At 36.5% G+C, this 211,231-nt stretch overlaps 1 protein-coding gene, 1 long non-coding RNA gene and 1 pseudogene across 2 annotated transcripts; 2 read left to right on the forward strand and 1 right to left on the reverse strand.

The window, feature by feature from the left end:
- Positions 1–17,819: 17,819 nt before the first annotated feature.
- On the reverse strand, positions 17,820–173,577 carry SMCHD1 (structural maintenance of chromosomes flexible hinge domain containing 1). Its single transcript, XM_045459462.1, has 48 exons — positions 173,010–173,577; positions 164,297–164,372; positions 163,278–163,439; positions 158,626–158,708; positions 157,861–157,991; positions 143,929–144,043; positions 143,689–143,808; positions 138,947–139,113; positions 136,953–137,043; positions 136,058–136,268; positions 133,882–134,002; positions 133,620–133,803; positions 132,094–132,288; positions 130,441–130,554; positions 129,781–129,887; positions 128,974–129,056; positions 128,266–128,379; positions 121,479–121,556; positions 121,280–121,399; positions 117,106–117,250; positions 111,631–111,727; positions 110,223–110,295; positions 107,780–107,919; positions 106,986–107,120; positions 104,930–105,157; positions 98,957–99,105; positions 97,954–98,042; positions 97,269–97,387; positions 93,380–93,547; positions 86,006–86,131; positions 83,696–83,775; positions 83,304–83,461; positions 81,632–81,747; positions 79,895–79,959; positions 64,161–64,248; positions 63,190–63,321; positions 62,173–62,325; positions 54,240–54,366; positions 53,952–54,071; positions 52,692–52,777; positions 50,496–50,618; positions 46,783–46,973; positions 44,997–45,106; positions 44,465–44,535; positions 36,931–37,102; positions 26,887–27,045; positions 26,510–26,624; positions 17,820–18,868 (listed from the first exon to the last, which is right to left on the reverse strand). The coding sequence occupies exons 1-48, from the start codon at positions 173,184–173,186 to the stop codon at positions 18,844–18,846; spliced, it is 6,009 nt and encodes a 2,002-aa protein (XP_045315418.1). The 5' UTR covers positions 173,187–173,577; the 3' UTR covers positions 17,820–18,843.
- LOC123588455 lies at positions 43,958–46,614 on the forward strand. The gene is made up of 2 exons (XR_006707852.1): positions 43,958–44,069; positions 46,357–46,614. It is a non-coding gene; the product is annotated as an uncharacterized LOC123588455 (long non-coding RNA).
- A 22,776-nt stretch (positions 173,578–196,353) lies between the features above and the next one.
- Positions 196,354–197,466, forward strand: LOC123587821 (annotated as a pseudogene).
- Positions 197,467–211,231: the final 13,765 nt, after the last annotated feature.

Raw genomic sequence — 211,231 nt, forward strand, 5'->3', positions numbered from 1 at the left:
CTGTTGGCTGTGAATTGTTATATGGACAATGAACATTTGCTATGCTCCCTCAACGAAGCCCTAGGTCCATTTTATTTCTAATAGGCTTTGATGATGTTGTTGGGCCTTTGATTTGCAAATGGAAGAAAGAAAATTCCCTAAGTAGAAACTTCACAAGAGCCAAGCAGAAAATTATACCATGTAAGGACATAGTGTCTCCATGAACTTTCTCAATGGAAGATCAGACACATATTGGACTGAAGTCATCCAAGTCTTCAAAAGAATCACCCTGAGGGGAAAAATCACAGAAAGAGATAAAAAGTGGTCTTGCATAACCTGGGCTGCATCTTTCTATGACTTCCCCCTCCTCCCCATCCTAACACCATTTTTGTTGATGAGTGTCATAAGGGAAGAAACAGCACAGAAATGAAGGAGAGTCACACACACACACACACACACACACACACACACACACACACACACACAAATGATGTGTGTCTACAACCAGCAGCTAACAACCACAACTTCAGTACAGGTCATTCTCAAATGTGAGAGTAAGTTGAACTGATGAAGTCAAAGCTATTTTTTCCATTAAAGTTATACTAGGAGGCTTAAGGAGCTGCAGTCTACTCCAAGAGTTTGAGGACCAACTTTCCACTGAGATGACCATAATACTGTATTTAGTCAGTTATAAATGGCACTTATCAGTAGATAAATTTTATTCTGAGCATCTGTTACATGCTAGGCATTGTATGAAGATAGTGAGGGTTCACAAGTGAGCCCAAACTGACCTGAGCTCTGTGTTTACAGAACTTCCAGGAATTCCTGTACAGTGAAGAGTATAAAATTTCTGATGTACAGTCAATGAAGTGAGACAGTGTGTTTCTCCAGACACATGCCCATGTGTACCTGGCATGGGGCTGCTCTGGGAAGATGGAAGAAGACTTGGCTCTCAGGAGGATTTGAGGCCAAGATCCCAAGGGACCCTCTTCCCTTTCTCTTCTCTAGCTACAGGAAGGGACACATCAAACCCAGGAACCAGAAATTGCTCTTCCAGAAAGCAGTGGGAAGATTCCTGAGGATAGAGACCTTAAGCACACGAGGAAACAAACTAATTGGGTGGGCCATGTGGCCCCAGCCATAAGGAATAATAGGGTTATAATTGGGAGAAGGCTGTAAGTGTGAATTCTTTAGAAGCCGCCAACTACTTTAAATAAGCACTTGAAAACTGTCAGTTTCCTATCACAATTTGAAGGAGTTTCTTCTGCTTTTAAAATCAAAGTGCCCCATAGTAAGTTCCACACTTAGCTGTGTGACCAACTTAGCTAAAGCAAAAATGCAAAGTTAGACCTACTTCCTAAAATCTATTCCCTCACTATTGGTCATGATAAAAATGCGCATCAGGCTCTGTACTTAGGGGCATGTCTCATGAAGCAATGAGCCTGCTGGGCTCCCAGAACCCCCAGATTCCCCTTTAGTTACTTGGTGGAGGAGGGTGAGTGATTACAGACGCAGCAGGGGCATACTTTCCCTCATCCTCGCATTCAGTCATCCGAGCACATGACATTTGATCAAGATGAACCGATTCGTATCTAGGATGTATGTGGTCAAGAGTCATAAGACCAGCCTGGGTGTCCCATCCTTCCCACTTCTTGTCTTTGCTCTCGAGAACTCCAAAAAGAAGCCCTCCCCTCCCGCCCCCTGCTCCAACAACTGAGGTGTACTTTTACGTGTCTTTACCACTTCTTTGTGCTGCTTATCTAATGATAGAAAAAGAAAGTCCTTGAAGACTGGATATCTTGAATAAATTTTGATTGCAAAGCATTCCTAACATAATACACCCTAAGAAAATGTCTTACACATTCATAAGTTAGTGATAAGATGCCCTACATTAAAAAGAAAGGCAGCTTAGTAGGGAAAAAGAGACAGAAATATCTCTGAGAAAAATTAACTGCACTATTTAGCTTGATTTGTTTTGGGATGATGAAGTTTGGTTGATACAATTTCATTTAGTTACATTTGATATAGGCATCGCATTGCATAAGACACCTTCAGAATGAATTCAGAGAGAAGACCCTAGACTTCAAAATTTACAAACAGGTACTTTCCTGTCTTGTCAAAGACTTTGCTAAAATAGACCAAAACAGAATAAAGAACTGATCTCTTCAATTTTTTTTCTAAATTTAATCACTTACAAATATCCCACTTACTATACATACCTAAAGATTCAAAGTCTCCAATCTTCTGAAACCAAGACTGATCTCATTTATCGATTGATTGATTTAATGACATTGTTAAGGATTGTGGCCATTATTTTAATCATCTTTCTTGAGAGATAACAGGAGCAAATTCCCCTATATTGATCAGGGGTGTGTAACTTAATACATTATAAACTATCACATGAGAACTTCAAAACTGTGAAAAGTTAAAATCATGCCTGAAATCACACTTGAAAACAAACGGTGTCGTTAACAGCTCATGCAATGGAGTTAACGTAGTTCAAAATTGGGTACCCTCACCTCTTAGCCGAATGATCTCAAACAAGTCAGCAGACCTCTCTATCCTCCATTTTCTGCTCTGAAAAGGGGAATCCCTTGTGTGGCCACTGGGAGGATTAGTTGGGTTACCACACGTAAACTGCTTAGCACAGTGCCTGGCATACACAAGGGCCAAGTGGAGGATAAATATTCATAATCCTTACTGTTACTGCCCTAGCACTGCCAACAAATTTGCAGTCAGGTTCAGGACTTTAGTCATTCTTTTTTTGTGCTGAGTGAAGTGAGCAGCTGACCATCTACTACAGTTTTTTTGTTGTTTTTTTTTTTCCTAAGTAAGAAATATAAAGAAATGGCTGCCATGAAGGCACATGCGTGACTCATTCAGAATGACTCTAAATGTCATAGTCGGAATGCAATACTGGGCTTTTGACTTTCAGCCCAGTTTTCTTTTTATTGGCCCCCAGGGGAAAACATATAGCTTGGTTTATTGTTCAGGAGATTTCATCCTCTACATTGTAAAGAAATTTATTTTAAGACAATTCAATGAGATCTTTGGTTGGATTGATAACTCTACAAAAATAAACTTAGATCATCAGGCAACTCAATTGTGGACATCTTGTTCCTCAAAAAGATGAAATTTGTTTCTAATTCCATATCTCTTAATTTTTTTCAGATGTTTCCTTGTTCTAAGAATGCTTCCTATAGCCAAATAATATGTTTGGGAATTCATTGCTGTCACACTTATGGTGTGGTTTTGAACACATTTTTTCTTCATAAGAAATAACTGACAAAAATAGGCTCTTAGAATTCTATTTGCTTCCAAGAGAGCTGTAATAGCTTAGGCATAATGTCTTCCTATATGAGCCACCTCAAACTATGTTGTAGTTCATCATCTATTTATGGAATAAGAGTTGATTATTCTGGAACCAACAAAATGTTTTCAATAGGCAGAATGTGTTTGATGATTATGAAATACATGATATTTTAGCACAATCTCTATACTCACTAGAAAAGTATTCATGAGCAAATTGATACTTTCTAGTATTTCAGATTGTGCAGTTCTAAACAATGTTGTATGTAAGTATGGTCGATTTTCATTATTTAATGTAGTATGTTCTATAAAGTTGCTGCCAGCACTGAATTAGCAAATACAGAACAATTGCTCCTATAAGAAATACAGGGTTAGGTTCCTATAAGCCTCTGGTCACAATGTTTTTGTGAACCAGTCAATACATAACCTTGTTTTATGTGTGTTTCTATTTAAAGATACCTTATTTAATACACATTACTGATTCATCAACATTGAACTCATGGCCAACACCACTGTAACTCATGCCTGAACAAGCTTAACTAATACATATTTTCTCCATAAGGCACATGACAGCCTTCCTGTGCTTAGGAACACTAGCTAGCACTTCAGCACTATGTTTGGGGATCATTTTAAATAGCAAAACTGCCAACAAAAAGTACAAAAAGGCAAACAAAAAGGGACACCACATTTACCATGAAAAGGACACTTACTTATAAGCTGAGAGGGAAAACAAGAAGGCAGAGCACTGTCTCACTGAATGGGAATGCACACATCAGACAAGGAAGGTTTTTACCACTCTGGACAAGTCCACAAATGACTATGAAAGTGTTAAAAGTATTGCTTTTGGATCTAAAAATAAATTTAGCAAGTAGGCAATTTTACAAATACAGAATCTATGAATAATGAGGATGAACTATATTTCAGCTTAAGTCTGGGAACAGTAAGAAAATGTTACATTTGGGAGGATAAGGGGAAAAAGTTCTTGCAATTTTGTGGCCAAAAGATGCATTTTATCAGTAAGCAGATTGGGTAAGTTCTGTATATTGAACGCTATACCAGGCAATGTGGGAGCGAGAGGAAAATCAGATTTTGTTCTTTCTTAATTGACTGAGATGCAGGACATACATGTATGAAACGATCTTAATTGACTGAGATGCAGGACATACATGTATGAAATGATTTAACATATAGTTACATTCAGTACATGGAATATACCATAGTAAAAACTGTTTAGTTAGGTGATAAAGAAATAGATCTGAGGCAATCAGAAAATTTGCACATTAGGACAGAGAAGTGTGGGTGCTTTTTTTTTTTTTTTTCAGTTTCTTTAAGTAATCTCTACACCCAGCGTAGGGCCCAAACTCACAATTCTGAGATCAAGAGTCACATACTCCTCCAACTGAGTGAGCCAGGTGCCCTGAGAAGTGTGGGTTTAAGCTAAGTGTTATATTTTTTGTTCTGCTTTCCTTTAAGTCATCTATGATATCAAAAGTGAATGTGATCGCTAGTGAGGAAGGGTACAAGTTAATGTAACCTTGTACCTTCCATGTTTTTAATAATAAAGGCAGGGTTCAGCTGGTAGACTAGCTAGATTATAAGGCATGTGGTCCTAGACGTAGCCAGGGGGTAGGTGAGGCAGAGAGGCCAGGTAGGGTTCAGGAGTAATGAACAAGGGGAAAAAGTGCAGTACAGGCTGGTTGGAGAAACAAACAAACAAACAAACTGGTTCTCTTTTTCCCTTATCTAACAACAGGTAGAATGACCAGATGTTCTGATTTGCCTAGGCCAGTCCCAGGTTACTCCTGTTGTGGATCAGTTAACACTATTAATTATTTTTAGTGTCTCCTTTCATCTTCAAAAGTGCCTGGGTTTGGACAATAAATTATAGGGTCATTCTAAGAGCCCTAAAATGAACAGAAAGCCACACTATGTTTAGCCTTTATAAAAGGCTGGAACATTAATAAATGTCAATGCAAATAATAAAATCAGAAAATGAGAAAGAACTGGTCTTCAGTAAGTCAAAACTTTACTTGCAGCAGCCTCTTCTGTTACTGCCTCATGAACATTTTGGTAACTTTTTAAAGTTTATATTATTTAAAAAAACAAAGCTCATTAAGCACCAGAGACTTGATTGTTTAGTTGGCTGTTGACGAAGGTGAATATTTGCATGAGGTTCCTTGGTTCTGTCTTCTCAGACTTAATCACTCTTAAACTCATCCTCAGGAGCTAAGTAAGTAGAACACAGCACCGTGGTGCTCCACTCTATTTAAACACTCTGGCTTGGTCACAGCACATTTAAATAGTGCAGAGCAAGGAAGAGCCTGCTGAAATGAAGCTCTCTAAGCCCCTTTGACATCTCTGGACATTTACTGGTTAAAATAACTAAAACAACATAAATAATATGCCTTGGGCAGATAAAAGTTCCTAATATCTTTTGACTAATGGAAAATACAGGTGAGACAAGAGTTTCATACTCAGGAATGTTGAGGGGTCAAGCAGGAAAGTGCCTTAGTCTTCTATTACACTCTTACATGTTTTCTGAGAATATTACATGAATATTCTGAGGTTATGCTTTCCAAAGGGCTGTTTGAGGGCAAAGTGGTGCCAGGATCCCTGGGAGAAATAGGAAGAACATCAGAAAATAAGCTATCAGAACTCAGTTCCAACGTGTTTGAACCCAAAAAGAATCCAGGGTTTCCTAGGGATTCCAATTTCATAAAGGATTTTTAAAAGTAAATGTTTGTACCTTGTGGTCTATTCCTGTAAATCATTTCAAAGTATAGCATTTTTATAAATAAGTGCCTATGTCATAGATGACTCAATGAATTTTCACGAACTGAACATGGTCACATAACCAGCACCCAGATCATGAAACAAAACATGACCAGCACCCCAGGGCCTCGCAAGGTTCCTTCTAATCATTAATCCATCCCCAAAGTCACACTGATTCTGACCTCCAACACCATTGATTAGTTTTTTTTAAATATATATATTTTTAATGTTTATTCATTTTTGAGAGATAGAGCACGAGCAGGGGAGGGGCAGAGAGAGAGGGAGACACAGAATCTGAAGCAGGCTCCAGGCTCTGAGCTGTCAGCACAGGGCCCGACGTGGGGCTTGAACCCATGAACCGTGAGATCGTGACCTGAGCCGAAGTCAGATGCTTAACTGACTGAGCCACCCAGGTGCCCCTCGATTAGTTTTGAATATATGTTTATTGAAGAAAAAAACCCACTATTTCTTACTCATCTTATATTTTATCCCTATACTTGGCACAGTGTCTCACACATAACATTTTATTTAAAAACATTGGTTGAATAAGTGAAAGAAAGCAGACAGATGTCTGACTTTTGTAAGACAGTTGATCAAGTTAACATACATTTTATATATAGGAGGAAATGTAGCATTAAATTTGGGGTGAACTTGGATCTGGGGAGGCTAACTTGAAAACTCAAACTTAGACCAGAAGAGTATACACTTCGGTTTTATCTTTTAACAAATGTAAATGACTCAAATAAATCTAAGCCTCTGTGGTTTTCCTTGGGCCTTAACCAACTCTGCTCACATCATATCCACTGTAACCGATGAGTCCAACCTCCAGAGACCTTGTTTCTCTCTTTCACTCATAAATGGACCCATGTTAGAGAGGCCCTCCCATCTGACCAATGCAGCCAAGGAATGACTATTTTCAGTCCTTCTCCACCCCGCTCTGAGGCCAGGTCAGTTGGAGAAAAAAATAAGAGTCACCCTCTCCCTGGGCCACAGCATGTGATCTCCAGCCAGAGTGCTTCTTGCCCTAATGAATGAGGTAATAAGGGGCCAAATGAGGTTTCAATCATATGTCACCTCAGTATTACAGTTTTCCTTAGCTGTACTTTTAAAAAGCTGGAGTTAAGAACCAAACATTGCCAAATCCCTGCTTAGCCAGAAAGATCTGTCAGCTGTAGAGATAACAAATCAGAGGAAAATCCATTTCAGGCTTTGAACTGCTGTTCCTCAATGATTCCCAGGGAAATACAAATAAATTATGTCCACTGAAGGACAGATTCATTATGAATAATCTCATTCAGTTGGAGTTTTAAATACTTTTTTCAGATACTTCAAAAATTGTTGGGGCACCTGGGTGACTCAGTCGATTGGGCCTCTGACTTTGGCTCAGGTCATGGTCTCACCATGTGTTAGTGGCTCGCATCAGGCTCAGAGTCTGGAGCTTGCTTCAGATTCCATGTCTCCCTCTCTCTCTGCCCCTCCTCTGCATGTACTCTCTCTCTATATATAAAAATAATAATAAATATTTAAAAAATTATAAGGGAGCGAGTCTGGACAATAAAAACATTTTTTTTTTTTTTTAAGAGGATGGTTTCCTCTAATTTCCCGCTTCCTCCTTGCACAGAGGTATGTTGTATTTTATCAGAGATGAGGCTTCAAAGAGCAAAATGACAGCCCAAACTGGAGAAACACACAAATCCATTTCAACCACATTAAAACTAGTCTTCAAAAATAACAATGTTAAATCCAGAAGCAAATCTAATTTGCCTGAGGAGGGCTGAGAAGGCAAAGTGGTTTTTTCTCTTTTTTACCTTTTCCAAGTTATGTTTGATTGAGGTCCTTAAACAATACAATCTTTGCATAACCTATTTCCTCTGTGTGGAATTTTCTTCATGACTGGAGAACTTTAACTCCATCTCCAAGACCCTGGAGTCTTCATCCATTCTCTGAAGCTTTCCTGGGTACCTCTAGGTCCTCTCACATGTTTGCAACATATAACTGATAAAGAATTGATAGAGGAAATTAACAAATCAACAACAAACTAACAAGAAAAAGACAATCCAAAAGAAAAATGCACAAGAGACTAGAATCTGCACTTCGCAAAAGAGGAAACTCAAATGGCCAATTAAAAAATGTGCTAAATCTCATTAACATCCTGGAAATGTAAATTGATACCTAATTAGTATCAGGGGCTCCTGGGTGGCTCAATCAGTTAAGCTTCTGACTCTGGCTCAGGTCATGATCTCTTGGTTCTCGGGTATGAGGCCCACATTGGGTTCTCTGCTGTCAGTGCAGAGAATGAAAGAAGCAAGTTAGAGAAAGATATTCCATTAAAGTAGGATTTGTAAAACTTATGCAGGGGCGCGTGGGTGGCTCAGTCGGTTAAATGTCCAACTCCTGATTTCGGCTCAGGTCATGATCTTATGGTTCTTGAGTTTGAGCCCCACATTGGGCTCTACGCTGACAATGTGGAGCCTGCTTGGGATTCTCTCTCCCTCCCTGTCTCTCTGCCCCTCCCCTGAGCATGTTCTCTCTCTCCCAAAATAAATAAATAAACTTAAAAAATAAAATAAAATAAAATTTATGTAAAGTTCAAAAATGCCATAACTAAACTATGTTCTTTGAGGATACACACTATGGGATAAAATTATATAAAGACAAGAGAGAAACAAGGCAGGATAGTGGTTTCCTCCAGAGAGGGAGAGCTGAGAGATCAGAAGGGCCCATGGGTGCATCTAGAGCAGCATTCTTGTTCTTGACAGATATTTTGTTTTTGTAGGTATTTAGTTATTAAGTGGATGTTTGTTTCATACATATTTTTACACACTGATATAAATAAAACATATACTATACTATATACATTTCACAATAAGAATCTTTTAAAAAACATACCTGGCAAAACGGGATTCTGTATCCTTTAAATCATCCTGGAAAAAAAAAAATGATTTGGGTGCTGCTTTGAAACATAGAAATGTTTAAGGAAATCATGGTGCATTTGTCTATGTCTAGAAAGTTCTACAAACCTGACTCCATTCTGTACTCATATTGAAGCTCAAAAGATATTTGTTAATTTGTTAAAACATTTTTGACTGTTTATTCAAAGAGTCAAAAATACACTGGGGAGGGCTTGGTTCTGAGAGAAGGACTGGTCTTCATGACCTCTGAACTCCTGACTAGCTCTATGATGGCAAGATATCATAAATCACTTTATTCCTTCTCTCATTGCTTAGGATTTTTCTATTCATTTCCCCTTTTCTTTTCAGCTTATTCCAAAATTTAGATTTTCCACTACTTTTTAAAAAGGATTATTAGATTTTTAAATTTCTGTTTTTAGGGTTATTAGATTTTTAAATTTCTTTTTTTAAAGAATTGAGTTATAATTGACATATAACATTGTATTAGTTCCAGGTATAGCGCATAATCAGTCAATATTTGTATATATTGCAACATGACCTCACAAGTCTAGTTGATATCCATCACTATACATAGTTACAATTGTTTTTTCTAGAGATGAGAACTTTAAAGAGCTACTCTCTTAGCAACTTTTGAATATGCAATGCAGTATTATTAACTATAGTCACGATGCTGTATATTACATCCCCATGACTTATTTATTTTGTAAGAAGAACTTTGTACCTCTCAATCCCCTTTATGCATTTTGCCCACGTCCCCACAGCTCCTCTCTTTTAGCAACTACCAGTCTGTTCTCTGTATGTATGAGTTTGGGTTTTGTTTTGTTTTTTAGATTCCAGATATAAGTGAAATCACACAGTATTTGTCTCTGATTTATTTCACTTAGCAGAATATCTTCAAGGTCTATCACAAATGGCAAGATCGTGTTTTTTTAATAGATGAATATTTCTTTGTGTGTGGGTGTGTATGTATATATACATATACACACACCATACCTTCTTTATCAATTTATTCATGGGTGGACATTTAGGTTGTCTTCATACCTTGGTTATTGTGAATAGTGCTGCAATAAACATGGGAGTGCATATATCTTTTTGAGTTACTATTTTAGTTTTCTTCAGATAAATAACCAGAGATCATATGATACTTTTATTTTTAATTATTTGAGGACTCTCCATAGCATTTTCCATAGTGGCTATACCAATTTAAATTCCACCAATGGTGAACAAGTGTTCATTTTCTGCACATCCTCAACAACTCTTATTATTTATTCTGTCTTTGATAATAGCCATTGTGATATGTGTGAGGTGATAGGTCATTGTGATTTTGATTTGCATTTCCCTGATGATTAGTGATGTTGAATACCTTTTCATGTGCCTGTTGTTCATCTGTATGTTTTCTTTGGAAAAATGTTTATTCAGATCCTTGCCCATTTTTTAATTGGATTGTTTTTATTATTGAGTTGTGTGAGGTTTTTTTAAAATATATTTCAGATATAAACACCTTACTGGATATATGATTTGTAAGTATCTTCTCCCATTCAGTAGGTTGCCTTTTTATTTTATGGGTGGTTTCCTTTCTTGTGCAGGAGGTTTTTAGATTGATGTAGTCCCACTTATTTATTTAAGCTTTCCTTGTCTTTGGTCCAAAAAAAAAAAAAAAAATTTATTGCCAAGACTGATGTCAAGGAGCTTACCACCTGTTTTCTTCTGGGAATTTTAAGTTTCAGGTCTTACCTTCAGGTCTTTATTTTGAATTAATTTTTGTGTATGGTGGCTGGCCAGTTTTCCCAACACCATTTATTGAAGAGACTTTTTCCCACTGTATAATCTTGGCTCTTTCATCATAAATTAATTGACCGTGTATACATGGGCTTATTTCCTGTTCCATTACTCTACCTGTTTTTATGCAAATACCATACTGCTTTTATTTCAATTTTTATTGAGTTGTAAGAGTTTTTAAAAATATTGTAGATATAAGCCCCTTTCAGATGTATGATTTGTACACATTTTCTCCCATTCTGGTGGTTGTCACTTCTCTTTGATAGTTTCCTTTGAAGAAAAAACTCTAATTTTGATGGCCCTATTTATCTTACTTCCTGTTGTTGCTCTAGGTGTCATGCCTAAGAATTCTTTGCCAAATCCTGTATCATGAAGATTTATCCCTATCTTTCCTTCTATGAGTTTATTTTTGTTCTTGTATTTAGATTTTTGGTCCATGTTGAGTTAATTTTAGTACATGGTATCAGATAAAGGTCCAACGTAATTCTTTTGTATGTGGTTATCCAACTGTCTCAGCACACTTTGTCAAAATGACTATTGTTTCCCCTTTGGTTGGTCTTGACATCTTTGCTGAAAATCAGCTGACCATAGAAACATAGGTTTATTTCTGAACTTCCAATTCTCTTCCATTTAGTCATATATCTTTGTGCTAATATCACATTGTCTTATTGATGTTTTTCTAGTAATTTGTGAAACTGGGAAGTGTGAGTCTTCCTTTGTTCTTTTTTCAGTATTGTTTTAGCTATTCTGTGTTGCAATTCCATATGAATTGCAGAATCAACTTTTAATTTGTGCAAAGAAGTCAGCTGGACTCTGATAGGGATTGTGTTGAATCTGTAGATTAGTTTGAGGAGTACTGTCATCTTAACAGTCAAATCTTCCCACCCACCAATATGAGATTTTTCATTTATTTTGATCTTTTAGCAATGTTTTATAGTTTTCAGAGTACACATTTTGTGCTTCCTTTGTTAAATTCTTTGTTAAAGAATATTTTATTCTTTTTGATGTGACTGGGAGATTGTTTTGGTTTTGGGATTGTTCATTGCAGATGTATAGAAATTTAACTGATCTTGTATATTGATCTTATATCTGCAAACTCAATGAATTCATGTATTAATTTTTTAGCAGATTATTTAGGGGTTTCTATATACAAGATCATGTCATATGCAAACAGAGATGGTTCCACTTCTTCCTTTCCAATTTGTATGACTTTTTTTCTTGCTCAGTTGCCGTGCTTAGAACCTCCAATATAATGTTGAGTAAGTGGTAAGAGCAGATATCCTTGTCTTGTTCTTGATCTTAGAGGAAAAGCATCCAGTACGATGTTTGTTCTGGGTTTTCCATAGATGACCTTCATCAGGTTGAGGAAGTACCCTTTTATTACTAGTGTTTTACCTATACAACGAAAAGGGGTTGGATTTTATTAAAAGTGAAGGGAAGGGGAGGAGGAAGGGGAGGGGAGGGGAGGGGAGGGAAGGGAAGGGAAGGGAAGGGAAGGGAAGGGAAGGGAAGGGAAGGGAAGGGAAGGGAAACGTGCCCAACTTGGGGGGAAAAGAAAAGGCAACTGGAAGACCAAGACTTACCAGAAGATGGCAAGAGCACTGAGGAATTATGGAAGAACTAGAGGAATCACCAAGATTCTGAGAAAACTAACTTACCAAGTTAGTGAGGCCATTCTCCAAAGACTCCATCTTCTTAGAAAAAGATATCTTCTACTCGCAATATGTTCAACTTGAGTAAGGACATCTCAGCTTGAGCAACTGGAATGCAAATTTGATGTGAGATTAGTAGCAATGTCCCTCTTTCATTTCTGATTCTAGTGTACAGTTGACTCTCGAACAGTATGAATTTGAGTGGGCATGGTTCACTTATAAACAAATTTTTCAATATAGTACAGTATCATAAACATGTTTTCTCTTATGATCTTAAAATTTTCTCTTCTCTAGCTTACTTTATTATAAGAACACAGTATATAATACATATAACACAAAAAATATGTGTTCATCAACAGTTATCAATAAGGCTTCTGGTCAATAGTAGGTGATTAGTAAATTTTTGGAGAGTCAAAAAGTTTTATTTTTGGAAGTGTGTGTGGGGAGTGGGAGGGAGAAGGTGGTTTGGTGCTCCTAATCCCATGCTATTCAAAGGCCAATTGTATTCTCTATTCCAGTATATTCTTTTTTTCTTGGTTAAACTAGCCAAAGTTTGGTCAATTTTGTTGATCTTTTAAAAAAACCAACTTCGGGTTTCATTACTTTTTTCTTGTATTTCTAGTCTTTATTTCATACTCTTCACTTCCACCCTAACCTTTATTTTCTTCTTGCTTACTTTTAGTTTTCCCCTCCTTTAAGGTAAAAGATTAGGTTATTGATTTGAGATCTTTTCCCTTTCTTAGTCATTTACAGCTGTAAGTTATCCTCGAAGCACTGCTTTAGCTGCATCCCATAAGTTCTGGTCTATTGTGTGTTTTCACTCATCTCAAAATATTTCATGAATTTTTTTCACCCATTGGTTATCTAGGAGTGTCTTAATTTCCCCATATTTGTGAGGCTCCCAAAGTTTTCTGTTAATTTCAAACTTGATTGCATTGTGATCAGAGAACATAACTTTATGTCTGTTCTTTGACATTTATTAAGATTTGGTTTATGCTAGGATCTAGTCTTATGGTTGGTATGGGAAATATTCCTTGTGTACTTGAGACGAATACATATTGTTGTTGGGTGCAATTTCTTTATGTCTGTTAAGTCAAGTTGGTATATAGTGTTCAAGTCTTCTACTGTGTTTGGTATCACTGTTTTAACCATTATTGAAAACAGAGTTCATGGTCTCCAACTACCATTGCTGAATTCTCTCATTTGTCAATTTGTGTTTCATGTATTTTGGTGCTGTCACTAGATACATGTATAATTGTTATATCTCCCCAATTCACCTTTTTATGATAAAATGCTTTTATCTCTAATAACACGTTTCAAAGTCAATTTTGTCTGATACTAGTATCATCACTTCAGATTTCCTGTGATTTAACTCTTTGCATATCTTTTTCCATCCTTTTAATCTATTTATGCTTTTGAATCTAATGTGTCTTGTAAATAACGTGTATGTAAATGTTTCACTCAGCATGTTACTCATTAAATGGTAGCTATTATCTTCTTCCACAGGTCAGACACACTGGTTTGCGAATACAGGTGGAAGTACTTGCTGAATTAATGGATTTATAAATGTTGCAGTAAAATCATACTGGGGCGCCTGCATGGTTCAGTTGGTTAAGTGTCTTGCCTTCGGCTCAGGTCATGATCTCATGGGCCTTGAGTTCAAGCACCATGTCAGGCTCTCCTACTGTCAGCAAAGAGCCTGCTTCAGATCCTCTGTCCCCATCTCTCTTTCACTGGCTTGTGCTTTCTCTCTCAAAAATAAACATAAAAAAAAAAAAAAAAAAAAAAAAAGTAAAACTTATTCTGTATTTCAGACAATGAAGTCCAAATTTTGGTTTTACATTTTGTAGCATCTCAGTAATCATTATTTATAAATGTCTTATGAAATTGGTATTCTAACCAATAGAATAACCTAAATTCTCTTAAATAAAACATTAGGAAATTTACACATGAATATTTCATACAAATGTAGCCAAGATTCAATATATTATTCCTTTTAAGTATATCTGATTGGTTTGATTCTTTTGACTTTTCATTAGTATTTGTGTAAAGAGATCCATGGCTGACTTGTCAGCAGTTCTTCAAAGAGGTAATTCAGAACTCTGCAGTAGTTCTCTGCAGAACTACTGAAGAGAAATATGTCATAAGTTTAACAAATCAAAACATAATTCTGTTATATGAAAGCATGGAAATAAATTTTTTCCACTAAATTGGTTGACCACTTATCATTAAATATATCACAGAATATCTAAATGATATAAGAATACAAAGATCCTTCTAGCCCTTAAATATTCCCCTATAATTCTAGCACAACATAAGTAATGGTCTCATTCTATATTGGTTTTTGTTCTTGCTATTTTCAAGAATAAAACTGAATTCCAATTACATGTAAGTAATAATTAAAAACTTGGGACACCTGAGTGGCTCAGTCGGTTAAGGATTTGACTCTTGATTTTGGCTCAGGTCATGATCCAGGGTTGTAAGGTTGACGCCTGTGTTGGGCTCTGTGCTGAGTGTGAAGCCTGCTTAAAATTCTCTCTCTTCCCCTCTCCCCAACTAATGCTCTAAAATTAAAAAAACAAACAAAAAAATCTTGCCCAATGGACTATCAAGTAAATAACTTTCAAGGCACACAATTCTTTATTCCTACTAAAATAAAAACGTAGAAAAATGAAATGCAATGTTCCATTTTTCTCAAAAATTAAAAAATAAAATTAAGAGTAGCTGTAGGAGAGAAACATGAGAAAAGCAGATGTAAGCAAATGCTATTAGCAAAGATTTAAATACAGTATTTTATAATTACTAATATTTTCTATTTCATACGTTTATTGGAGCATGGTCTAAAGAATCAGGATACTAGGAATCTATACTATTGGACATTATTTTACCTTAAATTTAACCTTCCTAACATAAAAATATTATGTCTGTCTATACTATGAATTGCTTGACACTGAGATAGGTGATTCTTTAACACCAATTTGATTACTCTCCAAAAGGGAATTAATTTTAAACAGGAAAATATCTTCAGACACTTAGGTTATTGATGAATCCATTAATACCTGCTTGCACAAAGCCAGATTTGGAGAAACTTTACCTTATATTTAAGATAATTAATGTTTTAAGGCCAGATGTCCTATAATGAATTTTAATGTTGCTACCTATCTATCCCTAAATCTAAGCATATACATGCTAATAACAAGTAACAACTTAAATTTTGAAGTCATAAGAAACACTGTCCAACAGACATGCAAAAAAAAAAAAAAATGAACATGTATAAATATAATTACATAGTCATGAAGTCCTAGGAAGAGATGATTCCATGAAAATGTCTAGCTAATATAACTGAAGACATTTCTGACAGTATAAAATGGATACAAACTTGTTACTAACAAGTATTATTTGAAAATTATACAAAGTATTACAGAATTTATCTCACCCATTTCATAATGATTAAGTAACCAAGTCATACATACAGTCAAAAGTATAAAAAATTCAGAAGATGGAGCTTTTAGCTAACATCTAACTAGTAAGAAATAGTGCCATTTGAAAGGAATCCAATTTTCCTAAATTACTGCCATTTTGTTTCCTTCTTCAACAAAAGTTAAATCACTTCCAATTATAAAGATAAATACTCTAACAGTTTTTACCAAGGTAACTTTTTTTGTATTTTTCTTTGTTCTCAAATTATTTGAATTCTAGTCAGTTAACATGTAATAGTACATTATTGGTTTTAGAATTCAGTGATCCGTCACAACATCCAGTGCTCATCACAAGTGCCCTCCTTAATATCCATCACCCATCTAACCCACTTCCCACCTACTTCCCTCCATCAGCCCTGTTTGTTCTCTAGAGTCCATTATGGTTTGTTTCACTCTCCCCCTGACCCATATGTTTATCTGTTTTCTTTCTTAAATTCCACGAGTGAAATCATATGGTATTTGTATTTGACTTATTTCGCTTAGCATAGAACACTCCAGCTCCATGATTGTTATTGTAAATGGCAAGACTTCATTCTTCTTGGTGGCTAATATTCCATTGTCTATATATACATCTTCTTAAAAAAACTTTAATATTTAATTTTGAGACAGAGACACAGTGTCTCACAGGGAGGAAGACACAGAATCATAAGTGGGTTCCAGGCTCTGAGCTGTCAGCACAGAGCCTGATGCAGGGTTCAAATTCATGAATGACGAGGTCAGGCCTGAGCTGAAGTCGGACACTTAACCGACTGAGCCACCCAGACGTCCCTATACCACATCTTATTTATCTATCAGTTGATGGACACTTGGGCTCTCTCCATAGTTTGGCTATTGTTGATAATGCTGCTATAAGCATCGGGGTGCATATGTCCCCTTGAATCTGTATTTTGTAGCCTTTGTATACATTGAAACCTTGAGTTGAATTTATTTGTCACTAAGGCTAATGATTCTTACACAAACTAAATATCCTATTCCTCAGAGCCTTGTAAAGTATGTTGAGTTTGGGGGGGAAAAAAAGTTACGAACTGTCACATGCATTCAGTGGTGCTGTGTCCTTAAAAGAGGTGAGCCTCTTTCTGTCCCCTCTGCATCTTCACCAACATCTGTTGGTTCTTGTGTTAATTCTGGCCATTCTGATAGGTGGGAGGTGGTATCTCATCATGGTTTTGATTTGTATTTCCCTGATGATCAGTGATGTTTAGCATCTTTTCAGGTATGTTAACCATCTGGAGGTGTTCTTTGGAAAAAATCTCCATTCATGTCTTCTGTCCATTTTTTAACTGCATTATTTATTTTTGGGTATTGAGCTTGGTACGTTCTTTACAGATTTTGGATACTAACTCTTTATCAGATATGTTGTTTGCAAATATCTTCTCCCATTCCGTAGGCTGCCTTTTAGTTTTGTTGATTGTTTCCTTCAATGCACAGAAGGTTTTTTATCTTTTTTGAAGTGCTGGTGGTTCGTTTTTTCCCGCTTGCCTTTGGTGATGAGTCTAGTAAGAATTTGCTCTGGCCAAGGTCAGAGGTTGCTGCCTGTGTTTTCCTCTAGGGTTTGTTGGTTTCCTGTCTCACATTTAGGTCTTTCAACCATTTTGATTTTTGTGTACATTGTAAGAAAGTGGTCCAGTTTCATTCTTCTACATGTTGCTGTCCAGTTTTCACAACACCATTTGTTGAAGAGACGGTCTTTTTCCCACTGGATATTCTTTCCTACTTTGTCAAAGATTAATTAAACCATATAGTTTTGAGTCCATTTCTAGGTTTTCCATTCTCTTCCATTGATCTATGTGTCTGTTTTTGTGCCAGCACCATACTGTTGTGATGACTATAGCTTTGTAACATAGCTTGAAGTCCAAAATCGTGATGCCTCTAGCTTTGTTTTACCAACTTAACTTTTATAGAGCTTTCAATGTTAAAAAAGGAAAACACTTATCTAATAGGGAAGAAACAATCTTCTTTATTAACCTTACTGTATACTCAGAAAGGATTAAAAAACACACACATTTCCTGGGACACAAAACTGTACCAAAAGCATTTCCTTACAAAATAACTTCACAGAACAATAGTCCTGGACTTACACAAAGACATATATATTGACATACATTAGCTTGAATTAAAACACAATTTGAACATTTTTGCAGCAACTTTCTAGTAGACTATTATTACATTAATGTGGGAGTGTACTTCTTTAACCCTTTAAAAATAGTAATAAAAAATTACAAAATAATGAAAATGTAGAATTAAGGCTGAGACTATATCATCTAGTATTAATAAAGTCAAACAATACTTATAAAAATTGATGCCGCTGCATATCTTATATACATACAGGATAAGTCTTTAGAAATTTAAAATGCTACTGCTGTCACAAGTTCACTCATCAACTGAACGTTTTTCCATGTATCTTAATATCTGAATTCCCAGATACCTGTGCTTTTTCTATTTTTATTCTGAATTCTTCATTAAGAGTTCCCTCACATATTTACAATTAAATACCTAACCTCTAGAACTTTCCTTAGACACAACAGACAAAACAGTTTTGTTAAATAAATTCACACAAAAGTATTAAAAAGGTTTTTTTTCAAGAAATAGTTCTAGCATATCCATGATAATCATACTGAAAAATAGTACATATACTTTTCTTCAGGATTAATAAATGCTATGTGCCAGTTCTATAGTCACTGCCATATTTGCATATTTTCCTGACACATTTGCAAGATAATAACAACCAAAGGGCATGATGACTGCAATAATTCCAGTAAATCCATACTGTCCAGTAGTTTCAAAAACTGAATGGCTGTTTCCAGTCCCATCTGGATTGACATCAAAATGCATGCCCAGATAGTTGTATCGTCCCCCAGAAATATTCAGTCTGGTAAGTCACTCTCTTGGTCTTCTGAAAGAGAGCTGCAGAAGGCAGGGCATTCTCAGTGAGACCAATGGTTCCCTCTTCTCTGTAATCGTTCACACATCTGATTTGGTTATAATCCTAGTCAAAGAGGGGAAAAAAAAAAAAAAAAAACGTAATAAATTTTAGGTACCACGGTTTTCCTTTCCTAAACTCCCACATCAGACATAGATGGTTAAGTACCCAATGGAACTATGTTCCATTAATTATGTTAATTCTTGGTATAAACATATTTAATTGAATCCTTGTATATAATTACTTCTTTCACATGTATGCCAAGAAACAGAGAAATCCTCAAAAATAAAAGCAGTACTTAACATATAAAGTAACAGGTAATTTGTATTATAGTTCTTTGATTGGCATATCTCAGACCTCAAAACTTAAGATTTTTGCTTTTCTTTTCCCCTTTTCCTTAAATTAGATTACTGCTTTAGAAATAAACAAGAATTCTAATGCTTATTATAGATAAATCACAAAATACCAGCAAAAGGAAAAACATTTAAAAATACCGATAATCCCATTCACATAGACATGAACACAATGAACACTTTGATATATATATATATATGTATATATATATATATGTATGCCAGTATTTTTTTTGTCAGATATACCTAAATACTTTATTTCCTAAAGAGAGTTCCCTGAACTGCCATCTCCAAACAGAAGACGCACATTTTTGATAAACAGCTAATTTTTAACTCTATGAGTAGAAAACGAATTAGGAAACTGAAGCCTCTACTGAAGAAAACGAGCCTACCACACACTATCATACATGGCCAAACATATTTTGTGGATTCTAAGATCCACATTTAACATCTTGGAAGCCTACCTTTTAATGTCATGAGTAAATCTGCAATGTTTTAACGTTTCATAAAATAATGTTGATTCTTATATCATCTTAGAGTTGACAAAATATAGTATGTAATCTCTATAAAAGTTAACATACAGAAGTATGTAATATACATACAAATAAAAATAAAAACGTAAATACAAAGTTATGCTACTTACTACTTAATATTAAATTTGTTTCCAACTGTATGGATGAAATATATCAGTATTTCAATACTGTTAAGATATATATATTTTAATGTTTGACAGAAAGCGCACACATGTTAGTGGGGGAGGGGCAGACAAAGAGGGAGGGATGGAGGGAGAGACAGAGAATCCCAAGCAGGCTCTGCACTGTCAGCAGAGGGCCTGACATGGAGGCTCGATCTTACAACCATGAGATCAGGACCTGAGCTGAAACCAAGAGTCAGATGCTTAACTGAATGAGCCACCCAGGTACCTCAAGATATTTTCATTTCAAATGCTCTGAAGTTTTTGAGATTGTGCAAGAATTATTGGTTCAAGATCTACAGAGAACTGGCAGAGATTAGGGATGAGGAAATTACTAAACAGTAATTTAAATTAAAAAAAAATTTTAACATTTATTTACTTTTGAGACAGAGAGAGAGCATGAATGGGGGGAGGGTCAGAGAGAGAGGGAGACACAGAATCAGAAGCAGGCTCCAGGCTCTGAGCTGTCAGCACAGAGCCCGACGCGGGGCTCGAACTCGTGAACCACGAGATCATGACCTGAGCAGAAGTCGGACACTTAACCGACTGAGCCACCCAGGTGCCCCAGTAATTTAAATTTAAAAATTTTTTTTTTCAACGTTTATTTATTTTTGGGACAGAGAGAGACAGAGCATGAACGGGGGAGGGGCAGAGAGAGAGGGAGACACAGAATCGGAAACAGGCTCCAGGCTCTGAGCCATCAGCCCAGAGCCCGACGCGGGGCTCGAACTCACGGACCGCGAGATCGTGACCTGGCTGAAGTCGGACGCTTAACCGACTGCGCCACCCAGGCGCCCCAGTAATTTAAATTTTAAATGGAAGCTTAAACATTTTAAATCTTCCAAAGATAAAGAGGATGCAAAAGGGGAGAAAGCGATGGGATAGAATATACCACATTTTCAACCTTAAACTTCTAACACTGCTACCACAAAGCTAAACAACAATGCTTTATTTTCTGTGTGTCAAAAGCTGTACAGAGAATATGGTTCTGTTTTGCTTTCTGGAAACATTTATGCTCTTCCCCTCTCCCTTGATACTCTAAAATTTTACTATGAAATATATTCTGGTACATCAGTCATTGTGCCGTTATGGTCAGTCGGTGTGCTGGGCCTTCAGTGGGCCCTTTCATGTATTAATAATCCCTGGGAAATTCTCTTTCACATATTTTTGCCTCTCCATTTTCTTCATTCTAGGATTCCCAATAGTCAGAATTGGTTTTTTGTGTCTCCTTTGTTGTCTTCATGTATTTTTTCTATTTTTCTGTGAAGTTTGACTTTAGTTTTTTCAGTAACAGTATTTGTAATCTGTTACCTTATCCTGGCTCTATCCTTCTCCTAATAATATATTCTGATTTTTGTAACTATAACTCCTTCTGCATCATGATGGAAAGTTCTAAAACACCTCCAAACAATTCAGTCCAAAAGTCATTAGGTGGGCCAAGCAATATGGACTTCCACACTAAGGGGCCAGGTGAGTTGTACTGTCTTAAAGCTGGTAAAACAAGACAGACACAGTATACAAAAAATAGGGAGGCAGCAACAGAATAACTAAAACTGAGTAGTTAAAGTTTCCTCTGGGAATGGGATGGGTGAGAACGCATAGGATACATGATTTCATCATCATAAGCCCCTTTTTATACCTGTGCTCTCCAATATGGTAGCCACCAGCCACGTGTGGCTCAGAGCACTTGCAATGTAACTAGTTCTTAGAGATTTACAGTCTTCTGATTTTCAAAGACTTTGTATGAAAAAAAGAATTTAAAATATCTCAAAACTTTTTTACACTATTTACATGTTACAGTGATAATATTTTATATACTAGATTCAAAAAAATCAATTATTAAGGGGTGCCTGGGTGGCTCAGTCTGTTAAGCAACTGACTTTTGGTTTCATTTCAGATCATGGTATCACAGTTTCTTGAGTTCAAACCCCTGTGCTGGCTCTGCGCTGGCAGAGTGGAGCCTGCTTGGGATTCTCTCTCTCCCTCTCTTTCTGACCCTCCCCCCACTTGTGCTGTCACTGTCTCTCTCAAATAAACTTAAAAAAATCTATTAATGTTTCTTCTTCTACTTTTTTTTTTTTTTAAGTTTATTCATTTATGTTGAGAGAGAGAGAGAGAGAGTGCGCGCGCACACCGGGGGGGGGGGGGGGGGAGGGAGGGGCTGGGCCAGAGGATCCGAAGTGGGATCTGCACTGACAGGAGAGAACCCTACCCAGGCTTGAACCCATGAACCATGAGATCATGACCTGAATCCAAGCTGGACACTTAAATGACTGAACCACCCAGGTGCCTCTGTTTCTTTTTAACACAACTCCTAGAAAACTTAAAAAATTAAACATGTGGCTCACATTACAGAATATTAAATCTTATATGGCATTTGATTTATATACATGTATGACTTTAATGAAAATGATACTACCACTACTAACAACATAATGATAAACTAAAAAATCAGGGCACTTGGGTGGCTCAGTTAAGCATCTGATTCTTGATTTTGGCTCAGGTCATGATCTTGCGGTCCTTGGGATCAAGCCCCGAGTCACGCTCTGCGATGAACAGTGTGGAGACTGATAGGGATTCTAGAGAGTCTGTACCTCTCCTGCTCGTGCTCCTCAAAATAAGTAAACATAAAAAAAAAAAAAAAAAATCAACTCTAGCTCATGCCACCTCTGAATTGCTACAAAATCTTAATTAATTAAAATCTTAATTAAGATCCAAATCAGTGACATGTATAGTTGTACTTTCGTAACTACAAGGTCTGGGGCTATGGTGCAACTTTAAAAATGTGTACTTTAGAACTGCCTGGCAGGAATTTCCTCCTTGGTCTCTTAGAAAACTGGAAATATGGTCCCCATAATAAATTAAAAAATAGAACACTTCTTTAAAAATTATAGTAGGGGTGCCTATATGCCTCAGTCAGAAGAGCATTTGACTCTTGTTATCATGGTTGAGTTTGAGCCCCTTACTCGGTATAGACATTACTGAAAAAAAAAAAAAAAAAAAAAAAAAAAAAAAACCTGCCAAGAAAAAAAAAAAATTATAGTAAACCTACATGAAAAAAGAGGGAATAATATAATGAATTCCCATTTCAAGCTGCAATAATTTTATAATATGTTGCCCAATCTTCTTTTGATATCCTGTCACTTTTTCCCCCCTCCTGCAGTATTTTAGAGTATACCTCAGACATGAGGTTATTTAACCAATACCTCAGTACACATTTCTAATATATTTATTTTAATGTAAATACTATATAATGTTATACAGAAAATAATTCCTTAATGTATCTAATATCTAGGAGACACTAAAATTTCTCCGAATTTTTCCAAAGGTGTCATATTAAAGATTCAAATCTGGATTCAGACAAGGATTTCACATTGCATTTGATTCTTACATCTTTCAAACACTTTTATCCTACAAAAGTTAGCTCATCCTTCTTCCTATCCTTCTTTTATGGGACCAATTAACAAAACCAGTCATTTGCCCTGTACAATGTCCCATTCTTGACATTCTGGATTGGCTGATTACTTCCTGATGGTACCATTTAACTTGTTCCTAAATTCCCCTTATTTCCTGTACACTGGTAGTTAAATCAAACTGTTCTCAGTTTGTGAGAATTAAGGTCTTATGTTGGAAGGTATTGATTGGATGCAATGAATTAACCTCCTTCCCAAACCATCTAGAAGGTTACCATTTACATACCATCCTAGGGAAAATAATTTTCTCGAGTGCTTAATTCTTCCACAGAGCTTTAGTCAGGAAGCACTAACTAGAAGCTTCATTGGATTCAGGTTACTTCCTACTCAATCACACAATTGCAAATGTCCTGCTTTTAGTGTTGCTAAGATCAATCAGTGGCTTCAGGTATATCAATCTGATCTTTCCATTATTAAGTTTTCCCATCAACTTTTTACCTAATCATTTGGGTATCTATTATTATTGCCTGGATCTATTATTTATTAGTGTTGGCAAAATCATGATGTTACAATTTGAAGATTTTTTAAGTAGGCTCCACACACAGTGTAGAGTCCAATGTGGGACTTGAACTCACAACCCTCAGATCAAGACCTGAGCTGAGATCAAGATCACTTAAACAACTGAACCACTCAGGTGCACCTATATAAATAATATTTTAAAGAAGAATTAAAAAAAAATTTTTTTTTTAATGTTATTTTTGGAAAGAGAGACAGAGTGCGAGCAGGGGAGGTGCAGAGAGAGGGAGGGAGACACAGAATCTGAAGCAGGCTCCAGGCTCTGAGCTATCAGCACAGAGCCTGATGTGGGGCTTGAATCCACAAACTGTGAGATCATGACCTGGGCCAAAGTCAGACGCTTCACTGACGAGCCACACAGGCACCCCTAAAGAATTTCTATGAAAACTTTTTTTTTCTATTTGGTTACACTGAAACACAGTTCATATAAGAAAGAACACATATATCTTTATGAATATGTCTATCTTTATAGCAATGAGTCAGCACCCTAGCAATTACCAATGATCATCAGTGAGGATTCTTTTGCATTTTGAACTTGTGATTTATAAAAACTGTATGCGTTTAAATCCATTGCAAATATTCTTTCCGATGCTGTACTGTCCCAACACACTTTCAGTGGTCGGAATAATTTCTATATATTGTGTACCCATAACAAATACACATCATTCATATACCCATGTGTGGAAACACTTCTCTCATATTGATGAGAACTGTATTCTTAAACTCTCATCACTTCAGTAGCTCTCCTTCTCAATTTACTTTAAAGGAAGCTATTCTAAGAGACCCTTCCCCTTGTTAGCACACAATATTAGGTACTCAAAACATAGAATGGACATAAAATATAAAGTATTTTCTCTCACAATTTTTTGCAACACAGATTTATCTTTGCAGGGAGAGGGGAGGCAGATAATCTGGCTTTTGGCTACTTCTCCAAACACTCTTCCTTCTTTCCACCATGCCTCAGCCACACAAAAGCATCTTTTCAGTTCCTCAAACATGCTACACTTGTTACTTTCTCTGAGCTTCCATGCCTGTTTTCCCTCTGACTGAAACCAATCCCTATATGGCTGGCAGCTTCTTTCCCTTCAGTTCTCTGCTAAAATGATCTTTCCTGAGAATCAAGTTTCCCCACTCTCTATCATTTAATCCTTTTTTCTTTCATAGACCTTAACATTATTTTATATATAGGAAAATGTTTACTTTTTGGAACTATGTTTCTGCACAGGATTGTAGAGCTCCATGAGGGGGAAAGAACCATGCCATTTTTACTCACCCAGCAACATACAGCACAAAATAAGCATTCACACAGTTACTGAATAAATGTAGAATATGTACATGAAAGGGCATGGAATACCAATCCCAAACACCAGAGTCTCAAATTCCTCTAAGGTCAATATGAGACATTTATTCAGGCAGAGTCCATATTTAAACCTTTTGAAATAATGTACAAGAAACCCCAGTACCATACATAGTATCTCACTATGGGATGGCCTTACTAACACCTAATCTAAAAAAGGACAGTTTTCTTACCACTGAGTTAGGCTGCAGATGGCTTTGCTGGGATTTTGGGGAGCTATCTAAGTGGTATCTGATTTTCCCAACCAACCATTATAAGCACTTTTTAAGTAAATAACATACAAATGGTTCTGTATATTCTAACTTAGCAAGCTACTGATCCTATGAAGCAGAATGTAGTGTATCTACAAAGTAGGTCAAACAACAGAAATGCAATTTAAATCTTAACACTGATTTTAGGGATGCCAGGGTGGCTCAGTTGGTTAAGCGTCCCACTCTTGGTTTTGGCTTGAGTCATGATCTTATGGTTTCATGGATTCGAGCCCCACATAGAGCTCTGGGCTGGCAGTGCACAGCCTGCTTGGGATTCTCTCTCTCTTTCTCACTGCCTCTCCTCCACTCATGCTCTCTCTCTCAAAAATAAATAAACTTAAAAAAATTTAAAAAAAATCTTAACACTGAATTTAAACAAAATAGCTTAAACTATAAACACTTCTAAAGAATTAGCAAAAATCATTTAGAAAACTGCAGTATCCTAGGACAATATAATAATGTTTTATCTTCATTATTCATCACTTATTTTTCAAACAAAACAAAAACAAAACCCTAATTCTGGCTCAAGGGGAAATCAGAAATAATTCATGCTGTTTTTTTAAATGTTTTTTTTTTTTTTAACGTTTATGTATTTATTCATTTTGAGAGAGAATCCCAAGTAGGCTACATGCTGCCAGCATAGAGCCCAAGGTGGAGCTCGAACTCACTAACTCTGAGATCATGACTTAAACCAAAATCAAGAGTCGAACACTTAGCCAATTGAGCCACCGAGGCACCCCTGTGCTGGTTTTTAAGTATGATGACCCAAGAGCTTTGATAAACTAACCAATAATAACTCTCTTTTTTTTTTTTTTTTTTAATTTTTTTTTCCCAACGTTTATTTATTTTTGGAACAGAGAGAGACAGAGCATGAACGGGGGAGGGGCAGAGAGAGAGGGAGACACAGAATCGGAAACAGGCTCCAGGCTCTGAGCCATCAGCCCAGAGCCCGACGCGGGGCTCGAACTCACGGACCGCGAGATCGTGACCTGGCTGAAGTCGGACGCTTAACCGACTGCGCCACCCAGGCGCCCCAATAACTCTCAGATCACAATAAACTCACCTATTTTGTCTTGAAGCTTCTCTTCTCATTCTTTTAGGAGGAATTGGACAATCTGTCATTTCAACCTTTGTTGGATGGCGCAATGAGTCATTACCCTTACGCGTGGGAGTCATACCTGTAAAGATAGAAAGTGTAGAAAATGAACTTATGTATATCTTAATTTATAAAAAGAACTAATAAACAATACTGAGAATGCTTCTTACTATTCCTGCTAAGAAAACAGCTTACAATCATTTATCAAAGGACTTGGAGAACAAGAGCATCAACTTAAGTTATGAATCATTCACCTTCTTTCTTCTTATAGTTGAACTCTCTCTAATCATAAATATTTATCTTCATGCAGAGAAAGTTAAAGTTAACAAAAAACAAGCACAAACCTAGTTTCTGCTCAATTAGTTTCAGATTTTTCTCTTGTTCATCAAGTTCTTGTTTTTTCTTCTTCATATCAGGAGTGTGAAGGTACTCTAACTGACGGTTAAGATCCTCAATCACATTGTTCAACTTGTTCACAGCAGTACGATACTGTTGAAGAAGATCTGCAAAGAAACCAAAGATAACTGATTAAAACTACTGATATATCAAGTCAATGTTTTAGGAAAGAAGAATTAGCAACCCTGGGCATTTTATTATAGTAGCATGTGGGAACTTCTTTTAAAGCCACAAAACTTTGTTCAATGTAAACAAAATAAAAATATAGTTTAGACCCAGCACAAGACTGGTGCTTATTACATTTTAATTTTCTTCAATTGCTTGACTTTAATAAATTTATTTCTGTGTCAGGAAAGAGTTTTCTATGTAAAAGTGCTCTGTGAATTGGATCACTCTCACAGTCAATGTTTATATTATGTCTGATAGTATTCATTCTAATTCCACATAGAGAAATTTGGGGGGAAGGGAGCAAATGCATTAAATATAGTATGGCTATGAGCACCTGGTTGGTTCAGTGGGTGAAGCATGTGACTTTTGATCTGGGAATACTGCATTTGAGTCCCACACTGGACAGAGAAATTACTTAAAGAAAAATAGTACCGGTAGAAAATCACTACTTCCAGATATGACCCTTATCTTAAACATAGCTTTCAAAAATGCACTCTTGATACTTTATTTTCAAAAAGCTTAACTTTCTAAAACTTACTATGCCTAAAAATGTATTACATTATTCAGGTTTGAGACTATTTTTTTTGCCTGTATGATTTATTAGACACTAAATATTAATATTATTAAATACAATCTGGTTCCCAATTCAGAGGCCAGAAGATTACAGCCAAGAGACAAGAATGCTTTATATAGTTTTAAATTGTTACAGTCTAAATGGTTATATAAATACCTCAGTAATACCCTCAATTTTGCCTCTTGGTTCACAAACCCTAAAATATTTACTATCTGGCCTTTGACACTCTGGTCACACAAAATGATGATCAATACGCATGGGAATGGACACACAAATGCCCAAACATTTAATATATAAACTAGTTTACATATAAAATTATGGAAAAATTATTTAAGAGTCAGATATACGATGAAATATTCTGTACTTTAAGGGGCAAGAACAGTGTCTGGAAAAGAAACCTAGCATTCTGATGAAGAAGCAAAAATATACACATGCATATGTGTATGCTTATGAATATATTCATATATTTACTTTTAAAATCTTTATTTTCAGACAGAGAGTGTATGTGGGGGGGAAGGGGTGGGCAGAGAGAGACAATCTCTGCTCTGAGTGCAGAGCCCGACATGAGACTTGATCTCATGACCTGAGCCGAAAGAGTCAGACACTTAACCCACTGAGCCACCCAGGTGCCCCAGTATGTTCATACATTTAAATACATATTCTATACAAAACTGAGTAATGACAAGGTCCTGATGATCCTTAATTCTTTATGACATATGGGGAACTTTTAAAGGTGTCTAGAAAAAAGATTGGTTTTCTAGTCTGATAGTACTTTTAATTTCCTAGTAATGTTATGTTTTCTTACTTTACATAGTATATTCTTTACATGGCAAAGTGCATTCTTTACATAGTAAGATACTGTAAAAATGTACATATTTTGGATGTGATTGAATTACAAAATTATGTTCCAGATCTGTATACATCAGAATGCTGCCCTTAAGAAGAAGATACACAAAACTTCAGGCCATTAGGGCTTCATATTCTATTTATTTTTTATTTAAATTCCAATTAACACACAGTGTTCTGTTAGTTTCAGGTGTACAAGTGATTCAACACTTCCATATAAAAAAGCAGACTCCTTAATCCCCATTACCTATTTCACCTATCCCTTCACCCACCTCCCTTCTGGAAGGTAACCATCAGTTTGTTTTCTATACTTAAGAGTCTGATATCCTATTTCTTAAGAAGTTAGTTATGAGGTTCTTGTATTTTTATATTCCTTTACCTTTTTTAATTTTTTTTTTTTAACGTTTATTCATTTTTGAGACAGAGAGAGACAGAGCATGAATGGGGGAAGGTCAGAGAGAGGGACACACAGAATCCGAAGCAGGCTCCAGGCTCTGAGCTGTCAGCAAAGAACCCGACGCGGGGCTCGAACTCACAAACCGCGAGATCATGACCTGAGCCCAAGTCGACCGCTTAACGGACTGAGCCACCCAGGCTCCCCTCCTTTACCTTTTTTTAAAGTCTATTTATTTTGAGAGAGAGAGAGAGAAAGAGAGAGAAGCTATGAGCAGGGGAGGGGCAGTGAGAGAGAAGAGAATCCCAAGTAGGCTCTGCACTCTCAGGGCAGAGCACCAACCATCATAACCTGAGTTGAAACTAAGAGATGCTTAACAGACTGAGCCACCCAGGTGCCCCCTCTTTCATTTTTAAATACTCAAGAAATTAGTATGTTCAAACACTTTAAAGAATAGGGTTCCTTTTATTTATAAGCAGAGGGATGGAATATTAGTTAATATTTCTCATTAAATGCAGCACTAACAGTTGGTTCATATTTTATGAATAAGATGGACAGTAGCAGTTTTTTTTTAAAGTAATCTCCAAGCCTAACATGGGGCTCAAACTCACAACCCCAAGATCAAGAGTATGCTCCACCAACTTGAGTCAGCCAGGCACCCCTTAGCAGCTTAATTTAATATGCCTCAACACCCAATTTTTTGTTCATGAAATGTAACTTCCATTTACCATGGGGTCTATAAAAGTCTTTCCTAACTCACTAAAAAGAATTTTGCCAAAGAGAAACGTTCAAAATTCACATTTAATTCTGTTTATAAATGATTTGTTAGTCTTTGTATGTTGTCTGAAACTTTCAATTATCTAGGGAATCCACTGATGAAATTTTATTGTGAAAACAGCAAAATACTAAAAAAAAAAATTACTTCATATAAAGGGAACAAAGCTCAAAATACAATGCATTCATTTATGTATGAAACATATTAAAGAAATATATAGATTGTTTCAATGTACCCTGAGGAATGACCATGTAAGCAGTTACTAAAAATAATATAAAGGAATTGAAAGTATATGTGAATGGCTGGTATTAGGCAAATATTTAAAGTCTGCTTAGAAGGCAAAAGCAACTTTTTTACTACTAGAAGATTCAAGCAGGTAGACGGGCATGTAGACTTTACTAAATAATATTTAGGTCTCCTCAAACTTTTATGTTCTATATGATTCTAAGAACTTTATTGGCAAAAACCTGATCAGCACTTATGACTGGGTGAGAAAAAAAATAGAACCTCTGTTTTGATTTGCTCCAAAATAATATACCTGGAGAGAGGAGAACAGAGCAAGTTGTGAGATAAGAGGGTTATGAATGAAATAAGAGTGACTAGATGATAGGTCCGTGGAAGTTCACTGTTACTGCTCTATTTATTTTCATAATAGAACAAAATGTCCTTGCCCTGAAAACCACAGCACTTAAATAATCTTGGTCACTACTTCTAAAAACATTAAGAATGGTTTTACTTAAAATGACAACAAAATAAATGGACAGCAGTAACTGAGAGGTTAAATATTAGACTAAATTAAACATGATCTAACAATGTCTAAGCTGGCCAGACATAGAATACATATGTCTGTATGTTGGCTTCTACAATGTCCACAGTTATTAATACTTTTTTAAGAGGCATTTCTACTTATGAGATCTCTATAAAAAACGTGGAATAATACAGAAAAGGTCAGAAAAAAAAATCAGTAGGTGTATCATCTTACCTTTTTCTTGTTTTTCATTCCACGAAGTTTGTATGTATGATATTTGCATTTGTATGTTCTAACCATTTTCCTTTTAACATTATATCAGGCATTTCCCAGATTCTAAATTCAATTAAAGCATTTAACATTTCTAATATTTAGCTTGAAAAAATGTGCTATTTTTAATATTCACCTGAGTGAAAGAAAAGCCTTGTGTATATGTGGGATGGTTTATGTAAGCATATTCCCTAGAAGATCATTTACTGCTTCAAAGAACTTCAGTATTAAGAACAATTAGAACCTTTTCTAATTATAAAAGTGACACACGGATCTGGAAAAATATATAGAAAAGGATAGTGGAAAAGAAAATCATCTTAATTATGTAATCCAGAAATAAAACAATTTTCTTTCTATTCTTTCACTTCGCTGTGAAGATGAAAACAAATACTGTTCTGAACTTGGGAAAGTTATCTAACCTTTTTGAGCCTCTACATTCTCATCTATCCAGTGAAAGCAGCAGTAAATGAAATCATTCCAGTGGCAAGCTTAACAAAGGATCCAATATCTACGTAAGCCTTCAAATATTAACTATTATTATTCCACTGAAAATTGCTGATTTATATTATCCATCCATTTTCCTATAATCTTTCCTCTTTTTTTAAAGGTTGTTTTAAAAATTTTTTTAATGTTTTTCTTTGAGACAGAGAGACAGCATGAGTGGGGGAAGGGCAGAGAGAGAGAGAGAGACAGAGAGACAGACAGAGAATCCGAAGCAGGCTCCAGGTTCTGAGCCGTCAGCACACAGCCCGATGCGGGTCTCGAACTCATCAATTGAGAGATCGTGACCTGAGCCGAAGTTGGACGCTCAACCAGCTGAGCCACCCAGGCACCCCTAAAGGTTGTTTTTAATAATAGGGCTATAATACCTTTTTCTAGCATATGTTGCAATCCCCCCCTCCAAGTTTATCATTTGCCTTTCTGTTTTCTCCAGTGATTTAAAATTTTCTGCAAACTTAAAAAAAAAATTAACTATAGGGCACATGGGTGGCTCAGTCAGTTAAGCAACATTCTTGATTTCGGCTCAGATCATGATCTCATGGTTCATGGGTTCGAGCCCTGCATCAGGCTCTGCAGTGACAGAGCCTGCTTGGAATTCTCTGTCCCTTCCTCACTTGTGGGTGCGCACACTCTTTCTCTCTCAAAATAAATAAACTTAAAAAAATTTTTTTTTAATTAACTGAGAAATACTTTCTCATTTCTTTCAGTACTTCTATATTCAGATAGGGTCATCAAGGAAGTTCTTTCTGAAGGTGTAACATGAGGGTACAGACTGGTAAGAAAGAAGCCAACCATGCATGTATCTGGGGCAAAATCACTGTAGGTAAAGGGAACATTAAACTACTTCTTTCCATATTAAGCTCTTATTTCTATTTAACTGTGCCAAGAACTTCCTGAACACATTTCAAGAGTGGTAATACTAGGTTTGTTATTAATTTCGTAAGATGACCTGGGTATTTCTCCATGTTTATATTCTGCAACAATTTATATTTAAAATTTACTTTAAAAAAACCCCTATAGGATGAACTTTCTGAATACTTCTTCAGGTAACGGTCTATGTAAATTTTCTGTCTTATTTAATTCAATTTTGCTCATCTGCAATTTTCTAGAATTTAGTCCATTTTATTTGGAGATGCTAAATGTATTTATAATATAGAAACCTAAGCTATCTCTTTGTCTAAATAGATGCTCTGACCCAATATTCCTCTTGTATCTGTTCTTGCCCAAGACCATCTCTAGGAATTACATATTCAGTACAAGATTTTTTTTTTTTTAATTCATTTGGTTGTCCTTGTTTCTTGAAATGTATTTTTTCCCCTGTCATTTGACTTGAATATTTTCTTTCTCATTTAACAATAAAAGCATTCAGCCTGTAGATTTGATCTATATGTGATGTTGGCTATCTTCATGTCTCCTAAGTCTAATTCATAACACACTTTATCTTTTTTGATGAAATACTGATTTCTAAATGTAGACTCTCTGGGGTAGTTACTGTGGGAGAAAAGGAATAGTTACTTTTAGAGTTCTATTACCTTATGCCACAAAACGTACCCTAAGTAAAATTTGCTTTTTTAACATTTGTAGTCTCACTGTAGCTGAGTCGCAATTTGATCCACTGAAAGTATGACCAATTTTTGTGACATAGTCTATAAATATCTAAGAAGATACTGGTAATGCAACTTATTAGGTGGTAATTTCTTATTTTTTTGACTAATAATTTGTCATGTAATAATGGCTCCTCAAAATGTTTCTATCTTTATTGTTAACAGTTTAAAAATTTTGGCTCTGTATTTATTGTATCAAGTTTATTAAGTTTTGTACCTCTAGTATAGAATATATCTTTTATGAAAATCAATTTATCTTTGTCCTTTTAGTGTCTTTGCCCTAAGGTTAACTTTGGCATCAATAATACCTGTTATTGGGGACTTCTATTCAATGTTTACATGGCATTTTTGTTAATTCTTTAATTTTACCTTATATTTTGTTAGATTTCTGATAAAGAACATAAAGCAGTGTCATAGACACAGCCTTTACATAACAGATTCCTGTTTTATAGTTTACTAATCATGTGGCACTGTGTTTGTCATTTAAATTTTCTCAAGTTTCTCTTTACTCACTTCCTCTACCTTTATAACTTCTTCATATATATTAAGCACCCAACAAATGACAATTTTTATATATTCTGGGATTAGATTTTTAAAATCTAAGTGTCTTTGCTTTTTAATGAAAAAAATTCATGTACTTACATGTTATTCAAGATCTCATTTTTAATCACTTTATTTTACAACATGTAAGTACCAATTTTTTATGTTTTATGCTGATTTTACTTGCTCTTATCTCTTATCAAATACTGTGATGCAAAACACTGTGAGGGAAAATTACTTAGAAGACAAACACTCTGCTTTTCATTGTGCTAGTAGGAGACAATTTTTGTGGTGATGGTCTAGTTCAAAATTGCTTTTTCTCTGTGAATCTCTCAAAGCTCTGTTTGTTCTATCTGATCTGATCAGCTAACTATGGCCAGCTGATTAAGGAGGGAATATCTCTCTCCTAGGAGTTTGAGAGTCTGAGTCATGTTTTTTGGGTTTTTGTTTTGTTTTGAAGTAGGCTCCATGCCCAATGTGGGGCTCCAACTCACGACCCTGAGGTCAAGCATCGCATGCTCTACTGACTGAGCCAGCCAGGTACCTCCCTGAGTCATGTTAAAAAATGCAAACTGGGGCGCCTGGGTGGCGCAGTCGGTTAAGCGTCCGACTTCAGCCAGGTCACGATCTCGCGGTCCGTGAGTTCGAGCCCCGCGTCGGGCTCTGGGCTGATGGCTCAGAGCCTGGAGCCTGTTTCCGATTCTGTGTCTCCCTCTCTCTCTGCCCCCCCCCCCGTTCATGCTCTGGCTCTCTCTGTCCCAAAAATAAATAAACTTTAAAAAAAAAAAAATGCAAACTGAGGTCTGGGTGCAAGGAACTCAAGGATGCTGAATGTCAGAGTCATCCTTGATTTTGTCTTGGCTGTTTCCAATCTCCTCTGAATCCGTGATTTCTTCCAATTTCCTTCCAGTATATTCTTGTTTGTTTAAAGTGGTCATGGCTGATTACTATTGGTTACAACCAAAAGTATCTTATATCAATAATATTAAATTATCTTATTTCATTTTTTAAACTGTTTAATGAGTTCTTACTGCTGAATCATTAGTCTGCAGGTGGAGTGTATTTTTGAAGATATTTGAAGCCCAACAAGGGCACAACAATCTTGAATTAAATGCTTTTTTCCCAAAGATCTAGATAATGCTTTATGCTGTTATACTGACATTAACATGCCCATGTAAACTGAAAACTGTCAGTACCACACCTGTGCATTTTTAAAGTTCCACAGGTAATTCTTTCTGGCTTGGGAACCACTGCCATAAACTGTAGTGCTAGAGTGATATGAGTTGAGACTTTTTATGTTGCTTCATTGGCCCTGACTGACCTGTTTTTTCTGATGTTTTTCTTTTAAGTTTATTTATCTTTATTTTTGAGAGAGATAGAGAGCAGAAGCAGGGGAGGGGCAGAGAGAGCGGGAGACACAGAATCCGAAACAGGCTTTAGGCTCCGGGCTGTCAGTGCACAGCCCGTCGTGGGGATCAAATCTACAAACCATGATATCGTGACCTGAGCTGAAGTCGGATGCTTAACTGACTGAGCCAACCAGGTGCCCCTCTGATTTTTAAAATCAGTTTATTTAGATGTTCACTTTGTCTACAGAGATGATTTTTGCACACATTCACTGCCACCATACACAGAAGTATGACTCTTTGTATCATGTACAATTTTAATTTTCTGTACGATGTTTTGACATCTTAAAAAACCTTTCTGGCTTGGTAAAGACTTCTCCCTATGGAGCTAGACAATTCTTAGATAGCAAAAGGCCCAGCATGCTTTGATATGCAAACTAACCAATCCAGAGTCAAACCTCTTCTATCTAGTCTGTGCACCCCAGGAAGCAGTATTCCTTTGCCTTAATCATTTCAGGGCCAGGTACCAGGCAACCAGCTAGAGACCATACCCATAGCCCAAAGCCCACTGAAATTACTCAAACTAGTCAACCCTAAGCTATTTTCACCCTGTCATGCCTTGCCTTTCCTGTGGAAAGCCTCATCAAGGCTGCAGCCTAAGCATTCTCCTTGCTCTTGTCTTCTGCCTCCTCACCACCCTTATGTTTTTTCCGTATTTTTCCATGGCCTTAAGTGGTGTTGTATGCCTCCTGTCTCTAGGACCTGTGAGTATAATACACTTTGTTTTCCCAAGCCTCTCCTGTGTCTCCTCTTATATACCTGCACCTGACTATCTCATAAAAGAACACAAGACAACCTTCTTCCCACCATCTTTTCCAACTATTATTTTAAATATTGCTAGTGGCTGGAGTATTAATCCCAGTCTGAACACTATCCAAGTTCCTCAACAGTAGAATAAAGAAATAAACTACAGTATATTTACACAATGGACTACTATCCTGGCATGAAAAGGAACAACTATATACACAGAGTTGCATGAACAAAGCCAGACACACAAAAAATTATGCACTGTATAATTCCATTTATATAAGGTATGAAAACAGATGTGCAGTTTTAAGTCAAGGTACTTGTTACCTTTCGAGAGGGGGTTAGGCAGTGACTGGAGTGCACGAGAGACTTTCTGTGATGTGACAATGTTTTACTCCTTAATACAGGGGCAGTGCTCATTTTGTGAAAATCTATCAAGCTGTGTTTATCAAGTGTGCACTTTTCTATATGTATATTATACTTTAATAAAAGTTAACAAGAAAACATGGTATATAGATACAAGAGAATATTACTCAGCTTAAAAAGAAAGGAAATTCTGACACATGCTACAACATGGATGCACCTGGGAGCCATTAAGCTAAGTAAATAAGCCAGGCACGAAAGGACAAGTACTTTTTATGAGGCCTTACAGTAGTCAGATTCACAGACAGAAACCCTGGTAGTTGCCATGCGCATGGGGGAAGGGAAAGTGAGACATTGCTGTTTAAATACACAGAGTTTCAGTTTTGCAAAATAAAAAGATTTCTGGAAATTGGTTGCACAGCAATGTGAATGTACTTAACACTACTGAACCACACAATAATGGTCAAGATGGTATTATATAATGTGTATTCTACCATAATTTACTGTATTTTTTAAAGCTAATAATGACAGCACACTACTTTCTTGCTGCAAAAGTAGATACCCAAGCATATTAGAACTATATAAAAGTAAGAGCAAACAGGCTCTAAGGCAACAGCCTATAGGGGACTCCAGTAAAGTATACACACTTCAAAGTACAGATGTAGAGGCAATTATATCAGCTGCCTAGAAACAAGGGGTCAGGCCTGCAGAAGGGAAAATGGGGGAGGAAGGTCACATGCCATACATTCTCAAGTTCTTAATTGTAATTGAGATAGTTACCAATTTTAATATAAAAAGAAGTATGATGATTAGATGAAATACTAATTTCTTCAATAAGGACAGTATTTTCTTGATTTCAAAACAAGAGGAATGAAAATGAAGGAAAACCTACCTTCTATGTAATTCAAAACTACGTGATATAAGATAGTTGAAAGTACTAGACAAAAACATTATATTCAGATTTTTACTGGTTCACTTTTCATGTCAGAGTATTAGTACACAAGCCTCAAAGGATCGAAATCAAATGAGAAATTTTTAAGTACTTATTCAACCTACCTATTTGTTCCCCTAAGACCAGGCATTGTTTTGGTATTGGAGCTCCAAATACCATTCCCCGAAGTTTATCCATTGGAGGAGCTTTATTCTGAAGGCCCCCAAACTTTCCGTTACTTCGAATGCGATCTCCATCTCTGGTGAGCAGTGTAGGGCAGTGTGTAATTTTAACAACCTATTGTAAGCAAATGAATATTAATTAGTGAGCCTATAAAATGTATCTCAATTGTTCTAATAAAGAGGAAATCACTTAAGGGTTCTGAGATTAGAAATGACATGATCACACTAGTATTTTCACAAAATAAGTTAGTGAAGTATAAGATGAACTGGGGTAAAAAACCCAGAGGCACTGAGATGAATTTGATTACTTCTCAAGTGTCAGCCTAAGCTGGAATAGTGACACAGCACATGGAAAAAAGTGAAACTGATGGCTTGACTGATAAGAGGAAGGAAGAGAGGGGGACAAGCCAGAGAGCCACTTGCTTCTGAAAGCCACAGCAGTACCAGGGCAGCATCACTAGCTCTGTTTTCTTCTGTTAGATAGAAGTTTTCCAGATGACCAAAGGATACCAAGAGCATGACACCAAAGACTACAGACAGAAAAGCACAGGGTTGAATCATTAGAGGACAAAACTGTAATTTCAACTATGGGGAGAAAAAGAGCTAGTAATGTCAGAGTTGGGAGGACTAGAATTATGTAGTAAAGCCAAGTCATGGAATGGAAGTAGGAAGGGTTAGTGAAGAATTCTAATGCTTCAGAGAAGTCAGAATAAAAGAAAGACACTGGGTTTAGTATTTCATGATTTTTAAAAATGTTTTTTCAAAAAAGGTCTAGAAAACAGACAAAAAATAAAATGAAAAATGAGAGAAGTGGAATTCAGGTAACATCTTTTCACTACTCAAAATGTTAACACACACCACACACCACTTTGAATGGTGGGAGAGCTATGTAGAAAGGTCCTCTTGTACTAATCTGTTCTGGACAGCCATTCTCAAAGGAAATGTAACAAGTATTACAAAGCTTAATGTTTTGCATGAGCCAGCAATTCCACTTGTAAGAATTTATTCTGAAGAAAAATCACAGATGTGAACAATGTGCACTAAAACATTGTTTTAATAAAAGATATGAAACTTGCACGTCTCAACAAGTTACATAAATTATGGTACATATACACAGTGAAATAAAATGCATACTTTAAAAAAAATGACTGAAGAACACAACTTAACAATATGTAAAAATGCCTAATTCAATCTAATATTGGGGTTAAAGAGTCTCTGAATTATAAAAATAAAATATTAAATAAAATTTGACTTTTTTAAAAATGAAAAATAGCAACAAATGAAAAACAATATAAAATCATGACTAGTATTTATTCTTTTAATATAATTCTATGGGTACTTTACAAATGTTTTCCCACTGAGGTGGATACTTTTTAAAAAATTTAAATGCAGGGGGGTGTCTGGGTAGCTCAGTCAGGTAAGCATCTGACTTTGGCTCAGGTTATGATCTCATGGTTTGTGGGTTCGAGCCCCGCACTGTTAGTGCAGAGCCCTCCTGGGATTCTTTCTTCTCTCTCTCTGTCCATCCCCAGCTTGTGCGTGCATGCAAGCTCTCTCTCAAAATAAATAAATAAATAAAAATAATAAATAAGCAAATAACTTAAAAAAAAAATTAAATGCAGGGGTGCCTGGCTCAGTAGAGCATGCAACTCTTGATCTCTGGGTTTTAAGTCTGAGCCCCACACTGGGTGTAGAAATTACTTAACAGTAAAAAATCTCAAAAAAAATTTAAACACAGTAAGAAGAAAATCTGTGGTAAACTCTGGTAAAATAAATCTTTTTGTTTTACTACAAACAAGCACAACTTTCTTAGTTTTGGTTTGAATTTGCAGATTTCTTTTCTTCTTTTTTTTTTTAAGTTTTATTTATTTATTTTGAGAAAGAGAGTGTGAGAGCAGGGGAGGGGCAGAGAGAGAATCCCAAGTAGGCCCCATAATGTCAGCGTGGAGCCCCACACGGGGCTTGATCCCACAAACTCCGAGATCATGACCCGAGCCTAAATGAAGAGTCAGATTCTTAACCAAGTCACCCAAGCGTCCCTGGATTTATGTTTAAGTGAACATTAAAAATACAAACTGGGGGCGCCTGGGTGGCGCAGTCGGTTAAGCGTCCGACTTCAGCCAGGTCACGATCTCGCGGTTCGTGAGTTCGAGCCCCGCGTCGGGCTCTGGGCTGATGGCTCAGAGCCTGGAGCCTGTTTCCGATTCTATGTCTCCCTCTCTCTCTGCCCCTCCCCCGTTCATGCTCTGTCTCTCTCTGTCCCAAAAATAAAATAAAACGTTGAAAAAGAAGAAAAAAAAAATACAAACTGTATTCATGTACTACCCATTTATCAGGATTCATGCAATGTTTTTAAGGATTTGATACCATCTTAAATAACACACACACTCAAATTTATTTATAGACTTGTCCATTCTCTTGTCAGTAGAATGACAATATGAGTTTATAAGCCTCCAGGAAAAAGGACAGTTTGGCTCCCTTTCAGAACATTTCTGCAAATACTACTTTCATGGACAGTTTCAACTCTTAAAGTATCCTTCAATCTTACGGTTCTACCCCCTAAGCATTGAATTTGGACAAAAAAGATGACGACACCTTTTGCCAATTCAGTGGGTGAGCAAAAGCCGTATAGCTCTGGGAAACTACCTGCCCTGGGGACTAGGAAGGGGTGAAATAAAAACAAGGGGTTGACTCTGTAGAAATTGCATAAAGCATTCAGGAAGAGAAAACAGTGACAAACTACCGAAAACAATGTTACAAAGGGATGCCATAAATGCCTTTTCTCATAAGAGCTTTAGAACAGTACTTAACTGGTGGAATTATAAGACCTGATTCAAAACTTTGGAAGCAAAGCAATCAGTATTTGCTATACTAGTTATGAGGAACCTAAAAAAATTTCAGCCATTAGATTCTTCAAATATTGCCTTATGATCTTTTTCTCCCTCCACTCTGGCACTGTAATTAGACTTTTTTTTTTTTTTTTAGATTTTCTCATTCTGTCCTCCATGACTCTCAACTTCCTCCTCCTCTTACAGTCATTCCTTCCCCATAGGCTGCAGTCTGCACAATTTTTCTGACCTATTTTCCGATTCACTAATTCTCTATTATACTGTTTAACCTTCCCAGTATTTCATGTTTATGTGTACTTTCTAGTTTTAGAAGCTCGTTTGATTTTCTCAAGTCAACTTGCTCTTTTCTTATTTTTGGCACTTTTCTTGAATTGTATTAAACATATTTAAGAAAAATATTTGCTTTTACGTTCACTATGGAAATTATTTCAGGTTTGAGATAAAGGTGAATTCTTCCAGAGAGAATCTGTTTCCTCCAATCAGATATCTAAGGACACTACCAGTCCAGCACCACGTCAAATCAAATGTTTACCTTAAGATTTTTCAGACCACCCAAGTATTATGAATACAGGTTGCAAACAGACAGAGGCCAATTTATTTATATTGATGAATTCTCAGGAAAATGGTTTGATTTTGTTTTTTTCCCTTTTCCACCTATTGCCAAGGTTCAAAAGAGGTAATTTTCTTGCAGTCTCCAGAGGCACTTGGAGTTGACATCAAAGTGGCAGTTTTTTCTGTTCAACTTACACTAAGGTTTAGCCCTTTGGGGGATCCAGTTTATTGGGAAAGGGATCTTTTATCATATTCCCCACTCTGGTTAAAGCCCTGGGTTTTGTCTCTTACCCTCTGAGTCTCTCAAAGGAATGAAAAATGATGCTCTAGTTCAATTACTTTGACAAATGTTCTCTAGGCAAATCCTGGCTTTAGAGTTCTGTTTATCTGAGTTCCACCTTCACTTAGAAATCTTACTTTCTTGACAGTTCATACCTTAAGATATATAACCTACGTACCCAGAAACAGCCTTTTAGTTTATCTTTGTAGGAATTTCCTCTGAGTTGTCTCTGATAGCCCTCAGTGCCTAGCACTGTGCCTGGTGGTATGCTGGAGTCAGTGTTTATCAGGTCAAGAGAGCAAACTCGCCTGAGCGTCTCATTCAGTGGCTACACATAGGCCACTGGAAATCAGCCATGATAGGAGGATTTACACCTTGGGCAAAAGCTACAAACCAGGGTCCTATCACCCCACTCACCAGAGAGCCAGTTGTTCAACATTTAATAGCATCCACTATGTCTCATACACAGTTAAGTGTCTAAATACTGACTGAACTAGAATCTTCCAGTTATTATCCAATTTGTTACTTCTATTCTCACTAGTAAGCTTTCATGTTGTCATGACATTTAATGGGTATGACTTCTACTCTATAATTTAGGATATATACACATTCTAACCACTACCAGAATATAGTACCTTCTCCATCCATAAGCGTTCGCTGGTACAGTATGTTACAAGTCATTATTGGGCTCCCATGGAAACATTCATCAATATGCCAAATACTACTCCCCAATTAGTTGCGTAATTTTCAGTAATCTCGCTAACTTAGCTCTCCTAAATCAGAGTACATTTATTATTTCTTCTTAACTGGGTGCAAAGAAAAACTTCTCGGTTCTAGTTCTGCCATAAGTGGATGTGATTTGGTACACATCCATGATTTTTCCTGAGCTTAAGAAGAGCCCTTTGAAAAGCCATCCTTCAGAGACTTCTCATTTAGAAAGTGAGAGCATATCATCTCTAAGGTACCCATGATTCTAGAATACACTATTTGTAGATACTGGCTAGTATTTTAAACTGGCCTGTTTTCGCTTACATAATTGCAAATATTCTTACTCATTTTCAGTTATAGTAATCTGAGAGCCTATAATGTTTTTCATACATGTTTACTACCTGGTATTTCCGAACTCCTATATACTTACTAAACTTAATACTTCTTTTGTATCAAAGAATTCAAGACCTCTGGATCTCAGATACAGACAGAACTTTCCTTTACTGGAATTTTACCATATTCCAGGCTCTTAGCTTAATGCTTTATGTGTATTATTTTATTCAATCTCTGGAAGTGCCCTTTGAAAAGCCATCCTTCAGAGGTTTCCTTTTTTGTAAGTAAAACTTAAAAGTAATATAGAAGTGATAATCCTTAGCACATCCAACAGTAGACAACATATTCTTTCAGTTTGTTTAAAGTAACACAAGAATATTTTTAAATTAACTAAAACATTTTTTGAGTATAGCTGACACATATTACATTAGTTTCAAGCTACAATATAGTGATTCGACATCTCTATATGTTATGCTGTGCTAACCATAAGTGTAGCTACCATCTGTCATCATACATCGCTATCACAGTATAACAGACTAAATTCCCTATGATGTCTTTTAATCCCATAGTTTATTCATTCCATAACTGGAAGTCTGTATCTCCCACTCCTCTCTACTCATTTTTCCCTTCCCCTCACCACCATAAGCTTATTCTTTAAGACAGTAACATCTTACACATAATTTTGCAACTTTTCAACAAAATATATTTTACACATCTTCCTTGTTAGGAGAAGGAAATTTATTATATTCTTTTTAACAGCAACATATACTCTACTGTATACATTACTATAATGGAATTGCCCAATTTTAAATGATGGACATTTAAGACTGTTTCCAAAGTTTCCCGTTTTAAATTCTTTTAATACCCTAATAGATATTCTTGTACACATCTTCATATACTTGTGGGAGTGTGTCTGTAAGATAAATTATTTTAACACTTTGTGATGGTATAAAGATGGCTGCAAATTCTTTGCCCCTTCTCCCATGGAGAAGGGAGAGTCTATTCCCACCTCCCCACCTACCCCCTTAGATCTGGGCTGGCCAGATTCTGAGCTATGAAATATACTTTCTGAGGATGGGACTTAAGAGACCTACAGCTTCTGTCTTAACTGCTTGGAACACCCCTTCTTGGAACCCAGATGCCATTTGAAAAAACCCAAGCAGTCACAAGAAGAGACTCACATGAAAAGACCCACGTGTGTCAGCCTACAGCCCCAGCTGAGTGCCCAGCCAGCAGCCAGTATCAACTAGTCAGTATGAGTAGGAGATAAAGTAGGAACTAATTTCAAGGAAATTAATAATAATAAGGGAAATAAAAAAATAAAAATAATTTCAATGAAATATTTCTAACCCTGGACATGCTAGGTGATTTTTCATCTCCAGCCTGCTCAGTAACCAAAATGTTCTTCAAAAAGAAATGAAGAACCTCAGAACAAAGATCAAACCCAGTGCCTCGCCAGTAAAATGTATCCTAAGGGTCAAAATGAAATTAAAGATGTCCCTTTGTTAAGACCTCAGATATAAGGCCCTGCTTCCTAGATTCTTAGGTAGACAAAAGGGTTTCTTAAAAAAAAAAAAATTTGTTTTTAAATAGGTCCACGTCCAGCATGGAGCCCAATGTGGGGCTTGAACTCACAACCCTGAGATCAAGACCTGAGCTGAGATTGAGAGTTGGATGGCTAACTGACTGAGCCACCCAGACACCCCTAAAAATTCTTAATGGCATTATACCACAACACCCTGGGGTGGCAGTTTGAGAACAGTGACAACAGAAGATAGTGCCAGCTGAGCCTCTGACCAGACTCGGCTGAATTCCCAGAAAGTAACCAGCACCAACTGCCAGCTGTGTGAGTGAGGCACTCTGGAGTTCCCACCATCCCAAGTGTAACTAGACAACACTCCAACTAGCTACCACTATTTGGAGACACCCACAGAGACCTGAAAACTAATATGTTGTTATTGTTTAAAGCTACTAACCTTTGCAGTGCTTGCTAGGTAGCAATAGATAACTGAAACATTTATATTGCCAAACTGCCCTTCAAACGTGTTATGGATTGAATTGTGTCCCTCAAAGTTCCTATGTTAATGTCTTAACCCCTCAGGTCCTCAAATGTGATCTTACTTGAAGATAGCGTCTTTATAGAAGTCATCAAATTAAAATGAGGTTATAAGGTTGGGCCCATAATCCAACAAGTGGTGTCTCTATAAGAAGGGGACATAGATACACATGGATGTGAAGAGACACAGGGAGGACTATCCACAAACCAAGGAAGGAGGCCTGGAATAGATCCTTTCCTCACAGCCGTCACAAAGAATCGATACTGCCCACACTTTGAATTTGGATTTCAAGCCTCTGGAAGTGTAAGTCAATGAATTTCTATTGTTTAAGCTTCTTAGTCTGTGGTACTTTGTCAAAGCAGCCCTAACAATAAGAGCTCCATCAAATTACATTTCCACAAACATTATCTGAGAATACTCTTTTTCCAATACCATCATCAACAGCAGATACTAGTTTTGATATAATTTCAAATCCCCCAAACATGTCTCATTTTAATTTGTATCCTGGTCCATTCATTCACATACTGTGTCCAGTTTTATGCTGCTTGTCAATTTGCAGGATTTAAATTGGTTTTGAAAAGGTTAGTCATCTGAACATTATCACAAAATTATTCCTATATAGGGCCTTAAAATGTAAAACTTTAAAAACACACATTAAAAGTAGAGCTAGAAATTAAAAAAAAAATTCAAATACATACCTCTTTTCTGTAATGATTGGCAGCATCCAAATTATCCAAAATAATGGTGTCTCCTAACAGCATACCAAATACTAAAAAAGTTCAATAAATTTTTTAAATTATGATATCTTTGGTCATATTAAAATGTTGGCATACAAAATTTTCTTAGAATGCTGACATCAAAATTTTACCCCTCTAACAAGAAAAAAAAAAGAGAATTAAATATTAATAAAACTAGAACTTATAAAAAAAATAAATAACATAAATTTCCATAACCAGTCATTTGTATATCTGGATCATAAGTCTTAACATCTGTATTATAAAGTCACTATAGGAGCACCTGGGTGGCTCAGTCAGTTGAGTGTCCAACCTCAGATCAGGTCATGATCTCACAGTTTGTGAGTTAGAGCCCCACGCTCGGCTCTTTGCTGATGGTGTGGAGCCTACTACCTTGGATTCTCTATCTTCCTCTCTGCGCCTACCACCCCCCTCACCCCCCACTCTCTCTCAAAAATAAATAAAGTTAAAAAAAAAAATTCACAATTTCCTTTACCTGTTTCACAATGTTCTACGTTGTCTGGAAATGTTAACAAATCTCGGGCAAAGACTGGATCTCCAATGGGTTTAAAATACAATTTTCCATTTCGGTAATGAGGTAGAGGTCTGAATGAAAAGAAATTAAATACTAAAGCAAATATATATTTTTAATTAAAAAACATAATATGAAAAGCATATGTATACGTTGCTTATCATTATTGTGGTCATTTAAATCAATTCCTTATCCACAAGTGACACTCCTAAATGATTAACTATGAGAATAATATATACTATATAAGAATATCTGTTTAGTTTTATCGGTGCTATTAAAATCAATATAAACTGCTGTTGGGTTTAACAAGGAAAAAAGAAAAGCAGCCTCAAAAGTTGCCCCTAAATGAGATGACTATTTCATGTGGAGAGTGGCCCTAGCACGGATGGGGAAAGAGGCAAGGCCCAAGACAGAGACCCATGTGAGGGAGGGAGATCGAGTACTCTGGCTCCCTGTCCTTTCCATACAGGGTACAGAATGAGCAACGGCAGCCCAGAGAGAACAATGAGATTCAAGAGATGGAGGCTAACTAGACTGTCATGACCTTTCCCTTACACATGGTGCTGGTTTTCTCAAATGTTGAAAGTAGGAGCACTGCAGGGTAGGGGTGGCTCTAGGAGCTAGTTATTAACTCAATCTGAGTAAGAGGCACAATACCAGGAATGGAGAGAATAACTAGCTTCTAATGCAAACATTAGCCGCAAATACCAAATTCATACTTTCCCCTAAGTTAAATATTAACTTGGTCTTCACAGATTCTGCAGACAAAAGAAGCCCTCCCAAAGGAAAAATTATTCATACAAAAAGTATTACCCTCAATGAACACAGGAATTACTGGATTTCCTGTGTTGTTTAAAATGAGTACTGACTAGTAGCAAAGTGGGAGATTTTAAAAGCAGACAGATTTGAGTTCAAATTCTGGTTGTTTCCTCAAACCATTTTTAGATTACAAAATGAAATTAATATGTTAGTTTAATAACATTCATATATAATATTAATAGAGGTCCCATTCTCCGTCAAGTCCCTATTCCTACCCAATTGTACAACTTTGTTTGTAAGTCTGAGAAAATTATTCATTAATACTCCATTATACATTTTACTTTGTTTTGTTACCATTTCCTTCTAGTCTTTTAAGCTCAAAATCAGAGTACACATAAAGTATTTTTAAATTTAGATAAAAAATGCCTAATTGGTTTGCATAGTTATTCCTTAAAAACTTACTTTGAAAAGTAAATGAGGAAGTAATTAAAAAAACTAGATTTATATTAAAATAATAATACAACATTCTAACTAGTCTTTTACATTTCAACTTTGCTATTGGCAGTTCCAATGCAGACCTTCTCTACCTAAACGATGACTGCTTATCTTCACAGGACATAAACAGGACAAAAGACATGAATCTACACTCCTACTCCAAATAAAAGAGTTTTGTATTTCATCAATGATATTGACATCCTTCCTGTTACAAAAGCCAAAAACTTGCTTTGGATTTGTGTGTGCATGTGTGACTTATACACAAATAACATTTAATTGGCAAATTAAACATGCCTGGCATATTCGATTAAATTCACTGCAATACTCATCTTAATGAAGTATACTCATTTGTAAAGAAGATAAAGATAACCTAGTTAATGTGGGTCACTGCTCAGTTTGTTTTAGGCATCTTTTACAGAAACCATTTCAAAATTAAGCACTTTGATAACAGAAAAGTGATTTCAGAAAAAAATCATTACTCCCACTTTTTTCTAACCTTTTCCAATCTGGAAGAGTCTTCTTATAAATAGAATCAAGGGGCAACACCTGCTGACGACCTTGGGTTTCATCATAGATACGACGTGCAGCATCGGTGGTCAGGGTGACAACACAGTCCATGTCACTCGCCAGATGCCAAGAAATAACCATTGCAGCTCTGTCATCTTCAATTTGTGCCAGGTGTGCAATCTACAACCCATTTTTTAAAAATCAGGTAAAAAACTTTTAAATATATAAAAATTTGATATTAAGTATTTTAAAAACCCACATCTAAACAGCAAAAACTTTTCTGAAATACTCACATGAAAATTCTCAAACTATAAAAGCTTACTGGCTTAAATAGTTAACGGTCTATTCTGCTATTAAATTTTGGAAAAACTGTTTCACAGAGTAAACTCCTGTAAACTGTGCAAATGAGCAAGGAAAAAATACTTAGAATGTTATTAGCTAATTAATGATATATATGATACCTTCACTACTGGGATAGATCTTAATTGATAAAATAACCATAAAATAATATACACATATGAAGGATTAAGATTCAACTAAACATAAATATAGTTATACATCACATACCCTTCTAAGTAGACACCTCACTCCAATATACAGTATTTCTTTCAGAAAACAAATCTAAATGTCACAAATAAGAATTGTTTCTTCTGCTTATAAGAACACACTGGAACTTAGAATAAACTTACTTTCCTATTTACAAATACTTCAGTATTTGTACATTCTTCTTTTTTAACTTTTTTTTAAATGTTTTTATTTATTTTTGAAGGAGAGAGAGAGACAGAGCATGAACGGGGGAGGAGCAGAGAGAGAGAGAGAGAGAGGGAGACACAGAATTCGAAGCAGGCTCCAGGCTCTAAGCTGTCAGCACAAAGACCGATGCGGGGCTCGAACCCATAAACTGTGAGATCATTACCTGAGCCAAGCCGGACGCTCAACTGACTAAGCCACCCAGGCGCCCCTAGTTACAAACATTCTTGCTCAAAGTCCAACAACATTGAAATTTTGAGTCCAGTTTCAAAACCTCATTCACTGCATCGTTATAGTAGCATCTATCCTTTACTCTTACCTGACCAGGTTGCAAAAACATGCCCTAGCAATGAAAATGTCCTGTCATTGTTAGAAACATCACAATGTCTACTCTTGTATTCCAATCCTCTAAGTTAGTGGAATAAAGGTAAGAGAGATATGCAAAGAAACTAGTACATGTAAATGAAGATTTAAAAAAATGTTCTAACAAACAAAGGGAGGATTAGAAGAGGCAAATCAAAGTAAGTGACCTCATTCTACTTGTGACCACATGTGTGAGGACAGGTGCCCATTCTGTGGTTGTTCTACAAGTACCCTGATCTTATAATTGGGTTATTTCTTAATAAAGATATAATTGGAAGTTCTCACTAGGCTCCTTAACATTACACTTTCTTCTTAAACTTTCAGGTGACGTGAAGTATATATAGGATTTTCTTTTCCAAAAACACAATCCTGTAGAAAACACGAACCATTTTTACTTGTGTACCATATACAGTGTTCTGTTCATTCAAGCTTTAACTATTTTTCAGCTCTTTTAAGCCCACCCTAGCCATTTTTCATGGATGTCATGACTTCTTTCTCAGGAATGGGAGATGAATGGCACTTAAAAGAAAGAAATACAGACGGGATTTCAAGGTATTTAGAATTCAGGAGAGGAAGACTAAAACATCCAAGTTAACTAAGGTATTCACAAGTACAAAAATAAACACATTATAAAGTCTAGGTGAAAAATCTCCTCTTGTCCCTTACTATATTCCTTAATTATTAATTCTAGTTTAGAATTATACCAGAATAAATACAAGAATTTTTTTTTTTTTCCTAGAGGAATCAAGGAAGATTAAGCATAATATGGAGGGAGTAGAAATTTTTCTCTTGATGGTTAGGAGAGGACTTGTATTCTGAGAAGCCAAAGGAGAAATTACGTAAAATGAGATTTCAAAGGTTCTCCCAGATTTTTAAGATCTGTGATGAGAAATATTTGAACGGAAGACTAAAATATATTTATTCTGTTAAAATTTATTTTATGCTTTGGTAAAAATCTTACCTACTGAGCAAGAATTTTGTATCAAATAACCACTGAATGTGTGGACTGTTAGCCTAACATTTAGACTAAGCTTAAATTGTAGGACTGCTTCTTCTACAAAGACTACCTCTTTCTATAAATTCTTTAAATGGGTTCTGAGGAATAACAACTTTAAAAAATATAAATCAGAATCTTATTTTCTAATTTACGAATTTATAACTTAGTTTTTCAATTTTCGTATTTTGGATTTAAGTAATAATGCAACACATTAATGGCAGTGCTACCATTATTGGTTTAGGTAGTACACACAGCTACACACTTTGAGAGTAACCATCACCCTTTCTTTTCACTGTGTAGTTGGCTTGTGGTGCTAGGAAACTGTTTATAAAGAAACTACAATGGGCTTTGGAGTCAGAAAAACCTTGGTTTACGTCTAAGTTCTGCCTCTTACTAACTGTATATTGACAATTAAATTCCTGAACTTCAATATCCTCATGCAAAACCTAGAAATACTATAAAAAACTCATATAGTGGTTGTAAAAGTAGTATGATGCACATAGGCATAAAGAACACTGATTAACATCCAGACTTTGGAGACAGACTCTGCCTGGATTTGAGCCCATGCTCTGCCGCTTACCCCCACATGTAATGTAACCTTGAGCAAGTTTTTTTTTAATCTCTCTACCTCAGTTTCAATTTCCTCAATTTTATTTATTTATTTATTTTTTAACGTTTATTTATTTTTGAGAGACAGAAAAAGACAGAGCATGAATGGGGGAGGAGCAGAGAAGAGAGGGAGACACAGAATCTGAAGTAGGCTCCAGGCTCTGAGCTATTAGCACAGAGCCTGATGTGGAGCTCAAACCCACGAACTGCAAGGTCATGACCCAAGCCGAAGTAGGACGCCTAACCAACTGAGCCCACTCAGGTGCCCCTCAGTTTCCTCACTTTTAAAACAGAGGTAAAAGCAGAAAAGAGAGATGCATATGAAATGGAAAAGTTCAACAAGTAAAACACAAATACGTAACACCACAAACCTTAACATCATTAAGAACTGAAGGTGTTGGGGATATCTACAAGAAAAACGTTCTATAAAACAGAATGTTCAGGATTGAATAATCAAAAGATAAAAATGAAAATGCAATTCATTTGACAAAAGGAAAAACCAAAGAAGCAAAGAATTAAAGAAGGATGGAACGCTTTTGGCAGCAATTATGTATGAAGTTTTCTGCTATTGTTTTTTAAATTCTAGGAGCACCCCAGAATTCACTAACATTATTAGACTGAGAGAAATTCTTACCCTTTTCTTTTGTTGTCTCACTGAGGTTTGAGTCACATGAAAAGGTCTTGGCTACCTATAAAGTCATCTGACATGAAAGCGTCTCTAAGCAGGTAACAAGCCTCGGACTGAGACATACTAATTTCTGTCACAGCCCTCAAAAGTAAGAATTATGGAATTCCACAATTAGGAATTACGCCAGTTTTGAATTCTGCCAAATCACTATTATGGTAATGAGAACAAGTAATTTATGGGAACACATTAAAAAGTACAAAAAAACCTGACACTTTTTATTATGATGTTACTTTAAAACACATTTTAAACATAACATAATAAAATGTACTGCCTCTTAAAAGGCTTAAACACAAACCTTTCCCAAAACATCTCCAGTGGCTTTAGTATAGTTTGGAAGAGTACATGATCTTCTAGGTTTTTTCCTCAGTTCTTCCTGTTCTGATAGTTTTCTTTTCAAAAGTGCTTCAATGTGCGGCATCTGTAATTTGTAAAGAAAAATTAACTATAAGACCAATTACTCCCGTACCAGACATCCCAGAATGACAGCAGAAAAAAATCAACAATCTGGACAACTCAAGAACATAAAGTCATTAAACAGGCATTACTTTAAAAGAATGTGGCTCAATCCCAGACTTTAGCCTCTACTACAAAGCTGTAATCATCAAGACAGCATGGTATTGGCACAAAAACAGACACATAGACCAATGGAATAGAATAGAACCCCAGAACTAGACCCACAAACGTATGGCCAACTCATCTTTGACAAAGCAGGAAAGAACATCCAATGGAAAAAAGACAGTCTCTTTAACAAATGGTGCTGGGAGAACTGGACAGCAACATGCAGAAGGTTGAAACTAGACCACTTTCTCACACCATTCACAAAAATAAACTCAAAATGGATAAAGGACCTGAATGTGAGACAGGAAACCATCCAAACCCTAGAGGAGAAAGCAGGAAAAGACCTCTCTGACCTCAGCCGTAGCAATCTCTTCCTTGACACATCCCCAAAGGCAAGGGAATTAAAAGCAAAAATGAACTACTGGGACCTTATGAAGATAAAAAGCTTCTGCAAAGCAAACAACCAACAAAACTAAAAGGCAACCAACGGAATGGGAAAAGATATTTGCAAATGACATATCGGACAAAGGGCTAGTATCCAAAATCTATAAAGAGCTCACCAAACTCCACACCTGAAAAACAAATAACCCAGTGAAGAAATGGGCAGAAAACATGAATAGACACTTCTCTAAAGAAGACATCCGGATGGCCAACAGGCACATGAACAGATGCTCAACGTCGCTCCTCATCAGGGAAATACAAATCAAAACCACACTCAGATACCACCTCACGCCAGTCAGAGTGGCCAAAATGAACAAATCAGGAGACTATAGATGCTGGAGAGGACGTGGAGAAACGGGAACCCTCTTGCACTGTTGGTGGGAATGCAAATTGGTGCAGCCACTGTGGAAAACAGTGTGGAGGTTCCTCAAAAAATTAAAAATAGACCTACCCTATGACCCAGCAATAGCACTACTAGGAATTTACCCAAGGGATACAGGAGTACTGATGCATAGGGGCACTTGTACCCCAATGTTTATAGCAGCACTCTCAACAATAGCCAAATTATGGAAAGAGCCTAAATGTCCATCAACTGATGAATGGATAAAGAAATTGTGGTTTATATACATAATGGAGTACTACATGGCAATGAGAAAGAATGAAATACGGCCCTTTGTGGCAACGTGGATGGAACTGGACAGTGTGATGCTAAGTGAGATAAGCCATACAGAGAAAGACAGATACCATATGTTTTCACTCTTAGGTGGATCCTGAGAAACTTAACAGAAACCCATGGGGGAGAGGAAGGGAAAAAAAAAAAAAAGAGGTTAGAGTGGAAGAGAGCCAAAGCATAAGAGACTCTTAAAAACTGAGAACAAACTAAGGGTTGATGGGGGGTGGGAGGGAGAGGAGGGTAGGTGATGGGTATTGAGGAGGGCACCTTTTGGGATGAGCACTGGGTGTTGTATGGAAACCAATATGACAATAAACTTCATATATTGAAAAAAAAAAAAAAAAAAAGAATGTGGCTACAGAAATGTAAAGCTTCCACTTCACTGACTTTTTTATCTTAGTTAAGAAATATATAACCTACAATAGGATTTCTCTTTTGTTACACACAAAGAAACAAGTTTAAAAAAAAACCCTATTGTCATGTTCTCTCATTTTCTTTGCCACCACATATACTGGTTATAACTTATGCAGCCCCTTCAATGCAGTTCTCAAATTGGTGGATTATTAATTTCACTTATTGGGGTCATTACATTAGAAATACAAGTTGCAATTTCTTGGAAAAAAGCACTCTATCATTTTGTTAGTCCTTTTAATGGTTAGTAAGTGATTAGACTGCAATCCACATGTCTTGGTACCCCTGCAACAAGAGTGCCTACAACATTCTAAATAAAAATGGATGGCAAAAAAAAAAAAAAAAAAAAAAATTATAGACTAGAATTTAATTAAAAAAAATTTTTTTACATATACTTGGAAACTGTACCTGCTGTGTTGTAGGAATGTCAATATTATGTGTTTTTAGTTCAGTTTGCAACTGAGCCTCTTTTAATTTTGCTTCTTCAACTCGGCCTAAAATTAAAAACAAAGAAACCTGTATCAATTTGTAATAACCCCAAAAGACAGTTTTTGAAAAATATTTTCAATCTCTTGTTTTTTTTCCTTTTTGATTGATGCTAAAGTAAAATATATAGTAATTATTTTAGAAATTCAAAATGAAAAGAAGTCTAAAATTAAGATTTGGATCTAATACACAAAAATAAAAAACAAATTCAATAGGGTTATGGAAGATATTATATACTACACAAAAATAAAAAATACACAAAATAAAAAACAAATTCAATACGGTTAAGGAAGATATTATATACTAATACTGCAAACTCCAAGTAATCTTAGATAAATCGTTTAATTCTAATCCACATGACTATACATAACTTTTACATAATTGCCTAAAGGTTGTGACAAGAACCAAATAAGGCTTTATAAAAAGAATTTTTACTGCTACTACTGACGTATTATCATCATCCTATTTAGCTCTAAATATCATTCATCTTAGATATACAAAAGTGTGTACTCTGAGGCAGGCAGAACAAATTTGTTGGTTAATGGTTCAACATTTTAATTATGTAATTAACACAAAGCCAAAAGCCATAGTGAAAAAATAAGACAAGTGGAAAAACATAAATGATTCAACAAATGCCTTATCTTAACAATATTCAAAATTTATTAAAAATTGCAGCAAACGTTGTGTGCACTGACTTATAAGTAACTTATGTATTTCTATACAAGTGTGTGCTGCCCTGTACACCTCCATGGTGTGACATACTTCAGATATTTTAAGTAAAATACAAGACTCAATACATGACTCAAACTAAAAATTAAAATACCTATCACTTCCGCAGTAATAATGTCTTTCAGTATCTTTTGCCAGAACCTGAAGCTGGATATAAACATCATTATCACGTCAAAAGCCTTAAATTTATACAGATTTCTAATAAAAAAAAAATTTCAAATTTTTATAGGTACGCAGAATATAAATTTATTTAAAATGATGGAATACATCATCCTAAGACCAAATAACTAATAAGGTATTATTGCCTTACTTACACCATTGTTGCAGTGTTCTGCAGTTTACTTGTAGTTCAGGAAAGCAAACAATTTTTGTTTTTCATGGTCTCAACTTTCTGCCTTACATTCCCCCAAACCAATTTTTTTTTTTATTACCTTTGAATACAAAATGACTTACACTTCATTTCATCAAGAAGCTGTTTGCTGGCTTCAAATAAACTTCTGTACATTATAATATTCTTAGATACCTGGTCCTTTTCTTTTGTAAGTGCTGCCATTTGTTGCTGCTTCTTAACATCTAAGAAAAACATTCAGATGATTTACTTCAAACAATCCTAAAATTGTGACTTTTCCAAAATATGTCATAATTAGAGAACTAAAAAGCACCAGGTTAATGGAAAGCAAAACAAGGTTATCTGAAGAACCACAAGAATAAGAAAAATGCTCTATTTTCCCAAAATCTTACCATTATAAAACATAAAGGGTAGGATATATGGTTCTAATGTTCTTGATAGAGCAGGTAGCTGAGGCTCAAATATAATAAAATATTCAGTACTATCCCTTCCAGGACTACTTTCTGCCAGCACTAGATTCTGTAAAAAGAAAAAAACAAAACAAAACAAAAAAAAAACAGTAAGGAAAAACAAGATTTAAGAATGTATTTGTCAACGTATAAATGTTATGTATCTCACTGTCTTCTATTTCCAAGTGGTAAACGTTCAAGGCAAAAGGCATTGACTGATCCTTAAGATCCATTAAACATTCACTAAAACATCAGCACCACTCAAGACATAAAACTTTTTACCTTTTGGTACTGGTTTGAAAGTCAAATGATCTTATCAATAAATACATTATACAAAAATTATATATAATAGATAATTATAAAAAAAAGTATCTTTTCTTTCAGAACGCAAGTATCAATGGCCACTTACTGTCTTGACCTGCAAAGTCTTCTTGATGCCAACCTTTAAGAAGTTGAAGCAGTGTGAAACAGTTGATGGCATGAAAGTTATAAAAACAATCACAAAGATATGCCCAAAGCCCAATGCTGAGTTTAAGTTACAGCTGTTACCATGGAAGTAGACCCACTAGTCCCAGGTGACCAAACAAAAGATCCTAAAAAGCTTGAAAGATTTGTTTTCTTTTTAATTATATTTTCATTAATGCACACACAAAAACACTTCTGATATATTTTAGCTTAAGACCATAGCACATAACAATACTGCAAATTATAGTTACCTCCTAAATTATTTATTACATTCTTATAGGAAACAAGGATACTAGCTGTTTCACTAGTAGTTTTACACTACTAGTACAATTCACTGATAGAGAAGTAGAATTTTTAAAAGTTTACATTGATAAAAATAGTGTAGAAAAATCCATGAAATAAAATTACAAATAAACTACAGATAACAATTTTCTTTCCAAGGAATACAGAATACAAGCCCACCATTAAACCAAGGCGCAATCACAATTTCTGAAAATTGTTTTCAATGTATTTACATGAATAGTCGCACAAAAATAAAATACAAGTCACATTTTAAAAATATATAAACTGAACTTCATAGTTCAGCAGTTGGCTTTTAGCAAGGAGTCTGACTTGTTGGATCAATGCAAGTGAATGTCTAGATAGCACTTCGTAAAATTTATGGAATAGTACAGGTATACTACACTATATCCTCTCATCAGGTGAACAATTTGCTTACAAATTTTAAACTAGTATTTATAAATACAGCAAAGAAAATATCTTTCAGTATTTCTATGTATGTTCTCTAGAATAATGAGAAACAGAACTCATTAAAAACACTATTTTAATAGGTACTATCAAATTTCCCTTCAAAAAGCCCATCAATTTATCCTCTCATCATTAGAGTGTAAAAATACCTAGTTTCCCTGAGGCTGGCCAACACTTAATTATCAAGTTTCCCCCCTCCACCCAATGAAATGGATTAAAAAGAACCAGTCATTATTGGTTAGCATGTCTCTGACTGGTGTTAAGGTTATGCTTCTTGTTTATTGGCCCTTTATATTTTCTCTTCCATTAACTGCCTGCTCATATTCTTCAGTGATTTATTTTTCTACTAGATTGTCTTTTTTCTTATTGATTTGCAGGAAGTTCTTAAGGAGATTTAGAAATATGTTTAATATACCTAACCCAATACTGGTGTGAGTGCACTGCAGTATTTCTACACAATTTAATTAAAAACATTTTTATTGTACAGTCATATAATGAATCTCTACATGCCCACCCTTCAGGGTCAATAATTATCAATATATTGCCACTATTCTTCTAATTCTGTTCAAGATAAGATTATGGTACATAAAGTTTTAACTTTTTATGTAGTTAAATATAAAATCTTTTCTTTTATGTATTACTACGGAGGCCCTTCCTGGAGCACCTGGGTGGTCAGTCAGTTATGCATTCAACTTCAGCTCAGGTTGTGACCTCAGGTTGTGACCAAACAGTTCATGAGTTTGAGCACCGCATCGGGTTCTCTACTGTCAGCTTGGAGCCTGGAGCTGTGTCTCCTGCTCTCAAAAATAAATAAACATAAAAAAAAAAAAAAAAAAAAAAAAAGAAAGAGAAGGCCCTTCCTATTTTAAAGTTTTATGGTTTGTAACCTCTGATGTACAGCTTAGCAAGAGAAAAGGATACAAAGTATAATGGAAATGAAGAGAACTGAAGAGTCCATTAGTGGATCCAAGCATAAATGGGAATTTGGAATATGGGGAATGAACAAATCCATAGCGGAATAAAAGTTAGAAATCTTTTTCAGAAATTTCTAGGGGCACCTAGGTGGCTCAGTCAGTTAAGCGTCCAACTCTTGATTTTGGCTCAGGTCATGATCTTATAGTTTGTGTGTTTGAGCCCTGCGTTAGGCTCTGCACTGATAGTGTGGAGCCTACTTGGGATTCTCTCTCCCTGCCCCTCCCCCTGCTGTGCTCTGTCTCTCTCCCTCTAAATAAATAAACTTAAAAAATTTTCTTAATGTTTACTTTTAGGAGAGAGAGAGAGAGAGAGACAGAAACAGAGACAGAGTGTGAGTGGGGGAGGGGCAAAGAGAGAGGGAGACACAGAATCTGAAGCAGGCTCCAGGCTCCGAGCTGTCAGTACAGAGCCCGAAGCAGGGCTTGAAACCATGAACTGTGAGATCATGACCTGAGACTAAGTCAGACACGTAACCCAGGCGCCCAAAAATAAGCTTAAAAAAAAGAAAGTCTTAAAAAAAAGAAAGTCTTAAAAAAAAAAAAAGAAACTTCTAGATCATACCTCAAGATCATAAAAGCCATATATGAATGACCCAATGCAAATATCATCCTCAATGGGGAAAAACTGAGAGCTTTATCCCTAAGGTCAGCAACAAGACAGGGATGTCCACTCTCACCACTGTTATTCAACATAGTATTGGAAGTCTTAGCCTCTGCAATCAGACAACACAAAGAAATAAAAAGCATCCAAATCAGCCAGTAGGAGGTCAAACTTTTGCTCTTCACAGATGATGTGATCTATATGAAAAACCCAAACATTCCACCAAAAAACTGCTAGAACTGATTTATGAATTCAGCAAAGTTTTAGGATAGAAAATCAATGCACAGAAATCGGCTGCATTCCTATACACAATAGTGAAGCAACAGAAAGAGAAATCAAGAAATAGATCCCATTTACAATCGCCAAAAACCATAAAATACCCAGGAATAAATCTAACTTAAAGAGGTGAAAAATCTATACGCTGAAAACTATACAAAGCTTATGAAAGAAATTGAAGACACAAAAAAATGGAAAAAGATTCCATGCTCCTGGATAGGAACAACAAATATTGTTAAAAATGTCGATACTACACAAAGCAATCTACATATTCAATGCAATCCCTATTAAATAACACCAGCATTCTTCACAGAGCTAGAACAAATAATCCTAAAATCTGTATGGAACCAGAAAAGACCCCGAATAGCCAAAGCAATCTTGAAAAAGAAAACCAAAGCAGGAGGCATCACAATCCCAGACTTTATTCAAGTTATACTACAAAGCTGTAATCATCAAGACAGTATGGTACTGGCATAAGAACACACACTCAGATCAGTGCAACAGAATAGAGAACTCAGAAATGGACCCATAAATGTATGGCCAACTAATCTCTGACAAAGCACGAAAGAATGTCCAATGGAATAAAGACAGTCTCTTCAACAAGTAGTGCTGGGAAAAATGGACAGCGACATGCAAAAGAATGAACCTAGACCACTTTCTTACACCGTACACAAAAATAAACTCAAAATGGATGAAAGACCTAAATGTAAGACAAAGAGCCATCAAAATCCTCGAGGAGAAAGCAGGCAAAAACCTCTTTGATCTTGGCCGCAGCAACTTCTTACTCAACACGTCTCTGGAGGCAAGGGAAACAAAAGCAAAAATGAACTACTGGGACCTCATCAAAATAAAAAGCTTCTTTCTGCACAGCAAAGCAAACAATCAGCAAAACTAAAAGGCAACTGACAGAAAGGGAGAAGATATTTGCAAACAACATATCAGACAAAGGGTTAGTATCCAAAATCTATAAAGAACTTATCAAACTCAACACCAAGAAAATAAATAATCCAGTGAAGAAATGGGCAAAAGACATAAATAGACACTTCTCCAAACAAGTCATCCACATGGCCAACTGACACACGAAAAAATGCTCAACATCATTCATCATCAATACAAATCAAAACCACAATGAGATACCACCCTACACCTTCAGAATGGCTAACATTAACAACTCAGGCAACAACAGATGTTGGTGAGGATGCAAAAAAAAGAGAATCTCTTTTGCATTGCTGGTGGGAATGCAAGCTGGTGCAGCCACTCTGGAAAACAGTATGGGGGTTCCTCAAAAAATTAAAAATAGAACTACCCTATGACCCAGCAATTGCACTACTAGGTATTTATCCAAGAGATACAGGTGTGCTGTTTCAAAGGGACACATGCACCCCCATGTTTATAGCAGCACTATCAACAATAGCCAAAGTATGGAAAGAGCCCAAATGTCCCATCGATGGATGAATGGATAAAAAAGATGTGGTGTGTGTGGTGTGTGTGTGTGTATACATTCCAAAAGAATGAAATCTTGCGATTTGCAACTACGTGGATGGAACTGGAGGGTAATACGCTAAGTGAAACTAGTCAGCCAGAGAAAGACAAATATCATATGACTTCACTCATATGAGGACTTTAAGAGATGAAACAGATGAACATAGGGAAGGGAAACAAAAATAATATAAAAACAGGGAGGGGGACAAAACATAAGAGACTCTTAAATATGGAGAACAGAGGGTTACTGGAGAGGGTGTGGAAGGGTGGATGGGCTAAATGGGTAAGGGGCAGTAAGGAATCTACTCCTGAAATCATTGTTGCACTATGTGCTAACTCGTTTGGATGTAAATTAAAATAAATTAATTAATTAATTAAGAAATTTCTAGATGACATAAGCAATAAAGAGAATTAGAAAACAACTTGAACAATAAGCTTAGATTATAACCTGAATTAAACAATACACATTCTTTTCAATCAAATGTGGAACATTTAATTATAATTAACCATTATATTATTGTTATATTAACAAATAACTAGTCTTGTTCTGAGCCAGTATTTCCTAAATGTCCATATTGACGAGAACTACCTGCTTGTTATATCAGATTCCAGAGCCCCTATCTTAGACCTAATAAATCAACAGCTGGGCCAGAAGCCAAGAAGGACTTGAGAGTTTTCTGCTTATTCAGTGGGATATTAGGAACCTCTAGTGGAAAGTCATATGAATGACATGAAGCTTAGGTTCTATATATGCAGCTGCAAGGGAATAGCTTAAGTCACCATCTTAACCTCATAAATATGTACAGCCAGAGTAGCAATTTCAAATGCCTACAAGGGGAGGGGAGGTCAAGGAAACAAGACAAAGGTAAGTGGGCTAGGTGTATTCTTCCAACACAAACCTACTTTGCACATTAAAAATGTTTTCTTTGTCTTTCAACATGTGGCTTTCATTACCTAATTTTTGTTAGGGTACAAGAAAATTTCACTTTTACTCTCTACTATAACAAAAATAAAAGAACAAGTGTGAATATAAGTAACAAATGACAACTGCCCTCAATGTCAAGAGATAAAAACAAGTGGCATGAATACAAGGGACTGGAAAATCCTTCTGCCCTAAGAGAATCATAGTCCAGTATTGCCAGATCTTTAGAATTCTCCAAATAAATCAGAGATGCAGATCATTATGTAAAACCTCCAGAACTTCAAATACTGGAAACTAATTAAGATGGAAATGCTGTAATGGTCTGTCACCGACAGACTAACCAATACATTTACTGCAGGCCAGGTGCAAGCAGGCAGGCTCCCCAATTTTAAGCCTAATGTTATTAAAACAATGTAGTATTGGCACTGGATTAGATAAAAAGATGAACACTGGCAACAATAAAAAAAATACCAGAAAGATGGGGTGCCTGGGTGGGTCAGTCGACTGAGCATCCAACTCTTGATTTCAGCTCAGGTCATAATCCCAGGGATGTGGAATCAAGCCCTGCATATTGGGCTCCACACTGAGCATGGAGCCTACTTAAGATTCTACCTCTGCCCCTCCATGCTGTGTGCATGCGCATCCTCTCTCTCTCTCTCTCAAAAACAGATATAGGGGCACCTGGGTGGCTCAGTCAGTTAGCGTCTAAATCTTGATTTAGGCTCAGGTCATGATCTCATGTGGGATCCAGCCCTCCTGCATCAGGCTCTGCACTGACACTGCAGAGGCTGCTTGAGATTCTTTCTCCTTCTCTTTCTGCCCCACCCTGCCGCTTCCTCTTTCTCTCTCAAAATAAACAAACATTAAAAAATAAATAAATATAAGAAAGGTGACATTTCAGATTTACAGGTACAGGAAGAATTATTCAATAAATGATACCAAGAAATTTAATGAATTTGAAAAATGTTAAAAATAATCAACAGATTAATGGCATAAGAGTACTAGGGCAGGAATTGTGGACATAATCCTTTCTGCACTCCAGTATAAACAAAGCTAAAATCTAAAAAACAAAATCAGGAAACAATCCTTATATACAAAAGAACATAATTATCTGTAATATAAAATTATGAAAATGATGAATATTCCAAAAGACAAAGCATCAAGGGACAATCCTAAAAAGATAAAGAACAAGAAAAATATTCAACCTCACTAATAACAAAATATTTTTTTAAATATAGGAAACTTGGGTTAGAGTTCCAAAAATCATTCATATTTAGGGCTGGTAATATTATGAAGGTAAATACACATTATTTCTGGTGGGAATGTAAACTAAACAGCAATTGGCAATATCTACCTACCAAAAGGCTTAAAATTCTGCCTCCAATTCTACTTCTAGCAATTTCTAAAACAAATAATCAGACATGCAAAAGGATGTACACAGAAGAAACCTGATGAAAGCATTGTTGATAACAAGCTTTGGAAAGCAACTAAATTTCCACTTAGGACTGATTAAATTATGATCATAACACAATGACGTAAGTTTATACGTACTGATAAAATATGCCATGGATGTGTTAAATAAAATTTTTATAAAAGCACAGTTTTCTATTAATGAAATTTTATACCCTACTCACGTATATAAATAATATACACATGGGGTATCTGTGCAGTGTTTGTGTATATACAGAAGTCTGTAAGGTAAGTCTCACTAAATTGCTAATCAACATTATCTCTGAAGGGTGATAAAATAGTGATTGTTTTTGAAGTTTATGCACTGTGTATTTTTTATACAAGTAAAAGTATTTCCATTTTGAAAAATAAAAGTAACAAAGATAAGCTTTTTATAAAATTTTTTCTAGATATGTATATATTTTTTAAATATTTATTTTGAGAGAAAGAAAGAGAGCACAAGCAGGGGAGGGACAGAGATAGAGAATCCCAAGCAGACTCCATGCTGTTAGCCCAGAGTCCAACTTGGGTTCCATCTCAGCAACTGTGAGATCATGACCTGAGCCAAAATCAAGATTCAGATGCTTAACTGACTGAGCCCCTCAGGTGCCTTGATATATGTATATATTTTACCTGGGCTATATTATATTCTATTTCTATCCACAGAATGGTAACTTTTCAATGAAACACAAATATATTATCACCAAAGCTAAAAATCACTACAATCAGAGAAAAGAGTCATCCATAGGGAAAAAGAGGTTCTTGCTTATAGTAAGAATGATCCTGGGTCCAATGTGTAATAGCTTACAGCAAAATCACAAAGTATTTCCACTGACTTTTCAATTTAATGCTATACTTAGAACATCTTCATAGTTATATACACAAAAGAACGGGTATTTAACTCTGTGGTTTATAATATTAAATACAGAAATATTATCTACCAGAAGACATAAAAATTACCGTGATTTCAGCTGAGCCTTTCACAAAGGGAAATTCCAGCGTTCTAACTTTCCCAATAAAGAGTGGTGTATCTGTATCTTCCTCATTAGAACCTTTAATTGTAGCTACTACAGTGCCAACCAAATCAATTCCAGTTTGATTATTGTAGTCATCCTTCAAGTAAACAAAAGATAAATTAGAAGAACTGGTAAGGAGATTAAATCCAGAAAAGGAAATGAATGTATCAGAAATACAATATAAACTCTAAATATCTAATTATCATCATCCTTCTTACTCCACAGAATTCAGTTCTTGGATTAAGAGCTCCACAGGCAGAAAATAATCTGAGAAACTGTAAAAGAACCAGAGGCTTCCATCTAATATAATGATTTATAACTTTCTATATTAAAAGGACTCCCATTTTTAAAATTTCACCTTGTCTTTTACTTTTATTCATCTATTGATCTAGGAAGAGAAGAATGATTCACCCGTCTAAAACAGCAAAAAACTTTCTGAAAGGAGTTAAGTATCCCACCAGCAAAATTTTCCATAAAGGTGAAGTCGGCTACTGTGTTTTACGTATTTTTGTTAATATTCTCAGCAGCTCTATTGCTGCTTACTCTCTCGGTAATAAGAAGCTTTAAAGAGCTCATTGTGATCAATCATCAGAGCATATCTCTCAAAAATAATTATTTCCTTCTGTCCCAATAGTGAAATGGACACTGAGGAATCAATTTACTTCACACATATTCATAATACATACATGAAAGAAAGGTATGTATTAGGAAAGGTAGGCAAATTCCTGCATTTTTGAGTCAGTCCTACTTAGTATATCTGGATATATTTTATGTATAATGTTACACATTCTCTGTATTCCAATACAAAGGTGTTTATAAACATTTCATTCACCCACACAAATTTTCCATATTATCTTAAACTGAATAATTAAGGTCTAACTCTATAAATAACTATTCTGTACACTAAAACTAGAAATAATTTTTCTTATTCTTTGCAATTTTGGAAGTAAATAAACATTACCGTAATAATAAGATGTAAATCTTTGGCCAAGGTCCTACTGGCAACTGAACGAACATTTGAAACAGCTGGTGTAGCTGGCTGGATTTTAGGAACTAACTTCACAGGTTCATTAGGTAGAACATCAACTATAATCTTACAAAACAAAAGCAGCATTGTGATGAATAATATATTGATGGTTTAGTATTTAAGAGTAAGACAAGAAATAATGCTAGCATATACTAAATAAAATGAAATGTTACCTTCTAAAATAGATTTTCTTAATCTCCTAAACTTGGAATCAACTTACTTTTTAAATTCAGAAAAGATAAATTCAGAGATAAATTTTTGCATGTTAACAGTCATCTAAGAACAAATTTAGAGGGATTTAAAAATACAGACAATTTTGGGGGCACCTGGGTGGCTCAGTCAGTTAAGCGTCTGATTCTAGATTTCGGTTCAGGTCATGATCTCAGGGTTTCATGAATTTAAGCCCTGCATGGGGTCTGTGCTGACAGCGTGGAGCCTGCTTGAGATTCTCCCTCTTTCTCTGCTCCTCCCTCACTCAACTCTCTCACAATAAATAAATAAACTTTAAAAAAAAACAGATTTTAAAAAATTTAGTACACTAAGATATTGAATGGAGATGATGTATATCAAAATTACTTTAAATTTCATTATTCAGAATTACTAGTATCTAAAATGTTATTAACTGAAAAATTTTCATGTATGGTTGATAGAAGTAACCTTATCATGATATACACTAAAATGCCTACTGGAGTCTTTGAAATAAAGAGAAATGGAAAAAGTAATTTCTACATCAGGTCATATTATTGAACATAATTTAAATATATTCTTTTCTAATAGTCCTGAAAATTGCACTATTTATACTTTGCATCCAATAATTAATTCATTTTTAAAACAAAACCTTTTCATTCCTACACTAGTCAAGAAAATGTAAAGCTAACTATAGTATATAAAAAGAGTAAGCAAACCTGTTCACTGTTAAGAATATTTGCTTTATCCATCATAAAACCAAACTGGATACAATAGGTCCCCACTTTGTTAGGAATTGCTTTATCCCTAAGTTAGAAAGAAAGAGAAGATCACTGACAACTTTTAATTAAAAAGAGAAGGAATTCAAAGCATCAACATATTCCGTTCCTTCCACAAAATGCATACAAAAACAATTACTATTACTAAATTTGCCTTCATTCAACAAATATTTCCCATAATATCAAGCTTTACTCCAGGTCTGTCTTACCTGGATATTCTTTCTCAAAATACCCAGAAACGAAGCTCTGGATATGGCAAAAGTTCACAAGAACAGGAATATAAAGCTGACAAACTAGTAAACACAAAAATGCTGAGTTAATGTGTCAAGTGAATTTTGCCTTGTTTCTACAAAATAAATATCCAACTCACAGTTTTGTATTTCAAAATTATAGGATATCCTGATCTTTTTATATTACTGTTTTCAAGCACCATTCTAAATATTTAAGTTTACATATAACACAAGGCATTCACTATGACTTACTTATCAATAAAGAGCTCAGTACTTAATAAGAGGTACACATACTAGTATGCTTTGATCACACCTAATGAAAGCAAAAACACGAATAACATTTTCTGGTATAACTTGCATGATATGTGCAACACGGCTCTAGATCTCTAAGGTGGCTTTTGCATGTCATTCACATTCTCAAAATACTGGATAACAGAGTAAAAAAGAACAAAGGCTTTGAATATGTATCTGTATTGAAATCCCAGAACTGCAATATATATGAAAACTTGGAGAAAATAATCTATGTCATGTTTCTCCAAGAGAAGAATTCCTAATAAAGTTATAGTAAGACTGAAACAAGACCTCTGCTTCCAAATGGCAGGCAAAGTCTTCCTGATGAAGACAAGCATATTTTATTTTTATTTTATTTTTTAAAGTTATTTTTTAATTCCAGTATAGTTAACACACAGTGTTGTATTAGTTTCAGGTGTACAATATAGTGATTCAAAATTCAACACATTACTCAGTGCTCATCATGGTTAGTGTACTCTTAATCCCCTTTAACTATTTCACCCATACTCCCCACCTGCCTCCCCTCTGGTAACCACCTGTTTGTTCTCTATGCTTAAAGGTCTGTTTTTTCGTTTGACCCTTTTCCCCCTTTTCTTCATTTGTTCTGTTTCTTAAATTCCACATATGAGTGAAATCATATGGTATTTGTCTTTCTTTGACTTATTTCACTTAGCATTATACTCTCTAGATCCATATGTCTTGATATTTAAACAACTGTATTTTAAAAGGCATTTGCTTGAAGATGTTAAAGAGATAACAAAAGTGAAAAATAACTCAACAGGATATAAGATAGCATGGAGATCCTGGGAAGGGAGTTTCACATTTAAGGCTGCTTTAATCAATCCTGGGAACACATCCTAGGCATAGAGGTGAACCTAGTCAGATAGGCTTCCAAGGGAAAAACAACTCAGCTTTGAATCATGTCAATCTCTGAATGTGGACTTAAATGATAAAAAGACTGCTACTGGCCCAAATAACAGAAGCAAATGTAAACCCAACCTGGAGAAAGAAAATGCCTGACACTTCAAATTATTTCCATAAATATTCATAAACAAAATGTATGGTAAACAATAAAAAACAGGTACATAAAGAGGCAAGAAAACTAGAATGAAAACCGACAGAAGCAAAAGACCACTGAAACAGACCAAAAGGAACTTGAGACAGACTTTTAATAAACTCTGGTTACTGCTTCTTAGGGTAATAAAAGACAAGACTGGGAATTCCAACACAGAACTGGACTTTAAAAAGCAAAAACAACACTAAACTAATAATGCCAAACAGAAATTGTTTATTCAAAGATGGGTTTAATAGCAAACTGGATACACTGAAGGTATTTCAGAAGAAAATTATCTAGAATGAAGGGAGACAAAAAAAAGAGTGGCAAATAGAGAAAAGAGGATGAAAGACTGAGAATGATGTAAGGACTAATATGTCAGAAAAAGAAGAAGGAAAGAATGAACAGAAGCCATATTTGATGAAATGGCTGATAGTTTTTATAGGCTTTGATTTCATGGTCTTTGAGTTTGAAAAATTAAGTAGAATAAATAAAAAGAAATCCATAAATAGGCATGTCATAGTAAAATTGTTGAAAACCAAACTTAAAGCAACCAAACAAGAGTGGAAATGATTACTTCTCAAGATAATAATAAGGCTGACAGCTTAACTCCTCAACGTAAACAACAGGACAGTGAAGGCTGGCTTGAAAGTACTGCAAGAAAGAACTGCCAATCTAGAATATCATTTCTAAGAAAAATACTCATCTAGTATGACGGTGGAGTAAATATATTTTCAGGTAAAAAAGAGACAATTCATCGCCAGCAGATGTACACTAGAGGAAATACTAAAGGAACTTCCTTAGATGCAAAACCCGAGTGGAAGATTAACAGAATAAATGAGTTAGTAAATCTAAATGAACACTATATATACCAATAATGTATTCATAGGCTTGACATATACAATAATGAAGGCATTTAAGTTGAGAGAAATGGTGTTTAAGTGTTCTAAGATCCATGCAGGCCAAAGAGAGGGCAAAAAATGCAAAGTGTCGTCACACATTGCTATAGGATGCCAACTATGCATGCTGAAATCTCTTTTAAAAAACCCACTTACAGAATAGTAAGATCGTATAACTACCAAGTTAATGAGAAAAAACAATAACTAAGAACAATAAATTCTAAAGAAAAAGGAACAAAGAGTAGGAGGATCAAATAAACAGGTTGAGTCAAAAGCAAGTGCTGTCAGTTATTATTTGTAAGATCTAAACTTTTCATTTAAAAGATTATTTTAAAAAACAACTATAATGCCATCTATAAAAGATCACTTAAAATATAAAGATACAAAAGTAATGAAAAAAGATATTTATCCAAAAACTCTCATGATCCCTAAGGTGGCTTTTGCAGGTGACTTATATGGAAAGTTGGTATACTGTTATCAAAGTAGATTTCCAAGCAAAAAGCATCACTAGAGAAAAAAGGTGAATACTTCACATAATGTTAGTCAATTCAATCGGCCAAAAAAACATAATAATGTAAATCTGTATGTAAATATTAACACAGCCTAATAAAATGTGTGAACACTAACAGAACTAGGAGGCAAAGTAATTCCGTACTCATAATGGGAGATTTGCAACACTGCTTAAAAAATACACCTATACAGGGGTGCCTGGGGGACTCAGTTGGTTAAGCGACCGACCCTTGATTTTGGCTCAGGTCATGATCTCACAGTTTGTGAGATCAAGCCCTGTGTTGGGTTCTATACTGACAGCAAGGAGCCTGCTCAGGATTCTCTCTCTTTCCTCTCTCTCTCTGTTCCTCCCCCACTTGCGCTCTATCAAAATAAACATTTAAAAATATATATACAGTAAAACCTTGCTTTGTGAACATAATTCATTCCAGAAACATGCTTGCAATCCAAAGCACTCGTATATCAAAGCGAATTTCAAGAACCATTGGCTCAGTTGTGATCATTCGGCATCACCGTACTACTTGTATCGCAAAACATCACCTGTTAATCAAGTTAAAACTTATCAGAAATGTTTGCTTGTCTTGCAGAACACTCTCCAAAAAAGTTACTTGCAATCCCAGGTTTTACTGTATATAGAAAAATTAAAAATATAGAAAAAAATTAAACGTAGAAAAATGAAACACAAGGATTACCAAATTTTGAATTAATGAACATAACACTGTACTTCACATGCAGTGTTTATTATTTTCTATAGTGTACATATTTATCAAAATTGACCATATGCACATACTACAAAAACAATTACCAATTAGTTTCAAAGAAATGAAATTATATAAGGTAGGCTCTCTGATGACAGTGGAATTAAGCCAGAAATCAGCAACAGAAAAAGAATAAGAAAATCCCAAAATTCAGAAATTAAACAATATACTTCTAAAGAATAGCCATGGGTAGAAGATGAAATCACAATCGAAATTAGAAAATATCTTGATCCAAATAATAATGAAAATGCAATGTAAAAAAACTTGCAAAATTTATACCTCTACATGTATAAACACATATATTTAAACATAAGTATTTATAGTCACATATATGTATATACAGGCTGAAAATAAGCATGTTAAGCAGCAATCCTAAGAAGTTTTAAAAAGGCAAAAGTTGGGGCGCCTGGGTGGCGCAGTCGGTTAAGCGTCCGACTTCAGCCAGGTCACGATCTCGCGGTCCGTGAGTTCGAGCCCCGCGTCGGGCTCTGGGCTGATGGCTCAGAGCCTGGAGCCTGTTTCCGATTCTGTGTCTCCCTCTCTCTCTGCCCCTCCCCCGTTCATGCTGTGTCTCTCTCTGTCCCAAAAATAAATAAACGTTGGAAAAAAAAAAAAAAAAAAAAAAGGCAAAAGTTGGTTCTTCAAAAACACCTACAATATTTACATCTCCTGGTAAGATTAGCTGAGTAACAAAAAATAATGTGAACAATGGGAGATCACTATAGATCCTACAGGCATTAAAATTAAATTATGAATGAATTTTTAAATTAACATAAAGAATGACAAATTGAAAACTTTAAGTTACCAAAACTGACCAAAGACAACAAGGAAATACAAATACTCATGTAACTGCTGAATTTGAAGAAACTGAATCCATACTACAACCTTCCTCCCCAAAACTACAGGCACAGATGTCTACACTAATGAAATCTACCAAACATTTAAGGAAGAAATAATGACTCTCACACAAGATCCAGAAAATAAACCAAGACTTAGGGCCCACTTCTCCCTGTTACTTTAGTGAGGCATTCATGACCTAGATACTAAACCTAAAAAGAACATTTAAGAAAGCGTAGGCAACCCTGACTCATTAATGTAGATGAAAAAATTCCAATCAAAATATTAGCAAAACAAAACGGTCAATACATAAAAGAGGTTATGCATCATGATGAAAATGGATTTACTCCAGTGATACAAGACTGGCTGAATGAACATTCAGAAAATTAATGTTCTGTAAAATTCAGCACATTAAAAAAGAAAGGAAAAATATCACATATTACCTCAATAGATGATAAAATCTAATGTCAATCCATAATAAATAGAAATTCTCTTACTAATGATTAGAAATGAACAGACTGATAAATATACCTACCAATGAAATTAGGAACTGGGGATGAATTAGAATGACCACTCTCATCATATCTAAAATTTTACTGTAAGTCCAAGCCAGTTAAATATGGCAAGAAAAAGAAAATGCACAATGACTGAAAAGTAATAAACCTATCATTATTCACAGGCGTTGATGTGCATCTATTCTGAAATCCCAAAGAATCTATAAACAAAACTGGAGATTAAGGAAGTGAGGAGAGATGTTGGCTACAATGTCAATAAACACAAGTGAACTGGATTTCTGTAACCAACAACAAACGTAAAAAAAGTTAAAGGATGTTGTCTACAATAGCATCCAAAATATCAATGATCTTTATCTAGACATTATGCGAAATGAAATAAATCAGACAATTACATATACTCTATTATTTCACTTATATGTAGAATCTAAAAAACTCAAACTCGTAGATACAAAGAACAGATTGGTTGTTGCCAAAGGTAGGAGCTGGGAGATGGAGGAAATGGATCAAGGTGGTCAAAAGGCACAAAGTTTCAGTTAAAAGATAAGTAAATCCTTGGGAAGAAATGTGTAGCATGGTGGCTACAGTTAACAATACTGTAGCGTATATTTGAAAGTTGCTGAGAGTAAATCTTAAAAGTTTCCACCACAAGAAAAAAACTTTGTAGTTATTTAAGGTAATGCATGTTAACCAAACTACCATGGGAAACATTTGGGTGGAGATATATATCTATCTTGAATCAGTGTTATATACCTTAAACTAATACAATGCTATATGTTAATTATATCTCAATAAAATGGAAAAAAAATCACCTATTTAGGTATTCATCTAAGTAAAGATGTAGGACACTTTGATTCAAAATAGTGCAAAATGATACAGAGAAACTAAAGACAAAATAGAGGAATATGACATATTAGTAGACTGCAAGATGTTCCCAAATTTCTACCAAAAAAATCCCAACAGCTTTTGTTATTAAAATTGTATTTTGTATTTGAACTTGGTAATATGATTCTGAAATTTATATGGAAAATTAAGGGCCAAGATATTCAAAAAGAACAAAGTTACAGGGCTTGTTCTATAAGATATCAAACTTATCAAGAAGTATGGTATGGTAAAATATAGACAAACAGGTGAAGAAATCAAAATAGGGAGTCAGATGCACACAAATATGGACATATGATTTAAAATAAAGATGGCACAGTGGAACAATGATCTCAATAAAAAATACAGACACAACTATTTATTCATACATAAGTTAAAAAAAAAACCTGACCTGTACTTATACCTCATACATTAAAAATATTAATTCCAAGAATAACTGTACAAAATTATAATAAAAAAGAGCGGACAAAGTTCGGGCACTTGGCTGGCTCAGTCAGAAGAGCATGCAACTCTTGATCTCAGGATCATGAATTCAAGCCACACAATGGGTGAAGAGAAGGCTTAAATGAATTAAAAACAAAACAAGGAAAGAGTTAGCGTTCCCAAGACCACCCCCAGGTTTGATGATTAAGAGAACTCACAGGACTCTGTTAATAGTCATACTCACAGCTATGATTTATTACAGTAAAAGGATACAAAGCAATATCAGGAAAGGGAAAAGATGAATAGGCAACATCCAAGAGAGAACATACACAAACTTTCAAGGGTTCTTTTGCAGTGGAGTCACAAAGGACTTGCTTAATTGCCCAGCAACAAGTTATGATAACACACACAAAATGCTGTTAACCAAAGTAATCTTATTAGAGACTCAGCAACCACAGTTTTTTACTGGGGGCTGGTCACCTAAGGGTCCTCTGCTTAGTACATCTAAAACTTCCATATTCCCAGAAGGAAAGCAAAGGTTTAGCATAAACTGTATTTGTAGAAGTAATCACCACCACAATAAATCTTACCATGCAATATTGCTACATATTAACTACATCCTCCTAAATTATAGATTGTATCCTCATGTTTTTGTAACTGGAAGTCTGCATCTTTTAATCACTTTTCCCTATTTTGCCCATTCCCCTATATAGCTAAGACTTCTTTTTATTGAGATGAAATTCATTTCAAACAAAATCAACCATTTTAAGTGTACAATTGATTGGCATTTAGTACATTCCCATTGTTGTGCAATTACTATAACTATGTAGTTTTTTTTTTTAATGTGTGACTATATTTAAAAGAATTACTAAAACTTTCCTTCTGATACCCTGGAATGCTAAAATAAGATTCAATTAAAACAAATTATTTAAATATTTTAGAATACAAATAGCCCAATTACCACATATTTTAATAGAGTCATACACTAAAAGATAATTTAGTAGTCTGAAAAGAAGGCAGTATGTGCTTTCCTGGATGTTTAAATGAGTCCCATGCAATAACATGAGTGTACCTTAAAGACTTAAAGCAAAGTTACACAGTATAAGATAAAGACAGTGATGGTATATTTTGTTGTTTGTCACAACATAATAAGCAAACTCAAGACTATTTAGAAACATAGAGGGGCACCTGGGTGGCTCAGTCAGTTAAGCGGCCAACTTGATTTTGGCTCAAGTCACGGTCTCATAGTTCAGGAGATCAAGCCCCGCGTCATGCTCCAGGCTGACACCTTAGAGTCTGCTTGGGATTCTTTTTTCCCCTCTCTCAGCCCTTTCTTCTTTCTCTCAAAATAAACATACATTAAAAGGGAGGGGGCACCTGGGTGGCTCAGTGGGTTACGCTTCTGACTTCAGCTCAGGTCATGATCTCACGGTTCATGGGTTCAAGCCTTGCATCGGACTCTGTGCTGACAGCTCAAGAGCCTGGAGCCTGCTGCCGATTCTGTGTCTCTCTGTCTCTGCCCCTCCCTTACTCACAGTCTGTCTGTCTCTCTCTCTCTCAAAAATAAACAAACATTAAAAAAAATTAAAAAAGAAACATACAGCAATCTAACATTGCCTTTACAACAAGTGCACAGTCAGAAGATCTTTAACAAAAGTGGAGTGTCTACGAAAGATTTAAAAAAACAAAATGGTCCTTCAATACAGTTAGTTTGGACATATTAATATAATAATAATTTTGACTCTACTGATGATGAGTTAAGGAATTTTAAAAATAAACCTTTTCCAAATCCTTCTCAGGATTTTGAGAAGACAAGGGAAGTAGGAAGCACCAGGAATTGGTCTCCCCTTCCAGAAAACAACTGTACTAGCAGAATAGGTCTGACGTAAGTTTGGAACTCTCAAAGTTACTGAAGACTAAGATAGTAAATTACAGTGAATTTCGATCAATTTCAGCTCTTAGCACAGAAGTAACTACTCATTCCCCCCTTCCCAGCCCGATGGCAGGCAGATGTATGTCCTTAGAGCAGTCTATACACAGCTTTTAGGAGCCAGCGTGGGCAAAAAGGACCCTACCCCTCCAAATACTGGGGATCTGTGCTCTGCTGCCTCTGATCACAGAGGAGCAGACAAAAATGCAGACAGCCATTGTTCCTGCCCCAGCCCATACTTTGCAAGCCCCTCATTCTCCAGTTTAAGTAATGTCCAAGGGACTTAAAGGGCCAGCACTCTTTCCCTCTCTTCACTTTCTTTTTCCCTTTTAGGGAACCAGGCATTAAAGGACATTCATAAACAACTGCACATATGGGGAAAATTAGAAAGTGACCACACATGCCCAGGGAAAGAATCAGAAAAAGACATGACAAGACTTCAAGTATACACCTAAGACCGATCTGTGACAAACAGCCTGTCACAACTGAAAAAATAAACAAAAATAAAACCCAGCAAACCCCAGGTGAAGCAAAGAATATGAATTCCAGAGCTACCACATTATTAGCTTCAAATGTCTAAACCACAAGGCAAAGAATCAAGAAAGTATGGGCCATTCAAAGGGAAAAAAATAAAAACAAAAACAAATGTTACTGAAAAATACCTGATGGCAAATATACTAGACAAGGACTTAAAAAACACCTGTCTTACAGATGCTCAAAGAACTGAAGGAAGATGTGGAGAAAATTCAGGAAGTGATGTATGAATAAAATGGAAATATTGATAAAGAAATAGAAAACCTAACAAGAAACCAAAAACAAATTCTGGAACTAGAACAATAATGAAGTGAAAATTTCACTACAGGTATTCAAAGGCAGATTTGAGCAGGAAGAAGAATTAGTGAACTTGAAGACAATGGATATTAGAGTCTGAGGAACAGAAAGTCGAAAGGATTGAATAAAAGTGAACAGAACCTAAGGGACCACTGGGACACTAGCAAGTGTCCTCTCTTTCACCAGAGGAAGAGAGAATATTTTGAAGAATGGCTGAAAACTTAACAAGTTTGGTGAAAGACACAAATATATATATAGAATATGCTCAAGAGATTCTGCATAAAATGGATTCAAAGACACACACACCAAGACACATTATCATCAAACTTACAAAAGACAAAGAGAATACAAAATAGAATATGGAGAGCAGCAAGAAAGAAGCGAATCATTACATACAAGGGATCCTCAGTAAGCTGACCAGATTTCTCATCAGAAAGTCTCCCCAGAGCCAAAGCATAAGAGACTCCTAAAAACTGAGAACAAACTGAGGGTTGATGGGGGGGTGGGAGGGAGAGGAGGGCACCTTTTGGGATGAGCACTGGGTATTGTATGGAAACCAATTTGACAATAAATTTCATATATTTAAAAAAAAAGAAAGAAAGAAAGAAAGTCTCCCCTTCCATTTTTCTCTTTGCATGGGATCAGGCTTTCCCCACTAACTCTTTTCCTTTTTTTCTAGGGTTACTTCAACAAACAAATCAAAAGCACACCTGGTGGAAGGGTTTGCAGAGGACTGACCAGTGTGATAGAGCAGCCAAAACACAACAACATATAGCATGCAACATACACCAGAAACACTTCCTGAAGGGTCAGGCCCTGGACAGTGTATGACCCCTTTTTAATATAGTACTTGCAGGTGCAGGACACATAACAAGCTATTAAAACACACAAAAGACACATACTTAGCCAAAATGATGAAAGGAAAGAATTCTCCCTTAAAGAAAAAGCAAGAAGAAATGACAGCCACAGAATTGTTCAAACCAGATATAAACAATGAATCTGAACAAAACTTTAGAATAACAGCCATAAGATTAATAGCTGGGCTTGAAAAAAGCATAGAAGACAGTAGAGAATCTATTGTTGCAGAGATCAAACAACTAAGACATAGTCACGATGAATTAAGAAATACTGTAAATGAGATGCAAAATAAACTAGCTACAGTGACAGTGAGGACAGAAGCAGCAGAGAGAATAGGTGAAATAGAAAATAAATGTATGGAAAAAGATGAAGCTGAAAAAAAGAGTGGAAAGGAAATTACTAGACCACAAGAGAGAATTAGAGAGCTAAGTGATTCCATGAACAAAACACTATCCATATCATAGAAGTTCCAGAAGAGGAGGAGAAAGGGGCAGAAGTTTTATTTGAACAAATTATAGCCGAGAACTTCCCTAATCCAGGGAAGGAAACAGGCATCCAAATCCAAGAGACACACAGAACTCCCTTCAAAATCAACAAAAACAGGTCAACACCATGACATATAGTGAAACTGGCAAAACACAAAGATAAAGAGAGAATTCTGGAAGCAGCTAGGGACAAATGGGCCTTAACCTACAAGGGCAGACACATAAGGGTAGTTGCAGACTTGTCCAGGGAAACTTGGCAGGCCGGAAGGGAGTGGCAGAAAATATTCAACGTGCTGAATAAGAAAAATATGCAGTCAAGAATCCTTTATCCAGCAAGGCTGTCATTCAAAATAGAAGAGATAAAGGCTTTCCCGGATAAAAACTAAAGGATTTCATGACCACCAAACCAGCCCTGTAGGAGATCCTAAGGGGAATTCTGTGAGTGGAAAGCAGCAAAGACTACAAAGGACCAGAGACATCACCACAAACATGAAACCTACAGATAATACAACAGCACTACATCCATATCTTTCAATAATCACTGTGAATATAAATGGACTAAATACCCCAATCAAAAGACACAGGATCTCAGAATGGGTAAGAAAACGAGATCCATTTATGTGCTGCCTACAAGAGACTCATTTTAGGCATGAGAATACCTGAAGATTGAAAATGAGGATGGAGAACCATCTAAGAGCCACCCAGGAGCCCCAAACAAACTAGATTTTAAAACAGACTGTAACAAGAGATGAAAAAGGGCACTCTATCATAATTAAGGGTCTACCCATCAAGAAGAGCTGACATTTGTAAATGTTTATGCCCCCACCATGAAAGCACCCAAATATATAATTATCACCAACATAAATAAATGTATAGATAATAGGGAACTTTAATACTCCACTTACAACAATGTACAGATCATCTAGGCAGAAAATCAACAAGGAAACAATGGCTCTGAAGGACACATTGGACCAGATGGACTTAACAGATATATTCAGAACATTTCATTCAGAACACACTCTTCTCAAGTACACATGGAACATTCTCCAAAACAGATCACATATTGGGTCACAAAACAGTTCTCAACAGGTACAGAAAGACTGAGATCATACCATGCATATTTTCAGGTCACACTATGAAACTTGAAATCAACCACAAGAAAAAATTTGTAAAGCCCCCAAAAACAGAGAGGTTAAAAAACTAAAGAATGAATGGGTTAACAAGCAAATTAAAGAAGAAATTTAAAAATACATGGAAGCCAATGAAAATGAAACACAACAGTCAAAACACTTTGGGATGTAGAAAAGCACTTCTTAAGGGGAAAATACACTGCAATTCAGGCCTATCTTAAGAAGCAAGAAAGGTCCCAAATACACAACCTAACCTTACACGTAAAGGAGCTAGAAAAGGAACAAAAATAGAGCCTAAAGCCGACAAAAGAAGGGAAATAATAAAGATTAGAGCAGAAATAAACAATATAGAATCCAACAAAAACAAAAACAAAAACACCCCAGCAGAATCAATGAAACTAAAAACTGACTTTTTGAGAGAATAAACAAAATTGATAAACCACTAGCCAGACTTATCAAAAAGAGAAGAGAGGACCCAAATAGATAACATCATGAATGTAAGAGGAGAAGTCACAACCAATACCACAGAAATACAAACAATTATAACAGAATACTATAAAAAATTCTATGCCAAAAAACTGAACAATCTGGAAGAAATGGCAACACTCACACACTACCAAAACGCAAATGGGAAGAAACAGAAAATTTGAACAGGCCCATAGCCAGAAAAGAAATTGAATCAGTTATCAAAAATCTCCCAAAAAGTAAGAGTCCTGGGCCAAATGCTTCCCAGGGGAATTCTACCAGACATTTAAAGCAGAGTTAATACTTATTCTTCTCAAACTGTTCTAAAAATACAAATGGAAGTAAAGCTTCCAAACTCACTCTATGAAGCCAGCATTACCTTGATTCCAAAACCAGACAAAGACCCTAATAAAAAGGAGAATTACACGCCAACATCCCTGAGGAACATGTATGCAAAAATTCTCAAGGAGAACCTGGGTGGCTCAGTCAGTTAAGCATCCGAGTTCAGCTCAGGTCATATCTCGTGGTTCATGGGTTTGAGTCCTTCATTGGGCTCTGTGCTGACAGCTCAGAGCCTGGAGCCTGCTTCTGATTCTATGTCACCCTCTCACTCTGCCCCTCCCCCACTCATGCTCTGTCTCTCTCTCTCTCTCTCTCTCAAAAATAAACATTTAAAAATGTTTTTAAAAAATTCCCAACAAGCTACTAGTAAATCGAATTCAACAGTAAATTAAAAGAATTATTTACTATGATCAAATGGGATTTATTCCTGAGCTGCAGGGCTGGTTCAATATTCACAAATCCAAAAACGTGCACATTAATAAAGGATAAGAACCGTATGATCCTCTCAATAGATGCAGAAAAAGCATTTGATAAAATACAGCATCCTTTCTTGACAAAAACCCTCAAGAATGTAGGGATACAAGGAACATACTTAACATCATAAAAGCCATATGTGAAAGGCCCACAGCTAATTATCATCCTCAATGGGAACAACAGAGTGCTTTCCCCCTGAGATTAGGAACACAACAGGGATGTCCACTGTCACCACTGTTGTTTAGCATAGTGTTGGAAGTCTAGCCTCAGCAGACAACAAAGTGAAATACAAGGCATACAAATTGGAAAGGAAGAAGTCAAACTTTCACTCTTCCAAGATGACACAATACTTAGTCTACATGGAAAACCCAAAAGACTCCACCAAAAAAACTGCTAGAGCTGATCCATGAATTCAACAAAGTCGCAGGATGTTAAATCAAAGTACAGAAATCGGTTGCATTTCTATACACCCATAATGAAGAGAAAGAGAGATTATATTAGGTAATTGATCCCATTTACAATTGCACCAAAAAACGTAAAATACCTAGCAATAAACAATAGAAAGCTTATGAAAGAAATTGAAGAAGACACAAAGAAATGGAAAAACATTCCATGCTCATGGATTAGAAGAACAAATATCGTTAAAATGTTGATACTATCCAAAGCCATCTACACATTCAATACAATCCCTATCAAAATAACACCAGCATTCTTCTCAGAGCTAGAACAAACAATCCTAAAATTTGTATGGAACCACAAAAGACCCAGAATAGCCAAAGTAGTGTTGAAAAAGAAAGCCAAAGGAGAAAGCATCACAAACCCAGACTTTAACTGGTATTACAAAGCTATAATCATAAGGACAGTTATGGTATTGGCACAAAAACAGACACATAGATCAATGGAATAGAGAACCCAGAAACAGACCCACAAATATGTGGTCAACTAATCTTTGACAAAGCAGGAAAGAATATTCAATGGAAAAAAAAGACAGTCTCTTTAGTAAATGGTGCTGGGAGAACTGGACAGCGACATGCAGAAGAATGAAAATGGACCACTTTCTTACACCATATACAAAAATAAATCCAAAATGGATGAAAGACCTAAATGTGAAACAGGAAATAATCAAAATCCTAGAAGAGAAAACAGGCAACAACCTCTGACCTCAGCTGCAGCAATTTCTTATTGACAGGTCTCCAGAGTCAAAGGAAACAAAAGCAAAAATGAACTACTGAGACGTCATCAAGATAAAAAGGCTTCTGCACAGCAAAGGAAACAATCAGCAAAATTAAAAGGCAACCAATGGAATGGGAGAAGATATTTGGAAATGATGTATCAGTTAAAGGATTAGTATCCAAAATCTATACAGAACTTACCAAACCCAACATCCAAAAAACCCACAAATGATCCAGTGAAGAAATGGGCAAAAGACAGGAATAGACGCTTTTCGAAAGAATACATCCAGATGGCACACAGACATATGAAAAGATGCTCAACGCTGCTCATTATCAGAGAAATACAAATCAAAACCACAATGAGACACCAACTAACACCTGTCAGAATGGCTAAAATTAACTCAGGAAACAACAGATGTTGGCAAGATATGGAGAAAGGAGAACACTTTTGCACTGTTGGTGGGAATGTAAACTGGTGCAGTCACTCTGGAAAACATGGGGAGGTTCCTCAAAAAATTAAATAGAACTACCCTATGACCCAGCAATTCCAGTACTAGGAATTTATTCAAAGGATACAAAAATGCTGATTCAAAGGGGCACGTGAACATCACTGTTTATAGCAGCACTATCAACAATAGCCAAATTATGGAAAAAGCCCAAATGTCCATCAACATATCTATCTATCTATCTATCTATCTATCTATCTATCTATATGTATATGGAATACTACTCGGTGATGAAAAAAATGAAATCTTGCCATTTGCAACAATGTGGATGGAACCATAGGATATTAGGCTAAGTGAAATAAGTTAGAGAAAGACAGATATCACATGATTTCACTCAAAGGTAAACTGGAGAAACTAAAAGATGATTATAGGGGAAGGGAAGCAAAAATAAGATACGAACAGAGAGGGAGGCAAACCATAAGAGACTGTTAAATACAGAGAACTGAGGTTTAATGGGGGTGTGGGGGTGAGGGGTGGGGAAAATGGGTGATGGACATTAAGGAGGGCACTTGTTGGGATGAGCACTGGGTGTTATATGTAAGTCATCAATCACTGGATTCTACTACTGAAGCCAAGAGTACACTGTATTTTAACTAACTTGAGGAAAAAAAAAAAAAGCAAACAATTTTCATATTTCACAGCAGAGGTCCAGAAAACAAAAGCAACAATTCAAGTGAATTCAATCCAAAGTAATATAGTAAAACTGTAAAAAAAAAAAAAAAAAAACCAAAAAAAAAAAAAACCAAAAACAAAACTAGTTCAGTTACCTATTTTACTTCATACCTTTTAAGTTTTGAACTATAGAAATGTATATATTATAAAGTGCTCTGGCAACATAAATTTTTCTGATCCTAGTTTTGAAAGTTAATATAACCATCACAACAATCCTTCCCCAAACCATTTTACAAAGCTTACAAACAAAATACTTATTTTCTCAAAATAATTCCTGAGAAAAATTAAAACACTAACATTTTCTTTTCAATCATAAATTACTTTTTCCCCAGCTGAGCCAGACAAACATCATCAAGGCTGAAATCACTTTATAACAAATTATGCATAAAAATATGAAATGACTTGAGAAGTACCTGAAGTAGAAGCAGCCATCTTCTTTGTCATTATCTTTTATTTTATTACAACTAAATGTTTCTGCCTAGAAAGGAAGTAGGAGAGAAGGAGGGGAGGGAGAAATCAGGATGAAACCTTTATGTTTCCACTAAACGCAAATACACAGATCACATCTGGATTTATAAATACATACACACACAGCTATACATATATATCTTTACAATGCATTAAAATTAAAACAAAATTTTTTTACATTTATTTATTTTTGAGAGACAGAGCATGAGCAGGGGAAGGGCAGAGAGAAAGGGAAACAGAATCAGAAGCAGGCTCCAGGCTCCGAGCTGTCAGCACAGAGCCCAATGTGGGGCTTGAACTCACGAACCATGAAATCACAACCCGAGCCAAAGGCGGATGCTTAACTGACTGAGCCACCCAGGCGCCCCTACAATGCATTTAAGATTCAATAATGAGATTAATCATGGGGACGACCATTAAAAAAAATTTGAGAGAGAAAGAGAGAGAAAGAGAGAGACAGAGTGTGAGCAGTGAAGGAGCATAGACAGAGGGAGACACAGAATCTGAAGCAGTCTCGAGCCTCTGAGCTGTCAGCACAGAGCCTGACTCAGGGCTTGAACCCATGAACCATGAGATCATGACCTCAGCTGAAGTCGGACACTTAACTGATTGAGCCACCCAGGCGCCCCTGTGACATACCATGTAAAAGGTACACAAAAGATCTCTGTGGGGGTGACATGGTAATAGCAGCCTGATGGGACTGACAGTATAAATTAAGGAACCTAGTTAAAGCTCCATGTGGCTACTAAGCACTTGAAATATATCTGGATCAAACTGAAAGGTGGTGTAAGCATAAAATACACATGAAATTTCAAAGACTGGTAACATAAAAGAATGTAAAATCTCATTAATAAACTTTAAATACTGAGTACATGTTTAAATGGTAACTTGATGTTAGGTTAAAACTACTTTAAAATTAATTTTACTTCTTTCTTTTTACTCTTTTAATGTATCCACTAGAAAAATATAAATATTATGTGTGACTTGTATTATATTTCTATTGGACTGTGCTGCTTAGACCCTCAACTATTCTCACCACTCTACCCTCCCTCCTGTATCCTATAAGTATATCATCACATCTCTTTACTGTCTCATTTTATATATTATCTCTTAGTGGTATTTAACAGTGCCACTGTCCTTTAGAATTTTTTTAAATGTTTATTTAATTTTGAGAGAGAGAGAGACAGAGAGAGAGAGACAGAGAGAGAGAAGGAGAGGGAGGGAGGGAGGGAGACAGAGAGAGGGAGAGGGAGGGAGGTAGGGACGGATGGATGGAGAGAGAGACAGACACAGAATCCAAAGCAGGCTCCAGGCTTCGAGCTGTCAGCACAGAGCCTGACACAGGGCTCGAACTCACAAACTGCAAGATAATGACCTGAGCCGAAGTCGGCTGCTTAACTGACTGAGCCACCCTGGTGTCCCTGTCCTTTAGATAATTTTAAAGTGTAAAATATCTTAAAGTTCAAGGAATATCACAATGTAGGCTACTCTTTTTCAAAAGAATCAACACTTAATTTTGAAACATATTCTAATATACTCATATATACATACATATTTCAAGTAATGAAGTGGGTTAATGTGTAGTTCTTCAGTATACACAGACTGCATTCTTGCAATAAATTACATTTAAGTTAAATGTAAGAGTTAATTTTAACTTCTAAAAATGCTTCCCCAGAACTTACATTTGCTGGTGGTCGGTTCCCACTGTTAGACAGCTGCCACATTTTCATGGAAATACGTGCTGGATTAATATTTTTGATGATACTGTCATCTTCAGAAATAACAGTAATCATAAAATCTGTCATGGTGAATATTAAAAAATTATTTCCTAGTCCACTTAATGAATTTGGTTAAATAACTGTACGTCTTAAAGTGTACATTTTGTTTAAATGTTAATAATGAAATTCTGAAGAAAACAAAACCATTCTGTAATCAGCATTCCCCAATAATCTGTCTATAAAAATGTACTAATCCTGACAGACAACTCTAATGCTAAATCTCTTCCAGAAATCTAACACATACATCTTTACTATTATTAATCCTTTGCCTTATTTTCACAATCTGCCTTGCTAGAAGTTCTACCATGCAAGACCAAAAAAGGTTAGACTGTGGATACTCAGCAACACAGAATAAGGCAACTGGTCATAAATCCATGTGCTTTATGTATTCTGAGAATTCAGTGTATATTTTACGGTTTTATTCACTTGGCACCCATATGATGGGTATAATTTTTTTAAAGTTTTGTTTACTTGGAGGGAGGGAAGGAGGGAGAGAGAGTGAAAGTGCAAGTGTGCACAAGCATGTGAGTGGGGGAGGGTCAGAAGGGGGGAGAGGGGGAGAGTGACGGAGGGAGGGAGGGGGAGAGACGGGGGGGGAAGAGAGAGAGAGAGAGAAAATGAATGAATGAATTAATTAATTAATTAATCCCAAGCAGGCTCCGCACCAGCAGCTTAGAGACTAACGTGGGGCTAGAACCCACAAACCGTGAGATCATAACCTGAGCTGAAAACAAGAGTAGGATGCTCAACCGATTGAGCCACCCAGGCACCCCTGATGGATATAGTTTTTTAATGACAGGAAATAGGTCTTACCTCTTGAAACAGACTTAAAATTATGAGTATAAAGGCTATGTATATATGCAACAATTATTAAAAATTATTAATTTTATAATCTAAACTTTTTGGTCTGCTTGTTTCTACTGCTTATAACTATGTATAGGAATTCATCCCTTTAAGAAAACAAAGTCTTCAAGAAAATTACCCATATAAAGTAAATACCATTTCCTATTGAAAATAGGAAGACTACACTGCCAGACTACACTGAAATTATCTGCTTACTTAAGTGTTTTCTACAGTAGACAGAACTCATTGGCAATTGTTGTATTCATTATTGGAACCAAGAGCCCAATACAGTGTCTGGACATCGCAGGTATTTAGGAAATGTTTTTTGTTCTGAAATAGCTTTAATAATAAATTCTGATGTTTTCATCCAAATTAAGTTAAACAATCCTGGTTCTATTCGGTTGAAGATGACATTACAACCTATTTAATAGAACTGCCACAGTTCTTGCCATCCTTCTTTTGCAGAACTTCACAATCCAGTGAATGAACAAACACAAACTCCATTACCACAGGCTCTCAGCTTATGTACAAACTTTCCGTTCATTCTTGACCATTAAGGGAATGTACAATAGAGATGAAAGAAGATACAGTTAAATCAAACATTTTCTTTGCCATTTAAATGCTATGCAGGCTTGTTTTTTATCATGCTGAATATCTAGAATAAATAATTTATTCCACTAGTGTAAAAAGCAATTATCATTACAAATCTATTTGAAATTTGTGACTTACTCACCAGTGAAAATACCCCCTGCTAAAAAGGAAGCATCTTTGTCATATTTAATATTGAGACGAATAGGTTTTTCAGGGTCCGGAAGAATCATTAACTTAATTATAGGTCCTTCTATGTTACTTTTGTTATAAATGGCTCTAACCTGCATCACATGTTCTCCTCTAACAGGAGGGAGAAAAAGAGAGACAAAGAGTTCTAATTACATTATAGTTATAGCTTAAAAATTGAGACAACTTATACAAAGTTAAACTCATTTACAAAACCTCTCTACTCCTGTTCAGTTCCATCTACTACCTAACACTAAATAGAAGGCTAATTATTACTCTTAACTTTGGCAAGGAATAAGAAAACTCAATTTTTATATGACTAATAACTATCAAACTTTTGGTTCTTACCTAGGGGCATAAACACTGAACACTCCCAAATTAGCCCTGCCCCTTTCATCTGTTTTATGTTGTTGGTTTGAAGGAGTAAGCTAAAAACAAAACAAAACAAAACAAAACGGTTAATTAGACAATTCTAGAGAACAAATTCTTTTCCCCTATTACAATGTTCTTTTCCTCCATTACTATTTTAAAATTTGTACTTGCACACACTTCTACAATCTTTGATTTCCTAATCTGAACTAGTAGAAATAATGTAATATATAATTACTTAACCCAAAGGACAACTTCTCATCTTGATCAATTAAACTATAATTTAGTGTATTTCAGTTACTAAGTTGCAGAATTCAATGCTCACTGCTTCAACAGCAATGATATTTCAAGTGAAGGTTGGTTATACAAACACTGAAGGTACATTCCAAAATAGGGGCTGAGGAGGTGGGGTGGGGGAATGGCACAGGTGAAATAAACATAAATATACCATAAATACACATTTAAGTCAAGGCATCAAGATAACATGTCCAGGGGCGCCTGGGTGGCGCAGTCGGTTAAGCGTCCGACTTCAGCCAGGTCACGATCTCGCGGTCCATGAGTTCGAGCCCTGCGTCGGGCTCTGGGCTGATGGCTCAGAGCCTAGAGCCTGTTTCCGATTCTGTGTCTCCCTCTCTCTCTGCCCCTCCCCGTTCATGCTCTGTCTCTCTCTGTCCCAAAAATAAATAAACGTTGAAAAAAAAAAAAATTAAAAAAAAAAAAAAAGATAACATGTCCATTGTTACTCATCTTTCTCTTCATGTTTACTCAGACGTGTTCCTTAGACCTCTGTTGCAACACTACCTTCTTAGTGAAAACCAAGCTTTCACTTTCCAATGAATAAAAATCAATGGTACTCATCACTGGTTAAAAGAATCTCAGCCTTCTACAAATACTTCTGTGAAACTAGACTAATATTCTTATTTGTGGTAGAAAATAATCAGTTTAACTCTCCTAAATGCAAACACTGACAACAAAAGTGAATTTGTAAACTGTTGTAGCAGAATATCAGACTCTTTCCTAAGCTCTGATGTCCATTTCTGCTTAATGGAACCTAAAAATTAGGTAATACGGTAGGTACATGCAAAAAAGCAATAGGCGAAAATGAGAAGGCACAATCAAAATGACAAAATAAAATCCTTTATTTTACTTATCTCATTTACCCTTTGATCCATTTACCTCTCAACTCATCTTTCTCAAAGTATTTCTTCCATCTGGGTCCTAAATTCTTGTTGCTAAGCCCAAGAAGCATGTCTTCTACTTCCGGGTGTATAGCAGCAATACCACAGTCCTTCTTAACAGAAAGACTGACCCTATTTTACTATGAAAATAAGTCTATGTGGATCCCAAGCCATTCTTGGCATTTTAATTTCCCATATGAGTTTTAAGATCAACGTGTCAGGTCCTAGAAACCTGTTACGAGTTCTTATTGAATTAATGGATTATTTAAGACAACTGAATATTTACATAATCTCAACTGTTTTTATCCACTAAAATGATAAAATGTTCATAGAAGGATACTTAAGCCTGGCTGAAGACAACCCCAGGAATTGTCTCTGTGCTGCCTGGTAACAACCTGACTGGGACAAATTAATTGACTTCATTAGGAGGGACTATGTCACAATACAACTTTGCAAGGGACAAGCAGCTTCTCCCATTTCCCCTCACAGGTGGGCCTCCAACTCTGTACCAGGCACCCCAAGTTCTCACTAGAACCCAAGAAGCTGGCAATCCCAGTGCTCGTGTAAACAGGTGGTACCTAATCTAGGACTTCTTGGTATTAAGCACAATGTTTGCCCCCAAACATTACAAGGCGATACTCATGCTTGCCTCATATCCTAGAATATAACTCAGTATAAATCTAGCAGCTATGCCCAGGCCCTGGTAGCACTCCATAAGGTATGGAGGACAGGTACTCACATGATGCTTTTTGATCACCTTTAGCTTAAGTTTCCCAAGTAATGCCTATTCCTTAACCCATATTGTAGGCCACTATATCTGCCTTTACTCACTTTCTCAGTGTCATCTATTCATTCTAATCTGAAATCCAAATACATACTAGTATTGAAAGAATCATAACTGTAGAATACTGCCCCTTATTACATTGCTTGCAAGATATGAAGTTTAGTTCCTCAAAATAATTATGAAAAATCTTTAAGGTGATTTAAACTAAGCAATAATCAAGGTTATGTAAGACTATGTTTTTAAAAATATGACATCTAATAACATTATGACAATGAAACCCAAAATTTTAAGTAGGCGAAAATTATGTAAGGATGTTTTAAAACTTACCTTTAAATTGTTAGCTTTCACAAGACTTATTTTGACCTGTGGTACAGGTGCTGGATTGTCCCACTGATCACAAAGTTGAACAATGAGAGGATTCTGTAATTCTCTTCCATTAATCACTGGAATGGACTAAAACAGGTATAAATATTTTCAAAAGCATTAAAGCATATGTGCCAAATGATATAATTACTACTTGTACACTTATTAAATGATCACTTAATTTATCTTGGTTCTAGTCACAAATGGCTTCTTCATCTATTAAAATAAACTTCTGAAAGTGAATTATATTGTCACCAGTGATCATCATCTTATAGAAGTAATTAATAATAATAAAAGTTCAAAAAAAAAAAAAAGCATTTGACATTATGGCTTTTAACACATCCCTAAAAGTTACATATTAGAATGACTTCAATGGGGGCATCTGGGTGGCTCAGTCGGTTGAGTGTCTGACCATTGATTTTGGCTCAGGTCATGATCTCATGGTTCATGAGATCAAGCCCCATGCTGGGCTCTGTGCTGACAGTGTGGAGCATGCTTGGGATTCTCTCTCTCCCTCTATATTTCCCTCCTGCAACTCGCACACAGTCTCTCTCTCTCCCTTTTCCTCCTTCTCAAAAATAAATAAATAAGCATTTAAAAAAAAAAGGAATTACTTAAAAGCTTATCTTAGGTTCTCAGATTTAGCATTGGCTGTCTATGGTTTAGCTCCTCTGTCAAGGACAAGCACTCAGGCACTTTACACAAAGCAGTAATACACAGCTTTCTACCACTCATTAAACAGGACTAGAAAAGAGAGGGAAACAAACAAGAGACTCTTAATGATAGAGAAAAGACATATATATGGGTTGACGGAGGGAGGTGGGTGGAAGATGGGCTAGAGTGGTACTTAACGAAGACAATTATGATGAGCACTGGGTGTTGTATGTAAGTGATGAATCACTGAATTTTACTCCTGAAACCAATATTGTACTGTATGTTAACTAAATAAAATTTAAATTAAAAAAAAGAAAATACATACAAACATACATACATAAATAGGACTAGTTGCTGATAATCTATACAAAAACGCTTTTTTCCTCCATGTAACGGCTATGTGATTCTGGGAATTTGCTTGTTGACCTGTTTGTACTGAACATATCAAAGGAAACACACTGCCTAGCAAGAAACCTGATGAAGTTCCAATCTTATGTATCATATTTTCAACGTTTATTTATTTTTGGGACAGAGACAGACAGAGCATGAACGGGGGAGGGGCAGAGAGAGAGGGAGACACAGAATCGGAAACAGGCTCCAGGCTCTGAGCCATCAGCCCAGAGCCCGACGCGGGGCTCGAACTCACAGACCGCGAGATCGTGACCTGGCTGAAGTCGGACGCTTAACCGACTGCGCCACCCAGGCGCCCCTTATGTATCATATTTTAAAAGCTGAAAAAAAGATTGGAGAGAACTGACTAGTGAAAAAGTAAAGTTGATTTATCATCTCTTTCCTATTAATAATGTTTCCTCTGCTTCCTCCAAGCCCCATTTTACTAGAGGTAGTTGGTTCAAATTAGGAGGTTGCTAAAAGTGGGGAAAATACTAATGTGTTTTGGATAGGACTTAATTTTTCTTAAAAAAAAGAACTTTAAGACTAGTTTAGTTAAAATGCTTAATGATCACAAATTTTACATGGCTATAGTTGATTATATTCCATCTGCCAAAGTTTATTAAAAGCCTGAATTTAAAAAATCAATGACAGTTTCCAAATGCAAACATTATCATGGTACTTTATTCCTAAACACATTGTCTACCCATCACACAGTAATTACTTTTAAAGAATATTCTTTAATAAATGACTTGTAGCCTAAACTGTTAGTCACAGAATTGTCTGAGAGAAAGCGGGGGGGGGGGGGGGGGGGGGGGGGGGGGAGGAAGTATCCAAAATCTAATGTTCATAATTACAAACCTCTACCACTTTCTAATATTGGAATGTAACAATGTTTCAGGATTTCAGTTTCCTCATTTATAAAATAAGAATGTTAAAAAGTGCATAATGTTAAGACTAAATGAAAGAACATATGTGTATATTAATGTAACATTTATACGTTTTTTTCTATTTATCAGTTAGGTGTTAAATTAGTTCCCCTTTTCCACTTCAGATCCTATTAGGGGGAAGGTAGGGTCAAGAATTAATTAGGACCTAACAGATACATTCAGAACATTTCATCCTAAAACAGCAGAATACATATTCTTCTCTAGTGCATATGGAATATTCTCCAGAATAGATCACATCCTGGGTCACACAAATCAGTCCTCGATAGATATAAAAAGATCAAGATCATACCATGCATATTTTCAGATCACAACGCTATGAAACTTGAAATCAACCAAAGGAAAAAATACACGGAAGTTAAAGAACATCTTACTAAAGAATGAACGGGTTAACCAGGAAATTGAAAAAGAGATTAAAAAAAAAAAATACATGGAAGCCAATGAAAATGAAAACACGACAGTTGAAACCCTGTGGGATACAGCAAAGGCAGTCCTAAGAGGAAAGTACATTGCTATTCGGGCCTATCTCGAGAAGCAAGAATGGTCTCAAATACACAACCTAACCTTACGCCTAAAGGAGCTACAAAAGCAGCAGCAAATAAAGTCTAAAACAAGCAGAAAAAGGAAAATAATAAAGATAACAGCAGAAATAAATGATATAGAAACAAAAAAACCCAGTAGACAGATCAATGAAATTGAAGACAAGTTCTTTGAAAGAATAAATAAAATTGATAAACCACTAGCCAGACGTATCAAAAAGACAGGACCCACAAAGATAAAAATCAGTAACGAAAGAGGAGAGATCACAACCAACACCACAGAAATACAAACAGTTGTTAATACTATGAAAAATTTTATGCCAACAAACTGGGCAATCTGGAAGAAATGGACACACACGACCAAAATTCAAATGATAAGAAATAGAAAATTTGAACAGGCCCACAGCCAGCAAAGAAATTGAATCAGTTATCAAAAATCTCCCAACAAAAAGAGAGTCCTGGGCCAGATGGCTTCCCAGGGGAATCCTATTAGATGTTTAAAGCAGAGTTAATACCTATTCTTCTCAAACTGTTCCAGAAAATAGAAACGGAAGGAAAGCTTCCAAACTCATTCTACGAAGCCAGCATTACCTTGATTCCAAAAACAAAGATCCCAATAAAAAGGAAAATTATAGGCCAATATCCCTGATGAACCTGGATGCAAAAATTCTCAACAAGATACTAGGCAAATCAAATTCAACAGTATGTTAAAAGATTTATTCATTGGGGTGCCTGGGTGGCTCAGCTGGTTAAGCATCCAACTTCGAATCAGGTCATGATCTCACAGTTCATGGGTTCGAGCCCTGCGTCAGTCTCTGTGCTGACAGCTCAGAGCCTGGAGCCTGCTTGTGACTGTGTCTCCCTCTCTCGCTGCCCCTCTCCCACTTGTGCTCAGTCTCTCCCTCCCTCTCAAAAATAAACATTAAAAAAAAGAATTATTCATTATAATCAAATAGGATTTATTCCTGGGCTGCAGGACTGGTTCAATATTCACAAATCCAACAACCTGATACACAACATTAATAAAATAAAGGATAAGAAACCTATGATCCTCTCAACAGATACAGAAAATGCATCTGACAGGAGCGCCTGGGTCGCTCAGTTGGTTAAGCGACCGACTTCGGCTCAGGTCATGATCTCTCAGTTTGTGAGTTTGAGCCCCGTGTCGGGCTCTGTGCTGACAGCTCAGAGCCTGGAGCCTACTTCAGATTCTATGTCTCCCCCTCTCTCTACCCCTTCCCTGCTCACGCTCTGTGTCTGTCTCTTAATAATAAATAAACATTTAAAAAAAAAAAAAAGAAAGAAAGAAAATGCATCTGACAAAATATAGCACCCTTTCTTGATAAAAACCCTCAAGAAAGTGGGATAGACAGAACATATCTCAACATCACAAGGCCTTATATGAAAGGCCCACAGCTAACTATCATCCTCAATGGGGAAAAACTGAGTGCTTTCCCCCTAAGGTCAGGAACACAACAAGGATGTCCACTGTCACCACTGTTGTTCAACATAGTACTGGAAGTCGTAGCCTCAGCAGTCAGACAACAAAATAAATAAAAGGCATACAAATTGGCAAGGAAGAAGTCAAACTTTCACTCTTCCAAGATGACAAGATACTTACTCTACATGGAAAACCCTAAAAACTCCACCAAAAAAACTGCTAGAGCTCATACATGAATTTAGCAAAGTTGCAGGATATAAAATCAAAGAAATAGAAATTGGCTGCATTTCTATACACCAATAACGAAGCAACAGAAAGAGATATCAGGAAATTGATCCCATTTGTAACTGCAGCAAAAACCATAAGATACCTAAGAATCAACCTAACCAAAGAGGTTGATTTGGATCTGTACAGTGAAAACTACAGAAAGCTTATGTAAGAAACTGAAGAAGATGCAAAGAAATGGGAAAACATTCCATGCTCAAGGATCAGAAGAACAAATATTGCTAAATGTCGATTAAAGTAATCTACACATTCAATGCAATCCCTATCAAAATAACACCAGCATTCTTCACAGAGCTAGATTCACAGAGCTATAATTCTAAAACTTATAGGGAACCAGAGAAAATCCCAAACAGCCAAAGTAATGTTGAAAAAGAAAACCAAAGATGGAGGCATCACAATTCCGGACTTCAAGCTGTATTACAAAGCTGTAATCATCAAGACAGTATGGTACTGGCACAAAAACATACAGATCAATGGAACAGAATAGAGAACCCAGAAAGGAACCCAAAAATGTAAGGCTAACTAATCTTTGACAAAGCAGGAAAGAGTATCCAATGGAAAAAAGACAGTCTCTTTAGCAAATGGTACTGGGAAAACTGGACAGCGACATGAAAAATGAAACTGGACCACTTTCTTACACCATATACAAAATAAATCCAAAATGGATGAGAGACCTAAATATGAGACAGGAAATAATCAAAATCCTAGAGAAGAAAACAGGCAAAAACCTCTTTGACCTCGGCCAGAGCAGCTTCTTACTAGACACGTCACCAAAGGCAAGGGAAACCGAAGCAAAAATGAACTACTGGGACCTCCTCAAAATAAAAAGCTTCTGCACAGCAAAGGAAACAGTCAACAAAACTAAAAAGCAACTGATGGAATGGGAGAAGATATTTATAAATGATGTACTGGATAAAGGGTTAGTATCTAAAATCTATAAAGAACTTACCCAACTCAACACCCCAAAAAACAAATAATCCAGTAAAAAAAATGGGCCAAAGACATGAATGGATACTTTTCCCAAGAAGACATCCAGATGGCACACAGACACATGAAAAGATGCTCAATCTCACTCATCATCACAGAACTACAAATCAAAACCACAATGAGATACCACCTCACACCTATCAGAACGGCTAAAATAAACAACTCAGGAAACAACAGATGTTGGTGAGGATGTGGAGAAAGGGGGACAGTTTGGCCCTGTTAGCAGGAATGCAAACTGATCCAGCCTCTCTGGAAAACAGTACGAAGGTTCATCAAAAAATTAAAAATACAACTACCCTGTGACCCAGCAACTGCACTACTTGGTATTTATTCAAAGGATACAAAAATGCTGATTCTAAGGGGCACACGCACTCCAATGTTTATAGCAGCACTATCAACAACAGCCAAAGTTTGGAAAGAGCCCAAATGTCCATTGACTGATGAATGGATAAGATGATGTGGTATATATACACTCTGGAATTATTACTTGGTGGTCAAAAAAAAAAATGAAATCTTGCCATTTGCAACAACATGGCTTAGGCTAAGAGAAATAAGTCACTCAAAGAAAGACAAATATCACATGATTTCACTCATGTGGAATTTAAGAAACAAAACAGATGAACACAGGGGAAGGGAAGGAAAAATAAGAAAAAAAAAAAGAGAGGGAGGCAAACAATAAGAGACTCTTAAATACAGAGCACAAACTGAGGGCTGCTGGAGGGGAGGTGGGTGAGGGGACAGCTAAGCAGATGATGGGAATTAAGGAGGGCACTTGCTGGGATGAGCACTGGGTGTTATATGTATGTAAGTGATGAATCACTGGATTCTACTCCTGAAACGAATTACTACACTGTATTGTTAACTAACTTGAGCTTAAATAAATTTTTTAAAAACAAAATTAGGAAATTTTAGGAATACCAGACATTCGGTGATTACTTTTACAGCCTTATCTACATATAACCATTTCTCTAACATAATGAGAAATCAGTTTTTTTAAAGCTTCTGGATTTCTATGGTATCTGCAAATTAATCTTCTAAAACTCTTTTGAGTTAAACTGTCATTATTTTTGACATTCCCCAACACAAATCCATATAAAAAGATGAACATGTTAACATTTTTTCCACCTCAAAGGTAAACAATTATTTCATAATGTCATCAACCAACAAATCCTTTATTGACTTCATTAAACACAAAGTGTATTACTTATGTAGTATAAATGCTCCCAAATAAAAAAGCACTGGCTTTACAGTAAAACTCCTCAATCAACACATTACAGAAAAAAATTTTAGAGCTCACTGTCACCACTTGTTTATCTATTTTAAATTCACAAACCAAAAAGAGCAATCTCAAACTAGACCACAGATAATGTACACTTTTCTTAGGTGATGTACTCCTTTAAAAGTATTAATTTCATCCATAACCATGGTGATAAGCTCATCTTCCTTTAGAAAAGTATGTAAGCTGTCATACCAACAGGTAGAGCCCTGCTAGACCAAAACTGAAAACAAAAATCCAAATATTTTAAAACCAGAATTCTAAACATTTAGTAAAAACTCAACAGATTTAACAGAAATTTGCAAAGTTTATACTTAAGATTTAACTATTTGTAAAGGAAGGCATGCCAATGTTTTCATGTGTATAATGACTTGATATCTGATGTGCTTTGTCAAACTCCAGAGAAAACATTTTAAGACAGTAAGACAGAACGATGAAACAAAATTGGAAAAAAAACAGTAACTGTTAAACCTGGGGATTCATTATGCTATTTTCACTTGTATGCATGTTCGAAAATTTCTGTAATAAAATTTTAAGGTGTGATTACACTCTTAAAAATTTTTTTTAATTTAAATTCTAGCAAAAATAACATACTGTACATTTCTCAGTGTTCAAGTTATTTCCCTATTCTTTAACAAATGAGGACACAAATGATGAATTAAATAACGAAGTATTTAGAATATTACTTTGTCCTTTTGTTATTGTTACCATTGCTATTTGCTGTTACTTCAACAGTAAAATATATCTACCCACTCACAACCTGAAAGTAATAAGCCATATGATAGTAAATTCTTTCCTTTAATCAAGGCAGTTACTTACCTCCTTTAATTCTGGCCAGTCTATAAGGAGAAGTTTTGCTGGTGGTCCAGAAATTAGCTGCACTCGAATAAAGTCAGAAAATTCACGCCAAGTAAAACAAAGATCCTTATTTCCAGGAGGGCCTGGAATAAATTTGATGCCTTTTACACTTATACTTTGTGTATTTTCCTAGTGAGGAAAGGTACATTGTAAAGAGGGATGTAATGTTTAGTTTTCAAAAAAAAAAAAAAAAAAAAAAAGAAAAAGAAAAAGAAAATGTTGTCATTAACCCACTATGCATACAGATATGTTTCTGCATATAACTAATGGCAAATAATTTGCACACATACCAATACTGGCATACTATCAAATTCACTTCCTTGAAAGGGGAAGCTGAATTTCTTTTTTGTGAGAGAGAGATCTAAAAGGTGCTATGTCTTTTTATCTCCTCTTTTCCTAATTAACCTCTTATTTCCACCATCTCCTTTTTATTCCCCAAACAGCAAAGTGTGTGCTTGCCCAATAGTGTGCTGCCCAAAAAGTGTGCTTTGCACTTGTTCTTTCCTGATGTTTGCAAAATTCTTTACCAATCTACATGGCCTTTCGTTAGGTTTCTGCATACAGGATACCTTAATCAGAGGGGTGTTCCCTGACTACCCTATATAATGGTACTGTTTCCACTACCCCATTTTATTTTTCTTATCCCTCATTTCCTACCTACTGCATGTTCTTCCCATTGTAAGGTGATCTCCAAGAAGGTAGGGGCTTTGATTTGTTACTGCCCAATTTCAGGTTCACAGCATATTAATGGGAATCAATGAAACTAGTCTATAATTTGTGCTATGTGATGGAATGATATAAACTAATTCCACAGTGGCACGAGTACCCTAGTATTCATTTTAACAATGATCCTTAACAATTTTATCTCAAATTTGTGATGAACACAAATCTGTTCCATCAGATTGAAAAAAAATTTTTATGTTTATTTTTGAGAAAGAAAGAGAGAGGGGAAGGGGGAAGGGCAGAGGAAGGGAGGCACAGAATCCGAAGCAGGTTCCAGGCTCTGAGCTATCAGCACAGAGCTGATACAGCTCTGGAATTCACGGACTGTGAGATCATGACCTGAGCTGAAGTTGGACTCTTAACCTATTGAGCCACCCAGGTGCCCCTACTCCATCAGATGTTAATAATCAGCGTTAAAATTTCATGTTTGACATTCTCAACTGTTAGTAGAACATTTTCTGTACAAAGACACTGCAAAATAATTAAACTTAATCAAATCCCAATGAGTTCAGAATTTTTCAATATCTGGAAAACAAATATTCATTAGTAAAACATACTGATAACTGAAAATATATGAAGTATAACCTAGAATTCCATATTTATTAGTGAATCATTAAAAGGCTTTTTGAAGACATGATTTCTTGTTTAAGTCCTGTTGGAAGTTATTCTGGTTTTACTTCCAATCTTGAAAAGGAAATTTGTATATGCATTTACAAACTGTAGATGAGTTCAAATAGAATTAAATATAAAATTCTGAAAGGTGCTATGGTCTAATGCTGAAATTATCAAAGGAATGTACTTCAGAATAGCAGTACATTTTATGCAAATGCAGAAATAATTTGAAGAATCAATAACATATTAAAACTACTTTTTTTTAGAAAAAAACCACTATTAAAAAAAATAGTTTTAAAACAAAAGCCTCTGATTTTTTCTCTGTAGAGACTGGGGGTAGACTCCTGATGCTTGAAAACAAGTCAAGATAGTATACCTCAGTTGTAAAATGACAACAGGAAGAAAGTAAGTCACCTTGGCTGAAGAATAATGAGCTATGGAGAAAGGTGGGAGATTATGCTGTGGTAGGATACTTTAGGATATTTTAGGCCATACTAAGCAGATGAAGTCTAAATTTACAGTATAAAATGCTGATAGATCTAATAGGTGGCATAAAATGAGAAAGGAAAATGGACAATGGATTCGGTCAGGTGAAACAGAAAAAAAAATGATGAGTGCCTTGCCTTAAAATGACAAAAAAGGATGTGGAAACAGTATATACAACTCTTCCAAGGAGTTACACCATGGAAAGAAGAGAAAGAGAGCAACAGATAGACAGGGAATTAGAGCCCAAGGATGTTTTGATTGGGAGGGGGGGGGGGTTATAATTTGTCTTTTAAGATGAGAGGTAAGACAGGGGTATCTTGGGTAGTTAAGTGTCCAACTCTTGATTTCTGCTCAGGCAATGATCTCACGGTTTGAGTTTGAGCCCTACATCAGGCTCTGCACTGACAGCACAGAGCCTGCTTGGGATTCTCTCTCTCCCTCTCTCTGCCCCTCTCCCACTTGTACATACTCCCTCAAAATAAATAAATACACTTAAAAAAAAAAAGATGAGAAATATGACAGCATGTTTACGTGCTGATGGGAATCTGATAGGGAAAACTGAAGAGGCAGGAAGGCAGGTTATAATTTAGGAGAAATTATTGAATGAAGATGGGTGTCTATGCATAAAGTGATAGGAGGCACAGGTTGCTCACGCATACAGCAGAAACATAGTTATCTTCTGATTTCATATATACATAGGGTGGAGATAAATAATGCAAAAACTTGAAAGTCAAACACTAAACTTTATCTTTGTAAAGTAAACAAAACATCATTAAAAGTTCTTTGGCACTAAGACATAGTGAGTTGTGTCGTGAGAACTAGAATACCATCAACAGATTAGTGAGAATAAGAAACTCTAGTAAGGAAGGGCAACAAAGAGACTACTCTTATGATTCCTTTGTCAGGTTAAAGACTGTAATGTAGACTCTAAAAGGAAGAAGAGTTTTTTTTTTCTTTTTTTTTTTTAACGTTTACTTATTATTTTGGGGACAGAGAGATACAGAGCATGAACGGGGGAGGGGCAGAGAGAGAGGGATACACAGAATTGGAAACAGGCTCCAGGCTCTGAGCCATCAGCCCAGAGCCTGACGCGGGGCTCGAACTCACGGACCGTGAGATCGTGACCTGGCTGAAGTCGGACGCTTAACCGACTGCGCCACCCAGGCGCCTCAAGGAAGAAGAGTTTTTAAAAAGCATTAAATGCCCTAACTGGATTCAGCTTTACTTGGGCCTTAGAATTCCTTCTCACCTACTATGGCCTGGCAGGTTCCTTAAAGCCTGGACTCCCACATCTTTTTTTTCCCTGAGAGTTGTTTTTGATCTTTCCAAGCAGAATACATCATGTTTGCCTGTTTTAAACTGAAACGATTCCACTACAGTAATTTTTTTTCAAGCTAATCTCAAATAACTGCACAGCTGTAAATTTCCCCAATTTTTTCACTAGCATCCTGTTTAATGCAGGATGTAAGCACTAAAATTTTATTTATTTATGAAAAACTACCTTTACATACAAATCAAAATATTTATGGATGACATTTCATGTATGACATACCAATGTATGGATGACATTATAACGTATGGAATTTGCCTCAAAATGATGGGGTGCCTGAGTGGCTCACTTGACTGGTTTCAGCTCAGGTCATGATCTCGCAGTTGGTAGGATAGGGCCCCACACTGGGCTCTGAGCAGAACCTACTTGGGATTCTCTTTCTCCCTCTTTCTCTATCCCTCCTCCACTTGTGCACGCGCTCCCTCTCAAAATAAACTTAAAAAAAAAAAAAAAAAAAAGACATGGCGAAGTGGAAAGTGGTGATTATTGAGGCTGAGTGATAGAAACATGGGGATTACCTCTGCTATTCTATTTTTTGCATATGTTTAAAGTTGATCATAACAAAACCGTCTTAATCCCTTTTGTGACTTTGCATTGTTAACACCAAAATCAAACTCTTTTTGGTTATTTTAGTTTTTCCCAAATGTTGTTAAATGTAAACCAATGGCATAAGCCAACTGCTATGAAAAGTAATCATACCTGAAAAGTAGTTTTCAAATGGGAGCTGTCAAGTCCAACCCCAGCAATTCCCAACGCAGATAAAGAACTTGGTGAAAATGCTTGAATCTGATTTCCATACTGATCTGTAACTATTACAACTATATAAAAAAGGAAAGTTTAATTTTAACACTTAAAATTATGCTTAGGAAAACCACTGTCACTTTGTTCTCTTATGTATTTTTTTGTAAAAAATAATACTTGTTTCTTATATAATCGCTACCAAAAAAAAATCAACAATCTACTTAAGTATGCTTATATTTATTATATATAACACCATTTTGATGTTAATCTTACTACAAAATTTGAAGAAAATAATTCAATATTATTCTATTTCAGGTAATATTCTAAATGTAAGAAAAATAAACGTGAATCCACTGATACGTTTACTTTGCACTTTTAATGTAATAGTTTTAATGTTAACTATTATTATTCTAACAAAAATCAGTATTTTCCCAAGAAACTATTTTTGCCAAAATGATTTTAAAGTTATGTCAGCCTAGGCAAAGATAGTAAAAATACAGCAATCTTTTCTAACAATAGATTTTAAAACACCAAATGTATATAAAACCAAAGCTTTCCTTTCAGATCACGTATGCCAAAATGTGAATGTAGGTAAGCACATATTCTAAAAGTATTTTAAAGAAAAAATGCAGACCATACTAACCTATTTCTCCTTGAAGCTCTTGGCCCATTTGTACTGTTTTTCCTCCTTTTAACTCACATTTTAAATGTTTAGGCTCATCAGGAAGTGGCCTGAAATTAGTTAAGAAAAGGCTTTAGTTCTACCTTTGACTGTAGAAAAAACTTAGTTTTAATATGCTAAAGAGTAAGCATATATATATCACTCACTTTCTAAATCTTAAATACAACACCCCTCCAAAAATACCTCAATGTATATAACATCACTATTAAACCAAATGGAAACAGAGAAAAGACAGGTTGCAAAGTGTTAAATCATAGCATCCATGCTGGATTAAAAGGAAATTATGACTAGAGAACTGAGAAAGAAAAGGTGGGTCAGTAAAAATAACTCATCAAGAGATCAGGTGGCAGGTGGAGAGCAGTGTATCTAAAAATTTTATCTCAACTATGGAGCCTGGAAATACTATGAAAACGTATGGAGGAATTCAAGTGAATAAGGTTACTGGAAGAGGTGAGCAAGAAACTGAGGCCAGGGTAAAAGATTTTTCTATATATATTTACATAAGTCTTCCCTTTTCTATCAGCAATACATAGTGGTCTGGTAGGACTCAGCTTTAATCACGAAGCAATGAAAGAATTTTTCCTTCTGAGCAACACACTGATCACACTATCTTTTATATTTTTTAATATCTGTCATTTCACAGGTGTTTTCACTGCTGCTTGCACTAGGAGGGCTTTCCTTTAATGACAGTTCTAGTTCTTACAAATACCAGAGGGTCATTAAGCACAGGGTATACTAGAGAATAAAATACTTAGGAATGGACTTAACCAAAGAGGTGAAAAGACTGATGAATTAATCACTATCTCCTGTGAAACTTTATTCCAAAGACAACCTACCTTATTTCACAGAAATTGCAATCTTTTCAACATTAAAAATAACTTTCACTAGTGTGCTTTGGAGACAAGTATTTTTGTTGTCATATGCTGAATTTTGAAATATCTCAAAATATAATATGCCCACAAACCTTACTGTAAATGCACTTTCCAAAGACACATGATCATCTTGGAATGAAACCTGGCAATAGCGCATATCTTTCACAGATGTCGGTACTTGTACATCAGGAAGCAGACCCTGTAGCAAGTGTTCTTTGTTAATCTCAGGAGTCCAATTAACCTAAAAGAGAAATTATATACCTAAGAATAATATAAAGCTTAGCCTAATGTACTCCTAATGCCACTTATCTTACTGAAGAATGAAAGTTAAATTATAACCCATCTTCACCACCTCCAAAGAAAAAGAAAGTCCCTTTATGACCATAAATGATGGTGGTTCATACATATATTAGTGAGATTAAGAAGTTTCTCCCTCTTCTAAAGACTCCAACCAAAAAACTAGTACAAGTAATAAATTTAGTAAAGTGCCAGGATATACAATTAACACCCAGAAAACAGAAATGTTTCTATATGCTAAAAATAAGTATAGAAAGAGAGAGAAAAAAAAAAAAACCCTTTACAACTACACCAAAAAGAATAAAATACTTATGAATAAAGTTAACCAAAGAGGTGAAAGACCTGTACTCCAAAACCTACAAAATACTGATGAAAGAAACTAAAGATGACAAAAACAAAGGGAAAGATATTCCATGCCCATGAACTGGAAGAATACTATTAAAATGTCCATATTATCCAAAACAATCTACATATTCAATGCACTCCCTATCAAAATACCAACAGTATTTTTCACAAAGGCAGAACACATAATACTAAAATTTGTATGGTACCACAGGAGACCCAGAATAGGCAAAGAAATCCTAGGAAAGAACAACAGAGCTGGAGGTATCACAGTACCAGATTTTAAGACATACTACAAAGTTGCAGTAATCAAAACAGTATGATACTGGCATAAAAAATAAACACATATCAATGGAACAGAATAGAAAGCCAGAAACAAACCCACGATTATATAACCAATTAATCTAGGACAAAAGAGGAAAGAATATGCAAAGGGAAAAGCCAGTCTTTTCAATAAATGGTGCTGGGAAAATTGGACAGCTATGTGTAAAGGAATGAAACCAGACCAGTTTCTAACACAATACGCAAAAACAGACTCAAAATGGATTAAAGACCCAAATGTGAGTCCAGAAACCATAAAAATCATAGAAGAGAACAAAGGCAGTAATTTCTCTGACACTAGCCATAGCAACATTTTTCTAGATATGTCTCCTGAGACAAGAAAAACAAAAGCAAAAATAAACTACTGAGACCACATGAAAATAAAAAGATTTTGCACAGTAAAGGAAACCATCAACAAACCTAAAAGACAATCTATTGAATAGGAGAAAATACTCGCAAATGACGTATCTAATAAAGGGTTAGTATCCAAAATATATAAAGAACTCCTACACCTGAATACCAAAAAAAAAAAAAGAGTCCGATTAAAATATGGGCATAATACCTGAATACCTATTTCTCCAAAGAAGACATAAAGATGGCCAACAGACACATGAAAAGATACTCAACATCAGTAATCATCATGGAAATGCAAATCAAAACTACACTGATATCACTCTATACCTGTCAGAATGACTAAATAAAAAAACACAAGAAATAACAAGTGTTGCCAACCATGTGGAGAAAAAGGAACCCTCGTGCACTGTTGGGAATATAAAGTGGTGCAGCCACTCTGGAAAACAGTATGAAGGTTCCTCAAAAAATTAAAAATAGAAATACCATATGATCCAATAATTCCACTATTTGGGTGGAATACCCAAAGAAAACAAAACACTAGTTCAAAAAGATACATGCACCTTTATGTTTACTGCAACATTATTTACTATAGCCAAGATATAGAAGTAACCTAAGTGTCCATCAACAGACAAATGGATAAGGAAATGTGGTGTATATATACAGTGGAATATTATGCAGCTATAAAACACGTGGGATTGTGCCATATAAGACAACATGGGTGGACCTGGAGGATACTATACAAAGTAAAATAAGTTGGACAAATGCCATATAATTCCACTCATAAGTAGAATCTAAAAAACAAACAATAACAACCAAATGAATAAACAAAAAACAGAATCAGACATATAAATACAGAGAACAAACTGATGGTTGCCAGAGGGAAGGTGCGGGCAGGGGGGTGGGGAGTTCGGCAAAATGAGTCAAGGGGAGGGAGGTACAAGCTTCCAGTTATGGAATGAGTAAGTCATAGGAATAAAAGGCACAGCATAAAGAATACGGTCAATGATAGCGTAATAACTACATAACAGGACAGATGGTAGCTACAGTTGTGGTGAAGAGGCAAATTTGTCATCACTAGGTTGTGTGTAACCTAACTAATCTAACATAACATTGTATGTCAACTATACTCAAATTTTTAAATGCTTCCTCTTTGTCTTCACTGTTAATTTTACCGTATCTTTCAGTGGAATAAAATTTTTTCAGTCATTCTTTCACGTTGTGCCATAGGATTACCACTGTGGTTATTATAGCTTAAAATAACATACACATCAAATCAAATGATCAATTCTGAGAGTAATATTCAAATTTTTGTTAAAAGAAACCTCTTAATGGGGGCTTTGAATGAGATCTGGGTTAACTCCTATTCACTAAGATGAGAAAACAAATCATCTACCATTCTGGCTACCTTTGAGTCTTAATCCATTCTTGGATGCTTTTAGCTCTTTCATTTTAAATCTCTTGCATTCCACATACTAATTTGTTACTTGATCCCTTTTTTAAATTGAGCACCCTACTTCTATCCTAATTTTAAACTTCTAATCTTTTCTATGTAAGAATTCTTAGTTCAACTTTCTCTTTTAGCCTTCTATAGTTGTGATTCTTAAGGTTTCACAGTTTAAACTGTTCTAATCTTCTTAGTCACCTTTTTAATTTTAATCATCTTTTATACTGTAACATATATATATAAATATATGTAAATATATATGTAAGTCTGTACACACACCTTTTTTTTTTATTTAAATAATGGAAAAAGCAGGAGTTATACTTTTCCAAAAGGCTTTCTTCCCCCCACTCTAGCCGTGCTATCCCTTCAAGAGATTCCCAGCTCAGGGCTAACTTTCTTCAATATTGGAGAACTCTCTGAAGACCACAGAAATCACTTTAAAAACTATACATATAATAAAATAACATTTGATATCTTTTATTGCCAATAAAGATGTGCATGTTTTAAAATCTTTGGAACCCAAGAAGTATTTAACTACTAAATTTGAGCCAAAAGGTGTCAAATGCTGGTCACATGCTTATTGAACGGCAAAAAGAAGGTTATATACAGGTAGAGGCTCTCAAGTCAATGTTTCTTCTTAATCTTGATAAGAAACCACAATGTGGGAACCTAACTATGAGAAAGCAAGGAACCAGTTCAGAAGCCAGGTTCCTGGCACCACTATTAAATCACTCAACTTTAAGTCTACTGATATAGATAAAACACAAGTTGCCTCCCCTTCCAAGAAGGATCAGGATTATTTCTCTATCAATTCTCTAGTCCTTCATTACGGAGGGAAAAAAGAAACTGGATGGGACAAGGGATATTTCAAGTAAGATTTAAAAGTAAAGGCAGCTGAACCCCTACTGAACAATTCTTTTAAAATGTCAGATCCCAAGGGGGCACCCTGGATGGCTCAGTCAGTTAAGCATCTAATTGTTGGTTTTGGCTCAGGTCATGATCTCACAGTCAGGCTCTGCACTGGAAGTGGAGCCTGCTTGAGATTCTCTTTCCCTCTCCTTCTGCCCTCCTGCCACACGCCATACACAGGCTAAATATTAGATCCTATATCTGGAAACTCAAGATGACTATAGGATGAAATCGTACAAAGAAATAATTACCTCCTATCCCACATAGTAACTCTCCACAAATTTAGTTGATTGGGACCCCTTATATAAGGGCCTGCAAATGTTGGCTTTCCAGAGAAAGGGGGAATTATTTGTCTCTTACTGCCTTAAAGAAAACTGGATTTTTAAAAATTATTTTCTCACACAAGAGTTAAGGAGTTCTTTTCTTTATGGATGACAAGCGAAAAAGTACAATCAGTTCTGCTATAACGTTTGGTTTGAAAATGTGTATTTGTTTCAATGATATTAAAAAATTAGGGAACAGTTTGAGAATAAAGCAAATTTTATGTCTTATGTACAATTTCATCCATGAAAACAATAGATGAACCCAGAAAACTGTCCCCAGCTAAACCAATCCATGCAGAAATACACAAGTAACATAACTCAAACCTGCCAGCCACCTCAGGTGATTATGTATATTGAGCCACACATGTCCACACTTAGTGGAGTTTCCACAACTTCACAGTAACCCACAAGCTGCAACCCTTCTTGCACTCAGTTCTACAAAGTAAACTCACATATTATTGTAGTGTTTGTGGACTTTTTAATCATTTAATGTGTTATTGTTACTAATGTATTGGGACTACTTTATTAGTTTCTTTTTTTTTTTAATTTTTAAGGCTGTATTCTTTTTTTTTAATGTTTTTATTTAATGTTTATTTTGAGAGAGAGAGAGAGAGAGAGAGAGAGACAGTGGCACGTGAGCAGGGGAGGAGCAGAGAGAGAAAGAGAGAGAAAATCCCAAGCAGGCTCCATGCTGTCAGCATGGAGCCTGACTCAGGGCTCGATCTCATGAACCATGACCTGAGGTAAAACCAAGAATCAGACGCTTAACCAACTGAGCCACCCAGGCACCCCTTCTACCTTTTTTTAATGGGTGACTGATAAAATTTGAGTACTGTGCCTCTAATTCCCATTTCCCCCATACACCCTGTGATTTTTATTGGTTTTTACCCTTTTATCTGGCACAGTGATTTTAAGAAATGCAAGTGTTTTGGGGTGTCTGGGTGGCTCAGTTGTTTGAGCGTCCGACTTTGGCTCAGATCATGATCTCAAGGTTCATGGGTTCAAGTCCTACACTGGGCTCTGTGCTGACAGCTCTGAGCCTGGAGCCTGCTTTGGATTCTGCATCTCCCTCTCTCTCTGTCCCTCCCCAGCTTGTGCTGTTTTTCTCTCTCTCAAAAATAAACATTAAAAAAAGTTTTAAAAAATGCATGTGTTTCATTATAGCAGAACTGACTGTACCTTGAAAGGAGGAAGCACAGAATGCCCACTAGTCTTACAATCAATCATAAGAGGAGTGCTACAGGTATCTACTATAGGTGACAACAATCTATTTTGATTTGGTTCTGTTAAATGAGATGTTAGGTTTCAACATACAGATTTACCCTAACCCAGGTGCAAATGATAAATTTAGATTACAACAGATTGATGAGGACCATATGAAGCTGAGAATCTAAGAAACTGTTTTCTAAGATCAGGCTTTTAGAGAGTGATATGCCAATTTCAAATGGTCAAATCAGGGCCCTGTAGTTAAAACAATAACAGTAAGGTTTCACTGTCTGCCTTTAACAGACCTTTGGTTTAGTGCCTTTAGAGAAGCTACAAATACTATACATTGCTTTGGTATGGTAATCTTAACTGTGACTGCAGCAATACAGTTGGTCAGGAAATATACAACTAAAAGAGAATTCCAATCTTTGGCATTTTGCTAAGCATCCAAATCATTTCTCTAAGTATGCATTTGTCACATATGAATCATTCATATGAATGTGCATAAAAAAGTTTTTAGTGGGAATTTTTGTTTGTTTTTTGTTTTGGAAAAAGAGAGAGAAAGACTGCACACACACATGGAAGAGGAGCAGAGAGAGGGGGAGAGAGATAATCACACACAAGCAGGCTCCGCACTGTTGGTATAGACCTGACATGGGGCTCAAACCCATGAACCATGAGATCCGAAATCAAGAATCATAAGCTTAACTGACTGAGCCACCCAGGTGTCCCTACCCTGAAATTTTAAATAATAGTACTATTTGTCTCTGATAAGCTTCTTAGAAGCTACCTGATAAAACTTCTTGTTCAGAGTCTTCCAATCATAAAATGAACAAAATTCTTGTGAATAACTATTTGGAGATACTTACTTTAATTTTATCTGCTAAAGCTGATGTTATGTGGATTTCTCTTTCTCCTTCATCATACATTTGAAAAATAAGATTATGCATAACATCGCCTGCTATCCAATTAACCTCATCCTGATGTTTGATCTGGATTGCCTTTTGTCCTTCCACACTGAATATCTGTAATCTCGCAACATGGCTACTAGGAAGCAACTTAATAGTCTTCTCCACGGGTGCCACATCTTTACAACTCTAGGAAAAGAGCACAGAAAGATATACTGAATGACATCTGCACTTTTTGAAAACCTATTTTTGGGCTTCAGTGGTGAGTCTTCTACATTGCTTAAGAATTTATGTCCAATATTATGGAAGATGATCTTATACACTGTTAATATCCATAAGTTTTGGCATTAAGATCACACTATACCATTAATAATTCCTATTTTATACCATCAAGTTATAAATAATGACAGTGGCCACATTCTTAAAGCCAAAAACTAGCATATTTGGATTTAAAAAGATTCGCTCTCCCTTATTTGTAATCACATGACAGATTTGGTGACTATCGTCTATTAATAAGAATAAAAATGTATGAAATTAGTTAACTTCCCATAAAATCAGAAAATAGTTGCCATAAAATACACTATTTATATTGAAGCAATACATTGAATACATTGAATACCCTGAAACTAAGTGAGTGAATAATGTTGTTTATAGCTAAATGAGAACTCTAGATGCCATGAAGGCTAAGCTGGCACATTTATATTATGGGCACAACAATTTTCCACATATCAGTACAGATAAACTGGATTACACTAAACTGATTTTAAAGGCATAAAAAATTAAAACATTACATTCATTATTTCATAATCTAGGTCATAGTGCATTCCACAGGATATACAAAATTCAAAGTAAGCCTAAGCCTAAAATACTTTTACAATCTTATTTAGCCCATTTCTCCTTCCTCATCCAGTTGTAGTCATTCCTATCAAAGCCCAATCAAATGAATGATGATATATATAAAATTCCTACCTTACAGAATTATCAGGGAAATAACAAATACATCTCTACTATAAGCATATTGCATTTACTTGATTCAAACTCAAGAGTTACTGCCTTTGGATAACATTTTCTAATTGCATATCTGATCTAGATTCTTGGTCTTCTGCCTGCTGCTGTTCTACAGTATTTATGTAATTCCTAATGTTTGTTACTCTTTGCTCCCAGACCCAGATTCCTCCCAAACTCCAAGTCTCTTCTTACTGATCGATTTCAAGATAGTATGCTCAAAAGCCTGGTGCCCACATTACTGAATTGAAAAAACTGCGTAACAGTTATTTGAAGGTTATCGATATAATCAGCTTGTAAAGAAGAGGAATGAAGTAACGAGCCATCTCATTCTAGTGAAAACAACACAGTCATATTTTACCCTTTTGTGACTCAAGATACGTTAATTGATGTATAATGAGTAGAAAAGCATCAGTTAATCAATTGGTTAGATTACTCATCATCTACAATACCAATGGAGAAATCACATTGAAATATTTAACTTAAGTATCTGTCGTCTCATTTTGCAACCTTAGGAGGTCAGTTGCTGGCCTTCTTCCAGGCTGGCTTCACCTACAGCCATGATGTATATCCATCCAGTAACAAGTATCCTATTAGTACATTACCACAAAACTCTACTTGAAAATAGTAACCATGTATTTATTTTTAAAATTATACATATGAATTATTTATATGTCCTTCACTGGTTGTTTACCAAACTTTCTAAGAAACAAGTGTTAACTATAAGAAACAAAAAAATAAAACTGACACATAAATACATTTTAATAGAAGCAAAAATTAATTTTAGGAATATGTAATCAATAGCCATAGGTATTATAAAAGCTTTAATCAAAGTTACTAATACAAAATGTTACTCACTATACCATTTCACATCGCCTTTTTCTTCACCTTAGCTAAAAGAACCACAAACACCTCATTTTTATGTGTCAAATATTACTTAAAATATTATAAAGCTGTTAAAAATATTTATATGAAAACAACATAATATCAATGAATAACAATAACAACTTACAGGTATTTCAATTTTTGCTTTCAGAGTCTGGTCTTTTTTAATGTTCTGCACTTGAATTGCAGATCCTGTTAAAATACTGGTTCCAGAACTGCTGCAGTCTACAATGTAGACTGGAAGGTTTGGAGCCCCGAAAAACTATTGGAAACATACAAAATAATTGTAAGACCCCAATCAAATGTACCAAATTATTCAAGAACTATTATTTAAATTTTCAAATAATTTCAAATACAGCTACTATTTCTGGCTATAAATTGGAAAAAGTGAAACAATTCACTGATACTCTAGACAACTGCTGAATGAAAAGAGTAATTTTCTATAATTCTAACTAAAATTTATGTCTTCTGAAACACCAACTTCCTCAAACACTATTCTTTTTTTAAATTTTACCTATTTGGGTTTTCCTTTTCTTTTTGTGCCTTTTTTTTTATTTTAACTTATTTTCATTTGTCTGCCCATCCCTAACCCTGAAAGATCATTCTACCCATAAATTAAATACCTCATCTAAACTGAGGGGAATGGACCAAGAAAGGATGGGTCCATTTATAGACAAAACAAAAATGTTTGGTCTATAAAATTTTTTGTGAAACTTGATACAGTTAACACCTTTACTGGCTTACAGATGCTGAAAGTATAGGCAATGAGATACCCACAAATTTCTCCATGGAATAATCATTAAAGGCCTAAATACAATTTAAGTCTCACTATAAAGTAGGTACAAGAGACAGTCAAGTCCACTGACTACCATAGGACTCAAAATAAAATCTACATATTCTTCTTACCCTACAGTAACTTACCTTACAATGAACAATCAATTTTGGTTGTGTTGTTATATTGTCTGATTCATCCAGAACTTCTACCTGAAATGGGAAAGCTGTTCCATTTTCTATAACTAAAATTTCAGAATCAGGTTTCACTTTCAATCGATGAGGGGGACCTACCAGAAAATTACATAATGAAATACAGATTCAAGTTTCTAAGACTGAAATACTGAAACAACAACTTGTAACATTTCAAGTTTTAAGATCTTAAAAATGACAAGAAAAAAATAAGCAATATCCATGTTTAACCATTTCTATCCCCAAAATGTATAGATTCTATGAATGATCAGAGTTGTCTCAAGTATATATTTGAGGTCTAGACTTAGTTTTATGCAACAAGCTATAACACAATAACTAATGCTAGAAATTACCTACAGGTGTAAAACCTTAAAGAGATCCTGGAAAAAAAATATTCAAGAAGAATTTTTAAAAAATACTTTTACTCACTTTAACTTTACACAATGATTAGTTTCTCAAAAACATATTAAGAAAAAAACACATTTTAGGTTAACAGTATTCAAAGGATTAGTTTATGTAAAGATATAACCAGATAATTTACTTGTTTGTCCACTACTCTGATGTTACAAGCAAGCTACAAGTTTCCTCTTAGATCAAAGAGGGTTCACACTACTGTACCAAGATGATTTGATGTGCTCCATAAACATTGATGTTTTTAAATACAATTTATGATAAATGCTGGTAACAAAAATTCACACAGTTACGAAAAACACTAATGTTAGCAACATTATTTACTTTTTACTATATGCCATGCAGTGTGTTAAGTTTTAAGCACCATTCTCATAATCTTCACAATAATCTTAATGAAAAGGGCAATATATTATCCTCATTTTATAAATGAGAAAACTGGAATCCAGGAGATTAAGTATCTTGTCCAGGTCACATGACTAGTAAGCAGCAGGCTCAGGTTTATGTTCTAAGTAATTTGAAACTTCTTGACCATTATCATCATACCATGCTACGTTTTACTTCACAATTTTCATTGTCAAATTCAAAAATAATGCCACACCATCTGGTTACTAAGGATTTCACTACTCAAATCTATACTTTTTAGCTAACCTCTAAAATAAAAGCATTGCAAGCGTTTATTTAGCGTTTAATATTTTTTTAAAAAGTGTGTGTGCGTGCATGTAATCTCTACACTGAACACAGTGCTCAAATTTACAACCTTGATCAAAAGCCATATGCTCTTCCAAATGAGCCAGGCAGGTACTCCAACAATTTTATTCTTATACTTCTACCAATGTGCTAATTTAAACATCTTCATCAATTTATGCTTGAGGGAAGCATCAAACTATCTGAATTTGTACAAGGATGTAGCTAACATGTTTCTTTTCACATCCAAAAATGGTACAAAGTGGGGCACCTGGGTTGCTCAGTCGGTTGAACATCCAACTTCAGCTCAGGTCATGGCCTCATAGTTTGTGAGTTCATGCCCCGTGTCAGGCTCTGTGCTAACAAACAGCTCAGAGCCTGGAGCCTGCTTCAGGTTCTGTGTCTTCCTCTCTCTCTCTCCCCCTCCCCTGCTCATGCTCTGCCTCTCATTGTCTCTCAAAAATAAATATATGTTAAAAAAAATTTTTTTTAAATAAATGGTACAGAGTCATGTCAACAAAGATATGATAATACTATTATTAATAAAACAGAGCTAAAACTGACATACCAATCACTATTGTAGGTATTTTACAAGCACATCTCACTTTGCACAGTACTGTGTTAGTGAGAACTCATATATATTGGAACTGTGTCCTCCATTCAGTTACCAAAAAATCTTGCAAAGTGAGGGTTGCTTATATTAACTCATTTAATCCTCATAACAACCATGAGAAAGTAGATGTCTCATTTTATACTTGAGGAAACTGTGGTACAAGACAACTTTACCTAACTCATAAATTACAGAGCTTAGATTCAAACCCAGAAGGGCTAATACCAGAATGTATTATCTTGAACCTAGAACAGACTGCCCCTCAAATTAGCCAGCATTTCCTATCCTGTTACTTTAAGGTAACTTCATGATCAAGTTGCTAAATCATTATCAAAATAACAACATAAATTCATGAAAAACTTTTCTTTTTAAAAAAAATGAAACATTTACAGTTATATCAGAAAAGATAAAGACAGGTCCGGCTCTAATATAAGCCTAATTAGTATATTTCTAAGAGTGGTTCCCTAATATATTTTCAATATTCCCTTTCTCCCAATTACTTCAGAGCTTTAATAATGTCTTCCTAAAGGTTTTCCTTTTTTGTTCTATTAGTCATTTCTGTCAGTGATTTGTTGCACATTCAAATTATTTTCAAGACTTATACCGTAACCAAACCAAAAACCATCTCATCATTGTATTTTATAATAGGAATATTATTTTAAAGGTGATTATTAGGAGTATTTCTTAAAACATTACCTGGTAGTAATCTAATTTTTAAAATCTGTGTGTCTTCTTTTAAACCCGGCAGAATAACCTTCAAATTAAAATTCTGTTGAAAAAAATTACTTTAATTAAATCCAAGTCCTAAATAGCTCAGTAGTTTATCATCTCAATTCTGACTTTTGCTTTTCATTTCCATAACATTACAGAAATCTATTCAGTAAATTTATACTAAAATTTATACTAAAATTATCATTTATGTATGTAAGAAATAAAGGTCAAAAAAATTAACTTCTATTACTCCCTTAGAGATACCAGCTTCTAATTCAAAAGGAATAACCTTTGAATAATCAGAATCAAGATGGGGATTACAAAAAATACAGAAAATAGTGAAGTGTAAAATACCAAAAATCTAGAAATCTCTAAATGCAATGTAGTACTCTAGATTAGATCCTGGATTGAAACACTAGTTATTAGTAAAAACAAAACAAAAAAACTGGTAAAATGTGAATAAAGTTTACAGTTTTGTTACTAGTATTGTAGCAATGTTAATTTCTTAGAATGGATAAATGCTGACTATATAAGACTAATAAAGGAAACTAACTGGGTAAAGAGAATATGCAAACTCTCTATACTGTATTTCCAACTCTTCTGTAAATATAAAGTTATTTCAAAAAAGATTATAAAAACCTAGAAATCATTTTAGTTTTTTTAGTAAGCTTATCTTACTAAAGTCAAATTTCCCTGATTTTCAAGTTCTTCTTCCAGAAAACTCTGAATTCCAAAAGATGTACAGAACTTGACCTTTAATTTGACTAAACAATACAGTATAGCATACAGTATTTAAAGACATTCACATGCTGTATTTTAAACACCATTTTGATTGAAAAATTTTAAATACATATTGTAAGTTAATGATGCAGTGAAAAAAGGCTATGTATTACTTGTTATTAGCCATAGTAATCCCTTTCGTCATGTAAATCTACTAGCTGCTTTATATAACCTGATTGAAAAATTACCTTATTGGAATTTGTATTTTTTACTTTCCTAACTTTATCCCTCCTCAACCACTTTCCTTTAATCCAAATACCAAACCCAATACGCTCATAAATGTGAGCTAAAGTTTCTCATACTTTTGTGTTCTAAAAAGTTGAAGAGAAAAAAGAAACATAGTACTGGGTCACTGTTGAAAAAATGACTTTGAATATTGGAAGACTGGAATGAATATGAAGACAGCTGAAAAATATCTAATTTACTGTTAAACAAAGGCAAACATGCTAGTTTTCCTTAGAGATGTAAAAGTTCAGTGAAATATTCCTAATTCTTAGGAACACCATATTGTCATCCTGTCAAAAAATATATGTTATCCAATTTGAAATTTTCCATTTCATTTCTATGACAAAAGAAATAAACATGTATTATAATATTTCAGTACAATGCTTACCTTGCCTTGACAAGAGTTTACAGGGCCCCTAGCTGTAACACCTCGAATTACACAATTTGGTCCTTTGGTTATTTCTTCATAATGCAAAGATAAACCACTGGAAAACATAAATTTTTTTTAACTTCCCCTCCATAACTCACCAAAGAAGCTACAAATGTGTTACTTGCTCATGTACCATTCTCATGTCTAATTCACTTTTCTAATAAAATATTATTTTTGAAAAATGGAATAATTCAACCAAAGAAAATTCCCAAAAACTTCTTTTATAAAGAAAAATGATCCGGGGGCCTGGGTGGCTCAGTCAGTTATGCGGCTGACTTCAGCTCAGGTCATGATTTCGCAGTTTGAGCTCAAGGCTCACATCAGGGGGTGCTGACAGCTCAGAGCCTGGAGCCTGCTTCAGATTCTGTGTCTCCCTCTCTCTGCCCCTCCCCTGCATGCGCTCTTTCTCAAAAATAAACATAAAATAAATGATCCATAAGTGATAGCACTGGGCCATACCCTATAAATGATAAATTATAAAATGTAAAACATCATTTATTGAATAAGATACAAAGCAGGAAATCAACAAATGCTAGACCAGGCCTAAGAAAAGGAAATATACAAATAGGCCACCTGTCCCTATTAGGGACATCTTCAGACTTTGCCATGTATTTTTTTCAAATCTTTCACCCAGTGAGATGTTAGAAAATTTGTGGAATTATACACACACACACACACACAAGTATATATATTTTGAAGTTTATTTTGAGACAGAGAGAGAGAGCGCGCGCACATGAGCACAAGAGTGAACAGGGGAGGGGCACAGAGAGAGGGAGAGAGAGAATCCCAAGCTGGTTCCATGCTGTCAGCACAGAGCCCAATGCAGGGCTCAATCCCACAATCCTGGGATCATGACCTGAGCCGGCAGCAAGAGCCAGACACTCAATCAACTGAGCCACCGAGGTGCCCCATCTGGCACTTATTAAACTGAATAGCAATTTTAGATAAAGTCCAAATAATCAAGTATAGTCTTATGATGTAATTTGTTAGAATATATACTGAGATTCCCTAAGTCATCTTTGACCACATGTAGGTCCTTACGTTGTAAACATTTTACTCTTGTCAAGGGGTAAGGTGAAGGAAGAAAAGGAAAAGGCAGAAAAAAGCCTAAGTTTTCTGAAAAATGGAATTTAAATATTTACAGGTATTAGTGAATAAGTTATAAAAATTAAATAACATGCCTTGTTCAAAAAAAGCTGTAAAGTGACATGTAAGATAAAATAGAGTCCTTGGGAGAAATGGATATTAAACATACACATCTGCTTTCACTATCTCTTAAATCTCTACTTTGAGAACAAAAGGATTTCTTTTGTTTACTGTTAAAAGGCTAAGCAAAGGAAGGAAATGAAAAAGAGACAAGGACAATAAAACTCATCTCCTAGAATACAGGACTTAGTAGTCCCTCAAGAAAACTTAGCCTTAAAGGAAAAAAAAACAAAAAACGTAACCTTAAAATAGCAATGGAAAAGGCTAGAAAACAAACTATGACCCAGAATTTCTATGTACAGCTCTGGGGCTGGTAAGAGAAAGGTGGAAAAAAAAGATTGATGAAAATTTGGATCCCCAGATCTCCCCTCTTGGCCTGTGGCAGATGACTGGAAGATTAATCTCTGACAAGGCTAAAACAGAGAATCTCTACATGGGGGTGTGGGAGGGTAGATAAAGCAAAAGATAGGATAAAATACTAAAAAGTATAGAAGGAGTAATCCTGAATAAATGTATAAGGATGCTGAGACTTTCCCATCCCTATCCCCATCCCAGCCCTGTTCCTGGACTGGCTAGGAACCTGGACAGCCAAACCACTCCCCTCCAGGCAAGAGACTAAATATTTGAGAAAACTGCCTAGCCCAAGAAAAAGACCTGAAGATACTGACAACAGGATTTTCCCCCAATAAAGCATTACAGATATATCATCCTATAGTGGAGTTCATAGTCAACAGTTTCTCCCACATTCTCTTTCCTTATCTACACTTTAGTCATTCAGTTATAAGCAGAAAACCAAAGACTACCAGGTATCTGAAGAGATAAAAAACCAACAAACAAAAAGCAACTTGGAGAAACAGATTTTCTGTGCATATAAACTTAAAAAAAAAAAACAAACCATCATTTATCAATGAAAAAACGTATTACATTTACAAAACAAGATCTACAAAAAAAAAAAAAAAAAATTTCAGGGAACCAAGAAAACTCTTGGAAATTAAAAATAAAGCAGAAAGGAGGATTGCCTGAGTGGTTCTGTTAAGCGTCTGACTCTTGATTTTGGCTCAGATTATGATCTCAGGGTTCGTGGGTTCAAACTCCACATCGGGCTCTGTGCTGACAGCATGGAGCCTGCTTGGGATTCTCTTTCTCCTCTCTCTCTCAAAATAAATAAATCTTTAAAAAAAAAAAAAAAGCAGAAAGGAAAAATTCAATGGAAATGTTGTAAAGTTGAAAAAAATCTGTCAGAAAGGAAAGCAGAAACACAAAAATAAGAAAAATTGGAAAAATCAGAGAAGCAGTCCAGAATGTTCATTACCAAAACATAAGGTTACCAGAAAGAAAAAACAGCGATGATGGAAAGCAGACAGAAGTACTTCAAATAATGTAGAGACCTATGCAAAGATGTATTACTATAAAATTTTGCCATGTTGAGAATTAAAAGTAGATCCTATAAGCTTTCAGAAAAAATACACAGAAAACACAAAAATGAAAGTAAAACTAAGTTTAAATTTATCAACAGCAGAAGCTAAAAAGCAAAAATAGAGCAATGCCTTCATAATTTTTTAATAATTTTTTAAATGTTTATTTTTGAGAGAGAGAGAGAGAGAGAGAGAAAGAGAGAGAACACAAGCAGGGAAGAGGCAGAGAAAGAGAGAGAGGGAGACACAGAATCCAAAACAGGCTCCAGGCTCTGAGCTGTCAGCACAGAGCCCAATGCAGGGCTCAAACTCACAAACCGTGAGATCATGACCTGAGCTGAAGTCAAACACTTAACCAACTGAGCCACCCAGGCGCCCCAATGCTTTCATAATTTTGAGGAAAATAGTGCCCAACTTTCAATACAATCAAGTAGAATAGAGACATTTTTGAGAAATAACTGTCTCTCACAGGTACTCCTTCATAGGAACCTAGTGAAGGATGTGTTTCAGCAAGAGAAACTTCTAAAAAACTGAAGAGCCATGAAAAAGTAAATGCTAAGTAAAATAAGCTACTTAACAGTCTCACAATTCAGGAATGTTTCCTCAAGGACCCGAAAGACAACTCTCTGCAGTATACTCATCAAAAAAAGGTAAAAATCCCTATCTCCCAGTTTTCTGAGCCTAACTTCCAGTCAGCTGACTCCAAATTGCAAATCCTACAGCCAGTGGTAAACTTAGTTATTTCATCTTTAAAACATGAATATATAAGTTATAGCCACTTATCCACATAAAGGAATAAGGTTTTCTTCAGTCTTGGCAATCTCTTTATCCGATTGCCTATGATAATTATGACATTTTGGTTTAATGTTCAGTCAATAACGAAACTGTTTTCTCTTCTACCTTTATGAAGAAGTTTTCTAGGTTGAGGGGTAGGTTTTGTTTTTAATTTTATTTCCTCAACACAGAGGACAAAGGGAATTCCTAAGATGAAGGTGAAGGAAGATAACAGAATGTCAACTATAACAAGCATAAACACAATCAGTATAGACTTTAGCACATCACAAGCTCCAAGAGAGATGTCTCCAAAAATATGAAACTGATAGATTATCTATGCACTTAAAACATCTTAAGAGGATATGAGACAATTTGGCAGAGAGCGTAGGGTTTAATTTGTAATAAGTTTATCCAAGGAAAAAAGTAACAAAGTTGTACAATAAAGTGACTAGTATCTACATAATTGCAACACAGCAAGCACTAAATACCAATCAAGCCACAATATAAACTTTACTGAGGAATACAGGAATAGGAAGGAAGCTTATCTGTAACTGAAGTGGCAACAAGAGGATATCTTTATCTACAGCTGTAAATCAAGCAATAATGCCTACAACTGAAGAATGAAGAATAGCAATTCAAAATGTAGGTATGTGGCAGTAGTTACGAACAGATTCAAGTAAGAAAGTTGAAAATCGTTCTCTGAGAAGTGAGTTGTGGGTGGAATAGAGAGGGCAGAGAGAAAAGAAACTGCCCTTTTTTTAATAATAAGCCTTAACATACTATTTGATTCTTTAAATTATATGAATGATTTTTTTTTAATTAATGTAACACTGAAAAAAAAAAAAAAAAGAAACCCACTCAGAAAATGGTCTTGGTTGAAGATAAATTCACATTTTTTTTTTAGTAAGGATTTTTTTTTCACTAAGTTGAAGACTCCAAATATAAATATGCATGCACATGTGACAGAGAGTTCTTATGTAAGAATACCCTTATAAGGATAGGATAGAATTATAATCAATAATAGGTACCAAATAATGCACTAATATTTTCTATTTGTGACTAGAAGGGATATACTTTTAAGTGTTTTATTTTTAAACAAACACATTTAAGTGTTCAACTTTACCATTACCATTTAATATTCAACTGAATGCAGTATGTCAAAAGACAAGCATCAGTTTTTGCACCTTAAGAGAACATAAAGCTAAAAAACTCATTTTGAGTATTTTTTATAACCATATATTGTTTTTCAAGAACTTAACCATGTGAGCTTCTAGAAGGCAAATACTATGTCCTTATTCACTTCCATATGTCTAGCTACAAATGCCTACAACATAGCACATGCTCAGATGATTAAGAGTGAACGATTACAACACAAAGGGAAAAAAGTACAGAGACAAGAGAAGAAAACATACGTAAAAAGTGGGCTCAAAAAGACAAATTTGGCAGCTAATGCAAAAAAGAAACAATTAGTATTCATGCTCTTGAGAATGAACAAGACTTTCTCCCAAAGCACCTTAAAAAGAGAGAATGGAAAATAACAACCTCAATCATAGTTAAGTTTCTGATTTCTTATTGTAAGCCAATGACAACACTAAAGAACTATTACATAGAGGGAAATTCTAAGGAAAGACTCAAATTTCCATGGAAACCATAAACTTTATGGCTATAGTTAAAAAAAAAAAAAAAAACCCAAAACTGTATTACCAGGTTAAAAACCTTCTAGAGTAAGCAATAACACTAAGTTTAAGTAGCAATAACTGTCTTTCATACTTGCAGAATAAAATAGAGTAAGACAGAGCTATCACTTTCACTTGAACAACTTTAACAATAATTTGTCAAAAATAAAGCAATTTATAATGACACTGTAGTCACAAAGCATAGCCTGGGAGTAAATAAATCCCCCAGATATTATAAAATATACTATACACTCTAAATGATAAATCTAATGTTAAACACACACAAATAATTTAAGCTAAAAAAAAAGACTAAATGCTTAGTAAATATGAAAAATCATATACAAAGTGATCCTTCAAATTACCTTGCTTCAAAAACTGGCTGAATATCATTTCCTAGTTGACTAGTATGACCAAATTCATCCTGAAACTCCAGAGGGATATTGAATGGGACTCCAACACGAAAAGGAGGATCCATAAGACCAAATGAAAACTTCTCTGGTTTACCCTCTTTAAAAAAAAAAAAAAAAAAAAAAAAAAGGAAACATGAGAAGCAAATTCATAGGTCAGAAACAGCCATATTTTATATACAGGATATTAAATTATGACAAAGACGGCATTTTAAATCTGTGAAAAACTTATGTAAATTAAATCTAGTGTTTTTAAAAATTTATTTATTCATTTTGAGAGACACTGTGGGGGGGGGAGGAGACAGAGAGAGAGAGAGAGAGAGAGAGAGAGAGAGAGAGAGAGAGAGAATTCCAAGCAGGCTCTGTGCTGGAACTCGCGAACCATGAGATCATGACCCAAACTGAAACCAAGAGTCAGAAGCTCAACTGACTGAGCCATCCAGGCTCCCCTACCTAAATTATACCTATAAGCCTCATGGGAAGAGTCAGATCTTTATCTCACTATATATAAATTCTATGAAATTATTCGAATATAATGAAGAAAAACTTTATAACCTTATCATAGGAGAAACTAAGGCAAAACACAATATCCCTCCTCGTCAGTGGTTAACTGTAGTGCGGAGGCAGATGATTCCACCTCTGACATAGTTTCAGAAGGTCAATAGTAGCCTAAAGCTATGTTACAATTCCTGCATCATTCACCTCACTTCATCTCATCACATAGGCATTTTATCACCTCATCACACAGGCATTTTATCATCTCACATCAACACAAGAAGAGTGAGTAAAATAGTATAAGATTTTTTAAGAAAGAAAATTTCTATTACTGTATATTTTTATAAATGTTCTATTTCGTTGTTACAACAATCTCTTACTCTTATATAATCTCTTACTGCTCCTAAATTATAAATGATACTTTATTATAGGTAGGTATACATAGGAAAAAACAGTACATAATATGATTTGTTACTATCTGCAATTTCAAGGGATTCACTGGTGGTGGTATTGCAACATTTCTGCTGCACACAAGAGGGATTACTGTACTCAGGAGCTATGAAAGAATGTATTTAGCAAAATATATTTTATTAGTTATAATGAACAAAGTTAAAAGAGATGCTTTATATGAGAAAATATTTACAACATATCCAACAAAGGTTTAAAATCCCGAATACATAAAAACCTCCTATAAACCAGCTGTTTTATTTTTTTAAACGTCTATTTATTTGTGAGACAGAGAGAGACAGAGCATGAACGGGGGAGGGTCAGAGAGAGGGAGACACAGAACCTGAAACAGGCTCCAGACTCTGAGCTGTCAGCACAGAGCCTGACGCGGGGCTCGAACTCACGGACCGCGAGATCATGACCTGAGCAGAAGTCAGCCGCTTAACCGACTGAGCCACCCAGGTGCCCCACCAGCTGTTCTCAAAGTGTGGTCTCTAGTCTAATGGTTTCAGCCATCCCTTGGGAAATTATTAGAAAGGCATATTCTAGGGTTCACTCAAACCTACTAAGTCAGAAATTCTGGGAGTGATGCCCCACAGTCTGTGTCTTAATAAGTTCTCCAGATAATTAAAATACAAAGCCAAAATTTGAGAACCACAGCTTTAAACTATTAAAATGGGCACAGCAAACAAACAGGCTTTCACAGATGACACAGCCCAAGAAAGGCAAGAAGAGGTGCACAACCTAATAATTAAACAATTTAACCACCAAGCAGGATAAATACAGAGGTCAGCCAGGAATCAGCACAGGAAAACTGGAACTTTCATAGTCTGCTGGTGAGGGTACCTTGGCACAACCTTTAGGAAGGGCAATTTGACAGTAATGTATTTAAACATTAAGGCATATATGTATCAGTTTTGCAATTCTACTTTTTGGTGTCCACGCTACAGAACTTCTAACACATGTACACAAAGCAGCATAAATTTTTTCCCATATAGAAACATGATTTGTAATAGCCAAAATATAGGAAACAACCAAAATGTTCATCAATAGAAAACCACTTCAACTATAGCATGTCCATCTATGGAATGTGTTCCACAGCTCTTAAAACAATGTGGTAGATCTGTACGTACACAAAGGAACAATTTCCATGGTGGCCCTATTGATTGATTAAAGAAGGTAAGGTGATCACAGGCACTTAAATCAGCTCTCTCCAAAAATCCCATGATAATGACACTACAGAGATTTTATTCAGAGATTTTTTTTTTTTACAGAGGTCTAAAACTACAAAAACAAAATATACAATAGCAATAGGTTTTGAAACTGGAGACCATATGGGTTCTCCATATGTCTTAAGTGTAACTGACTTAACGGAAAGACCCAAGAACATCAAACCCTCAACTATCAACAAAGCAAGCAGAGAACCAATCTAATTCACACTACAGGATACCTAAAAGTCTTAGGGATGTTATGTTGAAATGAAACCGGAATGAAAAAGACCTGCTGAAGTCTGTTTAAAGAAAGAGTTCCCCAAATCCCTACTCCTCAATACACAAAACCAGTCAATTGTCTTCCTCATCCCCACCAACAGATGGCTAATACTCTGAGGAAGATAAAAGAGTAGGGTTAAGAAGTAAGGGGCAAAGCACTATTAAATGTGTCACAGTCTGCTGAAAATAACAAGTGAAAGATTAGATAGATGTGAGAACCCCAACAGTCTTCCCCAGCTTGCTCCCAAAATGCTGGCAGACAGGTATTTACCCACCTACCAGGAGACTGGAAGGCTCTACTCTGGGGAATCTGAACAGTCAAAAAAAGAAAACCTAAAAATTCTCATAATCTCCCCCAAATGAACTAAAAGCTTTCAAATGTCCTGTCGTTAAGTGTAAGCAAATCACTAGTTGTATAAGAGAGCATCTATTCTAGAAGGGCAAACATTTAAAACAAAAACAAAACCATGGAGGAAAAGGACTATGAATGAAGTTTAAATGCTTCAAAAAAGACCACCACTGTTATTGATACCCTCCGAGAATTACTGAATATATGAAGTAGGCAGACAATGCTTTGAATAGGGAACAGAGAATAAAAAATGACAGCATAAAGGAAAAATTCAATAGAAAGGGTAGAATATCGTGTTAAAGGAATTTCCCATAATATAGTAAAATAAGAAATGAAAAGTAGAAAAAAGAATATTAATACACCAGTCAAGAGGTCTACTGTCTTAATATTAGATAACGTGGAAAACAGAGTAGGAAATCAAAGTAATTCAAGAAAAATTCCTAGAATTTAAAACTTCAGAAACTAGAACAAAAAAAAGATTCTCCAAACAGCTGGGGGTCAGAGAAGAGGCAAGACTGGGGTTGGGGTGAGGGGCAGAGAGGCTCACAAGCAAAGGTCAGGAATCTGAATAGCTTTAGATGTTATCAGCAACAACAGAAGAAAACAATGAGGACTTCAAAAATTTTAAAGAAATATCATTATGAATTTGCAATGACATAGAGCTAGAGAGTATTATGCTAAGCCAAATAAATCTGAAGAAAGATGAATACCATATGATTTCATTCATATGTGGAAATTAAGAAACAAAATAAACAAGCACAAGGGAAAAAAGAGGCAAACCAAAAAACGGACTCTTAACTACAGAAAACAAACTGACGGTTACTAGAAGGAAAGGTGGTGGAGGATGGGTTAAATAGGAGATGGGGATTAAGGAGTACATTTGTCAAAATGAGTACTGAGTGTTGTACGGAAGTGCTGAATCACTAAACTGTGTACCTGGAACAATATTACGCTGTATAGTCACTGTATATTCAAACTGAAATTTAAGTAAAAACCTTAAAAGAAATGATTATGAAGCAGAATTATAGAGCCATTTTATTTATTTTTTTGAGAGCTAGTGCAAGAGGGGGAGAGGCAGAGGGAGAGGAGATCTCAAGCAGGCTCCACGCCCAGCACGGAGCCCAATGCGGGGCTCAATCTCATGGTGGGGAGATCATGACCTGAGCTGAAATTCTGAGTTGGACACTTAACTGACTAAGCCACCTAGGCACCCCTATAAAGTCATTTTGAGATAATGATGATTATACAACTGGCCAAACATCTTTTACTGAATTATTTATCTATTCCCCCTTTATTTAAAATGCCACCTTCAGCATAATATGTAGTTATATACTGGTATTTCACTTACCTTTAACAGAAAATTTAATTGCTTTTGATGGTAGTGGTCTTCCTGCATACGTGTCTGCATTACTTTCATTCAATACAACTTGTAATTTCAATGTATAATTCCCCAACTTTTGAATATTTTCTGGACAAATTAAGAAGAAATTAAAAATCAAGTCAACATAATACTGACATAATTTTTAACATTCAGAATAATAACTCACCCATTTTTTTAAACCAGTAAGGCCATTTTCCTCCATGTTGACTAATATGTGAAATGATTTCTTTATTTCCATTTGAAGCTTAATAAAAGAAAAAACAAAACATTTATACCTTGAGAAACTGAAAACAGAACATGAATATGAAATGTCACACTGGTATCAAATATCTTTATTTGTTGTACATTTTAAAATTGTTTTAAAACTTCATCAAAAGATCTAAAGTTATCCTCTGCAAGTGAACAGCATAATGAAAATTAGCTCATTAAAACACCTTTATTTCTTAAAAATATATCTTGTAAATAAGATTGATACAAAAAAACAGAGATAATTTTTTGATATTAAAAATAATTTTCCTTAAGAGTTTTCAAGATTAAAATACTATATTTATACAGAATAATCGCTAAGACCTAGTGACCTATTGTTATGGGAAAGGAGTAAAAGCATATATATCAAACATACTACCTTTTTTATAAGGAAAAGACAGAAATATAAATACATTCTTGCTCAGTATTATAGCACGAAACACAGGAAAGATAAGCCAAAAACTAATAAAATCATTACGTAAAGAGGGAAGAAAAAAGAGTACAGGGATGACATAACTTCTCTGAAGTTTTATTTCTGACTTTGAAATTATGTAAATGACTTAAAAATTCAAGAAACTGCATTAAAATACACCAATTCATAAACAAAACCAAAATGTGTATTAAGTAGGTGACTTGACTACATTTTAAAAGTGTATTTCGGGGCGCCTAGGTGGCTCAGTCGGTTAAGCGTCCGACTTCGGCTCAGGTCACGATCTCACGGTCCGTGAGTTCGAGCCCCACGTCGAGCTCTGTACTGACAGCTCAGAGCCTAGAGCCTGCTTCGGATTCTGTGTCTCCCTCTCTCTCTCTCTGCTCCTCCCCTGTTCATGCTCTCTGTCTCAAAAATAAATAAACATTAAAAAAAAAAAAAAAGTATATTTCAAGTAACATTAGAATCATTTTTACTATTTATACAGAAAGAAAGATTTTAAGGACAGGGCTGCAAAATAGTCCAATTTATCAAGTCTTATTGTTAGTAATTATATTAGTATTATTATTTTGAAATGAAATACATTGTAGGATAAAGCAAATAACCATTAATGTTAAGGAATCTGGATTTTCAGCATTAAAGAAATGAAATAAAAGCATAAAGTCAAATTAGTTCAATAAAAACCCAAAATGTCAACATGAATTCAGTTTTTCTTTCCAAAAACTGTTTGTGATTAGCTATCAAAAAGCTTAAAAGCAATTTCACCTGGGAGCAATGAGCAACTCTACCACTCAGATTGTGGCCTCTAAACACCATTCCCCACAGAAAGGAACCAGCAGTAATGGCTGAAACCAAGTCTAGGGTAGAACATGTATAACAATATTTTAGGATATCTTGAGTCAGGAAGCAAGAAAGCTCGCATCAAAGACAAAAAGGATCACATCAAGGAGACAGAAGAGCCAATATGAAGGCACATCAAAATGAATGAAGCATGTTAAATATATAAAACCCCACAAACTCACAAAAACACTACCAAAAAACAGAAACTGCTCACCAGGCATTATTGTACAGCAACAATGCTTAACTGGTAATTTGTAATTAAAGAAAAAGAATTATACTTTTTACTGCCTTTCCTATAAAAGCTGCATTTCAGGTAAACCAATGAACCTAACTGATAAAATTCTTCACAGATGAAGCCTGGATAACAAATTAGGAAGGAACGAAAGAATCAGAAAAGAATTACCTGTAATAACTAATTCACCAAATAATTCAGGCAAAATCAACAACGGATGAGACTATTACATAACGGTTGAAAGAGAACTTTGTAATTAGCCAAGTGAATTTAATGATCCATTAGCAGCACTTAACGTGGAACAAGCATATATCATATGCCTCTTAACATATAATACCATAAGAAACTCAGATTAGGTATAAAGTACTGATTCTTACTTTACAAAACAAAAATATTAGGAACCCAAATGTATTCAATCTTTTAGGCTTAGCTTCCAGTTTTCTGGCAATTGAACAAATAGGAAAAGTAGTTAAATGACATCCCAAAGGAACAAACAGAATCTGTGAAATCCACTACACTACAAGTGATTGAGTTCTGTCAGCAAATTACTGGCATGAAGAAAAAAAGGAGGGAGCTCTACTTTGAAAAAAAAGAAACTGAAGACATATAATAACTAAATGTAATACGTGTGTCTGATACCAAAACCACCACAAAAGTCTATCATTTTAGAAAATCAGAGAAATTTAAGTTGGATGGTTATAAGATGACCAAAAGGAATTACTGTGATAATTGAAATTACACATTTTTAGAGATACATGTACTTGAGATTCACCACACACACACACACACACACACACAGAGGCACACACACACACAAAACAAGTACAACCAAATACTTCTTGTTGACTTAGGTTAACCAATATATCTTGGAGCCCATTACATAATTTAAAAAATGTTGCAACTGTAAATTTATAATGAATATTAGACAGTAATCCATTAGAGTTCTCTAAAAAAGACCAAGCAACTTTCTGATATCTTTTTTATTTACTCAACAAAAACTTAATAACTACCTCTTGTATCCTAGGCACTAGAAAAGAGTGAAAAAAAAACAATATGCTTGCATTCATGGAATTTCCATCTTGTAGATCAAGGAGTCTGCAAACTACTTTATTGCCCATGGCTGCTTTCATTCTAGAATAGCAGTTAGGTAGCTGTGACAAAGAATTTAGGGTTCTCAAAGCCAAAATATGTACTATTTGATCCATTACAAATATTTTGCCACCTCTGTTCTAGACAGCAAAGGCACATTTAAGAAATAACAAAACACCAAGTTATACAAATAAATCTAAGAATATTAGTAGAAAACTAGAAAAACAAAAAAGTCTAAGAAAGTGGCAGTCTGAAACCTGAGAAATAGTTTTATCAAAGATATGCTGTTTAGGGGTGCCTAGGTGGTTCAGTGAGTAAAGCGTCCAACTCTTGATTTAAACTCAGGTCATGATCCAATGGTTTGTGAGACTGAGCCCCGCCCTGGGTTCTGCACTGTCTGCTTGGGATTCTTTCTCTCCCTCTCGCTCTCTGCCCTTCCCCTGCTCTTGCTCTCTCTCAACATAAATAAACATTTATTTATAAATAAATAAATAAATAAATAAATAAATAAATAAATAAATAAATAAATAAGAAAAGTTGCTGTTTAAAAGTTGCAGGCAGAGGAAATACATACAAAGGTCCAGAGGTGGGAAAATTGGGCTTGTACAGGAACAAAAAGAATTATGATTGGGAATACAGTGAGGATGAAAATGTTAGAAATAAAGTTGAACAGGGAGACAAGGCCAGATCATGTGTGGAGTCCTGCAGAGCTATGAAAAGCCTAAAACTAACATCATATTCAGAAATAAAAGTCTGAAAGTTTTCCCTCCAAGATCATGAACAAGAAGACAAGGATGTCTGCTTACACCACATCTATTCAGCATGGTAGTGGAAGTCCTAGCCAGACCAATTAGGAAAAAAGAAAATCCACTTTGTAAAGAAAGAAGTAAAATTTCAATGCTTGTAGATGACATAATCTTTTCAATTTTTCGTAATGTTTATTTTTGAGAAAGAGAGATAATGCAAGCAGGGAAGGGACAGAGAAGGAGACAGAGGATGTGATGTGGGCTCTGTGCCAACAGCAGAGAGCTCAATGTGAGGCTCCAACTCACAAACTGTGAGATCATGACCTGAGCTGAAGCCGGACGCTTAACCAACTGAGCCAGCCACCCAGATGCCCCAATGACACGATCTTTTATGTACAAGCCCTAAAGATTCCACAAAAAAGCTGTTTACAGTCAATAAATAAATTCAGCACACCTGGATGATACCAAACCATGTTCATGTATTAAGATGACAATAACACCCAATGATTTACAAATCTAATATAATCCCTATCAAAACCCCAATATCACTTCTTCCAGGCATAGGACACCCATGCTAAATTTAGAAGGAATCTCAAGGGACCCTAACAGCCAAAACAATCTTAAGAAAAATAAAGTTGGAGAACTCACATTTCCTCTGAAAGTTTACTGCAGAACTATAGTTATCAAAAACAGTGTGGTACTGGTTTAAAAGCAGACATACAGACCAATGAAATAGCCCAGAAATAAAACCTTGAATATATGGTCCAATGATTTTTGACAAGAATGCCAAGATCATTCAATGGAGAAAAAAGTGTTTGATTATTGGTGCTAGGAAAACTAGATATCTACATGCAAAAGAAGTTAATCTATATAAATTAAACTCAAAATAAATCAAATAACTAAATGTAAGAGCTAAAATGATAAAACTAATCTTATACACGAACATACAAGAAAAAGCTTCCTGACACTGGATTTAGCAGTGACTTCTTGGGACGTCAAAAGAAAAGGCAACAAAAGCAAAAAACAGAAAAATTGGACGTTATCAGAATTAAAACATTTTCTGCATCAAAAAACCCCATCAATAGGGTAAGAAGGCATTCCACAGAATGAAGAGAAAATATGTGCAAATTATACAGTATCTGATAAGGATTATTCAAATATAAAAACTCCTACAACTCCAAAACAACAGAATTTAAAAATGAGAAAGGACCTGAATAGACTCTTCTCCAAAAAAGATATAGAGATGATCGATAAGCACAAAGAGATGCTCAATTTCACTCATCATTAGGGGAATGCAAATCAAAACCACAAAATACCACTTTACACCAATTAGGATGCCTTTTATCAAACAAACGGGTGGGGTGGGGAGGGGCAGAAAATGACATGTGTTAGCAAGGATGTGGAATGTAAAATGGTGCAGCCACTGTGAAGAACAGTCTGACAAAAAGTTCCTCAAAAAGTTATACATTAGAATTAGCATATGATCTAGCAATTCCACATCTGGGTATATGCAAGAGAATTGAAATCGGGGACATAAACAGATTTATGCATACCAATGTTCACAGCGACATTATTCATAATAGCTAATACATGACAGCAACCTAAATGTCTGCTGATGAATGAATGGATAAACTAAATGTGGTACACAAACATACAATAGAATATGATTTCACTTGAGTCCACTTACTGAGATACCTAAAATAGTCATATTCAGAGACACAAGGTAGAACAATGGTTACCAGGAGATGTGCGGAGGGAGTGATGGGAAGTTATTACTACAAAGTTTCAGTCTGGGTTGAAAAAAAGTTCTGGAGATGGACAGTGGTAATGGTTGTACAACAATATAAATGTATTCAATGCCACTGAACTGTATGTTTTTAAATGGTTAACATGATAAACTTATGTTATATATATTTTAACATAATAAAAAATGTTTTTGGTTGGAAAAACTATAGGAGGAGGGGCAGGCAGGAGAGTCCGAGTCACAGCAAGACTGAAGGATGCTACACCGCTGACTCTGAAGATGGAGGAATGAGCCACAAGCCACAGAATGTGGGCAGATTCTACAAGATGGAAAAGGCAAGGCTGCCCTAAAACCTCCAAAAGGAACGAAATCCTGACACTTTGATTTTAGTCAGTGAACCCCATCTGGAATACCTAATAAATGGTGGGGTGGGTGGGTGTGGGGAAAGGGTTGGAGAAATAAGGTATCGGGTGTCACAAAGGCCAAAAATGAGAGTATTTCAGGAAAATAAGTTAGTCAAACTGTTCAATGCCAAGAGACCTAAGAAGACATTTACATAAAGTATATAGGATCACTGACTAGTTTTTAAATTGTTGGAAATAAACATATATCAAATAAAATACTGTATCTTCAAAATCCATGGATAAGACACACAGTATGTAGGGATAGAACAGATCCTTAAACGTAAGTGAAAATACTTTTAGGCCATTAAGAAAAAGCAACGGACAAGAAACAAACAAGACGATTCAAATTAGGGAAATATAAAATGAGCAAGAATACTCATTTCTTCTCCAGTCAACAGGCCTATAATCTAAGCCAAGTACTTCTAGCTCACAGGTTCAGAGCCATAGTTTTTTGACTTACAACAGATTTTATGGATTAGCTAATCTGAATTCCTATCTAGTACAAATTCCTACACATATATACACCATATCTTATTTTAGCCCACAGTCACCTTCTTGGGAAAATTCAGAATAAAGGGTTTAAAAAAAACAGGGTGCCTGGGTGCTGGGTGGCTCGGTCGGCTAAGCGTTGGATTCTTGGTTTTGGCTCAGGTCACGATCTTGCAGTTCTTGAGTTTGAGCCCTGCACTGGGCTCCACACTGAGAGTGCAGAGCCTGCTTGGGATTCTCTCTGTGCCCCTCCCCTGTTCGTGCTCGCTCTCTCTCTCTCTCTCTCAAAATAAGTAAATAGGGGCGCCTGGGTGGCTCAGTCGGTTAAGCGACCGACTTCAGCTCAGGTCCTAATCTCTCGGTCCATGAGTTCAAGCCCCGCGTCGGGCTCTGTGCTGACAGCTCAGAGCCTGGAGCCTGTTTCGGATTCTGTGTCTCCCTCTCTCTGACCCTCCCCTGTTCATGCTCTGTCTCTCCCTGTCTCAAAAATAAATAAAACTTAAAAAAAAAAAATTAAAAAAAATAATAATAAAGTAAATAAACTTAAAAAAAAAAACCCTTGGAAAAATACCGATTAAAAAATTAGTCATAACACACTTGAAATTCCTAACTTTAATCAAATCTACTGTGTCTCTCAGATTGTTAGGTCATCGATAATTATATGTAGATATTAAAACCTGCATTACACATTTAAGAACAAATATTAAAGATTCAAATTAGTTTGCATACTTACAATGCAATATAACTTTGAGTTCAACCAGGAGTTTCTTTGACCCTCCATGACTTGTTCCTGGAAGCTTCTGCATTGCTTCCCCCTTTTTATTCAGTATTTCAATTCTTAATGCACCTACCAGTCCAAAATTTAAAATAAGAATGTCTTAGTTACACTCAAAAAATGTGATGAGGTCCATCAAATGATGAATGGATAAAGAAATTATGGTTTATATACACAATGGAGTACTACATGGCAATGAGAAAGAATGAAATATGGCCCTTTGTAGCAACGTGGATGGAACTGGAGAGTGTTATGCTAAGTGAAATAAGTCATACAGAGAAAGACAGATACCATATGTTTTCACTCTTATGTGGATCCTGAGAAACTTAACAGAAGACCATGGGGGACGGGAAGCAGGGAAAAAAAAAGAGGTTAGAGTGGGAGAGAGCCAAAGCATAAGAGACTCTTAAAAACTGAGAGTTGATAGGGGGTGGGAGGGAGAGGTGGGTGGGTGATGGGTATTGAAGAGGGCATCTTTTGGGATGAGCACTGGGTGTTGTATGGAAATCAATTTGACAATAAATTTCATATATTAAAAAAAAATGTGATAAGTCTGCTAGGTCTTGACACAGTGTTTTAATTCATCATGGTCTTTTACATATTAAATATGTAAGACACACAAAAAGCATATTTTCAGTATTAAGGGAAAAAAAAAAAAAAACATACCAATGGGGGTTCCAGCAGGCCTAATCTCATTTGGCAATAATTCATCTCCTTCAGGCCAAGTTACTGATAATCTATCAGGGAGCCTATTATGAAACCAGCATATTAATGTTTCATGAACTATGTTAACTATGGTCTTAATAAGATAAATACAAGTCACTAGAAACTGTAATATTTATTTTTGATATAGTATTTTGAAAGGCTAATGCTAAAATTCTATATGATTAATAATCTAAAAAAATTTCCCTAACCATTACTGTGGTTACTGAAACAGTTATACAAAATCTCTTGGTATTAAGAGCCAAGAATTATCAATTGGGGGGAGGGGGTTCCTCTGCTCTTTTACAGTACAAGTTACCTTTGGGAAATAAAATAAACTATAAGAAGAGAATTATTGGTGAAATTCAGTAAGAATCAAAATGACTGCATCATTAGCCAAGCAAGAGCTACAAACAGTTTTGTTTTTCTACTTTCCTTTACTTCTTTGGTACTGATCTTTACCTCCCAACAGTTACTACGACTTTCTTCTAGTTGTAGGTCAAACCAAGTTGTTTTCTAACATATTTGAGTCATAGCGCCTATAACAATGACACTTTAGATACATAAAATTTACTTTTTCTACAAAATGCAGGATTCTGTTTTACAAAGCTCTCAATTTTTTTTTAACAGCAAGTTCATCACAATATGTAAATCTAAGACTACAAATGTCCTATTATGTGTCCATTAACAACACACTCAAGAAGAGTTAAAAACACTATGATTCATTTTTTATTTTGTTACTCTTATCCTGCAATTTGAAATGTGAATTACCTTGCCATTTCATCTTCTACATATTTTTTCACGGCTTTCTCAGCAACAGTCCTATCGAGCTTTGCAATTGGCACAGTTTTTACTTCATCATACAGTGCTTGAGGTTCCTGAATAATTTATATCAACATTTCAAAAAAAAAAATATTCAAATTTGGCTACAATGAAAACATTTGTTTCTTCCAAAGAAACATTTTACCCCAATTAAATATGTAAGTCATAATAACCATTATTACATTATACCACAATGGTTCTACTTTTCATGTAACCTCCTTAGACATAATTAAATACCATTCAAATATTATCAAGAATATAAGGATAAAGCCCACTCTCATTTTAGAGTTATTCATCCTTGAGAAAGAATTCTGGCTCCTATTTTTTACTAGTTTGTGGGCCTTGGACAAAATTTGCACTTTACAAAATTATTCTGACAACTAGAAATAACATACATATGTTTGTTAAACATTGGGCAGATGTTAAGCTCTACAGATTATTGAAAACACCAAATAAGAAACACAAAAATTCATGCTAACACTAATGTATCCAACAGAAAAACCAAATGCAAGCAAAATATAAAATACTGTATCTTTATTTCAGCATTAAACAAAAATAAGCAGTACCAAGAGACTTCCAATAAAAATGTTTTATTACTTGCTATCTTACCATTGCAATCTGAACCTCTCCTCCTGTGGCATATACTTCTCCATCATGATCACCATAAAGAAAAAATTTTACTATGCTTCCATAAAAGAGAGGAAGTGTCTTGATTGTCTTGACCTAATAGTTTTTAGAAAAAGACTTTTAGTATTTACTAAAACAGGCTTAATATTAATAATCATAGAACTATTTCACCGAAGGGGAAAATTCAGTATCGAAAAATTACTGAAAAAAAAAACATTCTAATAAAGTTGCATTTATTTATATTTGCTTATATAAGTTTCCCACTTATTCTTAACATACCTTTGTAAAGACACAGTGGCTTCTTCATACAAAAATGTCATTGCTATGCATATGTCTAAAAGGTCTAGAATTCCTCCAAAGTCAATTATGAAGCCAAAATACCTCAAACCCTTTTTTTCCCACAAAATCTTGCTTTCAGACTATGAACAGTGACTATGAACAGTGAATAACTCTGACAACTTATTCCTTTCAAATAAACTGGCTCAAAAGCTTGCCTATGGGTACTTCTTTTCCTTATGTGGCTTTAAAAATCTAAAGATAATTTTCATTAGTTCAATTCAGAAACTCTTGACAGGGACTACAAGAGTTTATACACAACCTACTTTTTCGGCCTCATTTCTAAACTATTTCCTTTCACACACAACATGCTGCAGGACAACCCAAATTTACTACTTGGTGTTTCACTGCACTTACCTGTATTGTTGTTTGCGTTCAGATTATGGTCTCTGAGAAAGCACCTTACTCAACTACCACACAGAACTTGACAAAAGTGTTCACTTCCTCCTTGTAACTCACTGCTTGACTTCAGGGTTTCCTTCTATCTTTATCCCTTTCATTTTCCTTTGCCAGTGCATCCTTTTCACCCTAACCCCCCTATGTGTTGGAAAAGCCAGGCTCTAACTTCACACATTACACCTCTCTAGATGATCACATACAATTCCCAGGCTTTAAATACACGATGACTCCTCTCCCACTACAGACTGAATGGACACCTTCAACCTTTGTGGTATCTGCATAAACACCCAACTCTCTTCCTCTTTCAAGATTCATACAAATGCCACTTCTTGCCCAAAGAATGTCATGATTTGCTCTTCTCCGAGGCCCATTCATAGTCAGAAAATGCTCTCCTCTCCTTCCAAACTGCCAAAGCAGTATTCATTCTCTCCTTTCAAGCACTTATTCTCTTATCTATTATTATTTACGTTTAGGTTATTACCAAGTTTAGACTATAATGTCCCTAAGGACAAAAGATCTCTCTCCTAGATCTCTTCATTCTCTATAATGTAATCAACAAGCAGAGTAACTTACAAGCAGCAAACAGGTAATGAAAATTGAGTAAAAAAAACAAAAACAAAGCAAAAACCTCATTACATCACATTAAAAAAATTTAAGACTCTCCATTTGAGTAAAGTTTAGTGCAAGAAAAAAAATAAAAACCTTACTAATAGAGCCTTTGGGAAACAGGTTTTTAATAAATGCCACATTAAATTATGCCATTAAAATCAGTTTGATATTTTCATTCTTTCCTGGCTCCTGAGGAGCCAATACATGCACTATTTTGTTGTTAAATTCTAATACATCTCATTTAGTTTCAAATTCTATTCAAAACTGAATCCAGAAATAAGTTAAACCTACCAGCTGTCCTGCTTTATATATTTTTCCATCCCATTCTATTGCTGAGTATGTCGCCCAGGGGCCCTGCTTTTTAGAAGGAAGATCGGGACGTGTAATTATTCCTTTAAAAGATGTAAATTTTATTTGTTTGTCATACTTCTCATGACAGTCCTTCAGCCATAAAGCAAATTCTCTATCAATTTTCATTCGCTGTTCCTGTAAAAAACAATTTTTAATGCTCTATGAAATATAGCTACTAGTAAACAAATCTAACCATAGATGCTTGTCATTCATTCCTTTTTTTCTTCCACATACCGCACCCTCAGAAAACCTAATAGAAAATTAAAATATTCTGCTGGAACTTTCTCCCATACAAATTTAGATTTCTAACAAAAGCATTACTAAAGAAAAAAAGTCTTTGCTATCATCTTTGGAACCAAGGTCTCAATGGTCACTACCAACAACAAAAAGCTTTCCTTCTCTGGTACAAATTTAAGAGTACACCAAAAATGATGAATACTGGCTGCCTAGCAGAAAGAGAAAGGTGATAAAAATTTCTCTCCATTTATCAAGCATGCATATACATACATATATACATACACATATATGTGTATACACACACACACACACACACATATATATACACACATATACATATATACACACACACAGTAAACATACCTACAGTGTATCTATGGTATTAAAATATCATTGGGGGAGTGATCAGGGGAAAAAAAGGTCTAAAAAGCTCCTTATGAGGAGGATAATGAAAAAAGGGTTGAGAAACACTGCTATACTGAACACATTTTTCCTTTTACATATTATATATACATATATATACGTATATATATGTATATGTATATGTATATATATAGTACCCATTCAAAAAAAGTTAAAACACGTATAGAAAATTAAGTGTTTTCTAATAATAAGAAAATGTGTTATTGTTTACCATTCAATATAGAAAGATTTACACTCAAGCATAAGCTGTTTAGTGCTTGTCTTTAAGAGAATTAGTAGGGAAAAAAAACCTCCACAGTACATGCTTTTGCAGACAATAACACATGAAGTTCGTTTCTTCCTACATATCTTACTGTATAATATACCATTTCCAAATGAAAATGGAACAAAATAAAAAATGATTTCACCTTAAATTTATTAACTTGCAACTGGAAAACCAATCTTATCACCGAAGAAAGTTAAGCCTACCAAATTTTTATACTGCACTTCAATGTACAGCCCTTATAGTATAAAATATTATTTTATATGCTCTCATCAAATGGACATGCTTCTGTAGCTTCTATTCACTGTCATAGGTCTTAATATTAAGATCTAAATATCTGTAAAATTTTCATCCAAACACAGCCTAATCAGTTGGAAATTTCTGAGTAATGTGAACACATAAATGCTCAAGAATTTATATTCTTTTGATTTAATAAAATAAAAAGCATAAAAAATTATCAGTACAAGTCTATACTACTTGTGATTTTTCTTGTACTTAAAATAGAACATAGGCAAATATTCAAAATTTATATTTAAAATCATACCTGTCCATTTAAAATCCTTGTGAAAAGGGTGTTCTTGTCTTTCAATTTTAGCTCAAGATCCATAAAAGTCAGTTTATTTGTGCTGACCTGGAATTTGTCATTAGTGAATAATGCACCAGATATTCTATTGTAACATTCAATTGGCGCAAGCCCTCTCTTCTTTGGAGGAGTACACCAGTCAAAACTTGAACAGAATAAAACATTAGTTAGTAAAAGATAAGGCTTATAAATCAATGTAATTTCAGCAAAAATCAAAACTTACTCTTCAACAGATGTATATGGTATTAGCCGTCCATTCCAAAAACATTCAAAAATAGGCCTTTTCCCTCTTGCTGCTTTCTCAAGTATAAAACAATCATCATCATCATCTTCATCTTTTAATTCTAAAGCAAATGCATGAGTAGAGCAAAATGTTTATTGCTATAGAGTTTATGCAATTTATACCACTTCTTTAAGTGAAATATTAAAGTTGCTTCAGAGAAACTATGACAAAAACTCATTAGGTCTCTCACACTGTTTTCTGTAAAACTTAATGACAACTTTAGTTTGCCCTCAGAAAGGCAGATTTCTGAAGTTGTTCCCCATTACCAATGGTGTTCTCATTTATATTAATATATAATTACTTACATTACTTATCAATCTGTGTTAGGAGTACTACACGAGCTGCTAAGCCTGCAACCTTTAAAATCTATTTACAGTGTAGAAGAGTCACACATGCAAAGAGACTATGCCCTATAGCAGAATCGCTCTTCCCTACAAATACAGGAGCTTGAATACTGTACCTCAAATACAAGTTTCACAATTCTATCAGAACCAGTAGGTTCACATAAAAATCATCTTGAGAAATCTACAGTATCTAGTAGCAGCAGCTGTGCCTAGTTTGAACAAATTAATCAATAACACTAAACTTAATTTTACTTTAAATAACCTATTAAATTTTCAAAGATCAAATTCAGGTGATACAGCTACAATTATATTACAAAGCATCAGAAGCATTATTAGCACAATTGTCTATAACACTTTTATGCTTCTGAGCAATACATTTTCATATATCCAAACAAATTAGGATCAAACACTAAGGTCCTGATAGAGTAACACCTTAGTTATTTTGGCATTCAGGCACCTACACAAAATAAACTCTTCTTCCCCCAAAAAACACTCAACAAAGAAGTTCCTTTCAATCAAACCCAATCACTTTGCTCTTGGAGAATCCCTCTGGACCACTCAACTTATTGATTCTTATTTTAAGATATCACTTGAAGAACTTTATCTTTTTGTCTACAGCATACAAAAATGACAAAGGTTGGCAAATTAAAAAGGGGTCAGCTACATTGTGGAAGGTAGAGCCACACTTACTAATAATGCTGGACACTATTCTAAGGATTTGCACCAGCTTCTTATCTAAAATTCACAACACCTCTACAAGGAAAGAGATTACCTCCCATTTCACAGATAAAGAAACAGATAAGGAGTAGTTTGTCAAAGTTTACACAACCTAAAGTGTCAAAGATGGGACTTACATTAGGAAATCTGGTTCCAGAACTCACAAGACTAACAAGTTATTCTGAATGAGAAAGTTTAATATTGTTACTCTATGTATTCAATGCAATCTCAGTACTCCACCAGGATTTTTTTTTAAGTGAATGTATAAAGTGATTCCAAAGGTTACCCAAAAGAGCAAAAGATTAAGAATTTTCTCAAAAAAGAACGTTAAGTTTCCTGATCTGCAAGTATCAACATACAATACAAAGCTATAAAAGTATCATTATTCATGTATATAAATATAAAATAGATCAGTAACTTAAAGAATTCAAATGTGTGTACTTATTGGAACTCAGTATTATAAAATATTTCAAACTATTTAAAAAACAGTAACATTAAGTAACTGGTGCTACAAAACCAAATACTCACATGGAAAATATTAAGGCAAAGCCCTACCTCATTGTAGTACAAAAAAAGGAGATTCTACATGCATTAAAGATCTAAACATAAAATGACTTTTAAAGAGAACTACAGGACATTTTTATAATCTGGAAATATAAGAAGGCTTTCCAAACAAGACAAAATCAGAAAGCATTAAAAAAAAAAAAAAACTGACATGACTATGAAAAGCTTAAAACTTATTTATAAATACCTACAAAGATAATGAGAAGACAATATGTAAAGGATTAATATGCAGCACATAGCTAAAAGTTCAGTAAGCAATTCATGAGAAAAGAATATGTAATATTCTTTAAAGCCAGTGCTTTACTCATCTGGAAGTGAATACACACATAAATCAAGAATTATAAAAATTATAAATACCTAAGAATTTAAGACATGCTTAAGAAAACAAGTTTTAAAATTTATCTAGCCCTCAGAGCCCAACTAATAATAACCATTAAAAAATTCTAAATCACAACTTCACATTTTGTAGCTAAGATAACAGATTAACATACTTGATGGAAAGCATGGATCATCGGGGTAAGTTTCTCTATCATACAAGAAAGGGTGGTATCGAATAATCCCTTCCACTACACCATCTCCTTCAACATGAGCCTTGAACTCAAAACTATCAGCTGCTGTGTTTATATACAACGTCTGCATGTCATCTTCTATTTCCCTTAGGTTGACAATCTTAGGTGCCTTCCCCTTTTCAAACATAGAAATCTAAAATAAAAATAAAACAAAAATAATTAAATTCTATGGTGACTTCACTTTTGCTCTCAACTATGATCTAACAACAGAATAGGTAAAAACTTGTATTTAAACAAGTAATCATATAGCTTAATTAAATAAATGTATTTATATATGGGTTAAATAACCATAAGTAGCATCCCAATAAGGTTCACAATATGCTACTTAAAAAAATAGAACGTAAGCAAAGCAGAGCTAAAGAACAATTAACTCAGGAGTACATTTAAGGCTTCTTGCTAGAAGTAGGAAGTGAGACAACGATGCATGTGAAATTCTTTCCAAGATGTGGGCAAGGATATGGAGAACCCAATATTCATGTTCTGTACTTCTAAATCTTACTTCACCATCATAAGACTTTTATGAACAAAGAGAAACTTTATATCCCTTTTCCTCCCCACTTTGATATCTGATGTTCAGCAACAACTCACATCTCTAAAAAAGGAGAATAAGAAAGCAAATACTATAGTAAATAAAGGTTCAAAAACTACATAGATCTAATAATGATCTCTCTACTTAAATATTAAATTGCCAAAATACTTTGGTAAAAGACAAAGAGAGAAGGGTTGTCTATTGACTGATTTTTCTTATCCAAAGTCATTTGGAACTGGAACAGATACCTAATAACTTGTAATATTTTAAGAAAGAATTTTATCTTACTTCAATATCAATGTTGTTGAAAGGTCCAACTTCTTTTGATGTACGTTTTTCATTGCCTTTTGGGCCATGAATATAGTAATGATAAATATGCCTAAAATATAGAAAAATAACTTTATACTTTTAATTCAATTTAATTCATAAAATTACAGCTCACATAATAACCCACAAAAATAATTTTTATGACCACTATTTGGCAGTATCTATTTGGTAGGTACCAGCCAAGCACTATACTAAGCATTCTTAAATACAGTATACCATTTAACAGTATAAACAATTTGAAATGCAGGTATTACGATCTCATTTTATAGATATAGAAATTGGGGTGCAAAGAGTTTACACAATTTATCTAAGGTTACAAAACTAGAGTTGGAGAGAGGTGGACTACAATCCTAGCCTTTCCAACATCAAAAGCCCACATAAATTACACTTCTAAGAAGTATAGTATGAAAACTAGAAGGCAAAAGACTATAATTCTACTTGTCAGGCATGTTCTAAAAGAGACTTAAATAATCAGGGAGTACATAGGATTGGATATTTTTAAGCTATCTGAATATGAGAATGTTATTCTATAACTCTCATCTCTCCTCTCTTACAGCATTGAGACATTCTTGCCCTAACATTCCTAAAGCAAAACTAATAAATTCAACATAATCCCTTTAAAAACCAATTCACAACTCACTGCTACTTTATTTTTAAGTTTTAAAAATTTTTTGGTAAGATTATTTAGGGCTAAACCATACTATGTTATTATTTACTCTTCAAACAAGTATTTGCAATATTCCTTCATGTGAATTTTATTTGTAAAAAATTATCCTAGCTAATCTTTAAAATACTGAGATAAAAGGAAATCACTGAAAATCTTTAGGTCTTTCCTCATGCATATCAAAAGTGTTACTGTAATCAACAGTTAGTTTACAAGAATACATTAAGAAAGTAATATAAATAGCTTAAAAGAATTTCAAAGAATGGTTAAAGTAACAGATTATTATTTGCTACACCAAGATTATATTCTGTGTTATGTACACTGAGCTCCTTTGGTTAAAAGAAATCATTACAAAATAGCTAATGAGATGTGTACTTCGAGAATAAAAATTTCAAAGTCCTATTTAAAATTCTTAGGTTACAGAGTCAATAAACATCAATACGCAGCAAGAAGAAAAGATACTTCTAAAATTATTTTCCCATAAAAAATTTTTAAACTGTTAGTATACATTTCTATACAAAATAAAAAAAAAAATCTCAAATTAAGTACATTAGTCTTTTGGGTAAATACAAAAAATGTTTTTTAAAAAATGTAAATTTTGTGCAGTTGTACCCATTTTTGCCATACTCAGTAATTCAGACTAATGCAAATTATGGAAATAAATGGTCCTTACTATGTTTACAGAGAAAAAACTAGGAGCCATTAAACATTCTGATGATTTAGTCTAATGGAATATGTCACACTCCCTAAAAGTTTTCCTGGAATAGATATACAACAATTTATTTTCAGTATTATTAGATCATATAGGCCAATTTGCGTATTTTTATTTTAACGGACTTCATGCATTCGATAAACATTTATTGAGCATCTATTATTTAACAGGAAACACTAGGGATATAGTAGTACATAAAAAAGATTCCAATAGGGGAAGGCAGACAAAAAAGTAAAAAAAAAAAATACATGGTACAGAAGATTATGATAGGTGCTACAGAAAAGAACCACAAAAGGGGAATATGAAAGTGATGGTGCTGAATTTGATATAAGTTCCTAAGTTTATTTTAAATTTTATGACAGGTCTCAAAAGCCTGTCCTTCAAATAATGACCAACATATTGCAAGTCATCAATATTTATTTACAGAATAGAGAAGTATTTTAATGCCAAGATCAGAGCACTGGTTACTGTACTGAAGGGAAGGAAATGAGGCACAAAACACACAGCAAAGAGGTTTTTGATGTATCTGTAATATTTTGTCTTAAAAAAGTAGTAACATGTCCTCAAATAATTACTTACGCTAACTGTCTTGTCCAAAGAAGAAAATAATTTTTCAAGTACTGTATGTGTTCTGGTTGTACTCCTGTGATAACCACAGCAGTAAAGCTATCTTTTTCTTTCTCCTCTAAGATAAGATGATGTAGAAATCTTTCATCATCATTTGTAATGTGAACAGAATCAGATGGCTAGGAGAGTGAATATAAATACAATAGGTTAGATACACTTAATTGTAATAAACAAATAACATTTACATTGACTTTTAATATGATTTGCTTGGATAGTTTCATAAACATGCTTCAAAAAACTTTTGAAGGAAAATGGCCCAATACAAATCAGCTGAGTATGTGACAATGCTGTGAGAGCAGGATAGCTTTAATACAAATTGCTAATGTGGCATATATACAGGAGTACCCTATACCATAATGCTAAACCAATTGTAGAATCATAAAAGAAAAGGTAAAACAACAGCAACAAATAATGAGTTTAAAAATGCTGAAAAAAAACTAAGGACACTTACCCTAGGGTGGAAAGAATTCTTCCTTGAGATACCTACCACTTAAATTGGTCAGGACAAATGCCCAGCTCTCCATGTTCAAGAAAACTGGGATGCAGCCTGAACCCAGCTGGTTTAGCCCAAAGGAACTGTGTTTAAAAGGGAGTAAAATCATCCTGTGCCCTAGTCCAGTTTCAGAGAATATCTATAGCTTGCTCAGAAGGAAAGTGGGGAGAGGGAAAGAACGGGGAATGTTTGAGGGTAAGAATTACAAATGTCTCGTTTTTACAGTTAGTCTATATGTGTTAAAATTACATGTATATACATACATACACTATGTATGTTGCTATATACATAAAAGCTTGTAAGGATACACGCTGAACTATTACATCTAGGAAACTGTTTTTTTTAATAAGCATATATTACTACAGCACATTAAGTAAATAAAAACAAGCCCTCTAAGGGTGCCAGAGATGGTTAAGCATCTGACTCTTGATTTCAGCTTAAGTCATGATCTTGCAGTTTTGAGATCAAGCCCCGCATCAGACTCCTTGCTGAATGCGGAGCCTGCTTAGGATTCTCTCTTTCCCTCACTCTCTGCCCCTCCCCTACTCGGGCACATGCACGCACCCTCTATCTCTCTTGCTCAAAAAAATAAACACTCAAACAAACCAACCCTCCAAAACCATTCCAATGCATCGCTACACACTAACTAATACTACAGCTACAACATATAGTATACAAATAACATTTTGTAACCTTTGAGAACTTAGTGGATTAGTTTGGGTTTACTAATGATGTGGGTTCATTACCAAATATTTATCAAGCACCTTCTAAGTCCTATGACTCAATATAGGCACAAGGAAGATAAGAGTTAACTAAGACAGTGCCCCTCCTCCCTATAAATTCCATCTAATAGATGAGAAACAAATGATTACAAAACAATGTGCCATTATAAAGATATGAACCAAGAGCTACAGAATTAAAAAGAGTGTGACATTTTCCCAGAAGATTAGAACATTCCAGCCCCATGAGAATATGAAGGATTTGAGAGTATAAGGCAAACAAGGTAGTTTGAAGTATATATTAAACATATGATGAAAGATGAGGCTGGAAAGGCTGAAAGAAGCAGTGAAAATGGATGGAAGAGAGGGTAAATGAAAAACTATTTTAAAAGTCAGAACTGAATGGTGAATGATTAACAAGGATTACACAATTACTAACTACTCTGGCCAAGGGATACTGTTAATTGAAAAGGGTAGAGGAAAGGTGAAGAGAAAGAAAGAATAGGGAAAGATGTAGATAATACCAAAAGTGAGTTCTTTATGGAACATCTGGAAGGACATCTACCTGAAATTGTAAATGAGTATACCAGATATAATCAGTTGGTATTCAGCACCAATTCATCCCACCTTTTGTTGTCCCTTCCTGGGCTGCAGAGAATGCAAAACCAAAAGTCTACCTTTCAGACTCCCTTACATTTTAGGTTGTGGATGCGAATTCGGTTTCATCAATTAGATGTAGTAGCCAAAGATTTAGAAGAGGAAAATGACTCAAAGCCCATTTCCTGAGATGTCTTGAATGTTTTCTGTTATCATGCAAGGTACTGAAAGACCAATATTCAAGTTCTGGTTTCAAGTGTTAGCACTGATACAGCACGGGTTATAGCCAGAAGGTCTGTGTTTTGGTGTTGGGAGCAATTGTGGCAGCAAGACCTTTCCAACACCTGGATCACAGATAAGGCAGGGTGTTTCTAAATTCCAGATCCAGTGGTGGTCCTCCAGCTACCTTATTACAGCAGATGTTACAGCATGCCTTGAAGGTCACTTCAGAGTGTCCCAATAGCTTTCTACGAGGCTCAGCCAAGAGCCCACTCCTAGCGCTTTCAATAATCATGCAAACATCAAATTCCTTTTATTAAATCCTTTTCTGTTTGAAGAGCCTACAATGATTTATTTCCTCAATGGAGTACAGCCTGATTCAGTGTCTCAATCTTAAGAGAAAAGTCTTGACAAATACAGATTTAAGAACTGTTAGTATTAAGTAGCATATATATTGCCTCCTAGAAAAAGCAAGACTCCTGGTTGCACATCAAGAGCCACCAACTCTGTACACATTGTAATAACTGTGTGTAAAAGTTGGAGAAGCCAAATAGTAGGCTGGAAAAGATTGTCCAGAAAAAGAAAAGGACCAAGGGCCTACCAGTAGCCATGAAACCTATGTTAGGACAAATTAAGCACAAAATCACAGGAAAAAGTGGCAGAAATGATGATCCAAGAGACATTAGTTCCATCCAAGCTTTATCATACCTATACAGTTTTAAAAATCACTTGAATTCTGAACTCCTATTTTCCACCAGTTTTAACACAGCATAATATTGCCACAAATATACTTTACAAGGCTTTGTGATGGTAACATAAGATGAGAAAGATGGAATATCAGTATGTAAATATGATACATAAATTGTGTAATAAATACAACAAATTTAAAAAGGGGAAAAGAGGGATGAGCAAAATGAAGAAATTTCCTAAACAGAGGAGAATGTTAAGTTATACAGAAAATAAAGGTGGCTTGAAAGTATTAAAAAAAAAAAAATCAGCCCATTAATAAAGAAAAGGTATTATTTTCACCTGTCAAATTGCCAGCATTTTACTGCCTTCCCCTCCACTCCACTTTTTTAAAAAAAGGAAATTATCAGATAGGCCCTTCCACATACTGTTTTGGGGAGTATATTAGATGTGGGTTTAACCTTCTAGAAGAGCAATTTTGTAATACACACATGAACATTTAAAAAGTTTAAATTCATTGTCATAACTATTAAAATTCTAATAGCTATATGAAGAAAAAACTGCAAAGACATTCATGGCAGTGTATTTATAATAAAATCCTTTAAATACAGTAAATGCTCAACAGAATAGTCAAATTATAACACATTCAGACAAAACACCATGAAGGTATTAAAAATGTGTGTGTACTAGGGCACCTGAGTGGTTCAGTTAGTTAAGCATCCAACTTTGGCTCAAGTCATGATCTCACAGTTCATGGGTTCGAGCCCCATGTCAGGCTCTGTGCTGACAGCTCAGAGCCTGGAGCCTGCTTCAAGTTCTGTCTCTCCCTCTCTCTCTGCCCCTCCCCTGCCCACATGCTGTGTCTCTCTCTCTCTCTCTCAAAAGTGAATGAACATTAAAAAAAAATAATAAAAAGTGTGTGGTACAGGAAAATATTTTATAAAATGGAGAAATACTCAAAATGTTAAAAAAAAAAATGTGTGCTCAAAACTGTTATATAAAAAAAAATTAAGTAGATGAAGGGGATTAAGAGTATACTTTCCCCTTCCAACTCAAGATGCTAATAAGGAGGTTTTATTCTTAATTCCAGTGTTATTTACAGTGTTATATTAGTTTCAATAAGTGTACTCTTGATGAGCAATGAGTAATATACGGAATTGTTGAATCACTGTATTGCACACCAAAACTAATGTACAACACTGTGTAACACTGGAATTAAAATTTAAAAATACCAAAAAAAAAAAAAAAACCCAAAAAACAAAAAAAACAAAACACCCTATAGCCATATAATAAAATAAAAAAGGCTAGAAATTCAACTAGATATTTTTTTCTGGAATCTGAGCACATTTTTATTTGTACTTTTCTATAAATTTTGTATAACTTGTTTTAGAATAAGAAAAGACTTAAGAAGCTCAAACTTTAAAGATTTTAAAACAATTCTAAAATATTTCAAGTGGAGAAAAGTTGAATAATACAATACTATGAACTCACCACCAAGACTCAAATTCATTAATATTCTGCTCATTAAAATTAGAATATGAATGCAAATTTCTAACAAAAGTTAAATCACTCATTTATTTCTCTGGAGCTCTAATTTCCTAAAAGCTTATTTCCCTATACTATAAGTGTTTTCTACTCTAAGTCTGAAACTGTTAGACAAAAAAAGATTTAAAAAATCAACCTCAGTGTAATGGAAAAAGTTTATAATTATATGATCAATTTCCAAGGACGTTTACTCAGCTTTATGAGACATCTTATTGCATTGAAGATTTCCAGCCTGAGAAAGCATGTATATGGTCACTTTTGCTATTCACAAGACTAAAGCAAAAAGAAGAAAAAGTAATGGAATTTGAAAATTCCATACCTTCAAGTTTTTAAAGCAATAGCTAAGTATCTTAGCTAGAAATTGAAAAAAAAGTACTTGTCTCTATCTGTCCAATTTAACGACTTTATAATTAATGAGTTAAAATGTATCATACCTTTCTGTTTCTAATATATCCACTATATATTGCCTCTTTATTTTTCTCCTTCTTCTCAAAATCTTCTTTCGAAAGCACAAGTTCATGAACATCTTGGGAATCTGCAGGTTTGCTTATCATCTGTTAAATATTAAAGACTACTTTAAAAATTCCTAAAAGTTAAACTAATTAGTAATTTAGACAGAATCAACCTCCAAGTATTTTAATCAACTCTTATTTAAAAGAAATCTTTTTACTTACTCTGGCTGATTGTCCAACAAAGAAAACAGCCTGCTTGCCCCCAACACCAAAATAGGAAATATCACTATTTAAACTGCGTGGCACTGGTACTGGACGAACATATCCTGAATGATCACTAAAATAAAACATTAATGCAGTGACTTTAAACAAGCTACTTAGATGCCAAAGGAAATTGTTAAAGCACTTTTATTAAGTGTTAATAAAATGATCCCCAAGCTAGACAACACCCCCATTCAAGGTAAAAGAATCAGAGCCCAAAGTCAAGATAAATAGTCCAGTGGTTCTCAAAATGTATTCCCCAGACCAGCTATATCAGCATCACCTGGAAACTCAAAAAATGCACCTTCTTGGGCCCACCCTACTAAATCATAAACTCTCTTAGCAAACAAGACTAAATAAATATCTGTACCCTTATATATCCTACTGCCCCTAGAATTGTCCCTTCAAAATTGCTTACTGCTTCTAAACTTGTAAAAATAATTTCTGAATAATGGGAATTATAGCAAAAACATTTCTTATTTCCTAGTAACATGACACAAAAGAACCTCTTATGGCACCATAACAACACTCTGGAGAGTAAGCATCCCTGGGTTCTCAAAATAAAGGCTAGGTATCAAGGGACACCATTTCCCAATATCAGATACAAACAGAATTGGGGGTGAGGCTACAACCCCTATTACACTCAATGGAAAAGCTAAAGATCAGATGTGGCACAGCTAAAAAGAGAAAATACAAAGACAGCATTCAAAGAATTTACCCATAAGAAATAAAGAAAAGGAACAGAAAATATCAAAGTAGGTATAAAAGACATACCTTTCCAAAGTAGGAAACTATCTCACTACACTACAAGCATAGTTCTAGAAAGAGGAAAAAATGGAAAAGGCTACAAATAATGTCTGACAAAAGCTGGGGAGTCAGGAAATGGGAAGCAGTTGCGAAAAGACACAAATTTTCAGCTATAAGAAAAATAAGGTCTGAGGATCTAATAACACTACTGTATGTATAACTGAAATGTGCTAAGAAAATAAAATTTAAAAATCCTCTTCTCTGCCTTTCAATTGAGGTTTTAGACCAATTACATTACTGTGACTATTGGTATGTTTTGATTTAAACTTAACTGTCTTTTTTTTTTTAATTTTTTTTTCTTCTGCGTTAAGAGGGAAAAAAAAGAAGTATGTAAGGTGATGAATGTGTGAATTAAACAGAGAGAAGGACTCCTGTTTAAAGGAAAATAATGAGGGCACCTGGGTGGCTTAGTCGGTTAAGCATCTGACTCTTGGTCCTGATCTCACAGTTCATGTGATCGAGCCCCATGTTGGGTTCTGTGCTGAAAGCACGGAGCCTGCTTAGGATTTTCTCCCTCCCTCCCACTCTGCTCCTTCCCCGCTCATGCGTGTTCTCTCTCTCTCAAAATAAATAATCTTAAAAAATAAAAATAAAGGAAAATAAAAAGAATACAATTCAATATTTAATATATATCAACAGAAACTTTGTAAAAACAAAACATCAAGACAGTAAATGGCATGGGGGTACCTGGCTCAGTTGGTTAAGCATCCAACTTCAGGTAATGAATTCAGGTAATGAATTTAAGCCCTGTGCTGGGCTCTGTGCTGACAGCTCAGAACCGGGAGCCTGCTTTGGATTCTGTGTCACCCTCTCTCTCTGTCACTCCCCTGCTCACACTCTGTCTCTTTCTCTCAAAATAATTAATACTAAATAAATTTTAAGACAGTAAATGGCACAGGTATTACTGCTGTGGTATGCTAATACTGTATGTAAGTAGTATATTATTACTTGATATAGACTGTGACAAATTGAAGATACATACTTTGAATGCTAACATTATCAATACAACAAGGGTAGCAAATAATAAGCCAACAAAGGAAATAAAATACTCACTTTAAAATACACACAAAATACTCATTTTAAAATAAGGCAGAAGAAAAAAGAAAAACAGGAACAACAACAAAATAAAAACATAATGAAAAAAACAAATAACAAAGACCGCAGAGTTTAAATCAAAACATCCCAATAATCACAGTAATGTAACTGGTCTGAAACCTCAATTCAAAGGCAGCGATTGTGTAATTTTAAGACACAACTATATTCTATCTTAAGGAAACTATTTTTTTTCTAGAAACTCTCTAAATATAAAATGACAATAGGTTAAAAAGTTGGAAAAAAAGTTACCATCAACACAAATGTAAAAGCTGGAGTAGCTACAGTAACATCAAAGCAAGCTGATAAGGAGTATCACCAGGAAACGATCAAAAAAAAAAAAAAAGCAAGAACAATGAAACAAATACATAGATAAATAGGTCTTCATTCTCCTCTTGAGTTTTTAAATTATATTAGTCTGATGAAATCAAAATAACACCGTTTGATATGGTTCTCAATGTACATGGAGGTAAAACTTAAGAAAACTCAATTATAAATGAGAGACAGTGAGGGGACCTAAATAATTTGCTAAAATTTCTAAAATTCACTTTAAGTGGTAAAATATCCTTACTAGTACAATGTAATGTTATGTATGTATACAGTATTCCTCAGAACCACTAAAAAATAAAACCAAAAATATAGTCAAAATCACTTTATAAAAATAGCAAAATACAGAAAAGTATGTTGAGTAATCCATAAAAAGGCCAGAAAAATGAAAAATAAAATAGAGAAGCTATACAAGACATACTTAAGTCCTGACATATATATCAAGAACTATAGTAAATGTGACAATACAAATACACTAAATAAAATGAATAAAAAAGTGACCCAAGTATATATTGTCTACAAGAATTTCCAATATAATGATACAGGTAGGTTAAAAGAAAATGGGTAAGAAAAGACATACCAGGAAAACATGAATGAAAAGAAAGCTAAAGAATATCACATAAAATATACTTCAGAGCAAGAAAATTATCAAGGACAGAGTAGCATTACAGAATAATAAAAGGATCCACTTACCAAGAATGCATAACAATTCTCTAACTGCGTATACATAAAATAACACAAGTTCAAAATACATAAAGCAGAAATTAAGAAGTGAAAAAAGAAACACACCTGTAAATAAGTGGGGGACTTCAAAATTCCAGCAAGGATATAAAAGAATATACCAGCAAGGATATAAAACCATCAAGGATATAAAAGAACTAAACAATATCAACGAATGGAATCAAATTGACATTTACAGAACACTCCTCCCAACAACAGCAGAATATATATTCTTTTCAAGGACACAGAAAATTCCCCCAAATAGATCATATTCTGGAGCACAAAACAAATCTCAACAAATTTAAATAGAGTGTATAGAGAATATTTCCTCTGACTATAATAAAACCAAACTAGACATCAACATAAAGAGGAAAATATGGTAAGAACACGTGGAAATTGAACAACACATTCCTCAATCTATGGATCAAAGAGCAAATTACAAAGGAAATAAAAAATACACCAAACTGTAGGACAATGAATATACACCATTATCAAAACTTGTGGGATGTAGTGAAAATAGTTCTTAAAGATTTGTAGCACAAAATCATCATCTTAGAAAAATCTCAAATCAATCATCTAAGATTCCACACCTCAAGAGAAAAAATTTTTTTAATTTATCAAAGCACACATTTCTTTGAAAACATTACCAAAAAATATACACTACTAAACTTGAAAATGTAATGAAATGGACTAATTCCTAGTAAAATATAACTTACCAAAACTAAGTCAGTAATTGCCTAAATATTCTTATAACTATATTTAAAAAATCAAAGCAATAGTAAAAAATTCCTCCCACCAAAACAACAGACTCAAATGGCTTCGTATGTGAGTTTCAAAACCCAAACTTTCAAAAGAAAAAAAAAAACCCTCAAACTTACATAAGTGATGGAAGTATAAATAAATACAATCACTCTGGAAAACAATTTACTACCTTGTACAGTGGAACTTTTAGCTTTTAACCCACAAATTCCCTTCCAGGTATCTAAGAACTTAAGTAGATTTGGACCAGCAAATACATATGTAACATTATACACACACGTAAACACTTATAAGTAAGATAGTAATGCTTATAATGCCAAATGTGGCATGGGGAGCCAAATGCCCACTGACTGGAGACTGGATAAATACAGTGCAATTTTAAGTATGCACAAAAGAATATTATATGGTTATGAAAAAGAAAAAACTACAGACCCACACAAAGACGAAATCTTAGTAACCTAATATTAAGTGAAAATACAAGTCCCTTATAGAACAACATATCGTATGACTATCCTTTTTCACAGCATCAAAAAACAAGCAAAGTTAGATTTTTTAAATATAAGGAAATAAGGGGGCACCTGCATGGCTCAGTTGGTTAAGCATCCCGAATCTTAGTATCGACTCAGGTCATGAGCTCACAGTTTGATTTGTGAGATCAAGCCCTGTGTTGCACACAGCAAAGCCTCCCCTGCTGGGGATTCTCTCTCTCTCTCTCTCTCTCTCTCTCTCTCTCTCTCTCAATCTGTCCCTCCCCTCTCCTCTCTCAAAATAAACAAACATTTAAAAACAAAAATAAGGGGCGCCTGGGTGGCTCGGTCGGTTAGGCGTCCGACTTCAGCTCAGGTCACGATCTCGCAGTCCGTGAGTTCGAGCCCCGCGTCGGGCTCTGTGCTGACTGCTCAGAGCCTGGAGCCTGTTTCAGATTCTGTGTCTCCCTCTCTCTCACCCTCCCCCGTTCATGCTCTGTCTCTCTCTGTCTCAAAAATAAGTAAACGTTAAAAAAAATAAATAAATAAAAATAAATAAATAAAATAAATAAATAAATAAATAAAAACAAAAATAAGGAGGAGCGCCTGGGTGGCTCAGGCCTGGGTGGCTATGTGCTGACAACTCAGAGTTGGAGCCTACCTCAGATTCTGTGTCTCCTTCTCTCTCTGCCCCTCCCCTGCTCACGCTCTGTCTCTCAAAAATAAACATTAAAAAAATTTTGTTTTTAATAAAAAATAAAATATTTTGCTCAAATAAGGAAATAAGAAAAACAATTCAAGATAGTTAACTGTGATGGAGAGGAAAAAAAACAGAACAAGGGAGTAACACACAGATGTAAGTTACAGAAACTGTGCTACTTACTGGTTTGGGTGATAAATTCTGGTTATTCAGCTTATTAAATTTTTCAATAAACCTTAAAAATACAATGCCTGAATTGATAAATTTTTATAAACCAAAAACTGTAATTAATTAAATTCTATGAACCTAATGTATTAAAAAAAAAAAAAAAAAAAAAAGTAGGGGCACCTGGGTGGCTCAGCCAGTTAAGCAACTGACTCTTGGATACTGGCTCAGCTCATGATTCCAAGATTGTGAGATCGAGCTGCCCCCCCCCCCCCTACAAACAAAGTAAATGGTTTCTAAGACTTTAATTATTATGGCAATGCTTCTAGGAAACAACCTGAAAATACCCCCCCAATATTATCTTAAAAACATATACGGGAAATACACAAAAGTTGAGAGAGAGAGATGGGCTCAGAGATTAAACACACACATACTTAGACTGATTCAAAACTAAGAATTCTAGTCACTGACAGTGAATGGACATAATCACCAGGAATTAAGTCTACTTTTCAACCCAAACCATCTATGCAAATCTAACCTAGGCAAAAACCCTATCATAGCAAATAAGGTTAAGAACACAAATGTCTAGGTTTCAGACTTGTGTAAATAAGTCCAGAAAATTTCCTTTATCTACACTCAAGGGTTATATAAACATCCCTTCATGAAGGTAAGTACAAGAGAAAGATAATCTAAGACCCTATACAAATTTTTGCATCACAGAAGCACTCCTCTAGAGAATTTAGAAAGATCCCTCAGGAATAACGTACCACAGTCCAAAAAAATTTCAAAAAACATTCATATTCTTGATACAATGTCAAAGGACACTATCTTTTTGATATATTAGTACTGTATTTATTAAAAGAGAGAAAAAAATATGCAAGAAATCACAGAAGGTGTTGAAAGTAAGAAAAAGGAACAAGAAAGAGAATAAAATTAGTAAAAGAAACTAAAATATAAGTGGTTGCCAGGAAATAGGGTAGAGTGACTACATATGTATATTTGTATCTATCTTGAATCTATCAAAGGGAATAACCCCACAATAAAGAAAGCTTTACCTCCAATAAAACTGAAAAATGGCCACAGATCCTTATTAGAGTTTCTGGAATAAATCTATGCAACACAATGAAACTAACCCAATTAAAGTAGGATGCCTAAATGTTACATAATCATTCTCTGAATTCAAGTAACACAAATATCAGAAAGTAAAAGTTCATCTAAATTTGCAGAAAAGTACTGAAGACGAACTTTTTCTTTAGCAAAATTAGGGAAAATCCTGTTGAGGGTCCATTTCTACAACCTAAAAAAAAATGGCATGGGAAATAAGCTATGTGGCATACTATTTTTATAAAAAAAAAAAAAAAAAAAAAAAGGCTACCTAAGTTGAGGACCTTTCAGTGGCTGAGCAGGAGGTAGCACTGATTCAACACACATCTGGATTATGATCACACAGCAATTATGTTCTAGGTATCTAATTGAACTTCTTTTAAAAAAAATTTTTTTAATGTTTTTTATGAGAGAGAGCATATGCACTAGCAGGGGAGAGGCAGAGAGAGATGGAGCACCAGCAGGAGCAGGGCAGAGAGAGACAAAGACAGAGAATCCAAAGTGGGCTCTGCACTGATGGTCCTGTGAGAGGCTTGAACTCAAGAACCGTGAGATCATGACCCGAGCCAAAGTCAGGTGCTTAACCAACTGAGCCATGCAAGCACCCCTCTAACTTTTTTTTTTTTTTTTAAACGTTTGTTTATTTTTGAGAGAAAGAGCGCGAGCAGGGGAGGGGCAGGGAGAGAAGACGACACAGAATCTGAAGCAGGCTCCAGGCTCTGAGCTGTCGGCACAGAGCATGATGCAGGGCTCAAACTCACAAACTGCGAGATCATGACCTGAGCTGAAGTCGACACTCGACCAACGGAGTCACCTAGGCACCCCGAATTTAACTTCTAAGGCAATGATTATAATAATGCCTGAGTGATGAGCCAATTTTCTAGGTTCATGTAATGTTCTACATGTTATTAGAGGTTTGAATTACACAGGTGAATGCATTTGTCAAAAGTTGGTTAACAGAGTAAGCACTTCCATAATGGTAGAGTAAGGACCTATGAAAACTCACTCATTGATAAAAGCAACGAGAACATCTGCAAACACTGTCAAAAATCAACATTTTCAGAATAAGTATTAACCAAAGTCTTGAACAATCCAAGGAGTGTTTATTCAAGACACACAGCTGAATCTCAGAACAGTGAGCTCTGCGATGTTTTAACATGCCCTATCCCACTTCCCGCCTCACCAGCTCCACAGAAGCCTTGAAAACTGATAGCCTTACAATCACAGTGAAAACCAGCTACCCAGGAGTCACTGGAGCAAGTTTGGGGTTCCCCTAAAGCCCCTTTCCCATAGAACTGCCATTATTAGATTTGTCTGACAGTTCCCAAGGAACCTCCACTCGTAGGGTTTGCCTTTATTTGACCCAACTCAGAACCTGTTCACTGTGAACCACTTTTCCCTCAGTCATTTGTCAAAAACTTATCAATGGTAATTATTTATGATCACAGCTGAGGAACCCAATGAAAACTGGGAGGAAATAAGAACCTGGCCAAAAACTGACAAAGAAAAGCTGGAGAATGAGAGGTCCATAGTGGGTTTTAAAAGCTGCAACATATTCATGAGAATAGAGAAGAAGGGCATACTCATATGCAGGGCTAGCCACATGCTCAAGAAAGCCCTAAGCTTTCATTTCTGGCTGACTTTGAGGTTCTGTGCAAGCAAGAAGTAAAGACAAAGGCAGAGTTTTAAACTTCCTACCAGAGCATTAAAGACATACTCCAATATGCAAACAGAATGCACTGGCAAAAGCTCAGAAGACTTAATGGTTCCAGACATTTAGGGAAATGTCCAAAAACTAGCTAGCAACACAAGATAAAGAATACAGACTTTGGGGCGCCTGGGTGGCGCAGTCGATTAAGCGTCCGACTTCAGCCAGGTCACGATCTCGCGGTCCGTGAGTTCGAGCCCCACGTCAGGCTCTGGGCTGATGGCTCAGAGCCTGGAGCCTGTTTCCGATTCTGTGTCTCCCTCTCTCTCTGCCCCTCACCCGTTCGTGCTCTGTCTCTCTCTGTCCCAAAAATAAATAAACGTTGAAAAAAAAAAATTAAAAAAAAAAAAAAAAAGAATACAGACTTTACAGAATTAGTTTAGAGGGGAAACTATAAAAATAACAAAAAAAAAAACAGAAGCAACAAACAAGCCCTGGGGAGAAGGATCAATCTAATTTCCAGAGTTGCAACACTGTATTATTTAAAATGTCTTATTCTCAACAAAAAATTGTAAGCTGGGGCGCCTGGGTGGCTCAGTAGGTTGGGTGGCCAACTTTGGTTCAGATCGTGATCTCACAGTTCCTGAGTTCGAGCCCCGCATTGGGCTCTGTGTTGACAGCTCAGAGCCTGGAACCTGCTTTGGATTCTGTGCCTCCCCCTCTCTCTGTTCCTCCTCTACAGACACACACACACACACACACACACACACACACACACACACTCTCTCTCTCTCTCTCTCTCGCTCAAAAATGATAAACATTAAAAATAGTTTTAAAAAAAGAAAAAAATTAAAAGCCATGCCAAATTAAAGTATAGTCCACACACAGGAAAAATAGCAGTAAGAAGAAACTGTCTCAGAGAAAGCCCAGACACTAGACTTACTAGACAAAGATTTAAATCAGTTATTTTATTTTTTAAATACTTATTTATTTTGAGGGGCAGGGCAGAAAGGGAGAAAGAGAATCCCAAGCAGGCTCCACGTTGTCAGCAAAGAACCGGATGTGGGGCTTGATCTCATGAACCATGAGACCATGACCTGAGCCAAAACCAAGAGTAGGATGCTTAACCAACTGAGCCACCCAGGAGCCCTTAAATCAGCTATTTTAAAGTGCATTACATGAACAGAAATCATGAAGTAAATAGTGAAGTATGAGCACAGTGTTTCACCAAATAAACAATAACAGAGGCAGAAATTATTTTTTTAAAAAGAACCAAATAAAAGTTCTGCAATTTAAAAAAATTCAGTTAAGTGGCTCACTAGCAGATCTGAGTTGGCAGAACAAAGAATCAGTGAACTTAAAGGCAGGTCAACTGAGATTACTTAGTCTGAGGAACAAAAAGAAAAAAGAATAAAGAAAAATGAACACAATCTCAGAAACCTATAGGACACCATCAAGCATATCAATATATGGATAAGAGCCACAGAGAAGAAAGGTTTGAAGAAATAATGGCCAAATACTTCCACAAATGTGATGAAAAACATTAATCTACAAATCTAAGAAGTTCAAACACCAAGTAGAAGGAACTCAAAAGACCCAAACCTAGACACATCAGTATCAAACTATTAAAAGCCAGGAAAAAAAAAAAAAAAAAAAATCTTGAAAGCAAACAGAAGAGATTAGTCACACACAAGGGATATGCAATAAGATTAACAGCTGATTCTTCATCAGAAACTATGGAACCAAAGGCAGTAGGTGAACATGTTCAAAGCATTAAAAGAAAAAAACTCAACTTTCAAAAATAAAGGAAGGTTAAGACAGTCTCAGATAAACAAAAACTGAGGGAATTTGTTGCTAGTAGATCTGCCCAAAATAGTTACTAAAGATGATGCTTTTTACATCCTTTCTGATTTTTCCCCCTTCTGATTTAAAAGATAACTGCATAAAGCAGTAACTATAAAACTATGTTGATGCAATTATGATGTATAAAGATGTCACTTATATAAAAATAACAACACAAAGGAGTAGGAGGAGAATAAAGCCATATAGAAGCAAATTCTTTGTATATTCCAGACAGTAAATTGCTATTAATCCAAACTGGATTGTAAGATGTTAATTGTAATCCCTACAAAAACAACTAAAAATTAGACTAACAACTACTGAAAGCACATTAACGATTGCTAAGAGTGAGGGAGATGGTGAGGGGACACACAAGTGACTACCATGAGTAAAGGTTACTTTTCTTTTGGAGTGATGAAAACGTTCTGGAATTAGTGGTGATGATGCACAACTTTGTGACTATACTCAAAACTACTAAATTGTACACTTTAATATGGTGAATTTTATGGTATGTAAATTATAGAACCATAAAAAAAAAAAAAAGAAATCCAATGAAAAGCTTAAGACAGATGTGAGCATTTCACTGCATATAAATTTTACCTCAAAAGAAACGGAATCTAGTAATGGTATCAATGCTTTAAGCATTAGGAAAAAGTTTACAGCTATCTGTAATTTATTTTGAATTAAATTTTAAAACCTGAAATGAAGATCAGTAGGATAGACTAGTGGGAAAGCAACAATCAATGGTAGAAAATAGGTATGAGACGGGCACTGAGGAGGACATTTGTTGGGATAAGCACTGGGTGTTGTATGGAAGCCAATTTGACAATAAATTATATTTAAAAAAAAAAAGAATGTAGGTATGAATATCTGGGTTATCACTGTAGAATTTCAACTTTTCTGTATGACAATGTTCATAAACTGCTGAGGAAAAAAATAGTGCTGAAGAAACACTCAGATCCAGGTTTTGAACCTTTCTACAACTAGTCTGAACTCCACAAAAAACTAGTATTGTTAAAGACGTATATGTGACAAATTATTGTAAAGGAGAACATAGAGACATAACAAAGGGGAAAAACTTGAATATGAACATTATATATTTTGAATCAATGATAAATTTCTTGGTGTGATAATGGTATTATCATTATGAGAGTATCCCTGTGAAAGAGATACTTGCTGCAGTATTTAGTAGTGAAATTTCATAAAGAATCTAATTTTTAAAACGATTTACGAATGGAATGTGAGTATGCATATAGACAGAAGATAAAATGTGACAAAGTGTTATTTAGCAAATAAATCTAGGTGAAAGATACGTGCATGCTAATACTGCTCTTTCAACCTGTTAGCTTTAACTTTTTCAAAATAAAAAGGGTGGGTGGAAGAGGAGTACCAAGGTTGAGCAGGAGTTATAAAGAATTTTGGCAAGTAACAACTCTCACCTCATCTCCCTCTATTCTCCCCTCCATATACTGTGGTCTAACCACACTTGTCTCCTTGCTCTGTCCCAATCAAAACAAGCTGATAATACTTTCAAGGTCTTTGTCTTTGCTGGTATTCTTTCTACTTGGAATATTCTTCCCCCAGATCTTCACTTGGCTATTTTCTTTTAATCATTCAAGCCTCAACCAATGTAATCTCAAAGAGGCCCTCTTATCTAATGATTTTAACATAAGAGATGCCCATCAGGCTCTAACACATCACCTGATTTTTTTTTTTTTTTAAACGTTTATTTTTGAGACAGAGAGAGACAGAGCATGAATGGGGGAGGGTCAGAGAGAGGGAGACACAGAATCTGAAACAGGCTCCAGGCTCTGAGCTGTCAGCACAGAGCCCGACGCAGGGCTTGAACTCACGGACCATGAAATCATGACCTGGGCCGAAGTCAGCCGCTTAACCGACTGAGCCACCCAGGCGCCCCTGATTTTTTTTTAATGTTTATTCATTTATTTTGACAGAGAGCAAGAGTGAACGAGGGAGAAACAGAGAGAGAATGAGAGACAGAATCCCAAGCAGGTTCTATGCTCAGCCTGGAGCCCAATGAGGCATTCTATCCCACGAACCGTGAGATCATGACCTGAGCTAAAGTCAAGAGTTGGATGCTTAACGGACTGAGCCACCCAGGTGCCTCTCTCCCCACCAATATTTTCTTAACAGCAATAATCCATGACTGGAATGCTTATAAATTTTTTGTGTGTTTTACTTCTGTTTTTCTCTCTACAACATAACCTACAGGCCAAGAGAGTCAGTTGTTTTATATTTTAGGCTGTCCTTCCTTGCCTTCCATAGCCTGTGTCCTATGACATCCACTCTTGTAGCCAGTAAAAACTAAACTGGAAATAGTAAAGCAACTGATAATCTTCTTCTACAAGAGCAGAAGCTAGGGGAATAAGCTTTGTTAACATCTGATGTTAACAAAAATCAGAGTGGGTGGGTCAAGGGACCGATATTAGACTCAAAGACTATGAGTATATAGTAGCTACAACAACTGATTGTTTAGTGATACCTAAAATGCTAGGACCAAAACCAGCAACAGTTAGCTTTCTACCAAAAAATAAAATGTCTTGGGGTGCCTGGGTGGTTCAGTTGGTTGAGCGTGTCCGGCTCCTGATTTCAGCTCAGGTCACGATCTCATGACTTGTGAGATCGAGTCCCATGTCAGGCTCCACACTGAGCATGAAGGCTGCCTGGGATTCTCTCTCTCCCTCTCCACTACTCGCACTCTCTCAAAATAAATAAATGACTGTTAAAAATTTTAAATTTCCCTAACGTTTGACTTAAGTTTAAAAGTTTACATTGTGCTAAGACCTAGAGAAAAATGAGAGTCCATCCATGTTCCATGAATCCAGGTAAAATTTAATCTAACACTATAGTTTCTACTCTTCCATTTGATTTAAATGACATTTTTCTACCTTTTTTGCCCAATCTACTATTTGTCCTCCTTTCCCTTATACCTAATATTTCTACTGCATGCTAAATTCTATCCTTACATTATAAAAGACCATGGTCTTTGCCTTCTCTGTGGATACTTTATAAATCCTTGAAATGACATGTACTCATGAATATAATGAAAAAGAATGGTTGTAGAAAAGTCTGAGGGTAACAGTGAGAAAGTAGTAACTAAAATGATAGCTTATAGAGCTTGTATTTACTCATTGCTTACCATAAACCAAGCTCTATTCTAAGGATTTTACAGTGTACTAACTCACTTGGTTTTCACAAAACCTCATAAGATATTATCCACATTTTACACATATGTAAACTGAAACCCAAAGAAGTAAAATACCTTGACCAATGTCATGCAACTATTAAGGCTAGATTCAAACCAAGCCAAATGATTTCTGACACTTTTTTCACTATATGGCCTCTAACCATGACACTGTGTGTACAAATTTGATAAAAATTCTGTGGGTGCTGAAATTTCAGAAACAAGAAGGCAAATATGCAAACTATATTAATTTTTAACAATGTTAAGATTAATCCCTAAATTTGACTGATTCTCCTTGACATGACAAAAAGAAAAAAATAGGACACAAAAAAACATTACTTAAAAATAATAACGACAACAACAACAACAGATTGTTCCCAAGTGTGCTACCTGAAGTACACAACATAGCTGAAAATACCAAAAGACTTGTGGGTCACAGTTCTTACTAGAATTCAGCTAATATCCCAAAGACCTAAATCTTTATAACCCTGACAACTTCTAGTATATTTTGTTTCCCCTATAACATTCTCATTCAGGATATTTTCTATAAGCATATTCTGATACAAAACTCTTGACTAGACACTATTCACTAACAGCTGTGAATGTTTTATTAAGCAGAGACCTGTCAAGTAGAGCAATGGTGAACTCAACAGAACTAAATGTGGTTCATTAGACACTCTGTAAGTCACATCGGGTGATTTCTAAAGCCTAGTTTAAAACCATCCTACTGCTCTACAGACCACAAAGCTCTCATCAAACTTTAGTAAGGAAAGGGTGAAAGGTCCAAAGTACTTAATATATCATAATAGCTTCTACGTATCTTAGGAAATGCAAAAATATTTCTTCAGTGGAAGGGCAAAATATTATGTAATTTTGACTATTTCTAAGTACTGATAATAAAAACTCAATAATATAAAAATCTAAGTATATATGCTGACAATATATATGCTGATAATGTCAAAACCTCCAATGTACCACATTTAACTAAAGACATATTAGAGTTCCCATCCTTATTAAAATTCCCAGCTCCCCATCAAAAAAGTGAGTAAAGTTTTCTAACCTTTCAAAGTCACCTTGCCTTGTAAATTTTGACAACCTATACACGGCCCAGTTGTTAAGCTGTTTAGAGGTCATTCCTCTTCCATTATCTATTACTGCAACGGCAGGTTTTCCTTGTGTTTCATCAAAAAGCTATGAAATAAGTTCACAAAGACAGGAAAAGTCAAATCAATATTAAAAATATAAAAAGTCAAACATTAAAGAAGTAATTCAATGGGCTCACTCACACATTGCTGGTGGAAGTGTAAATGTATTACAACTTTCTAAAAGGTACTTCAGCTACATAAATCAAAGGCCTTAGAATTCATGTCCTTTAATCCAGAAATTCCATACCTCAGAACTTAGCTTAAGGAACTAGATACATGTACAAAGACCTATCAATCATGCCAGCATTCCTCACAATGGCAAAAATACAGAAAAAAATCTAAATGTTCAACAATAGTAGATTATATAATTTATCATATAACCAATAAATGAAACTATAACAACATTATACTGCAGAATATTCATATGACAAATGTCTACAACGTACTGTCAAGGGAAAGTAGAAGATCACAAAAAACAAAATGTAAGCTATGATCACACACATATATATATACATATATGCATAGAAAAAAGGGCACATAAAAAATTTTAACAATGAAGAGACATCAAATAATTATTTCTACTTTTAGTTTTTGACCTTATTTTCTAATTTTTCTACAATGAACTTATGGTACTTCTATAAAAGATAAAGTAAAATTTCTTTATAGTATTATTTTCTTACCAATTTGATCTGTATTCTTCTAATACCAGTGTTTCGAGAAGTAGCAGACAATGAATTGTCAATTAATTCGGCAAGAGCAAATGCTGGAAGAGAATGAGAAGACATCACTGCTTAACTTTTCCCTCCCAAATACTTCATTTAAAAGTACAAAGTAAAAGAAACTCTGAAGTACCTTAAGCCATCACTTTTATTTTCCAAAGAGCTAGAATTAAAGTATTATCCTGATCCTAATGATATAATACATAATAAAGGCATCATCACCAATCACCACCGCATAAAAAAGCAGTCATCACCCAGTACTTGTAAGGCACTAAACGGCATGAGTCAGCCAGCCATGATTCCTGGCTTCAAGGAGTTTATAATCTAAAGACAGACATACAGACATAGAAGACAAACAGAAGACCATAACCATAAAATCAAATACTAGTTCGTGGTATGTAATACATCATGCACAAGTCAAAAGTAAACACATTTAGAGATGAAGGGGCAAATCTAAAGCAACTATGTAAGTGTCTATTAAGAACTAATTTAGATATGGAAATCTTGTAACTAACAGCAACTTGTCAAATGGCAGAACATGTCTGTTTAACAGAGAACTGCTAATTATTTCCTACAACAACCAAGCTGATATTCAACTTCTTAATGGCTCACTATTATCACCTAATATTCTCTTTTCTTCAAGGTCACTACTAAAACTATTTTCCACTTTTATTTCCTTAATTAAAAAGGGCAACATACCAAATTTATGTCTCTTACTTTCCCTGAAGCATAACCCAACACTATAAATTAATCCACAGAGTAGCACCCCAGCAAGCATTCCAAAGTCTAAACACTTACAGAATGGCTATGTTTATAAACTACAAAGAAGTTACCACAAATCAGATTACATATAAGGATCTGGCCAATGGTAATGTCTAGAAAATGGAGGAGGAACATTGTAAGAAATGGGAGGAAAAGAAAAAATTAAGAGAAATTTGGAGGGAAGAATTTGGTATCTGCAGAAATGTGAATGAACAAAGGAAAAAAATTCAAGATGGTTTTGAGTCTTTGCTCTAGAAGACTTGATAAATGGTCATATTTACCAGTAAGGAAAAATTTAGAGGGGAAGGAAAACAGTCATTCCGTTTTAGCTGCAATGCCCCACCACTACTACATCAAACTCAAGGAGTAGAGGTGGCCCATAGGGAGCTAGAACAGATACTTGAGAGAATAAAAACAGCCAGAGGTAAGGATTTTTGCTTCACTGACAGAACAGTTAAGGCTTGGATCACTTAAGAGAAAAGTATAAACAAAGAGCAGCATGACTTTAAGAAATATCCACTATATGGTCAAGGATAGTAAGAAGCACCACCAAAGGCCAATGAAACAAAAGGAGGGAAAGACCTAGGAATGTAAAGTCACAGTAATCAAAGCAAGAACTTAAACAGGGAGACTTTCTTTTTCATATGACAGCAGGAATGATGACTAGCACAACTAATCTGGAAGGCAATTAAATTTATATCAAATCTTGAAAATGAACTACCTATTCACTCTATAATTATATATTTAGAAATCTATCTCCAGAGAAAGAATTACAAGTTCATTCAATATACAAGTATTTAAACACTTACTATTTTCAGCCATTATTCTAGGGATAGAACAAAACAGACAAGAGTCCTAATCTTGTGGAGTTAACATTCTAATTAAAAGATGGAAGAATCAGGGCGCCTGAGTGGCTCAGTTGGTTAAGCATCTGACTTCAGCTCAGGTCATGATCTCACTCCTGGTGAATTCAAGCCCCACATTAGGCTCTGTGCTGACACCTCAGAGCCTGAAGCCTGTTTTGGATTCTGTCTTCCTGTCTCTCTGCCCCTCCCCTGCTCACCCTCTCTGTCTCAAAAATAAACAAACATTAAAATTTTTTTTAAAAAGATGGAAAATGATGAGAGAGATGGAAAATGTAATATAATCATAATCATGTTAGAAAGTTGTATACGTGGAGAAAAGAAAGAGCAAAGAGACTAACAGTAAAGGCACAAAGGAAATACAGCTGCAATCTTAAGCAGGTTAATTTTTGTTAAGAAGGTAATAAACAAAACTTCAAAGAGGTGAGGCAATGAGACAGGGCCTATCTGGACAAAGAGTATTACAGGCAGAAGGTCCTAAGCTAAGTATAGAGCTGGAACTGGGGTAAAATGAACAAGCAAAAAGAAGAGTTGAGACAAAGGCAGAGAACTCACAAAGCAGAGCTACAAAGGCCATATAGATGATTAAAAAGACTTCGGCTTTTATTCTCAGTGAAATGGGGAACCATCAGTGTTTTCAGCAGAAGAGTAACACAATCTGACTTCTCAAACCTTACGTGGACAGGCATGAAAAGATAGAAATGAATTAAGAGTTCACTATATAATCTAGGTGATGATTCCTCGAGATCAGGTTTAAAGAAACAGAAACTGTCATTTCTAGATACACACTGAGGATAGCGCCAACAGAACTTTCTGACAGACTGAATGAAAGATCAATTTGATTTCTGGCCTAAGTAACTAAAAAAACAGCGATAATCAATTTGGATGGGAAAATTATGTGTAGTTAGGATTCATTGATCAGATCAGGGCTCCCATCTTAGGTTTTCTAGTGGAGATAACATATGGGGAGCTGCACAGACAAAACTGGGATTCAGGAGAGAAGTCTGACATTATTATCAATATTTAACTAAAAACTACCATTTCTATCACCTCCATTTAGGAGTCACTGCCATAAAGATGGTATTTAGAACAATGACATTGGATAGGATGACTAAATAAGATAAGGAACCAAGGAACTAAGCCCTGAGGCACTTCAAGATTAAGAAGGTTGAGGAGGGAGGTCAATTATATCTCAATTAAAGAAAAAAAGAAAAAGAAGAAAAAAAGAAGATGGAGAGAGAAGACTACAGAGAAGACAGTTGAGGTAGAAACAAAATAGAGTATGGTTTCTCAAAAGTTAAGTGAAGATTATTTTATCAAGGAGGAAGAAGTGATAAACTGTCAATGCCTTGAGTAAAATGGGAACTGAAAACTGATCATTGGATTTAGTCACTGGAGACTTTCAAAGTGTAAGTACAGGGGCAACTGGGTAGCTCAGTCAGTTGAGCATATAACTCCTGATTTCAGCTCAGGCCATGGCCCCAGCGTTGTGGGATCAAACTCCCTGTTGGGCTCCTCACTGAGCATGGAGCCTGTTTAAGATACTCTCTACCACTCTCCCCTGGCTTGCACTCTCTTTAAAAAAAAAAAAAATACAAGAGAGTGAAAAGGAGAGAATGGGAAGAGGAGCGACACTACTGACAGTAAATACAGTCAACTCTTTTAAGGAGTTTTGCTGTAAACTGGAACAAAAACTGGGCAGTAGCTGGTGTAAGTAAGTATGATGTTTTTAAGATGGGAGAAATAAGACGGTAGCTTTCTTGTATATAATGAACATCAGAGGTAATAAATGTAACGGTTAGCAGTTCAAGTTCGGTAGTTCTTCCTCTGCTAGGGTTCAAATCCTGGCTCCAACACTTACTAGTAGGGTGGCCTTTGTCAAACTACCTAAAATCTCTTAGCCTCAGTTTCTTCTGCAAAGTAGGGTCATTACCTAACATTAGCTACTACATGGGATTAAGGATTAAATGAGATAATGTTCATAAAGCATTTGGCACAGAGCCTGCCACTGCAGCTGACAGTAGTAATACCAGTACTTCAGGTGAGGATGTGTACAAAGATTTAGACAAAAGAATATTCAGTCATGTGTAACATAAAAAAGACTAAAAACAACCTAAATGTCTAACAGTAGAACACTGTTCAAAGAAATTTATGTAAATAATGTATAAACACTAAAAACAAATATACACTGACATATATATTAAACATATTTTTTATTTTAAACAAAAAAGTAGATTAAAGAAGTATGCACCATATAAAACCACTAAAAAAGTTATGAAAGGGTCTGAAATGATAAACACCAAAGTAAGTGGTAGTTATATCTGTGTGGTAGAGATATGATGTTCTCTATGTTCTTTTTACTTATCTATGTATTCTAATTTCCTACAAACTATAATGCATACAATGAGAAAAATATTTTTAATAAGTTTATAATGAATATCTAAGTAGTACTGAACACATTGGCAGGATCCAGACAGAAAAGACTCTCTAAATCAACTGATTTACATAAAGGTCATTAGCAAACAATCCAAAGGTAGGATAAAAAGTGGTGAGAAGTAATGGTAGAAAGAAACAAGAAATGGAGACCAGACCAAAAACCACTTACTTGTGCAGTTCAGGTATGCAAATTTGTAACATAAAAAAAAATTTTTCTCAATTAGGAGAGGTCTACAGGAAGCCAGGAAGAATAAATCAGAGTATACAAGAGATGGAAAGATATGTAGGTACAATATATCTTATACGTTAAAGTGGAAGAAATTGTAATACTAACTAGATTAGTTTTAAAAGAGAGGTACCTTTACTCTGAAGAAGACTTAGAAAAAGAAACATATTGTGATGAAGAGGTTGAAGCAAGGAAGTTCACAATGACCAGTCATATCTTCTAATAAAGTAGAAATAGAATTTTTAAAAAGTGAAGGAATGCAACATGTGGTCAAGGGATAAAGTATAGTAATAGTTTGTCAAAATTAGTACAGATGTAATACTTACGCAAAGGATTTTGTCCTTCACTTGCGTAATATTCATACATGCCACTTTTAACCAGTGTGTCATAGTGAGGTAGGAAGTCAATTCGTTCTTTTGTAGCTGTAAGTAGTAACTGATTGACTGACTGTAGCAGGTATAGAGTGACTCCATCTTTAACAGTGTCATCTGTAATTAAGAAGTAATAACTTAAGTGCTACACTAGTATCAGAAACACAATGAATTTATAATTCTGAATATGCAAATTATATCTATAAGATATCTTTAGAGATGGTACAGGCAACCCCTCACACAATGGATCTATCTATAAATTCAGTTGTGTTTTATTAAGGATAGTACAGTGGAATTGGCCCAAATATTTCCACTCATCTAAAACACTCAATTCTTAATAAGTTAAACTATCACAGAAAATCAGACAAAGAACTAAATTCAAAAGGAATCAAGCACGAAAACTGGCAGGTCCTGGAATCTAATTGGATAAAAAAAAAAAAAAGATAGTGGGGGACACCTGGGTGGCTCAGTCAGTTAAGCGTCTGACTTCAGCTCAGGTCATGATCTCACGGTTCGTGAGTTCGAGCCTCGCATCTGGCTCTGTGCTGACAGTACAGAGCCTGGAGCCTGCTTTGGATTCTCTGTCTCCTTCTCTTTGCCCCTTCCCCACTCACACTCTGTCTCTCTCTCAAAAATAAACAAACATTAAAAAAATAAAAAAAAATAAAAAGATAGTGGAAGAATCTAAGTTGGTGAGAATTAACTTCTTGAGGGCCCATGTAAAAGAAATGTGGCCAAGTATCACACAACATCTCATCTTCTGCAGCCGTAAATGACAACTATTTTTCTATCATCTTGTTTGAAAAATATGACCTCTACACAAACTGTGCACATATAATGTTTCCCCCTCCACTCCACGAAAGTAACCAAAATTATCAATAATTTTAGATGTTTATCTGTGTAATAAAATAGTTACTGCCCTATAATATACTAGAATATACTAAATATAAAAGCATCAATTAAACACTGCTTACCAAAATTATCACAGGTAATTTCTTTCCTACTTGTTGTTGTAATAACAAATTTCTCTTCAGGTGAAATGCCAAGTGTCTATCCAAAATAATAGGAATAAAATCAATTATTACACAAAGGAAAGAAATACATCATTCAAGTTCATAAGAATATGAAAATATTGATAGTATATCATAACCCTGTAACAATTACTGTATTCACCTAAGAAATCTAAGTCTTGATATTTAAAAATTTTTCCTTTGCATAATTAAGGACAGCTCTACCTATTAATTACCTATTTGCTTAACAAGGTTGTTTTTTCTTCTACTGGCATATAAAGCCACCTAGGAACATGATGATTAGACGAAATATTTCAAAAGAGTTTTAATATGAGCAGGGCCTCCTAGGCAAAAGGCATGCTATTTCATGTCAACATATAAGTAAACTCATTTGAAGCAAAGCATTAACACTTATGCTCATATAAATACTTAAACACACAAAAAGTACTAGAAAAAAGGAGAAGTTAATATTTATAACACAGAGGTAAGAATAGCCATGCTATGCAGGATTTTCTGTATTAAAGAATCTCTTTAATCTATTATAACCCCTTCCAAAAGAGTAACTTTAAAAAATTAAGGCAAATTATAAATTCTGAGAGGGAATTCCAACAGGAGGCAAAGAGCATCCTTAGGAAACCAAAAGCCTTCCTGAAACAAGATGAAGATCAACAAAGAGAAAAGAACAAAAAATCATGATCAAAAGGAAAAAATACAAATGAATGACCAATGAACATACAAAAAATAGACATTTTACAACTGTCTGATCAAAAAATGACAATAATGATCAAAAAATGACAATAAGAAAAATGAGTTAACATTTCCATTAAAATTTTACATATCTTTACAATTAAAAGACATATGCTCTTTCTAAAATTAAACAATACAACAATGTATAGTTAAGTGAAAAGACTGACTTCTGCTTTGAGTAATGATGGACTAATCTTAGACCAACTTTGCCACCGGGGTGGGACGGACAACTGGACTGATGATACTCACTCAAATCTTCAATAGCGATACTAAACCCTTATTGGTTCCCACTGAAACTTGTTAAAGCACCAACTCCTTATTCTAAACACTGACTAAAGGGAAAAAATAAAGGGGTGCCTGGGTAGCACAGTTGGTTGAGTGCTCTAGATCTCAGCTCAGGTCATGATCTCATAGCTCCTGAGTTCCAGCCCCTTGTAGGGCTCTGTGTTGATGGCATGGAGCCTGCTTTGGATTCTGTTTCTTCTCTCTGCCCTTCCCCGCTTGTGTGCTCTCATGCACTCTCTCTCAAAATAAATAAACTTAAAATGAAATTAAGGGAAAAAACACAGCATTTATCCTGCCTTTTCGGCACCAACTGTATTTAGGGGTAACCAAAGAGCTCTAATTGATGAGGCAAAGTTGTTACTTAGAGAATTCCAGCTAATAAATACAGGAGGAATGGCAATCAAAATCTCACCATTAATGGATGAACTATCAGATCAAATTTTGTTATGGAGGGATCCAGGTGAAACCACCTGAATCCCACCTGAATGCTAATATGATCTTAGCACTGCTAAGAGTGGGAGAAATATTCGTTTATTACATGCCTCTTGATACAATGTAACAAAGTACCAGCACCACCTACCTATGAGGTATTCTTTGCCTCCATACCTCAAAGAAGTTGAACCTAAATTTTGCTTATAAACCTTTAAAAATAACTTGTTTACAGGACATATGGAGATAGAACAAGTTAAATTACACCATGAAGGAGCACAAATCCATAATGTGCACTATTCAAGAAAAACCTGCTTGATTTCTTCAACAGGCAAAGGTCAAGAAAAACTGAGAGATTGGGGAAAGACAGTTGTGCTGAAATGCTCTAAATTCATAATATAAAAAAAACAAATTCAACATGAGGACCCTGATGGAATCTTGATTTTAAAAAACCAATTATAAAAAGACATTTTGAAATAATCAGAGATACCTGTATATGAACAAAGCTATCAGACAATATTTTAAGATGTTAATTTTGGTGGTGTGATCACAGAAATCCATGTGAAAAGCTAGGAGTAAAGTGAACCAAGAACTGGAATATGCCACAAAAGACAAAAATGATACTTGTGTGGTAAAATACTTGGTAACTGTTGAATCTGGATGATGAGTTAATGTGGGCTCATTATACTATTATCTCTTTATGTTTGAAGCTTTTCGTAAGAGAAATGTGTAACATAAAACATACTATAACAGACCAGTGGAAGAGAACAGTGGATCGTGATACAGACCCACACATATATACATGGAAATAGGAGGTGACATTATAAATTGGTGCGGAAAGAATAATTTCAATGAATGATACTGAAACTAGATAACTGCACAAAAATAGGTAAAATAAGATCCCCATCTTAACATACACAAAAAGAAATTTCAAGAGAATTAAAGATGCTGTATGTTAACCCAAATTTTAGAGGAGAACACAGAGGAATAATTTTGAGAAGACAGAGAAAAGGATTTCTGAAAATATACAAAAAGTGCAAGCCATAAAGGAAAAAATTAGAAAATATGAAGATACACTCATCCTCACTAGTAGAGAAATTAAAACAACTTATTCCCATGAGGTCGGCAAAAATTTTAAGTCCTGATAATATAAAGTACAGGCCTCCACACAGGGAAACTGGGCCTATACACTATTAATAAAATGATAATTAGGGTCACCTGAATGGCTCAATCGGTTGGGCACCCGATGGCTGAGGTCATGATCTCAGGGTTTGTGGATTCAAGCCCCACACTGGGCTCACTGCTGTCAACACAGAGCCCACTTTGGATCCTCTGTCCCCTTCTCTTTCTGCCCCTCCCCCACTCATGCTCTCTCAAAAATAAATATTTATTAAAAAAAAAAAAAAGACTGATAATCAATACAACTATATTGAAAAGCAATCTGGGGGTGCCTGGCTGGCCCTGTCGGAAGAGCATGTGACTGATGCTCTTGGGGTCATGAGTTCAAGTCCTATGTTAGATACAGAGGTTACTTAAATAAACTGTAAAAAAAAAAAAAAAAAAAAGCAATCTGGTACACTTTACTAAATTTAAAGATAATCATATCCTATGGAATTCCACCCTACAGAAATGAAGCTATTGACATAAACTGATGGGGAATAAAACTGTACTTGTTTAACAAATAAAAACTGGCTTTACAGACCTTTATTAGTTTTGTGTAATGAGTCTTTACTTTTTAGTTCAGTACTACTTTATTTCTACAGTGCCCAATTGCTAGATCATGTGCTTACGTACCCTGCAGAATAAAGTCTGTTCAGTTACTGAAAAACTATGTGCCAAGTTGAATTTTTAAGATTTACATGCATCTGAATTATATCTAATAATTCCATACACTCTCTCCATTAATCTGTTATTATTCAACTAAGATACTAAGCTTTCTTTTGTCTTCCTTACCTATAATTCTGTATATGAGAATTATTTCTTGAAATCATAATTTTTCTCAATATTTTTAAATCTTTGATATTTGGCAAATATAAATTACATTTTTACATAATTCATTATGCTTTTATTCAAGATGGCATATTCTTCTCTCCCCATATTTTTAGTCTAAATCCTATCTTATCAAGACATAAACTAAAGTCTTTCATGTTTTGTATTAACCTGGCCTTGAATACAGATACACTTACTCTGCCTTTCCCTATGCGAAAGCAGAATAACATTCTATTTGGGCAAGAGACTTGATTAGGTTTTTTTTTTAATGTTTATTTATTTGAGACAGAGAGAGAGAGAGAGAGAGAGAGAGAGAGAGAATGAGTGGGGGAGGGGCAGAGAGAGAGGGAGACACAGAATCAGAAGCAGGCTCCAGGCTCTGAGCTGTCAGCACAGAGTCTGACACGGGGCTCAAACTCACAAACCTTGAAGTCATGACCTGAGCCGAAGTGGGTCGTTCAACCGACTGAACCATCCAGGCGCCCCTAGGTTTTTTCATTTTTAAAAGAATACTTTGATCCCATCGTTTTCTGGGTTAATTGGTAAAGCAGACAGATCTGCCTTTAATGGGTAATAAAAATTACCTGCCTTCCATCTCTTTAGGTCACCTTCAAGCTACCTGTTGTCCAACCTTCCTCAAAAGCCAATTTTAAATATTTCTTAACGGCTAACTAAATTGAGTCCATAAAGTCTTCAAATACTTTAAATTTCATCCATAGATTAAGTCAGAAACTACATACTTCGACGCACTGTTCTGAAACTCTGCAAACTAGCCTTTAATTTGTCCTTTGACATTATACCTAATGTGCAGGTTTTGTCCCTGAATCACCCACAGACCAGTAACACCCATACTGCACATGAGTGAGAAATTTCTAAGAAAAAAAAAAAAGAAGAAAAAAATTTGAGGAGTGCCTGGGTGGCTCAGGTGGTCAAGTATCCAACTTTGGCTCAGGTCATGATCTCACAGTTCGAGAGATCAAGCCCCACATCGGGCTCCATACTGACAGAGTGGAGGCTGCTTGGGATTCTCTCTCTCCCTCTCCCTGCTGCTCCCTGACCCATGCTTTCTCTCTCTCAAAAATAAATAACTTAAAAAAAAAAAAAAACTTAAAAAAATCCGAGTGGTTACTGGTTAAAGCAGCTTGCATTACCCTAAATAACACATACCCTACCTTGCATTAAAGGAAATAAGCAGCAGCCTTTCCTCTCTTTAAGGACGTTGTCCGTATTATGAGGATTCCAAAGGAATTAGGGAAAATTATTTCTCAAATCAAAGCTTTGCTTCACTAGCAAATGGAATGTTTTTATTTTATAGACACTGTAGTTTTTCTATCAATTATCTTTCCTTGTTTTGACCTCTAAGAAACTCAAAGCTGATTTCAAGGCTAAGCAATGGTGGAAGATATTATCAAAGTTTATTAACTCTCTTCAGGTTACTATTTTATTCCTTCCTATACCCACTTTTGCTTCTTCTTTTAATCTTCTGGAAAAATAATTTTTTTTAAGATTTTAAGTAATTTCTACACCCAACTTGGGGCTCGAACCCACAACCTCAAGAGCGAGAGTCACATGCTCCACCAAATGAGCCAACCAAGCACCCCTCATCTTCAGAATTTTTCTAAAAAAATTTTTTACATTTATTTTTGAGACACAGAGAGAGACAAAACATAAGTGGGGGAGGGGCAGAGAGAGAAGGAGACACAGAATCCAAAGCAGGCTCCAGGCTCTGAGCTGTCAGCACAGACCCCAACGTGGGGCTTGAACTCATGAACCGCGAGATCATGACCTGAGCAGAAGTCAGACACTCAACCAACTGAGCCACCCAGGAGCCCCCCAGAATTTTTAATATGTGTACCCTATGTACCAAATTTTTTTAAAAGGAAGAGAGTGATTCATTTAACAGCTATAAACTAACTAGTGGTAAAGCTCCTGCCCTCAACAAGCATACAGATTTTTTTAAGTATCATGGTAGAGTAAGGTGCCATGGTAGAGTAACAACGTATAGTGGAACCACACAAAGAAAAAAGTAAACATTTCCTCAAAATTGGAGATGGAGGGGAAGGTTTGCATACTTGGGACTTAATGTCTGGATATATTCTGAAGCGCTAGCCAAATGAATCATCTTCAATGATTCTGCAAGGCCACAAGGGCTCAGGTGAAGTCAATAGCTGTGTATCACAAGTGTAAGGGATTCTTCCAAATCTATTCCTTCCTTTTTTTTTTTTTCAACTTTCTTCTTTCCTCTTGACTGCTCCCTTTTTCCACAAAGTGAACTTTTCCCAAATAACAGTTTAGAATACATAATACTTTCTAGCACTACAAACACTTATTAGTTCAAGTTTTAATGAAAAACTTTTACTTAGTGCATTATTTTGCCTCCTCCCCAACAAGGAAAATAAACGCTGTAGTAAATAACGTCGGCACTGTGGAGGTTTTTTTAAATAAAAATACAAGCTTCAGAATCAAAGAGACCTAGATTTAACCCTAGTTTCACTGCTTATTAACTGTGTAATCTTGGACTTAATTCAGTAATTTAATGCAGTTCTTCATGTAGGTAATGGAGGCAAGGTTATGGGATTAGGTTACATAATCTAATGATGCTTTAAAAAATAAATTCTGCGGGGCACCTGGGTAGCTTAGTCGAGTAAGCGTCTGACTTCGGCTCAGGTCATGATCTCGCAGTCCCCAAGTTTGAGCCCCGCACTGGGTTGTGTGCTGACAGCTCAGAGCCTGGAGACCGGTTCAGATTCTGTCTCTTCCTCCCTCTCTGCCCCTCCCCCCCCAAAATAAACAAACATTAAAAATTTAAAAAAATAAATTCTGCAAAAAAAGTTAGCCTTCCATTCTTTTTCCTTAACTAGTTCTTCCCTCCCCCTCTGATCAAATTTCACCTTTGTCTCTTCCAGCAGAAAAAAGTGGGAAGGAGGAGGAAAGAATTAGTCAAAAGAAAGATTTTGTTTGGTTTTCAAATTAAGATACTGAAGGAATGGAATAAATATATCTATTCCCTATAACAACTTAATTTGAGGCAAAGTGGTATAACAGAAAAAATATGGGTTCTGGGTTTGAGTCCTAATTCAAGACTGTACTGTTCTACTTAACTGAGTCACCATCTCTAAAAGTGAGTTATCACTTCTGTAATAATACTTCCCCTAAATAACAGTTACTGACACTTTTCACAAGGGAGAATTTATTTCTAAAGAGGGAGTGAATTAGTACAATGTTATTGAAAACAAATCTGAAAATACCTATCAAGAGCTTTAAAAATATTCCTGACCTTTGATACAGAAAATTCATTTTCAAGTTTCTAAACAAAAGAAAAAGACATAAAACACGATGTATTCAAAGATGCTTATCATGGAATTACTTAAAATTGAAAGTAACGTTAATGTCGACAAAAAGAAGGGATTTGGTTATGTAAACAGTGGTACGAAACAAACTATTTGAAACTTTGATTATGAAGACTTGCATTAAAATAGAAAAATGCTGACAATATTAACTGAAAAAATAGAATGCAAATGTGCGTCACAACAATAAAAAAAAAAAAAAAAAATCGGGGTAGGGTTATCTGGGTGGCTCAGTCGGTTAAACATCCAACTTCTGCCCGGGTCATGATCTCTAGGTTTGAGTTTGAGCACTGCCTCGGGATCTGTGCTGACAGCTCAGAGCCTGGAGCCTGCTTGGGATTCTGTGTCTCCCCCTCTCTCTGCCCCCTCCCACGCTCATGCTCTCTCTCAATAAATAAATGTTAAAAAAAAATTTTTTTTAAATCGGATAAGGATACAAAAAAATAACTCCAAGTGCTACCAGTATTTATAAATGTTATAGTAAAGGTTTCCTTTCCTCCCCCCTCTGTTCCATATTTTCTTTAATGTGCCGATATTTTTAATAAAAATAATGAACATAAAGAGTTCCCTTTTTGTGGAATGGTTTTGGAAACATTTATCAAAAAAAGATGAGCATTCATTCGGTTTTCAAATACATGGGAATCTGCTACTTCCAGGCACGGAATGAATGCACTGTTTATAATTTTGGCATTTGCCATGTGCCAGGCACAGTTCTAGACACTGGGAATACAGCCGTGAACAAACCAAAGTCCTTGCTCTTAAGTCGCTCTTATTCTACAGATATTGATTTCAATTATTTCAGCAACTACACAGAGTTGTGTGTCTAGAACAGTACTAAATCACCAGCCTCACCAAATTAAAACAATGCTTCAACACAAAGTTCTCTTTCCTTGGAAGCTAAGTAGCTTTGTAGCTTAAAAAGAACTTCATGTGGTTAAAGCAGCACAGGGCTATACCCTTTCTTTAAAGCTCAGGCACCACCACCGCCACATATCTAGAAGACACTTGACAGTTTAAAGTAGCTTTTCCTACACAATCAGTAATTTTTAAAGCAAACTAACACAGTCGAGATACATATACAAATATATATAGTCACACATATACACATCTCACACACACATACACTATATATACGCACATTATATATATAGCGTATATATATACACACACGCACACCCTTCTTTGATGTTTCACAGCTACCCACAGACACCTTTCGAGTTAGTTCTAAAACTCTCAAGGGCTACGGTTCAGAAAACCAGAAGGGCAGCTCCACCTGCGAAGCTAACTCGGACAAGTGCTTCCACCAGGGAAAGAAGGACCTTGCCAGGGCGGGCCCACAAACCTCCTTGACAGGACGACCGGGGAAATTATTGGATCATTTAATGAACCTGAGGTAAACCGACTCCAGGAATTTCAGAACTCCCAACCATCGCAAGTCATAACAGAGGTTACATCGGGTTACAACTCTGTTCTCTATTTTAAAACAAAAAGTTCCTCACGAAAGAGACACAGTGACTTTTCCCTCCTGGAAGATGGGTTTAGAGTACTAAGGGCTTAGAGTACTAAGGTCGCCACGGGCCAATTAAACGTGAGGTTAAGAAATCCCGGGCAGCGAGGGCCACCCCGACCCCAACCCCGTAAAAGGGCAGGGGGGAGGCCCACGGAGTTGCTGGCTCTACACTCCCAGGCCGAGGCTGGGACCAGCCCAAGGCTTCCAGCCGCCCGGCCACGGGCATGGCGGGCACCCGGCAGAGAGAAGCCAAGGCCGCAGAACTAGGGCCAGGTGACAGGTTTATTGCCCTTGGTGAGCAAGTTGAGTGTCTCGTCACCTTCCCAACCCAAACTCTACCCGCGCATCCCTCCTCGGACCCTTGGCGTACCTGACACACAGAGGCGCGGAACCTTGCGTAGTCCGAGCGCTCCTCGACCTGCAGCACCCGGTCCCCGAGCTCGGACTCCTTTTCCCGCCGGTCAAACAAGTACACCGTCCTGCAGCCGTCGCCTCCGCCGTCCTCTCCAGTTCCCACCGAGGGCCCGCCGCCGCCCGCCGCTGCCATATTGGGGGAAAGGAGAAAAAACGGCAGCGCCGGCCTCCACCGCGGCCGGCTCGGGGCCGAGGTGCAGGCTCCGCTCGGCGCCTTTAGCTCCAGCCCCCGGGGCGGCGCGAGGCCTCTAGCCCGGCGCGCTGCAGCTCCTCCCTCAGTGGCGGAGGCGGCGGCCGAGCAGCGCCGGGCGCGAGGATCACCCGGGAACCGATTCAAACGAGCTCCTGCTCCTGCACACGTCACTTCCGCGGCCCGTCGATCCCGGGGAGAAGGGGGCGCGCAGCGCGCTCTCCGTGTGGCCGGGACCCGCGCCCGCCGCCTTCCACGCGAGCTTCGCAGTGCAACCCACGACCAGGGCCGCCGCCCGGACTGTGGCGCAGGAGGAAGAAGGGCCTTTCGCGGCGCACAGGAGGCGGGGCGAATCCGGCAGGCCGCGCGGGTGGGGCGGGGCTTCAGCGTCTGCCTCCCTGGACCCGCCCCTTTCGCCCTCCAGAAGTTGGGAGGGAAGCGCGGTTCCTTGTGGGCGCCTGCGCTCTGGGGGGCGACCCATTTCCCAAGAAGGAGAGCTAGTGCGGAGACCTGCGGCAGGGGTCTTCCGAGTGGTTGTTTTCTCCTGGCCGAAAATGTCTTGGTACATTCCCGCCTCAGCGTGACCCCAACCGACTCTCCCTGGCCTCGAGCTCCCGGGGCTGCGGCGGTGGTGCCCGGGCCAGGGCTGCGTCCTCTGCGCCCTGGTCGCCTGAATGCGGAGGCTGGAAGAGGTCGGGCTGGCGGGCCTCGGGCGTCGCTGGGTGGGATTTCCTACGTAGCGAGCACGTGTGTCTCCACGCGGAGAAAACAGACGCCCAGGCACCTACGCCACCTTTTCCACCCCATTTGCTAGTGGTTCTTTGTGGGCTCCAGTGTGGGCCACTGAGACAAAGCTGGTCCCTGAGAATGTCCGGACCGAGATTCTGTGACGTCACTGTGGCCTTCCCTCAGGCGGCCTCTGAGGGTCCTGAAATGTCTGCGATTCTAAACCTTCCCACTGAACTGGCCAGACCTTCACTGCAGCGGTCTTGTTGCCAAAAATTGTGAATGAGAACACCTATGCCAAAGGATTAAGTTACGTAATTTTAGCAAAATGCTTACCATATAGTCTGCTTTCATAAAAGTCTTTATTGCCTTTCATTAAACATGCTTACCGCCCGTAGTGCCCTAACTCAACAACAAATAAAAATGTCATTGTTGGGAGGACTCAGTCATTCTCCAGTTCTTTTTTTTTTTTTTTAATTTATTTATTTTTGAGAGAGAGAAGGAGACACAGAATCTGAAGCAGGCTCCAGTCTCTGAGCTGTCAGCACAGAGCCTGCAGGCTCCAACCCACAAACGGTGAGATCATGACCCAAGACCAAGTTGGACTTTGAGCCACCCAGGCGCCTCTACTCTCCAATTCTTAAAAATGTTTAGTGAATATTTTGTACTTGAGAGTGACATTTAAATTCCCAAATCCCAAAGTAGCAGACTGGGATTTTTCAATTCTCCAAAAATTTCGGGTAATTATTTAGTATATTTTCTGTTTTACTAGGTTTGGAAAGATCTTCATGGTTAATTATATAGATGGATTATTATCATTAGTGTATGTTATAAGCTTAGATTTGCTTGTTCCAGAATCTTGGGGGAGGGGAGTGGCTAGACTTATGATATTAAAGGTAGAACATAGTACAAACAAGAGTGTGAAGACATGTATGTTTGGGGAACATAATTAGGACTGGAAGTGGAGAGAATAGAGCAGTAGATAGTGGGAGATATAGTTGGCAAGAGGCAAGTTGTGGCCAAATGCCATTAATGTTCTTGAAGGGAGAAGTAGGAGAAGGCAGACCAAAGTAACCTCTAACTCCTATGGGATTTCTTTGATGTCATGTTTTACTTCACAAATTCATGTGAACTATTTCCTTCTATAATGTAATAGTCTTTGATTTAAATATCTCGAGAAAAATACAAATTGAATAAAATTCTTAGCTAATGGGTTAAAAAAATTGCGTTACTCTTTCATCAAATTGAGATTAGGGCCGGTTCATCATCAGGGGAGTCCCATTTCTCTGTACAGTATAGATATGTGGATACGAGCAGAAACTCTTTTCACGTCTGTAGAAGAGATTTCAAGGTAATTGCCAACAGGAGAAATACAAAACTGCCAGAGAAGTGTACTATAATATTATGGGCAACTATTGATGGAAGTATTGATAGTATCTTCTTCAGAAGTCAAGTGTGAATCAGTCTCATGTGCCAGTATGGTAACCTGAATAGCCTCAGAACCATTTCCATAACTTGTTCTCCAGAGAAACTCTCCAAATAGCTTTTCAACAAAAAAAGATGAGTTTGTTCTTTATTCAATTTGAAAAAAGTTTGCAATGACCCAGTATCACAACTAGTTCTCTTCAACTGACTCAATTTTTATTTTCATTAGCCATCTTACCATATAGACTGTAAATAAGTGTTCCTTTACCATTTATCTATTGCTGTACAACAATCTACCCCAAAAACTAAGTAGCTTCTTGCACAGCTCTCCAGGGCCCACCCTCCGGGACATGGCCCCCATAATCTGAAATGCCATAGATCCAGACTAGAGCTGCTGGAAGGCAGTGAATAGTATAACTCTTCAAGCCCACAACTAAAAATGGCCTCCAGTAACACTACATTGCAAAAAATGGGAAAGAGGGACGCCTGGGTAGCTCAGTCGGTTAAGCCTCCAACTCTTGGTTTTTGGCTCAGGTCATAATCTCACCTTCCTGAGTTTCAGCCCTGCATTAGGCTCTGTGCTGACTGTGCAGAGTCCATTTGAAATTCTCTCTGCCTCTACTCCGTTAGCCCTGTCTTTGTCTGTTTCAAAATAAAAAAAATTTTTTTTTTTTAATTTTTTTTTCAACGCTTATTTATTTTGGGGACAGAGAGAGACAGAGCATGAACGGGGGAGGGGCAGAGAGAGAGGGAGACACAGAATCCGAAACAGGCTCCAGGCTCTGAGCCATCAGCCCAGAGCCTGACGCGGGGCTCGAACTCACGGACCGCGAGATCGTGACCTGGCTGAAGTCGGACGCGTAACCGACTGTGCCACCCAGGCGCCCCTAAAAAAACTTTTTAAAAATGGAAAAGAAACAAATGGAAGAAGTAAAAGAGGGGCACCTGTCAGTGAGTTCGAGCCCCGCGTCGGGCTCTGGGCTGATGGCTCAGAGCCTGGAGCCTGCTTCCATTCTGTGTCTCCCCCTCTCTCTGCCCCTCCCCCATTCATGCTCTGTCTCTCTCTGTCTCAAAAATAAATAAAACGTTAAAAAAAATTTTTTTTTTAATTTTCTTCAGGTTTTCAAGTATTGTCAGAATCTGTAAATCTCTTCCACTTAAAGAACTACTCCACCCTCCCATTCTCTACACATCAGTACCGTACTTTTTCCACCACCAAATCTTTAGGCTCTTCAACTCTTTTACTTCTTCCTTTTTAAATTTTATTTTATTTTAATTTTTTATTTTAGAGAGAGAGAGAGCGCAGAAGGGGGGCAGAAGGGCAGAGAGAGAGAGAGAGAGAGAACTTAAGCGGGCCCCATTCTTAGTGTGGAGCCTGACCCAGGGCTCCCTCCCACATTCCTCGATCCTGGGATCATGACTAGAGCCAAATTCAAGAGTTGAATGCTTAACCAACTGAGCCATTTTCATTCTAAAGAAAATCAAATTTAATCTGTTCATTTTGAGTAGTATTGAGAGAATTATTGGGTTGTTTTTGGTTTTTGCATCAATAGCACTGGTTACTTTGCATCAATAGCACTGGTTACTTTGGACAAAGCTATAGTTGCTTCATTTATCAGAAAAGAACACATGATACTGTTGTATATTATTCTATCTGCATTAGAGAACAGTTTTTCTAAATGTCAAAAAAATGCCCATAGTTATCACTGAATCAGAACTTATGTTTAACCTATAATGGCTAAGGACCATTCTGGGTATTTTGTTTAAGTGTTTTTGTGTGTATACATAAATACAAGTGTAAATGGTTGTTAATGGGGTTTTGTTTTTGTTTTTGTTTTTTGGGTTTTTTTTTTTTTTTTTTTTTTTTTTGCATTCACCAAAACAAAAATAGCATTTTACAACCATGAGTAAGTTCATGTTGTTTCTGGGATTCCATCATTGTGAGCAACCCAAGAAATAGATTACTTCAGGCTAAATTGAAAGTTTTCTGAAGCCAGAAACTCTCAACCAAATAGATGATTCTATAATTAATTAAACAATTTAAAGTAGACATCACAATTCCTACTTTATCTATAGTTATATAAATGTAACAGTTTATTTGCAAAACTCCCTGAAAGGAAAAAATTTTATCACTACCAATAACCTAACCACTCAGGGGAGAAAACTAAACAAATAATGGTGTTTTTTAATAAGCCAAACAAAGCTTAGTTAAATGGGCATTCAAAGTTCTTCTTAGAGAACCATTCCTTTACAAAAGGTTGAAATCCTTGTGTTATATTGATTGAAAGTTCGTAATTCATGGAAAGTGTTCATGAAACCAATCAGATGATGAGAAATGTTGCTGTTTTGGACCTACTGCATAAATGAGCAAACAAACTTTTGTAGTTTAAACTATTGATTTGCATATTTTTCCTTTACCCGACCTATTCCTTACACATAGGTTCAGTCTTTTCAGTATTTGTGTTACTGGTCCAGCAGAAGTCAGGAAACACAATAACTCTACAGTAATCAGAATGTCATTCAACTGTGTATTGCTTACTTTATTGTAAATATTGGTAAACAGTGGTCAGTAAACAGTTTTACATTTAAAAATCTTAGTAGGGGGCACCTGGGTGGCTCAGTCAGTTAAGTGTCCAACTCTTGGTTCTGGCTCAGGTCATGGTCTCATGGTTTTGTGGGTCCAAACCCTGCATTGGGCTCTGTGCGGGCAGCGTAGAGCCTGCTTGGGATTCTCTCTCTCTTCCTCTCTCTCTGCCCCTTCCTTACTTGCCCTGTCTCTGTCTCTGTCTCTCTCAAAATAAATAAGCTTTAAAAAAATAAAAAATAATTTAAAAAAATTTAAAAAACTTAGTGGTTTCAACCAGGAGCCATGTATTTACTCACGATTCTGAAATTTGGACTCAACTTCACTGGGCAGTTCTGCTGGTCTCACTTGAGATCACATCTACAGCAGAAGTCACCTAGCAGCCTGACTGGGGCTAAAGTCCACGATGGTCTCATTCACTTGGCTGGCAGCTGAGACTATTGGGAACTGAAGCTCAGTTCACCTCTACTAGGCATCTCTAATGAGCTTGGTTTTCTTACTTGGCTGTCACAGAATTTCAAAAGGAAAAACTCTAATGTACAAATGCCTGTGAAAGCTCTGCTTGCATTGCATTTGCTGATGTCATTTGTCAAAGCTAGTCATATAGCCCAACTCCTGAGTGGTCCTATCCCACAATACAAGGAAGCTTACAGAAATCCCTGCTGATTCTGGGTTAGTGCTATTGTCTGTGTACTGTGATGAGACCAGTTTGATAAAATATTACAGGTCTAAGACAGTTGGCAGAAAGAAGAGGGAGAATTTACAATCTTGTTAGGATTTGCTGATGAAGTTAAATTCTCCTCAAATAAAAATACCTAGAATATAAAGAGCAAGGAAAGGGAGTTTTTGAATATGCCTATCTTCCCAACAAAATTTTCTTGTAAGTTTATTTGAGAGCGAGCGTGTGAACCGTGTGAGAGTGGGAGGGGAAAAGAGAGGGAGGGGCGGAGAGAGAGAATCCCAAGCAGAGGGGGAGGGGCAGAGATCGAGTCCCACCCTGACCTCATGGTGAGGCTCAAACCCATGTGAGGCCCACGTGTGACCCCATGTGAGGCTCAAACTGTGTGACCCCATGTGAGGCTCAAACTCATCAACTGTGTGACCATGACCTGAGCTGAAATCAAGAGTCAGAGGCTTAGCCAACTGAGCCACCCAGGCAGCCCTCAAAAAACAAAATTTTAAAAAAAATTTTTTTAATGTTTATTATTGAGAGACAAAGACATAGCATGAGCATGGGAGGGGCAGAGAGAGGTGGAGACACAGAATCTGAAGCAGGCTCCAGGCTCTGAGCTGCCAGCACAGAGCCCAATTCAGGGCTCGAACTCACAAACTGTGAGATCATGACCTGAGCCAAAGTTGGACACTTAACCTACTGAGCCACACAGGTGCCCCCCCAATTTTTTTTTTTTTAATTTTTTTTTTTTCAACGTTTATTTATTTTTGGGACAGAGAGAGACAGAGCATGAATGGGGGACGGGCAGAGAGAGAGGGAGACACAGAATCGGAAACAGGCTCCAGGCTCTGAGCCATCAGTCCAGAGCCCGATGCGGGGCTCGAACTCACAGACTGCGAGATCGTGACCTGGCTGAAGTCGGACGCTCAACCGACTGTGCCACCCAGGCGCCCCCACCTAATTTTTTTTAAGTACACTTCTCAAGGTAAAGAAAGGTAAGGGCAATTTCGGTGACTCAGACTGAGTTCAGACTTTGACAGCTAAAATTGTTTATGACTCTGAGCCCCAATCTACCAGGTTGGTAGAAAACATCTGGAGGTTCCTTTGTTTCTAGTTTTAACAAATTCCAAGTTCTGGGGCGCCTGAGTGGCTCCGTCGGTTAAGCGTCCGACTTAGGCTCAGGTCATGATCTCACAGTTCTTGAGTTTGCGCCCGGTGTCGGGTTCTGTGCTGCCGGCTCAGATCCTGGAGCCTGCTTCGGATTCTGTGTCTCCTTCTCTCTCTGGCCCTCCCCCACTTGTGCTCTGTCTCTTTCTGTCTCTCAAAAATAAAAAAAGGTAAAACAACAACAACAGCAAAAGTTCCAAGTTCTGAGTAGTGGGGAGAGAAGCTCATGGTTGTCAACATGGCCTCTTTAGATCTGATGGCTTCCTGTTGCTTTTGTGCTACCTCAAACATGGGAACCACTTGCAAGGCTTTGATCTCATCTGCTCAGGTGTGCTATGTAGCTAGCTAGGAGAGTTGGGAGTACCCTCTCTTCTTACCAGCCCAGAGGGAATCTTTCTTTAATTTTAATTTTTAAAAATGTTTACTTATGGGGGCACCTGGGTGGCTCAGGTCATGATCTCAAAGTTTGTGGGTTCAAGCCCCATGTTGGACTCTGCGCTGACAGCTCAGAGCCTGGAGCCTGCTTCACATTCTTTGTTTCCCTCTTTATCTCTTTGCCTCTCCCCTGCTTGTGCTCTGTTTCTCAAAAATAATAAATAAGTAAATAAATAAACAAACTCTTTTTAAATGTTTATTTATTTTGAGAGAGAGAGAGGGAGAGAGAGAGAGAATTCCAAGCAGGCTCTGCATTGTCAGCACAGAGCCCAACACAGGGCTCAATCCCACGAACCGTGAAATCATAACCTGAACCAAAATCAAGACTCAGATGCTTAACCCACTGAGCCACCCAGGTGCCCCTTTAATTTTAATTTTAATCCATCTCTCTTCATCTTTCTTCAGGGTACTCTATCTATCCCTAGAAGTCCTTCACTCATTTTCATCCCCTCTCCAAAGCCCTTTGCATTCCTCTAAGAGCTTAGGTTTTTAGGAAAAAAGTTCCCAGGAGGGAAGTATCTTTTCTACTCTGCACCTTGTTTCAGTTATCTATTGCTGTATAACCAATTACCTTAAAACCTAGTGGCTTAAAATAATAATCTTTTTCTTTGTTTCTTTTTTTAAGTTTATTTATTTATTTTGAGAGAGAGAGTGTGTGAGCAAGTGGGGGAGGGACAGAGAGAAAGGGAGAGAGAGAATCCCAAGCGGGCTCCACACTGCTAATGCAGGGCTCAAACTCATGAACTATGTATGAGATTGTGACCTAAGCCAAAACTGAGAGTCGGACGCTTAACCGACTGAGCCACCCAGATGCCCCCAAACAACAATATTTTTCATTTTCTCATGATTCGGCAATTTTGGCAAGGCTTGGTGGAACCAGATTTCTCTGCCCCTGGTGGTATCAGCTTGGGCAGTTCTTTGAGGAGTCACATCTAAGATGCCTTACTCATATAGCTAGCAAGTTGGTGCTGGTTGTTTGCTGGGAACTCTGCTGGGCTTGTTGGCCAGGACCCTCAGATCTCTTTCTCAACTCTTCCTCATGGCTAAAGTAGGATTTTCATAGAGGTGGTCTGAGTGTAGTCAGACTACTGGCTGACTCCCCCTAGAGCACAAAAGTGGAAGCTTGCAAAATTGAAGGTTTAGGACTGGAACAGCATTACTTCTGCCATACTCCATTGGTTAAAGCAAGTCATAGGGCCAGCCTAGATTAAAAGGAAGGGATGATACCACAGGCAAGAATATGGGAGAAATGGATCTTTGAGGGCCACCAAAGTAATTGTGACAAAGTTCTCCTGGGGCAAGAAATCACACAGTCTGCTATTTTCTTGAATTACAGTAGGCAGTTGGTGGGGTTGGTTATGGGAAAATCAAAGAAGGAAAAACGTGTTAAAATAAGCTAAGATCTCAGAATATATCTCCAGCCATATAAGCCTTTCCCAACTTTCTCCTGATATATTAGCTTTAATTTCCATGTCACTTAACCAGCTTTCGGGGCGCCTGAGTGGCTCAGTTGGTTGAGCGTCCGACTTCGGCTCAGGTCATGATCTCGCGGCCAGTGAGTTCGAGCCCCGCGTTGGGCTCTGTGCTGACAGCTCGGAGCCTGGATCCTGTTTCGGATTCTGTGTCTCCCTCTCTCTCTGACCCTCCCCCGTTCATACTCTGTCTCTCTCTCTGTCTCAAAAATAAATAAACGTTTAAAAAAAAAAAAAGAACCAACTTTGAATAAAACACCTTAAACATTTTAAATTAACTGTTTGATTGTGTTTTCACCTTCTGATAATAAAACATTGGTTAGTATTTCCTTCAAAAAAAATCTATATAGTTGCCAGGACCATAGGGCCAGCAGCACCCTGGCCTGGGCCTCTGAGCCTTGTAGCCCTGGTCATACCCCATCCAGCCTATTGCCTGGGGGGCTCTGCTGGTGGGAGGAGGACACCACGGCTAGAGAGGTCTTAAAACTGGACAAATCTATCCAGCAGAAAAAGATATGTCACTGAAGAAGCAAAGAAGGTCCCCAGAAATTGGACTGCCAGCACTGCAGCATTTTAAAGACCCAGGATTCTTGTTTGAAGCAGAATAACCCTTCTCAGACTCTGCCCAGGATAAGTTAGCAGCTGAAAAAAAACAAAAAACAGGGGCACCTGAGTGGCTCAGTTGGTTAAGCCTCCGACTTCGGCTCAGGTAATGACCTCACGGTTCGTGAGTTCGAGCCCCGCATCCAGCTCTGTGCTGACAGCTCAGAACCTGGAGCCTGCTTCGGATTCTGTGTCTCCCTCTCTCTCTGCACCCCCCCCCCCACTCCTGGTCTGTCTCTCTCTTTCTCTCTCTCTCTCTCAAAAATAAATAAACATTAAAAGAAAAAAACAGCTGTGAAGAAGAAAGGTACGAGAACACATGCAGACTTGGGGGTGCTCCAATGAATGAGGACACAGATTTGGAAGGATTCACTCATTCACTCAGTCATTCCTCAAGTATTCATCTCTGCTCCTTCATTATGTTTAGGGAGAAAACACATGTTTTGTATGTCCTCATTACAGCAATGGGTTTTACATAAACTATCTTATTTAAGTGTCACATCCACCCCAGAAAGGCCGTTTTACAATTTAGCAACCTGGAACTCAAAGAGGTTAGTCAATATGTTCAAAACTTATACCCAGACTGGCCCCAAAGCTCTGCTACTTGTTCTTCCAAATATTCTTTAACTAAAGGAGATGGGGTACCTTTGCCACCAATAGGAAATTCCCCATGTCTGTCATCAATACCAGTTAGCTTTTGTTCCTGTAACAAACATTCCAAAAATATCAATGATCTTTTTTGAGAAAACGCTTTCTGTACTGATGTACAATTAGCATAGAGTGTTATATTAGTTTCAGGTGTGTAATATAATAATTCAACCATTCTATACATTTCTCAGTGCTCCACACGATGAGTGTACTCTTAATCTCCTTCACCTATTTCTCCCATCTCCCCCCCCCCCCACCCACTGCAACAGTCTCTTCTCTGTATTTGAGTCTAGACTTTTGTCTCTTTTTCCTTTGTTCATTTGTTTTCTTTCTTCTATTCCACATATAACAGTATATATAACCTAAGTTTCTGTTAAAGACATGTGTAGCCACCACTCAACTTAAGAAAAATAGTATTCCTGATATTTTGAAGGCCCCTCCCAAAATAACATCTCTTTACTACTAAGGTACTTTCTGTTTTGAAATGTGTAGGTATTCACACTCAGATATCACCTCACGCCAGTCAGAGTGGCCAAAATGAACAAATCAGGAGACTATAGATGCTGGAGAGGATGTGGAGAAACGGGAACCCTCTTGCACTGTTGGTGGGAATGCAAATTGGTGCAGCCACTCTGGAAAACAGTGTGGAGGTTCCTCAGAAAATTAAAAATAGACCTACCCTATGACCCAGCAATAGCACTGCTAGGAATTTACCCAAGGGATACAGGAGTACTGATGCATAGGGGCACTTATACCCCAATGTTTATAGCCGCACTCTCAACAATAGCCAAATTATGGAAAGAGCCTAAATGTCCATCAACTGATGAATGGAGAAAGAAATTGTGGTTTATATACACAATGGAGTACTACATGGCAATGAGAAAGAACGAAATATGGCCCTTTGTAGCAACGTGGATGGAACTGGAGAGTGTGATGCTAAGTTAAATAAGCCATACAGAGAAAGACAGATACCATATGTTTTCACTCTTAGGTGGATCCTGAGAAACTTAACAGAAACCCATGGGGGAGGGGAAGGAAAAAAAAAAAAAGAGGTTAGAGTGGAAGAGAGCCAAAGCATAAGAGACTCTTAAAAACTGAGAACAAACTATGGGTTGATGGGGGGTGGGAGGGAGGGGAGGGTGGGTGATGGGTATTGAGGAGGGCACCTTTTGGGATGAGCACTGGGTGTTGTATGGAAACCAATTTGACAATAAATTTCATATATTGAAAAAAAAAAAGAAATGTGTAGGTATTTTTTCCTTTTGTTTACGATAGGTTATTTGGTTTCCAAAGGTTTTTGAATTTTATATAGTGTAAAGGAAAAACAACACTCGCTGTGTGTCTCCTCTACTTTCAATATTTCACTACAACACTACCTCAGTTCTGGCCCTAGATGTGTGTTTCCCACATAGCAAGCAGTTCTGCAACACCAGTAGGGCCCCTACAGTTTAATTAGATCCCGCAGGTGAAGGGTTCCGTCCTACAGGGCTGCCTCCTTTCTGCTCTTCAGATGCTCAATCACAAGTCCATGTTGTCACCTGTGCTTCGGACACAATGGCTATTAATTGGAGGTTTCCACTACCCCATCCTTGGGTTCAATTAATTGGTTAGAGCAGCTCGCAGAACTCAGGAAAACATTTACTTACCAGATTACAGGTTTATCATAAAAGGACATAACTCAAGAAGAGTTAGAGGGAAGAGATGTCTAGGGCAAGGTATGGGGGAAGGGACATGGAGCTTCCATGTTCTCTCTCTCTCTCTCTCTGTCTCTCTCTCGGCTCTCCACTGTCCCAGAACCTCTGTGCCTTCATCAATGCAGAAACTCTCCAAACCATCCTTCTGGGTTTTTGTGGAGGCTTCATTACATAGGCATGATTGATTAAATCATCAGCCATTGGTGACTGATTCAACCTCCAGTTCCTCTCCCTTCCTAGGAGATGGGTGGTAGGTGGGTGGGACTGAAAATTCCTCCAATCCTGGTTGTTTCCACTGGCAAACAACCTCCATGCTCAGGGCTTTCTAAGAATCCCCTCATAGGGGCACCTGGGTGGCGCAGTCGGTTAAGCGTCCGACTTCAGCCAGGTCACGATCTCGCGGTCCGTGAGTTCGAGCCCCGCCTCGGGCTCTGGGCTGATGGCTCAGAGCCTGGAGCCTGTTTCCGATTCTGTGTCTCCCTCTCTTTCTGCCCCTCCCCCGTTCATGCTCTGTCTCTCTCTGTCCCAAAAATAAATAAAACGTTGAAAAAAAAAATAAAAGAGCCAGAGATAGTTTTTTTTCCTTGCAACTAAAAACCTTAATTGATATATTGCAGATTGATATTCCTACTGTGAATGTAGTCATAATAACTGCCATCATTGAGTGATTGAGGCACTTACTGCAATTAATTCTGCTAGATAGATATTATTTCTATATTGTAAATGAGGAAACTGAGACATAAAGGAAAATCACTTGCCCAAGGTCATATGGCTAGTAATTGACAGAGCTGGATGAAAATCCAAATTTATTTGACTCTGAAGCCTGAACACTTATACACTATAGATAAATTCATTTGGCATTCATTTAATATTATGAATTGAACCATTTTTTCCCATTAATTCAGTTCTCTATGTAACCTCAATGTATATTCACACCAAGTATCAAATCTTCTTGAAATCCTCTAACTCTGTAGAACTTAGGGCTAAAATATTAAGGTGTGTCATTGTTTTGAAAACTTATTCTCTAGCAAGAACCATAAACGTAATTAAAAATAAATTCTAATATTTGTTAGTATTGTTTGAAATTTAGGCAAAATGAGTTGTTTTTTTCTGAAAGTTTCAGTTTCAGTAGACTTCGTTTTGATCAGTTAGAAGTTGGAGGCAAAGTGCTACACTGGCAAATACACCAAGCTTTTCAGATGGTGTCTATTACCATTAAGACATTATGTACCATGGCAGATTCAAAAGTACACACTTATTGTGCTCTTTTAAATACATTAGATAAAACATCTATATTTACCTAAAATACAAGGGTTTGAATATTTGAAATTCACAGCTTTGGAAAAATGTTGCTTATGCATAAGAGGTGTAGCCGAGAAGAAATGAAACTGTCAGAAAAGAAACTGTGGTTTGTAAGTGTCTGGGAGGCTCTGAGAAGGCTCGGAGGAGCATATTTTTCTCATACGGCATTAAAGAGTCAGCATGGTGGCAGGGACAAGAGAACTAAGCTACAAGTAAAAACATGTGCTCCCAAGTGCCAAACTTAGCCTCTATCTCGCTATTCAGCTAAGGGCAATACAACAGATACTGCGTGTAAAATTAGTGAGTCAGAGATGAATAAAACAGGCACAGAAACAAATAACTGTGATGCCTTATTAAAAGTATTCATCCATGGGGCGCCTGGGTGACTCAGTCGGTTAAGCGTCTGACTCTTGATACCAACTCAGGTCATGATCTCACAGTTTGTGAGATCAAGCTCCCCCACAGGCTCTGTGCTGACAGCTTGGGATTCTCTCTCTCCCTCTCTCTCCCCCTCCCCTGCTTTCTCTCTCTCTCTCTCCCTCAAAATAAATAAACATTAAAAAAAAAGTATTCATTCGTTAATCCATTCAGCACTGCGGCCAATCCTATGCTTTTTGTGTGCCAAGCACTGGGGTTTCAAAGATGTATAAAAGAGCATCCCACCCCATCCCACCCACAGGGTATAATTAATCTGCTCTTCCAGATATTCTAAACCCTAGAAAATCTAATGCAATTTATCGTCTTTTCTCCACGAGAGGAGAACATATCCGAGCACATATCAATTTTTGCATCCACATTCATGGGGTTCATCAATTTTCTGAGGTCCCTCATGGGCCCTAGATGACTATAAAATACTGTTTATCCTTGAATTCAGAAAAGGGTTAGTTCTTAAAGGCCCTGGAGTCAACTTAAACGTTTTGTACTCTCTCAGGACAACAATGGGAGTAAGAAACTATTGAAGGGTTTTGGTTTTTTTTTTATTTTTTTTTATTTTTTTTTTTTAAATTTTTTTTTTTCAACATTTATTTATTTTTGGGACAGAGAGAGACAGAGCATGAACGGGGGAGGGGCAGAGAGAGAGGGAGACACAGAATCGGAAACAGGCTCCAGGCTCTGAGCCATCAGCCCAGAGCCTGACGCGGGGCTCGAACCCACAGACCGCGAGATCGTGACCTGGCTGAAGTCGGACGCTTAACCGACTGCGCCACCCAGGCGCCCCTGGTTTTTTTTTTAAGTTTATTTATTTATTTATTTATTTATTTATTTATTTTGAGAGAGCTAGAGAGACAGTTCAAGTGGGGAAGAGGCAGAGAGAGGGAGAGAGGGAGAGAGGGAGAATCCCAAGCAGGTTGTGCAGGATCAGTGTGCAGAGCCTGACGTGGGGCTCAAACTCACAAACTGTGAGATGATGACCAGAGACAACATCAAAAGTCGGATACTTAACCAAATGAGCCAACCAGGCACCCCAAGGAACTATTGAAGGTTTTTAATCTAGGATACGGTGCATTTAGATTAGCACTTTAGAAAATTCTCTGACTGTAGTATGAAGAATCGATCACTAATGGATCACTTAAACTAAGCCCTGTGGGAACCCAAGTGAGAGATTATAGTTAACTGCTAAAGGGTGATGATTTCTTCCTGGGGTGATAAAAGTATCTAAGGTTAGACTGTGATTGTACAACTCTGTGATTGTACATATTAAATGGGTGAATTTTATGATATGTGAATTATATCTCAATAAAGATGTTCTCAAAAAAGCAACAGATTAAAACATAAAAACTCTCGCATCTAAATAAATAAATAAATAAATAAGTCATGGTTGTGTTATGAACTTGTATGAAAGACTTTTAAGATATAAGAGAAGGGAGTGGGGGGAAGTAAGAGTCAAGGATGACTACCAGGTTCTTAGGTTCAGGCCACTCGGTGGATAACGATACTTTTATGGTGATGGGAAAATATAATGATCTTAGTAAAATGGAAGGGATTCTGGAGGGCACAAAACAAAGGGCTGGAAGGGAGCACCAAAGGAATACTCGGGAAACTGACCCATTTAGGCAAGTTTGGACAAACTTGCCTAAATGTGTCATCAGTGCGAAGGTGTCAGACTTCTTTTTAAGGACTCCAGAAAGACTGGTTCACCAAATTCAAAACACACTTAAAGGGAAAGAAAGGCAAAATGATCAGAGGTACCAAATTCACATTATTCTATTGATGATGGGAAAAAACACCCAACTTTTTTTTTAGAGAATCCAGATTTGCAGGAAATTTTCCAGGGTGTATTATTCTGGAGATAAGAACAAGACAGGAATACCCTACTATTTTCAGTTTACCTAACAGTGCAAAATGGTTTTGTTTTGTTTCTAACTGTAGTGTGTGATGTTCTTAATCATCCTGGGAGCAGGACAAAGTGTGGGTTTTGCTTTTACAGATTAGTACTGGAATAACTCCTGCAGAGGGAAAGGAAAGGAGGCAGGAAGGCTGGGACTAACAATGTGTAAATATATAGTGGGGTGGGCATGGCAGGCAAGTGAGTGGGGGAGAAAATATTAAAGGCGGAAGTATTCACTGTTACTAAGGTTCCTACCAGTCCTGTATGAGCACTCGGGTACATCAGAGGCCCTGTGAGGCCACACAGAAGCCAGAGCATTACTTTCCAACCTTTGACTTTGGCTCCAAATAAAATGTTGGTGAGGATTCATTCTGGTACTTGGAGAAGATAGAACTGAACACCGGAGAGAGATCCTACTCAGATGGTTGCAGAAAGACATTGACTGGCTCAACGAAAGCCACCTTCTTAAGGATTTAACAGCAGCCCAACTTGGAAGTTTCAGGCTTCCTCTGGTGGCAAATTATAGATAAGGTATTTATAGCCTTTCTCTAGAAAGAAAGAGTCAAAGTCTACAGGAAATTACCACCTCCTGCAATAACAAACTAAAGTCTTCTCAGTTGGTAATAGAAAGTGAATTTACACACGTGCTCTATAAAACAGCTAGATATTGAAACTCCAATCTTGCACTTGGGAATCTCTTTATGTTGCTTTCACCACCAGCTCCCTCTTTAAAACTCTATCACTGTCACAAACACAGATCTTCTCCTTAATTCCTGGCAGCACAGCTGAGATCCTGCTGGGGCGATCAGGCTGAAATATGCATAAGAAAAACATGTAAGGGGTGTTTAACATACAGATTCTTAGGTTCCATGCCCAGATATTTTAAATCAGTCAAGTACAAACATACCTTATTTCATTAGACTTCACTTTATTGCGTTTCACAGACACTGCGTTTTTTACAAATTGAAGGTTTGTGGCTACCCTGCATCGAACAAGTCTGTTGGTGCCATTTTTCCAACAGCATTTGCTCACTTTGTGTCTCTGTGTCACATTTAGGTAATTCTTGCAGTATTTCAAACTTTTTCACTATTATCATATTTGTTATGGTGATTTTTTTAATGTTTATTTATTTTTGAAAGAGAGAGACAGAGCAGGAGTGGTGGGGGGAGGGGGGTCAGGGGCAGAGAGAGAGGGAGACACAGAATCCGAAGCAGGCTCCAGGCTCTGAGCTGTCAGCACAGAGCCTGACACGGGGCTTGAACCCATGAACTGTGAGATCATGACCTGAGCCGAAGTTGGATGCTTAACTGACTGAGCCACCCAGACACTCCTGTTATGGTAATCTTTGATGTTTCTATTGTGATTATTTTGGGGCACGATGAACTGTGCAAATGTAAAACAGCAAACCTATGTGATAAATGTGTGTTCTGACTGCTACACCCACCAGCTGTTCCCCTGTCTCTCTCCTTTTCCTCAGGCCTCCCTATTCCCTGAGACATAGCAACATTAAAATTAGGCCAATTTGTTACCTTACAATGACCTCTAAGTGTTCAAGGGAAAGGAAGAGTCTCACATCTCTCATTTGAAATCAGAAGCTAGAAACAATTAAGTTTAGTGAGGAAGGCTAGTTGAAAGCTGAGATAGGCCAAAAGCTAGGCCTCTTGCACCAGTTGGCCAAGTTGTGAATGCAAAGCAAAAGTTCTTGAAGGAAATGAAAAGTGCTAACTCAGTGAACACATGAATGATAAGAAAGCTGAGTCAGCCTTAGTGCTGATATGGAGAAAGCCTTAGTGGTCTGGATGCAACATTCCCATAAGCCAGAGCCTAATGCAGAGCAAAGCCCTAATTCTTTCCAATTCTAAGACGGCTGAGAGAGGTGAGGAAGCTGCAGAAGAAAAGTCTGATGCTAGCAGAGGTTGGATCATGAGGTTTAAGGAAAGAAGCTATCTCTATAACATCCAAGTGCAAGGGGAAGCAGCAAGTGCTGATGTAGAAGCTGCAGCAAATCATCCAGAAGATCTAGCTAAGATAATCAATGAAGGTGGTTACCCTAAACAACAGATTTTCAGTGTAGACAAAATAGCCTTCTATTGGAAGAAGATGCCATCTAGGAGTTTCATAGCTAGAGAGGAGAAGTCAATGCCTTGCTTCAAAGCTTCAAAGGGCAGGCTGACTCTCTTGCCAGGGCCTACTGCAGCTGGTGACTTTAAGCTGAAACCAGTGCTCATTTATCATTCTGAAAACTAATACCTTAATATTAATAGCTTGATTATTCTTAATTATTATTCTTAAATATCCTTAATACCTTAAGAATTATGCTAAATTTACTCTGTGTGTGCTAAGTGGAGCAACAAAGTCTGATGATGACACATCTGTTTACAACATAGCTTACTTAATCTTTTAAGCCCAATGTTGAGATCTACTGCTCAGAAAAAAACAAAAATTCCCTTTCAAATAGGACTTATTAATAATGCACTTGGTCACTCAAGAACTCTGATGGAGATGTATGATCAGATGAATGCTGTTTTTGTGCCTGCTAACACAACACACATTTGGCAGCTCATGGAATCAAAGAGTAATTTTGACTTTCAAGTCTTAGTATTGAGAAAATACATTTCACAGGGCTATAGCTTCTACAGACAGTGATTCCTCTGATGCATCTGGATGACTTCGAGGGGCTCTAGACTTCAGTGGAGGAAGTAACTGCAGATATGATGGAAATAGCAAGAGAACTAGAATTAGAAATGGAGCCTGAAGATGTGACCAAATTGCTGCAATCTCATGATAGAACTTTAAAGGATGAGGGATTGCTTCTGATGGATGAACAAAGAAAGTAGTTCCTTCAGGTGGAAACCACTCCTGGTGAAAATGCTGTGAACATTGTTGAAGTGACAACAAAGGCTTTAGGATATTCCATAAACTTAGTTGGTAAAACAGCAGCAGGGTTTGAGAGGATTGACTCCAATTTGGAAAGAAGTTCTACTGTGGGTAAAATGTTATCAAATAGAATTCATGCTACAGAGAAATCGTTCATGAAAGGAAGAGTGAATTGATGTGGCAAATTTCACTGTTGTCCTCTTTTAAGAAATCCTTCTGCAATCACCACCCTAATGAGTCAACAGCCATCAACATGCAGGCAAGACCCTTCACCTGCAAAAAAGTTATGATTCACTGACAGTTCAGGTGATGGAGAACTATTAATAAATAAAGCATTTTTATTTACTTTTATTATTTAAAAAAATTTTTTAATTTATTTTGAGAGAGAGAGAGAGAGAGGGAAAGAGAGAGAGAGAGAGCAGGGGGAGGGGCAGAGAGATAGGGGAGAGAGGATCCCTAGCAGGCTGATAGTGCAGAGAGCCTGATGGCAGGGCGCGATTTCATAATGGTGAGATCACGATCTGAGCCAAAACCAAGAGGCGGCTGCTTAACCAACTGAGCCACCCAGGTGCCCCTACAATAAACTATTTTTAAATTATGATTTGTACATTGTTTTTAGACATAATGCTATTGCACACTTAATAGACTACAGTATAGTATAAACATCACTTTTATATGCACTGAAAAACCAGAACATTCATTTGATTCACTTCATTCAAATAATCACTCTATTGTGGTGGCTGGTGATTATAATGGAGGTAGTCCAAATACCATATTTTGAGAAAGACTGGACCAAAGGGGACAAAAGAGTGATGGATATAGAAAAGAACATAGAATCTGATTTATAAAACACTGGTGAATCTTTTGCAGCTTACAGCCCTTGCCTTAAGATGGGTGGAGGTGGTCTGCCCCTATTAGTAGTCTCTCAAACATACAGTTCACTCCCAAACAAAGCTCAGAGAGAAACACAAATTCCCTCATGGACGAAGTTTCCATTTCCTATCTAGGTTTCACTTTCTTGAAAGAGAAGCTCTTTCCTGACGACTGGATCTTACTTATTCTTCCCTTACAAGGCACCTGACCTGTCACAAAGGTAGGAGTCAGCATCCTCATCAGAGAGACACAAGTGGTTCATTTACTTTTACATGAACACATCAATTATGAGAAACAAGGACAACTTGTATTTTTCACATTCCTCAGTGTCTTTATTTTTTAGTTCTAAATAGTCTCATCAGTGATTTAGTTCATGTTGACCTCAGCCGGGCTCAGGTCTGTTTCTCTTCACAGACCCTCCTTCAGTATGAGGTGAACATCACCCCTGTGACTCATTGCCTCCCTGCTGTCTTATGGCGTTTAGCTCCCATATTGCTTCTGGAATGTGATTTAGAAAAGAAATACTCTCCAAAGGAAAACATAAGATTGCAAAGATAAAACCACCTAAATCATACTGGATACATTGTACAAAGAGAACCAAGCATTCCTGTTGCCCATCATATGTAGGTGAAATGTGGACTTTTTCAAGAAAGTTAGTTGGAACAAAATATGCACAAACACTCTCAATTTTCGTGTTTTTGTTCTTCAGTGTTAGAGTAGATATTTCCTGCTTCTACAGCTGTTGGGTGTGTCCCTCCTCCTGTTTCTGTGATCTAAACCTAAAAAAAGGTTTCTCAAAAAAGAAAGAAGTTGAGTAGAGTCGCAAGTACTCACACACACACACACACACACACACACACACACACGATACCTCATAGGGTCCTATGAACATTTTAGACTTTTAGATTCACAGTATCTCAACCCTTTCCATTTTAGAAAACATTTTTGCCTTATGGCCTTACAGTATGAAACTAAACCTGTCCATTTAGCTGTCCTGTAGCTTTTTCAGAACAAACAGAAATTTATAGTAAATAGTGTATTGTCTCCAATTTTGCTTCTCTAAGAAAAAGACTGCTTACAACTCAAAGCCAAATTCCTCAAGGTGTATTCTAGTTCAAAGCCAACGACAACAGGAAGGGGAAGTACATGGTATCTTATACTTAATAGGATTTTGTTATTCTCTCCCAATGTGCTGAAATCTCCTCACAGAGTAGGTTATCCATGGGAGTGCAGGAAACACTGGGTATCTGAGGTAAGGCTCACCTTAGATATTTTGATTACTGCTAAGCAGCCTCCTGCCTCTACACAAGCCATATTTCCAATTGGTCTGCTTTTCTTGGAAGTTTTCTTTGAGTGCTTCCCTAGAGCTACAATGCAACTGAAGCTTTTCCATGGCCTTTTACTTAGCCAAATTACGTTCCCCAACTGGGACCTTTAATCTTAATTTCAGCCTGAGAAAGTGCAGCACAACTCTGCTAGTCAGACTATGATATGATAAATCAGACTATGATAAATAATGTTTTGAACAGGATTCAGGCCAACACAACAATGTTTCTAATGAAACACACTGAAGACTATCCTGTAGTTGCAGACATGGCCCCTTCTCAGAACCCAGCCCTTCTCAGAACCCACCAGCACAAGCACAAACTCTATTCTATCTTACTGAGACGTCTCATGACCAGTTCCTCCTAACTACAGCAAGTTCAATAAACACAACTTTTAAAAACAGGTATGGCTTGGTGGTCTTTTCTTTGGTTGGTGGGCTTTAACTGGCTTTTGTTAGTCCTGGATGACTTCTTTAATTCTCAGAGTGACTGTCTTATAGAATTGGAGTCCCCTTATTTTCCCTTTCACTAGAAGCCACACTATCTTACTCACTTAATGAAGCTCCCCACGTTCCCTTTCTTTGCCCCAGGATAGAGTTTCCCTAAGAAAAGACACCAGAATATATGCTGTTCACAGTTGCCAGTTATCCAATTACTCACCTTCTCTTCACCCATAGATTGGGTGTATCCACCGCAGGGTGATATGGGATTTGCTGTCTTCAGTACCTACTGCTTGCCCATCACCTTCCTCAACAGGCATCCTGCTGGATGTGTGGGAGCCACTTTAGCCTTTCCCCTCCTCCATGGCCAACTTCATTTCTGGCTTGATTTAATTCCACATCTTCTCTTGGTGCCTGAGAATGGACGATTTTTTTCTTTCTTCCTTTCGTTCTTTCGTTCTTTAATTTTTAAAAATGTTTATTCATTTTTCAGAGGTGGATAGAGACACAGCATGAGCAGGGGAGGGGCAGAGAGAGAGGGAGACACAGAATCCGAAACAGGCTCCAGGCTCTGAGCTGTCAGCACAGAGCCTGATGCGGGACTCAAACTCACAGACCGTGAGATCATGACCCAAACCAAAGTCAGACACTTAACCGACTGAGCCACCCAGGCACCCTGAGAATGGGCAATTTCAAATAACCAGCTGTTTCACTTCTCCATATTTCTCTTCCAGGATGTGAGACATGAGGGTGTAGGTATGAGAGCAGATCTGGATTTCCTTTTCCAAGGTCCAAATAACTTGGATCTTCACCTTTCTGGTGCCTAAGAAATGAAGCCTCTCAAACAGACCTACTTCTATCTTCCCCAATACAAAACTGTCAGATACCTAGGGAATCAGTTTTATAACCATTCCATTTCTCTCCCAGCACATTCGTGGAGTTTTGCATTGTCCATTCTTGTGAGCAAGGACCTAAAGGCCTTCTTTTATAAGCTTGGGCAACTAATTTGTAGAGAACAGATGTTCTTTTTACTTCTGAGGCTGAAAGATAAGCAGGGAGTAATTCTTCTTTGTAATTGTACTGCTCTGTTTGTGTCCTCTTTTAGACTTAATACCACAGGACTTCTCTAAGGTGAGCTTATCTCTGCTAGTGAACAAACTAGCTTCCTCAGCACAGACATCTTTTTCCTTCTTTAGGAATTGAAAGTTTTGCCGGTGGAGAGCTACTCATTACCCTATCCTCCACCACAATGGAGTCTGATCACCTCCTTTTCACAGGCAAACAAGTCAGGGGCCTTCCCCCTTTGTATCTTAACCCAGCAATTGTCTGTTAGGTGGAGTCTCATGCCTGAGAACTCATATCTTCCTTCCCAGTCAGAGGTTGGGAAGTCTGTAAGGGATGACTATCTCACTATCATAACCCTCATACAGATCGTTGGTGGAACTTGTCTCCCACTCCCTCTGTTGCTTGATATTAGACATTTACCATCCCAAATTTAACTGCATCTCCGCTGCCCCGCCACACTGCAACCTTGGCTAAGTATGCCACACCCTTGGCAACTTCACTGACCAAACTCCGTAGGAGTTAGGGAAGCAATTCTTTTTATTGATTTCAAGTTGTTCCCTTGGGAGATGTCTCTTCCTCCTTCTGAATGGTTTGACACCCCAGTGATACCACATAGAGAAAAATCTAATGAACGCCCCTGAAAGTCGGTATGGTATAGTAGTTAGGAGTGGAGGTCCTGAAGCCAAAGTGTTTGAATTCAGTTTTGCTATTCACTAAAGAACATTACTGGGGCGCCTGGGTGGCGCAGTCGGTTAAGCATCCGACTTCAGCCAGGTCACCATCTCGCGGTCCATGAGTTCGAGCCCCGCATCAGGCTCTGGGCTGATGGCTCAGAGCCTGGAGCCTGTTTCCGATCCTGTGTCTCCCTCTCTCTCTGCCCCTCCCCCGTTCATGCTCTGTCTCTCTCTGTCCCAAAAATAAATAAACGTTGAAAAAAAATTTTTTTTAAAAAGAACATTACTATTTACTAATGAGAACTTGGTAAAATCACTTAATCTTTGTGTTTCTCAATGTATGAGTGATCAAGTTAAAAAAAAAAACAAGTCAATTATGGAAACTTTAGTTATATAGCTGATAAGGTATATCTAATTGATAACATATTAAATGAAATATCTCAGGAAGGGAATACTCTTCTCTCTCAATTGCCCATGAACACTCACAAAATCTATTAGGCCACAAGTAAAAACCTCAGCAAAGTCCAAACAGTAAACAATGAAGACAGTATTCTCTGATTATAATCCAATACAACTAGAAATTAATAAAAATCAGGGGGATAAAATTTCTTCTGTGTGGAAATATAAAACTATTTTAGACAATGTCTACAACAAACAGAGGTCACCAACTGAAACTGTAGACAATAATAACACAGCATACAAAAACTTGGGATGCTACTTGCTGCAGTCAGCCTGTATTCCACGTGCTCTTGTGGCTCAGCTTCCTGGCTCCTCTCCTCCCAGCTCTCGTGGATTGCAATACAAGAAGAAATCACCATACTACTCATTGACAATGGGCTGTGGTATGTATAAAGTTGGCTTTAATGGAGATGATGACCCCCAGACGTATTCCCTTTTATTGTCAGGCAGCCAACACCAGGGTGTCATGGTGGACATGGGGCAGAAGGACAGCTACATAGGTGACAAAGTCCAGAGCAATTGCTACAGCCTGACCTTGAAGTACCACATGGAGCACAGCATCATCACCAACTGTGATGAATTGGGGAAAACCTGGCTCCACACCTTGTATAATGAGCTACATGTGACTCTGGAGGAGCACCTGGTCCTGTTGACTGAGGCACTCCTAAACTCCAAGGCCAACAGAGAGAAGATGACTATGATCATGTTTAGGACCTTCAACACCTAGGCACGTATGTGGCCATGCTGTCCCTTTATGCCTCTGGTCACACTGCTGGTACTGTCATGGACTCTAGGAATGGGGTCACCCAGACGGTGCTCATATACTAGGGCTACACCCATCCCTAGTCATCCTGGCTCTGGATCTTGCTGGATGGGACCTGGCTGACTACCTCATGAAGATCCTCATGGAGCATGGCTATAGCTTCACCTCCACTGCTGAGCAAAAAATTGTACATGACATCAAGAAGAACTCTGCTATGTTGCCCTGGACTTGCAGCAGGAGATGGCTATCATCTTGTCCTCCTCCTACCAGGGGAAGAATTATGGGTGGCCCAGTGGTCAGTACTCATCAACAATGAGTGGTTCCTCTGCCCAGAGGAGTTCTTCCATTTCTCCTTTCTGGGTATTGAGTCCTATGAGATCACATCCATGAGACTACCTTCGACTCCATCACGAAGTGTGATGTTTACATTCAGAAGGACCTGTATGTCAACACAGTAGATATGGCAGGGCCATCACATACTCTGGCACTGCCATAAGATGCAGAAATAGATCACTGCCTTGGCCCACAGCACAATGAAGGTCAAGATCATCACTCCTCCTGAGAGTAAGTACCTAGTGTGGAGTGGGGACTCCATCCTGGCCTCACTGTCTACCTTCCAGCAGGTGTGGACCAGTAAGCAGGAGAAGAACAAATTGGGCTTCTCCATCATCCACTGCAAGTGTTTCTAAACGGACTGCAAGAAGATGTATAACATTTGCTGCATGAGGTTATTCAAAAGTATACATTTGCCTCCCTCATGCTGGCCTCATGAAACTGGAATAAGCCTTTGAAAAGAAATTTATCCTTGAACCTTGTATCTGACATTAGCACTGGATTGTAGAATTCGCTGCTGATTTTGATGTTGTATTCAAGTTAACTATTCTCTTGATATATGTTTAAAACCTTGCATGTATCTTTGATTTAAACCATTAGTACATATGGCTTAGTCACTTTCTAACTGAGGTGAGAGAACATGTTTATGGAAGAGAAATCCATTGCTTGGTGAGAATTTGTGAGGTCATCCATTTCTTGATATGTGTAGAGTATTAATGTGTAAGAACTGACTATCCCAAGATTTCTCTAGAAGCTGGAAAGAATTCTTGGACCAGTTGTTATTTCTGTCTTGCTAATCTAACAGGGTTGGCAAATTCCAAGCCTTCCCACTCAGTTTCCTTTCTTATCTTATATTTTCCCCACCAGAAATGGTGGGTCGTTACTTCTCTTGGGTTGGAAAGCGGTTTGCATTTTTACCTGTTTATTCATCCTTTTAATCCATGTAAAGTTTTTGTAGACAGTTCTCAATTATTTAAGAGATGACAACAAATTTTGGTTTTCCACTATCAGGTGAGAACATCAGGTGCCAGCAACACATCATTGTGTAAGAAAAATAAAGTGCTACAGTAAATTGGAAAAAAAAAAAACCAAAAAACAAAGAAACAAATAAAATCTGTGGAATACTACTAAGATAGAATTCAGAGGAAAATTCATAGTCTTAAATACTTACATTAAAAAAAAAAGAATTAAGATTAATTAAGAATCTAATTCAAAAGGTTAGGGAAAGGGGCACCTGGGTGGCTCAGTTGGTTGAGCATCCAACTCTTGATTTCAGTTCAGGTCATGATCACAGGTTTGTGGGATCAAGTCCTACATTGAGCTCTGCACTGAGCGTGGAGGCTGCTTAAGATATTCTCTCTTTCTCTCTCTCTCTCCCCCTCTGCCCTCTCCCCTGCTTGCACAACTCTCTCTCTCTAAAAATAAAACAAATCTTTTTAAAAAAGTTAGAAAGAAAATAAAAAACAAAAATAAGTGGAATTAAAAAGCAGAAGTTATTTATTAAGGAAAAAAGTAAAAATTAATAAGTTAGACAATAGAAATACATAAGGTTTAATTTAAAAAAAACTAGTTCAATGAAGAAACCATTAGCTACTTGGTACAAGGAAAAAGGAGTGAGAACAAATATGTAAGAATATAATATATTCTTATACCTAATATATAATAGGAGAAATAACATATTCTTATATAATATATTCTTATATATAATATATAATAGGAGAAATAATAAAAAACAGAAAATAAGAAGAATTGCAATAGATTACTTAGTTCATTTCTATGCAAATCACTTTCAAAAACTGGATTAAATAAAAAAATGTCTATGATAATATAATTTACCAAGGCTATAGAAGAGATTAAAAACAAAGACTTAAAACTGATTTTTGTAGAAGAAATAGGTAAAATGGTCAAAGAACTACACCCACAAAAAGCAGCACACAAGATGGGAAATTCTAACAAACTTTAAAAACATATAATTCTAGGAGTGCTCTGATGGCTCAGGTGAGCATCTGACTCTTGATTTCAGCTTGGGTTGTGATCCCAGGGTTGTGAGATCTAGCCCCTCATTGGGCCCTGTGCTGAGCATGGAGCCTGGTTGGGATTCTCTCTCTCTCTCTCTCTCTCTCTCTCCCTCTGTCCCTTTCTGCTCCCTCCCCTGCTTGCCCTCACACTCTCTCTCTCTTTCAAAAAATAAAAATAAAAATAAATAAAAAATAAAAGCATATAATTCTAATAGTTTGATATCAGTTCCAGAGAAATTTTTAAAAGAAGGAAAATGTCTAATTTAAAAAAATTTTTTTTTAAGTTTTTAAATTTATTTTGAGAGAGAGAGCATGAGCATGGGAAGGACAGAGAAAGAAAATCCCAAACAGTCTCTGCACTGTCAGTATGGAGTCTGTCACAGAGCTTGAACTCATGAACTGTGAGATCATGACCTGAGTTGAAGTCAAGAGTCAGTTGCTTAACTGGCTGAGCCACCTAGACACCCCTCTCTAATTTCTTTCTTTGAAGTGAATATGACATTGATACCAAAACCTGACATAAGTTAAAAAATATATATATCAGACCACCAATCTCACTTATGAATATCAATGTAATAATAAAATCTTAAATAAAATATTAACAAACAGAATCCAGCAGCACACACAAGAAAGAAAGAAAGAAAGAAAGAAAGAAAGAAAGAAAGAAAGAAAGAAAAGAAATACATCATGACCAAGACCAAGCAGGATTTATTCTATGGATACAAGGATGTTTACATGTTAGGAAAATAATCAGATGAAAATATTAGGAGAAAAGTAATATATTCAATGTCATAGATGCTTGAAAGTCATTTGATAAAATTCAACCACCATTACTTAAAAAAAAAAGCTTAGTACTTCCTTAACATGATATATCTAGCTCAGCACAAAAGCTAGTATTATGATTAATGGAGAGACAATTGAAGCGTCTCCACTAAGACAAGGATGGCCATTCTCACAAATATTCAATATTATATTTGCTTTGCTGGCCAATACAATTAGACAAAAGAAGGAAATTGGAGCAGAGTGCCTGGGTGGCTCAGTTACTTGACCATTCAACTCTTTTTTGTTTTTTAGTGTTTTTTATTTATTTGAGAGAGAGAGAAAGAGAGAGAGAGAGAGAGAGAGAGAGAGAGAGAGAGAGAGAATGAGCAGGGGAACAAGCTCAGCTATTGTGCTACAGACATCTACTTCTTCACAAAGGCTCAGAGAGCAACTCCCCCATGCTTTTTTCATGGATATTTCTTACTGAGAGAATGCAAGAGGGAGGTTAGTAGGAATAATGGCAGCCTCTGTTGCTGTGGTTGATCTCAGGGCCACAGTTGGTATTCATTCTCTCCCTCTTCCACTGTCCATTTGAAATTCCTTCATTGTCAACTATCACTTGGGCTTACCTGGTGCTATGAATCAAACTCTCATACTTGAAGGGTCTGAACATATGATAGGTATTTCCTTCTCAGTTTGAGGTTGCTGCACCCCAAAACTGAACCATCTGTTCATGGTTACAACGGGGCAAGGGCATACTGGGAGGTGCCCCAGTGGATCACCTGGTTCTGCCACAATTTTGTAAAAGCGTCTCTAGCTCCTCCTGCTGAGCAGAGTCATTTGTCCCTCTCGTGATGGTGGCTCCTTTAGTCTTCTGCTGTCTCTTGACCATAGGGTGTCCAAAGTGTCCTGGTGGCAGCTGGAACCAATAGTTCAACATGACTGTTGCTCTGTCACTTGGCAAGAATGTGTCCACTATGGACGCAGGACCTCTAATCTTGCAGAGTTTTGGGAATGAGAAGCAGAAAACCTCCAGTAGGTCACTAGGAATGATGACAAGTGGAACAACACATCTCTACCCCTTGATTCCCATCCCGGCTAGCCTTCCTGTTGGGACACAGATCCAAACAGAGCTCTCTGATTTAATAAATATGCTATGTGTTGAAGGGTAGGGCCCTATCCCTTTGAGTGTTCCCTCTAGGCTGATATTTCAGTTGCATGTTTAAAAGGCCGTTCTAGCGTTCTAGAAAGTCCTGTGGATAGTCTAGTACATGATATGACCCCATGTTTATAGGTTTCCATAGTTATGGGTTTAATTATACTTTTCTTTCATTATTAAGATGTTATGTGTATGGAATATCATGCCTATATTCCAAGTATTTCATAAGCTCCAGGCAGGGGTGTTGATTGAAGCTCTATGGACAGGAAAGGCAAAGTCTTATCCAGAATAGCTATGTTTTCTTCTGAAGATGAAGTGTTCACTCTTCTGGGATGGACAGGGCCTCATATAGTCAATCTGCCACCCCGTGGCCAGTTGGTTTCCTCCAAGGATAGTGCTGTATTAGGGGCTCTATGGCGGGTCTTTATTGCTAACAAGATGGATATTCAGAGGTAGCAGTAACTAGGTCAGTCTTGGTAGGTGGGAGTCCTTGCTATTGGGCCTACACAGAACTACCATCTCTGACAGCATGGCCAGTCCCCTCAAGTGCCCATCACATCAGTGCTGTCTAATTCCAGCTGGATGAGTAATTTGACAGTGGCTTTTCTGCAGTAGATGTTTTCTGGTGGGTATTAATATGTGATACAAAAATCTTCACACTTGGTACCCATTCATATATGCTCATCCCCTGGTTTTACCCTCAGATAACTTTGTCTCCTGTCCTCTAGTCCTTTGCCTTCTAGGCCCTGACCAGACAGCCAAGCCATTGTTGCTGTTTTATACTCTCATCTTGGGCCACTTCTCCTATGCAAAGTGGACATCCAGGTGCACTGCTCATAGTTCATTTCTACCCATTAGGAAGACCTTCCCTTGGCACAGTCTTCCAAGACTACTTACAAATGTGGCTGCAATGCACCTGGTGAGTATTTCCCCTTTGGATCCTATATACAAGCTGACTCATCTATAAACCCAGCTTGGAATTTTTCCTCCATTTTCAGTGGGTTGTATGGGATCTTCTTTGTCTATAGGTGAAGGAACACGGGTGCAATTGTAGTATGTCAAATGAGGGTCAGAACTGCCTGCTTGACAGCTCCTTTGTGCTCTGTGGTCCTGCTCAGATTGATCCTGGTTGCCCCATTTTCATCTTATGATGATGGACTGCTGTTGGACTTGTCTGACATTATGACTTCACGGGCCACAGTAGGATGTTCCAGAAGCACAGACACTTAATGTCCCATGGTCAAGTGTTCTGTCTCTACCCTCAAGAGCTTTTTCTCAAAGAGTATGCACTTCTCTACATGGGTGGCATGAATTACTCTAGAACCACAGAGATCTGCCACTTAAGTCTCTCACTGGAGCTTACATAAGCTCTGTAATATATCTTTTCCTGTCACTGCCACCCTAATACTAGGGTCTGCAGGATTATATGATTCAAGAAGCAAGGCTGATTGCACCATTGCCTGGACTTGCTGTTCTTGGCCCCATTCAAGCCTTTCAGGTCACCCGATATATGAGCTGTAATAATATTCCTGGGTGTGAAATGTGTTGTCTCCAGAACTCAAAGAGGTATACCAGGCACTCTTTCTTTCATATGGTAGGGAATGCAAGATGTAGCAATTTGTCTTTTACTTTGGAAGTGATATCCTAGCATGCCCCTAACAATTAGAGCCCTAAAAACTTCACTGAGGCGGCAAGTCTCTGATGAATCTTTTTAAGGGTTATCTCCAATCGTCTGGAGCATATCACCACCATCCTAGCCAGCTCGTAGTCATCCTATCTAATCAGGATATCATTGATATAATGGATCAGTATGTTGTCCAGGTTGTCTCAATGTATTACGATAGAAGGCAGGAGAGTTATCATAGCCTGTGACAACACTGTAAAAGACTATTAATGAGTATTGTTGTCCATCTCGCAGTAATGCAAACTGCTCTGATCCTCTTTTCAATTGATACGGTAAAGAATGTAGTCACTGAATCAGTGGATGCATACCATATACCCAAGGACTTATTGATGTGCTCTATCAGTGATACTATAGGCGTAGTAGATGGGAAAGGGTCTACTAACTGGAGTAAGTCTGTGGGAGTACCTAGTCATTCTCCAGGGGCCACCCTGTTTCTGAGAGAGCCAGACTAGTGAATATCATGGAGATATGATAGTGAATCATTTATCACCTCTGAATCCTTCAGGTCTTTAATGGTGGCACTAATGTCTGCCATCCTCCCTGGTATGTGATGTTATTTTTATTTGCTATCTTGGGTAGGTAGGCAGTTTCATCAGTTTCCATATGGCTTTCCTCACTATCAGAGCTTTTATGCTATAAACCAGAGATGCGACGTGGGGTATACTCCAAATCCCAAATATACAAATTTCAATTATGTACTTGGAGGTTGAGGAAATGACCTTTGGGTGGGTTCATAGATCCAATGGTTATACAATGAGCCAGATCTTAGCCAGGACTCCATTAGCTAGTCCTAAAAGTCATGTTGTCATAGATGGGCCGACCGTGCTGGTGCTTTTGGTTAATGTCAAGTCAGATCCTGTGTCAAATAGTCCTAAAACTGTCTGGTTAGTTGTCTTTTTTTCATGTATATTTGTTGATTTTGAGAGAAAGAGACAGAGCATGAGCAGGGGAGAAACAGAAAGAGAGGGAGAGAGAGAATCCTAAGCACAGAGCAGAGCCCCATACTGGGCTCAATCCCACAAGCCATGAGATCATGACCTGGGCTGAAATCAAGAGTCAGGCACTTAACAGACTGAGCCACCCAGGTGCCCCTTTCTGGGTAGTCTTCTTTCCACACTGTACAATCACTCAAGTGAGTCACTGTGGGTCTCTTTGGGGACTGGGGGAATCCTCAGTATATACACTTGTCATGGTGTTGCTAGGTCCTTCCTTCTAGAGGCTCAGCTACCACTTCAGCCAATGGGATTCAGATCTGAAAATGGCCCCGATCCAGGAACTGAGCAAGAGATTATGACTTTTTATAGAGGTGACCATCCTTAGCCCCTGGCTCTAGTATTCTTGCTTTTAGTTAATTATAGAGTTAAAAATCACCCTTGTTCAATTTCTCTTTCAATCTAAAACTTCCCTGAAGTATAGTCTATCAATTAAAAAATATATTACTTCCCTCACCCCCCCTCTTTGTTGGATCGGTATGATATCAAAGCAGCTCATATTTCTTTGGACTATATTATCACAGAGGGTAAGACAGTTGACTTAGTTCTGTCCTTCTCTTTGCCCCTAAAGATACCATTTTTATTAACCACCTCCACAAACTTCTTTAGATTAAGCCCCTTTAACTGCCTTTCTGAACTTGTCCATCACTGTGGGCCTTCGTTACTTCAGGACTCCATTATCCCCATAAATGTTCATGAGCTGAGCTCTATGTCTGCCTCTCCCACTCTCCCATCAACCCAGTCTGTAGAAGAGCTACCACTGAGCTTTCTAGTGATACTGCTGCCCTTCTCCCCAGGACAGTCTCTGTGGCCTTCATGCATGGATTGTCCTCAGAGTCCTCCTGTGAAACACTGGGGGCTCCTCTGGCTTTACATTATGTATTACAACATTCTCACTTCCCTCAGCCTTTCTATTTCTTCCTCTATTTCCTGCCAGGGAAACTCAGACATTTCCATGTGGCTGAGAATTACCCATCAACTTATCTAGACTAAGAGCCACCTCATCAGTGAGTTTGCCCCATCCTCTGGAGTCCTTTCCAGGGTGGTAAATTCCATATTCTGAAAAAGTGTCCCTAAGCCAATGAATTCTTGCTTATTGAACCTATTAGTATTAAGCACCTGTGTGGTATTGGATTGGAACTGGAGATATTGATATGAACTCATGGTTTTTAATATATTGACATAGATAGAAATGTATAGATATATGTATGTATATGAATTCTTATATTTTCTAGCTCTGTCCTTGGGGAAGGCCTAAAAGCATTGGCATGTTAGGAGCAATGAACACATATAGTGCTCAGATTTTGGTTTCTAAATATTATTGTCCCCTAAAAGGGACCAGTCATGCTTGGAGAACTGGCCAATACCAGGGATTGAGCAGAGAAAGTAAAGACTGGGCCTGAAACATGGTAATATGCCTGAAAGGAGGAAATACTCAAAGAATGACAGAGAAATGTCAAAAAGGACAGAGAGGTCAGCCTGAAGGGGGCTCTCACTGGTCAAACCTGGGACCACATAACAATAAAAATAAATAATGATAGTTATAGATTACAACCCATTGATTAAAGTAAGGTCTAGAGGTCCATACTAATGGAAATAAACAGTGGAGAAGGGCAATTTCTTCCTTAGAGTAGAATGCCAACTGATTATATAGAAGTAATGAATAGAATTAGAAATTAAAAATCAGTTTGCAACTAAACATTTCTAGAATTAGAATTTTTTTTGGAGAGAGAATACAAGTTGGGGAGAGGGGCAGAGGGAGGGAGAGAGAGAGAGAGAGAGAGAGAGAGAGAGAGACAGAATCTTAAGCAGGTTCCATGCCCAGTCCCTGACATGGGACTTGATCTCATAACCATGAGATCATGACCTGAATCAAAATCAAGAGTCAGATGCTTAACTGACTGAGCCATACAGGCATCCCTGGAATTAGAAAATTAAAAATCATTTAATGTATAGCAGGTTGGCTATAATTAATGAAACTGTATTGCATATTCGAAAGTTTCTTAGAAAGTAGATCTTCAAAGTTCTCAACACAAGAAAAATGTGCAACTATGTGTGATGATGAATGTTAACTAGACTTGTTGTAGTGATAATTTTGCAATATATACAAATATTGAATCATTACATTGTATACCTGGAACTAATATAATGTTATATGTCAAGTATATTTCAATAAAAAATCACTTTTTGGCAACTATCATAGTGATAAATCATTCAAGAGACATAGATGTTAAAGTAGTAGGTGAAAGCTTAATTATAAATATTTATAGTTCCAAAGTATCCTCCCCACTTTGTAATTACAAAGGGGAAAATAGGAACTTTGCATATACCAACAAAATCAACTGATTAAAGTTTACGTTAATGGTACCAATAAATATCATGTACTTTTTGATGCAATTTACTGAAAAGAATGTAACATCATTTCTGTGATATCCCACAAGAAACATATCCTATCTAATCATGAGAATGAATTAAGCAAAAATTGAGGGACAGTCTATAAATTTACTGGACTCTTCTAAAATACCAAGATCATGAAAGTCAAAGATGGAATGACCAGCTCTTCCAGCATAAAGGAGAGTAAATAGATTTAACAACTATTGGAATGTGTGATCTTGGAATGGATCTGGGCCAGGAAAAAAAATCCTAATAAGGGAAATTTTTAGGACATTTGGCAAAATTTGAGTACATTCTGTAGATTAGGTACTAATGTACCTATATTAATTTTCTGTTTTTAGTAATTGTCTTATGGTTGTATAAAAGATTGTCATTGTTTGCCAGAAATATACACTGAAATATTTTGAGGTAAAGGGATATCACATCTGCAAATTATTCACAAGTAAGTTAAGATAAATAAACAGGAAAGGAAGGGGAAAAGAATGATAAGTAAAAATAGTAAAATATTAGCTAGGGAATTTGTGTGAAGGGGTTATTAGTGCCAGTCTTACAACTTCCTAAAGTAAAATTATTTCAAAATTAAAATTAAAGAAAGATACTTTTATGGACTTCAAGCTGTATCACAAAGCTGTAATAATCAAGACAGTATGGTACTGGCATAAGAACAGACACTCAGATCATTGGAACAGAATAGAGAACCCAGAAATGGACCCACAAACGTATGGCCAACTTATCTTTGACAAAGCAGGAAAGCATACCCAGTGGAATAAAGACAGTCTTTTCAGCAAGTGGTGCTGGGAAAACTGGACAGCAACATGCAGAAGAATGAACCTGGACCACTCTCTTACACCATACACAAAAATAAACTCAAAATGGATGAAAGACCTAAATGGAGACAGGAAGCCATCAAAATCCTAGAGGAAAAAGCAGGCAAAAACCTCTTCGACCTTGACCACAGCAACTTCTTACTTAACACGTCTCCAGAGGCAAGGGAAATAAAAGCAAAAATAAACTATTGGGGTCTCATCAAAATAAAAAGCTTCTGCACAGCGAAGGAAACAATTAGCAAAACTGAAAGGTAACCAATGGAATGGGAGGAGATATTTGCAAATGACATATCAGATAAAGGATTAGTATCCAAAATCTGTAAAGAACTTATCAAACTCAACACCCAAAAACCAAAGAATCCAGTGAAGAAATGGGCAAAAGACACGAATAGATACTTCTCCAAAGAAGACATCCAGATGGCCAACTGATATGTGAAAAAATGCTCCACATCACTCATCATCAGGGAAATACAGATCAAAACCACAATGAAATACCCCTTCACCCCTGTCAGAATGGCTAACATTAACAACTCAGGCAACAACAGATGTTGGTGAGGATGTGGAGAAAAAGGATCTTTTTGCACTGCCCCTGGGAATGCAAACTGGTGCAGCCACTCTGGAAAACAGTATGGAAGTTCCTCAGCAAATTAAAAATAGAACTACCCTACGACCCAGCAATTGCACTACTAGGTATTTATCCAAGGGATACAGGTATGCTGTTTCGAAGGGGCACATGCGCCCCAATGTTTATAGCAGCACTATCAACAATAGCCAAAGTATGGAAAGAACCCAAATGTCCATTGACAGATGAATGGATAAAGATGATGTGGTATATATATATACATACATATATATATATACAATGGAGTATTACTCGGCAATCCAGAAGAATGAAATCTTGCCATTTGCAACTATGTGGATAGAACTAGAGGGTATTATGCTAAGCAAAATTAGTCAGAGAAAGACAAATATCATGTGACTTCACTCGTAGGAGTATTTTAAGAGACAAAACAGATGAACATAGGGAAGGGAAGCAAAAATAATATAAAAACAGGGAGGGGGACAAAACATAAGAGACTATTAAATATGGAGAACAGAGGGTTGCTGGAGGGATTGTGGGAGGGTGGATGGGCTAAATGGGTAAGGGGCATTAAGGAATCTACTCCTGAATTCACTGTTGTACTATATGCTAACTAACTCGGATGTAAACTAAAAATAATAAAGATAAAAAAATAAAAAATAAAATAAATGAAGATACTTCCATAGAGGACATAGTAACATTGAAAACAAGGTCGAATAACAAAGAGATTAAAATAATTGGGGAGAGACTGTGGGGTGCCTGAGTGGCTCAGTTGGTTAAGCATTGACTCCTGATTTTGGCTCATGTTGTGATCTCATGGTTCATTAGTTCAAGCCCTGTGTCGGGCTCTGCGCCACAGTGCAGGGTCTGCTTTTGATTCTCTCCCTCTCTCTCTGTCCCCCTCTCCCACTCACTCTCTCTCAAAATAAATAAACAAAAAATTTCTAAAAAATTGCAGAGATTGATTTCATCAAGCACGGGATTGAACATAAGATAAACAATAATAGATCATTAGAGTCCCTAAATGGAACTGGAGACTATGATAAATATTCTATGACAAAAAGATGGAACTAGAGGAAGTTACATGAAGGCAGGTTTTGGCCATTATAAGATAGAACCTTCTGGCAAGTAGCATTGTGCAACCATCAATGCTTTGAAGTAATTAAGGAATTTGGAAGCAGACCTATCCCTGAAAGTATTCAGACCAGGACTAGATACATCATCTACAAAAATGCCAAGGGAGGGGTGCCTGGGTGGCTCAGTAGGTTGTGTCCGACTCTTGATTTCGGTTCAGGTTATGATCTTATGGTTTGTGGGACTGGGCTCTGTGCTGACAGCATGGAGCCTGCTTGAGATTCTCTCCCTCTCTTTCTGCCCCTCCTTTGCTAGCTTACATGCACACTCTCTCAAGTAAATAAACTTAAAAAAAAAAAAAAAAGCCAGGGGCAGTATTCCTTACTGATTGAGAAGTTGAACTGTATGATATCTAAAGCCTTTTCTGACTCCAGGATTCTTAGAACTTTTAAACTGGAATAATATCTACCTCAATGGTGTAGACATGCGTTGTCCTTAGGAATTCAGAAGGAAACTGTATGTAAAGTGAGGTAAATATGTTGAGTGAAAAGTGTCCTACAAATTTGCTGATCACTTTTGCCTCTTGAACATGTCTGAGATTGTGCTTAGGCAATAATTTTGGTTGAACTTAGTACGTCTTTCCCTTCATTTCTAAAGTCACTATTAAATAATATTACATTAATACTTTAGTGGTGACTTTAAAGTAGTGCATCTCAAATTTTAATGTAAATACAAACAACTTGGGGGCTTTTATTTTTTTAAAACTTTTAAAAAATGTTTTTATTTATTTTTGAGAGACAGAGAGAGACAGCATGAGTGAGGGAGAGGCAGAAAGAGAGGGAGACACAGAATCTGAAGCAGGCTCCAGGCTCTGAGCTGTCAGCACAGAGCCTGATATGGGGCTTGAACTCATGAACAGGGAGATCATGATCTGAGCTGAAGTCAGTTGCTTAACTGATTGAGCCACCCAGGTGCCCCAACTTGGAGGCCTCTTAAAGATTCAGGTTTGGATTCTGATTTTTGGTTCAGTAGAACCAAAAGAACCAGTAGAACTTCTAGAATAAAATAGGTGAAAAGCATAGTGATGTTGGCAAAGATTTCTTGTGTTTGGCAAAGATTCCTTAAATACTTCACAAAATGCAGAAAGTATAAAAGTAGAAATAAATTGGGCTTCATCAAAATTAACTTTTCCTCTTCAAAAGACACTATTAAGAAAATGAAAAGGCAAGCCATGGCTTGGAGAAAATATTTCCAAAACATGTAGGTCTTATACCTAGAACATATAAACAGCCTTGCAAATCAGTAATAAGAAACAACCCAGTAAAAATATGGGCAAATATTTGAAGCTACACTCATCATGAAATATATGGCTGACAAACAAGCAGATGAGAAAATGCTTAACATTAAGGAAGTGCATATTAATATCACAATGAGATAGGACCACATCCCTTTAGGTCCCTTTAGGATGTCTAAAATTAAAGACTGACCATACTATATGTGGGTAAGGATGTGAGCAACTGGGAAGTCTCATACACTGTAGGTAGGAACATATGGTACCATCACTATAGAAAATATTTTACGAATTTTATAAAAGTCAAATATGCCGCTACCTTGTATGAACTAGCCATTCCACTCCTAGGTGTTTACCTGAGAAATGAAAGCATATGTCCGTACAAACACTTGAATGTTCATGACTTCCTTTGTAAGAAACTGTAAAGAACCCAAATACCCAACAGATGAATGGATAAACAAACTCAATATATTCATATAATGGAACACTAGTCAGCAAAAAGAAATGAACTACTGATATCCAGTGCAACCTGGACCTCCAAATAAACATAGATCTCAAAATATTCTGCAAGAAGCCATGCAAACATATATACTAAATTATTATACTACAGTAACAGAAAGGAGAGCAGTGCTTGTCTGGGGATAGGTGTGGGACAGCTGTCAGGGGCAAGAGAAAAGATTGCAAAGGGCCACAAGGAAACTGAGTGGTGATGGATATATTCATTAGTTTGTGATGGTTTTCTAGGTGTATATGGATGTCAAAACTTAGAAACATTTAAATATGTATAGTTTATGTCAATACACTATAAAAGGTTCAGATTCTGATTCAGTAGGTGGGGCCAAGAGTGTTTTTAACTAAAACACCAAATCCCAGGTGATGCTAATGCTGCAATTTCCAAACCACATTTGAGTGGTAAACCTCTTGAGCTGTCTTTGTAATAAACAGATGTGTCATTTGAGTGCACGATAGATACATATGGCTGGCACCATACTGGATAGTGCAGATAAAATATTTCCATCATTGACGAAGGTTCTGCTGCATGTTAAGAGTCAAGATTCTCGACTACATTGGTGACTATTAATCGTGTCCTATTATCTCTCAATTATGACCTGTCTTTTTTCATCCCACTCACTCAGGCTGTGTGACCTCCTTTCACAAAGTTTTGCTGGAATTCCATTCTGGGCTCTTATATTGTGTACATTTCATTTTAACATGTTCTTCATTCTGACTTGCATTAGAGTTGTAATAAAGTTTGAATAGAAAGTTCAACTGGGGGGCAGATGTCAGTTCAATTTAAGGAGCTTCCTAACAATTTAGACCTCCAAAAATCTTACCACTTC

This window comes from Leopardus geoffroyi, chromosome D3 (genome assembly GCF_018350155.1).
Source record: "Leopardus geoffroyi isolate Oge1 chromosome D3, O.geoffroyi_Oge1_pat1.0, whole genome shotgun sequence".
NCBI classification, from domain to species: domain Eukaryota; kingdom Metazoa; phylum Chordata; class Mammalia; order Carnivora; family Felidae; genus Leopardus; species Leopardus geoffroyi.

Excerpts from the sequence above, each read along its gene's own strand:
- SMCHD1 (XM_045459462.1), bottom strand. The coding sequence starts at position 173,186 with ATGGCAGCGGCGGGCGGCGGCGGGCCCTCGGTGGGAACTGGAGAGGAC. Across the intron at positions 54,072-54,239 it reads ACCCTTTATGTTTTATAATG|ATGTTAAGAAGCAGCAACAA; the intron begins GTAAGATTTTGG and ends TGTTTTTCTTAG. Across the intron at positions 26,625-26,886 it reads ACTAATTGAGCAGAAACTAG|GTATGACTCCCACGCGTAAG; the intron begins GTTTGTGCTTGT and ends CTATCTTTACAG.